General features: G+C 43.2%; 11 protein-coding genes and 3 long non-coding RNA genes across 23 annotated transcripts; 8 read left to right on the top strand and 6 right to left on the bottom strand.

Moving 5' to 3' along the window:
* Positions 1–17,024: 17,024 nt before the first annotated feature.
* krt1-c5 (keratin, type 1, gene c5) lies at positions 17,025–23,866 on the top strand. The gene is made up of 10 exons (XM_023792283.2): positions 17,025–17,113; positions 17,823–18,218; positions 18,516–18,598; positions 20,213–20,369; positions 20,692–20,856; positions 20,944–21,069; positions 22,180–22,397; positions 22,608–22,670; positions 22,922–22,992; positions 23,431–23,866. The coding sequence occupies exons 2-10, from the start codon at positions 17,829–17,831 to the stop codon at positions 23,538–23,540; spliced, it is 1,383 nt and encodes a 460-aa protein (XP_023648051.1). The 5' UTR covers positions 17,025–17,113; positions 17,823–17,828; the 3' UTR covers positions 23,541–23,866.
* Positions 23,867–38,480: 14,614 nt separating this feature from the next.
* On the top strand, positions 38,481–40,926 carry zbtb26 (zinc finger and BTB domain containing 26). The gene has a single exon (XM_023792286.2). The coding sequence runs from the start codon at positions 38,481–38,483 to the stop codon at positions 39,786–39,788; it is 1,308 nt and encodes a 435-aa protein (XP_023648054.2). The 3' UTR covers positions 39,789–40,926.
* Positions 40,927–50,470: 9,544 nt separating this feature from the next.
* Positions 50,471–58,611, top strand: LOC140581645 (uncharacterized). Its single transcript, XM_072705033.1, has 2 exons — positions 50,471–52,665; positions 58,059–58,611. The coding sequence occupies exons 1-2, from the start codon at positions 51,517–51,519 to the stop codon at positions 58,524–58,526; spliced, it is 1,617 nt and encodes a 538-aa protein (XP_072561134.1). The 5' UTR covers positions 50,471–51,516; the 3' UTR covers positions 58,527–58,611.
* Positions 58,612–58,984: 373 nt separating this feature from the next.
* On the bottom strand, positions 58,985–61,804 carry LOC140581646 (uncharacterized). The gene is made up of 2 exons (XR_011984765.1): positions 61,011–61,804; positions 58,985–60,140 (listed from the first exon to the last, which is right to left on the bottom strand). It is a non-coding gene; the product is annotated as an uncharacterized lncRNA (long non-coding RNA).
* Positions 61,805–80,071: 18,267 nt separating this feature from the next.
* Positions 80,072–82,724, top strand: LOC111838359 (probable G-protein coupled receptor 21). The gene has a single exon (XM_023801238.2). The coding sequence runs from the start codon at positions 80,756–80,758 to the stop codon at positions 81,797–81,799; it is 1,044 nt and encodes a 347-aa protein (XP_023657006.1). The 5' UTR covers positions 80,072–80,755; the 3' UTR covers positions 81,800–82,724.
* An 18,198-nt stretch (positions 82,725–100,922) lies between these two features.
* LOC111838866 (spermatid perinuclear RNA-binding protein-like) lies at positions 100,923–133,375 on the bottom strand. 6 transcript variants are annotated; one of them, XM_023802278.2, is made up of 19 exons: positions 132,843–133,050; positions 132,624–132,751; positions 114,086–114,289; positions 112,124–112,323; positions 111,367–111,532; positions 111,066–111,207; positions 110,517–110,611; positions 109,994–110,089; positions 109,782–109,893; positions 108,645–108,742; positions 107,791–107,896; positions 107,419–107,502; positions 106,366–106,574; positions 105,687–105,845; positions 104,810–104,944; positions 103,732–103,872; positions 102,989–103,115; positions 102,766–102,822; positions 100,923–101,620 (listed from the first exon to the last, which is right to left on the bottom strand). In XM_023802278.2, exons 3-19 carry the CDS (start codon positions 114,212–114,214, stop codon positions 101,544–101,546), a joined length of 2,133 nt encoding a protein of 710 aa, XP_023658046.2. In that variant the 5' UTR covers positions 114,215–114,289; positions 132,624–132,751; positions 132,843–133,050; the 3' UTR covers positions 100,923–101,543. The 6 variants fall into 6 exon arrangements, with proteins under 6 accessions (XP_023658046.2, XP_023658031.2, XP_023658056.2 ...); XM_023802263.2 differs by lacking the exons at positions 132,624–132,751; positions 132,843–133,050 and adding an exon at positions 133,085–133,375; XM_023802288.2 differs by lacking the exon at positions 132,624–132,751.
* LOC111838889 (uncharacterized) lies at positions 125,262–125,944 on the top strand. The gene is made up of 3 exons (XR_002836985.2): positions 125,262–125,522; positions 125,653–125,735; positions 125,913–125,944. It is a non-coding gene; the product is annotated as an uncharacterized lncRNA (long non-coding RNA).
* A 19,739-nt stretch (positions 133,376–153,114) lies between the features above and the next one.
* On the top strand, positions 153,115–181,586 carry sh2d3cb (SH2 domain containing 3Cb). 5 transcript variants are annotated; one of them, XM_023801815.2, is made up of 13 exons: positions 153,115–153,258; positions 158,979–159,606; positions 166,418–166,454; positions 174,287–174,415; positions 175,982–176,412; positions 176,553–176,641; positions 176,825–176,851; positions 176,978–177,219; positions 178,420–178,535; positions 179,243–179,414; positions 179,598–179,712; positions 179,816–180,022; positions 180,115–181,586. In XM_023801815.2, the coding sequence occupies exons 1-13, from the start codon at positions 153,240–153,242 to the stop codon at positions 180,294–180,296; spliced, it is 2,394 nt and encodes a 797-aa protein (XP_023657583.2). In that variant the 5' UTR covers positions 153,115–153,239; the 3' UTR covers positions 180,297–181,586. The 5 variants fall into 5 exon arrangements, with proteins under 5 accessions (XP_023657583.2, XP_023657573.2, XP_023657605.2 ...); XM_023801805.2 differs by having other exon boundaries at positions 176,825–177,219; XM_023801837.2 differs by lacking the exon at positions 158,979–159,606 and having other exon boundaries at positions 153,128–153,258; positions 176,825–177,219.
* A 3,185-nt stretch (positions 181,587–184,771) lies between these two features.
* tor2a (torsin family 2, member A) lies at positions 184,772–190,646 on the top strand. The gene is made up of 5 exons (XM_023801203.2): positions 184,772–184,958; positions 186,709–186,974; positions 187,247–187,422; positions 188,219–188,346; positions 188,806–190,646. Exons 1-5 carry the CDS (start codon positions 184,802–184,804, stop codon positions 189,048–189,050), a joined length of 972 nt encoding a protein of 323 aa, XP_023656971.2. The 5' UTR covers positions 184,772–184,801; the 3' UTR covers positions 189,051–190,646.
* An 8,305-nt stretch (positions 190,647–198,951) lies between these two features.
* On the bottom strand, positions 198,952–204,081 carry LOC140581638 (uncharacterized). The gene is made up of 2 exons (XR_011984754.1): positions 199,585–204,081; positions 198,952–199,407 (listed from the first exon to the last, which is right to left on the bottom strand). It is a non-coding gene; the product is annotated as an uncharacterized lncRNA (long non-coding RNA).
* A 16,661-nt stretch (positions 204,082–220,742) lies between these two features.
* cfap157 (cilia and flagella associated protein 157) lies at positions 220,743–226,782 on the top strand. The gene is made up of 8 exons (XM_023802489.2): positions 220,743–220,970; positions 221,647–221,918; positions 222,183–222,336; positions 222,460–222,727; positions 223,679–223,809; positions 224,507–224,648; positions 224,936–225,107; positions 226,400–226,782. Coding segments are annotated over exons 1-8 (1,296 nt in total). The 5' UTR covers positions 220,743–220,815; the 3' UTR covers positions 226,402–226,782.
* A 781-nt stretch (positions 226,783–227,563) lies between these two features.
* Positions 227,564–232,309, bottom strand: ptrh1 (peptidyl-tRNA hydrolase 1 homolog). The gene is made up of 5 exons (XM_023802504.2): positions 232,099–232,309; positions 231,723–231,942; positions 229,414–229,513; positions 229,076–229,121; positions 227,564–228,117 (listed from the first exon to the last, which is right to left on the bottom strand). The coding sequence occupies exons 1-5, from the start codon at positions 232,231–232,233 to the stop codon at positions 227,710–227,712; spliced, it is 909 nt and encodes a 302-aa protein (XP_023658272.1). The 5' UTR covers positions 232,234–232,309; the 3' UTR covers positions 227,564–227,709.
* An 870-nt stretch (positions 232,310–233,179) lies between these two features.
* Positions 233,180–234,838, bottom strand: LOC140581636 (natterin-3-like). Its single transcript, XM_072704988.1, has 2 exons — positions 234,719–234,838; positions 233,180–234,522 (listed from the first exon to the last, which is right to left on the bottom strand). Exons 1-2 carry the CDS (start codon positions 234,828–234,830, stop codon positions 233,435–233,437), a joined length of 1,200 nt encoding a protein of 399 aa, XP_072561089.1. The 5' UTR covers positions 234,831–234,838; the 3' UTR covers positions 233,180–233,434.
* Positions 234,839–241,012: 6,174 nt separating this feature from the next.
* On the bottom strand, positions 241,013–243,346 carry LOC111838587 (natterin-3-like). The gene is made up of 3 exons (XM_072704986.1): positions 243,307–243,346; positions 242,419–242,530; positions 241,013–242,252 (listed from the first exon to the last, which is right to left on the bottom strand). Exons 2-3 carry the CDS (start codon positions 242,528–242,530, stop codon positions 241,165–241,167), a joined length of 1,200 nt encoding a protein of 399 aa, XP_072561087.1. The 5' UTR covers positions 243,307–243,346; the 3' UTR covers positions 241,013–241,164.
* Between the last annotated feature and the right edge of the window lie 18,917 nt (positions 243,347–262,263).

Genomic DNA, 262,263 nt, shown 5'->3' with positions numbered 1-262,263 from the left:
GTCTAGGTCTTTTTTTATCAACCATATGTTTCTACTGTAATACCACCATAATCCATTAATAATCCAGGCTGCGGGTCTCAACGTCTCCTACTTACACCAAGATCCTTTAGGTTAGGACATCGCTCATAGCAAACCCAATTCGGCGAGAACACAGAGAAGCCTTTGCCCTGAGCCTTAGTCCAGTGCTGTTTGTAGACGATGAATCAGTCTAGTTGAAAAGAGCCAGATATTTCTTCTTTTGCTGACCAGATGTACGGTCAAGCACCTGGTCCCAAAGGGCCGTAAAAGGAGTTAAAACTAAGGAGTGTCTTTTGAGAAAAAAAAACTAGTAATTCAATTCATTCACCTGTTAGGCGCTGTTCTGGCGGCTTTTATATGGTGAATATGTAAAATAACACTTAAGTACAATTATGAAATTATGGATTTTGTGGATATATCTATCCCTTTCATATCTGTATGCAAAGGATAATTGTGTATTGTTGTTCCTTCTGTGTTTAATAGTTTTGCACATTCTGTGCTCCTGGCGTGCTTTCATAAACAATCACAGCTGTATTACGTACACAGTCAAAGCTAACCTTTTTTTTTTAAATTCGGTGTAACGTTTATACCAGCGATGTATCTTTTTTTTTTCATTTTATCCAAAAAGACATGCAATCTGGCTACATATTTGACTGGGACAGGTCAGATTTATTGCTGTTCTCCAGAGGATGACAGCAGAGCCCTTTAACGGCTTCCCGATAAGCCCCTACTGATAATAAGCATGCTGCCTGTTTCTCGCTGCTGAGCACTGGACCAGTGCTTCACCTGGAATGACTTTCAGGATATCTTTGAATAAAAATGATTTTCAAGCTATGTGTGGAGTTAAATAAGTAAAATTTAGTTTAGTTTAGTTTATAAATTGCCCCAATGGACTGGCATCCCTTCTGAGATGTTCCTTGCTTTATGTCTTGTGCTTCCTGGGATCAGAAACTGGATCTTCTTGATCATGCACTGGATGAGCAGCTGTGGAATGAATGAATAGCCATAGGCATTACTACTACAGACACATCACTGAGCTGTATATGTCAGGCATCTGTGAGGCAAAGCTAAAATAACTTTGCATAGGCAAGTAAACAGCTCTTCTTTTCCTGGGGTGTCTGATTTATTATGGGACATGTTTCTCAATAGTGCCAAAGTGTTCTGCACTCTGTCCATGAATGGTAGGGAGCCATGCGTGGACGGGCGTGAGGGAACACGGGAGTCGCCTGACCCTCTCACACATGTCAGCAATTTGGCCACTTTGTATGTTTTGGATATGAAAAAGCATTTCAAAGAAAATAGCAAAAGGGGAGTTTCCTTTTTGCGTCTGGCAGCTGCGCCTTGCAGCAAATTGCTTTCAGCTGGTGCTGTACAGGTCAGGTTTGCTCCAGTAATATCAACTGATACGTTAGGGTTGTGAAAACGGTGATGTAAACATAAATGGAACAAGCGAATGCAGTGAAAGGTCCTATCTTGGTACTTGGTTGCCTGGTACTGCAAAGATAAGTCTTTTGGTGTGCAGTCCTGCTCTGTGCTTCATGGACACACTCATCTGGATGAGATTTCCTCTTTGTGGTGAGGCTGTGCATGTTTCTGTGAGGTCCTACCTTGTTTCCAGCAATCTGTGGCGTAAAGCTGAGAAATTGAGTTCTGTGAGTTTTAAGCTGCAAGGAGGGATTGTGGGTCTCTATTTGCGTGTGATTGGGATCTTTCTCCTTTTTCCCTAGCTAGTCCCCCTTAGAGGATTCCAAGACTCTCCTAGACCGATGAAGGAATGCCATCCATTCACTGACATCCTATAATTACTATGTAATTTAACCATTAACTTTCCAAAGATCATGAGCTTGTCATGGTAAGGGGCCCCTGCAGTTCTAATACCTGTAAACAATTCCTGTTTGGGTCTCCTGTGGTGAACAGGTCTTAGGTGAAACACATTTTGCAAGGGAGGACAACCAGAGCTGACCCACATAACTCGGTCAAAGACAAGGGGCCTGTATGACAAAGCAGGATTTCTAAATGGACTTTATCTTCGTTCACTTGCATTTAACCTGCAATCCCTTAAATCCGACAAAGTATCTGACTAAGCAAGAAATCCTGCTTCATGATACAGACCCAAGGTGTCATGGGCTCTTACTTTACTGGCTTCTGCAGATAATAATACTAATAACATTAATAATAATGAAATTAATGAAGCAAATTCAAGATATGTAAACAAAACATACATTATAAATACAAAATCTGCAGATCACAGAAATAAATCAAATATAAATATAATTGCATAAAATAACAAATACAGATCCATCCATCTATTTTCCATACTTGTTCATCTGGTACAAGGTTGCAGTATGTATGTGGAACACAGCTGGGAACACGCTGGAAGGGACGCCAGTGAATATTTAAGCTGCAGGGTGAGCCTCATACACTGAGGTTACCTTATATACTGAGACTGAACACCTGTTAGGTCAAAGAAATCTTTATTTACAACCTATACATCTCAAGAGACATAGCTGTTGAAAAGTTTTTAAATCTCACCAAGTGATTTAGCACTGCGATGATTAATTTTTTGTATATATCGACCTGCTTCTATGGGGGCTATAAAAGCTCAAAGCTCTGTACATTTATCACTAACTTTCTTCATATGTAACACAATTCTTGAAATACTAACATGACTTGTCCATTATCAATATGGTGTGAAGACCTTCAATTCAAAGGTCTCGAACAGATGAATTTGCTGGTATTTCCATTATAAATGTTAGCCTTTGATTCACTCTGCACTCTGTATTCATTTGTTAAAACATTGTCATGATAGATTCAAGATTTAAGAGGTTTATTCGTCACATACACAGTTGTACACATACAACATGTAGTGTAATGTAACCCTGGTCTCTCCGAGCAGCTGTGCATGATAAGAGAATAATAAAATATAGAAAAATAACAATATAAAATAAAAAATATATAAAATGTTCAGCTGTACATAATCTATACATAAGTGATAAGTAAATGGTATTGTGCTGTGCAATATACAGTAAGTGCAATCTGCATGAGACCTGAGAAATGTACCAACAATTTTAACAGTATAAAAGCAGTACTCATAGGATTATGTCAGTGTTATAGTGACTGAAGAGTCACTGTAGAGTCTGGTGGGAGACCTAGGGGCACTGAGACTTGTCCTGGTTAAGGAGCCTTATGTCCCGGGGGAAAAAGCTCCTTCTTGACCTTTCAGTTCTGGTCATAAGGCTGTGGAAGCATTTGCCTGAATTCAGCAGGCAAAACAGAGAGTTATTGGGGTGGGATGGATCCTTGGAGATTTGTGTTGCTCTGGTCCTACAGCTGCTGGTGTAAATGTCTTGTAGGGAGGGCAAGGCAGATCGGGTGCAGTGCTCAGCTGCTCTAACCACCATTTGCAGGCTTTCTGGTCCTGGACAGAGCAGTTCCCGAACCACAATGTAGTGATGATAGTGTTTCTGTTGCTTTGATTGGTGCATGTTGTGAAAATGTGGCCACTCACCTCTCTAAACACTGTTGTCCCCATCTCTTTTCTCTGGGTGTATATTGACTTGGCCTCTAGTTTAATGTTGATTCTGACTGATGATTTGTCAACACATTTCATACAGCCCCGGGAAATGTCCAAATATGTCATCTTTGGGCACTGCAGAGATTTTTATGACCCATGACACTTGTTGGAGTTTAGTTGTCAGGTTTGGTTGTGGTCTTGGTCTGGACATTTATGAAGAGCTGTTAGACATCTTGTGACTATGTGTGCATAAAGCAACAGTGTATCTCACGATGCATTGCGAAATGATCACACACAACAAGAAAGCACACATTCAGTACATAAACTCTTCCCAAAATCTAATGATATAAGGTAGATATTCTGCGAGCTATTATTTTTTTCCAGATGAAATGTCTTGCATGAACATAACAAATAACCGATCACACATGAGTGCAATAGTCCATATTTCTTGGGTTTTGGAATAACATGCCGATAAAGCGGCTGTCTGATACCCTGATTGCTTCCGTCGAAGGGCTGATTAGCAGTGAGACAGGAGAGAAACATTAAACTGGCACAGACATTAAAGCTGATCTTTTTCACCATAAAAGGCCTGGACACTGGCCACATACTACACTTTGGACGCTCCATCCCACAGTAATAACCGAAAAATAGTGATGACGATGCCAGCATGGTGCTCACTGTAGTGAGAATTAGATGCTGGCTGGTTGTGAAAGGATGAGGCAATATTTAATTTTAAAATAGGCTTGCTTTGGAGCTGCATTATTTTGAAGTGTGTCACTAACCCGTATCTGCCCTGAAGTGAACCACTGACAGATCCATGTTCATAGTGTCCCAGTGTATGAGTGCCGAGATCAAGAGATCCGGTTTACCTGGATAATTAAGATGAAGTGTACTAGAATTCAAGTTTTTCATTTTTTGGGCCTTCTGGGAATAGTGTCGTCCATCCAGCTATCTGTCCACCTCCTAAGTGCTTATCCGGGTTGGGACTTTTTAGATTTTCAGGGGGGCTTGGCACCTGTCACACATGGGATTAGTGTTTTGCACCCAGGGATGCCGTAAAGAGAGGTGGGGTGGGTTGGAGGGGTAGGACGGTTCCAAGGGCCCCTGAGTGTCATACGGGGCCAAAAATAATTTGAAACATAATTGGAGTGTTCTGGGTTGGGGGTCCAATATGATACACTTTCATGGAGGCCAAAATCTCAAGCAGCACCCCTGTGTTTACCACAGAACACTCCTTTGACTTCTGGGTCAGCATCCTGTTGCACTGTCCAAATCTTTACGTCCTTTTCAATTCCGGGAAGCCAGTGATGTCTGCACAAGCTTGTGTTAATATTTTTCATTCTTTGTGTGTTTCTGTGACAGGCGAGCACCTCTGTCTGAAAGTAGATGTTTTACTCCAGCTGATCCATGGACAAGCCTTTAGATGTATTTGAGGAAACCATCCACAATTGTTGTTATATCTTGAAATATTATCAATTTCATTTTCAGACACGTGCTGTTCAGTCGTGTGTGAAGTTTCCCTATCGTAGGAAGACTGAAAGATGGCTCCCTTGAATTTTATTTGCTGTAGGGTGTGGAACGGAGATTTTAAAACTTGTTGCACTTTGTCCGAAACCATCTGTGTCACCAAAGGGAGTGAGAAGAGTGTGGGAGTGAGAGGAGTGCAGGAGTGAGAGGAGTGTGGGAGTGAGAGGAGTGCAGGAGTGAGCGGAGTGCAGGAGTGAGAAGAGTGCAGGAGTGAGCGGAGTGCAGGAGTGAGAAGAGTGCAGGAGTGAGAGGAGTGAGAGGAGTGTGGGAGGTGTAAAGAGTTCAGCTTGTGCTCCATCCTCTTCTCCATTCCCTTTGTTCTTCTCCCCCCTACTTCCCCACAGTCCATCATTTCCTTATGTCACCCTCTCTATAGTTTTTTTTAACGTACTTGCAGTTTATCTAGCATTTGTCCAGCCCTCCATGCCATGTTTTCTGTAACTGCAACTGGAGTATTACTGCAACTGGAGTATTACTGCAACTGGAGTATTACACTATGACACTAACCAGTCCACTGCTCATGGACTTTAATCAAATCAGAAAGCAAATCCCAAATTACTGTTAATCTGTTAATCTATGTTACATTTAGGCCATTGATGGGCACTGTGCTGAGTATTTTTATACTTTCATATAAGAAAATTTACTAAAAATTGAAATCACTGTAATGCATTTCATAATAAATTTAAAAGTAGAAAATTCAAATATTTCTAGAAGAATGGTCTGTTGCGTAAGTAACGTGTTGTTCACTGCAGAAGCTCAAACCGCTGTCATAGTAACGTTCCCTTTGCCAATCTGTGTTTTCATAAAGCCATTGTGTGTTCAGATACATGTCAAATTGAGTAGGTTAAAGAGAATACAAGATTAGCACATCCACGCTTTGCTGTTCAGTAGGAGTACTTGGGGTACACTGTTACATCATTTGCATCTGTGTTCATAATTTAAGAACATCAGTGTTTGTAGACAGAAATGAGTGCACATCCATCCATCCATCCATCTTCTAACTGCCTACTCTGGTTAGAATTTTGAAGAAGCTTGGAGACTCTTCTAGGCAGTGTAGCGCACAAGCAGACAGGATTTCAGTCCATCACAGAAAAATAAACATTCATCTCAGTGCAATCAAATATATAGAAGGAACCTCGATTATTAGCTTACAATTGTCCCAAAAATACTACAAAATTCTAAAGATAATAGATAGACAGTGCAGTACTTTAAAATGAACTTGGGACAATGAAATCAACAGTTATTCTTTCAAAAACTTTGCAAGTGATATTTATGATATTATAAAACATGACTGTAACAGCTGAGGAGGCAGAAGTGGAGATGTTTCCACATCATGCATTGAATTTTATCTTTTGTGTTGATGTGGGAGTTCTTAGTACATGAATCGCATTGCATTATACAGTAATATCTATGTAGTTTAACCCGACCTTCTATAAGAAGTAATGTGGGTTCACTCTGTATATGTGATGTAGATGTTCACGCTGCATGTTTTTCTGTTACTTCATATCCCACACTATGTGATAAAATCTTTAAATGTTAGTTGTTTCAAAAACAAAAAAGTGACATGTAGCTGGGAAATGGGAATTGAATTATGGTGTAATCTGTTTGCAATTTCTCAGGAAATTTTTATCACAGATCTGTTTGTATATTGGAAAGCTTCCCTTTGCTAACCTTAGAAGCCAGTCAAACCAAAACGTAGATCTGGAGCAGATACAAACCTACTGGTTGGGTAAGTAGGCTGTGATTTACTTCCATAAATCTGCCTTTAACACTGAACAGCTTACATACCTTTTCAATATTCCTATGTATGTGCTGTGTGTTTGGAGCACATGAAGTGAGCACTTTTTTGCATTTCATATCTATTTACACAAAACCCACTCAATAGAAAACAAACTGATGTCAGAGTATTTATCTGTAGTCAATAAAGTAAAACATTTCTTGTTGCTGTTTTATGAGCATGTTAAGCTTTTAGTGGGTTTGATGAAACATACTCTATAATTCAATTTGCAGCACAGTCGGCTGTGTTCATTTCAGTCATTGTTGGAAGCTTTGCCAAGCTTTCATTCGGTCAGGAGCCTGTCAATCACTTGTGGTATGAAAAGACTGCCTTTTTCTCTTATACAAGTTTACATCTATGGTAAATGCCAGTCACTTGTCTTCTACTTTCTCCTTTGTATTTTTTCCTGTCTCTAAATATACCCACAGAAATAAAGCCAAATGCTTTTATGCAAAGTGACATCAATGTGTATTTAGGTGAATATAGTGATGCTTTATTAGTCCCCATGTGGAAATTCCCTTTCCCCATCGTACGCAGACAGGTTTGAGCAAGCCTGGGGGGGGCAGGCATGGCACAGGGTCAGCCAGCACATGGTGCCCCTGAGGCTGGGTATATGGACAAGTGACAATTTTATTGAAGCTGGTGCTCAAACTGATGACCTTCTGATTACAGGCACTGAAGCTTAACGTGCTGAGCCATGTCCTCAAGTGCAGGCAGAAGCCAGGCAGAAAGCGTAACCCAGTAATAAGTCAGCGTAGTAAGTACTGCTCAGTGTTGCTCAGTTATTTAAAGCAATAGAAAGTCTGCTCTGTGGTATGGAAGTACCATGCATTGTATAAATAAAGTACTTCAGTGAAAATATACTTCACTAATTGGTCTTAAAAGTTACAACTAGAACAAAAACATTAGTAACAAAAGGGTACTTTACATAATTAAAACCAAAGCATTTTACACTTGACATTTTAAAGGGGTTTAGGTGCCTATCAGGAAATGCAGTTCATGCGGGTGGTTTGACCAAACATATAGCAGGCAAGCTTGAATGGGACCTTCTTGTTGCTTGGATTTCAGCCTGCAGCTGTGAAATCCACCTCAAACTCAGGCTTTCTGCAATAAGCCAATCATTGCTGGCTATGCTGCTGACATCATCATCATCATCATATGAAATGCATGCATTAATCTTCTATTGCTATCCAGGAAGTGCAGTGAATAAGTGGGACAATACCCCAGATGTGATGCCAGTCCATTGCAGGGAATACAGACAAACATACTCAGGCATTATGGGCATTTTTATGGGCAATGATGCCGTTTCATCCAGCTGCATGACTGTATACTGGAGCACCCCGGGTGAAACCTGCATGATATCAGTAGAACATGCATGTAGCAAGCAGTGTCAGGATTAAAATCTCCAACTGCATAGATGTGAAGCGACAGTACTACTCACTGCATCACTGCATCACTGTGACACCCGTTCTGGTGATGCTGCCCTCAAAATGCTATGGTCTAATGAATATGGCATCCATTGTTGAAAAAACTCTAAAGTCGTAAGCACTTTGCCAAGCCCAACAAGTGGCAGATGGAAACTATAGCTTTAACATCATTGTATTTTACTGTAATGCTAATATGTTACCAACTTGCCCGTAGGTGTGAATGTGTGTGTGAATGGTGTGTGCCCGTAACTTCTGGGATATGCTCCAGACCCCCACGAAAAAGCTGGTATGGAAAACGGATGGATGAATTTAATACCTATATGTGGTATAGTTTTATGTTTGTCAGCAGGAAAATTAGGGCTTTCAAAATAATAATTTTAATGTGGAATAACAGCGCCCCCTGCTGCTGAAATACATGCTGTTTTATTTATCAAGTTATTATCCTCATATTGTCTTAATATTTATTCATTAATTATCAATATTTAATTATTATTATTTATTATTATCCTTAGACGGAAACTTGGGATTTAGGTTGTGAATTTGCAAAAATTTCTATATATGTAACGAAATGTTAAAACCTATAACTTAATATAACTTAATATAATATAAATGTATTATTACAACACTGGATGCAATTTTATTTTCAGACCGGGCCTTCAATCATTCTGCAAATTTAATTGACGAGGACTGCCGACAATCCCCTCAGGTTGACAAGTCTTACTGGTCTTTAGAACTTAGAACAGAAACCAGTTTGCGGTCATCAATAGGTTGGGAACCCCTCCCTTAGATAGACCACTTAAACACATAACCTAAATGATCCTATTTGTTGTTTTGTGAGACTGTGGCAAATACTTTTAAAATGTTCTTCTTTTGTTCTCCTTCTGACACTCTACCGGCTTAACAGTGTGTGTGTGTGTGTGTGTGTGTGTGTGTGTGTGGGGGGGCAAAATAGGACAGTTAAACTCCGTAGTTAATATTTGTGATTAGTAACGCTTTATTTTCTCTTTTATAAAGTGTTTCTAGGGCCATTAATGTATTTAGAATGTGTCAGGCTGGGTTTCAAGACATTGAGATGATTTTTCCAGAAAGCAAATTTTCAGAAAGTGTCCCATTTTAACGATACCCAAACCTAATTAAGATGAAAATAAATCAGGAACCAAGTGACAAGTTTCACAGCAGAATGTTTGAGTGCAAAGCAAAGATTGTTATTTATAAGATACATCTACAATGTTTCCCTTGGAGAATCAGCCTGCAAATGAAAACAGACAAGACATAGATTGGAATCATTACACGTTCATTTTATGTGTTGATGTCAAATATTGGTGAAAATTTTATTTTTAATAAAGTCTTCTGTTTGAGTGTCAGCCATGTCAGAAATTGGTTGATTTGTAGACGCTAAAGATAAGCAGCTGGTTGAAGAACTGTCTTTCACTCTGACAAGAGAAGCCTGCTGTGTGCAGGCAAATTTACGAGGCCATAAAGTAATCATTATTGAGGAACTGACACCTTTGATGTAGATCGGACACAGAGATAAAACTGTCATTGATAGATTATGTTGGATCTTCTCTTTGTGTGAGCTGTACTAGGGAGGCATGCTGACAACAGCCTGCAAAAAAAGCCAGATAATAAGCGCATTGAAGAAGGTGTTTTGCAGATTGTCGTTTGTTTGGCGAACAATGCTGAGAGTGTCGGGAGGCTTAGCGGGCAGGGCTGCCGCCTGTCCCCCTGGCATCTGGGGCTTTGCCTGCTCTTCCTCTTCCTTTGGGAGTCTTCCAGCTATCAGCTATTTAGGTACTGGAGCTTGTGCTACTGGTACTCGACCGGAAGTCAATGGAAAAGGGAAAAGTACTGGAAGTACCGTACCAAAACTATGGTACCTGGTATTGTTCAAACTATTTAAATTGTTCCTTCTGCAGAAGCTTTGCTATTTAGCTTTGCTGATGCTGCAGCATGCATTTCTTGGCACAGTTTAGAGTGTACTATAGTGACAAATGTTATTTAATTGTGTCAATAACATAGATATATCTATGGGTATATACAGTATACATATCTATTGATATATCTATATTGAGAAAGGCTTTGTAGCTAATTTTCTTCTCTGGGTTATTATCTTAATTTTTCCATTTGTAACATGTGTGCAGCAGTTCGGACAAATAATGTCACAGGAAAAGGTACGTCAGCTTTGCTGTAAGTAAATTACAAATGCAAAAGTATCCACAAAGCTGAGTTATATTAGGCTGAATGCCTATTCGCAGTACTATACAATTAGCTATAAAGGAGGTCTGAGAATCAGAACTTTGATATGTTCTTTATGTTCCAAATAGTTGGTGCCTGAAGTTTGGAAAAAAAAAAAAAAAAAACTAAACTAAATTATTGCCAAAGGGAACAGAGCCAATAAATTTTAAATATGCCAAACAGAGACAAACTGTTTTGGCAAAGAGGAGCAGAATTGCACCAGCATCTCTGTCATCCAGGTAAAGCTAGACTTTATGGCAGGGTTGTCATTCAGCTTGGGTTGAAGGTCAATGAACATAGACACATAACTTGGTGTAAGGAGGACAAATCCTGGACCCCTGAGCAATGAAAAAAGTTACATGGCCTCACGTGTCATCATTCACCCTTTTTCTACCTCCAGACAGGTTTACCTTTGGAAAAAGCCGAATGATGCCTCCAGCCTGCAATGTCTGTCAGTATTGACAGCCATGTCATAGGAGCCATTAGGCCCCATGGTAACTTGGTCATATAAGGCCCAAAGAATATATATCAATCGGTCATAACATTAAAACCCCCTGCCGAATATTGCGTATGTCCTCCTCTTGCCGCCAAAACAGCTCTGACCTGTTGAGGCATGGACTCCACAAGACCTCTCAAGGTGTCCTGTGGTATCTGGCACCAAGACATTAGCAGCAGATCCTTTAAGTCCTGAAATTTGTGAGGTGGGGCCTCCATGGATCAGACTTGTTTGTCCAGCACATTCCACAGATGCTCGATGAGATTGAGATCTAAGGAATTTGGAGACCAAGTCAACACCTTGAACTCTATTTTCACGTTCCTCGAACCATTCATGAATTATTTTTGCAGTGTGGCAGGGCACATTGGACTGCTCAAAGAAGCTACTGCCAACAGGGAATACTGTTGTCATGAAGGGGTGTATTTGGTCTGCATGTTTAGGTAGGTGGTATGTGTCAAAGTAACATCCACATGAAAGCCAAGACCCATGGTTTCCCAGGAGAACATTGGCCAGAGCATCACACTGCCTCCACCAGCTTGCCTTTCTCCCATACTGCATCCTGGTGCCATCCCTTCCCCAGGTAAATGACGCATATGCACCCAGCTATGCACATGATGTAGACCAGGCCACCTCCTTCCATTGCTCCATGGTCCAGTTCTGATGTTCACCTGCCCATTGTAAACATTTGGCCAGCATGGGCACTCTGACCAGTCTTCAGCTACACAGCCTCATACACTGCAAGCTACAAAGCACTGTGTGTTCTGAGTCCTTTCTCCTTTTTTCTCCACTTTGTTTTACAGCAGTTCTTCTGTGGGATTGGATCAAGATGGGCTGGCCTTCTCTCCCCACACGCATGAATGAGCCTTGGGCGCCCACGACCCGTTCGCCGGTTCACCAGTTAGCCTTCCTTGGACCACTTTGGTAGGTACTGACCACTGCATACCAGGAACACTCCACACGACCTCCTGTTTTGGAGATGCTCTGACCCAGTCGCCTAGCCGTCTTAATTTGGCCCTTGTCAAAGTTGCTCAGATCCATACGCTTCCCCATTTCTCCAGCTTCAAGAACTGACTGTTAACTGTTTGCCTAATATATAATAGCACCATTGACAATCATTGTTATTCACTTCAGCTGTCAGGTCTTTTAATGTTATGGTTGATCGTGTAAGTCCATGTGCATCTTATTCCAAGAGTACTGACTGATGTTGTTTTTAAAGGCAAGGGATGCCCCTACTGCTTATTGAGCCTTTGGTGTTAGTGTCTTGATAGGCATTTGAGTTATTTTGTCTATCCCCAGTTTCTAAACATAAAATAAAATAGAACTGAATAGAACAGAATACATAGAACAGCTATAGATACCTGTCATAAGCTGTGGATGGACTGAATGCAGATGCGCTCGATGCTTCTTATCCACATGTGGTGCTGCACTATGAAATCCAGCTTAAACCTGAGAGCAAGAGAATGAAGCATAGAAAATATTGCAACTCTTTCAATAATCGGGTGTCATATCACTTCAGAAATATCAAAACAAAGAGCCTAACTTTTGTTGAGGGAAGATTCCTGTGTCAAGCTGCTTGATCTATTTATCATCTTTCATTACAAGTAAATTAGCTATACATTGAATGTTGTCTCTTTTTACAATAAATGCATTAAGTATAATTAATAGAACTACAAAAACATTATTTTCTTACCAAACCTGTCTGCCTATTCAGTCTGCTAAATTGTGGCATGTCCACACAGGATTTGAAGTGCTTCTTGTACATTCTGCACACACATTATTGTTCCTCGGCAATTATTTTGTGACTGTCTGAAGTAAGACGTCGTCACAGTTGAGGTCTCATGATCTGGGTGGGAGCTGTAATGGTGAAGTGGACTTATGGATGGATAAGCAGGCAAGTGTAACCAGTGTTACCGTGACGTATGTGGCCATTGCTATTTAGCATCCGGCAAAAGGAATCTGGTGCAGCTTCACTTGAGGAGGGTTGAAGCTTCAAAGACCTGGCAAGTGGCAGGTGGGCACCAATGCTTGTCCTAACCACAACCACCTCCATCAGAATACATTCTGTGATGGTGGCCTTGTTCATCATCGTTACCTCTTCTTTCCGGCAATCTCAGGGCCGCTGTTGAGCAGGGGAAATGGCTCCCGTTCTCGCCATTGTTTGCCTGGATAATAGTGTGGTCTGTGAAGGGACCTAACCAAGATTTCCCTGCAGCTCCCCCTTGCCCACTTCCAAAGCAGGTTGTAAAACTGGAAACTGGTTATGGTGACTCTACCACCTACTCAAGAGAGCTGAAATATGACAAGACCGCAGTCGGGCTGCTCATAGCTGTAAGTAGGATTAGTGTCCTCCAGGGGGAGCTATATTACACTGTGCTAAATCTGCTAGTTAGCTTCAGCGTCACTGAAAATCAGACATGTCTTTTGAAATATTCTATAAAATAGCCATCATTCATTTTTTTTATTTGTAAACAGCTTTTCTTTATGTTAACAGGTGTTTTTATATTTTTGAGAAAGCTGAGTCAGACAGTTTAGGATTTAAGGGCCCCAGGATTTAAACCAACAACCTTCTGATCGCGGGCACCTTATCCAAACCCACTGAGCCACAAACCGCCCTACAGCTAAACCCCAAATTCCATCTAGCAAAACATCATATAATCTTTGCGTTTCTATGAAGGCAAATATTACATAAAACAGCAACATTTTGAAGTGGAAAATAGCATATCAAATCTGCACCTAATCACAGCCCACCATGCGGTCAGATTCTTCAGGATCTGGCTATACTGCTATGCAGAATCTTAATCACTATTCGGTTTAAACTAAGACAGATAATTAATTCCCGACCCCCCCCCCCCCTTCAAGCTATAAGATTAGTCTGAAGGAAAATGTAAAAAGAACATGCAAAACTGCTAATTACTCCGTTGTAAGAAGTTAATTTGACTGTGCTCATGCTACAATAAGCACTAGAAAAAGTTAAGGCATTTCTGGTGTATTTTCTTGGCCCAACTATTATTAAAAGGGAGGGAAACTGGGATGACCTGTCAGATAGAAACAAAGCCTGGCAGCAGAAATGTGCACTTGCTGTTGTCTTAATTGCAGGTGTTTCTAATGAGGAGACTCTGAATGTGATTGGGCCACATATTTCAATGGGGAGGAATTTCAGAATTCCTTTCAGACCACTGAACTTACCATTAAAGTTAACATTTACCCGCCTGGCAGGATTGCAACATGCCACACCTAAACAATTTTCTCTGCTTGTAACATTCTCAGAAGATGAATGCTTTGCAGTCTTTGAAATACATGATACACAAGTAACTGCTGACTGTCTACCCTAACCTGTTTAAGTGATGTTTTCCATCACATAACAAACATGGGTGTTAATCTGTACAAACATTTATCCTTTAATTATTTTTTAATCTGTGTACTCACGTTCTGCTGCAGACTATTTATATGTTTTCTTTGAAATTATCTTTTGTTAAAAGACAAGTATTTGCAGAGATCATGCCAACATATGCACCAGCCCATCAGACTAAACAGAGCAAACTTAAGACTCCAGAACACTTCACAAAGAACTCTCAGCTTAATTCCAAGGTATAAATACGAGGACAACAAAGGACACAGACACACAGTCCGTATAAATTACACTTTCAGGGCCACAAACATGAAACATGATTATTTTTTTCCTCATCTGAGTGCCAGATCTCAGAATTCATCTAATAGTCATCAGAAAATCATTACATGGGTGTGAAGAGTATTTTGCCTGAAGGCCAGGCGTATGAGACAGCGCCTTAAGTGAAGACTGCGTGAGGAACCAAGCCATAATTTCACACTTGACTTGAGTTCTGTGGTTCCATAAGGATCCTGGGAAGCAGCTGAAGTCTAACGACATATCTATGCTCATTTTGTACAAGGCTAATTATTATTATCATTATCATAATTATAGAAAATCTTCATGCTGAACGTTTCATTGTCATGTAATCTTGGGTGGGACGCAACTTACGTTTTTCCCAAGAACCCTCTAACAAGTAATCAAACAGTTCAGATCATGTTCCCAATGTAAACCACACATTTATCCTCTTTCAGAATTTGCACTCAAAGGTATGTGTGTTTCCTTTGGGTTTCAACAGAAAACTTAGGAATAGGATCACCTTCAGGAGTACCTAAGTACCTAATGGTATTAGGCAAATAAATTAGGCATTCATTACTTTAAATAAGAAAACCAAGAAGAATATTAGTATGTAAAAGTACTATATTAAATAAATGGTAATAATATAGTCTGCTATAGAAGATTTTGTATGTGTCAATTGTAGATTACTAAGATAATTAACCAGCCCCAGAAACAAACAAGTTTCAGGTCATTTATGATCTTAATAATAATAATAATAATAATAATAATAATAATAATAATAATAATAATAATATAAATATTTTATTGATCCCCACTGGGGATTTTAATAGAAAACCAAAGATTATGTGCTGATTATTCTTTATGTCTCCCCCAGCTTACTGTCTGTAGGGGATGCTCTCTGTAGGTAATATATTTTTGTATAACTATACGTATATAATAGTTATATTAAAAAAAAAGCCAGCTCAACTTGTTTGCTCAGAATGTTGAATACTGCTGATACCACGTGCTTCTGCTTACAAACATGTGGCAGGCAAACTTTTTAGCGTCAAGGAGGCGTCCATAGGAGGCGTTTCATAAGGTCAGCTGGGCATCTTAGTTCACATAACGAAGCAAAAGGAGCAGAGTCTTATGTTTATTAATATTAATAAAGAATTCGGGGGTGAGATGGAAGAAAGCTTGACTGAGCACCTGCGTTTTGACATCTCCGCGCTGCACCTTGGATGCTGAAGGCAAAACGGCTGTTAAACCAAGACTCACACCACAGACAGTCTGAGGCCAGTGACCAGAAGAGAGACATAGACATTGTTTGGTTTACATAGACATAGAAAGTGAGGCCACTATGGAAAGTGCTCCATTTCACAATTGTGCTCCACGTAGAACTTTACTGAACTGAATCAAAGTCACTTTTTGGCAAAAAAAAATGTTTTATAAAACACAAAGGAGAATTTAAAAGAGCAAATGCATTTTATTGCTATGAGAATGAAATATGTTTAATAGAAGCTCAATTATTTATCAGAAATCACAGGAGACCGACTTACTTTTATTAAGTGTCAGACAAAGTAGCATGTGTAACCTGAACTTGTCAGAAAGTCAATATTCCTAAGTCGTAACTCGACAAAATTTTGGCCACTAGGGGCAGGACTCATAGAGTTATTGCTAAAGAGTTATATCACAAAAACAAATATTAATTTCCTGCCTAAAATGGGAGGGACTCTGTATAACTACACAAAAACTTGCTAAACGAGTCTCCATCAGAAAACTTAGCCCACAATAATTTCCGTCATACGTCAGCTGTTTACGGTATCATACCTCCACCCAGTCTCTACCTTTTTCCCGGGTTTATGATGTCATAATAGCAGCAGCCTTGTCAAATGGCACTAGCAACCCTCAAGTTACACAAAGCATCCCTCAAACTTAACAGCTTCCTCAGGAAAGAGCAATATAACGCATGAATGAAACACTTGCAGCCAGCAGAAACTAGCAGGAAACACAGACCCAGCGCACTCATGCTAAAGCAACAGGTTATCAGTTTATCCAAAAACATGCCAGAAAAAATACAAGCCTGCAGTTCTGCTTTGTGACATCAGCCTTACGGCATTCACGCGAAATGAGATATGTGGAGACAAAAACAGTTGTGTAAAATGGTAAATATGTTTGTGTTAATATAAAAGTATTCCTGTAGCCCCAGCCGGGAAAACTCCCATACGACGTCAATGTGTGATTAAAAAAACGCCGGCCTTTCTTTTATAGCATAGTGAATTTTTCCATCTCCCCTAGGGCTGTGGGACAGGTGTCAGGTTTCCTCGACCTGCACGGCAGGGGGGTAGGATGTCTTTTTGTTTAGCTCCACCCCCCATCCAGTTACATGGCCACGCCCCTCACTTTTGGCCTCACCCTCTCAGCTGACTTAGTCTCTATAAAAGGGTGACCTGTGTCGCAGGATCAGAACACAGTGTCCATCACGGACTCTCCCTCTGCATCGCCACTCCTCAATGTAAGTATTCTTTCCCCTTCCTTCTCGGTTTCTCTTCCCATCAGGACTTTGGGTGTTGGAGCTTTGCTTATTGTTCTTGACTTGCTCAGCTGCTGCCTCATCATTGGCCCATCATCCTGGCCAATTGAAGGCATTGTTTTTACATCCGGCTTCCGTCACATGACGCACAAATTACTTGATTTTATACAAAACGTGTTATTAATTTTATTGCTCCAATTTTATGATACTGCAAGGTTTGTGGAATTATTCCGTTAAGAATCAAAAGCTGTGAGTCACTTGTGGTTGTTCAGGGGGTACAGCTGATGCCAACAGATATGATGAATTCTTTTCTCTGGGCTGATGAACTCAGTCACTGATAGAAGTTTATCTTTTGACATGTTAAGGCATTTTAGCATGTTGTACTGACAGTGTGACGCCACAAATCCTGTGTGTGACTGACACAGATAGACCTCAGGCATTGTGGCTATGACACTGAGTAAATAGTTTAATTTATTACAGCAGAATTCATACGGGGCTTAATGAGATGTACACAATATCATTAATTTCCGCGATTAGTAACAGTTTTCCATTTCACTGTGGTGATAGATATTACATTTTAAATGGAATTTTGTTTATATCTCTGATAAAAGTGTTTTAATTATACCAAAGGAAGTAAGGGTTTATAGAGTTTCCTCTTATAATCCCTTATTTTCTACCTTCCTCTACACAGAAAACCATGTCGTCCAGGTCCGTCCGGAGCTTCTCCAGCAACAGGCAGGCCTCTATATCCAGCCTGTCTCTGAGGGATGCTGGACACGTCCGATCCAGGGCACCCGTTGCCGCTTCCTCAGTCAGTAACGTCTCCATGTCCCGCTCCCTGTCTGTGGGCAACGGCCTCAACTCCCTGGCAAGTCTGTCCCTCAATGGCGTGGGAGTCGTGGGCAACGACAAGGAGACCATGCAGGGCCTTAACGACCGTCTCGCTAAGTACTTGAATAAGGTGCGCTCGCTGGAGAGGTCCAACACCGAGCTGGAGCAGAAGATCAAACAGGTGATGATGGAACGAGCTCCCAAGGGACGTGACATCGAGGCCATGATGGTTGAGGCGAGAGCCCTTTCAAACGAGGTCAGTGCCCCCTTTTGCGATTCGGCACATTCACCCATGTGTTGAAAACATACCGGGATACCAGCATTCCACAGGCCCCGCAGAGAGCTGTGTAGTGTAATCTGTGTCCCATGAACCATGAGAACCGCTGTGTTGAGCTCTAACCTTCTACCACCCTGTGTAGAAATGTTTATAGTCAAATCAGAGCCCATAATGCAATCTGACTTTCCCAATAACATTAGACAAATGAAAGTCAGTGTTGACCGTAAAGAGAAGTATGCTAATGCCTGGTGTTCCACTCCCACCATTGTTGGCCAGGTGAAAAACAAAACCATGGAGAATGCGCGCATTTTGCTGGAGATCGACAATGCCAAGCTGGCTGCAGATGACTTCAGAATCAAGTGAGTCTTAATAGGGTGTGGCGTACATATTTGCTCACTTGAGGGTCTAACTGAGATGTCGTAAGGCTGCTTGATTTTGGTTTTGACATCGCAATTGTTATGTTCATATTGCATTTCATAGAAAAGGGTGACATGAGTTATGACAGCTGAAACGGAACAAAAGTGATTTTTTCGATGCCTTGTTCACAAAAGAATTGGATGGATCAAGCAGTCAGAACAGACCAATGATAGCTGCTCTGTATCACACCACACACAACACGCCACACAGCTGTTTATTCAAGTATCAATAGGGATCCTTATATCATTTTTCCTTTAAATTCACTTAATTCGAAGTAGACATTCAGGTCCTGCTAGTGTAACAAAGACATGCTTAGCTCTATAAGCATTCCAAGAAAGAGATTTAACGTTTTAAGCTTTTAATAAATCGCCAAAGGGTGAACAGTTCTTTCTCATAATTACCATGGTAACTGATAAAACAATGATTCTGTTGATACTGAATATTGAATCATGAAAAGTTCTTGTAAAGTCTATAACAGTAAAGTTCATAAATTCGCAGTACCTAAAAAAATCGCCCTTCAGTGGAGGGCCTTTGGAGTCACATATGGAGGAAGATCTATAACTATTATTATTATTATTTAAAATTACTTCTGGTAAATATTAAATTAAATGAAACCCCTTATATCTCACTTTGTCAAACTGCATTAAACATAAATTGCTAATGATATTTAAAATAGCAAACAAACAAACAAACAAACAAACAAAAACAAATAAAACTGAAAAGCAGATAGCTTCCATTTTAATAAATGGAGGAAGACAGATAATCCATAAATGGGCAAAAGTCTCAATGCCTTAAAATAATACTTCACCGTGGATGTTGTTTGCTGTTTGATTAACATCACAAGAAAAATCTGTCATGGCACTACAATGACATAGTGTTGCATTTAAAAAAATAACCACTGATTACAAATTAGAGAAAGGCATCTCAAAGTCTTTACCAAAGAATAACCAATAGGAGAAATGAGAAATTCACTTTCCTGTCATTTTGGGGTTTTTTTTGCCTCTGACTGGGTTAAACCAAACAGACACCTACATTCCATGCTTATTGCAGACTTTTACATTTTTACAGTCACATGTCTCCTGTCAGTGCCTTCCTATTTAACAAAATCCATAAATGTGTTTGAGTGTTGAGTGTGAGCTTTGCTTGGCCTTAATGGTACAGATTAAATGGTGTTTTGTCTATAGTCTTTCATTACAGCGCCTTACATTGTTAGCTTAGTGTATTGTTTACAGGGGCGTACCCAGACTGCAGCCCTGGGGCCTGTGCTAAGAAGGGGCCGCAAAAAGGGAAAATGCCTTACCGGTGTACAACTTTCACTGCTGCCACTGCCCTCTCATTGGGTGGTGGGTGGGGGTTGGGTGTGGGGTGGGGTGCGCTAATAACTCAAATAGCCTAGGGGTCTCTGACCAAGTTGACGTGTCTCTGACTGTTTGTCAATGCTGTATGGTAACACGCCGCTGTAGGATCATTGAACTGTGCACATCCATTTTACAGAGTTTCATAACCATGCCGTTACATGATACTAGAGACGTTTGTGTGCATGTGTATGTACGTAGATGGGAGGCTGAGGCTGCCCTTTGCCAGTCGGTGGAGAGAGACTGCGTGGCGCTGAGGAAAGCGAAGTCAGACCACGAGCAGATCATTGTTATGCTAAAGGGAGACCTGGACAACCTCAGGGAGGAGCTGTTCTTCATGAAGAAGAACCACGATGAGGTAAGGAGGCCAGAGTTCTGGGTTTGTTGTCCCAGCAAATCCAAGGTGCTGGTGCAGAGATGGATCAAAGGCCACACGGGGATGAGCTGAGGAGGATACAGCTGGCTCTTCCTCTTCTCCTTTGGCGTGTAGAGGCTGGAGGTTCATGGAGCCCAGGTTGTGTTTGATTAGTTGGGTGGGGTGGAAACACTCCCCGGAAGCTAATAACCATGCCGGTCTTTCTTGGAAAGAACATTAATTATGAATGATGAGTTCCCAGAAATGCTCTCTTGCTCATGACGGCAGGTTATAACCAGCCAGCCCTCATATTCTCCCGTTTCAGGAAATGGCTGCCCTGAAAGCCCGTCTGTCCAGTGGAAACGTGAACGTAGAGGTGGAATCTGCCCAGGGGCCCGACCTCGGGGTCATCATGTCCGAGCTGAGGATCCAGTATGAAGGAATTATTCGGAAGAATAAGGAGGAGGCGGAGCTCTGGTTCAAGAAAAAGGTCAGTGGGTCACCTCCGGTGTGGGTGGGCGCGCATGTATGTTGTCGTTGGTTTAAGACTCATTTTTGTTTGTTTACCTCCGTGCAGCTAGAGCCGGTGCAGAGCGAACTGAAGGGGAACAACGAGGCCCTGATGACCTCCCAGAACGAGCTCACTGAAAGACGGCGCTATCTGCAGGTCCTGGAGGTGGAGCTGGACAGCTTGCGGAAGCAGGTGAAGCCCTGATTTGTCCCGCCTATCCGGCTATTTTTACTTTCTCCCTACACAGCTGTCCGTCTCACCTGGTCTACTTGCCGTTGCTTCTAACATGACACAATGTCGAAGAACCTTGGCATCTAGTATATCTAGAAATGTGATGATTCAGAAAATATTCTGGCATCCACTTGAACAAAGGCATCTATGTGAAATTTGCAAAAAATGTATGAAACTCACCACTACACCCCTATAATCGTTTCTTCGGCTTTATTATTGTACACCTGGCTGCAGTTTCTGATTACCGATACTCGTATTATATGACAGACATCGATGGCTTGGTATGGTATTCTGCTGATTATTCCACAGTTGTTATTTTATGCAAACAAATCACGAGAAGAATAGCTAGCTCACTACGAGAGCCACTAACGCAGGCCATCTGCAACAAAATATCTCCCTGTAAGGCTGCTACAGTATGCCCTGTACAGCTGCCAGCAAGAATTAGGAAGCTTGCAAATATCTCTTTCAAGGCAGACAAAAAAAGCACCAAAAGATCAAATTTAATTTTACGATGTGGAAACAGTATCAGAGGACTATTGATTCTAGCAGAGTCTGATGGCTTTATTTGACTCTTCTCAATAGGGTATCATGTTTGTCTGGGCGGAATCCAATACTTTTCTCACACTTGAGAAAATGAACACAGCTCCACTGGGACCTTCGCTACTATCCAGTTAACCTTAATTACCTCAGTGAGTTATAACTGCATATGTGGAACAATTTAACCACCTCTCTAGATTTGTCACCGAGCTGAATGCTGTCGGGTCAGATGTAGCTCGGTCTTTTGATGTTCGTTTGTCCCTTTTGTTGTCTTCAGAGAGCAGAGAAATATTATTCAATTCTGGTGCTTTGGCCTGTCCTGACAATGCCAAGGACATATCTGTGTCACCATTGATGGCACAGGAAGACACCTTTCTACAGCTCATTGTTCTGCACATGGCAACGGCTGCATTGGTTTAGGAGATATCAGAGCTGTTTGAATGTCGTCTGTCAGTTCACTATGGTAAACAAGGTTATGGCTGCTGAGGTTGTCACGAATGCAGGAATTTCACCATGGCTGTGTGTCTCTTCCAGGTGGCTGTCCTCGAGGGGAACCTGGGTGAGACCAACCATAAATATTCCTTGGAGATGGAGCGACTGCAGGTTATCCTCTTGCAGCTGGAGGACGAACTGTCCCAGCTGCGGCTTGACATGCAGCGCAACAAGGCAGAGTACGAGCAGCTGTTACGCGTCAAGCAGAACCTGGAGCTGGAGATCGCCACCTACAGGCGGCTGCTGGAAGGCGAGGAAATGTGAGTAGGATGGATATCAGGTGTGATGTCACATGGCATCATAAGGTGATTCTGTAGTCGCACTATTAGGTATTGTTTTAACTATTGCTGTTACAATTACAATATATAGAGTGATATTCGTGTTTTGTGGTATGTTGGCTGCACCCTGCCTCTCTCACAAACATCCTAACTTTCCACCACTCACTATGTCTGTTGCCTCTTTGCTCGCAGGTCTGGAAGTAAAGTCAAGCAGGTGACTCAGGTGACTCAAGTGACAGCACATATCCCACCTAAGTAAGTTGCAGGAGTTTAGACTAAACCATTAACGGAGGGTAGGGGTGTCAGAAAAAAACTTTAAATTATGTGATGATATATATTTATAGTATGTGGTTTTTTTTGTAAACCAAGCATCATATTATATATGATATTACTGAAGGGGATACCCCCTCTTCTGTTATCTGTAGATGGTAGATTCTTCTAGGTTCCTCAGAGGAGGTCAGACTCATAGTAAGTTGGGCTCATAGCCACTGTGTTTCATTTTTCAGGGTCAAGGAGACACCACCTCCACCTCCACCCCCCGCCCCCGCCCCCGCCCCCGCTCCCGCTCCCGCCAAGAGTAAGTACATTTGTTTCTTTTATAATCATGGAACAAAGGAATATTCCTGAGGTTCTTGGTGCTACAGCTAGTAGGAATGATTGACATGGAACACTGTCACATTGCCAAGGATCTCCAGTCATGTCATCCACTGAACGAAGGATGCACTGCGGAATCCATGCTCAGCACTGTCTGTCTTTCCTCGAAAGACAGCCAATGCAAGCTTATTGTCATGAAAAAAGTTAACTTCTAGCTAATTCTGTCAGTTTTTAAGACACTCCTTTCAATTTATCGACAATGTAATGTTGCTGTTGCTCAGATTAGTGCCTCGGGAGTCTATGGTTGTGTCTATGGTTATGAAGATATGAATTCCGTTTTTCTGAAGAATTCATAATACCTTTTTCTTAGCTTGTTGCCTGGGCCATATTCTCACTGTTACATGACATAATTGCTCTGCAGAGGAATTTAGGACCAGGAAGATTGTGAAGGTGATCACCCAGACCATGGTTGATGGCAAAGTGGTGGAAGAATCCAGCGAAGTTGAGAACGTTGAAGAAATGAAAAACTGAAAGGGACCAGGCTCCTTATTGCCCATGTCAGTTTGGAACATTACATCCCATTCTCCTCCCAGTTTCATACTTCCTTGTGGAGAGCATTATAAAGAATGGGTACTCTACAGTTCTGGGCTCTGCTTGGCTCAGATCTGTAACCCTTTCTGGCTCTGTCCAGGAATTTTTCTCACACTAACACCCTGACTCTATGACTGCTTCTTGCCTTGGTTTAAAGTTACTAAATATATATCAGGTTATACGAGACTTTTCTCCATCTTTGTGTACTTTCAACTTGTTAATTTTGTTAATCAGCTGAAATCCATAATAAATCTACATAAATCTTCGTTCAGTCTCTAATTGTCTTAATTTCACCGTCAGGCTTGTATTCTTCATTTCAGATTCTCATAGAATAAGAGGCTTATGTTTTCACTGAGATGAGAAAGCTGGCAGATACATAAAACGAGCACAGTGTCAGGCCGCGTGACAGGCCTTAATTGAAGTCTTCAATCCCCAGTAAAACTGGTGCTTTTTCACAAGCGTGGAATGGTCAGATCATGATCATGAACTGGTTACGCAACAATCATACTTAACGTTAATGACTACCGGTCTCATATATCAACCCGCCCCATAAAAGAGCAAAACTTCAGCGAGTGTATTATACAGTTATGAAGATCAGCGAGCGTATTATGCAGTTATGTTTTACCTTCTCAGGTAACAATAATGAATGTAAATTACTTGTTCAGATGCATTCTAGGTGTTTAAACTGTTCAGTGATATACTGACCTGTGTATCACTTTAAAGAAAGTCAAATAAAGGACAAATAACAGTAGGAGTGTTCGCAGAACATAAGGATTTGTTAATTTCGCAGCCAGGACATAATGACATGGATACAAACATGTTGTGGATATGTTGAATATTAAATATTACAAAACTGAACTACAGAAAATGGGGCTGATTAGATCGCTTCCAACACCTCAAATCTATGACTTCATCCTTCCCTGAAATAAACAAATGCAGGGTATGTTTACAGTGAAAACCCTTAGTAACCTGACTGTATGGAACAAAGAATTGAACTAAGTCATCAGAATGTGCCCGTGACCGTAGCCCTGAGACATAAGAACCTATGTGAGGCTGGGTGTGCCTGCCGTTTATGCTTTGCGACTGAGGTAAACATGAATAGCACGAACTTAATCAGAAACCCCATTCTTCCCCTCAGATGAGATTGGCCAGAGATTGCCCAGAAAAGAAAAATCCCTTCTCCTCCTTTGTAGATAAACCAGTAGCGTGGGAAACACATCAACTCTTTTCTCTAATATTAGGAAGCGGTCCTGTGAACACGGTGACCCTGTGCTCACGGTGTCTTTGACCACCGACGTGAATGGCTCAGCTTTCTCTGTAACATGGTCGACGGTGGGCGTGGACGGCTATAGATAAGACCCGAAACTCCCCAAACCCCTGAAAGCCAAAAAGATCGTGTACGTTTGCACCTCTGAGAGAGGTAATCTTTCAGGGGGCCAGACAGTTGCGTGGAAGAGAATGTCACAAGGGAAAACGATATCACCTTGGAAGTTGCTGAATAACACGTTGAGTGTCATCCGATGACTCCATTTGGGGCTTCTTTTACTCTTCAGCACAAATACGATACGATTCCCCCAGCTTCCAAATAATTCCTGTAAACCTGGCCATCATATTTTAAAAGCGACGAGCAAATAAAATGACAGCGCAATGACTCTTGTTACATAAGCAGAATAGCAGAAGAGAGTTCACACAGGTATTGGCACAAGATTAATTAAAAAAGCAGGCCACTTAAACAGGGTTGAGGTTTTTTTTTTGGAGAAACAATTATTGAGATGCTTGTCTAACACAAATCATTCAAAAGGCACAACTGAACATTTTTTTATTTATTAAAAGATAACTTGCATCATATTCTATGCTATAACTCAATACAGCCTGGCGTTCATATGCAGCCTCTCCCCGGGTTATGATGAGGTTACATTCCGACAAACCTATCGTAAGGTGAAAATATCGTAAGGCAAAAATGCATTTTAATACACTACACCTAACCTAACAAACATCATAGCCTTGCCTAGCCTGCCTTAAACATGCTTAGAACACTTAGGCTAACACAAAGCCTAATTTATATTTTAAAAGAATATCATAAAATTTATTGAATAATGTACTGAAAGTGAAAAGCATTTACCCATCCTAAAGTCGAAATATCGTAATAGGGACCATCATAACCTGGGGAGTATCGGTACTTTCACACTGACCATCTCGGCAGCATAATGACATACGCTAAGTGGTAATATGAACCGGGCAACTGAAAACGAATGAGACATGTGGGTGTGTGCATTCACTTGGCTGTGAATGTGGTCCGACATGTTTACGCACAGAGGGACAGACCAGACCTAGACAGAGCTGCCAGCCTCATTTGAGGGTAATTATATTATTGTTTCCTTCCACAGCTTGACAGTGGATTTACGACCAACATGCAGTTCATAGTTGTCAATCCTTTTTTAATTACTGAGAATATCTTTCATATGAAGAGATTGGGTTACTGACTTTGAAAATCCCGCAAAGCAACTTGCATCACAGGCAGTGCGCTCTGCCTGCTTTCTGGTGGGTGTTTCTCATCTGTTTGTCAGCTGGTCTTCTGAGGAATTCGATACCGCCGCCTTTCTCAGGAAAGTCAGAAGCAGATAAACGGAAATGTAGACAAAACTCCAGGTGCCTGAAATGGGGGAATCATTATGCAACACAGTGAGGTTTATGCTGAATGCTAGCAAACTCGACGTCCATCATCATTATGCAATACACTGAAGTCTTTGCTTGATGCTAGCTAACTCAACGTCCATCATTCAGCCAAACCGATTATTCACTACAGGGTCTTATGGGGCCTGGAGTCCATCGCAAGAAGCATAGACTCAAGGCTGGGGAACACCCTGGATTGGTACCAAAAGCAAACTCGTTATCAGAATTCTATTTACATATTTAGCTGTATTCAAGCTTATTAGAATAAAGCAGGAAAAAAATAACAGTGATACAAAACTCAAGCAAGAAAATCCAACCCAATGTCCTGACCTGGACTCAGGCTAGTCAGAAATCTAGGATAAGTGAAAATAATAACTTAATAGCTCAATAGCAACAAAGAAGTTAAAGCCAGTAATAGTACAAGCCCTGTAGTCAGATCGAATCACATCGTCACGTAGGCATCCTGACACAACGATGCAACGATGTATGCAGGAAAAAGGGAAAGACGTGCCAAGTTGAATGACCTCAGAGGCGTTGTGTGCTAATGACCTTTGTAAACACTTAAACCTAAAAAAAACATTTTTAACTTGATAATTCAAAACCAGATACAGATGCTGGTAACATATGTTTGGGTTAATGCATGTCAGGATAAGTGTAAGCCTATGTGCAATGTGAGCACCTCTGTACATTGGTAAGTGCTTAACAAAGAAAACATATAATTAAAAAAAACAGTTAAACATGTTTCATCTAGCCTCAGGGCGGAGAGCACTGGCAACTCTTTCCAGAGACTCTTCTTAAATAATTATGTCTTCAACCCACAGCTAAAGCATTGAAATTGTGACAATTTTTGTGTGTGTGTGTGTGCGTGTTTGTCAGTGTTGTTCTGGTAAGCATAAACTTGTCTTTTAATCACAAAATGAATCGTACTTTAAGCTTCTCAAAACCATTATATGGGCGTAAATAGATTTGGCAGCACACTGCCTTATTCTGGGAAAACATAAGATTGGTCTTAATAGCATTGTAAACGGTTTTTGAAAACCATTAGTTTTTGGAATGCAACTTGTTAATTTCCCCCGATTGATTTTGTAATTATGTGATTATTCCAGGAGGCCCATAAAGCGAGCCTATCCTGTTGGTGATCATCACGGAAATATAGTCAATGTATTAAAGTCACAAGGTGAATTTTTTTCCCATGAAAGCGCACAATACGTCACAGCAATTTTATTTTTATAGAGCAAATGCAGTTCTACCATTCTGGGCCACCTGAATGTGTTTCGTTAGTCTTCGTTTTTACTTTATGTGTAGTGTTTCATGTCATTATCCATCTGGCTTCTACCTTCTTATCCTGTTCAGAGTTATGGTAGTGATGGTGGTGTTTGGGGGGGGGTGGGGGGGCGTATCCCATATAACACAGGGAGATGGTTGGGATACACCCTTGGGTGGGACTCCAGTCCATCACAGGGCACATATATGCACAGACAAATATACACTATAAGCAATTTACAGACACCGATTAGTTTCAGGGGATGTTTTTGAACAGAATTAAGAGTACCCAGTACCCAGAGCAAGCCTGCAGGACGCAAAGAGAACATAAAAACTTCACCACACCCACTACCCTGGAAGTGTGAGGCCACAGTGACACCCCCTGTTGTGTAGTCATGTAGTTTGGCTTTGAAAAAAAACATCCTATAAGCTTGAATTCCCATATAGAAGTTGACTGAAAATTAAAAAAAAACAAAACTTTATTGACAACTTATACTGAAGCAAAAAATTGTCAGAATCATAGTAGCTGAGAATGCTGAATATAACAGATACTATGTGCTGACTGAAGAAGGACAAAACATTACATCACACATGAGTCAAGACTGTGCTGGCAAAGGAAAAACATTAGTAATCCATGAAAGAAAAAAATAAAGAAAGAAATAAAGGCACAATATGAAGGACAACAACAGTGCATCATCACGAGGGCGGGTATTATAATCCCGAGGGTTTAAAAGAATTACTAAAACAATTGAAAAATGAGCGAACACCTGTAGAATTTACTGAGACATACAAAGAGGAGCCTGGGGATTTTCGTAGGTTTTGTGGACAAATGACGTAGATTAAATCGTTGACAGAATAAGATAGAGTAAGAATGGAACTACGGATGCTCTCAAGAATATTACATCATTAAGATGTAATGTGGTAGAGTTAATGTCAAGGGTATAACTTGCAGATGCAGGGGTATAAATACCTTAGCTTAGCTTCTCCTGCTTAGATCTACAATCTCATTATTGGTTACTCATGCCCAACTTGGCACTTGGTGCCAACCTATGCCACCTTATCTCATCCCAGTCGGTCCAGTTCTGCTAAAGAGGTCAGGCAAGTGGGTGGGTTGGTATCTTGTATATATACAGCTTGGTCTGTATCCATTTACTATTGTATTTCTTGGTTATGAATAAAGTACTATTTTTCACAATTCTTGCCCACAGTTCTTGCTCATGCTGCACGAGTGTCACATGGGAGTATGCAGGCAACTCAATACTAGCAACTGGTAGCAAAATAACATTTGAAGACGATCTGTTATTTATAGAAATACTTAGCCTAACTGTTTAAAGATAACCAGATGTATTACCAGTGTTGGAAGTTGTTAAGTTACTCGCAAAAGTAATCCATTAAAGATGGAGCTGGAAAGTTCAGGTCCAGAAAGTACAAATCCAGACCAAGATTTTATTTCAACCAACCACTTAGTTGAGTACTTGGTGACTGTGACTCTTTATACTCAACTGGTTGGTTGAAACACAACCTTGGTATGGATTTGTTACTTTTGTGAGTAACTTCTCCAACACTGTTTATTACAGTATCTATAATTTATAAGTCTTCACTAACAGAAGATCGCGAGTGCCTTTTCTGATCTGCTGCATTCATGAAACCTCTACTGAACACATAGAGCGTGAAAACTCTACATTTATATTCATGAGTTCAAAGAGCAATGCGCTGTCTTAATATTCCCTAAGTATGGACAATTTGTTATACGTCACTTTTATTTGGGGGAAAAATATCTGTATCCAATACATTAAGTTACACTTTAGCCAGGGGTTTGTCTCCTGTCAAGGTAGCAAGATGATGACCAACAGTACATTTTCCAGAAATATATTTTTTATTTTAATTAAGCTAGTTATATCTCTTTTATGTCCAATTATAATTGATACTGAGGAAACATAATAGGTACTATATTGTATAGCAGAAGATCTATGCATCACCGGTGTTCATTAAGGATATACCTTTCAGCATTAGTTTATATTGAGAAATATGAACATGACAACCATTGTTCAGTGTTAAATTGCATTTTCCATTAGGGGCTACTTCTGTGCTGGTGAAACACTGTATCTTTGAAAACTAAAACGTGCCAGATGCTTAACTGTTTGACAGCAGGTCTTTTGTACAACAAAACAAACTTTATGAAGGTTACACCAGGGCAGAAATGCTTCAGAATAATTACTGATGCCAAGGGCCATTATGTTGTCACTAAAATGATTAATGCACATTTGCATTAAAAAAAAAACATTCATAGTGGTGTGTGCATGTATGTGTATGAGAAAAGGGTTCTCCCATTGCCATCAATAAACTCTGAGGTAATTCCTGAACTTCTGATACAAACGGTTTGTTGTTCATCCATCATAAATAGGTATCTGTCACATTTTTTACGTACCAGTATCTCTGTGACACTATGAAATAATGAGGTCCTTAGAGTAGGAACTCTGGAGTTACTCAGCTGGGGAGGCCACCCATTGAAGAAAACTGATCAAAGTAACTTAACTGTCACCTGTGAAACACTGCCAAGAACATGTCATTGTCCCACAAGGCCGGCAATTCCCTGCTAGCCCATCTGCAGACAGGGTAATGCACTCTGTCCCTTTGTGTTTGTATCTCCACGCCTTTCTTTAGGTACGAGTAAGATGGTCTACTATACTAAACCTTACAATTCCTGACAAGTTTCCATAACTTCAGCTAAATTGTTTTGAGAGGAAGACAAATCTGGGACACTATAGTACTGTAACATTATATTATTTTGTAAACTATTTTATTTGGAAAAACCCCCAGAAATGCAATTTTCATTTTCATGTTCATGCTTGAGAATGAATATGCCCAGTGATGCAGTGGGATTTCCTTCGGGGTCTCTTGCGAACAGTTTCTTTCTAAGAGCCATGTCAGAACTGAATTTTACGACCTAAAGAAAGATACATCTGACATAAATAGTACAGCAATGGACCACTGCAATTTCATTGTGCAATATATTAGTATGTGCAATAATTTACAATAATGGTCACTTGTCACTCTTGAAATGTATGCCATGTTATTGTTACATAGTCACTCTCTTCCTAATTGATCTCTTTTATGGTTTTATTACCTCAAAATATGTTTATTTCACATATAGTTTCTTCTTTTTATATTGTTGTTCTATATTGTTTACATCTTGCGTCTCTGTCTTGAAAGCTAATTTGAACTTAATGATAGCTAGCTAACTATCATCATTAATTGTGAGTATAAAGTGAGATTAGTTTGGATTTTGTTGACACTGACATATTTGCCTTACTGACTACAATCCACACAAGCCCATTTAAAACATTAAACCATCCACTGACAGCTGTGTAAAGACAGGTTCTATTTCTGGTGCTAGGGGTGTCTCATTGTGACGTTTCAGGTTTATTTTGCAAAGAATTTTCTGAAAAAATGCATTTTTTCATGCTCCCGAAATTGGAATTTTGTATATACGTGTTTTTCATTGGATAGCAATTATATGTTTCAGCTGGTGTCTTGCATAGTTATTTAAGTGGATATTAATACAGTGCAACTGTTTTTTTGACTTCACCCATTGAGTTGAATGAAGAGGAAGACCACATTTGTCAAGCAGACTCGCAGACACATTCATCAAGCGCTTCCCTTTCTGTTTCTCACAGAGACAGTGAATGAAAGACAAATATTTGCACGACACACACTCACGTCCTCAGCAGAACGAGTCTGGTTTATGTAGCGTTGCTGGAAACTGCGTTGTTTCAGATGGGGCAGCTGACTGAACACAGCCGCAGGGCCATAGGCTTAAAGGACATTTCTTAGCACGAGAGGTCAAAGGTCACACCGGCGGAGACTTCCTCCATTTGGTGTATCAGCAGACGGTGCAACAATGCACTTCATTTTTCTTTTTCATATAAGGCACCCAAGGCCATACTGCCATTTCCGTTTTATTTGCCCCCCCCTCAAAAGGGATAGCTTATACAGAGCCTGTTCCCAGATAAAAAGGATGTTAAGGTGCAAATATTATATCACTGAGTGCACACACTCAGACAAATACACATTCACTGGTTAGGAAATTTTATTTTCCACAGACCAAAATTCCTGCTACACATATACACTGCTTCCCCCCCCAGTACAACAATTCCAGTTTTGTTTAACCACTATAGAATAACTTTCGAACCCAACTCAGTCTCTGTTTCATTCACATGGGTGTGTGCAATCTTAATTCCCTTTGAAAGATTGGAATTTTTTGTTTGTTTAATTATACCTTCACCTGATTGTGAGCTGCAAAACTTTACTGAATGACAAAAAGGCATTTTTCTTGTTGTTGCATAACTTGAGTGATTTGGCAGTTTTATCGCTAAGGTTCGAGTAACTTCATAAAATAAAAAATTTGCTCGTCATGGTTTTCTGTTATAATAACCATGCTGCGTGTGACACTCCTTCAAAGTGTCACTGAAAAGTTAATGAATCATTAGTCGATGACAAGCAGCATAACTGACACTATCATTATCTTTTGAGGCATTCATTGCACAGTTTTTGAACATGTACAAAAGCTTTGCCATAGATGTTGACATCCCACCCAGCATGTTCTCCTGCCACGTCCCCTGTGCGTCCTGGAATTACGCTCCAGGCTCACCAAAATGTTATACTGATTAAATTGCTGGGAAATGCACAGACAGTTGCTTGGAAGTAGACGGTAAAAGATTTCATAGGTTGCAAAAGTCATGTAAAAGTGTTTCTGGTCACATCCCTGCATTATCACCAGAGAACCTTAGCGTTGACTAACATGAATCCCTTCAGGGGTACAGAGACTCTGGGGGTCACACTGTTGCCTCACACATCCAGGGTTATGGACTTGAACCCTGTGTGTGTGGTGCTGCAGGCAGGGAGAATCCAGGGATGCTGGTCTCCTCCTGTAGCCCAAAGATACGCAATTAGGCTACCAGGTGTCTCTAAATTGCCCATTGTACCCCTGCCTTGTTCCTTTGCAAGGATAGACTCCCACCCTGAAAATGAAAGGAGGCTTTCATTGCTCTTCAGGGACATCTACTGTTGGACAGAAGAAGAGGGAATCAAACCTGCAGGAGGAACAGAGTATCATTTTTCCACCATCTCTATGAAATTGCTTGATGGAGCCAACAGCACATGGTCTGATACATCACACATAGCGTGAGGCGTTAGCTTTCACACCTCCCAGCTTCATTGCTCTGGAAAGGATCTCCCCCTGGTGGTCTTCTAACAACTAGCAAATGATTTCTACTCCATGCAGAAAGACAGTGTTAAAATCACACTAGCCGAAGTCAATCTACATTGGTGGTGTATTTTCCCTCATGCTGAAGTCAATATCCCTTTAATAATAATAATAATAAAAACTCAAAAATTCAATGTCAAAGTTCATATTATGTTTATTTAAACATCTTATATTGTGGTTAGCACTGTTGCCTCAAACCTCTTGGATCAGGGTTCGAGTCTCTGCCATGGCTCCATGTATGTGGAGTTTGCATGTTCTCTCTGTTTCGTCATGGGGTTTCCTCCAGGTACTCCAAAACATGCTGCGGTCAATTGGAGTTACCAAATTGCCCATATGTGTGTGTGGTTGGTCTGTGAGTGGCTTGTGATTGGTTGGTGCCTCATCCCTGCCTTTTTGTCCATAGGCTCCAGATACCCCACAACCCTGAAGAGGACAATATTTTACAGAAGATGGATGGAACTGAATATCATCATTTGATAAGAGCAAGCATCTATTAGGACTTGGCGCTATGAATCACAGGATTCCACTCACCAACGCAGACTGGTGGAAGGTAATTAAACTGGGGGTGCTTTATGTACACTGAATTTCCAAGAGTTGATTATTTAGAAGCAAAAAAAATAGCAATTCCACAACATTCTAAATTAACATTGATGTTGTCCATCATCACTCTCTTCGAAAACATGCATGGTAAGTGCATAGATTTTCATTAAGTCTTGTTATTCTTCTGTAATTATGTTGTTCACATTGTCTTTGAAGCATGCACTTCAACACTGCATTGACTTCTCACGCACAAAAACCAAGTATGCTTATAATCAGACACATGATTACAAACTGAGACATGGAATAACTTGCCACTGCTACTTTTACCCCTTTTCAGAAACAAACACCATTAAAAAGGATTATCAGATCAATCCAGTTTACATGTTGAAGAAAACTTGAAGTAAACTGTGCTTATATAGAGCTGCAATTAAAATTATTAACCCCCTTTAGCTGCAAGAAAGTCTGGTGATGTGAATAAAATTTGATGAAAATATATCAACTGAGGCCTTAGTAAACAGTCAAAGAATACATATTTGAGTAATTCTGAGAACATAGTTGAGTTTACTTATACAATTCAAATTCTGTTCACAAACATCCAACGTAAAATGATTCAGTCCCCAGTATTTTGTGTATGTGTTCACAAGTTTCTGACACCTCTCTGTTGGAATCTAACACTAACCCTAACCCTAACCCTAACCCATTTCACACGTGCAAATGCTTCCCACTCACTGATATCCTTTGGTTTCTGTGTTTCAATGGGATTTAAATCCTGAAGACAGGAAATTACAGGACCAATCCCTGAACAAGCTTGGAATCATTATCTAAGTCCAGTTAACACAAAGTTTCACTTTATGCACTGAAGGTATCACATTCTTCTCCAGAATTGTTTGGTATTTCAGTGAATCCATGATGCCAGTTACACGGTCTTACAGTCCTAGCAATCTTCTCTGTTGTTTTAATAACCTGGTGGAGGTACAGGTGATCTGAGCTGTTGCAGAACCCAAAGCAGGCCATGATGTGGTTTGTGAGGACACTCTCAATGGTGCCTCAAAAGAAGATGGACAGGATGGGTGGTCTCAGACTCGTCTGGCTCAGGAGCTACAGTGGTTTTGCTGGGAAGATACATGCTGCTACCAGAAGGAACCCTCAGTGAGGTGCTCATGCAGAAATGTAACGCTTCAGCACTGCTAACAGCCAAGCCACTGATGCATAGAAGGTTATGCTCCGCCTGGCTTCTTCGTTTTGTCAACACTGAGCAGCAGGCTGTGGGTCTTGCACCACTCTACCAGCTCTCTCACCTCCTGCAGACCTGTTTCTATCACTTTTGAAGCCAATTATGATGGTGTCATCTGCATACTTTATGATGCGTTGAGTCAGATGTCGGGAGTGTGAACAGTAGGGGGCTGACGTGGTAGTCTTGGGGAGTTCCTTGCTCAGACTGATTTGAGCAGAGATTAAGTCCCCTACCTCGACAATCTGTGATCCAACCACATAATGATATTTTCAGTCCGAGCTGGGACAACTTTCAAGTTGTTTATTACTGTACTGAATGCTGAACTGAAATCGAGGAACAGTGTTGTCCAAATGTGTCAGTGTGGTGTGTATGGCCTTGGTTGGTGCACTGTAGACTGGTTGGAGTGGTATGCAAATTGGTCTGGATTGAAGAAGGTAGGGAAGTTTACTTTAATATGTCCCATGACCAGCCACATAAATAAACACTTCATTACGACAGACGTGAGGCTACTTTTTAACGTGCTTCTTGGGTAAGAATAGAGTGTGGCCAGATGTCTGGCCATGAAGGCCTTACTTGTTTAATATTCTTAGAGTTTGCACTGATACATTTGTTCCAGACTTTATCAGGTCATCCTTCAGGTCTTCAGCATTAACAGAGGAAATTTCCTTTTTCCTTCTTAAAAGTTTTATTGCGCTACTGTATGTGCAATTTTACACCTTCTATTCCACCAAAGGAGGTTTTCTGCTGTACAAAGAGTTACATGTAAAAAAAAAAAAAATGGGCCAAGATTTTTGCAAAATGATGTGAGAGGCTGATAAACTCCTACAGGAAATGTTTACTTCAAGTTATACTTGCGAAAGGTGGCGCTACACATTACTGAATTATGAGATGTACCCGGTTTCTCCTGCAATTAAAATTTTTGTGTAATTATTCATATTTAGAAACTATGCATAGCACTGGAATATACTATTATATAAATAATACCAAACTATTTGCAATACTGTGCAAAAGTGTTATTTAGTCAGTCCAAGGAGATGTTTAAAGCTATTTATCTGTGTAGTACGAGTATATGTGCTCAAAACAATAAATACAATGTTACAATTTAATGAAGAATAACAAAAGAATAACAACAGAACGAACAAGACTTTCCTCTGTTCTCCAAAAACCTCTGTGACTTTAGGAGAGGTGTTGAAATGACAAATATATACAGTGGTACCTCAGTTTTCAAACTCATTAAAGCTCGAATTTCTTAAACGCCGAACCAACCAGTTTGAAAAAAAAAAAGACCTAGAACCCCATCTGAATCTCAGAAGTCAAACCGTGTACACCGACCTAAGATAACTTGCGCAGGGAAATGAGTCACGCAGCACGTCTCTCAACGGAAACAAAGGGTGACGCTTCAGTCTCAGCCTTGCATTCGCTGTGATAGCACCGAGCATGTTTACACTAGCTGAATACATATATTCGACAGTAAAAATACATTTAGAAAATGATAGACAGTAACAGTAATTATTATTATATAATAAAATACATTTAAAAATAAAGATTTCTTATTTTAATATTAATAATAAACCATTAATACATTTAATTATCCTATGTGCTAAGCTGGGACAGAACAGAGACAAAGGCGCAGACGTCAGGATATCGGGGAATACTGGGTTAATTACAGGTAAGGCAGGCAAAACGCAGACGGACAATACAATGACCGGACTGGGAAAACAAACTGAAACGCATACTAAATACAGAAACAGCTGATCACACGGGGATTCCACACGGGTTAACGAGGGGGCGTGGCACACGGAAGGAGCGGAAGACTGGGGCAGGACACATTTTTTTTTTAACTTTACACATTGTTTGGATAAATTTATTTTCTTGCTTTACGAATTACTGTTTTGATAAATGCGCTTAGATGTGTTTAGTACAGTATATGCTCTTCTTGTTTTATCCGGTTCATTTTGTGTTTAAATGCTAAAAAAAACACATTTAGGTGTAATTTTATATATATATATATATATATATGTGCACACACACACACACGCATACATACATACGGCCTCCCTAGTGGAACTCCCACAATTGCTGTGCCTAGATCCGGCTCTGGGTGTGGCCTATTGTCTTCTCCCCCATGACTGTATGATGCTGCCAATTACGCGTTTCGGAACTTTAAGCGTCTTGTAAATCTCTGTCGCCATACTCTTTATTGATGTAATGCCGTTTTTTGTCTTCCCTAAGTTTCATGACAGCTCAGCTTAAACACATGGTTGGGCGGGATTTATATATTCATTACAGTTGTAGTAGATTACGTGTCAGTATGGCGTTGCCAAACACTTAATTGTTTAAACAAAGTTTCATAACCGTGCAAACTATTATGCGATTACAAACAGCAGTACTGAATGGGAGTTGAATAATTATCATATAGCTGCATTAGAAATATATCTTGTTACTCAGAAATACTAAGTTATATATTTTCATCAATGATTTCAATGCGATACTCAGCTGATACCCATTGACTTTTTAAACAATCTATGTCTTCAGAAAAGCTTAGACTTTTCATAGCAACTGTACGCACGTACGCACATCTGAACTCCTACAAAAAATGCCATGTTATTTATTTTTCTTAGTTTATCTGTCTCATCTCTGGATAACACTGCCACGGAAGACGCATCACCAGATATCATCTGAAAGAGAAAATACAGTGGGCTCCTGCCGTATGGTTTGGAACACAAATTAACCCCTTTGCTGTCGTGGAATCTGACGAATTTATCTGAAAGTTTATAAAATATAAAATAGTGTGAGGCAAAAGAGAATGTGTATTCACGTATGTTTTTTGGAGATTAAACCTTAAATAATACATCAATCATACATTAAATAATACATTCTTTACAAATAAAAATAATCGGTGCACGAATTGAGATGTACGCCTTTAAACACCCCTATATCTAGATCGTTCCCGTCTCTGGCTCCTCCTCTTTGGTATTCTTCCGGAGATCTGCCATTTTCGGGACTCACAATCTGGATCCGTAGGTAACCCAGACCCGTGTCTCTGGAGCTTTCCCAGGAGAGCTAAAAATAAAAAAGGCATCCCTCTCGGAAGCTGTTCCGTTCATGCGAGAGCACGTTTGCCACCAGGATCGTGCGGGTTTTGACTGTAAGCGTGGCCCGATGCTGCTGGCCAGCGAGCCGCTTTGACGTGAACATTATTGTACAGCCAGAAGTACCGGGATCACGGAGTCACGCCGCCGATACATGAGCGGCAGCCGTGTAGATTATTATCATCATCATCATCATCATCATGCCTCCAGTCTACCTTCGGTTACCTTTATACAGGCGGCAACGCGCTTATTTAAGTCGATCTAAACTAGTATGATAATGCGGCGCGTTCAATGCGCGTCTGCCTGCCCCGCCGCCGGTTCAGCGCCGGGTGGGGAAGCCTGGGGGATTACACGATTTGTCAGACAAACACTGTCGCTGTTAAACCGCAGCCAGCCGCACTGAAGTCCAGTTCATTGCAAAGCAACAGTTAGACAAATGTGCATTTAAAGCGCAGGTTTCTGGGTTCCTCCACGAGGCGAGTGAAAGTAATACACCATTATATGCATTAGTCTTACTAATCCGTAGGTTGTTGAGTATGTCCAAATAAGCTTTTGTGTTCATTTCAACTTTTGTGTACGTCAGTTAACTATCATAATTGAATGGAATGACCTAATATGGGAGTGCATGAGTATATTGTCTTAAAACACATGCTTTGTTGCCTCTTTGTAAATGCCTAAAGAAGTATAAAATGAGATTTGCGTTCATGACTGCAATCTGGATAGACTGCATTTTCCGGCAAAGGAAAATGATGAATTTTCTGACGAATTTCACACACGTGCTGCCTTGTCTGGTCCCGCAGGCCCAGTGAACCATGGCCCAGAGCCCGGTTATCCTGCAGTTTTGCTTCTCCACCTTCGGGGATTCCATGCTGCAGAAAATGAACGCGCTACGCCGCCAGAGCCGGTTCTGTGACGTGACGGTCCGCATCAACGAGCTGGAGGTGCCGGGCCACAAGGTGGTGTTCGCTGCCGGCTCGCCCTTCCTCCGCGATCAGTTCTTCCTGCAGGACTCACGGGAGGTGCAGATCTCCATGCTGCAGAAGGCGGAGGTGGGCCGCCGCCTGCTGCTGTCCTGCTACACCGGCACGCTGGAGTTCCCCGAGCTGGAGCTGGTGAACTACCTGACGGTGGCCAGCTTCCTGCAGATGGGTCATGTCGTGGAGCGCTGCACTGATGCCCTAAACAAATTCATCAAACCCCGCGAGGCTCCGGAGGAGCGCGTCGTTACACAGGACGGCCGGCGGGGCCTGGCGGTGGCCGAGGCAGAGAAGAAGGAGGAAGAGGAGGAGGAGGTGGATGATGATGATGATGATGACGACGACGATGATGATGATGAGGATGTGATAATCCAGCCATGTTCGCCGCCCTCGAGGCAGACCCGTGATCGGAGCGAGGGCGAAGAGAGCCCCATCACCATCGTGAAGGTGGAGTCTGTGTGCGACCGTGTGACGGACATGCCCAGCAGCCTACAGGGTCGCTTCCCCGCCTCTGGCTCCGCCCCTCCGCTGCACACGCCCGAACCACAACACTCGCTCATCAACTCCACCGTTGACACACGGGCGGCCGAGGTGGCAGCGCCACCCCTGCAGGGCTACACCCTGAGCCCCACTGGGGGTCCGGCGGGGAAGGGCTCCCTGGGAGGGCACCTGCGCAGTGTAGACAAGGGCCTGCAGTGGTACCACCAGTGCCCCAAATGTGCCCGCGTCTTCCGTCAGCTGGAGAACTACGCCAACCACCTGAAGATGCACAAGCTCTTCATGTGCCTGCTCTGCGGCAAGACTTTCACCCAGAAGGGCAACTTGCACCGGCATATGCGCGTCCACGCCGGCATCAAGCCCTTCCAGTGCAAGATCTGCGGCAAGACCTTCACCCAAAAGTGCTCACTGCTGGACCACCTCAACCTGCACAGCGGTGACAAGCCCCACCGCTGCAACTACTGTGACATGGTGTTCGCCCACAAGCCGGTCTTGCGCAAGCACCTCAAGCAGATCCACGGCAAGAACAGCTTCGACAACGCTCACGAGCGCAGCCTCCAGGAAGGCTCCAGCGACTTCGAGTACGGCCGGCTCCAGGACTGTGGCTCTGACAGCAAGCCCCTGCTCATGGAGGACCCCATGTAGTGTCGAGGTTGCCCGCCCTGCACTTCTCTCCGCAGCCTGCTGGTGCTGCTTAACGTTACTGTGTCGTTTCTGGCTCGGAGACCGACGTGTCCAGGCACTGGAATGCAAAGCAGATGCAAGCAGCTGGCTGGACAATGCCAAAGGCTGTTTATCAACCCCAAACACTGTGTCCATTTTCAAACGAGAGGAGGCCATTCTTCCCAATGAGCCTCGACGTTTTTAATTTTTTAAAAAAAGCTGCTTATTTATCATTTATTTCTTTTATCAAATCATAGATGTAATTTAGAAAGCTGAGAAGGTCATATCAGATCATTGCTTGTTTAAAGGTACAAGCGTAGAAGAAAAACACATTATAGAAAGAAATGTTGATCTGAGGTCAGAAGTGCTTGTGAAAGCCCAGCCTTTTGGCTATGAGATGGTTACCTTCTGCAGTGCATGTGCTGGTCCCCGGGAGCCATCCCAGTCCCGCAGCGTGTCCAGACAGGCACTGGATTATCTGAGACATTGGTGGGGGGAAGCAGATGTTGAGTTAATTCTGATGTGAACCAGTTAGAAAACATTCACCCATACATCCGCCCTCTAACCATTTATCTAGCAGGTCAGGGAGTGAAAACATTTATTTTTACAATCAATTCATGGGCTGCTATTGAATCGTCAGGTTCGGAACATTATGACACATGGACCATTGCTGCCGGGGGATCTTTCCTGACATGCCTCCACACAACCCTCTCGCTCATTCTGCATGTAGGTGATTGTGACAGCCAGTTGACCTACTGTGTGACGTCCCCTGATGGCTCTTACAGGACTTATGGTACATCATCGGTGTCCTGTTTTTATACGGGCAACACCTGCACCTCTCGATATTCATTTGTGTGCATTTATGGACTGTAGAATCACGTGTCTTTTACGGCTTTTCCATTTTAACGTTAAAATGAAAGAACCACCACAGAATGTGATGGTAACACACGGTTAATTTCATCTGATGGGTATAAATGGCGTATGAGACTCTGCACAATGTTAAGTTGCATTTTGATAAGGTAATGTGTGGTTAAAATGTATATTACTGTAATATTATGGTAACTAATAAATGCTGCAATACTGCAGTTGAAAACCTGGACTCAGGAAAAAGCTACTCAGACACAGTGTCCATGTGTGATTAAGCTACTCACTGCGTCCTCAGTAAAGGAGGGTACATGTCATCATTGGTATTTTTGAAATATTTTGCTTATTATAGTCATTTTAGAAATAGTTTTATTCAGTTAGGTGAGGTGTTGACTCTAAGTGTGTGATTGTATGTGTGCCAGTCTGTGCCCTGTATCATGCCCTGTCCTTGCAGGCTCACTGCGACCCTCTGTTGCAGTGTTTCTAAGCCGAGTCCTAAGGGCCACCCAGACAGTGCATATTTTAGCTCCCTCCCAGCTCTCAGCCAATAAAAAAACACTTGAATGCCTGGTAAAGGTGTGTTGGGAGCTGGGAGGCAAATGTTGATTGTCCTGGGGTGTCTGAGTACTAGGTGGAGAAACACTGTTCTACTGGATGATATGAATGGAAGCATGGATGGATAAGTAATAGCTTAACTGGAAAGGGTCGTCCAGGGTGGGGATTATCTGTCATACTTTCCTAGAATCATCTGCTTCCTGCCTCTCTCTCTCTCTCTCTCTCTCTGCTTTTTGGTTTGATGCAACACGCCTTGTTTTGTGAGCTGTGTGCGTGACCCTCCATGTCATTATGTCAGGTGCCTCTGCATTTTAATTGGGATTGGGAGTAGACTGACAGAACTATGTTTGTGAGCATGACTGCAAGGTATATTTTAAATGTCCCCTTTTTAATAGATTTTTTTTCTTGTGACCTCGCCTTCTGCTTTTGTACTGCTGCCACCCTTGGCACTGCCGCACCTATTGTAATTCACATTAGGTGGCATTCTATGAAAAATAAAATAGGTATAGGTATGAGAAACCTTCCAGTCATAAGAATAACAGCCGGTAAATGGAAAATGCTCACTGAAAATCTTGTGCCCCTTTTTCTGGTGTGGGTGTGATCTTTCCATAATAGGGAAAGCATTAAGTGCCAGGAAACACTGAAGAGTTTATTTTGGAAAATAAACATTTTAACATAGATGAGGACAGAGTTGGACATATTTACCACTGGGTGAACGCTGGGGCTTTTGGGAATAGCATCTGAAAACCAAATTTTAAACTGAAACCGGAAACGACTCCCATGGATGATGAAAAGCTGTGTCTTTGAGCTTCTCCTTCTTTGACTTGCTGCTCCTCCTACTGCTCCTCCTGCTGCTCCTCCTGCTGCTCCTCCTGCTGCTCCCTTCCCGGTGGGAACAGCTGCCTGGGGACTCACCAATCAGAGGGGCAGCTAGCACTGATGTTCGGCCTACCGTCAGCCCAAAATGTGTATTTTTGTACGCTTCAAGCTAAATGCTTTAAAATTACAAAAAATTATGAAAACTATTGTACACAGGAATAAAATTTCTCCATCATTTGTGACATTTACTCAGTATTTTTCCTTTAGTGGCTTTAAGTAGCCCTGGGTTGCTGAGTGGGCGATAATTCTTTGTGTGTTAATGTGTGCAGAAAAGGGACTTTGGATTTGTCTGAGAAGCGTGTAGCAAGTGGTCAGGGTCTATTAGTGAGGACCTGCATTGGTCTCTTTCTGGTCAAATCACTTCTGTATGGTGCCTGAGACACCAAGCAGACTGGCTTGGTGTCGAAATCATTTGTGTAACGAATTGTTGGATGATGAGAGACCACCCTTAGTGGCACAGGATGCCTTGGCACCATTAAGCCTTCCTGAGCCCCTCGTCTGACCCATGCCACTCCCTTCTTGCCTGGCAGAGTGTGACAGGAGGCCTGCTCTGCCTGCTTTGTGACTACCGGGGTGGAGGTCAGGCCTCCGTTTGCGAGCTGCTCTACAGAACAAGATACAAACAAACGCAATAACAGATGATGACTGATGACTACTATTTTTGGAAATGCCTTAAATATCAATCTTGGAAAAGAACTAACATGAGTCAATGTTAGAGTGAAAAAAAACAATTAAATTTTGCAGTAATTGCAACCAGATGGACAAGATTGTAGGTCCTACCAGTCATCAGAGACAGGAGGATCATGTGGGTGCACCTCCATGTAGTATCACAGGAGAAATATTTTGAGTAGCTGGGTTAGCTAACGTTTGATTGTTTTTTCGTGAACATATCCTGATGCGTCTAAAATGATTGTGAAGATTCAAAGTCTCGGACATTGACAGTGAAATCAGGGTTTTTTTTTAAACTACTGTAGGAAATACAAGGTTGTCAGGTGCCGAACTGTGGGATGCACACACGGTGGGAGATTTACATAAGCTAACTGCACACGAGGATCCGACCGGGTACACACAGGACTCGGGTAAACACACGAGCAACAATAAGGAAATGTAACCATTAACATTAATAATAACAATACAACAAGAGCTATTTACAACTGCACGCGGGGCATGCTGGCACATGCGCCCCGCCGGTGCTACACTGCCCCCTCCTCAGAGGTACAGGTTAGTGATGGGAAGTTCGGATCATTTTACCGACTCGGACCTTTGAGTCTCGTTCAGCAAAATGAACGAATCTTTTTTCGAGTCATTTCGTTCATTTTAGCAAAATATAATTAAAATGTTACCTGTTACCTCCCTAACACATCTACTGCTTACACAAATGTTGATCACACTACAAACAAGACAAAATTATAATGCTATAAGAAACAGAAAATATTAATTCACTGTTTACCTGGGTCTTTAGTCTATGATTCGCTCACCTCGCCTCTTATCTGACAAGTTTTCGGGTTTGAGTCGTTCGTTCATCACGTGACAGCCCAATTAGCTAACCAAGGCAGTCTGAGCCGGAAAAATAATTGATTAGCTCATCTCTCCAGTCTTCGGTTTTGAGTCTTTCGTTCATCACATCACAGCACCATAAGTTTAAAGCATGGATCTATATGAGGGCCATGTGTCTGCATGCCCAAAATGACTCCAAATCAGCCATAAAATTAGGACAGTAATCATGAGCTCCATTGTGCTGTGCAAGAGCACTTTTCTTCCTACATTTTCAAATCAAAACGTTGTACAGTGATGATGAAAGCATGATCAGGCCCGGAACGTTAAGCACAATGTGGGCACAGACAAGTCGGGGGGACAATCATGCTCAGGCATGGTACAAGGCAACCGGGCCAAGTGTGAGTACACCCTAACACTGACCATTTGCCAGGCTGAGCTCTACCTGCGAGGGTCCTGGAGCAGCTACTGGAAGACGTGATGCAACTCTACTCACCTCAGCCACCTGACAGACAACCTCAGTGCCTCAATACCTACACTGGAAGAGCAGCCTGCAAGGGAACAGCGGGCCATGAGATACAGACACCATCAAGAAGGGTTACAGAGCCAAAGACTCCACTCACTCACAGAGACAGTCGCTTGTGATGGAACTCAGGGGTTCCTGGCGAAGCATTTGCGTTATTTGTGATTATAACATTATTAAGTGTTTCCCCTGTTTATGTTAAAGTTCAGTGGTCAGTTTAACAGATAAACCACACACAGTTCCTCAAACTGGTCAGATCCCACGCAATTTATTTGACTGGAATATACCTGCACTTAAGCAGGTTATGGCAAATTATAATCACTCTGACACACAATATCAAAAAGATCTGAAATATTTACAATGAATATGAGTCTAAATAATGTTAGGAAAGCCCAAAAACGCCCAGTTATGTTAATTTTCTGTTTTATTTGCATGGATTAGTTGAAAATAACAAAGGAAATATTAAATGCATATTTTACTTCCAATGTGTACCATTTATTTCTGTGAGCGCTACTAATGACTACAGCCTAGAAAAATTCTGGATTTCCATGACATTACTCTGTATTATTGTGTTTGGGGCCCTGTAGCCTAAGCTCCAGCTGGGGGCATCAATTGTTATGGAATAACTATAAATATAAAAATAATTGTGCAAGAAAAATTAGTCTGTCAGCTTGCTGGAAAACAGTTTGGCTACACATTAGTTCCCATCAAAGTATATGATGCTTCTGTAATCAGTTATGGCCAACAAGCAACATCTTATACATGATTTAAAGTGGTCAAAACAGCAAACTGGGATGTGTTGGTGCTGGGCGATACTGGTAATTTAATCAGTCTCAGTCAGTCTCATATCACACCAAATCCCATCAGATAAGTAGTTCAACAACGAACATAAATATACCTGAAGGCAGTGGGGCTTCTTTGGATAGTATAATGGCTTCTGTCCTACCTGAATGAACACAAAACAGTGATTGGTTTAATAAAAATTTCTGTTGTCGTGTCCCATTGTGCAGTAGTTAGCAGGGTGTTTTCACCGGTGGGCCCCTGGGTAACATCCTGGATGATCATTGCCGGGCGCACACACGCCCACACACACAAGCCAGTTTAGAGACGCAAATTTACCTAAGTACACCTCTTTCAATCTTGGGAGTAAAACAGAGGATCCAGAGAAAATTCATATAACACTAGGAGAACATGCAAACCTCACACACAGAGCAAAAGTGATCTTTGACTCCCAGCCCCCAAAGGTGTGATGTAACTCATGTGTCCTGAGCCTCTGTGCCGTCCAGACCCGAAAAATCACCCAACCATCAGTTTGTTTGTACTGGGCAGAGTCACCTGGGGCCCGTGCCAAGCAGCACAGGGCACAAGGCTGGGGTACATCCTGGGCAGGATGCTAGTCCATCACAGGTCATATACACACACACTTATACACTATGGGAAATTGTAGATGCACCAATTAGCCTAAACAATGTCTGCAGGAAAACATTCACGCATACACCGAGCAGCAGGGGCATTGCTAGAGATTGTGGGCCCCATGAAGGCATATCATATTGGGACCCCCAGTCCAGACCAATCCAGCTATTCTCCCAATTTTTTAGGCTGCCTGTCATTCTGGGGCCCTTGGAATCATCGCAACTTTCCCCCGCCATTACGGCACCCCTGCCAAGCAGTGATGAGATTCAAAGCCCCAAACATGACACCTTACTTTCAAGTCAATATATATTTAAAAATGTTGAAGTTTAAATGACGGTGTGTTCATTTCAATTATATTATATTGGGATCAAAATGACCCCATATTAGTTTCATCATATTAACACAATTCATATTTAATTGAAGTTCCTGAAAACTATCAGCATTAAAGGATGTCAAACAAGCTTTTAAGTAATAATGTGGGTAGTATTGGTAGGATAAGGGAAAACACACACACGCACACACACACACACAGGTATTTTGTTTCTAAACACACAGGTATTTTTTTTTTTTAAATAATGATTTAATATTATTTTTTAAACCAATCAGCATACCCTGTACTGGTATAAAAAATGAAATGACAGATGCCTTATATGGAGGGCCCTCAGAATTCCGGAACTTATATAGGAAGATTTTCCTATATAAGAAGCAATTGCACCTTCACATTTCATTCTTAGAGACTCTCTCAAAGGACGCACTGGTGAAAGAGAATATAAGCTATATCGTTTTCATAATTTCAGTATGGGTTTAAGTTGCACAAAGGTGCAGGGCCCTAAACAAAAAAATGTTCAGGGCCCAAAAAAGAAAGGCACTCTTCTCAGGTTCTGCAAGAAGCTGAGGAGGACTACGCCAAGAGATATAGACACGGCTACCATGACTGAAGGCGGCCATGAGATAGCCAGTGATTGCCCTGCTGGCAAACAAGATGATAATGTACAGCAGGAGAGCAGCCCACTTGACAAGGCTGGCTCAGACCTGTCAAAAGATGACGGAAAGCAGGAGAGCAGCCCTCTGGACGAGGCTAGCTCAGACATAGAAAAGGATGATGGACAGCAGGAGAGCAGCCCAATTGACGAGGCTAGCTCAGACACGGAAAAGGGTGACGGACAGCAGGAGAGTAGCCTTCTGGACGAGGCTGGCTCAGACGTGGAAAAAGATGATGGAGAGCAGGAGAGCAGCCCTCTAGACGAGGCTAGCTCAGACACGGAAAAGGATGATGGACAGCAGGAGAGCAGCCCTCTGGACGAGGCTAGCTCAGACATGGAAATGGATGACGGACAGCAGGAGAGCAGCCCTCTAGACGAGGCTGGCTCAGACGTGGAGAAAGATGATGGACAGCAGGAGAGCAGCCCTCTGGACGAGGCTAGCTCAGACGCGGAAAAGGATGATGGACAGCAGGAGAGCAGCCCTCTGGACGAGGCTAGCTCAGACGTGGAGAAAGATGACGGACAGCAGGAGAGCAGCCCTCTGGACGAGGCTAGCTCAGACATGGAAATGGATGACGGACAGCAGGAGAGCAGCCCTCTAGACGAGGCTAGCTCAGACCTGAAAAAAGATGAAGGACAGCAGGAGAGCAGCCCTCTGGACGAGGCTAGCTCAGACGCGGAAAAGGATGATGGACAGCAGGAGAGCAGCCCTCTGGACGAGGCTAGCTCAGACGTGGAGAAAGATGACGGACAGCAGGAGAGCAGTCCTCTAGACGAGGCTAGCTCAGACGTGCAGAAAGACGACGGACAGCAGGAGAGCAGCCCACTTGACAAGGCTAGCTCAGACAAAGAAAAGGATGACGGACAGCAGGAGAGCAGCCCTCTGGACGAGGCTGGCTCAGACGTGCAGAAAGATGACGGACAGCAGGAGAGCAGCCCACTTGACAAGGCTAGCTCAGACGTGGAAAAGATAGACAGACAGCAGCTTCAACGCAGAGGCAGGAGCACCCAGTTAGACAGGGCAGGGGCACCCAGGCTGAGGTCTAAACGAGACCGGAGACAAATAAAATCACAAAGTGATTTGGGGAAGGCTCCCGAGAAGAAGAAAAGGCAATTTAACAAAAGACGACCTTTCCCAAACGGCACAAAGTCGGCACAGTCCAGCCATGAAAGATCTGTAAACTGGACCTGGAGAGGGAGGTGAAGGACAGGTCAGCCAATGTAGCAGCCTCATGTATGCTTATAATATAAGTGCCATGAAAACAAAAATAAAGTGTACTGCTGACTTACATGCTGAGTGGTCGGTGAGTTTTATTCCTCCTATTATTATTTACTTTAGCCCAAACATACAGGTCAGACTTTCAGATATGCCGCCTTAAAAAAAAAAAACTTAATCACTAAAATTATTGTATTGCACATATAACACAAAACTCAGTTTGCTAGAGATATTCTGATTAGGGGATTCAAATTTTATTACGGATGTTGATACAGAGGTTTCCACTACAAATGCGCAGAGATGGGTGCTGAGGTCAAACAGGCCTTTGCATCGATTTTGTCTGAAGGTAAGATTCCCACCAAGTTACACACTGACAAAATGAGACGTTTCTGCGGCCTCGGGTGGACCGAGGCATCGCGGGAGCAGAGAGACACACAGAAACTCGCTTGCCTGACAGAGCGCGCTCTTTATTATCGGTCATGGAAAGGAATACATCAGGCACCAAACGAGCACCTAATCTATTACATATAGGAAATACAAGGTTGTCAGGTGCCGAACTGTGGGATGCACACACGGTGGGAGATTTACATAAGCTAACTGCACACGAGGATCCGACCGGGTACACACAGGACTCGGGTAAACACACGAGCAACAATAAGGAAATGTAACCATTAACATTAATAATAACAATACAACAAGAGCTATTTACAACTGCACGCGGGGCATGCTGGCACATGCGCCCCGCCGGTGCTACACTGCCCCCTCCTCAGAGGTACAGGTTAGTGATGGGAAGTTCGGATCATTTTACCGACTCGGACCTTTGAGTCTCGTTCAGCAAAATGAACGAATCTTTTTTCGAGTCATTTCGTTCATTTTAGCAAAATATAATTAAAATGTTACCTGTTACCTCCCTAACACATCTACTGCTTACACAAATGTTGATCACACTACAAACAAGACAAAATTATAATGCTATAAGAAACAGAAAATATTAATTCACTGTTTACCTGGGTCTTTAGTCTATGATTCGCTCACCTCGCCTCTTATCTGACAAGTTTTCGGGTTTGAGTCGTTCGTTCATCACGTGACAGCCCAATTAGCTAACCAAGGCAGTCTGAGCCGGAAAAATAATTGATTAGCTCATCTCTCCAGTCTTCGGTTTTGAGTCTTTCGTTCATCACATCACAGCACCATAAGTTTAAAGCATGGATCTATATGAGGGCCATGTGTCTGCATGCCCAAAATGACTCCAAATCAGCCATAAAATTAGGACAGTAATCATGAGCTCCATTGTGCTGTGCAAGAGCACTTTTCTTCCTACATTTTCAAATCAAAACGTTGTACAGTGATGATGAAAGCATGATCAGGCCCGGAACGTTAAGCACAATGTGGGCACAGACAAGTCGGGGGGACAATCATGCTCAGGCATGGTACAAGGCAACCGGGCCAAGTGTGAGTACACCCTAACACTGACCATTTGCCAGGCTGAGCTCTACCTGCGAGGGTCCTGGAGCAGCTACTGGAAGACGTGATGCAACTCTACTCACCTCAGCCACCTGACAGACAACCTCAGTGCCTCAATACCTACACTGGAAGAGCAGCCTGCAAGGGAACAGCGGGCCATGAGATACAGACACCATCAAGAAGGGTTACAGAGCCAAAGACTCCACTCACTCACAGAGACAGTCGCTTGTGATGGAACTCAGGGGTTCCTGGCGAAGCATTTGCGTTATTTGTGATTATAACATTATTAAGTGTTTCCCCTGTTTATGTTAAAGTTCAGTGGTCAGTTTAACAGATAAACCACACACAGTTCCTCAAACTGGTCAGATCCCACGCAATTTATTTGACTGGAATATACCTGCACTTAAGCAGGTTATGGCAAATTATAATCACTCTGACACACAATATCAAAAAGATCTGAAATATTTACAATGAATATGAGTCTAAATAATGTTAGGAAAGCCCAAAAACGCCCAGTTATGTTAATTTTCTGTTTTATTTGCATGGATTAGTTGAAAATAACAAAGGAAATATTAAATGCATATTTTACTTCCAATGTGTACCATTTATTTCTGTGAGCGCTACTAATGACTACAGCCTAGAAAAATTCTGGATTTCCATGACATTACTCTGTATTATTGTGTTTGGGGCCCTGTAGCCTAAGCTCCAGCTGGGGGCATCAATTGTTATGGAATAACTATAAATATAAAAATAATTGTGCAAGAAAAATTAGTCTGTCAGCTTGCTGGAAAACAGTTTGGCTACACATTAGTTCCCATCAAAGTATATGATGCTTCTGTAATCAGTTATGGCCAACAAGCAACATCTTATACATGATTTAAAGTGGTCAAAACAGCAAACTGGGATGTGTTGGTGCTGGGCGATACTGGTAATTTAATCAGTCTCAGTCAGTCTCATATCACACCAAATCCCATCAGATAAGTAGTTCAACAACGAACATAAATATACCTGAAGGCAGTGGGGCTTCTTTGGATAGTATAATGGCTTCTGTCCTACCTGAATGAACACAAAACAGTGATTGGTTTAATAAAAATTTCTGTTGTCGTGTCCCATTGTGCAGTAGTTAGCAGGGTGTTTTCACCGGTGGGCCCCTGGGTAACATCCTGGATGATCATTGCCGGGCGCACACACGCCCACACACACAAGCCAGTTTAGAGACGCAAATTTACCTAAGTACACCTCTTTCAATCTTGGGAGTAAAACAGAGGATCCAGAGAAAATTCATATAACACTAGGAGAACATGCAAACCTCACACACAGAGCAAAAGTGATCTTTGACTCCCAGCCCCCAAAGGTGTGATGTAACTCATGTGTCCTGAGCCTCTGTGCCGTCCAGACCCGAAAAATCACCCAACCATCAGTTTGTTTGTACTGGGCAGAGTCACCTGGGGCCCGTGCCAAGCAGCACAGGGCACAAGGCTGGGGTACATCCTGGGCAGGATGCTAGTCCATCACAGGTCATATACACACACACTTATACACTATGGGAAATTGTAGATGCACCAATTAGCCTAAACAATGTCTGCAGGAAAACATTCACGCATACACCGAGCAGCAGGGGCATTGCTAGAGATTGTGGGCCCCATGAAGGCATATCATATTGGGACCCCCAGTCCAGACCAATCCAGCTATTCTCCCAATTTTTTAGGCTGCCTGTCATTCTGGGGCCCTTGGAATCATCGCAACTTTCCCCCGCCATTACGGCACCCCTGCCAAGCAGTGATGAGATTCAAAGCCCCAAACATGACACCTTACTTTCAAGTCAATATATATTTAAAAATGTTGAAGTTTAAATGACGGTGTGTTCATTTCAATTATATTATATTGGGATCAAAATGACCCCATATTAGTTTCATCATATTAACACAATTCATATTTAATTGAAGTTCCTGAAAACTATCAGCATTAAAGGATGTCAAACAAGCTTTTAAGTAATAATGTGGGTAGTATTGGTAGGATAAGGGAAAACACACACACGCACACACACACACAGGTATTTTGTTTCTAAACACACAGGTATTTTTTTTTTTTAAATAATGATTTAATATTATTTTTTAAACCAATCAGCATACCCTGTACTGGTATAAAAAATGAAATGACAGATGCCTTATATGGAGGGCCCTCAGAATTCCGGAACTTATATAGGAAGATTTTCCTATATAAGAAGCAATTGCACCTTCACATTTCATTCTTAGAGACTCTCTCAAAGGACGCACTGGTGAAAGAGAATATAAGCTATATCGTTTTCATAATTTCAGTATGGGTTTAAGTTGCACAAAGGTGCAGGGCCCTAAACAAAAAAATGTTCAGGGCCCAAAAAAGAAAGGCACTCTTCTCAGGTTCTGCAAGAAGCTGAGGAGGACTACGCCAAGAGATATAGACACGGCTACCATGACTGAAGGCGGCCATGAGATAGCCAGTGATTGCCCTGCTGGCAAACAAGATGATAATGTACAGCAGGAGAGCAGCCCACTTGACAAGGCTGGCTCAGACCTGTCAAAAGATGACGGACAGCAGGAGAGCAGCCCTCTGGACGAGGCTAGCTCAGACATAGAAAAGGATGATGGACAGCAGGAGAGCAGCCCAATTGACGAGGCTAGCTCAGACACGGAAAAGGGTGACGGACAGCAGGAGAGTAGCCTTCTGGACGAGGCTGGCTCAGACGTGGAAAAAGATGATGGAGAGCAGGAGAGCAGCCCTCTAGACGAGGCTAGCTCAGACACGGAAAAGGATGATGGACAGCAGGAGAGCAGCCCTCTGGACGAGGCTAGCTCAGACATGGAAATGGATGACGGACAGCAGGAGAGCAGCCCTCTAGACGAGGCTGGCTCAGACGTGGAGAAAGATGATGGACAGCAGGAGAGCATCCCACTTGACGAGGCTAGCTCAGACCTGAAAAAAGATGAAGGACAGCAGGAGAGCAGCCCTCTGGACGAGGCTAGCTCAGACGCGGAAAAGGATGATGGACAGCAGGAGAGCAGCCCTCTGGACGAGGCTAGCTCAGACGTGGAGAAAGATGACGGACAGCAGGAGAGCAGTCCTCTAGACGAGGCTAGCTCAGACGTGCAGAAAGACGACGGACAGCAGGAGAGCAGCCCACTTGACAAGGCTAGCTCAGACAAAGAAAAGGATGACGGACAGCAGGAGAGCAGCCCTCTGGACGAGGCTAGCTCAGACATGGAAATGGATGACGGACAGCAGGAGAGCAGCCCTCTAGACGAGGCTGGCTCAGACGTGGAGAAAGATGATGGACAGCAGGAGAGCATCCCACTTGACGAGGCTAGCTCAGACCTGAAAAAAGATGAAGGACAGCAGGAGAGCAGCCCTCTGGACGAGGCTAGCTCAGACGCGGAAAAGGATGATGGACAGCAGGAGAGCAGCCCTCTGGACGAGGCTAGCTCAGACGTGCCCAGAGCAAAAATTTGCTGCTCAAAGCTTGCTCTTCTACAGCTCAGGAAACAAAATTGAGATTCTGATTTCAGCCTCATTTTAGTTTCCATTTTGTGTGGTTTGTTTCTGATATGTTTCTCCTAAAATTCACTAGGAGAAATAGATGAGACAGGACAACTAGCAACAGGAGTCATACTTGAGACTTAAGGGAGATGGCTCACTAAACTCAACTCAGTCTTATTAATGGCTCATTTTTTCTCCTTAGTAAAAGAAAATGAGCAGTACTAGAGCCACTACGGAGAAACAAATCCCCACACCCACACATACACACAAAATCAATATTACAGTAATGGACACTTTTATAAATGCTGAAACAATTAAGGCCTTTATTAAAACAGCCAAGTTTACAACACTTTGCACATTGGCACATTAATTTTTAACAGATGAATAGCATATTACCACAAATTTAGTGTCCATCACTACAATGCAAACGCTCCAAATCCTACCAAATACAGAACCCACCCACTGGTATTGTGTGTGGGTCATTGGTATTGCCTGAGAACATTGAGGCTGGTACAATGGCTGAGTAACAGGCAATGACCGTGTAGGTTGAGGCTGATACTGTGGGTGGGTAGAAGGAGATGACTGAGCAGGTGGAGGCTGGGACTGTAGCTTATAAGGCAGAGGTGACTGAATAGGTGGAGGCTGGTTGACACTGCACGCCACAGAAATTGGGTATTGCTGTGCAGAGGTGGATTGAACTACCTGAGGCAGTGATGGGAGGTTGTAGAATCTCTCAGCAGCAGCATCTTTTGTTTTTATGTCCTTCCTTGTGCCCTTCTTAGCATCCACCGTCTTGTCAGCTGTTCCAATATAGTCCACTGTGGCACTGTAGAACTTGTTGTCAGACCATCTTGCCAGTACTACATCTCCTGGCTTCAGATCTCTGAAGCAAGCAATGGGTTTATCATCTTTCTGTAATATATCACCTTAAAAAATTCTTAAAAAGCCTTAAAATTTTTTGTAGTGTATCCATCCTCAAATGTCAAAAACACAAAAAGACCTTAAAATGAAGACAGAGTGAATAATGGAGATTTTACTACATCTTAATTTATAAACTACTCAAAACAGGGTAGGGTGATGCCTAATGAACTGTCATATCACAATGTTCAAAATGAAACAACGTGATGAACGATGGCATCATCTCAGAGTATGGGGAGATAGGTAGTATACAGAGTACTGAGGAAAACCAGTGTTCACAATAAAAGTTAAAATCAACAGAAAGCTGCCGTCTTTCCTGTGCGATACAGACCCAATTCACTGCAGCCAGAGCCTATTACTCAGCATTCAACCTCCTGCTCTCCATCATTACTTTTATGGTTTTGTTGCAGCCAAATTCACAATATAGTTGGTGCCATTAGCATATTTCTGTGCCTGTTGTCAGACAATGTTGTATGAAACAGTGTTTTATCATAGCCCAAATCATATGAATATGGGCATGTCCATGTTAGTTGGCTTTGGGTCTGTTATTTCAGTATATAATGTTACAATGATTTAATATGCTGCAAATGAAACAGCTTCTTATGTTTATTTATAATTCATGTATGCTACCAGGTAGAGTGCACTCAGTCCACTGTGGCCCCCACCCTAGATACTAGGTATCATCTAAGATTTTGGTTGCCATATCACCAAAATTAAAAGTTAAAATAAAAAGATTTTAAGAAATAGTATAAAAGAGTTGTGCAGTAATGTAAGAATAATTCAATTACCATCTTGGTCATCTTTGGATGAGCCAGGATTTTGTTCATAAAGTCTCATCTTCTTTGGTGGGTAGCGTGCTCTTTTGGGCAAATCTTTTTCCCCTGGCAGGCATTCCAATCTGTGAATAACAGTACAGTATTTCAATTTTAAAGTGGTTCTTATGTTAATTCAGCTTCAATTCTTTTAATTTAATATTAAAAGTACATCTCATAAGTTGTTGCAGCAATTTTTGGTTGATACCATTTGCTACACAGTTTTGGAACTGAATTTAACCATATTATAACAGAAAAGACATTGACATTATATCAGTGTCCATTCATCCGACGAGTAGTTGTAGCACGTCAAAGTGGACCAAATTTTTTGAAACGACGGGAAAGCACGAAAATCTCAACATAAATTACAAATTCGAAAACGAGCCAGGAAAGGGGTTTCTCCTCTACACCATAAGAGGGAATCACCATGGAATACCCAAAAACAGTCAATCCACAGCCGAGTTTTTGGGGGAAGCCCATGAGCAACGTATCAAGCGCCCAGCAGGTGCAGCTGGAGAAAAAGGCCGCCGCCGATCGCGGGGATTGTAACATACCTAATATTATTACTTATACAAAATACGTCTACGAATTTTTTAAAAAGATTTTTAATTAACAAAAATCGTTTACATATAACAAACATGTTAGATTAGAAATGCATATTCAGATAGATAGTGACGTTCTCTTAACCTTTATTATTTTACCTCGACAAAGTCACATTTTTAGCTCAAATGGCGATTATGTTTTATTGATTCTAACTCTATTTAGCTCTATAACAACATATTTGCTGGGCCGGCTCGATTTTCATAATTATTACCTTGATAAATCTACAGTATTAAGGATTTTACTTTTCCAATTAGCATTTAATTGCAGGCCTAATCACATTATGAAATACTGCGATGTAATTTTTCAATATGTGCAGCCCTACATTGATGGCTAAATTAATTCGTTAGTCTTAATACGCAATTGTAATTCCAGTTTTGAAACAAGACAAAAACTAATTTCTCATCTATTTAACAATAAAATCTTGACGCTTCTTAAAATTTCTACCGTAGTTTTAACGTCATTAACGGATTAATACGCGAATAAGCCAGCGACCCTATTTATCTCAGCAGGGCTCGCGACCAACTGAGAGCTAGGCGTACGTACTGTACACCTATCCAAAGTTACAAACCTGTGATTAATGGGTGCGAAAATCAACGCATCTTGCATATGTCGGATTCTAATGATTAAGTTACAGCTATAACTGAAAAGCTACAACCTCCATTAAAATAGAGTATTTCGGCCGAAGTCGTCGGCTTCCCGCAGTTTTCAGAAGACAGCCTGCAGTAATTACTATTTGCCGCACATGCCGACCAGATTTCAAAAAGTATTGTAACCAACATAAATACAAAACTTCACTGAAATTATATTCAACAAAAAATTATCTTTCTTTCTTTTACGAGGCAGTACCTCTCTCCTTCGTCCCTCGCATCTTTCGCGCTCACTTAACGGTCACAGTTTAAGTCAGCCTAATTTGTAAATTAACCAATCACGATGCACCATGTGTAATAGATAGCGCTCTTCACCAATGACATTTTCTAATTCTGACATTGTGCCTATACAGTACATCAGCCAGAAGGTTCACAGTTCAGAGCTTTTTGCGCCAAGTTTGTACAACTTCAGAAAGCGGTAAGTGGATATAAAGCCATTAAATATTACTTTTACCCAAGAATGAATAATTAAATTTTTGTAGTAGTACGCAAGTGTAGGTATGTTGAATTCGATTGTACTCAGAGGTAGGAAAAAGTATCTGCGACTGGTGAATCAGTGGGAAGATGGTATGTACATATAAGTAGGCTAATTATAAGTACATTTACTCAAGTACTGTACTTAAGTACAATTCTAAGATACTTGTACTTTAGTTCAGTATTTTTATTTCATGGCACATCTAATTCGACTAGATTTCAGGGACAAATATTGAATTTCAATGGTAGTGGGATAAGTCTTTTTTTAAAACACATATACTGTATAGACTAAGGCTGGGCAATATATCGACTTTTTACGATATGTCGATATGTTTTCATACGGGATATATGATGAGACAATATCGTTTATATCGATATAGTTAAAGATGCTTTAAAATTATACTCGTAGAGCCGCTAATCCGCCTGTTTCTCCTCACCCTGTCCGTCTCTTGCAAAACTGTGCCTGCCCCTCTCCCCTCTCCGAACACAATCCACCCCTCCTCTCAAAAAGTAAGGCCATTTGAACACTAAACATATCTTCTTACAAATTATTATTGTTGTTAATGATTGCGTAACAGGCCTATGTTGTGTGAGGATTCAAGGTGGCAAAATGGAAGACATTTTCATATAGAAAACTTTAAGTGAGAGCCAACCAGGAGGTAAAAAAAATATATAAGAACGGATTTTATTTTGAAATTGCACTGCGTTGAAATAGTAATTATATCGCACTGACAAATGAGTCTAAGGCTACGTTCACACTGCCATGCTGAAGTAACTCAAATCGGATTTTTTGCCTTAATGTGACACAGATCTGGGGTGAGTTTCCCGAAGCCTTCTTAACACTACAGTACGTCGTTCGTTAGTTATATCTTTTAACACAGAACTTAAGAACGACGTAGCGTTAAGAACGCTTCGGGAAACTCACCCCTGATCTTTTCAGGGCTGTGTGGACACGCAAATGAAACTATTTGGGGAAATGAATCTGTTCAAACTAAAATGGAAGGAACCTATCGTAATATAGTAGTATTTGAAATAATTGCCACGTGGCTACAATGCCAAAGAAAAATAAAGAGCCTGAAGTCAAAGTTTAAAGAGGCAAAAGACTCGAATTAGCTCAGCGGTCACGGCCACACAACGTGCCAATTTTACGACCAGCTTTTTACCCGTGTAAAAAGTCGTGTAAAAACGTATCAATGTGCGCATGCGTGACGTTTCGGAGGACTGATGCGTTCATGATACAGTTCACATGTACTTATGAATGTGAACCGTCAAGATAGACAAATCCGATCTGAGCAAAAAATCGGAATTGAACAATGTGGCTGGCAGTGTGAATGTAGCCTTAAACTCTGTTTTATGAGGTGGTCCATGAAACATAACTGAATTATGTCTCATGGGATACTTACAGAAAATATAGTTATTACCAATAACTATACCAATACCAGCTTTGCAGCATATAAAGTCATTTTGAATTCATTCAGCCTATAACAGAATATTAAAAATTATAAACAAATTGTGTGGAGGATAATGAGATCAACTTAAGATATTATTATATATGCATTAAAGGCAGAGAAATTAGTATGATCGAGACATAGGAAAGAAGTTGGGATGAGAATGGAATAAGTTCATAGGGAGCACTCTTGGTTTTCTCTGCCTGAGATCAAAAAGAGACACAAAAGCTGAGAAAATATGAGAATTATTTTAGACCTTGATGAAATCTCATTTGAAACTTAAAAGGAGTCTAATTTGAGATTTTGTGCATCTTTTAGAATAAAATGAGAAACAGGAGAAATAAGCCATAGTCTCGTTATGGTTTCTCACAGACTTCATACTTGTCTAGGAGAAATAAAGGAAATATATTTGAGAGCTCTTTTCTAATTTTCTTTTCCTCTGGGTGGAGAAAGATGACGGACAGCAGGAGAGCAGTCCTCTAGACGAGGCTAGCTCAGACGTGCAGAAAGACGACGGACAGCAGGAGAGCAGCCCACTTGACAAGGCTAGCTCAGACAAAGAAAAGGATGACGGACAGCAGGAGAGCAGCCCTCTGGACGAGGCTGGCTCAGACGTGCAGAAAGATGACGGACAGCAGGAGAGCAGCCCACTTGACAAGGCTAGCTCAGACGTGGAAAAGATAGACAGACAGCAGCTTCAACGCAGAGGCAGGAGCACCCAGTTAGACAGGGCAGGGGCACCCAGGCTGAGGTCTAAACGAGACCGGAGACAAATAAAATCACAAAGTGATTTGGGGAAGGCTCCCGAGAAGAAGAAAAGGCAATTTAACAAAAGACGACCTTTCCCAAACGGCACAAAGTCGGCACAGTCCAGCCATGAAAGATCTGTAAACTGGACCTGGAGAGGGAGGTGAAGGACAGGTCAGCCAATGTAGCAGCCTCATGTATGCTTATAATATAAGTGCCATGAAAACAAAAATAAAGTGTACTGCTGACTTACATGCTGAGTGGTCGGTGAGTTTTATTCCTCCTATTATTATTTACTTTAGCCCAAACATACAGGTCAGACTTTCAGATATGCCGCCTTAAAAAAAAAAAACTTAATCACTAAAATTATTGTATTGCACATATAACACAAAACTCAGTTTGCTAGAGATATTCTGATTAGGGGATTCAAATTTTATTACGGATGTTGATACAGAGGTTTCCACTACAAATGCGCAGAGATGGGTGCTGAGGTCAAACAGGCCTTTGCATCGATTTTGTCTGAAGGTAAGATTCCCACCAAGTTACACACTGACAAAATGAGACGTTTCTGCGGCCTCGGGTGGACCGAGGCATCGCGGGAGCAGAGAGACACACAGAAACTCGCTTGCCTGACAGAGCGCGCTCTTTATTATCGGTCATGGAAAGGAATACATCAGGCACCAAACGAGCACCTAATCTATTACATATAGGAAATACAAGGTTGTCAGGTGCCGAACTGTGGGATGCACACACGGTGGGAGATTTACATAAGCTAACTGCACACGAGGATCCGACCGGGTACACACAGGACTCGGGTAAACACACGAGCAACAATAAGGAAATGTAACCATTAACATTAATAATAACAATACAACAAGAGCTATTTACAACTGCACGCGGGGCATGCTGGCACATGCGCCCCGCCGGTGCTACACTGCCCCCTCCTCAGAGGTACAGGTTAGTGATGGGAAGTTCGGATCATTTTACCGACTCGGACCTTTGAGTCTCGTTCAGCAAAATGAACGAATCTTTTTTCGAGTCATTTCGTTCATTTTAGCAAAATATAATTAAAATGTTACCTGTTACCTCCCTAACACATCTACTGCTTACACAAATGTTGATCACACTACAAACAAGACAAAATTATAATGCTATAAGAAACAGAAAATATTAATTCACTGTTTACCTGGGTCTTTAGTCTATGATTCGCTCACCTCGCCTCTTATCTGACAAGTTTTCGGGTTTGAGTCGTTCGTTCATCACGTGACAGCCCAATTAGCTAACCAAGGCAGTCTGAGCCGGAAAAATAATTGATTAGCTCATCTCTCCAGTCTTCGGTTTTGAGTCTTTCGTTCATCACATCACAGCACCATAAGTTTAAAGCATGGATCTATATGAGGGCCATGTGTCTGCATGCCCAAAATGACTCCAAATCAGCCATAAAATTAGGACAGTAATCATGAGCTCCATTGTGCTGTGCAAGAGCACTTTTCTTCCTACATTTTCAAATCAAAACGTTGTACAGTGATGATGAAAGCATGATCAGGCCCGGAACGTTAAGCACAATGTGGGCACAGACAAGTCGGGGGGACAATCATGCTCAGGCATGGTACAAGGCAACCGGGCCAAGTGTGAGTACACCCTAACACTGACCATTTGCCAGGCTGAGCTCTACCTGCGAGGGTCCTGGAGCAGCTACTGGAAGACGTGATGCAACTCTACTCACCTCAGCCACCTGACAGACAACCTCAGTGCCTCAATACCTACACTGGAAGAGCAGCCTGCAAGGGAACAGCGGGCCATGAGATACAGACACCATCACGAAGGGTTACAGAGCCAAAGACTCCACTCACTCACAGAGACAGTCGCTTGTGATGGAACTCAGGGGTTCCTGGCGAAGCATTTGCGTTATTTGTGATTATAACATTATTAAGTGTTTCCCCTGTTTATGTTAAAGTTCAGTGGTCAGTTTAACAGATAAACCACACACAGTTCCTCAAACTGGTCAGATCCCACGCAATTTATTTGACTGGAATATACCTGCACTTAAGCAGGTTATGGCAAATTATAATCACTCTGACACACAATATCAAAAAGATCTGAAATATTTACAATGAATATGAGTCTAAATAATGTTAGGAAAGCCCAAAAACGCCCAGTTATGTTAATTTTCTGTTTTATTTGCATGGATTAGTTGAAAATAACAAAGGAAATATTAAATGCATATTTTACTTCCAATGTGTACCATTTATTTCTGTGAGCGCTACTAATGACTACAGCCTAGAAAAATTCTGGATTTCCATGACATTACTCTGTATTATTGTGTTTGGGGCCCTGTAGCCTAAGCTCCAGCTGGGGGCATCAATTGTTATGGAATAACTATAAATATAAAAATAATTGTGCAAGAAAAATTAGTCTGTCAGCTTGCTGGAAAACAGTTTGGCTACACATTAGTTCCCATCAAAGTATATGATGCTTCTGTAATCAGTTATGGCCAACAAGCAACATCTTATACATGATTTAAAGTGGTCAAAACAGCAAACTGGGATGTGTTGGTGCTGGGCGATACTGGTAATTTAATCAGTCTCAGTCAGTCTCATATCACACCAAATCCCATCAGATAAGTAGTTCAACAACGAACATAAATATACCTGAAGGCAGTGGGGCTTCTTTGGATAGTATAATGGCTTCTGTCCTACCTGAATGAACACAAAACAGTGATTGGTTTAATAAAAATTTCTGTTGTCGTGTCCCATTGTGCAGTAGTTAGCAGGGTGTTTTCACCGGTGGGCCCCTGGGTAACATCCTGGATGATCATTGCCGGGCGCACACACGCCCACACACACAAGCCAGTTTAGAGACGCAAATTTACCTAAGTACACCTCTTTCAATCTTGGGAGTAAAACAGAGGATCCAGAGAAAATTCATATAACACTAGGAGAACATGCAAACCTCACACACAGAGCAAAAGTGATCTTTGACTCCCAGCCCCCAAAGGTGTGATGTAACTCATGTGTCCTGAGCCTCTGTGCCGTCCAGACCCGAAAAATCACCCAACCATCAGTTTGTTTGTACTGGGCAGAGTCACCTGGGGCCCGTGCCAAGCAGCACAGGGCACAAGGCTGGGGTACATCCTGGGCAGGATGCTAGTCCATCACAGGTCATATACACACACACTTATACACTATGGGAAATTGTAGATGCACCAATTAGCCTAAACAATGTCTGCAGGAAAACATTCACGCATACACCGAGCAGCAGGGGCATTGCTAGAGATTGTGGGCCCCATGAAGGCATATCATATTGGGACCCCCAGTCCAGACCAATCCAGCTATTCTCCCAATTTTTTAGGCTGCCTGTCATTCTGGGGCCCTTGGAATCATCGCAACTTTCCCCCGCCATTACGGCACCCCTGCCAAGCAGTGATGAGATTCAAAGCCCCAAACATGACAGCTTACTTTCAAGTCAATATATATTTAAAAATGTTGAAGTTTAAATGACAGTGTGTTCATTTCAATTATATTATATTGGGATCAAAATGACCCCATATTAGTTTCATCATATTAACACAATTCATATTTAATTGAAGTTACTGAAAACTATCAGCATTAAAGGATGTCAAACAAGCTTTTAAGTAATAATGTGGGTAGTATTGGTAGGATAAGGGAAAACACAAACACGCACACACACACACAGGTATTTTGTTTCTAAACACACAGGTATTTTTTTTTTTTAAATAATGATTTAATATTATTTTTTAAACCAATCAGCATACCCTGTACTGGTATAAAAAATGAAATGACAGATGCCTTATATGGAGGGCCCTCAGAATTCCGGAACTTATATAGGAAGATTTTCCTATATAAGAAGCAATTGCACCTTCACATTTCATTCTTAGAGACTCTCTCAAAGGACGCACTGGTGAAAGAGAATATAAGCTATATCGTTTTCATAATTTCAGTATGGGTTTAAGTTGCACAAAGGTGCAGGGCCCTAAACAAAAAAATGTTCAGGGCCCAAAAAAGAAAGGCACTCTTCTCAGGTTCTGCAAGAAGCTGAGGAGGACTACGCCAAAAGATACAGACACGGCTACCATGACTGAAGGCGGCCATGAGATAGCCAGTGATTGCCGTGCTGGCAAACAAGATGATAATGTACAGCAGGAGAGCAGCCCACTTGACAAGGCTGGCTCAGACCTGTCAAAAGATGACGGACAGCAGGAGAGCAGCCCTCTGGACGAGGCTAGCTCAGACATAGAAAAGGATGACGGACAGCAGGAGAGCAGCCCAATTGACGAGGCTAGCTCAGACACGGAAAAGGATGACGGACAGCAGGAGAGCAGCCCAATTGACGAGGCTAGCTCAGACGTGGAAAAGGATGATGGACAGCAGGAGAGCAGCACACTTGACGAGGCTAGCTCAGACACGGAAAAGGATGACGGACAGCAGGAGAGTAGCCTTCTGGACGAGGCTGGCTCAGACGTGGAAAAAGATGATGGAGAGCAGGAGAGCAGCCCTTTGGACGAGGCTAGCTCAGACACGGAAAAGGATGACGGACAGCAGGAGAGCAGCCCACTTGACAAGGCTAGCTCAGACACGGAAAAGGATGATGGACAGCAGGAGAGCAGTCCTCTAGACGAGGCTAGCTCAGACGTGCAGAAAGACGACGGACAGCAGGAGAGCAGCCCACTTGACAAGGCTAGCTCAGACAAAGAAAAGGATGACGGACAGCAGGAGAGCAGCCCTCTGGACGAGGCTGGCTCAGACGTGCAGAAAGATGACGGACAGCAGGAGAGCAGCCCACTTTACAAGGCTAGCTCAGACACGGAAAAGGATGATGGACAGCAGGAGAGCAGCCCTCTGGACGAGGCTAGCTCAGACGTGGAGAAAGATGACGGACAGCAGGAGAGCAGTCCTCTAGACGAGGCTAGCTCAGACGTGCAGAAAGACGACGGACAGCAGGAGAGCAGCCCACTTGACAAGGCTAGCTCAGACAAAGAAAAGGATGATGGACAGCAGGAGAGCAGCCCACTTGACAAGGCTAGCTCAGAAAAAGAAAAGGATGACGGACAGCAGGAGAGCAGCCCTCTGAACGAGGCTGGCTCAGACGTGGAAAAGATAGACAGACAGCAGCTTCAACGCAGAGGCAGGAGCACCCAGTTAGACAGGGCAGGGGCACCCAGGCTGAGGTCTAAACGGGACCGGAGACAAATAAAATCACAAAGTGATTTGGGGAAGGCTCCCGAGAAGAAGAAAAGGCAATTTAACAAAAGACGACCTTTCCCAAACGGCACAAAGTCGGCACAGTCCAGCCATGAAAGATCTGTAAACTGGACCTGGAGAGGGAGGTGAAGGACAGGTCAGCCAATGTAGCAGCCTCATGTATGTTTATAATATAAGTGCCATGAAAACAAAAATAAAGTGTACTGCTGACTTACATGCTGAGTGGTCGGTGAGTTTTATTCCTCCTATTATTATTTACTTTAGCCCAAACATACAGGTCAGACTTTCAGATATGCCGCCTTAAAAAAAAAAAACATAATCACTAAAATTATTGTATTGCACATATAACACAAAACTCAGTTTGCTAGAGATATTCTGATTATGGGGATTCAAATTTTATTACGGATGTTGATACAGAGGTTTCCACTACAAATGCGCAGAGATGGGTGCTGAGGTCAAACAGGCCTTTGCATCGATTTTGTCTGAAGGTAAGATTCCCACCAAGTTACACACTGACAAAATGAGACGTTTCTGCGGCCTCGGGTGGACCGAGGCATCGCGGGAGCAGAGAGACACACAGAAACTCGCTTGCCTGACAGAGCGCGCTCTTTATTATCGGTCATGGAAAGGAATACATCAGGAACCAAACGAGCACCGAATCTATTACATACAGTATACTGTATATGCATCAATCAATTTTCTGTAACCGCTTGTCCTCTTCCGGGTCGTGGGGGGTCTGGAGCCTGTCCCACAGGCTATGGGCACAAGGCAGGCAACAACCCAGGATTGGGTGCCAACCCACCGCAGGGCACAGTCACACACCATTCACACCTATGGGCAATTTGGCGATTTCTATTAACCTCACCACAGTTTTGGACTGTAGGGGCAAGCTGGAGTCCCCAGAGGAAACCCCATGATGATACAGGGAGAATATGCCATGGTACAGACTCGAACCCTGGTCTGAGAACTGTGAGGCCACCGTACCACCCCAAACTACCTTATGAAATTAAAAATGCTGGTAAAGTATCTAATTAATACAGTGTGGGCAGCGTAATTTTTCTTTAACACTGTGTCCCATGCATATGTATCATAAACTGCCTTACGATCGGCTACTAAATTTGCACTAAACTGCCGGCTTAGGAACCTTTCAACCATTTAATACTGTTATTTAATGAACAATGTTACTATGGAAAAATCTATTTATACGCAATACCTAAGAGTTGTATAATGAAAAGTAGGAAACACCAGCTTTGGACTAAAGAATTCAGAGAGTATAATACGGGAAATGAATGCACTACGCAATGAAATTCTCACGCAGAACAAATACGGGCTTTCCAGTATATTGTCTCCAGCAGGTGGTGCTGTTACTCAGTCAAGCGTATTTTATGGCTGATAAAGGGTTGATATAGACCAGGGGTCTCCAACTCCGATCCTGGAGAGCTACCGTCCAGTAGGTTTTCTATCATTCCCGGCTTCTGATGAGCCATACCTGTTCTCAGGTAAATACCGGGAACAGGTGTGGCTCATTAGAAGCCAAGTATGATAGAAAACCTACTGGATAGTAGCTCTCCAAGACCAGAGTTGGAGACCCCTGATATAGACTGTCCCAGTGTATTCGGTAAAAGAGGCAGTGCACTATACAAGAAGCCTGAACTGACTGTTACCCAAGGGAGGTATGAGGCCAGCTCCTACGCTAGCATTGCCAGTATTGATGCTTTAAGTCAGATATGCGAAAAGGATAGTTTATTACCACTAGATTCAGACTTGTACCTGTGCAGACCCGTGTGTGTGTGGAGTTTGCGTGTTCACGTCATGGGGTTTTCTCTGGTTTCCCCCCACAGTCCAAAAACATGCTAAGATTGCGGTTCTCAAATTGTGTGCTGGTGTGTGTGATGTGGTGTGTGATGTGGTGTGTGATGTGGTGTGTGATGTGGTGTGTGATGTGGTGCGACGGGTTGCCGCCCTGTCCTGGGTCACTGAAGGCGGTGAATTTCATCAGTGTCGTGAGAGTAATGATTGCTGCCTCAGATAATTGCTGCGATTAAATTAATGTTTATTCAATTTGCCTTCAAGAAGATAATTAAATAAGTTTTAGTTGTGTTTTCTAGATGCCCGACACCCCATCGAGTCATTCCCCATCCATGATCTGGAAAATATTTTCTTTTTTTTTGTTTGTTTTTCCTCTGATATCCCGTCAGGGGTGTTCCCATGCCTCGTACCCTGTGCCACCCGCTATCAGCTTGTTAGACAATGGACGCTTGAATTCTCACTGGGGCAGCCAAATCACATGGTTATGTTTTCCACTCTCATCCCCCCCTTCCCCACTACTAAAACCAATTTTCATGATAATTCATGATTATTTTTTAAAAATTATGTTCAAGCTTTCAAGAACGGATACAGTTATGATCTTCTGGACACCGAGACTCTGCTACCACCTTGTGGGTGAACAGCACACTGCGTAGACCTGGTGCTAGAAGCTAGATGATACTTTTCAAGCATTTTACAATATTGTTGATTGCAACGCAGGTCCTTAAATATCATCACCATGCAGTGATACCAGACGCCCATTGTTTTACATTGTTATAAATCTACTATGACGTTGTGTTTTTTTTTTTGTTGTTCACATCCTGGCTTTTATGAAAAGGAACTATTGCATCTTACAATATCTCAATATTTTCATTATAAAATTGTTTCGTTTTTCTAGCCCGACCCGGGATCTGAGTCAACGACCTTCTTGCTACAAATCTCTGGCCATCACAGTGGATCCTCAGCTCATCGTAGCTTTTGCATCTGAGATTGTTACCATAGTGACCTGTCCTCCGACAGCCGAGGCTGGAGCTACAGCCATCACCCAAAAGCTACACAGAATGCATTCAGGCCGCTGCCAAATCCCGCGTCCTTTTATAAAGGCTCCTCTGTGGAAAGCCTTCATTATTTCTTAATGGTTTAATTGAGCTCAGATTGAGTTAATTCACCAAACGAGAGATAGCAGCACCACACACTAAAGCAGCAGGAACATCCTTCCTCTTCTTATTCACTGGGTGGGTTTGCTGGAGGCAAAGCAAGGAACTAATTAACCCTTTAGAAATTACAGAATGAGCTTGTATAGCTACTTTAAATCTAGTTAGTATATGTGTACTTATGTTCTTTATCTATTCTATTTCCACTTTAAATATGTTTTTACTTTATCTTCTTTGCTTTTAATGTTTTTTGTAGCAATAAATTCTGCCCCCCCAAGTTGTATTGGGTCTAGCAGAGTGGGTTGAGCCGGTACATTTTGTCGACAAGACCCCCTGAATCTGACAGGGAATCCATGCCCCCGCTTTTATGTGAAGCACTTTCAATTTCATTGTGTATGAACATATGACCCTTGCTTTGCCTGGTCTGTGTATGTGTGTGTGTGCGTGTGTCTGTGTGTTTACGTGGTGCGGATCTGTGTATGTCTGTGTATATGTGAGTGCGGATCTGTGGGTCTGTATGTATCTGTATGTGTGTGTACGTGTGTGCAGATCTGTCTGTGTGTTTCTGTGAGTGCGGATATGCGTGTGTCTTTGTGTATAGTGTGTGTGGATTCGTGTCTGTGTTTGTAGCTTGTGCGTATCTGTGTGTGGTGCCTTGACAGGTTTATAACATCCACCTCAGCCCCTCATACATCATTATATGCAAACATTGGAGTGTGTGTATATGTATGTATACTGTACGTGTGCGGATTTGTGTCTGCCTGTGTGTGTGTGTGTGTGAGGTGCTTTAATCAGCAGATAAAGTTGCATTTCAGGCTCAGTGGTCTTTGTTAAGTTAATTATTTAATTTAAATAATTTGCAATATATTATCAGCATTTTAGTGTAGAATCCCAGGCGCTCACACTAAAAAGGACTCCACCCAGATCTTTGCTTCTCATATATATAATCTAAAATGAAAAGCAAAGGTAGGTGAATCATACCAAATGCTATGACTATTGTGCAACCCAGAAACGTAATGACATCCAAGCACATGTTTCAGTGTGTACATGTCAGTGCCTTTATGCTTTTACATTGAGTGCATGGAGTGATAAGCAGATGTTCAGCTACAATTCAAGCCCCGCATGGGTGAGTTGCATACAGCCGCTACAGAGATAATTGAATTCAGCACTTAGATGTCGTTCCCCATGTACGTTCCATGCTGGACAGAGCTGGATAAAAATCGGGCCAGAGGGTCACTTCTTAGACCTGAGTTTGGCAGCCCTTCTTTCATTTACCAGTCTGCACTCCCTGCTCCCCCTCATTCATAAAGAGCCGTTTTCAGGACCAGCAGCACTTCCCTGGTTTGGCAAATCAATCATAACGCGAGCGTGGCTGACGAGGGGGGGGGAGGGACGGCGGTATTAACTCAAGCACACGAGCGCTGCTAATGTGCTCCAAGAAACAGCTACTCTTCTTCTTTCGCTCTCAGCACTGTGCTGGATTCACTCGCCCAGAGGAAATATCATTAATCAATCTTATTATGCCTGACATGCAGCACAGCGGGGAAGCGACCGCCTTAGAGATGGAGAACGGGATCCAGGTTTTATAACCGACAGGGGCAGCCAGTGCTTAGAACCTCATCCACACATGGATGGGAAGATGGTCATACCTGTACACATTTACGTCATTTAAATGGCAGAGATTGGAACCAACAACCTTCTGATCATAGGCACAGCATAAAACATGGCTCATTTACAAAGGGCATCTACCCATTAGGTGCTAAAGGGGGCTGACTGTGACACTCTGCTGTGCCACAATTCTCTGTCATAGGATTATATCGAAAAAAAAGTTTGCTTGTTACCTTATACTTTGTATTAACCTGTACTCTATTACACATTTTGGTACATTCATCTTTCACTGCAGTTTATCTATAATCTTTGCTTAAGGGCAGCTCTTAGTGCCTTCGCACAAATTAGAATAACGATTAATAAATGGTTTATGTCCAATGAAACACAATGTACTGTATTTCTTAATCTCTTGCTGACTGTAGGCAAAGCTTTCAGGGGTAGTGACGTGCATATTCTGGATGTTAGTCACCATTCTGGATGTTGTGAGTTTTAACTTTACCTTTTGATGTCTTATTCCCCACTATGTCACATTTAATCGTACAAAATTTCCCCGTGCTCATCCTGCAGAAATCCTCAAGGAAAAGATCAAACTGAAGGTCTGTCATAAATAAAGAAAGCCAGGTTTCTTTTTTCATAGACATTTTTACTGGTGTAAACCAAGGGTTCCGGACCCCTGCGACCCAGAAATAGACAAACGCTATAGAAAACAAACAAATTAATGTAGAAATACATCAGGGATAAGACCACAGAGATAACTATAGTACATAAAGCTCTCAAAAAAATTAAGAGACCGCTCTATATTTTTTGAAAATCTGCATTTTTAAATCCGGGTTTAATCATGGTTCTGCTGGCAGAAGGCCACACTGAGCGGCAGGTTGCTTCTAGGTTCAAAATTTCTACGACAGCAGTGCACAACAACAAGGTGAAGCAGGAAACACTGGGAATGACCAGGAATCAGTCAGGTAAAGGGCGGAAGCAACTTTCTAAATCTAGAGATGACTGTTAACTTATCCATCAATTTCTCATGAATTGGAGGATGACATCAAGTGACCTTCAAATGGAATGGGAAACATTAAGTGCAGGTGTGAAGTGCACTGCTAGGGCAGTTCATATCAGGCTCCTAGAAGCAGGACTGAAGACCCACAAAGCAAGGAAGAAGCCCTTCATCAGTGAGAAGCAGGGATGAGCCAGGCTGGAGTTTGCAAAAAAGGTAAATATTATTCACACCCATAAACTGAGAAATGAGTTAAACTAATAATTTTGCCGTGATCTCTTAATTTTTCCCAGAGCGGCATAATATCGCCGTATCGAACTCGCCTGAACCTTGAGCCTACGTGTCAAGACTGGAAGTTTAACATCTCATGACTCCTGCCAAGTGGCACCGTTTTTGTGCGTTTATATGAATATTGTCAGTCAGTGTTTTCCTGCCGTAGATAGAATGACAAGATGGGTGAAACGTAGTAATATCAGAGACCTACACCTAGAGCTATTTATGCCTACATTCTCTCCCCAGGTTACGATGGGGTTACATTCCGACACACCTATCATAAGCCGAAAATATCATAAAGCCAAAAATGCATTGTTTTACAGTGCACATAACCCAACAAACAGCACAGCCCAGCCTAGCCTACCTTAAACATGCTTAGAACACTTACATTAGCCTACAGTTGGGCAAAATCATTAACACAAAGCCTATTTTATAGTCAAGGGTTGAATATCTCATGTCAGTTATTGAATAATATATTGAAAATGAAAAACATTTACCCATCGTAAAGTCAAAATATCGTAACACAGACAATCGTAACTCAGGGAAGTCTTTATATTTGTCTGACTGTAGGGCATACGGCAGTGTTATGAAGGAGAATCGGGGAAGCGAGGTTGTCTTTGATTACTCTTCCCACCTCCCTGCTCATTCCGTGAAATGTTTATTATACCTGTTTTTTTTGTCCTCCATTGAGCTAAACGCAGCCACAGAATCATGATCAAATTCACTGCACACTCAAGATTTTTCATATTCTGTTTTGGTTTCTCTTCATAACCCCCCCCCCCAAAAAAAACAGCAGTTTGCTTTCTGTCTGGGTTTGTTGTGCTCTGTCTATCCCATTAACCCCAAAAATTACACTTTTTGCCAAATAAAGACTTTGCTTCCTGGCCTGTCCTGTGTCACATGGCCCTGTCAGGCCATTCCAACTCAGTTGACATCTTTGGATCTAATTAATCAAACTCTATATTCATATTACAGCCCAGTAAATTTCCGCCACATTTTCATTGTAATCTGCAGCCTTTGAGAAAAAAACTTATTCAGCTGAGTTCTCTTTTTTCATTTACAAGCATGTTAGCCACGCACACACTCACTCACACACACACACACGCACACAGACACACACATACACACAGTAGTTCTCTGATGTTTGTTTGCTTAAACCAGCTCCGTCAATTGTAAAAAAAGAAAATATAGCCCCAAATTTAAATCTTGATCACAATTGAGTTATTCCTGAGAAACATTTTGGGCTATTATAAGCTTATATCTGGGCTGGGAGTCGTGGGAACCTCCGATGCCTGCCGCCGGCTTCTTTGGTCTGTTTGCCCCCTGAGTTTCAGGATAACCCCCCCCCCCCCGCTTCATTTAAAGCTGACACAGAAGGCCTTATGAGCAGAGAGGCTACAGGCCATGCTGTAAAAAAAGGCAGGTGTGTACGTGTCAGTGTGTCTGTCTGTGTGTCTATCACATACAGGCGGAGGCCTTGATCAGCACACGTGTCTCCCTGACCTTTCGTCTAAAGCATACTGAGATACTCCCTTCCGCTGAAAAGCCTACGGTCCCCTTCACCTTATATGGAAGAGTAGCGAACATACAGACATTCTCTGTGTCCTGCTTTCCCTCGTCAGGGTCTGGCTGGGACTGTATTCTCGGGACGCCTTGTGGACTCGGAACGCGGCGGCTTATGTTGGTGTCCAGATCACCTGTGAGCTGCCATATCTCCAGCTCCGCTGGCAGGGCGAGTCCGGCCTGCCTTGCCCTTCCCTACCCTTGTTGTTCCTCTTTGGGCGTGCTCTCCGGGGCCTGTAGATTAGTACCTACTCTTTGGATAGTTCTCTCTTGCCTGTAGCCCTGTACTTATGACCTACTTGCCCATACTCGCACATAAACAAAAATACACACTCCGGCACAACAAATCATTCATCCTGAATATATTCTCTCTTAACTAAAAGTACTGTAACTGGCGAGTAAAGCGAGGATGTTTAAATCCTGAGACCTGTGTTATTAAATTCACATTTCAGTTACTGTTGCACTTATTACTATCTTCATTGTTCTTAATCAGAACCTTGAGATGAATGGGAAAAAAAAGCCTTGGAATTTAATTAAAACCATTCTAAGAATAGCTCATCGCTTCCAGCCACCTCTGGCTCCGCTTCCTACATGCTGGGGGTTTCCACGTTCCTATGCTCTCTGCTGCCTCTGTCTCTTTTGATAGTATGGTGCTCGGCTTATGGGAACATCCGTGCGTGATTGTGTGACAAAAGGTGTTCCGGGTCGTTATAGCTATCGGCTAAATGTGTCTGAGAGTGCAGGTGAGGCAGTCATCACACCTGCGGCGCTGCTTAGTCACACATTGTCTCTCCAAAACAAAAACATGTGATTCACCGAAGAGCATCATCTGGAAATAAAGGAATCGGAGGGCAAAAATTGCTCATACGTGCTCGTTTTATTCTGAAAATGCGCCCACTGCCATTGCTTTCGTCATATATAGTGCAGCCTCATTAAAAACCACCGTCATTTTGTTTTGCAATGCAGGACAACTGTCGCTTTATGTCCATTCCACATAATCTTTGCTGTATTGTCATGCTAAAATGCAACTATGATACCTACTTAAAAACACAATGTTAAAATCTTGCCAGTACAGTACGTATTTATGTTAACATTTGATTTGCAGAACAGGTCTGGTAACATGCTCAAAGTTCAAAGCACGTGGCGGATTCAAACGCCCTTGGTTCTGCTCCCCGGCCCTTTTCCATGACCTTAAGAAAAATGCTGGTCCAGGGAAAGCCATTAAAGTTGCAACAGTTGCGTGACAACATGGGAATCTGGCATAAAGCAAATATGCAGCTTAATTTTGCATTGCGGGGCGTGCTTTGCATGGTTCTGTTTGGGTCTGGCTCAGAGGCTTGGCTATTTGTAAAACTTTATGTACCGTAAATGAGATTCCCATCGTATGCGACTCTGGGTGCCATCATCGGCCAGGTCACACGAAAGGCACTGATTCTGAGCAAAAGACAGAAAACAGACCGAAGTGGTTTTTGGGCAAACCGTCCAGCATCTCTGTGAGCTTCACCTGTAGCCTACAGACCACATGCAATTTACATGAATGTCACATATGCTAGTTGGCAAAATTGTTGAAACACCTACCATTCTTGGCACTGCGTTTATAAACTGGAACTAGTTTAAATGGCACTAGTGTAAATAATGAAATCCCGGACCCAATAAATAAATTATTCTTCTACACTAACTGAAAATATATTGGCCACAATCACCCAAAACGAGTAAGGAGCTTTACAAAAGCTGTGTCTGTAACTGAAGTAAAACAGGCACATTTTCAAAATGTTAATAAAGACATAAAGACTAAAACTGAATGGCTGCTCTTTTCTTATGAAGTGGTCAGGCGCCCCCCAGCCCAGATACTGGAATAGTGGAGGATCTGCAGAGATATGATGGTTCAGAGGGTGAATGTCCTGCCCCCCCTTATTGTGGTCAGGGGGGGGCGGGGGGGGGGGGGGTAAAGGGGAGAAGTTGGCCTGTTATGTGCGTCTGTTCGTCCATGTAAAACAATATGGGGGCGAAGTGGCAGAACCTCGGAAGCAATTTCCTGAGAATCGGTGCCGCCCCACCCTGTCAGCCCGGAGGACGGGGAGCCGAGCGTGACCCGGTGACAGCTCGCAGCCCAGAGAGGTCGCCGGGCCGGTTTGTGTGATCCCTCTTCTGGATCCCTCGCCTGTCAGAGCTCAGCACTGACAGCCAAGCACTCTCGCTCCCTGCCAGCCCTTTCCCAGAATGCCGAAATGTGGTTTATATCATTGAGAACAGGATTGTGAAATATCTGATGGCATTTTTTTTTGTTGGGAAATGGGGTAGATAAAGATATGAGCTCCCCAGTCCCAGTCCCGGTCCATTCTTACACGCTGATTACAGTGTTTCGTGACACATACTCAAATAAGATACCCTGATGGGCACCAAGCCTCTTACTGTTGCTTATTGGAATGCTCTGTGAAGTACAGTCAGTCAGCCATTTCTGTCATACAAGCTGCGGAAGGAACAACAGGGTTTCAGACAGATTTGCTGGCCTGTGTGGTTGGAGATGTGACAGCTGCAGCTTTGCATCAAGGAAAGATGCCGCCAGAGTTTTTCTAGGGCCTTGGAGGCCTTCAAAGATGTCAGATACAGCTTTGCTGCCCACCTGACACACGTATGGAGCATCTCCGAGGGGCCGATGGTCACAGATGTTGACCAGCAGGTTTCCAGTAGGCCAGCAGGAGGTACCATTGGCAGCAAGGTCACAGATCTCTGACTCCGCCCCTAGGCCACGTCCAGAATGATGCAAGCACTGGGAAACATCCTGTCAGGAGTTTTACTGTCTTATTTTAGAATTTAGAATTCTAGAAATTAGAATTTTAAAACTCATTATTACCAGTTCTGTTCTTACAATTAAATTTTACATATTTTGTCCAAAGCAACATACAAGTAAGGCAAGTAGCACATTACAAACATACATGCTGTCAAAGAGTCAACTAACATTGTAGGAACCTAATCAGACTATTCAGGGGCCACTAAATCCAATATAGGGGCAGTTAAAGGACAATCAGGTTAGTAGAGGAATTCATGGAACAGATGGGTGTTAAAGGGGTAGTTTTGGAGTTTGGTAGAAAGAAAACAGTTCCTATGTGAGAGAACTCACTACAAGGTCTGTGGATTATCTTGTGCAACCAGGTCATGATTTCTGGTGAGACATTACTGTTGATTCAGCAGGTCATTCCACCACCAGAACTTACCTCAGTAAGGAACATACACTGATTATAGCACACCACTACACAACAAACCATCTCAGGGATGAGAACCCACGTATGGCCGTGTGGTGGGTGATACCTTTGCACCACACTAGTCCAAATGGAACAGTGGGAGTTTCTTCTGGTGGCTGGAGTGCCAATCCTGCCACCAACCCCAAAATCTTCCCTGTATGTTTGAGGATCTGTTTGCAGGACTAGATGTTGATTAACCTCATACCCAGAACAAAGCAATTGTAGGTTAAGGGCCTAACAGAGTAGCATCACTCCTGGCATTCATGGGATTCAAACCAGCAACCTTCTGGTTGTTGGCACAGATCCCTAGCCTCAGAGCCACCCCTCCATGCTACCTGGGAGAGACCTCAGGCCACTTGTCACCTTGTTCTGGATAAGCCGTCAGAAAATCAATGTATGGGTGGATTTAATAGCAGGTAAGTGCTCTACTAGTCTTCCAAACCAACCAAAAACCCACTGTTTATGATACTGTCCATGCTGAGAAAGGTTCAGGTCTTGACTAAGAAAAGATGACTCTTCATTCAGAATGGTTTGGTGGACCACATGCTACCATCTTTGGACCATATTTGAACCATACTGTTGCTATTCAGCACTCACTGTTCAGTTGTTACAGCACCACAGACCCCTCAGAGAGCTGTGTACAAGGAGAGACCCACCTGCCTATGCTGGTGGTCCAGGGGAGGTCTGCACGGGTCGGAGTTTTTAAAGTCATATAAACCAGTCTATGCATGAGACTGGTTTATTCACTTAACAATATGTCTAAGGTGTTTTTTTTTTTTTTTGGCGGAAGGGTACCATGGCAACAGCCGTGTTGTAAAATCCACATCCTAGGGTCCCAGGTGGCTACAAGACGAAACCCCACCCCACCCCAAACCTCCCACCCGCTCTGTCTAAATAAACTCATCCTGCCACCACTCGGCTATGGGGGTGGGGGTGCTTAGGAAGGGTCTCCTGACGGTACAAAACAATTCCGCTCTCAAACCCCTTGACGACTCACTGCAGACACATGAGAGCAGTGTTCCCCATTCCAGTCCCCAGGGACTCGCATGCAGTCCTTGTTTTTGCTCCTTCCCTGGAGCTGCGAGGGAGCAAAAATGTGGACTGACTTTGGGTCCTCGAGGACCAGATTAGAAAACACTACACTGGAGGTCTAAGCCAGTGGCCTGAAGCTCAGAAGCGCTCCCCTCCATGTCACTGTCTGGTGTCTCCCTCCATACCTGAACATCAAATGGGCATTTATATGGTTTCATAAAGAAATGCATAGTAAGCAGACAGACATAATTATTAACTACTGCCTTTGAGAAGGTTGTAGAGAATTGTGCCAAACATTATCATGTTCAAAATCAATACTGCAATAATATTAGGTAGCTTACAAGCTGTATACCTTTATACATTATGCAGAAAAATAAGCGTTTAATTTTGATGTCACCTTCTTGTGTTTATGGAGGGATTTAGGCATTACGGTTTAAGACCTCCAGGGTTGGGGGTCTGAGTGTCACCGCTGCTGTCACTGCGTGTCTGGGGTTTGCCAGTTCTCCCAGTCCTCTCCCACAGCCCCCCCCCCCCCCAGTCCAAAGACTTGCAGCTAGACTAGCTGGTGTCTCCAGATTAGCCATAGAGTATGATTATGTATGTCCACGCGCCCCATGACGGACTGGTGTCCTGTCCAGGTGTGAACCAGCTGCGTGTCTGGGACTAGGGTCCAGCCCCCCCCCCCCCAACTCCCCCGCCCTCAGTGGAGGTTCAGAGGGTAAATGTGGGTTACGATGCTGTGCTTGAGATCAGAAGGTCACTAGTTCAAATTCCATGGTCTATAGAGTGATTTCCCCGTTGGACCCTCAAGCAAGGCCCTTAGCCCCCCCGAATGTTTTCATTCCAAGCCCCACTGCTTTCAACCTGCCACATTCATTATTAGCCTATTAAGGACCATATAAGCCTGATTAAGGTAGGGTTGGAATGAAAACATTCTGGCAGGGGGGGTGGGGGGGCGGCAGGAACCGGATTGAGAAGCACTACTTTAGATAAAAGCATCTGCTACATAGTAATTGTCATTCATTCAAAGATGGAGAATAATAAGATGCTGCCTGTATCTATGAATAGCATATGTGGAAATGCAGTGTTTTGTGAAACTGCTTTTAATGTCTCTGCTGTTATTCTCTCAGTGGCTGTTCTGAGGGGCGTCCATTCTGGCAGGTAATTCATTTGCACGTCTATAAATGCACCATTTCTTTTCAAGTACATAAAATGCACCAGTGGACGGGATGAGTTATCCTCTCACCCAAAAAGGAGGGGTTTACACAAAGACGCCATAGAGTGTGAGGTTTGGGGGGGGTCACCATTCAGAAATTCGCAGGGGGGGGGGGGGGGGGAATCAGGAAATTCCAGCGAATGTGTTTGCAAACCGTTTTTCTATGAAACCATTTGTCACGCTTGTTTTGCGATCCCTCACAGTTTCAAATATTGAAGAGCGCCCCCCCCCCCCAACCCCAGCATTGTCCTAGACTCAAAGCTCTCGAGTTGTGACATCATTTTAGTGGAGATCCAGGCTCCTCTGCTAGCTGTGGCTGTGTCACTTGGGAGGGAATCTCCAGCGCTATGTTGCAGCGGGGGGCCGAGATAAGGCCGCCGGGGATATTTCTGGTATTGCAGACGTCTGGCTTCATGCAATCCGGCTTATCAGGAGCCTGACACCTTCATATCGGAATCCACAGTCCTGCCTTATTCAAGGGAGCCAGCTGAGCAGAGACCGGAATGGGAAAGATGAAAGAGACAGAACTCCATCTGTACCACTGCAGAAGGGACTGAGTATCGTTGCCCTGGTGGCCAGGAGTTACACAATTTCCAGGCATTAAAGAAGTAAAAATATTTCCCTGTAGAATATCTTTCCCCCTCCATTGAGCATCACTGTCAAAGGCTTCTGCAGGAATTTCTGTTAAAGCTGAAGGGCTTCGACCGTAAATGTGGAATGGCCAACCCGCACGGACGTGCCGTAATGAGTCCCCTGAGGCTTAACGGAGAGCGGTAACGTTCTGCCTGCGCCGCTATCGCCGTGGGAGGATGGTCAGCACTCCGCCATGGGTGGCTGCCGTAGCATCACATTGCGGGAACCTGCTCTTTCAAAGGGGCTCGGCGTACGACACTGTGGTCGTCGTCAAGGGAACGACAGAGCTCTACCTGTGGTCAACTGCCTGCCAATACCTTTGCGTAGCTGCACTATTATTTACGATAATATGGTTTGTTCGCTGCACCAGGACTCCAGAAAAACTTTATTGGCGCGACATTCAGAACACTAAACATGACTGCTGAAAAGCAGTCATGTGACTATTGAAGGTAATTATGTTTCATAGTAATCACCCTGCTGTTCCCCCTGTAGCTGCACTTCAGCTGGAGAACTGGCAACCCGAAGCAGCGTCTGTTGTCTTATACCTCAAAAGCTGAAGACACTGTTATTCATTTTTCTTTTTTGGGGTTGGTGCTGGGGGTGGGGAGGAGGATGGGGGATGTTTGAAAGGAAACTCTGCAGGCGTCTCTTTGTGCTGAGACAGAAACAGCAGGGATCCAGCTCCCTCGCGATCCTCAGCGCCGAGCCGCTCAGACCATCCCTACCGCGGCCAACTGCAGTGATCCTCTGAGCTTCAGTCCCCATTCCCACCAATTATTCTATCCGTGTTTCTCTTCCCACCTGAATTCAGTTTAACATGATTTAACCAGCATGGAGTACACTGTCAGAAAAAAGGGAACCAATCTGTACCTTTGCTTCTCACTGGGGCTGCACCCTCAAGGGTCAGCCAACTGTACCCTAGCTGTAGGTAATTGTACCTTTTAAGGTACAGAAATGGGCTATGATAAACATTTTTGTACCATTGGGGGTAAATTAATACTGTTTGTACCTTGGGGATGTTCCTCAGAGTCCATTTCTGTACCTTAAATTAGACTAAAAGGTACAATTACCTACGACTAGGGTACAACTGGCAGACCCTTGAAGGTACAGCCCCAGTGACAAGCAAAGGTAGAAATTGGTACTGTTCTTTCTGACAGTGTTGGACCAGCTGATCGACTTTAGTAGTGGGACTAACTAATGGACCATTGTACTTTCGGTGAGGTTATGAGAGAGTTGGGCCATCCGTCGTGCTTTTGGTATATTTTTTCTGTCTGGAGCAACAAAGACTTCCTCCTATAAGCTTCACGTGTACAGTTAGCACAGTGTGAATACTGTTCAGGGATAGAGGTAATGGGGGTATAGGATAAGAGATTCCCTGCTGCCGTGTTTATCTAGGGATTTGCAGGTTTCTATGGTAACAGGGGGCCAGCACCTTCACTTGCAGGTCAGCCCATGCGGGGCTCATACCTCCAGCAGATGTGCCGCTGTCGACCCCTGACCAGAAATAAACACAGTCTGAGGGGAGGTGCAGCCCGGACCGGGAAACCCCCCACACACACACACACGTACTGGGTGTCAAAGAAAAACAAACCACTCCCACAATGCTTTGCTTGTCCATCCATGCCAGGCCCAAATCATAACCACTAAAAACGGTTAGTATAAGCAGATGCATTTTAATTATATTATGATCAGAAGGTTAATTCTCAGACCTCCATGTTAAATGAAAATGGTACAACAGAGTGGTGGCAGTTTTAGACCATTTAAACTTGGGGGGGGGAGGACAGACTGGGGCCAGTTGTTCTGTTAGGGGGGGCAAATACATTTGACCTTAATGTCCTCCAAGTATTATTTACACTAGATTGACTGCAGTAAGAAGCAAAAGACAATTTTGAAAACCGTTAAGTTATTTATGTAATGCTTTGCAGTCACATTTTACAGTTTTTACAAATATGTGACTCACTCGGATTTCTCCTTTAGACTGTCGTGCTTCCTCAAGCTTGAATATTTTTATTCAGCTGTTAACCTCACTTTTCACCAGTTGAAGTGACTTGACCACCCGGCGTCCCGCCATTAAGAGTAGCCCACATACATAAATGTGAATAATAATAATAATACATTTATTTCAAACCCAGGTAGCATATGTATGTGGGGACATGCATGTTGTCACAGGGGCATCGCCCCCCCTAGAAGCACCCCTGGTGACAGTATAGTAGCCAGGATGTTGACAGGACCGGTCCAGATGGACTCAGGCCCGACCCAGAGCCCCATGGGAGGTATGGAACCTGGAAACCCCCCCATTCCCATTGTCTCCATGACAGACAAACAGGCAGATTCAATAAAGACCCAGCTGGGTGCTGGTAGTGTGACCCTCCTCCTCAGCGATGACTGGGAGATGTCAAGAAGCACCCAGTGGGTGCTGGTGGGGGGGGGGTCTGTGTGGCCCTGTGTGTGTGTTAGAGTGTGATCGAACCCCCCCCCGCATTAGAGTAGGCATGTACTAATGCTTGATTGCTTTCCTCTCGCCGTGATGTGAAGAACCATTGAGACCACCTCCAGTGCGGGACCTGAAACGGCCGTGACCCGTGGCAGGTGGGGCCCGCATCTTCCGCCTTGGCCCGAGAAGCCCTGCGCTGGTGGCTGGGCTCGGCATTCATGAGGACGGCTCACGAATACTGATGAGGAGCAGGTGCAGGAGGAGAAGCGGGGAGGTGCATGCCTGAGCCCACAGATGGACACATAACACCCACAAACACATGTAGACACACTCACCAGCGGAGAAACTAGAGTCTACAAGGTACGTTTCACTTATACAGATACCCTGTACCTAATAAAGAATTTGAAATCAGTTGCTACATTCCCCTTCAGCCCGGACTAGTAGGGTGTATGGTGGGAGGGGAATGTGGTCGTTACTCGAGTCACTCATTGGCTGGAGAGGAGGAGGGGAGGAGCTTCCACCATTGGTGCTGCAGCAGGCAAACAGAGAGCAAGAGAGAGAGAGAGAGGGCAAGCAGGAGACACGCTACATCAGGGACACAGTGTTGTGAGAGACATTTGAGCTGCTGGCTGCATCTATAACACAGAGCCTGTGGGATCGCGGCGGCTTTTTACCCCCGACAGACTGTGGCCTCTGCTCCGAAACGCCAACTTCTTCATATGGCCATTTACTCTGACAGTGCTGGGGCGCTGTTGTTGTGGAGAACAGGGTGTGTGTTTGCGTTTTGCCCGCTTAAGTTTGTGCTATGGGATCTCTGGCCCCGGCTCATTCCTCCGGATTGGAGTGTAGGTGCGACGTCGTCCGGCAGTTCTTCTTAAAGGGGGCCCCCTCGCCGACCCTCCAGAACTGACTACTGAAGAAACGGTTGGGAGAACTTGGAGGCAAACATCTGTCCTCATCTTTCCTCCGCCTTTTTCACCAGCTCGGGGCAGGAAGGCATCTCTTACTTCTCCTTAAGGAGTTTTTTCCCCAGGCCTCCAGCATGGAAGGCTGCCCAAGGCACTACTGCACCGGCCTCTAATAGAGCAGAGGCTGGCTCATCAAGAGAGGGGGAGCTGGGGCAATAAATAGAAGAGCTTTTTGGAGGACGGGGGAAGCAGACGGAGAGGGACGGGCAGTGTGGTTTTGCAGCCATGCAGAACTGACAACGTGTCCAAAAATGAACTCCTCCTCTGCTGTTAACCAGAGCGACCCCTGTTTCTGCCTCCTGGGCGTGGGATACCTCCCGAACCTCAACACCTGTGTGCTGGAGTTGGCCGTCATCCTCTTCCTCACCGTGCTCATCATCGCCGGCAACCTGGTGGTCATCTTCGTCTTCCACTGCGCGCCCCTCCTCAACCACCACACCACCAGCTGCTTCATCCAGACCATGGCCTACGCGGACCTGCTGGTGGGCGTCAGCTGTGTGGTGCCCTCGCTGTCGCTGCTGCACTACCTGGGCAGCCAGAATGAGGAGATCACCTGCAAGATATTCGGCTACCTGGTTTCAGTGCTGAAGAGCGTTTCCATGGCGTCGTTGGCCTGCATCAGCGTGGACCGCTACGTCGCCATCACCCGGCCGCTGTCCTACACCACGCTGGTCACGCCGTGCCGGCTGCGCGGCTGCATCGCAGTTGTCTGGCTTTACTCCGGCCTCGTCTTCCTGCCCTCCTTCTTCGGCTGGGGCAAGCCCGGTTACCACGGCGACATCTTCCGGTGGTGCGCCGAGTCATGGCAGACCAACTCGCACTACACTTCCTCCATAGTGGCGCTGCTGTACGCGCCAGCCTCCATCACCGTCTGCTTCACCTATGGCAACATCTTCCGGATCTGCCAGCAGCACACGCGTGACATGGCGGAGAGGCGTCTGCGCTTCGGTCCGCAGGACTGCGGCGCCGGTGACGGCCAGCCATGCCCGGACCGGCGCTACGCTATGGTGCTCTTCCGCATCACCAGCGTCTTCTACATCCTGTGGCTGCCCTACATCCTGTACTTCCTGTTGGAAAGCTCCGGGATCTACCGCAACCCGGTGGTCTCCTTCCTCACCACCTGGCTGGCCATCAGCAACAGCTTCTGCAACTGCCTCATCTACAGCCTCTCCAACAGCGTCTTCCGCCGGGGCCTGTGCCGACTGTCGGCGGTGCTGTGTGCCCCGTGTGCACGGCATGTGGAGAGTAAAAAGCCCCCGGTCTCCTGCGCCATACGTGCTACCTGCCACGCTTAGGACTGACTGGCAACCCCCCCCCCCCCTCCGCTGGCAACATGCTCAGCCCCTCGCCTTTCCTGTCTGTGATCTACAGAGGGTGTCCTGTGAGCTAAGGCAGATTGCTGCGTGAGTTTCGGCAGCCGGCTCGGCTCTTTGCTCACAGCTCTGTGCGAGATGAGGTCAGGTGACTGAAAGGAGAAGAATAAGGAAACTGTTTGTGCCTCTCATGTTGAGAGCATCCTCTGAGAAGCGCCGGGAAAAAAAACAATGTCATTTCCCAGACGAAGACTCGATTTACAGCCTACTGATGCAAATGTGATCTGTGACTTTTTTTTTTTTATAGCATAATTGTATATCAGTGTTTTTTTATGTTTTTGTTGTGATACTTTCAGGGTGCTGCTTTATGAAGTAAAAGCACAAAAAAAGCTATCGTGCTATAATTTGTATCTTGCAAGCATCTTTCCGTGATGGCAGATACACTCGGTCACACAAGACGTGCGAGACATGACATCCCATCTTCCGGTGCCGATGTTGTGATAGCTGAGCTTCACGCTTCGTGAGGGAGAGTGCAAGGCTGTGAACGTGAACTCCTAGGAGTGGCGGGGTTAAGGATGTTCACTCATTTTCTTATCACTCCCTTTTTGTGAGCCAACGTCTTCTTGGTGGGCTAGTTGTTGTATTGCTGTGTTTCAGAATAAAAGGCCATTAATCTCTGTCAGTTTTAAGCGGCGGAGCTGAACTCATTTCGGTTGATACTGTGCATGAAGAATTAGCACAAGTTAGTACAAAACAATCAGGCCGAGACGTTTGTTCATTCCTGATATGTTTATTGTATTAAAGTTATTAAAAACCCCAGAGCTTGAAGAGGCTGAACACTTAATGAAATGAAAACAGAACTATAATAATCTTGTATTTGGGCAATAAATCGCTTGCTTTACTTACATGTATGCCTGTTTAAGACAAGCCCTCTTATTTTTACAAAATGTTTCCTCGTTTAAAATTATAACTAGATTTAGATTTTATTGCTGCTTTTTGAGGTAATTTGCTTATATTAAGCAACCTCTCCTTAATTTAAACATATTTGGTCTTTTTTAAATAGTTTTTTTATGGTACATACTCTGGCTCACTCTGGCCGCTACACACTGAAATAGATCAAGGGTAACATGAGAACCACGTGATCTTAATTTTTTTTAACAATTTGTTGGTTTGACTGTTTACATTAAGGCGCTGAACTGTATCTAATCCATCCATCTTCTAGGCATTTTTTTCAGGGTCAGGCTTGCAGACGCTTCACACAATATTGCAAGTAATTAAAAATGCACACATACGCTACACAGAAGCAGACACACACAGAGACACTCAGACACACACAGAGACATGTGTTGAGCATGGCCTGTGACCAAGGGTAGGTCTGCCGGCTGACTGTACATCAGGAACTTGAATATATACATCAGATCGCTCGCTTCCGGGCAGGTTCGCATTTCGACATTAAGCAGGTATGTGCCAACTTGCTGAGGAGCCAGATTTTATTTTTTAAAGACAGAACACAAGTAGTTTTTTTTAGTGTTCTTCTACCAGGCCAAAAAATAATTTATTTTGAGTAATACTTGGCTTCCAAAATCTGAAATTGTATTTATGATGAAATATGATGTGTCAGTGTAGACCTCGCTCACATGGGCTGTGTTATGTTGTTTGCTAATGAGGAACCTGAAACACGCTCCCATTCTGAAGTCTCCGCCGCTGTTTACCAACACACATCTCAGGGGAAGAGGACCAAACTGAAAAATAGACTCGGAGGCAAAAATAAACCTGTTACTTGCATGACGTATAAATTTTGCTGTCATTTTTAAAATGTAGAGTGACGTGTTTATATCTGCGCTTTGAATTGTAAGATGGATTGTAAGGGACTGATTAGCCTTGTTGGCCCTGAATTGTTCCTGATAAATATATTAGACTATGTTATTGACTTTGACGTCTCCCAAAGACAACAACGGAGAAATATTGAGAAATACTGAGGACACACTGTTGCCTCCAGACCTTTTGATGAGTTGCGTGTTCAGTGAAGCCTTTCTATGTGTCACGGCTGTGCTGAGCTGCTGTTTTTGTACTTGCATCCTTCCTGTTAGCTGTAACAAGTCTGGCTGCGGGTCGTGGACATGCAAGGTGGTGGGTCTTCATTGAATTTCTCATCAGCCCAGGTCCCATTCGAAGGCTGATGGAGTGGGAAGCAAAGCATGGGAGGATTCTGGAAGAATTTCCCGGGAAGGGCCATCGAAAGGACTTCTTTTGTCGGAGGAAGGGTATGACCAACGTGGACTCACAAAGGAGGGCAACCATCTGCTTTACATGATAGATATGAATATTGGCAGCCCTCCAGATTTCGGTGATAGGTGACTCTGGTGCAAATTTCAGCATAGTAGGAGCAAAATGCATGAGTACTGCAAAATATTTATTTTTGGACCACACATGAATGGGAACAGTTCCGGAGAGCATGTGTCCGCACCCCCCCTTCTTGCCATGGACACTATGGGATGCCTTTCAGGCTGATTTTCATTTTTAGCAATGACTTGAAATGAGGAGTGTTTGCTACACAAACCAGATTTTCAACAGACTCTAGCAGTGACTGAGAATGCATTACACACAAGGGCATAACTCTGGGTTGAGTATTGGGGGGAGGGGTTGAGATCTCCACCCATTTAAGGGGGTCCAGGGGGCTGTATTGGCTGGTTTTGATTATCCCCCATAGGTTATTCCCATGATTGCACATATTTAAATACTAAGGGCTGAGAACTAAATGGAGGATTAAGCAAAGCACTGATAAATACTGTGAGAATTTGTCATCATGGCATCTTAATATTACAGATAATAAATAAACCAGGGCATTGTAATAACTTTAAGCAGACTGACATGATTTTTATGTTACTTTGTGCAAGTTCCCCGTCATTCTTGCAACTTTTTGAGAATCCTAAATTCAGTCTGGGTAAGATCCCCAGAAGTTAGACAACATCTCAATTGCTGTATAGACTCTACTCTCGTTTTCAAAGGGTATTGAATGTTTCAAAAGACAAAAAAACTTTGTGTGACACTGAAACTGCAAGCTTCCATTGTAAGATCTTCATGTGTTTAAGGACAGAGTTGCACAGATGCGGTCAATTGAAATTGCACTCACTGGACACTGAATCAAACACTTTTGTCTATAGTAAACATTATAATTTCACCAAAATCCCATGTGCTGCCATCATCATTCAAAATCTTGAATGAATCCAGTGTATAAACAGATAAATAGGGACTGTAAGTGCCTGGTTATCCTGATACGGATAAACACTTCATAGGTCCATTTCGAAGGAGCCGTATCGGATTCTGCGATGACTGAGAGCTGGTGTTGTGTAGATCCTGGGGCCACTTGCTCCAGGACATAATATCCATTCGTACGCCTGGAATAAAGGGGTATAATTGTGAGCGATGCAAAGTCACTGTAATATAAATGCTGTACTGTAATGACATAACGTTTCTTGTGTTTTTCTTATACGCAGTAAACGGCATCTAGTACCGGGGGCCGGCTGGGTTCCCAGCAGTGCGCTCTGTGACAGGCTGTCCCAGTGAGTACAGTGGGCTTTTTCTCTTCCTGTGGGAAAATTGTGCTGTTGTCAGAATCAGACAGGAGTGGAGGGCCTTTCGGGACCCAGGGGACGCCGGCCTTGCCGCTGACCCGCGACGCAGTGCCATATTAGGACCCGAACCTGACAGGAGTTGGTTCTTGGGAGCCTGCGTGTTTGTACTGGAACGCCGTGTCCCTTGGGTTAGAGGATACCCCCACACACACCCCGCCCCCTGCCCCCAGGACTGCAGTGCACTGGTACCACTGACATTGGAACGAATTAAAAACAGTGTTTCTGTGAAATAGTAACTTACAGCTAATAAAATGCACATGATCCAAGCTTTAAAAAAAAAAAAATGGAAACAATTATTGTGCAAAGTTTTGCTCTTTTTTGATGTTACTGTCTAGCTGTTGACAGAGGGGAGTTCGAAAACGGAGCAGGAGAACGGCGGCTTGGCGAGGTACGAGCGTGTTCCCCAGATGTTTGTTCAGTGGAATTCGAGTAGACTGCATTTTATCCTTAATGAGCAAAAATCCCGAGCATGAAGAATCATTCCCCTGGGAGGTAGTCATTCCTCAGTCCTCAGTCCTCATTCCTCAGTCATCATTCCGCAGTCTGGCTGCTGACCGGCCAGTGTGCCACTGTGCTCAATGCCTACCTCTCACTGCACACTGGATATCACCATCTCCCCTGTCTCTCTGCTCCTGACCTGGGCTCCCCAAGTCATTCTGCACCACAGGATATGAATCAGTTTCTAGAATCTGATATAGATTTTGTTTCAAGCACTGGAGTGGCCACAGGCTGTGCCCACAGACCCCCACCCAAACGGAGAGTGGAGCCAGAGACCACTTCCCGCTGGACCAGCAGGAGAACCAGACCTCTTCCATGTCTGAAATGGCATGAAGAATAATCTTTCACTGGCTTCTTTGGTTGTTTGTTTATTGGTTTATTTGACAAGAACGGTGCATATTGATAACATTGCTGTAAACAGCAATAAATAAAGTCAAACTTAATCTTAATATTCCAGAGTTACCATACCGTACAATGAACGCAAAGAAAAACTTGAATCTTCTTGATATATTCAATGTAGCTGAAAAATAAATGCACATATAATAACAATAATAATAATAATAATAATAATAATAAAAACAAAGCATATTCTACTTTCAATTTGCTGATTGTTACTATTTTTCCTGTAATTCTTAACATATTGTGTGTTTATCCACAATGTGATCAAAACCTGTCCCTTGTGGGGACCATTTTTTTCGGTCCCCACAAGGGAAACTCAAAAAATCTGTGATTGCAGTCAAAAAACAAAGAATGTCAAATGTCTTGCATTTTGTTTTGGTTACTTATGGTTAAGGTTAGGGCTGGGTAGGGGTTAAGGCTCTCATTGTTGGGATTAGGGTTTTTCCCATAGAAATGAATGGACGGTCCCCTCAAAGATAGGAATATAAACGTGGTGTTTGCTTTTCCTTTCTTAGAGAGGACAAGCAAGAGAAAGCTTACACTGGTGCTCCCCTCCCCAGTCAAGCCTCACAGATCCCCCCTCTACCAACACAGCGGCTCCGAGCCCTGCTTCTTCTGCAGAAGAATGCCAGAACATCGAGGAGCAGATGGGAACGTGACACTAGTAAACAGTTCATCAGTTAAAAAGCACAGTTCCAGCTTATCTTTAGGTCCCTGCAGTGGTAGAATAGCCCTGATCTGAATAGTATCAGTCTTTCCTGATACGACGCCCAGCTGAAGGTCTCCTTCAGAACATGTTGTTTGGAACTTTGAAACACTTTTAAACTGACAATGTATCATTCGGCTTATCATAAAGAAACCATCCTTCTGCGCTGAAAAAGGCTTCATGCATGACACTTGCTGAGCTGCACAAACACACATCTGCCCAGGGACCGATGCATCACTCAGACAGAACTTGATCTCAATCCCATTTATTTCTGCTGAGAAAAATTCTGTTAGTGTCCTCTATTAGAGTGTTGGACCAATTCCAAGAATAACCCAAAGTGATACGACAATCAAGTGTTTTACTTCCAATAAATCACATCACTGTAAATAAACTGCCCTGAAAACGTACCCACATCGAATTAGTTTCCGTATTCCATAAAAAAGCTACGTGTAACTATGAATATATTAAACTTGAAATGTCTTTGGGGTGCAATGCGTGCCTTTCTAGCTAAATGTTAAAAAAATATCCACATAAAGGGCAGATTAACTTGACATTTCTTAAGCTGGAATTTAAGGAAAGTATTTTCATTGGAATGTAATCAGCACTGATGATATTTGCCAAATGTACGATACATAGAAATGACTGAAAAACTTAACCATTTAAGCTTCCAGCTCTCCTTCCAGGTATCATGTTTCTAGTGAATCTAGCAAACTGGCAACCATGTGAGAAATCAACCCCCAACAGAAGTTTCTTGTTTTAGGCAAAGAAGGAAATAAATAGCATATGGTTTTCTCACTTAGGCAGGAACCTTACACTGGGATGTTTATAGGATGAGGATATTCGCTGGTGTGTTCCTGAGTGTCACTGGGCTAGTGAGATGTCACTCAGTGAGCCTTTGGACAACACGACTGTCAAATATGGGTCTCATCTCATTTTGAGGCAGAAGCATTGGTGGGTAATCTGTCGTTGGTTGGTGTGTGGCTCTGTTGGATAGAACCCTGTACCCATGGTCAGAAAGTCACTGGTTGAAATCCTATGGGTGGCGGAGGGATGTAACCATTGGTTCCTTGAGGAAGAGGCCATCAACTCAAAAGGTCTCCAGGGACACTACTGGACTTTGGACAAAAGTGCTGCCAAATGGGAAAAAAACAACAGTATACATAAAACAGTACTGGTCAACAGAAAGATGTTCATATGCAAAACTAGATTTTCATACTGGAGAGTTTAAATGTGCAGGAATGCGCTGATCACATTAAATAATGGTGATTCACTCAAGAATGTCTCAGTTAGAGAAGTGAAAAGACTTTTCAGAATTTCAGCTGGTGAAACACATTCATCAAGAATTGCACCAAATAAGACGGTCATACACTTTCCAGTGGTAAGAGATCTCTAGACAGAAATCGCCGTTGGTTTGGTTTCAAACTCCTTAGCAGGAGAATTAAGGGACATAAATATGGTTTAAGCACATGGGAAATGGTGCTTCATGGTGAGCTCCCTCGTGCTTCACAGCGCTCCTCTCTGATTAGTCTCTTGTCAGGACGGATGGTTCTGGAATCGATAACAAGTAGGCATTGCTTTCATTACTAGCTCTTCTGGAAATGAGGGCAACCTGGCAGTTGGATCTTGATATCAGACAAAAGGGGGCGCCATGGAAACTGTGAAGGGATTGTCTTTTCTTCCTGGTATGTTCTTCAGTGACTCCACATGTGTCTGGCTTTCACATCCCTAACACACTCTGGGTGCATTGCACATCACCAATATGTGCTAGAGGTTCCTGAGAAATACAGAGTGAAATGGCTGTGGATAATACTGGTTTTTTTATGCATGTTCACCATTGTACCAGTACATGCTAATATCGATGCGATGTAGTCATTTTGCAAAGAGTCATGCGACTCACATTTCGGCTGTTTCCTGTGGGCTCCTTCTGTGGGTCAGAGAAACACAAAACATCACTTTGCTCATGTTGGTTCGGGTCATCAGTTTTTTTTTGTTTGTTAACCCCAATGAACTACATTTTTCACATTCACATAAATGTCAAGAATGGATGCAAATATCCTTAGAGATGTGTCGAATGATACCAACATCAAGTGCAGTGGCCATTTTTTTTCTGGTCATTTGACCAGCTACTGAAAGAAGGCATCGTCTGATCTTGTGGGTCTCTGCTCTGAAACTTATCATTTAAAATTTTCTTTTGTCCAAAGCGACGTACAAGTGTGGAAAACAGCACATTATCTTTATAGAACAAGAGTCTAGGCATTTGAGACCTACACTTTTGAGTTTGTACCTGCAAGCAATTTGAGTGGAGATTCGTCACAATTCAGAAAGTAGGACAATGTGCCCTGGGTTTGCACCAGTGCAACTGAAACCCAACAAGTATATAAGGATTTTCTTAGTTGGTCCTGCCACTCAGAAGTTTCAGTAATTTTGAAGGTGCGGTAGAACACAAATAGCAATTTTACGTACTTTCTGGTACTACCATTCTATATTTCAGCTGTATTATTATTGTTTTCAAACATCAGTTATTCTTCTTTTGAAGAGTTTGACATTTGTTCAAATAGTCTCCTGAGATAATAAAGCTACTGGCCTCAAAATAATAGTCTCATGACTATTTCTGAGCAAAAGAAAACAGGGATGGTACAGTGGTTAGTTCTGTTGCCTCACACCTGTTAGACCAGGGTTTGAGTCTGCCTGGGTCACATGTGTGTGGAGTTTGCATGTTCTCTGCATGTTATTGTGGGAGTTCCTCTGGGTACTCCAGCTCTCCCCACAGCCCAAAAATATGCTGATGTTAATTGGTGTTGCCAAAAATGGATGAAAGAAACCATCAAAGACAAATCCATTGGTTATAACAGCGAAGTACAAAGAGACATTCAACCTTAGTTCACACTTGGACAAATTCAGCAAAACGAGCAGGAATTGAATTTTCGGTCATAACGGGGCCACTGTATGCGGGGAAAGCCCAGGTGTGATGCGGCCGACTGGGTGGCACTGTCTAAGACAGGGACAGTCAGAGACAGGCAGTGCCTCTGTACCTTCAGGGGAAGATACTGTCTACATGCTCAGAGAGTCCCAGAGGGAAGGCAAAACTGCAGCCGGACTGTTTTTTTCCCCCTGTTCTATTTCTCAAAGTTATAATTAGATCACAACTCAAAGATGAGACTTCCAGGCCCTGGCTCTCATTTCGCAGCTCTTCTGGTGATAATTCATCTTTGAAAATCGCAGCTGGTCCATCCGGATCTAGTTTATTGCTTCGAGCTTATGGCATCTTTCTGTTTAATGAAACAGGGAATGATTCCAAACGGAATCGATTCACTGAATGGAAGTGTGAAAAAGATCTGAAATGAAACAGACGGCGGGTTTTTCTTGCCCACCCCGCCCACCCCCCATCCCTCTCATACCACCACAATTTGTGTGTATCTCTTTGAGTTAGGGCAGAATGTCATAATCCCTTAGGCTCGATTAACTCAATCTCCCGTCCGGAGGGACAGTGAGCGTACTTTGAAGAAGGACCAGACATTGTGGTAATAGTGTGCAGCCAATCTCATGTGAGTTTGCCATGGACACTGACGTCAAGACAAGGGTCTGATTAGTTCCCCGTGCTGGATACAGCACACAGTAAGCTAATTGTGCTACTGCACAGAGGCACTGAGCCAACCTGGCCTTTACCTTGTATGTATGGCTGCTACATATTTTAGTACCAAAAAAAGTCTTTCTGTTTTTAGTCATAGCAGACACTTGATTTAAAGTACAGATAAAAAAATTAAATAAGATATGATGTTAAGCTTGTCCCTCGTGAAAAGCGAGGGCACTATGTAGTGCATTGACTTTCATATATTCCTATTAGTTAATACTCACAGTATGAAATATGCGGCAACTAAAAACTGCATAACAGCTGAGTTGGCGTTTCTCCACAGCAATACGAAAAAGGGGATTAACGAATCGGCCACATTTTACTTAATCTTTCTTCCATAAGTCATGGAAGTCATGAAAATTTGGAAGCACCCTTTTAAATATTTACTTCTTGTTAGGATTGTTGGAGCGGTCATAGGCTGCTTTGTATTCAGATTGCAGAAAGCACTGATAAAATAGTTTGAATCGTTTACATTCAGGTTCATATTTAGGGAGCATTTCTAGGTGTTTACAGGTCTAGGTTCTGGATGCTACTTTCACGGAACATAAACCTTAACACGCCAGCATCATACCCCTGGCTGAACTGAAAGGTTCTGTCTTGAGCACCTCTGCTCTGATCCAAAGGCACTGAAAGATTTGAGTCACCAGCACCGGTGCTCCGATGCCCTCGGCAGATTCTACCCGATTTCTAATCCCATAGGAGAGCATGAAGCATTCAACCAGGCTTCTGGGCCACAGTGCGATTTTTCTGCTCAGGTTTTAATTTCACAGCAGTAATCATACCAGCATTAGCAATGTGTTTTGCCTGCTGGAAAAAAACCAGAAACCTAATGATGTTAACTGTGACTCGCTTGCGTCTTGGAAGCTGGTGCTTCTCTGCTCTGAGCCTGTAGGTCAGAGGGATCCATTTATCAGCTAGACAACAGTTAAGTTGGCTCATGTATTTCCCAGAGCAGAAAAGACAGAATTAATGTGGAATAGTTTTACACTACAGCAGTATGAAGGCAACACATAAATATGTGTGTGTGTGTCAGAGCGAAAAAGAAAGAGAGAACAGCAGGAGAGCAGTGTTCGTGGTATTTTTATTCTTTAAAAGTACTTCATTAAATCCTTGCGACATGTGAGACGCTAACATGCTCCTTTTGGCAGGTTAGAAAGTTAATTTGTTTCATCTAGAATTATTTTTAACCCGCCTCCCCCCTATCCTGCCCATAACTCATTTTCAGGGTCTTTTTGCAGGCAGTAACTCCATGAATATACAATGCCAATGGAATACACAGGAGTTACATGCACCAAAGTGAGCCCTATGTATTTTCCATGCTGTCCACCACATAAATGGAAGGAATGGTGACTTGGGTGATGTTCTGCTTATAGTGCTACCAAGGTGCATAAAATTACATGATCTAAACTTTACGAACTTTCTTTGCATGACTAAATGTGCTTCGGTACGTTAGAAATAGTTACAGATATTTATAACCTGTCCTGTAATGATTAACACAAGGAAAACGTGAAGCCAGAAAGCATTAATGGCCGACGCAGCCCTTGTGTGACCCAGCTTTGGTTGTGTGTCCGTCTTCCCTGTGCTTATACTGAAATGGTTCTTACCCCCTCAGTACTTTTGCTACACTCCTACATTATATCATTTATAACCTGCTTGCTGTAATGAGAGAAAAGAGTGATAAATGATGAAAATATAAATATATGAAGCACCATAATTTTGACGGGATGGCAATAAGTGTAGCACTTTTTATCCTAGAAGGGCAAGTCTCTGTTTCACCCTTCAGTAAGTTATTGGAATTGTTCTCTTCCAGCTAATTTATTGCTGTCTTCTCTGGGACCTTTCCAGTGTGAGTTATAGCTAGCACACCCTGGTGCAGTCCAAGTGTTGCACATTCCTACCCATACGTGCTCACTGCTCTTCACAGGCATTCTTTAGTTTACCTGAGGGAAGCTGCCTTGGGTGACTTCCACAAAACTATTAAGAGAAATGCTGACACCTGGTGGCTACATGGTGGAATAACCAGGTCCCTGACACACTTTCCCCAAGGGGCTTCAGAACAGTGAGGTCACCAGGGGCCAGAGGAGCCAGTAGGGGGAGGGGCTGCCTGCATTTTTTCCCCTTCAGATTCCACCCACCGTTTTATTGCTAAGAAAAGTATCATTTCAGCATCCTGGGAGCAAAAATAACTAAATAATCTGAAATGGGATGCATTTTCTGTGTCATTTCCAGCAGCTCTGCTCTGTTTATTTCATTCCCAGTCTCGCTGGGCGCTTTTCCACTCTCACTTTTATTGGACAGTTCACTGTGTGGCACATATGCGCTGGCACAGACGGACTAATTGCAGACACGACTGCCTAATGGGTTCAGCTCACAGTTATTAGGATCTAAGACAGACAACAGCTTGATTAACAAGCTCTTCATTGTGCTGCGATAACATCTATTTTGTCTCTGTTACGGAGTGCTGCTTCTCACACTGTCGCGTTAATTTTCCGTATCACTCCTTTGACATTCCCAATGTGTTCTGTGGCCTGGACAGATTCAGCATGACTCTGAGGCAACCAAGCTGCAGTCAAAATAGTGAGATGGATGATAACAACAACAGAAAGAACACCTTACAGTTCTGTGAAGCTTGTGGGCTGGGTGGCGGTGCAGCACGTCATCACTTTGCTGGGTTTGGATGCATGACAAGCCATCAGATGGCAACATGGGCTGATACCATGAGACTTGCCACCTGACACCTATGCCGACTTGCCTACTGGGAAGTAACACATGGCTTTTTTGATCGCCTGATAGCCACACAGTCTGAGTAAACAGATTAACGGTAGTAGCATTAGGGGGAAACACTAGCCTCTGGTCATGCTGTCTTACAAGAAACCTTCCTTCCCAGCAGGTCATCTATTATTTAACAGCATGGGACGACTGCACGTTTTAAAGGACTTTTGATCGACGTACTCCCCTTCCCACCAGCAGGGGGCACAGTTGTTCCTTGCCGTGTTCTGTCTCAGTGTGTGGAATATCAACAAAACCCCAGCTCAGGTCTCAACCCCATTGCTTGGTGCCCATCTAATGGAGACTGACAGCTCTTGAGGTGGTATGTTTGTCTTAAAGCATCGATTGTAGGCTTTGAGTCTCTTTACTGCTGTGATCTTAGAAGTGAATTAGGGAAAACGCTAATGGAACCTGCTCAGATTTCAGTCAGCACTGTTGTTTTTTTCACAGAACCTTTATCAATGGGTGAGGAGCAAAATACACATCTGCAGGACATCACCTGCCTCCTGGCTGGATGGTGAACATCTTTCATAACCACTTATCTACTACACCAAGCCTCAAGCCACATACAAAGGGCATCCTATTCATTTTCTAATATAAAAGAGTAGGTTTTTCCCAGTAGGTTTTTACCTTTTAGATAAATATACTCCAGTGCACAAATACCACACTAAATATCCTTCAAATTTAAATGCTGAAAAAAAACTAGTAATGCATCAAGATTTTCAAGTAAAGTCTGAAAATCTGGTCATCATAGAACCAAATCTCCTTATCTTTTCTCAATCCCTAGAAAACGTGATTTATTTTAATTAAGCCAGCAAATTAGGTATTTGACTTTTCTACAACCTTGAGTGCACCGTCTTCAGAAGAACCGTGGATTCCTCTCTAGAGAATCTGCAAGCAAACCCACCCTTTCATTTGGAAATGAGGACAGACACATGGTATGAATGTCATACAGTTCACTGCATCCTCCACATTCACAAAGTGACAATAAAAACGAACCAAAAGTGACAACAGGCAACACATCACTTAAGGAAAACAGAAAAAAATTGCGCCCATGTTTATACACAGAACATGATCAGTATTTTTTAGAGATCATTGTCAATTTTTATACCTGTGGAAATAAGTTACTTGGGGTGCTTTTAATAGCATAGATTTTCTATAGAGGCATTTTTCTTACACGACAGAGCCCCAATGTATTAGTAGCTACTAGTCGGATGTTCATATTTTGAACGATTTAAAATGTTTAGGTTTGTAACATCAGCGGCATCTGCAGCTAGAGGGCGTTACACCAGCTTAACAAGAGTATTACATTTATCAGTGATGGGAGAAAAGACACTTCATTTGATTCAGTGCACCTAAAAGATATGTTCTGATTGGTTCACCAACTCGTCCAATGGCACTTCCTCTTTGCACAATATAGATCTCAAAGACTAATATTCCGATATGTAGCAAAAGCCTATTATTTAGGGTTAGGGAGTTAAATTCGTTTTTTAACTCCAGAAAATGTTGCATCTCTAAAAATAAATTCAGTATTTTGAGACAAGTCTGCACATGCACTTACATAGGGCTTATATGTAAGAGTTGTATTACCTAGTAAATAGTCTGTAGGGTTTGCAAACTGCGCCAACTCTTTTGACGCAGCTAATTTTAGGTTTATGATGGAATAATATAGATTGCTGCAAGATTTCTTGCGTGAGCGTCAGAAAGCGTGAGTGTCACGCCAGATGTGTGAGAGTTGGCAACGCTGTGGCATATGTGAAGCCAATGCACATGTAGGCTATATATACTACACCAGTACTGTAGATGGTGTATAACAGTCACGACCGAGGTAAGGCTCTCGTTCGGTAGACAATCTGAGTCTTGTTCACCGACACACTCACCAACTCGTTCATTCCTTTGGTGCTCTCGTTCAGTCTTTCACTATAGGCGTATACATTCAGTCGGGGGTTTAATTTCCAGCCAATCATTTGCTTGCTTACAGCACGCCCTTACATGCCTCACTGACTCTTATTGCTCATAGTCAGGGAGGAAAGCAGCATTCACGTCGTAATTCTGAGGGCAAGCGGAAGAACGAAAAGAACAAATCTTTGCGGGAAAGTGAACGTGAGAGTACGGCTCACCAAATACAAATTAATTGCTAGCTAGTGTTTATGGCCATACATTAGTCTCAATGGATTGTATATTAGATTTTGGTATTTTCATCATTTTATTTAAAAAAAACACAGGTTATATTCAGTGTTAGTAAGATCAAAATTTTGAGCCATTTGACTACCCCATATGATTAACATCCGTTCCATATCAGCCATTTGGTTCCTGGTGTTAGCACTAGCCTTCGTGTTTGATCCATGTTCTCCAGAGGAGGCCATAACATCTGCAAGCTCAGCAAGTGGCACATAGAGGTCATCACAACCCTAATCCTAAACCTAACCCTAACCCTAATCCTAAACCTAGACCTAAGCCTAAGTCAAAGCACATTAAACCTTGCAGAAACACCACCAGCTCTCACCCCTGAGGATGAGGGGAGGGCGTTTCAGCTTCCGTTACCAAAAGAATGCTTTGTCCCAAACTTCTCCTCCACCTCAGTTGTTTTTAGCTCTTTGTCATGCAGCTCTGTGTCCACAGTGCAACTCTGCACCAGGGTTGCATAAGGTTGCGGCTTGCTTCTCTGCTATTCCGCTTCCTGTATTCCACTTCTTGCATATTCCGGGCTCGGTCTAGTTCGATACAGCTCTGACAATGTCATAACCTTGCCATTCTGAGAAGCAAAACCAAGGAGATTGTATTACATACATTAAACTCCCAGAAGACTGATTGCTGACTGACTGACAAAAATAAATAAATCATTATCAAAATATCTGAAGGATGTTTTCAAAAATATCTTAGCACTGAATACAATAATTCACATAGTTGACATGTATGCTTGATTGCTTTTTATTCTGTAATTAGAAGAGAGGCAAAGTCCTCTTTCTTGGTTTCTAGGGCATTTTGCAGGCTAACAGATAAATAATTAAAAGGCTCCATGTTGGTATTTGTCCCATGAACGATTCGAGGCTTCCCGTTCCGCACAGGAGTAATCAGTAATAGTGTTGGGACTCGCTGCTGGTCAGTGAAGCTGCAGCAGACCCATCCAGGCGTGTCTGTGAGCGTGCAGATGTGTCTGCGTCTTCGTCGTACGTCTGTAAACACGAGGGCACGTGGCCAAAATGTTGCAGGTTTCTTGTGTTGAGCCTGAGCTGATTACTACAGTACCTTCGGTCGTACATCTCGTTCTTCAGAAAAGGGGCGGCGTGATGGCTCAGTACCCTTACAGGACAGAGGTTTGACTCCCATCTTCACCCCGTCTGCGAGTGTGAAGGATAAGTGACTGGAAGATGGCTGCATGTGTTTATGTTTACATGTATAAAGGCCAGGCGCATACAATAAGCAAAGGAATTACAGTTGATCGACAAGTCATGAACTATGGCTATAAATGAACTAAACCAGTGATGGTGTCAGTGTAATTACAGGGTATGAAGACGCTTTAGTTGTCAGAATCAGAATTTGTGTATTGAGTTTAGGTGATGGCTTCAGTAATACTCCGGGTTCCTGTCTTGCGGCAGGAACAGAGATGACAGATAGGAAAGGGCAGCATGCGCCTTTGCTTTACAGAGGATATGATGGCCACCTGGCCACAATCAGATGTGGATGCTGAGGAAGAGAAGCTCTCCATGCTGACATTGTGATATCTACAAGCATGGGATTATAAATAGACTTTGGTCGCTATGCTATTCAGCTGGGGTATTCCAATCCAGCACGCTGCAGAACGTTGCGTGTGAAGTGGCCAATTATCCTCTGGTTTCCCTCTTTGGTTCTGAAGGGGAGCTGAAAATGAAGTTTCCCGGTGAGGAATAAGCCAGGAAAGGGTCAGAGCCGGTCCATCACGCGCAGACTGTTCGAGCCGACCTGTCTGCTTGAAGATCTGCCCCCGGTCCAAAGAGCGGCCAGGCAGACGGGAGAGTGTGTGGGTGAGCGCCGGGTGCGGGAGTCAGACACCTGCTGTCTGTGCTGTGGCCCGAGGAAATGAAAGGAGCAGCTCGTGGATCCTGCAGGACGGCTGGTAAAGTCTCCGGAGAAGGAATGGGCCATTAACCGTCCCTGCAGATCAAACAGGGCTGGTGGATTCTCCGTTGCTCACGGCTCCTTAATTCGTCATCAATCATTCATCTGCACACAGCGGTCTCTCTTTATTTATTTAACGAGAAGCTGCGAGATGGGCGCCATTCCTGAGGACAGGGCTGCGTCCGCACGCGACGGGAAAAAACGAGGCAGACGAGAGCGAGAACGTGGCCTCTCTCTCTGACAGGAGCCTGACACCAAGCACACAAACAACGTGGCTGTTTACTCTGGTACACAGAGTCACATGGGTAAGTTCTGCAGGAGGCAGATCTTTCCAAGATACGACACAGGCTGACCCAAGAAACAGGAATTCCTCACCAATTCCTGAACTTTAGCCCTTTTATCCTTCATGTGAATCTTCCTCTTCGACCTCAAACCAAAAGTGATTGTTCACAAAGCCCCGTCTACCGTCACAGGAGACTTAAGATGTCTGGTTTATTTATGGTCTCAGAGGAAGACAATACTTCCCTAAAGCATGGTGCCTGATGCTCGGGGGGGGTGGGGGGGGGGGTGTCATCTTACACCACACAAACAATAGCATAAATATGCTGAGCGGGGAGCGGAGTAGCAGGGGGCTGGGGGCTGGGGGAGCGATGTGAACAAAGAGAAGTGGGTGACCTCTGATATCCTAACACATCCAGCCCCACAATCCTGCACCATGGCTCCAACCAGAGAGCCAAACAGAAAATAAGCCTGACCAATTAGTGCCAGAAGCTGTCAGGGCAGTTTTCCGAATTGGGCCGGAGTGCGGCAGCTGCAGAGGCTCCCATCAGTGCACTAGAGGGCGCAAAAGTGCATTAGCCGCTGCTCAGCCTCATAAAGATTTCAAATATGAAGCCTACAAAATGTCATGGCCGAGAGATGAAGGCTCTAAATCAACACAAGGCTCTCAAAAACCAAATGTGATCATGGATTTATATATTGCATGGTTTGTCAAATATATCTTTTATGTTATGTTTATCACCCAGTCATCTAACTGCTTCTCCTGGTAAAGGTTACAGGTTGTGGGTCCTGGAGCCTATTCCAGGCAGCACAGGGCACAGGGCTGGGGTACACCCTGGATGGGATGCCAGCCCTTCACAGGGCACAGGGCTGGGGTACACCCTGGATGGGATGCCAGCCCTTCACAGGGCACAGGGCTGGGGTACACCCTGGATGGGATGCCAGCCCTTCACAGGGCACAGGGCTGGGGTACACCCTGGATGGGATGCCAGCCCTTCACAGAGCACATGCATGCACTACCGGCTATACAGACATGCCAGTTATCCCAACTGTGCACAGAGAGAACATGCTAACTCCACCCACACAAAATGGAAACAGGATTTGAACCGAACCTGAAGGTGCAAGACAACGATACCTGTGAACCACGACACCAGACAGCGAAAAAAAAAATAGCCAACAACTTAGCATGACACCCAGGATACCACAAGATCAGGTGAATACACGTCCAACACTGAACCTAGATTATCATCATATAACATCGAGACGAGCTAGGATTACACAAAATGTCCAAGTCCCTCTGATTTTCTATCGTTTTACATGTGATAATGGTGGTGAATGGAGTGAGACAGTTACAGTATGAAGCCCCCAGGTATCCCCTGTGCGCCTGGCAGGGACTGGAGGGTCTCACTGGATGTTGGATTCCATGCCAAATTGCATCCAAATGTTGCTAAGAAACTGAGGAGGTCATATTATTGAAATGCTGCTGTGCTGAATTCATTTCAATTAATTTGCACAAGGGTGTATGTGCCACCACATACAAACAACATAAGGAAAACACAGAGTACTTTAGCACTTCCTGTGCCGCTTTTAACGTACAACCTGCCTCCCAGCTTCCATCATCCTTTCACACATTCCATAAATTCCAGAGACTCCACGGAGTATGCCATCAAGGCAGCCCCACGACAGACATTATGTTTGCCGAATCTTTGAATTCGAAGAACATTCAATTATTTCTTAACGCCTGCAACATACATCATCAGGCATTGCATTGTGGGAGTGCCATTCACAGCACTTATCCATGGATTTCTTTGAAGTTTAAGAAACATTCTTTTCTATGCAAGAAAAACTGAGAAACCAGTCTGAGATCCTATGAAACAGGACCTTTCCCATAAGGCATGGGGCAGGACTCACCCTACGCTGGAAGCCCAGGTTCTCTCAACCCATTCAAACTCCACAGAGCCCAGCTTGTCACTCCCAGTCCTGCACTATCCATACATAATGTTTGGCTCTGGGATGAATAAGAGCAGCAACGTTCCTGCTCCTTAAGTTAGGGAGAAAACGCTGATGTAATTGCTGTTGCTGTACACAGGCATCTGATGTCTGCATAATAAGACAGACTCTGCTCATCAAAGTTCACGCCAGTCTATTCAACAAATTCCATACAAATCCCTGGTATTAAAGACACTCTTCTGCTGTCCTTAGGAAGCTGTCCCTGAATGTTCCTCTTATTCACACCTTGTAGCCCTGTTCTGCTTCAGTGAACCATCAGGACCTCAGACTGGTGCTGACACACGGGCTGCGGGGATCTATTGAGAAGTACGTCGGTTACACTCGGAGGGTGGAAAACCGTTTCATCATCATTTTTAGCTGTCGGCTAAAAGCAAGAAAAGCATTTAAGACACTATAGCACTGGGATGACACAGTAAATCCTATGGTTTAGCTGAAATCCATCCATCCATCTACCCACCCATCCATCCATCCCAGGGTCATGGGGAATTAATAAAACATAAAGAATAACAGTGTGACATTATATACAGGTATATATATAGCAATTTACAATATCCATCCATATTGCAAGGTCACAGTATTTCTGTGGCCTGTCCCCAGGCAGGATTGGGTACAAGGCTGGAGTACAACCTGGAAGGGATGCCAGTCCATCACAGGATAGACTCTGACACACAATCACACCGTACAGGTGACAGAGAGACACCCATTCACCCAAACCATGTGTTTTTGGACGGTAGGAGGGCTATGGATCACCAGAAAGAGAAACACACTCCATTATACACTTTCTCCTTGTTTAGCGACCATTCACAAATACGACAGTCAGAAAATAATTCATTTCCGAAAAATGCATGGATTTGTTTGCCTGGCAGCATGTATGCTGGAGTCAGAGTCACTCTGGCAAAGCTGTAAGGGAACTTTATCCGAATGAGACGGCAGCAACTAGTGATCCTGCCAGCGTGAAGCGAACGTTTAGCAAACGTTCTGCATAGCGATCTGGTCGTTGGGATGGGGCTTTGTCGCAGAAAGAGGAGAGGGCGTCCTAACAATACGCAGCAGGATAAGAAAATACTGAGGGTCACGTGACAAGGTTTCCGAAACCTTTATTAATAGCTTGTGTACACACCAGCACCAATCCCGTGTACGCAACCATCCACTTAATGTACAAAGCACCACAAATCCTTTAGGCCACTGTAAGCTATGCACATTCCTACTAGCGCATCAGTACATTTCGCTATGGGCCTTAACTTAGAAATCAAACCGTAAATTCAAAGAGAGACTGTATTATTTATTCCTGGTGCATACATCCAATCTTCATACATGTGACTCTATACAGCATTGTAGTCTGTACCTGCCAAATTACATGAAATATACATTTGCCCCCCCCCCCCAAACACAAAAAAAAATAAAATAAAATACAGAGCTGGTTTCACGTACACTCAAAGTCCGAGGTAACATTTCACAGTACAATCCTTCAAGTACGCAAGTGGGACCAGCCGCTCTGCTGGTGAAACTGCAAGGGAGGTGTTTAAAAAAAAAAATAAAATAAAAAAAAAAAAGACACAAATGGGTCATTGGACTTACAGGACATGTGGCCGGAGCTTCCAGTGTTGGGCTGGAAACAAAAAATTTCCTTAAAAAATAAAAACGAAAACGGCAAAATAAAAAAAAAAAAAAAAAAAAAGACTGCCTTGTGGAGCCCCCCCACTAAAAGAAGGAGTAGTGGGGGACGGGATACGTGGGCATTTTCACCACGGGCAGCAGGACCATTCCTTTGGGCAGACCTACAGGGGGAGGGAAGCCGGAGAGATAAGCGGCCCGCAACACCGGGGAGGAGGCGCGTCCACCACAGTGTCTGAGGCACTGAACGTGCTACAGCATGAAAGAGAGGACCGACAAAAAGGGAGAGGTGAGAGCTGGCAGTGAGAATGAGAGGGACAGGGTGAATATCTGATGCAAAGTGCAGTACTCTGATATGTACCAGATGACCAACAAGCAGATTACACAATGCGCCTCTCGCATTAAAAGCCAGATAACAAACAAACAAAAAAAGAGTGGATTCCAGCTGAATTTTTGCCTATTTAAAATTAGATCCTAGCACAGAAATCGGCAGAATCTGCATACTGCTTCTGGGAAGGTTGGATTTCCTACTTTGTGTAGCTGAATATGTATTAAGTCACCTTGTGGCTTTGGTGTCAGGTATGTGTCTGACTGGCCTGTCGTCCCACAAGCTTGCTGAAAAATCACAGGGAGGCAAAACAAGGCAGAAGTTCTCGGCAAAATCTGCACTGCGGTTACTCACTAAGAAGCCATTAGCGGCAGGCGTGGGACACTGCATAGTGGGACCAGCCCTTATGGCAATAATGACCGTCTTAAATGTCCATAGGGTACTTTACATTCACTCCCATTCAGAATCCCCTTATGGGGTTTACCGAACCGTCTCGCCTCTGTCTGGGACGTGCAGTGCCATCTCACTGCATCCTATCCTCTACACGCTCGCACTGTGCTCCAGCTCTCTCTCTAGCTGCGCTGTGTTTTCATTGAGTCATCGAGAGGATGATTGCCTCATAAAGCCCAGAGATCCATTTTCAGTTGAACGAGATGATTGGTCTGTAAATCACATATTGGGCTACTGTTGTGGGGGGGGGGGGGGGAGGAGGGGGGGTTGTGTGATAGACCCATAGGGCAATGTTTCCCAATCCCAATTCCCAATCTTCGGGAACCCACTGACAGACAGTCCATGTTTTCGCTCCTTCCGAGCTCCCTGCCAGACAGCCCACATTTTTGCTCCCTGCCAGACAGCCCACATTTTTGCTCCCTAACAACTCCCGGAAACATGAAGAGTCTATGTGTCCCCGAGGACCAGATTGGGAAACACTGCCATAGGGTGTCTGTGGAGGTGAAATGGGAAGGTAGGGTGTGTACATACCATACGCAGAAGCCGGCACTGCAGGAGCGCTGCTGTATCCGTACGGAGCTCCATACGCTGTGGGCACACGAGGAAACATCTTACTGCTATTCAAACTTACACACAATATGTTACATTTTTGCTAATTAAGCTACCTTTCTTTAAACCATGGCATTCCCCTTGAACCAAAACGCAGCCCCCAAAAAGCTACATGATGTAATCCTCAGGACATAAGCAGACGTACCTGCGGCGATGTATCCTGGGGCGGCGGCCGTGCTCAGCAGAGCGCCTCTCGCCAGCGCCCCCCTGGCCTGGCCCCTGCTTGCCTGGGCAGCAGCAGACATTATTGTGGCAACGGGGGTTCCCTTTGCCTAGGGTGAAACACACACCTCAAACGTGTGACGGGTCTGGCGAGTAGCGCGGACTTCTGCCACAAAGGCCCGTCGTCGGCTCAGCCTAACGCTCTCGGACAGAATGCTACCCCGTTCACGCAGGTGAACCTTCACAGAAGACAGGTGCTTATGAATATTCCTTCAGGATGTTAGCGGTTTGGCTTCTGCATGGAATTATGATAATACAGAATCGCACAGGGGCAGGGCACGTTCCTCGCCTGTATGTGTAGTAACTTCTGAGAAATTAGTGCCGACCAGAACACAGGTTAAAGGTTATAACACAATAAAGGCTTTTCCTAGAATACAGTTATCTATTCCTGTTCATTATACAGTACATTCAACTGAGAATCTCCTTTAATGCAGGAGTGGCTGTCCCCAAAGGATTTGATATAGATATTAATTACAACCTGACTGACAGCTGGGGAACAAGGTGAGTTGACTTTCCATACAAGTAATTATGCTAATATAGAGCTACAATGAAAAGCATAATCCGTGGCTCTGAGGTCCAGGGTATGACTGCTTTGCCTTACGGTGTGGGGGGGGGGGGGGTAATGATCCCTGGGGAGTGGTCAGTGGGCGCCAGCGACTGACACACCTGGGGGAGCACCTTCTTTTTCCTGTTGGCGAAGGCGTTGGGCCCCGAGAACAGCTTCTCCAGGGCGGCCAGGGCGGCACTGGCCTTCGCCACCTTCTTATTGGGCCCAGCTCCTCGGAACCTCTGGCCGTCCACCTCCACCTGGGCCAGACAGGGAGGGGGGCAGACAGGGCAGAGAGTTGAGCCTAAACTCAACTGCCAGGCTATATACAGTGTGTGTGTCTGTGTTTTGGCCAAAATTCAAAGCACTATGTGTCATGCAAACGTGACACAGCCCACGCCTCAATGAACACTATCCTTACAGTGAGGTGTGGCGGCAGCATCATGCTATGGGGGATGCTTTTCATCTTCAGGAACTGAGCAATTTGTCAAAATCGAAGGGAGAATGGATGGAGAAAAACACAGGAAGATATTACGAGAAAACGTGCTTCAATCAGCAAAAAACTGAAGCTCGGGGAAAAACTTCATTAAAGCAAGACAACGATCCTAAGCACAAGGTCAAAGTAATACAGGAGCGATTAAAAAACAAAAAGCTGAATGTTCTGAAAGGGCCACTTAAAGTCCAGGGGTGCGTTTCCCAAAAGCATTACGGTAGCAACCGACATAGTTAGAACCATGCAGCTGAATGAGTCCAATTATGTAAGTTGGTAACAGGAGCTTTTGGGAAACAGACCCCCGATCTAAATCCCTAAGAAACCTGTGGCTTTCATTCAAAATTACAGTTAACAAACGATATTCAACCAAGTCTGCCATGAACAAAAATCACTCCTGAAGAGGATAAAAAGCTGATAGCTACTTACCCCAAAATACTTACAGCTGTTATTGCAGTAAAGATTAATTGATTATTTATGCAACTGGCAGTTTTTGATTTTCTTTAAAAGATTTGGCGAGACATAATAGATTCCGCCTTTGAAAATTTACTGCGAGATGTACATGCATTATTTGTAATTCAGGCGAATCTGGGGTTCAATACTTTTGCAAGGCAATGTGTATATAAATATGTGCAAAGCATACAACAGTTACTTGTCCAAACTGCAGGAAAGGTGCATCTTTACCTGCCTAAGTTACTGCAACTCACCTCCATGACAAAGCGCTTATCATGGCTGCCCCCGCTCTCCGATATCAAATCATACTTGAGCCCCCGTCGCTTCTCATTCAGCTCCATGATGGGGTTCTTCCCGCTGGACGTCAGGATGGGACCCTGAGTTCGGACCTGCCAGCGACAGAGCATGTGCCTGGTTGAAGATGACCTGCATCCTGCTGTACAAGCTGCACAGTTTACTGAGCTTCTGGAGAAAGATTTACGGGATCCGGGGAAAAAGCCTCGGGCTAAGTCTGTTAGAACACTTACCAGTGATGGCTGTTTGAAAACGTAAACACTTATCAGAGATGAAAAATATCATAACTGTGTGCAAAAGCACCCCTGAATGGTACAAGACGTCAGTCTGCGAGGAAAAAAAAAAATCTTTGCTTTTCCATTTCTCATAATAAAATGATCTACGTACAATCACTATGCAGACTGTCAGTTCAATAGCCTGTTTATCCAACACAGTAGTAAATTATATAGTTGGAAAAAAAGTGTATAAAAAAGTTCCATTAAGTTCTTGATGCAAAGGAGCAACATAATAATTGGGCCTCTATGTAGTGGCTGCAGCCAGTGAGCCAAGGCTGCTGGCAGATAGGTGTTTTTCTGAGGATTATGCTCCCCGAGGTACGGCAGGAATTTTATGTACAATACGCACTGTCAAAGTCTGTCTAATTCCTGGATTACATCTATGCAAACAAAAAAATCCCACAGAAAAAGAACTGGTAATAAGGAGTTAGCATTTCCCCAGTGGATCTGCGAGATTCGGGAATGCCTGGCAGGGGGTCAAGGCAATGCTGAGCACGCGGTTAAAAATTCAAGCGTGCGCGATGTGAGCCGCTAATCCCAGGCGGGGGCTGCGTTTGGTTACCTCCAGCGTGTTCGAGCTGTCCGTGAAGGAGCCAGAGCGGTTATTGCTGGGGTAGGGAGACGTGGCGTCAGTCTTGCCCTCGCCGTCCGACTTCTCGTCAGCGCTCAGGGGGTCCAGGTCAGTAGCAAAGCCGGTCGGGTATCCCATTGCCTGCAGAACCTGAACAGTTCGTGCCAGTGAAAATTCTTCATCTCTCAATAGGGGAAAAAAACCCCCCCAGAATTCCATAAATTCAGAAAAATGTCATTTCCTTGTTTGAAAAACTGCAAATATAACCGTGGACACCCCAGTGATGACACAGCTGGGTGCTGCTTGAGGGCTGCTATACAGAAATCAGGTCAGAATACATCTGCTGTGGTTTCACCCAACACCATGTGTCTGACACAGGACAGCTGGATTACAAAGAACAGGCGAAAACCCAGGAAACCAAAGCCACTTTCTGACCTGAACGAGCCCCAAATCCGGTAGGGAGCAGGACCTGAGATTATCTTTGCTAAAATTCATTTTAAAAAGGTGCAATTTGGATTTTGTAATCTATGCATATTCAGGTCAGAAGCCACCCGTCTGCAGAGCACCATTCTGAAGTCCATAATGCTGAACATCTAGCCTCCCACAAGACAATTCAGGACACTGAAATCTCACCATTTGACCTTTCAGTTCCTGTTGACCCTATTAGTACCTTCACTGCCACTCGCAGCTTCGCCACCTTCTTGGAGGACCCTGAGGCTTCGTAGACGGTGCCGTCCACATCGACGGACATGGTGAAGACCGGGGCATGGACTGGGCCGGACTGGGAGAGCAGCTTGTACTGCAGGCCGGGCTGAATTTGGTTCAGTCGCATCAGGGCGTTCATTGGCTGGTTGGTGTCTATTGCTTTATTGTCAAGAACTGGAGGGCGAGACACAAACCTACTAGTGAGTGGGGTCATTTCCTCTCGGATGACAGCTGGCAAAAGGTTTAGCTGAATACCGGCCAAACACAGTGTTTCCTTCACATTCCTCAAGTCCTCGACTGCGACTAACCGCCTTTCAGCTATTTTATTTGACAAAAGAGCTCATTAAACCAGTGTCGGGATAATGGCAGATCGCTGCTTACTAAATGTCTTCATCGCACATAATTAAGACAGAGCTCATCAGACGCATCCTGCCTGGGCGGCCCAAGGACCCCGGGCACGGCAGGAACGCCCAGAGACCCACAAAAAAAATGCGATAAATAATCTGCCGTTACAGATTTTATTGCTAGCGGACAATTAGCTTGCAAAACAGATGCAGAAAAATGAAAAAGCTACCGTGCTGGAAATGGCGCAGTGCATCAAACTATAACGTGACACACACTGGCGTATCTGCAGTGCTTTGCTCACAGATTTGGGGCAGGATGATACAACAACAAAAAAAAAAAAAAAACTAAGATAATGTTTTACCAAGACCCTTAAAGTCAAGGAAAATAGAATAAATGAATCTGGCTGTTTTTCTCTTGCCCTGTACCTCAAAACATCTCGTTTATAATATATTAACATTATTGTTATCATTCCCATGAACCAAACAAAAGTAAGTGGCTATAAGATGGGTGGATGCTTGCATTATTATATACAGAACTATGAAGAAGGATGACCCATTTTAGGGGAGATACATTAGGTGTCAAGGTGTCTGGATCTCTGGGGCTTCATTGACCAAATGATTAGGCTTGGAATTAGGAGCCACACCAACCCACTGGAGGCCACAGAGCTTCTTACACTTCTTTAGGTTGCACTTCATCTTCTTGAGCAGGTCTCTGTCGTCCATGGATCCATCCTCATGGGGTCTCTTCAGTCCCGGTCCTGGACAGGGCAAAAAGCCGCAAAGGAATGACTGACTGCGAAGGAGCATTTGCATGTTCGCAAAACCCTAATCCCAACGACGACCGTAACCCCTACCCAGCCCTAACCTTAACCATAAGTAACCAAACAAAATACAAGTTTAGTTTTTTGATTGCAGTCAGAGATTTTTATAAAGATTGAATTTTCCCTTTGTGGGGACTGAAAAAAGGGTCCCCACAACATCATACTAGCAGGTTTTTATCACATTGTGGGGACATTTGGACCCCTCACATAAACACACACACACACCTTCTTTATCCAGACCCGGGTGCTTCTGCAAGGGTCTGCTTGAGGGCAGCGGGTCCATCTCCAGTAACTTGTGGATTCGCCCAAAGGCCAGCAGTCGCAAGGCGTGCTGGGAATTAGCATAGATTGAGGCAATCAGCCTGGGACTCATCTATGGTCTAAGTCCAGTGGGCTTCGGACTGAAATCCTGCAAGGGGCTCTGCTCTAAATAAGTAAGGCATTTTACTTGATTTGTTCCAGTAGAATGGATACATGTATCTTCTGAGCAGCTGAATGAAAGTGTAAATGGGAAAGACTGCTGCGGGAACTGGGGCTGACAGCTACCACACCTCTCTCTTGTGAACACATGTGCAATCAAGAGCAAAGCTGGGGGGCTGCGCAGAAATGAGATCCCTGCAGTAAACAAGGCAGCCCCACACAATTACCGGGAGCTCTCACAGAGTTTACTTAGCAACCAGCCCCACCCTGCCTGATATGATCTCAGCTGTGGAAACATACAGATGAAGAGCGAAGGGGGTAAATAAGCTAAGGTGCACTCACACGGACGCAGCAGCGTAGACACATCTCCAGGGGGCTATCATGTGTATAGAATTTTCCACAGTGATTACTTAGCGACACCTTCAGCTGAAGGTCACTTGGACCCATGCATTTTGGCGCATGTCTCTCAGCTGTACTGTTGGCAAGTTCATTTACATGAGTGAGGATGTTTCTTGACTTAAGACAACCTTGAGATTCCAGCGGGCTGCACAGTCGATTCAATACTCAATACCACATGACATTCTGTGTGCCTCCTAAACCCAGGTATAGTGCATGGTTGGGCAACACCAGATCACAGCACACGTGAATGCTCTCCTTACCTGGGCGCTGCAGGTGAGAGCCTCGGCCTGCTCGGCCGTCATGTCTGACAGCACGTCCGTCGGCTCCTTCTCGCAGGGGTCGTGCAGTCCTGGTCCACCTTGGAAGTCCATCGAAACAATCATCCATCAAGATACACAGACGACTCATTAACTATAGCTGAGCTTTTCAAATCTGGACCTCGATTCCAAATCCAGGCCTTGTTTTCAGTTCTCCCAGGTAGTTAGTTTAATGATTACTGACTCTAATTGGCCACAGAGGCTTCACACCAGACCCACAGGTAAAGGAAGGCTGGAAAATCAGCAGGGCTCGGACCTTGAGGACCGTGATTTGAATATCCCTGAACTATAGTCATCACTTCAGTGATTCAGACTAGGGAAGGGCTATATCATTTTTAATCAGGGGTAGCATAGCATACACAAAAACACCTAATGCTCACTCCCCAACAAAGGAATATTAATTGACATCAAGCTTTGAAATCTTAATCCTCAAATTTTTGGGATACCTAATCTGCCAGTTTGTATCACTGACACTCAATCACCCACACATTTGGCCAAAACGCAAGCTAAACAAATGGCAGCCATTGAACAACATTTTCGTTAAGATGCAAACTCTTCTAGATGATGGCAGCCTGTTGGGCTGGAGCAGAAATGCAAGAACAAGGCAGACTTAGGGTTTTTCTCAAAATGCATATTTCACCGTACTTGTGTTCTCATGTACCCATTTTAAATCATCTTCCATTGCCAAAGACCAGTTCCAGGACTCAAGGACAGAAGTACAGAGGATGGTAAAAATACCTGGATGTCGTTCTTGCCCCGCCCCAAATATCAAGGGTACATTGGTTGCATCCTCGCCGAACGAGACCAATCCCTCGATTCATTGAGCCCCAAGTTCGTCCTTGGGAGGCAAGCTAGCAAAACTGGTCTTGTGAAGACCACAAGTACAATCTTCACATTCTTGGTATTGAGAAAAACCCTTGATCTTAAAGATCACTTCGAGGGACACTTGAATGGGTCTCAAATTACGTCCTATTTTGGCTACCAGCCAGCCAAAGGTTGCGTCGTGCTACACTTCCCTCATAATGCACTTCAGGCAGCAGCCACGTGTGCAGCCGTCACATATTGTATCCCATCACATACCCGGGAGAAGGATTCCAGAGGCCACACACTCCACGACTCTCCGCAGAGCCTCTCCAGCGCCCAAGGGCCGGCTGCACGTGGCTATGGCTTTCTCACAAATCAATTCCAGGGGCTGCAACATATTGACGAGCAGTCAATTTATTCAGGCCAATCCAGCAACAGACCACGCATCTCCCATCTGGCAGAGACAGCAGGAAACAGGTTCCACCCACCCATCCTTTCAGGGGCTCCCAGGCAGTGACCCTGTTGCAGAGGTCTCTGAGAATCCGGAGCACGATAAGGCAAGACTGGAGCCCGGTGACTCTGGCCTGGGGAGGGACAAACGACGTAGAGAGGGCCAGAGGTGAAATGACAGCTCAAGCCTACTTGGACCAATGCACTTTCTTTCTTACAGTATCATTAGACTCTGTAACCAACAGCCCATTTGTGTAGACAAACTGAAGGTGAAAGGAACAGTACAAAAGGTGAACCGTACAAAAGGTGAAGAAACAAATAAGAATTACAGTACATATTTAATGCTACGTCTTTGAAGTTTTCCTCAAAGACAGTTTGAAGGTCAATCGAAGGTCAAGCAGCTTAAATAGTGCTGAAGAACCATCACGTATTGCAAGCACTCTACCCAGAAAGACTACCCACTGAACCGGCGACCTGAACAGAGCACACCGCACCCTTGGCGTCAGAAGAGCGACCCTCGGGCGAGACAGGGAACGGTGAGGCAAAGAAAAGCCATCTAACCTGGAACCACTTGGCGTGTCGCAGGGCTGCCAGAGCAAGCAGACACCTCTGCTGGTCCAGCAAATCAGGCGGATCCTCCAGCTCGACGTTCTCTGCTGGAGAAGCAGGACAGGCGGGCTGTCACTGAGCGGTTCCTGTCACGGCGCGCGGGCGGGCGGGCGGGATGCATCTTAACCAGGCACTCAGATACTCTCCCCACACATTAGGCCCATTTAATGGGCTATACAATCAGGCAGGTTATGTATTCAAGTAAGCAGTTTAATCGTAAAAAAATAAAAAACTGACCAACACACACTGGCCAATCTTTGTCTTATAAAGTAAGCTGCAGTAAGCGTGTCTGAATTTACACCAATACGACGCAAGGTCTTTGAAATTGCATTTTGTGTCTGACAATTCTTGGCAGATTCCATAAAACCACATGCAGATTTATTAGTTTTATTATGCAGTTTTCCCCGCAAATTTTTCATCCATACACACATTTTGCTGGACTTGGGAATGGGAAAGTCCTGGGATTCAGCTTCTAAAGGGAGAAGGTGGCACGGATGGTACCTTCATCCTGGTGCTGACCGTCTCTCATCTGTGCCGACGTGAGGGTGACCTTCAGGGTGAGCCGAGGTTCCCAGGACCTCAGCACACGGACACAGGCTTCTGGGACGCAGCAGTCCACCTCGTACTGGTCTTCTGTCAGGCTCTGCCAAAGAAATGCATGGCGGGGATTACGACCATCCAACCTCCAGGAAGAATATGCCCTCTGGATGGCATTTATGTGTACACACACACACACACACACACACACACACAGTCAAGGAGTATCAAGGTCATAGCCAACCCTAACTTTGCTGACACCAACCTGGATCTGGAGAGGCAGGTTGTCAGAGACCCTGTGCAGCAAGCTCTCTGTGGGCTTTTCACGACACATCAGCACCAGCTCCAGCTCTATGTCGTTCCTGATGAGAAGCCCCTTGGCCAGCAGTCCAACCCGCGTCACCCCGCAGAGAATCCTGCTGCTCTGCTCCCTGTTTCGGAAGACAGACCATAAACCACTGAGCCAACGGGACCTACAGCCATAAACAATGTCCGCTGCTGTCCGGTTAAAATTAAATCTCCTCTCAGTGCTGAAATAGCCTTGTAAAATATGACGATTGCTTGAAAAAAAAACAGATAGTAAAACTAAAAAGTGGAGAAATGCAGGCAATCTAACATAAGTTACCTGCAAAATACCACATAAGGTCTTCATTCGAGGAACACATTTTTAATTGCATTGTATTCAAGTTACCTGGTCTCCATTCAAGGAAGGTATGAGAACACTTAACATAAATCAGCAGGACAGTCGTTAAGGGGTGATACAGTCAGGCCAGTTTATAACAAAATATAATTGGGTGGGTCATACTTCCTAGCTAGTGTGAGTAACATTAAACTCTTCTGAGTTTAATGTTACATATTACAGTATTATGAGCTAAAAATCCAGCCGCTGCTGCCAGGAGGGGGGCAGATCCCATTGAGACTCCACAGTACACATTTGCCAGGCTTAATTCCTTCCCATCCAATTACAGGTTAAAGCCAGGGAGACGGGGGTATTCCCGACACCGTCGGGGGGGGGGCCTTACGTAGTGCTGCTCTCCCCAGAGTCTGCGGGTGGGGCGTCCCCCCGGTCCAGGCCATCCATCCAGTCGGACACCTGCTTCAGGGCACACTCGACGGTGGACACCAGCGTCTGCACGGCCTCCAGAACCTCCGACGATGGGTAGATGGCTGAATGCTTGGCCATGACATGGCGGTCGTCATTTGCAAAAGACCGGATGGACCTCTGGGTTGGGGGCAGGCGGAGAAACGGCTTTAAGGCAGGAAGCACGGACGCACAAACACACATCATCACCAAACTGCATCCCCTCCCTGCACCGGTGTTGAATTCCTCCAGGTCCTGCTCCCGCATCCCGAAGTCACGCAGTTAGGCGGACAGTCGTCTCCAAACGGCCTGCAGGGTTCCTGCGAGCGTGGCCTCGCCGTGACCCCCTACTGGATAAGCGGGAATGGAAAATAGATGGAACTGATAACGACCTTCTGCTTCTTACTACTCTGTGCGGCAGACTAACTTCTATCCGACAGCATTCCTCACGTTTCCCCACAACGCTGCACTCTTAAAAATTCCCTCATCATCATGGAGACTCATTTAGGTGCCACATAAACGCAGTTTGTGAGAAACGCAGTGGCCTATATTACAGTGACGAATGATTCAATACAAGGCAGCCTGGAGACTGCGGCTCTGACTTAATACGCGAACACGTAACTCAGACGTAAATCAGCCTACCATGCCACAGCACTGGCACACATGCATCTGTGCTGTTAACTTGTTAAACTCCCCAGTAATGTTCCAGGCTGACTTTGGAAAAGAGCAGCTGCTAAATTAATAACTGAAAATGTAACTCATCAGCACCAGTAAGCAGCAGACAGTGCCCTGACCCCAATCCCTGGTTATTCTGGGTGACACTGGATAATGACCATGAGTGCGGTAACTGGATTTCAATGGGGTCCTTCGGACGCAGATAAGCTGGGCAGTGCGCTCAATAGTCACATGGACAGCAGAAGCTCCGGCATTGGTGCAATGTCCTTCTGGAGCATGGATGGACGCAGAGTGCATGCTGGGATAATGGTTTTGTTCACGGTCTGGGGCCTGGTATCCTGTGCTTCAGGTGGGAACTTAAACCGAGGACTTAGATCTGAGGGTTTAGTTATAGAGGGGGCTGTAGTGATAAAGGCTGGCCTAGTTAGAATGCTCTGGAAAACTCAGAGCTGAGTAGAAGAGGATTTCTATACAAAGCTACGGGTGAGAGAAATCCAGACAGGAAGCCAAATGGGCAAGGTCAGCATGGTGACTGGAGCGAACTTTAGGGAGGCCAGCATGCGGAGTCTGGATCCTCTTGTGTCAAAGCTGTTAGAGAGAGTGCACTCCGTGCGGGACTCAGGGTCAGCCCCATCCGTCTGGAGCACACGGGAAGTGTGCTCGTTAGGGAAGATTAATGACAAGCACCCCCCCACACCCGCTTTAATCATGTGTGCACTGTCAGCTCAGAGGGCAGGACCATCCATCAGAGGCAAAACCTCCTTTGGGGAGTCGGAACAGGGCTTCACCCCCAGCTGGGCTCTGCCTCACCCACTGCGAGGGTGCGTGTGAGAGAGAGAGAGAACATGCGTGTCGGAGAGAGAGCCTGCGTGTCAGAGAGAGAGAGAGAGAACCTGCGTGTCAGAGAGAGAGAGAGAACCTGCGTGTCAGAGAGAGAGAGAGAACCTGCGTGTCAGAGAGAGAGAGAGAACCTGCGTGTGAGAGAGGGAGAGACTACGTGTCAGAGAGGGAGAGCCTGCGTGTGAGAGAGCACAACAAACACACGCCCATGCAAACACATGTGCACACACACACGCTCACATGCCCCCACAAGAGCACATACACGAACACACACACAGAACAATCCACACATAGAAACAGTGCTATGCGTGTACGCATCTTACACACACACACACACACACACACACACACACGAGTGTGACCCTGCTACTTGCACACGTTACCATGCCTGCAGGTCAGGTGACACAGATGCTGCTTCTTCCTCTGCTGTCTCGCCGTCCAGCTCGCACTCGGCTCTGGCTGCGGGGCTGCCTGTGGTGTGAGTCAGGGCCCGGGTCCCCTGGCTCGGCCTCCTCATGTGCACCCCCTGGACCCGCCTCGGTGGACGCTGAGGCAGACTGAGAGGGGTGTTGCGTCCGGGTGCCACCCCCTACTGGAAGGCAGAGGAGACCGACGAGGTCAGCTGTACGTCATCCCCTACCCCGTCCCAACCACTCCGCTAACTACTATGGGGCAAGACTTACGCCGACAAAAACAACTTACCAAAAAAACAAGGAACGGAACACCTAAGAAATCACAAGGAGCTGAGCAACGTGCCCAGGAGCTCCGATTCAGTCCTGCACTCCTCTGACACCTCCTGCACCCACCCAAGATCTCCTCCCAGCCGGAGCCAGAGCCGGAGCCGGAGCCAGAGCCGTCAAGAAGCACACAGAGGAAACGGCAGAAGAATCAAATCTCAAGCGCCCTTTGACAGAATCGGGTGATTCTCCCACAATGAACAAGCTTGAGTGCAACTGTGGGCTCAGCCTCCTGACTCAATTATATTTAGCCTCAAATAATACATGTACAAAAGCTGGAAGACATTTTCACCTTTTCACTACTCATCGCCATGAGTGGCAGACTTGTCTCAACTTCTTCAATAAAATGGTTATGCTGCATCTTGTTTCCCACCAGGGAAGCGTTGTAGATTATTCTCACCTCTAAAGTACCACATTTGCACTTTTATGAGAAGGACATCAACGCCTTCATATCTAGCCGAATCTCTGTGACAAGTACAATGGCCGAGGCGGCATGGGGAGGTGTACTGCTGCTCACACTGTACTGTGACTGAAACCCCAATCCATGACATCACTTACAGGAAATTCACACGTAGCCGGACTCCGACGGTGCAGGAAGCAAGAGTCTGCAGTCAGATCAGATAAAGCATTTGACCATTATCAAGATCTCTTTAATAATCAGTCACTATAGACAAATCACTCAGTAAATATGCCATTACAGACTCAGCACTTGGTATGATCTTTACAGTTTTATCTTTGTTGCCAAAGTTAACCTTCAGGATTTGGCATTAAGCTGCTGCCGTTTGTCCTTCATCCTTTTTTCTGATCCAAACTCCCAATATAATTTATATAAACCTGTGAATATTTATGAACGTCAGCCCGAGTTGTACTGCAATTTCATCTTTATTCATGGGAGTTATCAAAAACAAATTCCCTTCCAATGAACAGAGGTCTCACTAGCTATAGAATGAAAGAAGACAACAGGTTGTCCATAAAACATGCACATTTTTGAGACACTAATTTCATTGTAATTGATACACACTCACAGACCACTTTATTTGATATACCTTTGCCTCCAGAACCAGTTCAGGATTTGTGCATTCTGAGATGCCTTTCTGCACACTAATGTTATTTTTGCGCCGAGCTGGTATTTTTGCATTTTTGGCCTTGTCGTTAGCTTTAACGAGTCTGCCCATTCTTTTCTTCTCTGAACTCCCTCATTAACATAGTGCTTTCAGCCACAGAACAGCACCTGACTGGTTGCGTTTTGCCTACCACACCCAATCGCCTTAAACTCTAGATAGCGTAGTGTGTGGAAATCCCAGGAGGGCGACTATTTCTGAGATTCTGGAATCAATTACTCTTGGGCCAACAACTACATGACATTCAGAATTACGCAAAACATACGTCTTACCCCTTTGATTGCTTAGCCGAGTTGCAGCCACAGGAGTCACCGTTTCGAGGAGCAGGGAGATGTACCCAACGCAGTGACCGCAGAGGACCTATGCTACGTTGGCAGTACATGTTCAGGATGCAGCAGACACACCAGGAAGTCTGGAGGAGTGCTCACTCTTAATTGAACTCCTCCTGCTGCCCGGACCTACCAAAACATGGCTACTCAAGTGCTCTCCGGGGAGAAGGTGTCCTCTACACTGCTCTGCCTTTCTGAAGAATGACTCCATCCACTTAAAAAAAACCTTCAGCAACAAAGGACAAAGAATGCTGCATCAGGAGAGTCTGGGGTCCGGAGGGACCAGGGAGGCTCCGTCAACAGAGCCAAACACATAACCTTTATTCCTGCATTCATTTAGGAGCTAAAAAGTGTAAAATACACTTACAGGCAATTTCTGCATATATATATCCATTACAGGCCCACTGGCATATGCAAGCAAGGAGGCGGTCGGGTGATAATTTAATGAATTTCACTTGATCAAATGCATCTGGAGCTCAGAGACAGCAGATTTCTGAACATTGACGGTAAGATTATGCGGGTCTTCGATGCCGCAGCCCCCCACACTCAGCACATACTTCTCCCGTCAGGCTGGGTGGGCAAGAGACCCCGACTGCATCTGAAAATACGCTGGAATTCCTCCAGGCTCTCTCTCCACATCCTTTCAATGACCTAATATTTCCCAAAATCTGAATAATTTTCATGCCACAAACCAGCCCAAATTAGCTTCTTGCAAGTGCACAGAAGCGGTGACTGAAGCCAGAGGCCCTGTGAGGGTCTGACTGCAGTCTTGGCTTCGGCCTTATTGGACACGCATCTCTCATACAGAGACCCCTTCTAACAGCAAAGTAAACAGTTTTGTTTTCTATGAAATGCTCATTCAAAGTCCCCTCCGACCCCCTGTACTACTGGGCTTATGTGCTACCAGAGATCCAAAATCATCCCTTAAGGTTCAATTAAAATTTTATTAGTTTTTGTAGTAGTCCTTCCCAAAGCACTTATGGATTTCGCTTCCTGAGTATCCGACTAGCATCACCAGTCCCACTGCAACACAGAGACTGTGATTGCTGCCATTGTGCAAGTGCCTGAATTCAGGTCGCTAATATATCTTCCACTTGAAGCAGCCCTTGCAGTTTTAACTGCTGCTTGGAGGAAAATATCATGGATCATACATCAGCTGGCTAAGAATGAGCCTTCGGGTGTCATCACCTGGACCTGTCTGACAGCGGTTTCTTAGAAAGAGGGGAAAATTAAGGTGCCATATAAGTCACACATACAGGTGCCCAATGTTTTGTGGAAAAACCTAAAAAGATACATTATATGAAGCACAGACTCTTTTCTTACTTAAAGGTGACTGAGCATTCAGCACTAATATCTCACAAAGAATTGTACAGACTTAGAGGCGTTTACACTTCAGAACGTAAACTAGTTAACACTTGCTTCCGTTTTCTCACTTCTCTCATCCTCAGCAAGGCTTCAAACCCCTCCCTGCATAACATCACACAACCTCCACTGAGGGGGCCCAGATGATGGCAAATTCAAGGTGACCGTGAAAAGAAGAGGGGGGAAAGAAAGCGGAAAGCAGACCTGGCAGCGAAAGCATAACACGCTGGCATAGAAACCATCGGGGTCATTTCCGCTGTCTCTACGCACACACACGGTGGCCCAGAAACAGGGGCGACTGTGGTGCATTCTGGGAAGCCCAGGAGAGAATCTGGGCCTGACAGAGAGAGTCGTTTTGGAGATGAGGCAGTTTGAGGCACAGCGATGCCGGTTACACTGAAAAATATGCCCAATAAAGTATTTCGATGTCATATGCTTTGCTGCATAGTCTAGCATCATATGATTACCATTCCTGATATTCCATTCAACAGCAGAGGAGACGCAAAGGAGCAGAACAGTTGCTGCAGAGGACATTAAGCAATACTTTGGCAAGCGGGTAAGAGATTCCTATGTAGGTTTATTTCTTTCCTGGAAAACCTGCATGCGAGCTCATAGTGATCCACCGAAAATGGCCCCACAGGCTACAAAACCCAGTTAAATCAGTCTGACTGTAGCGTTTCATTCTGGACTTTTTCTGATGAGACCAGAATACAGCAAGAACAGCTCCCAAAGCCCTACACTGCAAGACCCAATTAGGACACAGCCCCACAGTCTCTGCGTAGGCTGCGGTGGGTTTCTATCCATTTTCTTTGGCTGATGTCTGACACACATTTTCTGAAATCATGAGCATATTTTTTTGATATTTAGAAGCATACATTTTCTAAGGATGTGAAACAGGTCCATGTGACAGAGGGATGGAAGGACAGGATGGGGAGCTCATCTGGGATTTGGAGACTAACAAGACAGACAACAAAGGGGGAAGAATGGGAAAACAAGGTAGAGGATCTATAAATGGAGCGACGAGGTTGAATGACTTGGATCCCTTCTCACTTCAGAGAAAACAGTTTAAAATAGGCAAAGGAAACTGAATGGCTTTGCTATGTGACTTTCCCCTCCCTGAGAGATCCCAAGACTCCCTGTCTCACACAGCGCAAAAGCCAAGAATAATAAACTGTAATTTGTGCTCATCAAAGGTGGAAAGTTCAGGTCCAGAAAGTGCAAATCCGACCAAGGTTTCGTTTCAACCAACCAGCTGACTCTTTATACTGGTTAGTTGAAACCAAACCTTGGTCTGTATTTGTAATTCCTGGATCTGAACTTTCCACCTCTGGCGCTAATAAATAGAGAATACCCAATACCTTGAGCATTTTTACCGGCATGGGAAAAACACGCACAACACTTCTGCTGTACCCGGAGCCTTTCAATCGTCCCTAAAACCAATGGCAGCCAGCCCAGCATCACGCTGATTGGCCAGGAACCCAACCGATTCCGCGCTATGAGGCATCGCGTGTTTGCAAAGATCTAACCCTGCGCTCCTGCCGAAGGCGACTGCAAGGGTGAGCTGTTCAGGAGTCATTAGAAGTGTAGCATGATAAACAGGCATAAGCGTTACAGGACAGTGGGCCGTATCTGCATTGGTGATGGCCGGTTAGGACACGCAGACGAGGAGAACTTCATGCTCGTGTAAATCAAGCTCCAGCCTTCTGCTGCTGCAAAAGATAAAGGCTTAAAAGCTGAAGGAGATACTTTCACCAGCTATCCAGGGTTTCATAACGCACAATGTTTTATACATTTGAAGGTATAGTAGAGTCAGGGAGGAGAAAAAGAAACAAAAATATGGTCTGTGATATTACAATAAAAACTGGTGTATACGGTGTATATTACATTTATCAAGTAACTATTTTAATTATTAGCAGCTACTAATGTTCGAATTCACTTCAATCATAATTTGTCGGATCCATTAGCCCATTGTGGGAGAAATGATCCTCTCATATTTGTTCTACCACGGTCACTCATCATTTTGGATAATGGTTGGATAAAATAAAGCCAAGATAAGCCATGTCACTAAGTCCTAGGCTTTCAAAGACTGAAACAATGACCTCCACATTTAGAACAAAACATTTTACGATATTCAACAATGTGGGAGTAGGCCTAATTTTCCAACTAAGAACCAAACTAACGACAAACTCTAAATTATAAACAACAGTGGGGTGACATCATTTGTCGTCAAGATTTTAGCAACGTGATGGGAAAAAAATTAAATTATTTCTAGGTAAATGAATGCTAAATAAAACATTAAGTAAGAAATATTGTAAGCAGTGGTACCATAATTAATCAATGTGCTTAATCATTTATTTATGCTAAATGATTTATCTCCTGCAAACTTGCTGATGTGCTCCACCAAACTTTCTGTCGACGTGCAGCTCAGTCAGCAGGAACAGCCACTGCCTCCCAACCCCTGGGACCTGAAGCATTATCAGGAAACGAATTGCTTTTGTTACCTCTCTGCAATGTTACCTAAGTAGGAACTACACCCCAGTCGCGGCTCTGGAGGGGGGGTGGGGGGGGGGGGGGGGGGGGGGGGATAGGCGAGAAGCAGGCTAAGGTGGTTGTCACACCATGAGCTCCAGCACAGCCGCTCTGCGTGAAAGTCGTTGGGGGCACATCGCTTACTGCCAGAGACGAGGGGGGATGGCGAACCCACACCCCAGTGAAGCAGTGAGCAGTGAAGCAGCCTCAAAAAGGCCTGATCCTCAAAAGCATGGAGGCGTGGGCCAGTAGCCAGGCGTGGAGACGGAGCTGACGGCTACAGACCCTCTCAGAGGCACCGAGGGCTCGGCTCAGCGCTAAGGCACCACCGCGTCCACTTAGCGGCGTCAAGCATGACCATATTAGGCCCACATTCGCCACCGAGGCTGTGATGATGGATAGAACGGCACACAATCGCCGAGACCCCGTGCCCGTTTTCTCTGTGCGAGTGTCAACACTCTAAATCCCCCAATCAGCTCTGATATCCACGTCCCCCCAGGTCAGTCAACGGTGGAACATCTAAATATGCTGTACAGAGCTCCACTAAGCAGCTTTTCCTGTTAAGACATAGTTAATTCAATAAATTTGAAGTAATAAAAGTGATTCATTAAACTGAAAACAATAAACCATTATTATTTAAAATTGACTAATTGGACTGAGATGTTAGGCCAATACATCTAACCATACATCCATCCATCTTCCAGCCATTTCTCCAGTACAGGGTCACCGTGAACGCAGATGCTTTCACACGTAGGTGCGCTGAGCATTAAAACCTGACACTTGGTGCAAATTTGTACACCTGCCTCACATTGCCGACTCAGCCTTGAGCTGCTGGGTCACAGGACCACACAGGGCCATCTGCTCCCGTTAGAAATCACCCAGCAGCACCACACCCTCCCTGAATGAACAGGATGACCTTGGCTGGTGTACTGTCTCTGGTACAGTATGAGTGTGCGTGTGTATGTGTGTGGGTCAGATATACATTACATTCTGGGGACCAAATGTCCCCACAATATGATGAAAACCTGTTATTTTGACATTGTGGGTGCCATTTTTTTGGTCCCCACGAGGGGAAAATTCAATTTGATAAAAAAATCTGAGATTGCAATCAAAAAACTAAAAATGCTACAAGTCCTATATCCTGTTTGGTTACGTATGGTTAAGGTTAGGGCTGGGTAAGGATTAAGGCTGTCATTGTTGGGATTAGAGTTTTGCCCATACGAATGAATGGACGGTCCCCACAAAGATATGAGTACAGGTGTGTGTGTGTGTAAGTCGGCTGGCGCTTAAGCAAAGGGGTTAAAAAGCGTGTCAAAATGGGTGCAGGAAATGCATCTCTGTGCCAGAGATGCACCAAAATAGGTGCATATATATCACAAAGTGTGAGGAGTATGAATCAGCACAACATAAGAGACCAGCGCACACCCCCCCCTATATGCAACCTGTCCCTAGCATCTGCTGCTGTGTGCCAGGGGTCTCAGGCAAAATATTGGATTTGAAAATTAACAGGCAATTTTGAGTTATCGAATGTATTTGTGCTCATCGCTAAGCACCACCCCGCAGCCGTCACATGTCCGTAACCAAAACAAATCTGTCTGACTAAAAGGGGCACTTCTGTCAAGCGCCTAAAGTAGCGTTTACCAAACGGGTCAATGGGCTCCCCCAGACACTCCACGTTTTTGCTCCCTCCCAGCTTCCGGTAGGAGCAAAAACATGGACTGCCAGGGAGTCCCCGATGACCTGGTTGGGAAACACGACCCTAAAGCACGGACAGGCACACGCACAGACACGCTCCCGGGTCAAGGCCGGCCCCCTAGAGCCAGCTCAGAGAAGCGCAGGTGAGCCCTGACCTGGTGAAGTCAGCAAAGACCTTGAAGCAGCACTTACCGCAGTTCGGCACGGCTTCAGCTCTTCCCACAGCCTGCCGTAAAAAAGGCTCTCTCAGGTGCAGCATCAATATTTATGTGTTTGTTTTAATATTTATCGCTCATCAATATTTCATCGACATCGATCTTAAGGCATCTGCAACCTTTTGCGGAATGACGGCTTTCTACAGCGAGAGAGATTATCAAGTACAAAACACGCAGAGAAAACATGCACAGAGAGTCCTAGACCCAGACAGGGTGAGATTACTTAATAATAAATAAGATTAATAAAATGCAATGAAACAGAAGCACAACATACTAAAATGAAGGCATTCATCCAACCAGGGACAGGGCATCTCCATGTTATTCTCGTACTGTCTCTACGCAACTGACCTCAGCTTCTCAAGTGTTTATTTTACACCTATAAAAGTCATACCATTTACAGATAAATATTTCCCTTTCCTTCACAGCTTCATAAGGCTACAGCTGTCTACACGAGGTCGCGGTTGTCACCTTCCTCCAGCACCAGGCCTGAGGGACTGGAGCTCAGGCTCAAGCTGTAACGTTTAACGCCAAATATCACGAACAGCGAGCGCCGTCCGTCAAATCGCACGCTTCCATTACAACCGGGTCCCGCGAGCCGCACTGAAGACCCACTGCCAGCTGGAGCAGAGTGGCGTCTGTCACCATTGACAACCCGCTGGCATCTGACTGGTCTGTCGTAGGAGCTGGTGCGGGGACCAGCCAAGGTATCCTGGCTGACGCAAATCCGTCTCCTGGGGGAAGCGGAGTCGAAGCGGGAGCCTGCGGCACGGCTCACGCTCAAACTGCCGCCTACTAGGGTTACCGGGAGGCTTGATGATGTCACGAGATCGCAGTCACACTCAGACAACATAGACCGGCTCCGGTCCCGGAAGCCCTGTCCAAAGTACACGTCACGGCCCAGCGGCAGTTCATCGTTAAAAACCACGGTGCCGCTCGCTCCCAGAGGCTCCACAGATACCTGCTGCTTTGAGATCTACGGGTGCCTAGAATCCCACACATTTACAGAGCATCACACCAGCTGGTGAAAATCTCCGGGCTAAACAGTCTAATTCTATTCAGCAGGACATATTAGGAATGCTAAATAATTCACTTCTGACACTGAAGCATTGTCCTTCATAGACATCAAAAATAATTGAGATATACTCTGCATTCACATTATAAATACTGGAAAACTGTTGATGTATTTCTGTAATACTCATCTAAACTTGCCTCCATCTATAGTTAACTCAGTTACTCGGCTAGCTTTTCCTGCTATTCCCGTGCTTCCTCATTCAGTAAGGATAGCCTGTTTTGCTTGTTAGATAGTTATTTTGGAGGTACACACACAAACAGGTTCTTGACCCAGGACGGCTCTGTGCTGAAAAACAGGGACGGAGTAATCTGTCAGCCGATGACAAGCAGGATTAGGTTGTGATCGTGTTTCTCAGCTTTACTCCAGCATCTGTCTTCGTTTATTGCACTGTCTGCACACGGCATGACACTCTCCGCGGCCCACCAGACACAATCCATCTCCCCAGGCGGAATTCGGAGATCAAGCCACCAGCAATGCAGATCTTAACCGGGGCTGTGTAGGAGCTGCAGCCATGTTTGCTGCCATCTTCTAAGCTTTTAGGTGTACCAGACACAAGTTACCCCATCACCGAATCTTACAAATCCCAGGCAGGAGACTGGAGTTCACCACTTGGGTCCAGGCTGATGGTCTACAACAGGCAGCTCAATGAATTACTGCTGGAAAGAGGCTGGCAGCCCTACTGCCTTTTAATCATGCGGCACCAGAATTCATTGGTATTCACATATCCCATCTTGTCCCCCTAAGAGACACACGCACATATTAAGGTGAAAGCAAAGCTTGGGGTCAAGGTGCCAGGGTGAGCCATTTTTCTGGGAATAGTTTTGTGAATTAAAGGCCCAATAGTCATATAATTACCCTGCCATGGGATTTGAATCAGTGACTTTCTGGCCACAGGGTTCAGATTCCTAACCCATGAACCACAAAGCCCCTCCTACACAGGAAACGGAGCATAAATCGTACAGAAAGAGCTACTGAGATGTAAGGCTACAATAGGGAGGAGTCTATCAATATTCCAGAGGGGACGCGGGAGACACGAGCAACGTGATCAGAAACGGAACCAAGCCAGAGTCCTCCTTCCCCGGAAACTGCACTGGGGGAGAGGACAGCGCCCAGACGCAGCAGGATCTGCGGGAGCCGACTTGGCCCAAGCCCCATGTGTCGAGGAGCAGGACGAGGAGTCTGTCGCGGTTTAGGGTCTGCGAAAACGACCGGGCTATTCAGAGGACGTGCCAAGAGCAAGGCGTGGGTTTCCTGCAAGGGGGGGGCGGGGGGGGGGGATCGCGATCCATATGACAAAAAAGAGCGCTAAAAATAGCCAGGGCACACGGGGGGTCAGCCCAAGCTTGCGGTGCGGGACAGTCCCATTAACAGGAGGGGTCTGTCGCCATCCCTCAGCTCGAGGGCTCTGTAATCACGTGCGTGTGGAGTACATGTACGCACACATTCCCCGTGGGTTTCTGTTTTTCTTGTCATGTCTACCTTGAGCGCCTTTAGCACATATTTCAGTACATTGTTTACGACTGTAAACGAGAATGTAAATCAAACTGGCAGAACCAGGTGTGGATCATGTAAACACGCTGCACCCCCTCCAATTTGCAGTTACCGTGCTATACTATCTGTTATGCCTCATGTGTAAGACTTAGGTTAGATGTTGGCTTCAAAAGATACAGCTAACCAAAAAAAACACACACAAAGTGTTCCAACTTCAAAACTCTGATCTTGTTGTTTAATAGTCAGAATTTCAGTAGCTGCTCATAAAAATGCTCCATTAAGAGAGATAAACCACAGCTTCCCAACGTCTTTGTTTTACAGAAAAGAAAATAGTGAGAATCCATCATCGTGGTGAAGGTTTCAGGTCAGCATGTCTAGGATCAAGTGTGGAAAACCAGGTTTACTGAAATGAGGGGCTGAAGGATTGTTTCGCAAAGGGGCGTCTCTCTGTCCTCGTCCCAGCTCTGGTACCTCCTGCCTGCTACAGCCCAGACGTCGTTCTCATTGACCAAGAGCAGCTGTCCTCTCCGCTTCCATGGTAGAGGTCATGACAGCATGTGGTGGGATCCTACTTTCTGGCAGAAGGCTGCACGTCTCGCCACAGATGCACCGGCATGCAGGGGATCTCTGCAAGACAGTTCAAGCCCAGCTGCGCCACGCCATGAAGATGGGCACCACATCAAGACTGTTGACAGCAGGACCACACAAAATCCACAACCCCCACGTGACCACTGCCACTGCGAATCACCGAGAGCCACAGCTGCAAAGACTCTTATTTCACAAGGCACTTCTCAATGGTCTGTCTGTAACCACAATGGACTCCAGTTCCTGGCTGTAACTGGAGGTCAGAGATAACCAGCACAGGAACTAACGCCAAGGTCCTTTTTCCCCCATATGCCAACCACACAAGAACCAAGCACCTGATGGGGGGAAAAAAAAAAAAAAAAAAAAAAAAAAAAAAAACACACACCAATGCAGGAGCAATTGGACTATCCAACCATTTTCACACGGCTGACATGGGCTTAGTTAACACATGTTAACAAAGAGCGGGTGGCAAGCTGAACAGCATCAGCTCCTATACAGCAGGCCAGTAGCAACCCACCAAATGGGCAATAACACTGGGAATGTTTCCACTGGGAACAGTTACAAGGCGAACGTGCACAAGCTGGGAACGTGCGGGAGCGCGGGTGGGGATAAGATGAGGCATGAACGGAGAGACGGAGGGAAGAACTGGAAATAGAAAACAGGAAAGTGGAACTGACGTCGACTTTGGGGTAAGGAACGCAGGGTTCTAATCTGACATGGTCAGTACTGAAACCATAACTAGCATTTCTAAGTAAAACTCATATCTCCGTGACAACAATTACTAAATATTGCCAATAATCTTCTAAAAAATATTCCCAGCCTTTCAGGGAATGCTGGTTAAAAGACTGCAATGACATCATCGGCGAGCTTCATGACAGAAAGAGTGGCCGATGGGACAATAGGTGACATCCCCTTGCCCTCAGCTACGCTTCGAGTGGCGTGCAATTTCAGTGTCGAGTGCATGAGGGACCCTCTTATGCGCAAGACATGCAAGTGCAGATTCTCATAAACACAAATAACGCAGCAGGGTTTCAAACATTTGATAAAAATCATTTTTTCTCCCCCTTCTCTTTCTCCAGCTCAGTGAAAAGCCAGATACCTCGGGATTAACTGCCTGTGAGGAACTCAGGATCTCGCACATAAGAGAAGCCTAACCTTTACTACTCAGAATCCTTGCCTCTTTCAAGCCAGACACTGATCAAACACAGCAGCATGAGGAGTTAAGCAGGGCTCAGATGTCCTGATGTCTCATACGCAGCTCCATTCCCCGCCATCATCCCCCCAGAATCATCCGGCACCTTCCCCTGCCCAGCAGGTAACACAACTCAAGTCATTTCTTTTGTTAACACGTTTACAGCCTTCGATCCCATCCCCACTCCTACTATCAGACACTGGAACAGGGTCCCCATCAAAGACCAAGTAGGAAATGCAAAGGAAAGATTAAGAGAGAGAGATAAAGCGCGGCACAAAAGCGAAGGGCACCGGCGGTGACTGAGGAGATTAGCGAGAATAATCCTCGCACTGTGGTCACATCTGTGGGATTGGCAGCACTTCCTGACAAAACCCTGCAGTAGACAGAAACAAACTTCATGACAGAATGAGATTTATATATAAAAAAAAATATCTGCAGTTTTCTTTATTTCATTTAACGTGGAGCAGTCGAAATTCCCCTTACGGTAAAATGTGGCAAACCATACAGATCTATTATTGGACTCCGCCATCTATGCTTAATTACAAAAGAAAGACCCTTTACTCAAACTCAGAAAATATAATGTCATTGTCTGAACACACCCATGCCCACAACAAAGGACTTCAGAGAAAGACGATGAGGCTGATCACCTAACCGATGTCCTACAAGACTCAGGACCTGCTCCTCAAAGACACCAGGACTGAGATGCAGGCACACGACACAGCGAGGCTGTTAGTCTGAGCTAGCCCTCGACAGGCCAAAGCAGGTACGAGCTTGCCGGGACAGGCATGGAGCCGTTCACAGGCACATCCGAACAGGCCGGCCGCAGAGATCACTGCATCCAAATCATCTAAAAATCTGTATATATAGTGAAGCCACAAAATGCATTTTGGACAACTTTACTTAATTAGTAAGCTGAAACAATGACTGATGTGGAGAAAGTACCAACCCACACAGCTGTCAGACGATAACGCCGGAGAAAACCTCTCTAAAGGGAATGCAATCTAACATGCTCAGGAAGAACGAAAGCTACGTATGATTACATAAAGCTAGTGCTAATTGTATTTTTGCCGGCAAAGCTGAAGCCTAAAGGGAAAATTATTTATATCAGATTGAAATTATAGAAGGGACACAAAACAGACATCTATTGATGTGAATAATAGATTTGCATGAATTTACATATAATGCACCTTCAACTGTGGAAATGACAACACATGTAGAATAAACTTTTTTTTTTTCTCTCTACTATAATGTAATAATGGCAGTTCTGCAACATAAATGGAATGAAAGTAACGAGAGAGCACGCCCCTTTTGTTTAGCTGCTGCTGAGTGCTCATAAATTGGTTTTTACTTTACTTCTGTAAGTCAACGGTCCTCCCTGTCTGGAGCGCTGGCCTGCAGTCCGCGATTTGCGTAGCTTCTGGTCTGTGGACCAGCCATACACTCCTATCACAATGCCACACAAACGGCATCAGCATATCCTCCTGCCACAATCTGCCAGGGTGAGGTTCACAGCGTGAGCCGTGCACCACCCGCCCACACAGCACCACAGCCAGACGAATGCACAACTGTACCCTCTTACTTTCATTTTCGTGATTTTACTCCCAGATGCAAGTGTTATCCATATGCAGCAGTCGACGACTTCTTAATATTAAAACACACCATGAACGGCTTCCTGCCAGACAGCTCTTCTGGGACTTCACTGCTCAGACATCAGAGTAACGTACTAGTTAGGATAACGTGATTATCCCAAGTGATTATAAAGATCTAAACAGGTCTGCAATTAAAAAATAAATAAATAAATAAAATTTGCAAGAGTAGGATATGGACCTGGAAGCAATGGAGAAAGGTTGCCTGGTCCAATGAGGGCAACTAGGTACGTTTTGAGCATCTGCCAGATATGAACCAACAATACTTAATGGTTATTAATTAATATTATATGGTTACTATTTACCATATTGTGTAAGCTGATGCAGCCAAGTGACAGGGCTAGCCTTCATTTTAGCAGTGATTATCTTGAGATACAAGAGTCGTAGAAGGAAAATTAAGCTACATAATAAGTCAAAGTGTTGAGACAGATAGGCTAGGCGACTCGGAGTGGCTAAAGGACGCATAGCATGTACTTTTTTATGGCTAACTTCGTAGTATGAGTCTGTGCATGTCTTCTTATAGTATGTTCATGCATTACAGTCATGCTGTTGCGATATCCAAGTTCTGTGAGGACAAGTGGGTATAGAAAATGGATGTATGGACGTCTGCATTTTCATTTACTTTTAATACAAAAGTGCTCCCAAAAGAGGCAGGCTTTCCCTCTCTTTTTGATATACTATTTTAATTGATTGTTTTTGATAATTTTAAGCAAGTTACAGTACAATCGTGAGAGTGCTACAAAACACAAAAGCTAATATCATGTATTTTAAATCTTTTATGTAAAGACACGGGCAAAGGAGTTCAAAAACAGGCCCCTAACTGAATGTATTGGCCGACTTAAACAGTATTATGGAATAAAACAAAAGTCTTCTTTTTGGCTATCGAATTCTGGCTGTCCATCGTTCCCCTTCTCAGCTCATCTGGGCCATTTTAGCAAGTTTCATTTCCTCCATCTAAACACGAGGAACTAAGCATCAATAAAGAAGAACCGTTCACATGGACGCCTGGGGGTGGGGTGGGGTGGGCTTAAAACAAGAAAACACACAGAGATACATTTATTAAAGAGACTGATCCAAAAATCCTGAAGGTCTGCATTTTCAGTTTGACTGTCTAAAATAATGGACAGCAGAGAGCACTGTGTGGCTCTGCATTGCTGAAATGAATGGGATGACTGAAAACACAAAATCTAAACACTATACCGATAAACTGAACCAGAAACACAATTCCAAAATCAGGAGTGCGCAATGTTGCAAAATTTCTCGGCTTTTCAGTAAAATCTCGATCACCACAACAAGACCACTAGAACTTCTCTATAGTATCCTACACGGGATAGAAGGCACTTTCAGCGTACACACACTCACACGCTACATGCGGTTTGTGAGGCACCCATTCAGCTAACTGCATCTCTGACTGTGGACGGAACCCAGAGTACCCAGAAGAAAACTGCCCAAACATAGGAACACACACACAAAGCCAAGGGCAAGACCTGAACTCCAAACCCTGCAGACATGATGCTAAAGTACTAACCTCCCTTCACCCAACAACACAACCCAATGTCACATAAATTATTGCAGTTTTGAGTGACATAAATCCAGATGAAAGTCCAGAGTGAGAATCAAACGATGCACAGTCCTGAAAAATCACCAGAGTCACACATACAGACCACAACACCAACAGCCATCTTACTGGGGCCCAGCTCAATGTATTACACCTGATTCTGGAAAGAAAACCACAGGACCACTGGACCAGAATTCACTCCTTTTAGATTTAACTGCAATGTCTGTCCATCTATCCATCCATCTTCTGAAACCGCTTGTCCTATTCAGGGTCACAGGGGGTCTGGAGCCCATCCCAGAGGCACAAGGCAGGGTACAACCCAGGATGGGGCACCAACCCATCGCAGGGCACACTCACACACCATCCACTCACTCACGCACACCTATGTGCAATTTGGTAACTAACTGCGAAGTCCTTTGGCTTAAAGAACTGCGGCAGCAGGAAAAACATTAAACCCTTCGGCCACTGTCAGGAGCAGGAACAGGTTAGTGAGAGACAATGCCATTTCTGGAACGCTTCAGAGTCTAATTGCCTGCTGGATTTAACAGGTATATGTGAGCAGCGGCACACTGAATTAATAACTCTTCACGCTACACAACTTCAATAACAAAATGATCACTCTGCACTCTCCAGATAATGATCTGGCTGCAATAATGTTTAAGACGGGTTAATGAGTCCGCTTCCAACAAGCATGCAAAGTCTGTTGGTTATGAAATATGTCACCCATACACATCATAACAATAGTCAATCTGGCCTTCACATGTGGAAAACAGGTTTCAGCATTGTGTAAATTTTCTGTGAATGCAATCTGTCACCTAAGCCCTTTCATTTTTAATTTGCACACCTGGTAGTATCCCAGCCAATTACAGCCTCCCTATTTCCCCTGTTCCTCACCTCAAATGCCTTTTAAGGTCAACAAAAAGCCTGGAGAAGATATGGAGTCTGCAATCCTGCGTGTCTGGTAGCTGTGACTACTGTCTACAAGCAGCACTTTCCACCTGCTGGCCAGGCCAGGTAAGGGGCGGGGGGGAAACAGACAGCAATCTCTTTATGGAGAGCTTCAGGAAGATTCTGCTGACTGCCTAAAAATGTGGGGAAGTCAGCAACAGCAGCCTCTGTCCCTGGCTTCAGCAAATCTGTCCCTGGCTCCAGCAAATCCGTCCCTGGCTCCACTGGAGCTGCTTGGCTCCAATCTTTGGCCCCTTCATTTTTTATTCCAAAAAGAAAACCAAAACACCCCCCCCCCCCCCCGCCAGCTCTTTACCTTTTACAGTGCTACACTCTGAGAGAATGTGCAAAAATGAGGCAGTTTTAGCTTGCATATGTGGGTTTAACACCTCACATTCGTGTTTGGTGAACTGTTTTCCACATATCTGCGTGTTTTTGCGCACAGTGCATCTAAACTGCGACAGCTGCATGTTAGTCTATTCTGGAATGCTGAGTTTCAGTTAAATTAACTATATATATACTCTTCTATATTCATAGTGTACTAACATGCCTGAAAGGGGCATTTCCTCTGGTAACAGTGTGTTGCCAACATCTCTTCACACAGAATATGTTCTCTTCCATTCTATAAGTTCTTGGCTCGGTCTATACGAGGCATTTTTTCTCACTATTGTAGTGACACACATTTCATATCTTTTCCAAGGGTTCTGCTTTTAGTAAGGAGAAGAAGACACCTTAAAGTCTCACGATTCAAGGAACAGTTTATAATACTTTCTTAGCAAACGCGTTATTTGCTTATCAAGCAGGGCGTCCTTAATGCACTTCCCATCATGCAACAGCATCTGGAGGAGGTAGCCAGAAACTTTAGCGCTGGAACTGAAGTTCACAGACTGCCCTTCTAAGTGTGTTTGACTAGAAAACCTGAAAGCCCCAATTCTCAGCTGCCACCAAGGTGTGGAATCCAGGAAGATTTTGAAATGTGCCTCTCAGAAACCACAAGAGCCCACAGAACCCAGCAAAAAACAAGGCAGGCTTCACAACTGAGCCACTCAGAAAGTTCCAGACAGGAAAAGTCAGACCAAACTGAAGAGTCTTGGAAAAAAAGAGCATGTCATGTTCCATAGAAACCAGCACCCGTTAAAACTATATCTCAGAGTTCCTGGATGTCTTTCAACCCTGAACATGAAAAGTCCACAGGATGCTTCACTTTGTCCACTGGGGACATGACCACTTGGTCCAGCTGGAGTACAAATAAATGCAGAGCACTATTCCAAAGCTTCAGCATTAGGGAGAACATCATCCCTATCACTGTTGTCTCAACAGCCACATCCCTCTATTTTTTTAAGACCTACACTGATTGCATCAGCAGACCATACAAACCAGCAAGAGTCAATAGCCAGGGAGCAGCTGGCCTTGTAGGGTAACCCACTGTCCATGACCCTGCACACGGTCAGCGATGTAAAGCAGTCCCAGTGTGCTGCAGATCGCTGAGCACCTTGCACACCAGAAGCCAGGAATATCATGACAAAAACCTTCGAGCTGTTTTCCACAAGATTCACATTTTAGACCCTAACAAAAATGTCCATTCAAACAAACACGAAATCAATCCATGCATCCACATATGTTCTACAATTGAGCTAAAAGGTGCAAGTCATTAAAAAAAATAAAATAATAATTATATATATATATATATATATATATATATATATATGTATGTGTGTGTGTGTGTGTGTGTGTGTGTGTGTGTGTGCTTCAGTGTCACCATCCATTACCACCGAATATCAATAAGTTTTACATAGAAAATTGACAATGCGGTCACAGGAAAAAAAACATGCCGAGAGAATCGAAGTTTAAACCGACTTATTCGGCCACCAGCGAACACCTGAGCAGGAGCTCCGGACTGCGTCTGGCAGCGGACACCCCGCCTTCATCCGCACGTCGATTATTATAGACCGCAGTCAAACATGCATGCTGGACTGGCTTCTGACATCTAATTTTTGAGACGTGACCTTTTTTTAACGTGAAGACTATGAATACTTAGTCACGCACGGCTTGGAAAAAAAATCTAAAGAAAGTGTTACTAAGATGTTAACCGACATTACGAATCGAAAGAAAAGGGCAGCAGTTACCAGTAAAACATGCTTAGTTTATGTTGTCGGGAAATCGCTAACAGATAATTTACTAGTTATATGACCATATTCGTTTTCACTGTAAATTTAAAAAAAAAATAATAATAAACTGACTGGTTCACGGGTTGATTCGCCTATATTTAACCTTCGCTTTTTCGGGTTCAAACATCAGCGAAAATGCCACAATAACTCGGCGACGACCCACTCAACACTGGGCAGAAATAAGTCAACATATTTTGTGAAATATGTTCACTGCCAGTGGAAATTAAGGAGCACCTGCTGACACCGGGTGATGGGCGGATCAGGATAATCCCATGTACCTTTGAATGATGATCTTTCCGAAGTGCCTCAGAACAGCTACATAGGAAGTACAGCAGTACCGATCCGAAAACAAACTTCCTTGATTATCTTCTCGTACAACGTGATCGTCCAATTTAAAGCAATTAACCTGGAACACATAACGTGTTTAGGGCAGCCATCCCGATGTTTCCGTTTCGTAACTAAAACAATACAAGATCCGGAAAAGCCGGTGTACTTACTTTCTCCTGTTCTTCGGCATTCATGTCTACGTAGAAAAATATCAACGAAAGCGAAGCGCACTGTTGACGGTCCTTTCTCATTTAATCCACCATTGCTACTTCACCTGATTATCAGCATTTCTTTCTCTATCACTCGGCTCTACAGACACCTTTAACAGATCGCCGTGGCGTACTAACGAATTCGCCCCGCTATTTTCCGAAAAAGCACAACTTGCAGAAATGCCACTTTAGCTTCTACTTACTGAGTTGCAGCTACTGCGATCGATCCGAGTCTCGCTGCCTGGCGCCGGAGCGGGGTTTCGGCTGTTTTGCGGCGCCACTTTCTTTATGGTTACAGCGCGTGCCGCTCGGTGGTTTTTGGGGCACCATCTGGCAGGAGAGCTTGACGGAGCCGTGAGCGCGCACGCGTGCACATCGGTTAGTGACAATCAGCCAGCGCCGGACTGCATGGCACTGGGGGGAGGTGGACAGGACGGGACCTCGAAACTTATGGACAATTCGCATTGTTCCGGCTGCTGAACCAAACTACATAATCAATCTGTTATGACAGAATGACATCCAATCCACCACTCGTTCGAGACAATTATTTAATTAAAAACAACCTATATATATATAAAGCCTAATTTCTCTTTGCAATGTGAGAGTGAGCGTTTACATCTCCTTTTAGCCTGATCAAATTTCCTACGTCGCCCTGCTAAAACGACCCCAGCGCAACGCCAAATGCAACTTTGCTTAAACTAGCTATAGCTGATCCTTTCACTACTTTTACGACTGCTGGGTACTTGACTACAACATTTTATAAATGCGCACACAATTTTTATTGGAACCCCAAGGTTTAACTCAATAAAATTCCTAGAAAAGAATATCAAACGTCTGCTTAAAGTGCTGTTTTAAAAACTAGATGAAATAGTTAGGTGATGCACCTCCAGAACAACACTAAAAACATCACAGCTATATACCTATTTTAAGCTACGGAGCTGAAATCTGAAATAGTTGCCTTAAAACAGCACAGCGTAATAAGACCCCGAAACTGCGAATACCTAAACACTTGATGTAATTGGGCCACACTTAGAAATTAAGTGTTACATCTGCTTATTTAATCACCGTGGTTATATTCTCGCAGAAAGTCTATATTCATTTCATTCATTCTATATTTCGTTTCTTCCAACTGGTAAGATTGTTTGGTACACGTGATCCTACGAGTTTTCCTAATTGGACGAAGTTGTCCCTCGAGTACCAATCAAAACCCTCAAATCCTCCGTACCTGGGAGAAACCTGCATTACTTAAAATAAATTGCATTAATCGTAACGCTAAATATTCAGTCACAAGTTTCCTATGTCTGCTGCTATCAGGTCCGTTTTTGCTTCTATCCATGACATTTACCGAGTTGTTAGATGGCGCAGAGAAATTTGCAGGAAAATCATTTGCTTTGCAAAGTGCCGTACGGTTCTGTTCCCTTGGGTTAAGGGACAGGTGAGTTGGTTCTTGTTATGCGTTTTTTTTTTTTTTTAGGGGGGGTGGTTCTCCTTCGTTGTCACACTTTCAATGCATTTGACAAGGTGCTTCTCTCCGTGAGTCTCTTGTAGGCTTTCATGTGCAACCTTTCAGCACAGTGCATGCGGGCTTCTCTCTGCGCTTTGTTGCATTTTCTTGTTTAATACCTTTTGGTGCGGAAAGATCTTCTGTCACTCTGTAGTCTTGCCGAGTCCCTTGGCACCTGAATGTTCTGTGTATTTTCGCGCACATCTCCAAATAGCGCAAGTAGTTTTGGTTTTGGAAATGGTTAGTACTGCCATACAGATATATCAAAGTAATTTTCGTAAAACAAGTGAGAAGACATTCCTCTCGACAGCTTTGGTCTTTTTGAAATTCGACCTTTTCATTCAGAGTATCTGTAATATGCACTGTTTTATGTAGTTTACTATCCACTCACAAATTAAAATCAACCAAGGGCACCAAAAGCAGTAGGATGACAACAAAGTTTACCATCATTTTGATGAACAGTTGTAAAGCACTTGAATATCAGTCCATCTTCCAAATGTTGTCCAGTACAAGATCACAGGGAGCTTACCAGCTCATTTAATTGCCTGTCTCTGAACTGTGGATGAAATGAGAGTACCTGCCAAACACAACGAGAATGTGCAGACTCCACAAATAGCATGGGTGTGATTTTACCCCCAGTGCTGGGGATGTGAAGTCGTAGCTACCCACTCAGCCACTTACAGTGCATAGAGATGTGCACCATCACATCCATCTGCAGACTATGACATGAGGTACGTTTCTTCTACTCTGAATCTTCAGTTGTGTTAAAAATTAGTTTTAGGGATCTGAGTTTTGAACAAGATGTTAGGGCAGTGTTAAGCAGTGACTTCCCTGTGCTGCATATCTGTAAAGACTCCTCTCATTTGGTCAGTTTTCGATGACCATGCATCTAGATATGTCTTGTGCACAGAAACATGCAAAATTTGTGTTCTAAAGTACATACACCACTCAGTTCTTTTATCATCCTTTTTATTCATTTCTCTCTCTTGTTGCAATAGCTGCTTTTATTTACTTGTATGTTTTATATTTGCACTGTGAAGAGGGCAAAATTTCAGCTAAGAATTTCATTGCAGTGTTTCCACCATCTGTATGCCTCGTACATAACAATTTGAAGGCTGATCTCTCTCGGGATCAGTGCAGGTATCTTTTGCAACTGAATTCTGCAGGTACGTAACGCTCTGCAGGGGAAGGGAGCGTGGGAGACTGTATTGATGAGGCGCTGTGCGTTATTTGATTCCTCACCATCCGTAACAATGCGATCAATGCAGAGCTAAAGAGAGCTGGGGCTGGTAGGAGGGCAGGTGATTGACAGGAAGGCTGGTTTACACTGCAATCCTGTATCCTGAGAGGATACAGCCACAGGATCAAACTGCAGAACTGTCCAGTCAGCAGACAAGGTGACAAATACTCGAGCATGCACACACACATTCGCGGCCACACAGACGTTATGCTCACCCCGCATACGGTTTGCATCGCTGACAGTGTGCTACCACTGAGAGATTGCTCTCTGGATACTGGTGATTGTCCTTCTGTCACTCCACCAGTCAATCTCTACATGACTGTGTATACATGGACAAGTAATGGATAAGCCATGACCAGATGAAAATAACGAATGACGCAAATGCAAAAATAATCAGTGACAACTAGGTGTAATACACTAATCAAGTTGGAGTTGATTATCTTTATATTAACATGTTTAATAAAACAGTTAGGCTGCTGGAACTCCCTGTGCAGTTACACAGAAATAATCAATACCCACATCACATCTCTGAACCCATAAGAAAATAGTATTTACCAAAGCCTGGTATAAATATGCAAAGGGATAGTCAGGTGATAGGAGAACAAAGCTTCCCATCCTGCTGGTGCATGTTTGCAAGTAGCGCATGGCATCTGGGGCTTGGTCCTGAAGATTTCTTACAGTACAATATCTAGTGCTTAACCAGACAGCTACAGCTCATTCCGTTCTGAACTAATTATCCAGAATAACACTGCAGTTGTTTATTTTGACCTCCAGAAACATTTACACATTGTCCATCTTGGTTTTACTTCCCTGCCTATGTCTCGCATCAGATTCAAACCTTCGGTTTCAAACGTTATAAGGCTACCAATGAAACCCCTCCCTGTAAACTTCCTTCCCTTCTATATGTGCGGTAAATGTTATATATCCTCATTACCACACTTGTGCTTTTTGCTTATGGTAAAAGCATCTGCTAAATATATCGAGATATCAACACAGAGAATGCTGTGTTAGTGTCAGTGGTGTACAGAATAAACTGCTACCATCTGCACTGTTTCAGTTCCTCCTTGTCATCTAGCCAGGTCTCTAACTTCCACCTAATAGTATCCACATGGCATAAAATATGTGTGGAGGGAAAACTGCTAAAAATGTCTTTTGTTCTTACGGTTGCCTCATTACTTCAGAAGAGATGGAATTATTGTTTACTTTCGTTAGTGTTTGCACATGTTTCAGCAGAAATTATGCAGTCCCTTCGTGATGACAGTCAGTCAAGCTCACACTGTGTAGAAGGTTCCGTTTTTGTCCAGTGATCAGTTCTGAAATCATGATTCTCTTATAGTATTGTGCCTCACAGGTACAGCACTGCTAACAAAATGTCCATTTATTCACCATAACCTTTTGTTCCACGCAGCATCCCAGAGAGGCTCAGGAAGCACAGGTTGCATCCAGTCTCTTGGCTTCATTCTCCCCATATTACTGCTCAAATATCATCACCTTTGCTTCCTGTAATAGACAGGATGTAAGCTTTTACAGATCCAATTACAAGCACCGCATGGCTAATAGGCACCACTTCATTATTAAGTCTAGGATCTTGCTTTAAGATCTTTTGCATTCAAGGGAGCAAGGATTGTCTCAAAGACTACCTCAAGGAGAGCACGACTTTAGCTTTGCGGACGAACTCTGAACTGCCCGTCACACCCCTATCAAGCAAGTCTGCTTTCTGAAGCAGGAGAAAAGAGCCTTTTGTACGGTAGGCTTAAGCTGCTCCAGTGACGAGTCCAATGTCCAAACAAAGATTTTCGTGCTTTTCAAATCAAGCTGGGTCAAAGAACTGGGCAAGCAGATACCCCAGTATTCCACAAAGGGAGTCTGGACGGCGTGGTGGAGTAGCGGGTGATGCTCTGGCCCTGTGTATGTACAGGTAGAAGATCACAGGGAGCTTACCAGGTCATTTCATTGCCTGTCTCTGAACTGTGGACGAAATGAGAGTACCTGCCAAACACAACGAGAATGTGCAGACTCCACAAATAGCATGGCTGTGATTTTACCCCCAGTGCTGGGGATGTGAAGTCATAGCTACCCACTCAGCCACTTACAGTGCATAGAGATGTGCACCATTTTAGTGGCTATCACATCCATCTGCAGACTATGACATGAGGTACGTTCCTTCCACTTTGAATCTTCAGTTGTGTTAAAAATTAGTTTTAGGATCTGAGTTTTGAACAAGATGTTAGGGCAGTGTTAAGCAGGGACTTCCCTGTGCTGCATATCTGTAAAGACTCCTCTCATTCGGTCAGTTTTAGATGGACGGCACCTGCATCTAGATATGTCTTATTTAGGGATCTGAGTTTTAACAAGATGTTAGGGCGGTGTTAAGCAGTGTTGTATGTATAGGGTTTGTTCTCCCTACAATAGATTGGCATCCCATACAGGGCTGACCTCACCTACCTCACTAATCCCTATGCTGTTTGTGATAGGATGTGCCCCCCCTCTCCCCCCCATGATCCTGACAAAGCTAAGCTGCAAGAAGATACATGGATGGCTTTTGAGGCCGCCCCTCCCCCCCCACTGCAATCCTGACCAGTATGAGTTGTTAGAAGAGAGGTGGATGGCTTTTGAGTTCCCCGACCCTGACGTGGATGAACTGTTGGGAGAAAGATGATTTTGCCCCCCGCCCATGACCCTGGCCAGTATGAGCTGTTGGGAGGTGGATGGCTTTTGAGCCACCCCCCCCCCCCCCACCCCCAATCAATCAGTGATATGCAGACATTCCATCTTTCCCACCCAACTACACAAACACATTTACTGAGAAGAAGAATGTAAATCAAGCTTGGCAGAATGGAGTGATTACAATTGTTCTTGTTCCCTATTGTGAAGGAAGAGAGGGGTGAACTACAAGCAAAACTCAAGTAATGTTCGCAATTAATTTAGCTCGTCGTCTACCTAATAGTGAGAGCAAATGAACTTTGACAATCGCTTTACATTATTATCAGCAAGTGTATCTGTGGTCAGAGTGAAGGAAATGGACAACCATAAATTATTGTCAAAATAAAAGGTCTATTTTCATGCCAAATTAGGGACAGCCCAGATGCTATGCTGTATATGTATCAGTATATCAAGTTCTAGAATCTCTGGTCCAGGCTTTTGCTTGTGCTCGCTTCATGTTTTTGCACAGATTTTTTTTCCCTGGGTAAAAAGATGTGTGTAAGTGCGTGTGTGCAGCTGCCCTGCCGCGGACTGCATTCCTGTTCAAGGAGTCCCTTTCTAGAATAGACAGGATTTCGGTCATCCTAACCTTAACTGGATAAACAGCTGAAAATAAGTGAAGATTTCATCCATATTTGCAACAATGAAGAACTATTAAACAGCATTTCTCCATTTAATCCATTCAGGCTTTAGTGGGGGGGGGGGGCATATATGTCAGACTGCTATCTGTAGGGTGACAGCCAATTAGATCTGCAGCTGTTAAAAAAGACAGATGTTTTAGTGGTTAGGTTTTGTGTTTGACGTTGCTGGTAAAAGTAAATATGGAAATAAATGTGGTGGATGCAGGGCTTGTGAAAGGTCAACCTGTAGATATTACATCTTTGTACAACTTAATAGTGCAACGGTGTTTGAATGTGATTTTCAGTGTGTCATCTTTTGGTGAGCTACGTAACGATGTTTGACTCATTAAAGCGATGTCCAGGGACCAGTAATTAAAAACAAACAGCAGTGACATTTCCCTCCTGCACAATGACGCTAAAATGGGAGGCTGCCTGTGGATCAGTTCTGCGTTTTATCAGTGTGATATAACGTCCATTCCAGCCTATTTTAAATGTTTCCGTGAAGCTAAGATTACATCCATGTACTACATTAAGATGAATGACTCCATGATGTATGAAAACCCTGGGATTCGTTGACTCTCAGACTGAGACAGCAAGGCCTGTGTTTGGTGTGGGTCTACGACGAAAAACAGAACTCTGTTCAGCAGGATGCTTCACTGATTTCACCCCGGATGTCCATGTATGCCTCAATCGGAAGGCAAATGCAACACATACTGAAAGGGTTTGTGTTTTTTTTTTTTTTTATATAACCGTACTATATGCTGGGTATTGCATCCATTACATTGATTACACTGATTGCTGTTTGTGATTGTTCTCTGAAGCTTTGGTCAGCAATCTCTTGGAGCATTTTATTCATTTTGGGCAAGACAGGAGGAGATGTTGCTGAACTGTAAGAGAGCAAAGGGATAAGAAGCTCTGGTTGGATATCCAGCACTGTGGCAGGTCCCGGTTGGAGCGACACCCAAACCTGTGCTGCCATCAGGAAAGATATGCTTGGTGGTTACTGAAATCCACACATCTCCATGTATTAATTGTGTTTTTGGGTGGGGGGCGGGGGTGGGAACTGTGTAACTAGGGTGCTTTAAGAGCAACCAACAGGTTAACTAGATAAACGAGAATTACTAAAAGGGTACTAAAAGGTTAATAACATAGAAATTGTAAATTTAGCTGTAAATAAGAATATGGACTTCAGTAATGCGAAAACAAATGTCAGTAAACTTCCTTTTGAAAGTGAGAACATTCTGTGTTTTGACTTATAATGTCAGGCTTAAGAGGTGTATGGTTCAGCAGTTTAGGGATCTGTGTCCTTATCCGGAAGAATCTGGGTTCAAATCCCGTGGCTGGCACAGTATCCGTGTCATCGCCGGGCACCTGACACCCAGGGAGGCTCGCAGATCTGCATTCATACACGGCTTCAAAATCGCCTGCCAAACGAACGCAATGAAAATGCTTTTTGGATGATCTTTACGCTGCTAAAAACTGCAGTAACCATTCCCCGCTGCCACTTTTCAAGGATGACACAAATAAATGAGTGGGTTAGGGTGCCCGCTGTTCCAGAGATGACGGAAGAAAGCAGTTCGCATGTAGAGCGACTGAGCTTGGCTGCACAAATGCACCAGGTATCTGGTTGCTGCCGTCTCGCATTCCTAGCCCAGTGGGCTTCTGAATGGGTTTGGGCACGTGCTACAGTAACAGTGAGGGGTAATAATAGCCGCTATGTGGCCTATGTCTGATTTCTCTGCGGCAGTCCCTGGTGGAGATCCCACAGTGATATATTGGAAGGTAAAATAAAGGCTGTGTTCTTGGAGAAACATCTGAACACTCCTTTAGAAGAGAAAGAGATCGACAGGTGCTCTGCCAGAGCCTGATATCACACCCTTCGTGGAATGTGTTTATGAAGTGACAGGCCAGAGCTGAGCTGAGCTGCTGGTCACTACAGCTGAAGATTTTATGCATGGTCTAATTAATCAAAATTATTTATTGGTGCCAAAAAATTGTGCTGAGGAAATAATTGATGAGGTCTTAATTTAAAAATTATAATTTTTTTTTTTGCTCATGGTTAAGGAGAAATTGCATATTTCTACATCTTCCACTCTCACAAACAGCCTTTCTCTTTCAGCAACTGCGTGTGTCTATCGCTGTGGTTTGGTCGCTGATCCTGAACTCTGAAAGATCCTGCCTAGTCCTGGCATTGCTGAAGCAGAAGATGTTCTAGCTCAATTTTTTTAAGAAGAAAGATCAATGATCTGATGGCAGATTGCACTGGCAGCATAAGAGAATAGAGACTTTGCTGTGAGCTACTTAGCATGTAAAGGAGCTCAATAAGGTGAAGCAGGCAGCTTGGAATCATCGGAACATAAAACCGGCTCCTGCTGGTTCCCCGTGACTCTCTGTGATGAGACTAGTCTCTTCCTTCCATCTGGTCCCCATGCTGGAGTGTCGATGCAGTGGCAGGGAGGCAGAGAAGAGGCAATAAAGGACAGAGATGCAGACGGGACTGGCAATGACTGGAGAGAGCCAAAGGTCACGGGAGAGACACACGGCAGATAGAGGGCCTCTGTAACATTGCATGCTGTGGTTTTGTTTACATTTCTGAAGAGAAGCTGTGTAGGGAAGCCAGTGTAACAGTCAAAGGAGCTAAATATAGCAGCAGTGAGTGCTGTGTTAGCGCGGTAGGACAACAGAAAACTGCAGCAGAATTCTTCCACCACAGCCCCCACTTCCCAGTGCGGATACTGGAATAATTTTCTACGGCAACTATACACAATGCGTCACCGACACCCATCGGTTCGATACGTATACTGTGCACTCAGCAACTCGGCAGTTACATGCACAACCTGCCTTGAATTCTGTAATGACAGAAACAAAGACAAAAAAATAAATCGTTGGCGGAAAATGGAGGAAGCAGGCTGCACAGGGGAGCAGGCAGTCGCCCAGCGAGAGGTCGCGGCGTGCAGAAGCCCTCGGAGCAGAGTCGGGTTGGGAAGGCAAGCCCCCTCACTGAGTCGCGGATGCAGAGAGAAGTTTACATCTCTCCTTGAGTTAAACAAAATGGCTTTTCCTTCAGCGGCGGTTCAAACCACTCGCGATGAGCCGCTCAGCTCTGCAGGTCGGCACAGGTGCCGGTACAGAGATGCTGATGACTACAAGCTCTCTGCACTTCCCCTGTAATTGTGCTGCCCCCCCCCCCTCGCCCAACCACCGCCACCTTTGTAAAATTCATCCCAGCTCCAAGTGCTGGATCAACCAGCAGGAGAACTGAATAATAAAAGCCATCAATCAGTAGGCATGCTTAGAAGAGCCAAATTACCAGTCCGTCAGATCGTGCCGGGGGCCTCATGTGGCTGGCAATCCGCTTATGCTCCCATAAATATATTGAAGTACAATGATACTTGGACATTTTCTCCTGCCTGCAACCTGAATCTGTGGGCTGATATCCTGGCCATGGGGGGGGGGGGGTTACCATGAAGTACCAGCACCCTTTTAATCACCTGCAATATCTCATCCCCTCACTTTCTACTTCGGGTTCAAGAAGAGCGACCCCACCGGGTGGCGCTATGGCGGATGATGAGAAGGAGGGATCCAGCTGTGTCTAGGAAGGAGGGAATCACTGTGAAGAGCAAGCCTGAGCAAGGAAAGAGGCTCGTCGGTTACCTGGACACAGTCTCGGCCTGGGTTGCTGAGGCAACCACGTCTGCAGCATTCTAACCGAGCAAGACGGGAGTGACAGGTGTTCCTCAAATGGCACATCAAGGAAACTTACTCAGTGTGCTCTTTATTATGGTTTCAGAGGTCCGCCTCTTATGTGGTGGGGAAAAAACCACATGAACTCCATTAAGGTGGGGCAGTGGGGTGGTCTGTGGCGAGGTGGGTTACTCCACTGCGACTGTGAACAGGAAGTCACTGCTTTAAGCCCTGCCCTCTGCAGACCTCTAACCCCTTCCTGAAATGCTCCAGGAACGCCACATTAATGTCTTAACCCTGCTCTCAGACGCCAAGCTTTGTTCTCAACTGTGTGTGTATATATTCATATATACAATGTGTGTGTGTGTGTGTATATATGTATACATACACACACACACTCTGTATATATGAATTATATATAATGTATTTTTCTCCTCAGAGAGAGCAAGTTGGGATGTGTAAAAATAAGCATTCCAATGTAGATGTACGCATACTTGTGCAAATGGCAAATTAAGCATCATTTCATTAAGTCAGTGTTTCCGAGTCCGGTCCTCGGGGACTCACAGCCGGTCCAGGTTTTCGCTCCCTCCGAGTTCCCTGCCAGACAGCCCACATTTTTAAAAACGTGGACTGTCTGCAGGTCCCCAAGGACAAAATTGGGAACCACTGCATTAAGTTAATCAAAAAAATGTCTCAGTTTTTGAGCCTTACCCTTCCCATATGTCCTCTTTCTCCAGCTTTAAACCTCGGGACCATTTCAACAGCAGAGCGACCCGAACGATGCCATGTGGTGTGACAGTAGCTTTTTAGGACACCCCCGCCGATGTGCCACGTCTCCATGGGAGGCACATTCATCTCCCCTCCACCCACTCCATGCCCTCACACTGCCTCAGTCCAATTATTCACTTCTCCCTCATCTCGTCTCTTTCTGTCTGGCTCAGTGCAGCTCAAGGTTAAGATTTAACAGTGGATTTATAATTGATCTCCCATTAGCCGCTGCCTTTTGTAGGATTTCAGGCAGAGTGATGAAATGCTAGGCGGACCGAAGGGGAGTTCTGTTTAAGCCAACATCTGACACATAGAGCTCATTATTATAATATAATAACAGCAAGAGTAGCAATACAGTCTGAATGGCAGGGAATCGGATACGGTCCATTTGCACAGCTGAGGGACGGGCCGTGACTGGCGAAATCCTACAGAGCTGCTGACACCACGTTAAACCCAACAACAGGGGCAGTGGCACACGATGCTCGTACCACAGGCCAGGAAAGAAAGCTGACCGGATCGGCGCCGTCACTCTATTCCCTGGCCTCGGCTTGTACGGCAGCACTGGCAGGGAAGCTTCACGTTTGCTGAAAATTACGCTCCGTGACAAAAACACCGGGAGTGACAGAAGCAGACATGGAGGGAGAGAGAGAGAATACCACTTGTCAGCTATCCTTGGATGCTTTTTTTCCATTCATTAATGATTTTTCATTTATTGATGTATTTTGCAAGCATTATGGTAATATAGCAGTTTTTACATAGGAGTTTTAGAATCTGCTCATGTTTGAATGAGGAGGCTGACAGCTGGTGGGGGGGCTGCCTGCCTGACAGGAGAAGGAGGTGGAAGGAGGCCGACATGCGGTCGAGCTGAGAGCAGAGGATGAGGCGTCACAGGTCTCTCTCATCAGCCCTTCTCATTCTTTTTTTCCCCCAAGCAAAATATGCCTTGAGGCACCAAAATAGAGCACATGCTTAAAATTAAACCTACCGATTGTTTGCATGAGCTTCTCCTTTTATTGCTTCAGTGGACACGACACCTCCTCCGCAGAATAATGCAACCTCAGCCCCCCGGGGGGCTAAACGAGCCACAATGAAAAGGCCTGGCTCTCCCCCCCCCCCCCCCTCTCCGCTCCCCATTCTCTCTCTCCTTCTCTCCTCATCTTTCTCTCTCTCTCTCATCAGAGGCGGCTGTAAATATTTAATGAATTGGCTGCCTCGGTCTTCAATGCACTTCAAGAGGATTTTCCCTGCTGCAAGGGCGCGCAAGGTCGCTGAAGCGTTGCGGGACGCTTTACATCACTTCCTCCGGCCGAAGCAGGTGTCTGGTTTCACGGTGTTCTTGCAGCCAAACCAAACACATCAGTGACCATATGCAAAAAGCGTAATACCATGCAGCCTGAACACCATCGCTGCCAATGTAGGGGACCGTTAAAATAACTTTACTCCAGTCCATTTCATGATTTTAATGATGGCAAGCCAGCATATGGCTTGTGTCTCTCAGCCCAGCACCAGAGCGGCAAACGCTGGGCTACTCACTTGCCTTGGTCAGAATCAGAATGGTTTCATTCACTATGTACAAAAGTGTGAGTGGCCCTTACAGGCTGGCACCCATGGAGATATTAGACTAAGATAGTCACTGTGGAATCAGCTGCTGAACTGACTTGATGATCTGCATCTAGCTTGCCTTGAACTGGGCTGGTCTTCTGTTCCCCTAACAGATTCTTAGTTGGATTGGGTGAGTTTTGCTTCCCAAGACTGTAACATATGACGCAGAATCCTGAGATTGGTGGTCTCATCTCAAAAACGAGAAATGGGTTGCGTTTTGAAAATTTGGTCTTCAATTATCCATCTGTTAGATGTTTTGTGGGTTCAGCTGGAGCCGGTTAAGATTTTGGTGTTTCATTTCACTGAGACATCCTGAAGATGAAAGCACATGTTTGTTGCAGTCACGCTTCTCTGAGCCCAGCATCAGTATTGCCTGGTTTTTGAAGGAGACACACTGCATCATTGACGCCTCTCCAGCAGAAGCTGTTGCGGCATAATAGCTTCCAGTGACTTGGTAAGGCTGAGGAGCTGGTCTCTCGCTCCACTGGCCTTTGATCAGCACAACTGGGTCATCTGTTTCCCTGTAAACCCCATTTATAGTACTGAAGCCCTCCAGTGACATAATGAGCTTAATCTTTAATTGACTTTTGAAAGCGACCAATAGGATCATTTTGAATGGGCTGGAACCACAAATCCACACAGGCTGGCTCAGTAGGTAACAAGAAAATTGATAATTTAGCTTCGGAAAGTGGATAATTTTAGCCTTTGGATAAAAGCCCTGGTTAATCTCTAAACCCCTTTAAGAATCAGGATTGGGCAGGACTAGGGTTAAATAGGCCAGGATTTGGCAAGGGGACAAGATACTGTGGTGATAGAGCAGGTCACCAAGGGAACCAGGACCATACAACTGCAAACTTTTAAGGTGCTGCCTTAAGATTGTTGTATCTATCACGATGTCAGCTGACAGGCGGTTTGGCATGTAGGGTGCAGAAGAAGTTAATGAGCCTGCCAACGTATGACGCATGGGAGCAACAAAAAAGCACAACGGCGTGAACCAGCTGGCCTAGCAACCACCTCCACGTGTCTTCCTGACAGACGGGTGGACGTCACTGGCTCCTTGGATTCACAGTGCTGTCTTTACTGCAGAGCCAAACTCCTTGCCTAACCGCGACTGCCCATTAACAGAAAGATGCAATTAAAGTGCACACTTCAATGACATTTTTTGATGTGATCACATCCATTGAGTTCCCATGGTTACATAAACACCTGCAGATTTGGTTTCATTACTTTATCGTACCGCGTCTCTTTTTCAGTAAAACTGGGCCAGGGTACTAACCTGTGTAGAGTCTCAAACTTCAGTCACCAGCTTCAAATTGCAAGTCTGAACCAGTATCTACTGCCCTCTTGTGGTGGGAGCTACAGGCCCCACACCTCACAGCAGATAAGGTCTCTTGCAGTCCCAGTCCTGGTGCTTCATCAATGATTGGTTATTGCTCAAGCAAAAATTTTAATTAATACAAGCCCTTAACTAGGTAGTTAGAAATTATAGGTCTAAAATGGGATAATGTACCAGAACAATCATGGGTGCTTAAGGAGCAGCATAACAAGGCTTCTGCCAGAATCTGAACATACACCCTTAACTTTACAAATCTGTTTTCTTCATTTCGTTCATATATAGTCCTCGGAGTAAACTACAGCATAAGCTTAACTGTCACTTCATTTCCCTTAACCACTCGCCTAATTCTGGGTAGTAGTGAATCTATTCCAGGAAGCACAGGGCAGGGTTACACCCTAGATAGGATTCTTGGGCACAAACACAATTTTTAGCAACACCAGACCATATAAACTGCATGTCTTTGGACTGTGGATAGAACCCACAAGCAAGCTGTGCATGGGAGAAGGGGCACGTGCAAACCCCCCCCCCCCCACCGCGTCAAGACAGGAATTAAAGCTGCAGCCTTTGGCGGCACGAGGCCTTGGTGCTGCCTGCTTGGCCACTTCAGTTATGTGCATTTAACTTTTATGGGCAATATAACATATTTTAAGGCAACATACATCTATCATCCATATTCTTTCCCTGGTCAGTGTTCTGGGGTGGGGGGAGCCTTTTTGTCTCTCTGGCTAGCATTTACACAGCCGACACCTTTTCCAAGGTCACATAGGCGCAGATACATGCCTGTGGATGTTTTAGTAACTGAGCAGTGCAGAAATATCCACGTTCCTTTACATTACTGTGTGAATCTTTTACATTGATTGTGACTTGATTGTTGGGTGTGAGATGTCTTATCTATACACTGTTTTCTGGTTGTTTTATGTCACTGCACTGACACCGAGACAAATTCCTTTTAAGTCTGAACTTACACGGCCAATAGATCTCATTCTGATCCTGATGTCCACATACAAACTACTTTAATTCCTCTGTAGGCAAAAAGGCAGATGGCACAGATACCTACGGCCCCCCTCCTCTGAGCGCCTGGAGGACAGTCCATCGTAACAGCAAGGTGGCACCCGTCAAAGCGTTAATACCTGCTTTGGGAACCGCTTTGGGATGTACTTTGCCCCTGGCCGCTCATTTCAGCATGTCTTGGGAATACTTATTAATTACTGAAAATATAAAACTAAGCTAAAGATTATTTATTTATTTTTTATTTTTTTTAATTTTAACAGACTTTTGTATGTTCTGTGTGGCAGGTTAAACCTGCCCAGGTAAAATGGACAAAATGGACAAAGTGTATAATTCAGTACCTTACTGACATAACTACAGTACAACAGCAAGGCTGGTGTTCATGTTCCTTAACATAGTATTTGGCTGTTCTGATATGGAACTGCTGTTGTACATACATCACCATTTAGTGGGCTAAGGTGACGCCTCAAAAGGCGAGTATTTAGCCTGCAAAGGAAAATGGGGCTTCAGCGGAGCGGAGAAATGCTGCCCGTTTGGGCAAACACAGAAACATCCAATCTGTAGCAGTTTTGTTGACAAAAACCCCTTTGTAATGACAGAGGTCAAAGGGGAAAGACCAGACTGATTAAAATAAACAGGAAGGCAACAATAGCTCCGTACATCAGTGGTGTGCAGGACGGCTTCCCTGCTGAAAAAAAAACAGTTTATGCTGGTAACTGGTTTTAGTTGGTCTAAGATGGTCTTGGGTGGTCACGTACCAGCTATTGCTGCTCTTTGATGGTTTAGCTGTTGGGTCACCAGCTGGTCATACTGGTATTACCAGCTAAGTCAGCTATAATGACCATCATTAGCTGGTATAAACCATCATGCGAAACCATACTTCAAGCTGGCCAACTATCATAAGATGTTTTTTCAACAGGGTTCTTTGAATGCACAAGTTGTTTGGTTCCTGATATAAAAGTGGGGCCAACCCTGTACTAGATGTACCTGTTAAAGCGATCGTAAGTGTAGATTTCTTGGACTGGGTATTTTTCAGTAGTTTTATTGCCACCTAGTGATCAACATTAAGAATCACATTGCCTAAGTGCAAAGCACTAACAGGTCATCATCACAGATACAGCACCAGAAATTAAAATGAAAAATTAAATGAACCCCCATGCTGACCATAGACTTGATGCTTCCAATGACTCTTTTCAACCATTTTTCTCTGATGAGACACAAGTCACGCTTCCATGTGGTCATTTAGAATGATATATACTCAGTGACAAAAAAGTTAAGCATGCAGAGTGGTGGAAATGGTAAATGGACTGCATTTATATAGCGCTTTTCTACTCCTACGAGAACTCAAAGCGCTTTACAATACATGCCTCACATTCACCCATCTACACTCACATTCACCCATCCACACTCACATTCACCCATTCACACTCACATTCATACATCGAAGGCGAAATGAATCTACAGGTGGTGAACGGTCATGTGACTGTATCACAATGATTATAATATCAGATCAAACGGACAACAGAGTTGGCAGGATGGGCACACTGCTGGTCCCATGTCAGTAGGGTGTGGCACCCCCCCCCCCCCCCCCCCCGGGCCTGGATACATGCAGCGATGTGGTGCGGAAGGGAGTCATACAGCCATTGTATCCTCTCCTGCGGCACGTCGGCCCACAGCTACTGTAACTGACGCTCGAGATCCTGCAGATTGGCACTGGGTCTGACTTGACGTCCTTGCTGATCCCACACATGTTCGAATGGGGAAAGATCAGGGGACCTGGCTGGCCATGGGAGGACCTCAACATGACACAGGCAGTACGTAGACACACGTGCCGTGTATGGATGGGCGTTGTCTTGTTGAAAGACTGTACCAGGGTGCTGTCTAAGGAGGGGTAAGACATGCGGATGCAGGATGTCACAATACCTGTCTCCGGTTGGCAGGCGAAAATGTCATGGGGTTCTGTAATGCTTGACGCACTATACGACAATCCTCCCTTGGCATGGTCTGTCTTGGGTGACCGGAACCTTCACAACGTGTGTGGGTGCCCTCACGTGCCCATTGGTTCTAGCATCGGGTGACTGTGACATCTGCATGCTCCACATGCCGGGCAATTGCACAATACGACCACACAGCCTCATGCATACCCACAGTGTGACCGCTATCAAGCTCCATCAAGTGCTGGTAATGCTGTCTAATGCGTCTACGAGGCATCCTCTGTGTCTGGTGACTAGACCTGCCAGCTCAAATCATTTACATACCCATCGCTGGTTTGCATGTTTACCAAATTACATCCAGATGGGACCATTACTTCTTTTGTCACTGAGTGTATGTAGACCTATATGTATTTCTGTGTACGTATCAAAGTTCAGTTTTCTACCTCTAGATAAGTTAAAAGCACAGTACAGCAAAATTTAACCAAAAGCAGAAAAAGTCATACAATTGGTCTCAGGGCAAAGAAGAGCTCCCCAAACACTCATCTCCCACAATTCACACAGTTGGCCCTACAATTCAGAGTTTAACCTAGCTACAAAGTATAACTCAAAATGTGCAACTTCACGCTTGAACAGACCTTGGCACTGAGACGGAACAATGTAACAGCAGCTATACACGCAACAGAAACTTAATAGGCAAAGCAGACCAGGAGGACCTTGAAGTTGTAAATAACGTCAAGAGTAATTCTTATATTAACTTAGCCTTAAAAATAGCAAATATCTGTGACAATGTTTTAAAAAACTTAATTGTCTCGCCTTTAACTGCTTAAAGAGGTTTATGAATTAATCATCCTCACTACCACAGAGTTCATTCTTCTATTGAAAATCTCTAATGGTGCCCTTTATCTTTCTGTGATGTATTTTAATAATAAGGGTAACACGACAGCTACTCTCTTCGTGTAATATCAACCTACTTCAAATTTAGAACTAAGATGTCCATAGTGTCACGTTTCAACCTGGTCTGGATGCCGTTAGGTGGGAATCACGTCACACAACAAGAAATCTCCTGCGTATGCACTTCACTGAACTTTGTCAGGTCAGTACAGAACATACAGCTATTAAACTCTGTTAAGGAAATTATGCAGGGTTGCCAGCTCTGGCATGGGTACAGTTTGCACTGCCCATGCAATGAGTCGTGTCTCATGAGCACTGTCGTCCCACCTCAACTAACTCTGTCAGTGTCTTACTATGCCCCTCATGTCCGATCGTGTCACATTCCTGAACGTGCTTCATTCAGAACAAGCAACACATTTAGGGAAGAGAGAAAGAACAAACTTGTCCATTGTGAGTTGCCGTACACTACCCCTCCTCCAGGAGCCTTCAGTACAGGTGACTCATTCAACATGTCTAAGAACTAGATTATCACTGTCAGCTTACAACACAGTCTGGGCAAACTCAAAACATGTATAGCTAAGTGGTAACAGAACATCTCCTTTCCTCCTTCTTTTAATCACTCTATCAAGTTCAAATGTTTTAACGCAACACCTGGATGAATTAACAAGAAACAATCTAGGGACCCAAGGTGCCTAAAGCTTCGGGCTTAGTCCTTTCCTTCTTGAATCATCCTTGACATGCACCAAATTTCCAACACTGTAAGAAGCACTGGGCCCCTGCTCTCTCCCAGCAATAGTAGAGAATTCCTCGCCACAGCAAGACCTGAGCCCGACAGAGTGAGTACTTCCTCATTGTAGGGCTCTCAAGCATCACCTGATCTTTAGTAGGAAGTGTCCCTGATTCTTTCCACCTGTGAAGGGTAAAGAGGACAGGATTGGCTTTCTGATATTTGGCACCTCTTCAGAGCTAAGTCACTGAAACCAGTTAACTACTGGAGTCTCCGGCATGGGTGCATGTGACTGACCTGTTTCCAGCCCTATTGCTGGACTGAATGCACCTCACTGCCAGTGGCACAACATCGACAATGTTATCTTCAGACCTTTGCCCACTGCTCATGAAGTCTTGGCAGTACTTGCGTCTTTGACATGGCGGGTTGGATAATTTTTTTCCTCTTGCCTGGTAACGGTCACAGTTCCCTGCAGGTTCTTCATTTTGCCTTGACGTGGCATCAGCACTGGAATGTTTGCGGCCTGTTCGTTGCTCAGTGTAAAAGTGATGTTGGCTCAGCTCTTCCAGCCAGCCGACCTTCAGAATATCTGAACTGGAAAAAACAGGTGACACTGCTATGATCTGTTCAAGTAGGAATTTTCTGCCCAGTAGGTAGTGGCGGAATTGGCAGGTGTAGCGGATGACAGCAAGTAACTCAAATCTGGTGATGCAATACGTCTGCTGAGCTAGTTTAAGATGGCTGCTGCTGTTGTATGATGGCTGATTAGAATTCATTCTTCCCCCCAACTTTTGACAGAATGGTTCTAATACTGTGGCTCGATACACCATTGTCGAGAATGTACTTGTCTGATGGGGTTGAGGTCAGGGCTCACGGTCAGGGCTAGTCAAAGTCTTCCATACCAAACTCAGCCGACCATGTCTTTATGGACCTCGCTTTATGCATAAAAAGGCATTTTGGAGAATTCTATGCTTCAAACTTTGTGGGAACAGATTAGGGAAGGTCCTTATCTGTTCCAGCATGACTGTGTTCCCAATGCTCAACCCCATCAAACACCTTTTGGATGAACTAGAATGGAGATTGTGAGCCAGGCTTTCACGTCCAGCATTGGTGCCTGACCTCACAACAGCTCTTCTGGATGAATGGGCATCAATTCCTGCAGACACGCTCCAAAATCTCGTGGAAAGCCTTCTCAGAAGAGTGGCAGCTGCTATAGCTGCATAGGAGGAACCACTTCATATTATTGCCTGTGGATTTAGGATGGGATGTTCCTGTGGGCATAATGGCCAGATGTCTTAATACTTTTGTCCATATAGTGCAGGTATCTCGTTTCTGAATTAACGAAATAACAGTCTGCCTGTTGCTGTTGAAGTTGAGATGTGACATGCATTTTTTCTATAGGTTAAAACATTTTTGTAGTCAGTTAATCACTTCCACATTAGGTGACAAAGGTTTGCAATTATTTTTACCTATAAAATAAGTTTTTACTATTACAATGTTTTCCTCTGTGCTTTCCTGGCAAAAAAGATTCTCATTGATCCCTTCAGAACTGGTCTCGCCATTCAGTTTTAACCAATCACCAACTCACAAACAAATAAACAACCAATAAAGGATCACTTTAAACATAATTTTAAAAAAAGTAGATAGCCAATAGGGCCCACCGTTCATTCTGGGCCCCTAGGCTACAGCCTAGGCAAGCATATTCCACCTTGACCCCATTGCAGTGCTTTGGTTAAAAAAGACACCTTTATGAGCAGTGAAATCTCCCTGTTAGAAAAAGTGAAACTCCTCCCCTTTAAGTTTTTTTTAGGTGTGTACTATGAGAACACATACATTGCCCCGAGTTCAATTTTGACCCAGCAGTTACAGTCTAATTTAGAAGAGTGGTCATCAAGGGTATATTCTGCCATTCAACTACAATAGCCATTTTGTTCTATTTTGTTGTCCGGTGTACACTGAATAAATAGATTGAAAAGTCTATTCCCCAAGATATTGATGAATGACGACTGACTTTATGCAAAAAAATTGGGAGGGTAGAATTATAAAAAGAGGATGTTTAAGAGGGAGGATGGCAGGAGCGGGTTATTTTTGAAATGGAGGACAAGGGGATGGTGTAGAACATAGAGACATTAGCTGGGTTCGGCCAGGCTGGGCGCATCTATCTCGGTAATGAGTTGCTAAATTTTCTGCTGTGAAACACGTGTCACATTTCCTCCCTGCTAGTAATAAGGGAAGTATTGCCACAGTCATTACACTCCTCTGGACTCCTCAAATGAGTGCGGTCTTCAGTCTACAACCCAGGAACACCGGATAATTAAACAACCACCAAGGCCGCGGCACCATGAGCAAACGCAAACTGAGTAAGTGTTTGTGCTGACAGGCAATGACTTGCTGGTAAACAATACTTATTTATGGAGGGTAACTGAAAAAGGCAGCTACGTTGCTCTTGTGCCCCTTGGTAGTATTCAGTCTCAATGGGTGTTTCATAGGTGCCAGATACAATAGGAATAACTTACCCAAGAGCAGTTATTTAAGCATGATATGTATAGATATGTCCAAAGGGAACAGGGAGACCGGCTGGGCAATGGACCGTGAAGTTCATGGAGTGACATTTCTGTTCCCTGTACGAGTGAGCAAGGTCCACCTCGAATAGGAACAGGGTGTTTAACGGGCTGTCATGCATCGCACGCCTTTCTAATAGAGGGGAACTGTGCTGTGACTCTTGGGCTACATGCTACTTTTAAGTGACATAAACAAGACGTTTGATTATAACTGTATAAAAAGCATAAAATAATTCCAACATGGGAAGCATTATCCAATATGGGCGACTTTACACTCAACTTACTAGAACATATTTTGTCATTAATACTATTCTTGGACTTAAGACAACGGCAAGTGCATTTTCTCACATCTCTGGCCTAAAATAATTCTTGTTTACTTTCTTGGAGTTCCTAAAATATTGACTCCATCATAGCAAAATTAATAGCTGTTTGATTAAAATGCCACTCTTTGATAGTTAAATAAAACTATATGTGCCGATTAGGTTTGGTATGTTTTTTAGGTAGCACCTTTCTCAATAAGGGTGGTCAAATGCACTTCGACCAGAGTCAAACAACAGTGGCACTTGCTGTGTCACTGTAGTTCAGGGTAACAATTATGTAAATGGATAAGAGGGGAAAACCTCTGGATGCCCAAAGTCAGCTGGCTGCCCAACCATCCCAGGCAGGCTGGCAGTGAGCAGGCCAGAACGTAGGCTGTGGCTTTGTGTAGCCCTGTCTTCTGTCACGCTGTCTATGCACCATTACGCCACCTGTCGTTCTGCACTTCAGTCCACTACTGAGCAGTAGCAACACCAGCAGCTTTATGTATGTAAGGATAGCAAGAAATACAGATTTAAATAGTGAGCCCAAGGGGGAATCCCTCACATAAGCTGACAGATTGTTTCATAGATTAGGAGCCCAATGGCAGAGGGCTTTACTGCCAATGGTCTTATGTGAGAATTACAAGAAGGTCTAAATTCCATGACCTCAGTGCAGATTCTCGACTGCACAGTTCTTTGATTAGCTCAGTTAGGCAAATGAGGATCTGAGTGTCCTATTAGTAAGCAGAAAAAAATAAGTCTATGCTCTACATAACCAGAAGCTGAAGGAGAGCTATTAGAATGACTCTGTTGTGGTTGTATCTACACTGTAAAAAAAAAATGTTCAGCCAACTCAAAAATTCAAGGCAACATGCTGCGATAACATTTTTGAGTTAAGCTAGCCAACTCAATTACAGAAGTTTAACAAACTTATAGACAGAGGTTCAGCTAACTTTGACTTCAGAGTTAAGGCAACACTGTAATACAAGTTAGATTAACCTAGGTACAAAGTTTCAATAAACTTGGATTGTTAAATTGTCAACACTATTTTGCAAGTTCGATTAACATAGGTACAGAGGTTTAGTCAACTTTGTTTGAGGAGTCAAATTAAATACCTCCTGAGACCCAAGGAAAAAAGTGTCCTTCAATTGTAGGTTATTTGTCTTTGGAGGAAATAAGACATCTTACAATTTAGATTTTTTATTTTAATTTCACAGCATGTCCTCTTTAGTGCACAACAAGAATAAATACGTTTCCCAACATCAGTGAAAAAATAAATGCAAAAATACAATGTCCACTACAATGGACATAAATGAATAGGTCGGGTCTCAGGAGGTTAAATAAACCTGCCTTGTTTAGGTGACATTTTAAGAGTTAATGTTTTCATTAACTTTTTTAAATAGCAAGATTCAACTGTAATATTTCAAGTTGCCTTGTTTAGCGTAATAAAAAACTTATATTACCATTAGAACTCACTGAAAAAAGTGTCACAAGTTTCACGTAGAATTGATGTATAATTTTCTTTCAACTTTAATTTTTTAGCTGCCCCATTTTAATATGCACACAAGAAGTCATGAAGATCAGAAGAGCCATCCCAGATTTACCCACCATCATGAGAAAGACTCTGACCAAAAAGGACCTTGCAGCTTTTTTTTTTTTTTTTCTTATATTGAAGTTTTGCTGGCTCAGTTCTGACTGATCTTAGAGGTTAGAGAGCTGTGGTCTTGGTGGTTTTATAGCATGTTGATATCAAGACAGATGGAAAAACTCTAGGAAACGTACTGGGTGTGTCTCCCGAGTGATTTGTATTTTAATGTTATAGTGGTGTATTTGATTGCAGGTCCCGCCCTTCGATGATTAACATATTTGGAAAGGTTTCAGGACAGTTTCTGTGCAGCTCCTGGTACCACCCACTCCCCTTTAGACCAATGGTGCTGGATGTATATTTCCATAGTATGACACAGTACTGTCTTTGACTTAAGATTTTTTTAATCCACCATGATTGTGATGAAGAGGGCAAGAGAACAAAAACCACATAAATGGTTTTAGTCTGCTTGCCAGTGAGTAGTTCAGATGGAGTATCCTCTACGGTTCAAAGAAAATGATATGGAAAATGATTTGCTTCGCTTTGATTCACAGCCAAGACCCTCTAGGAAATGCATCCAGACCATACAGTATGTACCTCCGTAATTTATATACTATGAAAGAATGTGTTGCAAAGCACAACAAGATTTCTTGGGAGATGCATACACATAAGAATAACAGCACTTAGACCAATTAATATACATCAAACCAAAAGCAGTAGCTATCAAATGTGGCAAAGACTAATATTAGTGCCATACCATCCTCAATTGTGGTGGGTTTCTAAAAATTAAGCTTAATGAAAATCTGAATATTAAATGAGCAGAATGATTTCATTGGTTTTCAGTCCAAGTTGTGGTCTAAAGACAAAAGGTACTGTTTCTGGCCACTGTATCTTGTTTATAGCTATTTATGCAAGGATGCAACAATGTGTTGTAATAAAGTGGACTGTTGCAGTAAACTGGCTTTTGGGTTATTTAGTTCTTTCAAATTATATTTATTAGTTGAGAATGAGCAGTTTTATTGGTTTTAAGTGCAAAAATCTAATGTATTAGCTTGACTACTTTAAGTTGAACTGACTTGAAAAAATTATATTAACCAAACTTGAAAAAAGTTTGAAAAAATTAAGTAATATTTTAAGTTGATCCAATGTTTCCTTTTTAGCCTGTAGGTTCTAATAGTAATATGTTTTTTAGTACTCTAAACAAGACAACTTGAAATATTACAGTTGAATCTTGCTATTTAAAAAAGTTAATGAAAACAGTAACTCTTAAAATGTCACCTAAACAAGGCAGGTTTGTACCAGGTAAACCTCTGAACCTATGTTAATAGAACTTGCAAAATAGTGTTGACAATTTAACAATCTAAGTTTATTAAAACTTTGTACCTAGGTTAATCTAACTTGTATTAGTGTTGCCTTAAGTCTTAAGTCAAAGTTAGCTGAACCTCTGTCTATAGGTTTGTTGAACTTTTGTAACTGAGTTGACTTAACTCAAAAATGTATTGCAGCATGTTGCCTTGAATTTTTGAGTTGACTGAACATTTTTTTTACAGTGTAGGTTAATCTAACTTGTATTAGTGTTGCCTTAACTCTTAAGTCAAAGTTAGCTGAACCTCTGTCTATAGGTAATTTGTTGAACTTTTGTAACTGAGTTGACTTAACTCAAAAATGTTATCGCAGCATTTTGCCTTGAAGTTTTGAGTTGGCTGAACATTTTTTTTTTTTACAGTGTACTCCTTCTTGTAAAAAATCTTGCTTCTCCATTTTGAATCTGCAGTAAGTTAATGCTTGCTGAGGGTAGAGTGTTGCAGTAGGGTCATTGGCTACCATAGTTCCCCCTCCCCCCGGAACCCCTGACCGACATGATATTTTTAATATCTGAGCCTTTGACCTCTGTCTTCTGGTTCTTGATTCTAGATTATAGATCCTAGATTACAAGTTTGCCCTGTTCTGACTGTTGCTTGCACCTTACCAGACCAACATCTGTCTCGCGGTCACCTTCTTGTCTTAGGATTTGAATTTGGTCTGCCCGTGGTGGTTTCGGTCTGCCCGTGTTGGTTTCTGACCCAGACTGTATGACTCTGATTTTTTGCCTGCTCCAATTAATGTTTTCCACATCTGAGTCCCCATTTCCCAGGCTCTCTGTCACAATATACTATATATATAACAATTAATCCACAGGTCGTCATCAGAAATGGCACCAAAATTACAGGTGATTCAGCGAAAGTGAATCGTAGCCCTCAGTGATAAATATGTATGCATTGTGAAGGGAATTGCCAGTGTGTAGATGGAGGACTTCTGTTTTACTATGACTTGTCCATCGCTTTACTTCCTTAAAACATCTTCCTGATAGATGATGGTGGCGATTTGGTTATATCAAGAGATGCTTTTGTGTATTGTTAGCAGAGGAGTAAAAGTTATGTTCTTTCGCATAATCCTCCCTGTTGGCAATATGTAAAGAGCAAAGAATTAAAGTTCCAACACTTATACATATTTCATATGTAATATAGAGGATGCAGTTTTGTTGTCATATATTTTATTTTGCATTTATTTATTTAGTGGGTGCCCAAATCAGCAATCAAGTAAGACTTACAAGGATGTTTGATATCTTGTGATGATTGTTCAGTTAGGAGGCTAACTGCTTAAGGACTAACTTGTTTAACAGAACTGAAGGGTTGATGATGTCAAAGGCAGGACTGCAATCTAGAAGCACAAGCTGACAACATGACAATGTTGACATCATTGATGAGGTTTTTTCAATGCTGCGGCTTTGGTGGAACTGTTAAGAACATTAGTTCTAATTTTTAAGTTTTTTTTTTAAGCAGTGGTCTACTTACAGCCCAGTTAAACTGATCATTGAGAACACCAGAAGTTAAGTCACTTCATATTTTAATTTTCCACATGCGCTTTTGGTTCTGCGCAAGGATGCCACTTAAATTTCTTCATCAGCGGTTTGTGCCGGATGTTGTGCATGTAGCTGGTGGAAATCATGTGGGTCGGTGCGTGTCGACTGCACATGTGCAAGGAAATTGACCAGGTGTTTCCAGTAGGTGGCAGCACATGCTTTAACAGAGGAGTGGTCAAACAAGAAAGAGCAGAGGAAGAATAGCTGCTGCAACGTGGTGTTGTGATAGTTATGGTGAACAGCTGTATGATGAGGTGCGGACTGCGGAGGTACCCACAAATCAAATTTTTCATACTGTTCAATATACAATATACAGTATACAGTATTTTCAAAAGTAGCACTATCCAAATCTTGTCAAGTACTAATTTTGTTGTAAGGATTTCAGAATACTGTGGTAAGCCATATTACCATAATACTGCCCAAGCCTAGTGATTAGTAACTTTAAAACTGTCCATAAAAAGTTTACTCTTTTCATTACACTGCTGGTATTTGTGTTTGTTGCAATACTTCTGCCCTCTGCTGGTCTGGTGGAATATCACTGCTGTGTTCAAGCACCAACTGTGACTTTCTGTGAGCACAAGCTTCTGCATGCGTGATCATCTGCGGGCTGAAAGCGCACATGGAAAAGTAAAGTATGAACAAGGTCTTAAGAAGATGTAATAATTAACTATGAAATTTTGTATACATGTATGCACAAATCTCAGTTATATTACCCCTGTCTTTTATGTCATAGGTTTTAAATGGTTTGGAAGTCTATCGAACCTTGCACACAGTCTTTCATTAGAAAACAGATCCTCCAAGACTGCTGCAAAGCATGATGGGAGTCAGGGTCTGAACCTGCTAGCAAAGAGGTACAGCGATGACACAGAAGTATGTCCCCACAGTCCCAGCCACATCCACTCCAGTGAAGCATGCTCACATTTGGCCACTATACCCCGTCTCTCCCGCAAAGAGAAGAAAAGCAAAAAATCCAAGAAGACTGGAAGTGGAGCTGTACTGGAGACACGGAAGGGCGACTATGTTGCGGACTCGCCCCTGCTGAGTGTGCTGTCTCTCCAGGGTGTGTCATCCGGAGATGAAGCCTCTTTCTTGGATACTGCTGTAAAACCACATCCTGTAGCTACCAGAGCTTTGCAGGCTGAGATTAAGCAGAGCTCAGGGCTACTAGAAGATGAAACAGCCAGCACGTCGCAGCAGTGTCCTCTGTCCCCTGAGGCTCAGAAGATGCCACCCTTGGCAGAGCTAGAGGACCACGGCCAACCCAGCACAATGGGGACCAGTCCACATGGGACCAGCAGCGCTCTTCCAGAACAGTCTGAAAGTCGGCTGGGTGAAGCCCAGGAGTCAAAGCCTTTAACCAGGTGATATTTGTTACAATGATGATTCTTTACTGAAGGTGTCTCCTTACATGCTTTTCACACCCCAAATAAAATCCAACAAGCAACAAGAGGAAGTGTCACTAACCAATCAGATGTCATGGTTCCGCCTCTAGTTGCTTGGACCCACCTCCTCTACAATCTTATTGGTTATCTCTCTGAACCAATCATTTTTCTTTCTGCCATCAGACCAACTTTGTGTAAGTAAAACTCCCATGAGCGAATAAGACAATAACATCTGATATGTGTTCTTTATAAAGATAAAGATAAAGATGCTTTATTGTCATTGTACAAGTACAATGAGATTTTGTTTGGAGCGCATCAGCAGATACACAGTAAAAAATTACAATAAAATCCAAAGAATAAAATATGTACACACACACACACACACACATACACACATTCACAGTGAATAAGGTGCTGGTAAATTAGGTCAATATAATCATACTCATGAATGGTTATGATTTTGTATAAAGTGCAGTGCTGGGGCAATTTTGCAGAGGTAGAATTAGAGTTATACAGCAGGTTTAAGTACCGGTACACAAATATTCAGAATGTTAGAGATGAGTGCTTTGAATTCAGTAGTGTGATAGCTGTAGGGTAAAAGCTGTTCCTCAGCCGGGTCATGCGTGTGTACAGGGTTCTGTACCGTCTACCGGATGGCGGGGGTGTAAAGAGTGAGTGTCCAGGGTGGGTGTTGGGTCCTTGCTTATTTTCTCAGCTCTGCGGCTGCACCGGGTGTGACGGATTTCTTCCAGTGATGGAAGCTGGGTGCCAGTGATCCACTGGGCTGACTTGATGATGCGCTGGAGGGTCTTCCTGTTCTCCAAGGTGCAGCCAGAGTACCACGCAGTGATGCAGTGTGTGATCACTGACTCTATGGTGCACCTGTAGAAGTGCACCAGGAGCTGCCGTGGAAGACGTGCTGTCTTCAGGCTCCGCAGGAAGTGAAGCCTCTGAAGTCCCTTTTTTGTTACTGCATTTGTGTTCCTGGTCCATGACAGGTCTCGGCTGATATGAACCCCGAGAAATCGGAAGCTCTGGACCACCTCCACTCTCTCGACACTGACGCTGAAGGGGTGGTGGTCCATGTGTTTCCGGCTCCTGAAGTCCAGTATCAGCTCTTTTGTCTTTTTGGAGTTCAGGGCGAGGTTGTTGTCTCGGCTCCAGCGCTCCAGGTTCTCGACCTCTTCCCTGTAAGCTGACTTGTTACTTTATGTATAAGTAACAGACAGAAAGTTACAGACAAGTTACTCGTTACAAGTTACTCGTTACTTTATGTATAAGTATCAGCACATATTCAAATATACTATGAAAGTTTGGGTAGGTGATGAGTGTAACTGCATGCATCACCATGCTAGGGAGCTGTTTCATGTCATTATTATCTATTTTATGTCCCTCAGTTTCTTACTGGGCGTTTTGCTGAATAAGGCCACTCAGAATAAAATCAGGACCACCGTGCCGTTTCTTGCATTCCTCATTATCTTCTTCTTACATGATATCTTGCATTAAAATGTCTGTAATGTGCAGATATCACAGGTTCATTTCACATGAAAAAGGTCTATCTGACAATTAAGTAGAGCTGTTCCCCACATGGCAGGCAGATTGTTGAATGACATTGACTCAGACCGGGCAAGGATGCTTCACCAATGACCCTCAGACACACATACACACACATACATGCACACACACACACACACACACACACACACTACATGTCACTGATTTCCATTATTCGGTTTGATTATTAGATATTTTATAAGCAAATAATACTTCTTTGGGGTCAATATTTTGAGTTATTTATAAAAAATGCTTTCATAATAGACTTTTTGATGTAAATTAACATATTTTGTCTTTTCAAAAACTCTGTCCATTGTTACATAGAGAATCGAGGATGTTCTTTAGCCCCCTCAAAACAGTTGTATACTAATTATTTTAAATATCAGATATATTCTTATTATTGTTATTGTATCCATTTCCATTAAAATCAGACTCCCTTAGTAAAGGTCTAGCCTTGCTTTCCATAGATCTCCAGTGACGCTCCGGGTGTGCATTTTATCACCGGGGTTTATTTGAAACTGCTAGTCTGATTTCATTTTTGGCCTTTGAGTGGAGATACTTGCTAGGCAATGAAAGTAAACTTACAGAGGGAGATAACTGGTCTCTTTAAATTTAGTCTGCATTTAGTTTAACAGCTGCTAGGTGTCTCCATTTTCTGAGTAATCACTGTATTTTACTGGATATTCTCCCAACTCTTGGGAGGTATAAAAATTGTGCGTCTGACCCAGATTTTCTACACAATATAGGTGCTGTTCATTTTGGTTGAAATTGGCAGTTTTTGTGTATAACTCTAATTATGGCATCATTTACAGTGAGTTTTTAAACGCTGTGGTATCTGTTTTTAACGTTTTTTCTAAACGAATTTAACATACCATTCGTGCCAAGGTAATCGGTTAGAGGATGGATGGATAACATTTATTCATTTTCCATCCATCCATCTTCCCACCGGTTATCTCGGATCATCTTCCTCACTTTCTGTATGAAAGAATGAGCAGAAGATGTAGAATAACCGCATATTTTTAAATGCTGTTTACAACCTATCTGCAGCATCCCAAATTATTCCCCAAGCAGACAATGTCAGAATCTTGTTATTTTTCACCAGACCGAAACTTAAGTGTGCAGATGTTAGAGATAAAACATCAGGGAATGTTTATAGCGAATTCTTAACCAAATTAATAAATAATAAACAAAATCGTCAAAATAATCCAAAGAGCATTTCCCCTGAAGCGCCCCAGTGCTGAATTAGAAAAGTAATTGACAGTTCATTCCACATATTAAGGTTTCTTGAGAGTAACTTTAGACAGACGGCACTGTACATGGTATTTCTCATGGGTACTGAAGTTGTAGTGGCGGGCGTAAAAATCCCTCCCACAAAGCACTGCCTTCGCGCTGAAGGTTCGGGTGGGGACTGCGGCTGCGGTATCCCGGTGGACAGAAGCGCTCATCTTCTGCTGTCAACTGTGCGCGACTGAACGCGAGCAACGCCGGTGGGTCGGGAAGGGAGGAGGACACCCGCTACAGGAGCCGGGGAAAAGCAGAAAGTCTGTTTGTCTGGACGATGGGTTTGAGGTAGGGCTGTTTTACATAAGACGCAAATTTACTTCGAGAAGCGTGTATCGGTTCAAAACGTCGATCACCTGTAGCGACTGAAACCAACCGATCTTGTCCGGTAGACTTACGTTGCTTGTATGGGAAAGTTCGCTCTAATATGCTTCACTTGTGTATAGTAGTAGCATGTAATCTGATAGCAAAAACATTTTGCACTTATAAAATAATACACTTTACCTGAAAGAAACATTCACTTTTTTAGTGTGATAACCCAATTCACGATAATGAAAATAAGAAGTTAAAAACTTTTAAATGAAAGGTTATTTCCTCACAATACATGTAGGTTATAGCGGCACATAATGGGTATATTAAAACATGATGCTAGTGCTGTTCGCCTGTGATCTAGGGTGGGGACGAGATGTTATGCAACGCATTTAAGGTTTAGAGCCGTGGAAGTTGTCCTTTCCAGAGAATGACGTCCTTCTCTCGCTGCCAAGTTAGGGTTGAAATCGTGCAACTCTGGGGAAAAAAATCGTTTTCAGTTATAATTTATTTTTTCTATACCAGGGATTAGGAGGACGCCTATTTGTTTGTATGCTCTTGGGTGGAGGGCTGTTACAGGATGAGCTAAAACGTTGTTCCATAGCAAGCCATAATCCGATGTTTTGTATCATAGAATGTTGTCTCTTACGATGATTTTTTTTCTTGGACTGCTGACGCACAAAGTGGTACCTCACATGAAAGAATTAAGTAGCATTGTTGAAAATGACTTTGATGCTTTTTTTTTTGACGGATCCCCATGAAATCCCCATGATAGATTTTGGTGTAAGTCTTGGGACAATAAGACTGGTTGATTTATGTTGAAGCAGCCTGTAAGCTCCACCCCGCTAGAGAAGGATATGACCTGTGCCCTTCAAGAGGCAGCTTTCGGGTTGCAGTGAGAGGGACCCAAAGGACTCCTACAGCTGTAAGTCCTCAACAGGAATTCCTGCCCAGTGCAGAGGAATCCAGGCTGGAATGCACTGAAGATGAATGGTGCTTGAGATTCTGTCAGCTCATGAGGGTCAATGTGTTTTTTGTAGGTTAGGGGATACTGTAGCTGACTATTCTAATACAGAGTACAGTTTGCCATGCATTTTACTTTGTAGTATCTCTGATGGTGCCACTGTGTGAATCTTACTAGGAATGACATCAGCCTGCATCACTAGGAATCCTGAAAATTATGGCAGTCCAGCTGGTAATTAAGCTGAATTTGTCTGCCCTGTTTATGTCACCCCCCCCCCCCCCCCTTTTTTTCTGTTTGAATGTCCCCTATGTAACTTGAGAAAGTTTGTGGTTTTAGGAATAAGATTCCTAAAGAAGTGAATGTGTGTATGCAACATGCCTGTTACCCTGTGTGTGGTGTGTGGTATCTATGGCAGTGTTTAGGAGGTGTGGGACAGCTGAACCTGAATGTTCTTCGATCAACTGCCAGGCATTTTACAAGGCACCACAACCTACATAGCTGTTGTGTAATGACTGTCTGAACACTGGCAACGACAGGCCACCCATGATTAGAAAGTAGATTAGAAATATTAATTGAAATTAATATTTTATGTAAATACATTACCTGGTATGTTTTCCAGAACAGACTTAATTATGTCACATTTAGTAGCATTATTAATATGTTTTTTTGTGTATTTTAAAGTGCATTGCATGGGATTTTATTACAAAAAAACAGAAAGGCAGCAAATCAAGAAAGCAGCTAGGAATATTCTAGAAAAATAGGAATGGACAGGATGCTGGGCACATGAGGATAGGATGTTAATGACAGACTTGGGAAACGCTGCACTGGGAGGTACTTTAATGGGTGATTTGTGTGCATATAGATATTATTATTTTCAACAAGTATTACTTAATAGTCTTTGAATGGCCACAGGGGACAATTCTCCCAGTGACTGCCAAAGTGTATTTTTGCATTTATTTTTTCATATTTTTTTAAAAATGTGATTATCTGGCATTTTGTAAATGACTGCCAGTCCATTTGATGAAACATTATTCAGTTCTTTTGGATTACATGCATGTTCAATTGAGGGTTAGCAGATTATGTTTCTCATTGACAAAGTGTCCCTTCCTCATATATAGTATTTTGAAATCCATTCACTGCATGCCTGCCTCGAGATTACCGATCTTAATGCAGAGTTAGAGCTGTGGATGCATGGAGGGTGTAGCCCTTGGCTTTTGACATCTGCGATACGTAGTTGTTGTGGGTTTGAGAAGAATACAGAGAAGAACAAGGTGTCTTTGTTTCTTGTGCCCTCTCTGGATCACTCAAGACTAGAAAGGCTGATGGAGGGCAAGATGTCATTAGAGGGAATGGAAACAGAGAAAACGGAGGAGAATATCCATTCGGTATATGCACGAATGTACAGATATTGTTTTCACATAGAAAACAGCAAAGTAGCAGAAAGCAAGGATTATATTTCAGGGCAGCGCCATTTTCAGATGAATCATTTTCTTTGGAAGAATCTACTGTGAGGTCTGTATGCAGTACCATGCAAGAGTCTTAGGCAGCCAAAGAAAATGATGTTTAAATGATCGTTGTGTTGGTGTAAAACTATGCTATGTCAAAGTGTGTTAGCTTAGCCGTTCCAAAATCTCTGCTAAAATTACCCTATTATTTCCAGCAACCATACAACACACCCATGTAGTTTTTGACTTGACCATTGGCACATCTCATATAGCTAATCAATATCTCATTGACTTTTTTAACTACTTAAGTTAATTAATCAAGCAAGCTGATGGAGAAATTTAATAAATACATGGAATGGCTGGGTGGCCCTGAAGGCACTGAACTTGATCTAGCCATCCAACTAGATATCAATAACTTTTTGGAGAACAGAAGAACTTTTTACTAGTTATTACTGTATTATTCAAGCAAATGTACACTTCCTACCCAGATAAATAGCTTTCTGTGTCATTTGACTGCCTAAGACTTTTGTACGGTACTGTATGTGCATGTCCCCTGATACATGAGAGCTGACAAGAAAAAAGGAAAAGCTTCTTGAATGTTTAGCTCTGAGTTGTTAATTTAATGTTTAGTGTTGCTTGGTGATGCAGATCTTTGAAGACAGGCACTATACGTAGCTGTTTGCTGTAAGTCGCTTTCCTCTCAAGGACGTTGGACTCATGTTTTTCCAGAAATGTGTTTCTTTGTGTGAGATGGGAGGGGAATGGCGATGAGTTGTGTTCGTTTCCTTCTCTGTGGCCTAAGAGGTGCACCCGTAATTGAAACTGTTGCTAGGTGTTGTGAGAACTGGCCAACAGCTGTCGACCGTTTGCTGTTTGAGTCTTAGCAGCATGTTGCGTAATACTTCCTACATGCAATTTCAATGGATGCCAGAGGTCAGGAGTTTCAGCACATTCTGTCCCTGCCATTTTTTTTTTTTTTTTGGTATCTCAAAGCCACTGAGTATTATCGCTTCCTGTATGACGCACACTGCATAGACAGACGTGCATGCGATCACACGGATGCTCATTCATGCACATGCAAACATACCCACACACCAATATGTGTATATATCTATACATGCACTAAACATTTGACTAAACACTTTGCAGCTACACACGAATAGCGGCTTCCTAACAGTTTCAATGAAATTCTCAAAAAACAAGTTGTAATGCTTGTTTTACATATTCTTCTTTCCAGCCACCTGCCAATGGACATCAGAGGTGAATATGTTAAGGTAAGAATTTCTTTCTTTTCCCTAAATAAGAAACAGAGCAAAGGTGTAGAGGGTTTGTGACAAGACCAACCTTTGAAAGGAAACATTTTTCTGCAGACATGTTCAGTTAGTGGGCAATGAATTAGAAAGCCCTCTTTTGTTCTTTAATAGCAAGAACTGGGACTGTGGAAGATGAAGTGCTCGTTTGCATTCTGCTGTCTGCGAATCAGCTTTCTTTTTGGGCCAATGTGAAACCATGGAAAAGAGCCCAAGCTTTAAGTGCGTAGCAGTTGAACTGTAGTTGAAATGGGATTTGTGGCAGAAGAGATCTAGGATTACTGCCCATTCCTTACAAATGCTTCCTCGCCACTTGGGTTACCATGGGTAACCAACTCTGTTCCAGTTAGGTCTGGTTATGGTCAACAATGGGTGGGAGACAAGAGGTGTAGTACTTGTAACATTCAGGACTATTCTGACAATGTTTTCCCTCAATACTGGAGATTAAGTATCCAAATGAAATCTTTTTATAAAAAGATACATGTGGTCAGCCTTTGCAGTGTCTGAGCTTCTTGGGGAATAAAACCATGTGAGAATTATCAATGGAGCACAACTGGAAATCTAAGCCAACAACAAGTGAAACTCTGCTCTAGATTTACTACCCATATAAAACACAGACACTGATATGAAACAGGAAGAGAGTCACCAACCACAACCAGGATTGGTCACCTGACTTCCCTTCCAGAGAAGGATATTGACTTGCCATAGCGTGACTATAAGGGTATGTCTTCCCTTAGAGAGGTAGATGTGTATTTTCCGTGCAGATGTGGTACAGGTTTTGGAATGGGATTAGTGCAAACTAGCATCCTTTGTTTATTACCTCATCTCTCTGGAACCCCCCTGACTGGAAATGCTCATGAGGGCATGGAACGGCATGAGAAGGAAATGGGGGTGGGGGGGTCAGTTCTGTCACAGGAAAACAGAAATGGACAAGAAATAGAGAGGCCTGAACACTCAAGTGATTGTTCCAGAGATGCCCCCTTACAAGACACTAAACGAGGCAAATGAGATAATGCATTCTGTTTCATTCCTCCTTTGTAGCCCGGAAAAGACCAAAAACTGTCTTTTTGTCTCTTTCTGCACTTCCCATACTGCAGAGCATCACTTCACCCTACAATGATCTGAAGTTGATCTTGAAGCTTGATCTGATCATGCTTCAGACACACATTGACAATAAGTAGCCAGGAGTTGGGAAGGGAGAGAGAGAGAACTGGTGCAAACAATTATAAGAAAAACTGACACTCTCATTAGACTGGAGAAGCAACAAAGAGAGGTAGTCTGAGAGCAATCAATCATAACAAGAAGCAAGACCCCTACTACCATGGTATAAGGCCAGTAGCTGTAAGGTGTAGCTCTATCAAATCTATGGGGCTTTTTTACTAGTAATTCCTGGGTTATCGGTCTTTGCTGTGCCACTTCAGCCATTTGTGGCAAGGAGGGTATCATTGCATAGATGTGGAAATGACAGAAAACCAGGGATTAACATGTAGCTATGATATTGTAAATATTTAGGATTGGGTATGATATTGGTTTGTGTCAGGGTCAGCACCCATCTGCCCCAGCATTTTGTGTTTCTTCCTCTTTTGGCCAGCAGGTGTCGCTGGCCATCCTGTCCTCCCTGTGTCCTTCAAGTCCGTCATGTGTTTCCCCAGCTCTGTGGATTGCTGCGTGGTGCTAAGGGCTGAGCGTGCAGCTATTAATCACTCTGTTGTGTGTTCAAGTCCAGCCACCTTTGTATTCAGTAGATTTGTTTCCTGGTGTATCAGTTTTTCTAGTTCCTGTGTTTTATGGTTTCCATTCTGTTTTGGTTTTTTGCTTTGTGCCCTTGGTTGTGTGTTGCCTGTCTTTGTTATTTCCCTACTGTTTGGATTCTGTTCCCTAGTTTCTGAGTTCCTCGATTTAATTATTAGTTTCACCTGTTGCCCATTTTGCCAGTCCTTGTTGATTATTCTGCTCTGTTTCTAGTTGTCCTGTGTTGATTGGTTAATAATTGATTATGTTTTACGCCTGTACCATGTATGCCCAAGTTTACTTTGTATTTAAGTACCTGATCCTGCTCTGTTCCCTGTGCAGTTACTCACTATGTTTCCTGATGTTGGTTCTTCTGTTTGCTATGATTGATTCCCTGCCTGTTCTCTGTGTAAGCAGTTTCCTTTCGTAGATCATTTTTGTTATGTTAGTTTTTGTTGTGGAGCCACAAGTGGATTGTCACCTTCCATTCCTGCCTGCACTATGCATCGTTCCTGACAGGTTAGAAAGTTACAGAATGCTGGGATATTGGAAATGGGACAAGTACAAGAGACTACCAGCATTGCAGCTTACTCTATTATACATCTTCGACCTTTTTCTATTCATCATCAAGCACTGCAAACGTCCAATGGAACCACGTGTTTCTCTTAGTCTCAGTTATCAATGTCAGTCTTCACCTCCTGCACCCCCTGTGTGAAAGTCTTATGACGTACAATGGTAGATAGGGTATGAGTTTAATCATATTTGAGATTATTTAGGAAACAAAAACAATAGCGGTTAGTATGTTCTGTTCAAGGTGTTTTCAGTGCAGTGAAGTGTGGCTCTGCCAAATAGAATGGTGTGCTTATAATCTGAAGACTGCTGGGTCAAATCCAGTGGCTCTTTGTGAAAGGCAATTAACTCCATTTGATTTCTCAGTTGTATGTCACTTTGCATAAAGGTGTCTAAAAATGGTAAATATTCATTTCTTAATAGAGAATATTTTTTTTCTCTCATACAACCAGATAGAGATGCACAGTACAACTGACAACATCAGTACCTGTCGATATTCATTAAAAATAAAGATATGGGGATTGTTCCGATGTATCAGTTTTGGTCGATATTACCATCTGACATTTAAACTTTGTCAGTATTAAAAATTAACAGCACGAGAGCTAAAGTCATAACTACTAAAATAATGGAGATGATTGCACTGGACGATCAGGCATTTTCCGTAGTGGAAGGCGAGAGATTTCATTGGCTCATTCACCGCTTAGAAGTACGATTGCCACCTTTGATGTAAAAAAATATCCATTAGTTCAAAATGGGACAGCATTTTATTTTACAATATGGGAAGACCCCATAAAAATACAGGACTGTTAACAACTCCACTTAGAAGAGGCATCGAAGTACGGGCCGGGGAGACAGTCTTGTATGTATTATAAATCTAGTCCTCAGATTGACGTTTCATTTTCCACGTAAAAGTAACGCAAGTCCCCCCTCCCAGCTAACTTCTGAGTCAGAAAATGGTTCAGAGAAAAACCAGTTATCGGTACTGGCGATGTTGGACAAAAGTTTGTTTGTAGTCAGTATTCATCAAAATTACATTACTACTACAAGGCATTTTACTGTTAGAATCTGACATTTTGTCAGATATCAAAATGTTTGATGGTCGGTTTCTGCGTGTCCCTGTGTTCCAGTCACCTGGTTGTGTTATGCAGATGTATAATCATTGCTGGTGAATATTCCTTTAGGGTCATTTTGAATTTTAATTTAATTTCTAGCATTCAAGATGACTCTGTGTAATTCAAGGCTGCCGGTGTAATATACTCAACCAAATGTAAAAATAATGAATGGCTGTGTGCAATATGTAGCATCAAATTCTATTTATTTGACTATAATGGTAAAACAGGGAAAGTGATTGGTTGTCATTGTTGATACACCATAGCACACAGTGCACAACAATGAGATGTGTCCCCTGCATTTAACACATATGTCACATCGTGACACATCAGGGGGCAGCTAAGTCAATGCCCGGGGTGCAGTGCTTGGGGGGGGGGGCACCTTGCTCTGGGTACCTTAGTGCTACTTTGCCGGTTAGGGAGTCAGACCAGCAATCTTACAAAGTACACGTCCATAACCATTAGGCCACCCCTGCCTTACAGTGACACCCAGTGACAGTGGCCTAGCAGTAACAGCGTCCCTGCCCCCCCCCAGATCTGTATCTGATAAAGCAGAGTCTAAGATGCTCCTTATCTATCTTCTCAGGTCATCTATACGCCTTTCAGGCAAACCTTACCCAAAGGCAATATGACACATCCACAGTGGTGTTGATATTTGGTGCGGTACAGCTTAATAAGGACTATTATTTGGGAGGGCAAATGATGCCAAATTAAATATTGGTGCGGGGGTACACGTTACCTCTGGATCATATTTCTTGCACACACTGCGATGTTACTTTTTTAGACTTATGTGAAGGTAAAGAGCTGGAGAAAAGTCTGCATTATTAATAATTCAGTGCATGCTGGGACGTTTACTGCCTCGCTGGCACTGTCGCGGGAGCAAGGCGCTGTGGCAGCTTCTTTAAAGGTACTTCCCATCTTCGCTGTCTGTTATACGTGCTGCCTGGGGAGGTGGCAGGGGGACGGATCTGCCTGCCTCCGCCCCTCCCTGCCCATGTCCCCCCAGCAGAGAGGGATGCGGCGAGGTGGCTGGCGAAGCCGCGGGCTGGGGAGACGCGGCGCGGGACTGTAGCAGAGGCAGCCAGTGAGTCAGGGCTTTAGCGGCGCCGGGGCGATGGCGGAGCGCTGCGGCCTCTGGGGCTTCCTGTCCACCGCCGCCTCCTGCTGCGTCTACAGGAGATCCTTCATGCGGGTGCAGGTGAGCTGCAGCTGCCAGCGGCTCTCTGTCAGCATGTTTGGATGCAAAGGAGCACATTTTATTCAACCTGCTGTTTAAAGGAATGAAGTGCGGAGTCGGTGTATTTAGGTTTATGCAGACAAGTGTGAGAATGTTTAGTAGATATTTACACCCTTTGGTGTAAATGTAATATCAGGTGACTCTCTTCCATTTGGGAGAAGTTTAACACTGAAGTAAGTTGTCTGAGGATTGAAAGTTTATGGCTGGAATGAGAGACACTCAACTCGTGGGGAAGTTTAGCAGTAATCCAGTGCCTCAGACTGGGATTTAGCTGAGTTTGTTTAGTTCTGGCTGAGATGAAAATGTGTATCTCTTAGGACTAGACTGTTCTCCTGTCTCTGAATTGGCTGTTATAGGAGACGCTTAGGGTGTCTGACTCTGAAGCCGCCCATCTGCCTCTCTGAGTTTGCTTCAGATGCATTTCTGAGTCTCTTTGTTCATTTTAATATTGTATATGTACAAACTTTTCATTTATCATTTTATTTATTGACAGATTATGACTTTTCTGGAGCCAGCTGTGCTGAGTCGTGTTTCTGACTTAGAGAGCATAGTCAGAATTCACATGCTCTGAACACTTACTGGTGTCAATGATGCAGCCTTAATTTGGGGAAGGATTTAATCAATAGGGTGAGATAGATGGATTGATGATGATGATGATGATGATGATGATGAGAGTAGACAATGCAGCATTCAGCCTCCGTCTTGGGTGCAGAGTACAGTACCTACCTAATGTACATAGCCAGTACATTAAATTAAGCTAAAGTACTGTAGGAATTTAGTGCAGGATTATTGCCTTTCATGAACAATGATAAGAGTTAAAGCATTAAAGATGTTGTTTATGTTGTTGTGACTTGCACTCGCAGCGCTGTGCTGGAAGTGTGATGGATTGCAGATCACTCCTCCTCCCATTTCAGATGCTGCTTTTCCCACTTTCTAAGTTATTCACTTTCTGGGCCTCCTGTATCGATCAGTCTGCTAGGTGATCAGGCCTGGAACAACGGCCCACCCTTTTCCCAGTACTTTCTGGTATTGAATAGCACTGGGACAATATCACTGCAGGGTGTCCTCTTGTAGGCCATTTAAAGGACCCCTCACCCTCCAGTCCTCAGCCATTTGGCTGTCGTCATGGAAACAATGATGTACCCCCCTATTGTGCTGGTAGGGTTAGGCTAAACATGGCTGGTGATGATGTGCATGTAGTTCCCAAAAGCAATCAGATCATGGACTTTGGATCTCCCAGCTCCATTGGCGGAACATCTGACAGAGGGTAGACTTCTGCTGGAATAGTTCATAATGTTAAGTCGGTTAGATTTTAGACACTTTTCCTGGTTCAATTTAGTTTATATACTATCTCAATTCAGTCACCAAAACCTGTCAGGCTGACCTTTTATTATATATAGCATGTCCTATGCAGTGGGAATTTCCTGTTCTCAGTCACGCAGAGTAGACTGCTTCCATAGCACATCTGATATAAATTATCCTGCTCAGGTAGCTTAAGCTGTGCTCTTCAATCACTATTCCCAGTGAGCCCAGTTATCCCGCACAGCTGCTTATCCTGCCCATCCACCGACCTTTGCTAAGTAGTGATAGCCGTCTGTTTATTCAGCTTACACACATCCAAGATTCACTGCTGTGTCAGGAGAAAAGCCTGACAGACATAGCCATGCAACAAAGTGCACCTCCTCTCAGCCCCGACTTAAACAGAAGAAAAAGTCATAAGGGCGGACATGTCAACCTCCAGATGTCTTCAGACAGCCTGTCTGATGGCTAAATGACAGTTGCACTGATGATCGTTCCTCATTATGAAACATTAATAATCATGGAGCTGATAGCAGTATCTGATGTAGTGGGCTGAGCCTCCATGCCTGTGATCAGAAGATCACTGGTCCAAGCCCCAGCCTTGGAAGAATGGTCACGTGTCTGTGGGCCCTAGAGCAAGGCCCCTAACCCCCAGCTCCAGGGGTGCCTGCCGCAGGTCTGTCACATGGCCTTGTTTTTTTGGAACCTACCAGAGAGTCAGTCCTTCCAAATGGATTTAGATATACAATCATGTGTTTGTAATAAATTCAAAGATGGGATCTTGTAATAATTATGTGTTGCTAGTCTGGCTGTCGAAACAGTTTAATGTCACTAGTGCTATTCATAAACTTCTATTACAAATAAAATCCACACAGGTAAAAAAAAAAAGACATTATTTATTTAATAGTCCTTTTGAAGTCTATCAAATATATTTATTTATAACCATTACATTCACTGCTATTGTATTTCAATTCTTACTGTGTTTCTCAGATACTGCTTTCCACTCTGTTATGGTAATTCCCCCTGAAGGAAACAGCCCCTCCTCACGATGTCACATGTTAGTGAGTGACATCATTGTTTCAGCAGATAAACAGCAGCGCAATATCATATTTATTATTAATGTGACTTTGATACTGTGTCTCAGTGCTACACATTCTGCTCTTGTAGGTAAAACTGTGTCCTTTTTCTGACTTAAAATAAAGTTTACAGTTTTTTTCCCCCAAAAGTTATGATGACCAAAAAGTACTGTATAGTAGGGATGATCCCTGGGTAGATTATGGATTTAGGGGGGATCTTGGAGCTTGGGGTTTAAGGGATGATACACTGAGTAGGGTTTAGGGGACCTTAAACATGAATTGGACTCTGATTACTAGGGTAGACCAAAGAGTATGATTGGATGCACATGGAAGACAGAGATCAGGTGGTACAAGGAGATCTCCAAAGAAGTGCAGTCTCCATATAATGGAAATGGTTGTCATGTGAACAGATGAGAGTAATTTGGATGACAGTTGTTAAAAACAGGGGGACGGGGGTTGTTAACCGGGGTCAGTTTTTTGATAATGAAGTTCAAGTTGTCCCTGAAGATATCTAAGTACAGTAGCAATGTCTCTTTGGACTGTCCAGGGTATTCTAGACAAAGACGGAATGACCTCAGTGATCCCGCAAGACTGTCCATGCTTGCTCTCTCTCCGGGGTGGCTAAATCAGAAATGACCATTTCCTTGAGAAATCGCCTCTGAGTCTATGCTGAGGGTCCAAACAGACACACAGACGTTAGTGTGTCTGCGTCCCCACGGCTGCTCTGTTTTCAGGACACTGTGTCACCTCCGCATGTCTCCTTGCACCCCTCAGTTCTCCAAGGAGAGGTACCTGCTTGACACCCCACCTGAGAAGCTTCGGAAGGAGCTAGAGGAGGAACTGAAGCGGAGCAGCGATGATATGAGCAGTCATGGCTGGTACCATGGCCTCATGCCCCGAGAGGTTGGCTCATCCGTCTTCTGGAAACATAAACAGAAGTATATGTAGACTAAGGTTCGACCGGCGTATCGGTTGTCTGATAAGATCGGCAGATATTAAGTTTCCGTGAATTTGTCGGCATTGGCAGAAAACCCTTCAGATAGAGAACCGCTAATATCCCTTTAAGCATTTATGATGAGAAAGGTAGAAGAAGATGTTTCCTGCATTGTAACTTGTAACGCTAATCGCCTGGGATTATTAGTGCTATGGCTTAGTCTACAGTTGAGTCATGGCAGAATGTTTCTGTATTTATATATAGCAAAGGCTAAGACAAGTTCTTTTTGCTAAGAGTTTTCTTTGTAGTGGTTAAACATGCAAGACATGACAGATAGACAACCAGCTTCCGATGTAAGCAAAATCATATCTTCTTAATTGTATAACCCTAACCCAGTGGTTCACAAACTGGGGGGGTGTGCCCCCCTAGGGGGGTGCAGAGGTATTGCAGGGGGGGCGCACCAATGGGATAGCCTCAGGGGCATGTGTACGCCAATGAATATTAACAGGAATGTTAAATCTGCATTTGCATAATTTCGAACTTATGCTGGACTTTTATTTTTAATTGATTGCTCTTTTTTCTCCCACAGTGGTGAAATTGCACCATTTGTATTTTGTAATTGCATTTGTTTCGCTCAATTAGAAAAGGGAGTTGTATTTCAAATAAAGTTTGAATCTGAACCTGTGTAGTTTGAATGGGGGGGGGGGGGGGGGGGGCTAAATATGTTCCTATCTAGAAAAGGGGGGCCCTGCAGAGAAAGTTTGGGAACCACTGCCCTAACCTAACTACCTAGCTAAGCCAAAAACCCAAACCAAACCCAAACGAATGAAAAACAAAAGACATTTACAACCCTTGATGTTCTACGAGATTGAAGGACCAAAAGCTGTCACCCAGCATTCAATACAGACGTTCCTCTACTTACGAACGAATTACATTAAGAACGGCTGTTCGTAACTTGAAATGTTCGTAAGTCGTTATTCAACATCATTTTAAGGCTATATGCAAGTACAAAGATCTATGGTGCTGGGAGTACGCATGCTTCACTGCTATGCGGCCGGAGTATCGGGAATAAGTCATACTAGGCAGTATTGATGCTCAGAAAAAAAAACTGATGTTGCGGACAGGAAACGGGAGCCCAACGAACACAATTTGGACTTACAGTCCTCTTCGTTTGTATGTCTGAAAGTTCGTAAGTTGAAAGTTTGTAAGTAGAGGAGCGTCTGTATTTGTATTTGGTATTTGCAGTATTCGGGTTGAAAAGCAGTCCCACTCATCCCCTTCACGTATCTGTATCAGATTACATGCATGTAGGTCTAATTCAGTATAAAATCCTTAATCTAAATTGTTTGAAGTCAGGAGTAGGGGGTATATCTAACTTCTATGTAGGCCACAATAGTTGAGTCACAGCTAGAGCCACCATTGCTGTCTTTCTTCACAAAAATGACGCCACCTATATTTATCTGTATTGTTTTACATCATCTTCTCACTGGGTGCCCTGGATTTGATCATCTGGTTTCTCTTGGGTGGCCTGACAGGTGTCAGAGACGCTGGTCCTACGGAATGGAGACTTCCTGATACGGGACTCACTCACAAGCATGGGGGACTATGTACTGACCAGCCGCTGGAACCACAAGGTTCTGCACTTCGTCATTGGCAAAGTTCTGGAGGAGTCCGGCACCTTTCGCCCTCGGGTCCAGTACCAGCTGGGGAGGGAGAGCTTTGACTCCGTAGCTGCCCTCATCCACTTCTATGTGGGAAGTCAAAAGCCCCTGTCACAGGAGAGCGGTGCACACATCTACTGCCCCATCAACCGGACCCTTCCCCTGCGCATTCTGGAGGCAGCCTTCACCGTGACCCTCAAGCAAGACCCAGTCAGCCCCTTATCTAGCTTGAGGAGAACGTTTATCCAGAAGCAAGGTGTCGCCCTGGATGACAGGCCCAGGACACTGCTGGCCATGCCTCACAGGTGAGAAGAGCAACTAATAAGTCTGCTGCCCCCTATTGGGCACTATGGGTAGGCTAGTGACAGTCTCATCACTTTCTGTCAGGTTATATGTTTTTCACAGACGAGTCAATCTAATCATAAGCAGTAACGTGTCTCTACAGACTATCCAGCAGCATGGATCAGATCCAGATGATACGATCTCCACTGTCACCTCTTGGAGAGTATGTTCCCTCTACGGCCTACAATACCAGTGAGTCCTGTAGCCTGAAAATACGTGTGCCTTAAAAGCACAGTGATATTCTCAGTTATCCACACCTGACACAGTCACAAAGAACTCGGTAACACCGCTTCAGCACATCTCCTGGTTTTGTTTGATGTTTCAGATTTGCTTGATTCTGATCTTTCCTCGTGTGTATTTTCTGTGAACTTGTAGTCTCCCACCATAGAAGTCCATCTGCCAGTAAGTTGTTCAACGCCTCGCCCCAGTCGCCGGACTCGCATTGCTCCAGCCAGCACAGACTCTGCCCAGGGCCCGTAGCCAGTCCCTACTCCTCCCTAAAGATCTCCAAGCCCCACCCTTCCAAAGCACCTGTCCTACCCAGTGAAGGCTATGAGGAGGGCTATGACGTGCTGGAGCATAGCAGAGGGGTCTTCAGTGTCCCGCTGGTGGAGAAGGAGTCGTCCTTCAAACCCGGACAGTACAGGTCACTGCTGATGCCCGCAGAGAACAAACCTCTGGAGGCAAGCATCCTGAAGAGGGTGAAGGAGCTGCTGACCGAAGTCGATGCCAGGACCGCCGCCTGGCACATCACCAAGGCAGACTGCATGGTAGGGGCACCCACATCACTAAGGCACAAGCCCCCCCACTCAGACAAGCCTCGGCTTCCCCCAGATCACCGGTGCCTACAGTTTCTCACACATACATTCACATACTTATGATAAGTCAAACATTGGGACACACCTGTGTTTAATGCAATTGTCTCTGTTTTAGCTTTGTTATTCATCTTATAGCAAAAGGCAATGAAGTAAGTAATATATATCAAATATCGCAATGACCAAGAGGAGTGTTCAGAATCTCAAATTTTAGACTCTTCAAAATAGCCCCCTTGCTACAGCATCGCAGACTCTTGACATTCTTTTAACCAGCTTCCACATGGAGCCACCTGGAACACTTCTCCAACATCCTGAAGGAGTTTCCACTGATTCTGGGCACAGATTGGCTGCCTTGCTGTTACTGTTCAACCCAACTCATCCCAAGCCATCTTTATAGGGTTTAGGTCGGGGGATTGTAGGGGCCAGGTCATCTGTCACAGCACTCCATCTCCTTGCTTATTCATCAGATAATACAGTACTTACGTAACCTCGAGGTCTGCTTAGGGTCATTGTCTTTTGATTTCTAGTATGTTTGTTATGACTTTAGACTGGTACTGTACATTATGCGCCTATGTATTTATTGAAGGACTGTATAAGCAAAGGCCTATAGACTTCCTTCTTGGCAGAGGACACTGTAATTTCATATTCCAGCCTCTTTCTATTTTTATTGTCCTAGTTTATATCAGGTCATCTCTCCCCACCATATAGCACAAAACAATTTATAGTTTTCTCATGCTAACTGATGCTAGTATTTTTCAGATTCTTCAAATTATTTTAGCTACTAATTTAATCCCGTTTGTTAATCTCTTGTACAATTCGGGATTGTAGCTTTGCTAATTTGATTAGTGGTTTTTGCAGGTGTTCATTATAAAGACTTACTTTGTAAAGGGGGAAACAGCTCAGTAAACCAGGATCTTTTAAGTCTATTTTTAGACCAAAATTTGAGCTGGGATTAGGATTCCGGCTCAAAATCGCCTCTTACAAAACCACTGTTCTACTGCAGTCAGTCAACAGGGTCACCAGTCCTGGGCAGCAAAGAGCTACTATGCTAATGAATAACTGAATGTGTATCAAGCCAGGGAGTGCGTTGTGCTTTCGACAGTAAATTTAAATGAGCTCACCTTTTTGCCATCACGGCCCTGATCTGGACTGCAGGTTGCTAGGATACTGAACGTTTCTGAGGAGATGCGGCAGAAGATGGCAGTGAGTTCTGGTCTGGAGCTGCTGACTCTCCCACATGGACAACAGCTCCGCCTGGACTTGTGGGAAAGGTGAGACCTTGGAAGAAGATGGGGGTTGTGAGCAAAACATTAAAGATTCAAATCTTGTACACTACTGAGTAACACTGCTTACACTGAAATCCGTGTACAATTGGTCTGACACAATGAATAAAAGAATAATGAACTTCTGTATCATGCAACTGCCAGGTTGCTCCATACTAATAGCCCGATAAAGCAGTACCACTTCATTGCGCTGTGCCCATGCTTGGGAAGCTATAGGTTTAAACTTTGTGGCTGCAGAGTTATTGTGTCACTGCTGGGCCCTTAAGCAAGACCAATAACCCTGATTCTCCATTCTGTCCCCAAAACTGTGTCTCTCATGAAAAGTAAGACTGCATATGCAAAACCAAAAGTTATGCACATGGCAAATAAAATATATATATGCTTCATAGATGTTTTTATCAAATGTGAAACATTACAATGTTAGCTGTTACTTATTTATACAGTTGGATAATTTAACTGTTGCAATTAATATTTAATTGCTGATTGGTACAATAGAAGAGTGACTAGGTTCTTCTATGGCAGAATACCCACAATTCTTGCAGAGGTTGTGATAGTCCATTGTTGTGTTGAATTGAATTGTCCCCTTTTCACAGTGAGGCTGAGCTGAGCAGCCACCTGTGGTGATCTCCCCCCCCCCCCCCCCACACACACAACTCTTTCCCGCCTCAGCCTCGATCTTTACCCCTGCCCCTCAGATTCCACACCATGTCATTTATGATGGCAGCTGAACTGCTAGGCTGCACTGGGAGCCGGGAAGAGAGGGCTGCTTTTCTCTTCAAGGCTATCCTGCTGGCCTCCGAGCTCAAGAGCAGCCAGGGCAACATGTTCGGCTTTGCCACGATCATGAGAGCGCTGGAGCTACGCCAGGTACCTGCCACCGGGGGGGGCTGTTGTGGAGAGGGAGCAATGGTGGAATCAGATGGAGGTCGTCAGCCGACATGCGTGAATTCATTCGTCCAGTATCCCTGATCTGTGATGACTAACAGGTTCATGAGAGCTTGACTGTGATACGCGAGGACTTGTGTAAACTCAATGTGCTTCCTTTTCCAGGTCAAGAGGTTGGAGCAGACTTGGATGACACTCCGGCAGAAGCACACAGAGGGAGCTATCCTGTATGAAAAGAAACTCAAACCTTACCTAAAGAGCATGAATGAAGGCAGTCTAGGTAACTCTCCATCACAGTTCGTTTTGTTCTCAGTATCATTGTGAGAAAGACTTGCCTCAGCGGAAGCCAAACCACACAGCTGTTTCCTGTCCTTGTCCTTCAGAAGAGTGCATGCCCTCTGACACCACCTTCCCTCACGTGGTGCCGCTGCTGTCTCTGCTGGAGAGGGGAGTGGCTGTGGGCGAGGAGGCGGAGCTTTGGGAGTACACAGACATGGGAGTGGACGTGGTAATGAGTCACCTGGAAACAGCACGTACAATGGCACAACACGGGGAAGTCTACTGCAGCAACGCCCAGACCAAGCTGCAGGGTACGGCAAAGGAAGAACGTAGAAACAGTGAGCTGTCTGTCTAAAGATGACTGTCTGTATCACATAAAGCTCAAGGTCCTTTTCCCCGACAGGGTTTCAGGAGCGGCCGGAGCTGCTGGAGATCTTCCTTACGGAGTTCCAGATGCGTTTGCTGTGGGGCAGCCGGGGAGTGGTGGCAAGCCAGACAGAGCGTTACCAGAAATTTGACAAGGTCCTGACAGCCCTGTCCTACAAGCTGGAGCCCCCTGGTGGGCAAAGGGTGGAAAGAACCTGAAATAAGTATGTCCCACGAAATGGGATGAGCAACGTAACCCTCCAATCAGTGTGTGGAAAGATTGGTAATGTTTGTCCAAATAAGGAAATTGGGTGGTGTCAGCGTTCAACTACACCTAGGACAGAGGCGCAGTGCAAAGACAACATCCCGTGGAAAATGTATGGTGAAGTCAGTCCAAAAGAGGTGTGTCGGTATACAGTATCAGTTACAATGTCAGATTGTCGTCCAGAAGCTCAGTGTAACATTACTGGTTCAGGGCAGCACTGATTAATAACTCCCACCCAGTTGAAGCACTTAAGCGAGAAGCACTTATACCCATAACCAATTTGATCGTTTTTGGCAGTGAAAATTCGGCTACACCTACAATGTCACTCATCGTGAATTTATTTCCTGAAAAACCAAGCTATGCAGTTCTATGTATTTAGCCCTTCCAGCTGCTACTAAAATGGTTTGTTTTGTAAAACATATGTTTACTGCATTCTTAAAATAAAGGGTTGTGGGTGATGAGGGGGTCGTGTGACTTTTTTATGGTTAGCCCACAGAGGTAGTTTCAGGGCAGCTATATAGATTTATGTAGCCCTACAGCTACTGGAATGTTCTAGGGAGTGACCTGTGTCTAACAAAATTTGCGAGTTTCTGTCTGCTCAGCTCCACCCAGCCGCTTGAGCAACCAGGATCAGTCGAGGGAAGTCGGGTGATGTCGCCTCATCTGACCACGTTGATGGCCTTCACCGAAAACATGCCCATAAGCAGAGTTCACTGTTGACAGGCGTCCTACTGTGGCACAACTGGTGCTGTGTCACTTTAAATTTGGACCTGTCACAGCAACCCAAAGCAAAATGGGGACAGGAAGCTGTCTGCACATCTGCTGTGGCCCCACTGTGTCCTGAAGGACAGTGTGGTAGATAATGGATGTAACATACTGCAACGAGACAAGAATGCTGTCCCTCCATCCCACGAAAAACACTACGCGAATTACACACCGGTAGTCTCTTTGGTTAAAGTCACATACTACCATACTTTTAAATTTTACAAATAGCTGAGGAGGTCTGCCAGCAAGCTCGTTGTCTACATGGTTATGTGCAGGCGTGAGGTTTCCGTGTAAAGAATTTTGTCTTATAAATATGCTTACTTGTCTGCTGAAGTTTGTATTTAATTTTATTGCTGTGAAGTTTTCTTTTGTAAATTGCTGAAGAGAAAAAAAACGTTGTACTGAAATACAGACATTAATCTCCCTTTTTGTGTGGACATTGTTTTTATAAGAATTATATTAAATGATCTGAGCATTAATTTCTGGAATATATGTTTTTTATTTGTCAGGTTTACATGTCATTCAATACAATCCCTTGGTTTTATCATTAAATAAATATAACATGATGTACAAACTGGCAGACTAAAGTAGCAGTGGTAATCACATCCCTTATCTTCACAAAAGTTTCACAATATTGGACCTGCTATTGGAATGATTATGCTATGCCAGTTTGAAACTAATGGTGTAGATACAGGATATATGGTAACATGATGATGCCTGAAAATATGTCAGCCCTAATAGAGGCTTTATCACTTTCATATATTATAAAAACCTAATAATGCATATCCTTATTTTTATACCTCGTTTCTTAGATGTTGAAAATAAAGGGCCAATACTAACAAAATATGTTTAGATTGTCAACTTAGCAGAAACTATTCTTGTGCGCTAACAACATGTTAATCAATAACGTGTAGATTTACATCTGGATATTGACTCAATCAAAACACAATATCCCTTATTTGTGGTTCTAGGGTCAATCTTTGTTTCAACTCCCAGAAATCCATAAATCATTGTCTTGTAAGAACTGATGCTTCGTCCAGCTCGCAACTTTAGCTTGTTCAGTTCAAGAATTCTCTATAACCCCTACGAAGGATTTCTCCAGATCCAACAGAAGCAACTCCAGACTATGATACTCCCCACTCCCACGGATGATTATAAGGTTTATAAGGATTATAAGGTTATTTTGGTAGTTTATAGTATTGGTTTTGTTGAACATCGCACTTTTGATTGTGACTCAAAGGACTCATCTTGCCAGAGACTTACAGAAATCTTACAGAATCTAGTTGTCCCTGGAAACCCTAATACAGACAGTGTTATTTTTTAACATCAGATGTTTCTTCTTGGTTAACCTTTGCACGCATGCAGTCTCCATTAATCTTATTGTTCATGGACTCATCATGTCATCAGATTTCAACCAGGGAGATTTTATATTATTCTTGGTTTACTTTATATACATATATTTTTTTTTTACTCATGATTCTAGGTCCAGTTTTTTAGTAGATTAATGCACATTAATGCTTTCCATTGCTGCATTCGCTGCCTACTATTATATTAAAAAATAATGGAACAGTCATGTTAGTGTATTAATCAATTTGCTGTTACAAAAGTAAAATTATGCATAAAATGTTTACAAAATTATGTGTAAAAATGTGTACTAATTAACTTAATTACCTACATAATTAGCTGAATGACCTTTACCTGTTGAAATTACTGTTTTTTCCCCTCATTATTTCAGAATGGAGATTGCTATTTCTCTGTTTATTTCCAGAAAATGGATTTCATTTACATACTATCAGAGGTGGAAATTTCAGGTCCAGAAAGTAACAATCTAGACAATGATTTTGTTCCAACCAGCCAGTTGAGTACCCTGTGACTGTGGCTCTTAATGCCTAACTGGTTGGTTAGAACAAAATCTTGCTTTGGATTTGTACTTTCTGGACCTGAGCCTTTCACTTCTGCATACTATGAGGACCGATACATGATCAAAGCCAAGTCAAGGATCCAGATCGCTGAAAATCACACATCAGGAGACAGGTACAGAAAATAAACCACAATGTGTGACCACAATCTATGGAATAGAACTCTGTCGTTCAGGCTGTCTATCTACTCTGTAACGGAACTAGTCGGCAGAACATTTTTTATGACGATGCTGCAGTAAAATCAGCAACAGTTTGACAAAGTTTACCTCAGGTGAGAAATGAGAACTGCCCAAACCAGACCTGTGTATTAAACTGAGGAATGTTCTAAAATGTGCTGGTTTTAAAAATCAGACAAATAATAGTCACCCATCACATTTAGCACAAACCCAACACAGTTTAACGTCTTCCACTATGATGAAGCAAGGAAAACCAACACTGATATTTCCGAAATTTTGAATTTTGATTTGTTAATAACACTTTGAATAGGATAATAATATGATTACAAAAACAATGCTATGTCATTTTGAAGTAGCTCAACAAATGCCTTTTATTGAATCAGATATTATTTTAAATAACCTAATCAACAAGATAATACCTAACTACAGTTAGATAATTAAAAGAAAAACAGATTCTTAGAGTTGATTTCATTATCTCTATTGTCTTTTAGACTGCCCTACATTTACACTGTATATTCAGCATTTTACTATAAATTAAACATTTGCATTTTACCTGAAGCAGAAACTATTAATTGTGGCCTTACATTCTAATCAGGAATTGTGAGCTGCTACATGGGATGTGCATGACCTTGGAACTTAACTGTTCGTATGAGAATCATTCAGATAAAAGGTTTCGGAATATTTCTTTGAACATCTTATACAGTATATGAATCTATCATAGTTCATCTGAGAGCTTTATCTGAGGACTGATATACCAACACTATTCGCCAGTCAAAAAATATTTTTGACTGCCGAGAACCAGGGCTGTGCTCCAGTAGTGTGGGGTGAGAATGATCAGATCAGTGAACTTCAGCCCTAAATGTGCCAAGAGCCAAAGTCTCCGGATTATACAGGTGGCATTCCTCTGAGCCAGGGGGAGACTTTGCACAGTACTGAAGGTATGAATACTCCTATAAGCCCTTTTGCAATGACCTGATGTTACATGATAGTCAGAATCAGAATCTTTGTTTATTCATCCAAGTACAGACAAGTACAAGGAATTTCTTTTGGCGCGGTTGGTATCATGACATAAACAAAACACACATACAAATAAACATCTAAAAGTAAACATACAAGGATTTTTTTTTACAGGAGATGTGCAATGCTGAGTCAAGCATGTGGACAATATAAATAAATAAATAAATAAATAAATAAATAAATAAATATTTGGATATTTGCTATATATTAAACTGAGTTTCCCATACATATTATTTGCCCCGAAACATTAATCATAGAATGCAAAAAAGTTATGTCGAAATTAGATTAAAATATGAAATGAAATTTAAATTTCCGTGTGCATAAATATGGATTTATGACATTGTAACAGTTCAATGCCGTTTTTACAGGTGTTCTTGTGCGCCCCTCAGTGGTATAGTGGTATAGTTCCCATAGTTCCGCTTTTTGCTGACGGATAGCTAGATTGCTAGATGCATTGTGGGTGTTGTTGTTATTTTAGGCCCCCTTCAGGGCATGTTGCTTGAATTTGACCTCAATAAAGACTACAGCAACTTCTAGTGGCCCGCGGTTTCACGTGAGGAAGCTGTTTACGGTGCGCTTGCTATGGCGCGCTCCGTTAATGCACCTTTCATGCTAGTTTTATTTTTGGTACTTTCCTGTAGTCCTTTTTCGGTGGTGTATGCTATTCAAATGAATATGAAATCAGTTTACTGCACAATGTCGAACAATTGCGACTGTGACTTTAATCCAGATATAAAAGGTAAGAAAAACAGAACGAGACAATGTACTGTACTGACAAAGAGTCGATTGTCGATGCAGCCACAGCCTGGATAGGGTGACTTGATGCGCTTCGATTTATTTAAAATGTAAAAGCTGTTTTACCGAAACTATATATATATATATGTGTGTGTGTGTGTATGTGTATTTATGATGTCACCATCAGGCTAGGGTCAAAAAGTGTACTTAAAGTCATTGACGTGGCGTTCTGCGTTATCATCTAATCTTGATAACCTTGTGGAATTTGAATGTGGTGAATTTTTCGTTTGGGTATTTATTTTTAATTTGTTTTGCAAAACATATTTCAGAGAGAAAATTCGCATCATGAACATATTTAAGCGAGCTTGCATGCGTCGTTAAGATCATGCGGTTTTAATCGGGATTGTCTATAGCAAGAGGTCACTAACAGGAGGACCGCGGTCCGGCTCCGGACCCAGAAGCTGTCCCATACAGACCCGGACCAATAGCCAAAACATTAAGTTATTATTTAAAACCTGACGGGACGCTTCTATTTTAATCGGCGCAGCGTTTGTAGTCTTTTCGGTAGTTGTTTAGCAGTAGAGCCGCCGTTTCCCACGCCTATGAACGTCAAACACCTTTAACCTCCAAGCAAGACCTAGTTTGGCTTTTGCAGCCCTTTGTCTGCGCTAATGTGCCATTAGTGTTAATAGCAGCAGCGAAGCTAACACCCGCAACCAAAAAGCCGTAATGTTCCTAAGAGAGTGGCTGCTCAATAACAGCAGCGTGGCTAACGCCCGCAACCAAAATGCCGTAATGTTCCTAAGAGAATGGCTACTTAATAACAGCAGCGAAGCTAACATCCGCAACCAGAAAGCCGTAATGTTCCTAACAGAGTGGCTGCTATGTCCTGAAATCGTAAAGCTGAAAAATTTTCAAATACAGTAGGCCTATGTGTTATATAACATGTTGGATAAATAGACGTAGTTTATTGTGGATTTCATGTTCGTTTAAGTTTCTGCTTTTTAACATATGTATAAAGTAATGTTATCTGTTATATAAATAAACTCAGGTGAAGCAAAAAATGTGCGTTTTCATTGCTGCCAAATCTCAAGCATCTGGCATGACACTCATACTTTCAGACTCACGGTGGAAATCTTACGGTAAATCTATATTATTCCATTATAAAACCTAACATTACTTGCGTCAAAAGTGTATTTACATGGTTAGATACAAAAGCAGATTATTTACAGGGTAATAACTGTTACATGTGTGTGCAGACATCTCGAATTGAAAATCTCACGCCAGCCAGTTGGCCGAAGTTCTGTGTCACGTGACAATAAATATTGTCAAAACGTTTTTTGGATTGTACTGAATTAATTTGATTTGACAGTCAGGTACTGATCACATGCAATGTTGATACAACTAATAGGCTACTTAAACATATATCACACTAAAAAGTTAGACATTATGATCTTCCGGACTTTTGCTTCAATAAATTTTTTCTAACTGGACCTCTTTAAATTTTAGTTGGGATTCCCCTGCTCTATTGATAATAGAGAGAAATTTGTGTTCCATCAGGAGCGAGGTTGCCAACTCTCACGCATCTGGCGTGACACTCCGCCTTTCCGACTCTCACCCTCACCAAGATATCCTACGGCAAATCTATATTGTTCCATTGTAAACTTCCATTGAAAATCTCACTCCAGCCAGCTGACCAAAGTTGGCAGCCCTGCAGTAGATACGAAAGGTTAATGATGTCTGTGTCTGTTCAGGTTTAGAATGGGACCTCTACAAAAATTTGTACGGGCAGCCCCTGGCGCAGGAGGTGGTCTCGGAGGCTGTGGCTGGCTTCTTGCAGATGGAGAGCCCCGACCGGCCACTGGTGCTGTCCTTCCACGGGGCCTCTGGGACAGGCAAGACGCTGGTCAGCTCCATGGTGGGCCGTCACCTGTATGGCGCAGCAATGGGCAGCCCCTACATTCACCAGTTCATCCCCACCTTGCACTTTCCTAAGGCTGACATGGCACATCAGTATAAGGTAATATTATGTGCCAGCCTTTAGTCTTGCATGTAATTCTTTCTTGCCTCCCCGTCCAACGCATTGGGGGTTTATATGAGCCTGCTAGGCTTATCACATTCTCAGTTCTGATCAGCAAACAAACATTGTGCAAGTCTTCGGCTGCGATGTCATTCTCTGACCAGGAGATCTGCGATGTCTCAATGATATGTTATTGTGTGCAGCCAAAAACTTTCTTACTTCTCCTTTTTCTGCTTGCATTTACCTTCTCTTGCTCCTCCTCCCCCCCCCAGATGGAGCTGAGGCGCTGGGTAGAGGGTAACCTCACCGCTTGTGCTCGCTCCATTTTCATCTTTGATGAGATGGAGAACATGCCCCCTGGCGTGATCGACGTGCTGGTGCCTTTTCTGGGACCCGACCATGTCCTGTTCCAGACCAACTACCGCAAGGCCATGTACATCTTCATGAGGTACGGCGCCATGTCTGACACCTCCCCATGTCCCCAGTTATAAATCACAGCTGAGCAGCCCTCCCATGTTGTCCTGTGGAAACCAGTACAGGTTCCCCATCAGTCCTGAGAAAGCAGGCGGGGCACCAGCTCACAAACATCACCCATCAGACCCTTGCTATTCCTACAAAGCCAGTTCTCATCATTTAAATCTTTAAAATAGTTATTTTGCATTATACAGTCAAGGATTCAAACTTTTTGTCATATGTACAAAGTACAGTTTAGAGAGTACAATGAAATTCTTACTTGAATGCCTTTTTCACAGACAAGACAAGTAACAAAGCAGTGCAACATTACAATAACTGGCATTAAGTAAACAGTAAACAACAAATAACTAACAATAAATAACGTGTACTATTGACAAAGTGACCACGAGTGACCGTAAGAGTGCTAGTGTGAAGTGTTTAAGTCTTTAGAATCTGTATTGTGTTAGCAATGCTGCACATCAGTGTGTTAAACATATATTGCACATTATGAGTAGTATCATTATTGCACAAGAAATCAGCCTCTATGTGTCACATCAGTGTATGTTGAACTTCAGTTCCTTCACTTGTCTCTGTCATGCGTATGACGTAAAAAACAACCACATCACACTGCCGAACCCCCTTTAGTAATATTACATATTGCAGTTAAGTTGTGATTATTATAAACTCATTCACTTAGCACACTGTTATAAGAATCCTGTTGTACTAAATAATAAATTATTAGACGAGAGTAAAGTTAACTGGTGGAGCTGACCAGTCATGTGTGCTTGCAGCACGACTGGGGAGGAGATCATCAACCAGCTGACCCTTAAGACCAAGCTAAAGGGGCAGGATCGGGACGACATCCGCCTTAGGGATCTGGAAGCTTCCCTCGCACAAGCTGTGTTTAACAACCCGAACAGTAAGAGCCGCGTCTGCCTGGGCTCCCGTCGCACGGCCCAGATTGCGCGCGTGCTGGCCAGTGCCCTGATCTCCAGAAGGCTGCCCCATAATTCCGCCGTTTAGCCTGAGGGGCTCGTCTGCATGTGCTCGTCTAAGCTGCAAAATTGCAGTCGTGAATGAGATTTTTGATTGCTGATGATAATGATGTACGCGTGTTTCGCTAACCTGAAGGAAGCGAGGTGTGTCTCTTTGGCAAGACCATGTGGTCTCACTGACTTCTTTTGTACTGTTTGCAAGAAAGTTACATGAGTCTTACGTGCATCATGAAAGTCTTGCAGTTAAATAAACTGTAGTACCACAAGACCTCCTGCAGGTGGCACCCTGAAGCCACTGCTTCCTGACTGCCGCATTGCATGAAGCAGGTGATGCGTTAAGGACACGTGCTTTCTCTGCCCTGATACAGCGTACTGTTTTCTAGGTGGATTCTATCAGTCGCAGATCATCCCAGCGAAGCTCATCACCTTCTATGTGCCCTTTCTGCCTCTGAGCCGGCACCATGTGGAGCGCTGTGCCCGGCGAGAGCTGTGCCAGCGCGGGGCATGCCAGCGCGCCGATGTAGCTGAAGCGGTGGGACGTGCAGTCAGCTATACCGTACATGATGGCCAGCATTTCTCCAGCACTGGCTGCAAGTCGGTCATAGCCAAAGTCAACCTCTTCCTTTGAGCCTGAATTTTTTTCGGAGGTGGGGGGGGGGGGGGCATGTCCCCCAGGCTCAGAGGGTGGGTGTTATGGCGATCCATAAAAGCTCACCAGGCTCTAACGGAGATGTCTGGCATCTGGAGCCTGGAGGCTGGACTGAGTGCCTGTTTGGTGCCGTCTGCATCGCCCATCCACACCATGTGCCCAGAAACTGGCCCGACATCCTCCTGTTGCCCTGTGACAAGCGGGGGGCTGCTGTCAGACTCGGAGCACCGCAGTTGCATGCGGTGACTGAAGCTGCGTTACACCATGGTACCACAGTGTGGTCTGCAATTTTTATAGAAACAACTGGAAATAATCAAACCTTTTTGTCTTAAGTGCTAATATGGCTTATCAGTCAGTTATGTTTAAAGTGTATTTTTTCTATAGTCCACTTTGGTTTCTTATGTTGGACGCAAAATGCATGCTATCAAAACAGGTGATTCGGTTTGCCAGTGATGCGTCCATTTCTCAATTTCTATAGTTTTCCTCCACACCAGTAAATGGCAGTGTTTTCTATGAAAAACTCTGAACCGATCACACTGCACAAAAGTTCTGCAGTTTTCTGTTCGGACTACAATCCAACTTAATGCTACAAATTAGACACGAATAAATTGACAAGAAAGAGGAGTATTGCAGAGTAGAGAGACTACAAGTGCCTTTGCCTTTGTACAGGGGCTGAGAGTAATTGATTTTTACGTATTTATCTCTTATTTTTTTTAATTCCTTTTTAAAGAACTGCCTCAACTTTGGAGCTGCTATGGAAACGCTTTTCAATTATTTGTTACGTGTCTGGTAAGCGATAGTAAGCGCTCATTTTTGCACAATCCCTTCTTTTGATTTTATCTTAAAGAACTTGATGTAATTTGATCCCCCGAGTTTCTCCTCGAGATGTACAATTGTGTATCATAAACCCGTGTTGATGATGTTCATGATGACTCCGTATGTTGAAGCTGAACAGTGTTTCACCAGCTGATGGTACCTAATGGACCCCAGTGTGCCGGTGAATTTATTTATGTTTACTTTTAGATTATTCAATTTTTCCGGAGTTCTGGAAGGATTAGTTGTCATACTTGGTTTACACAATGAGCTTAGTGGATGCAGAATAACTGAGTGACAGGTACTACTGGTTTAATACTCTGTTGTGAGAATCACTAGGTTGTCTGCCCCTAGTTGCCCTTGGCTTGGTACGATGAATCCACATTTCAATCTGCCCTGTTGCAATAGTTGTGTATTGCTTAACGGGAACAGCCCCCCCCCCTTCCCTTTCCTCTTGTGGTTGCCATGGCTGCGTGCTGCAGACACTGGGCCATCTCCACGGAACACTAGGTGTATAACAGGTGGCACGGAGAGGTGGAGCAACCTGTATGGTGAGAACTGCCACTGAACTTTTACGTCTGATTCTGGTGATTCCAAGAGAGAACCTGGTTAAACTGCAGAAGAATCTACAGACTGCAATCTCTTCTGTTTATATATTTAAAAGGTAAAGCCATACTTTAAGTGGTTGAGGTTGTATCCTTAAATAGCTCCCGTGTTATTTTGTAATCAATAAGAAAGAATATTATCACAAAAGCTTGAAAATGCTTGAGGTCACTCTAGTCACTTTCTGAGTGTGAGTCCTTGTGACATTCTAGCAGACATTGGTGAGGAATTTTGCAGCGATCCCGGTCTGACTTAGAGGTTCCCAGGCCTTGGTGAGGGATTTTGTTCTGGCCACAACTGTTTCCCATGGACTTCAGGCCCATTTTGGTGTCCTGCTGCCCCCCTGACCGCCCTCTCCCCCCCCCCCCACACACACACATGCACACCCCCTCCCAACTTTCCATTACCACATGAATGCCAGGATTTGGCCACTTCGGTCGTGGACAGCAACAGAAGGCAAGAGATTTGCAATTCAATCCGCCACCAGATCGGGACTCTGACCCGTCACAGGCCCTGACAGAGAGGGATAGGGAGGGAGGCCGAAGCGAGCACAGATAAACCTGCCTCAGACCGCTCACGCCCTGCCCCCCCCCAGGCCCTGCCCCCCCCCCCCCCCCCCCCCCCCCCCCAGGCACTTCTCACCAAGAGCCGAGGCTTATTTGAAATGTTTACATGGAAACCCTCTGAGACAAATTTATAATTGAGAAGAAATCAAGGCTGATACATCAGACCACCTCTGTGTTTTACAATGTTATATTTATGTATGTAAGCTGGTGAATGGATGATAAAGATCTATATAAAAGTAAACTCATCACTGATTCAATGGATACATGCAGCAACATCTTTATTTCTAACATATTGTTGAAGAAAGGAAGTCTGACACGTAAGATATGTGTTCTCAGATTAATCACTTATAAGACTCATTTTAGATTGACTATTACTCTCTTAGCTCCTTTAGCCTGTTAGCTCTTTTAGCTCATTAGCTCCTTCCCTCTAAAGCAGGGGTGGGCAAACTTATCCGCAAAGGGCCGGTGTGTATGCAGGTTTTTGGGATAACCTTTAGGTCAGCTGTTCAAACCCAAGTGTGAGGACTCTTCAGTAATCTAATTATGGAGTTGCAGTGAAAACCTACATACACACCGGCCCTTTAAATATAAGATCGCCCACCCCTGCCCTAAAGAGTGTTTGCTGCACATGGGTTTTAGCTCCTTTAGCCTGTTAGCTTCTTCTCTTCATATGGCCACATTGGGGGTTACCCCCTTTAGCCTGTTAGCTTCTTCTCTTCATATGGCCACATTGGGGGTTACCCCCTTTAGCCTGTTAGCTTCTTCTCTTCATATGGCCACATTGGGGGTTACCCCCTTTAGCCTGTTAGCTTCTTCTCTTCATATGGCCACATTGGGGGTTACCCCCTTTAGCCTGTTAGCTTCTTCTCTTCATATGGCCACATTGGGGGTTACCCCCTTTAGCCTGTTAGCTTCTTCTCTTCATATGGCCACATTGGGGGTTACCCCCTTTAGCCTGTTAGCTTCTTCTCTTCATATGGCCACATTGGGGGTTACCCCCTTTAGCCTGTTAGCTTCTAGGGTTTTGTATAGGCAATTTAAACTTTGAGGTCACGAGCCTCTATACTAGTTATGCCCATTGGTGAGTGTCACATCAGACTGGGGCCTTTTTAGTAGTAAATCAACTTGGCCCCTCACAAAATGCAGCAGATGGCTGCTGATGTTGGCATTGTGTGGGCTACTGTGAGGCCGTATGATAACTCGAGGTGTATGGGCTACAGTCGGCGTGTGAAGGGCTGCGGCCTGCCTCAGCCCAAGGTGACCCGCTGGCACGGAGAGGGCACAGTTATCCAAATCGCTCTGTGAAGTCCCGAAGGTGGGCTGTAATATGTTTGGGGGGGGGGGGGCAGCATGACCCACAATGTCTGCCACACGAGCTTTTCGCTGTCCGCCAGTGGGGTTTCATGTTCGACTGGACACCTGCTGCCCGGTTTCATCACCAGCATTTTGAGTGACTCTCTGACTCTCTTTGAGTGACGGTTGACAGAGTCCCTGGGAATCCCCCCCCCCCCCCAACACGACTGAAGTGATTTGCAGAGCTTTAAACTTCGCTTATGCCCGTTAATACAGCTGAACTGAAGAAATTTCAGTTAAATACCTGGATTAAACACCCCCATAACTCCCCCTTCATCCTGGCTTACAAGAGAATGATGGAGAATGGGTTGTCCTGACTCAACCAGGATGAGACTCACTGGGCTTCTTGCTCCCTGAGCTTCATCTCTCCTTTCTTTTCTTATTTTGTTCTTTCATAAGCCCAGCATGCTGATTGGGGGTGGGGGGGGGGGGGGGTTACACAATGGAGATTACCAAACTGACCCCTGACATATAGGCACTTGATGCTCCCCCCCCCCCCCCCCCCCCCCCCCCCCCCCCACATGCCGTAATCACAGCAGAGCTTGCAGGATCTGGGTTGAACGTTGAAGCTGAGGTCAAGACACATGTATGACTGTGTGTGACGCTTTGGGGTTTTCTCTGCTTTTCTAGAGGGGTTTAGAGACTCAGAGCCTGACCTGTGTGTCTGAATATCTAGATCTTAAACAGCAATGAGCACTGGAATTACTTGCATACATTTGGAATTTGGAAGTACCTTAAGGGATCTGTGGCTTTGCCTATCTACTTTAGGCCACAACAACATTCGTTCTTTAAGAGTCTTTCATGCCAACACTTATCACCACTTTGCACTTTGGAGTTTACGTGTTACTGAAGTCACCATTTAGATGAACCGAAATCACAGACGTTGTGTTGGAGGTTTAAAGATCAGACAAACCTGATCTCTAATCCATGTTGTGGACATCAGTTCCTCTATTAATATTTCATCGCCCCCTACTGAAAATTCCACTTCGCAGGGTTCCCTTGATGGCTGCTTTGTCTGTGTTACAGGAAAGGTTTCGTGCTGTTGATATTTCAATAGACGCATATCTGCCAGTTGTCATTTTGCACTAAACAGTGCCTACAATGTAATGTTTTTCGGGGCCTAGGAAATTCTGATGTAGAGATTGAATCTTCTGTCACATGATGTCATTGAACATTAGGGATTACATGTAGCTGGCTTTGCTGCTCACATGTATGTGTTGTGATTAAGACTTCATGGTATAAATGATATTTTCTAATCGATTAATCGATTTATTAAAACATGAATAAACGGCTAAAAAGGATTAAACAAAAGCTGAAGTTGAAAATTAAAAATACATTTGAATCTATGGGCCTGTAACATCTGTTGGCATACGTTTATTTAGAAGGCTGGGGGATTTCACCCACAATGAGGTGATATCTTAAGTTTAGTGTCTGCATTAGGATGAGCTTTTTAAGAACTTAACCTAACTTGCGATCCATAGACCTTTCGACGGGATTTTTCCCTGACATATTATGCTTTCACTGAGGCACTGTCTTCATCAGCCAATGATATATATGGTTTTAGGTGTGTGAATGTGTGTTTTCATGCTGGGGGGCTGGTCTCAATGCCCTCCATGAAGGCCAGGCAGATGCAGGAGAGGATGTGAGGGGTTTGGTCTTCCTCAGTGAAATTAGCTATGCTCCTCACTGCTGAACTTTGAGAAACTTTCTGTTCGTGCCAAAAGCTCTTCTTAAGGGCTCTGCTGGAATGACTTCATTAGATCACTTTTCTTTATCGCCTCTTGAATGAGGAAGATGATGGGGACTTGGGGGGTCACCAATAGTAGTGGCCTTTTCATCCCAGCTGTTCAGGGAAGACCTTTCAGTATTGCTATTCTAAGCAGCCTAAATAATACACCCAGAGAGGATCCCACTGCCACCCAGCACAGCCGCACACACACACACACACACACACACAACCTTTGCTACTCTCGGTGTGACCCCCAGAGTCCCCGTTCACACGCCCCCCCCCGGACAGCTGTAGTTGACTGGCCTCTGCCTCTTGGTTCGGCCATCTCCCCCACTCCGTCACAAATCAACTTTCAAAAGGCAGACCCTCCCCATCTTCCACTTTCCCCTTTTGCAACAATAGGTCGCTATGCCCCCCCCCCCCCAACCCCAACATCTGTGAGCGCCGCTCTCCCCCCCCCCATTCTTCCACAAACTGCTCCATTCTTGCCCTTCATTCAGTTGTAAATGTGCCCGGTGATACTGTTGATGGAGCTTTTATCTACTTTTGCACGGGTCAGCAGGGAAGGTAGGAGTTTTGGAGGATGGGGAGGTGGGCTGGTGAAAATTTTGGGTTGGGGGGGGGGGGGAGCAGTGCAGGGGTTAGTAATGCTGTGGTTCAGGAGGTCCCACAACATTTTTTGACAACGAGATAAATCCTTTTTCTGTGTACAATCATTTGGGAAGTCTAGCAAGCCAAAGGACCTTCTATGGCATCTGAGGGACCTCTAGACTGCATTCCTATAGCCTCTGGCAGAAGCAGGACCTAAATGAAAGATACCCCCAGAATTCTTCCCAAACACAGGAATCTCTGAGGTTACCTCCTTTCCATTTGTGTATTGCACCAGTTGCCTAGCAGCTATGAAGCTATAAACCAGCCAGGTAACTGATGGATTTGGGGCTAAAGTACAGAAGGGTACAATGACGTTCTGTAAAACCAGTGTAGAAGTCTGTAGCATCAATCCAACTACGTGGGCATGATGCTATGTGCATGACATTATCTTCATGCAACCTTGAATGTCCTGCTGTCCTTCTGAAAACATAAAGTGGACACCAGAAATGCTGGAAGATCATTCATTGAAAGGTCTATCATTGACAGCGAATTCATTGTTGACAACTCGCAAAAGTTGCATGTTACCAAACTCAAACACACATTTCATGGACCAAGCCAAAATAGGAATGTATAGTCAAAGTTTCCATGCATTGCAAAGGATACACTGTGTGTTGTGCATCCTGGGAAAGAGGGAAGGACGGCCACAGAGATGCGTGTTTCTGTGCGGTGAGGGGATTATCCATCATCTTATTTTCTGCCCTGACCTCAGCAAAGCCTCTGTGTATGACAAAGGAGATGTCTCTGTGACGAAGGGGTCTCCAGGACAACATGTGCACAATGGGTGACCAGTGAGGAGAATGCAGGGCAAGGGGATGGGGGTGGGGGGGGGGGGGATGACCTTGGCCAGCAGCAGGACCCCGTGACCTAATGGCGAGCTGTGTGGGACGTTGTGGACCTAAGATGGACATGGGACTGTGGAATCATCCATGCCCCAGACTGCAGCTTTCTCTCCAACTTCAGTGTGATTGATGACCAGTGCATAAACTCACTCCACCACACGCAACCAGACCCTCAACGCATCCTTAGAAACTCCCCTTTCACGGTCCCCAAAGGGGGATGACCTTGTCCCCTGCAACCCATCAACTGTAATGCTGATGCAAAAAAAAAAAGTTGCTTTTGTGTTGCTGCACCAGTTCCCCCCCCGCCCCCCCCCCCCCTGCACAACAATATCCCAGCCTGCACCTGGTTTTTGTGACGCTCAGTCCGTACCACCCACAGGCTCACGTCAGTGATGCAGGACAAGAACTCCCAAGAGCACCCCCCCCCCTACCCCTCGTATTATGGCGACATCGGGGTGCCCGGAGGTGGTGGTGCTGGCTGTGAAGGACGGGAGCAGGAAGAGCGAAATATCTTCTGTTCTCAGCCCTTTCGTTGTACACGGCAGCCTGCGCTGAATTTGCCAGCACTGCAGTATGCTGTGGCAGGCGTTTATCTTTCCATGTGGGTCTGCAGTGCCTGCAAAGCCACCATTACCGATGCGAAAAGCTGTAATGTAATCCAGCTGTATCTGAGCACCTCTTACACGCCCTCGCCGTGGCATGTAAGCTGCTCAGGACAAATTGCATGTGACCTGGCCCTAACACGTCCTGTATTGCATCTGTAGGCATTCAGCACCTCACAGCAGATTTTACACACGCCGTGCTCTCCGGTCGAGCTGTCACTCCCGAAACTGGTCGTCCCCGCTGCGATCCTCCAGTGACCCTCACCCAGCACAGTAAGCATGCACAGCTCTATCTAGAGAGTTCAAATTAAATGGAATGCTTTAATAAATCATGAGCATTAAATCAAAAATATGCACCGAGCATTATCCTACCCATCTCATGGGCTGTCGAGGACATTTGAATAATTTCTTTTGAAATGTTTGTTTATTTGCACATTGTGACAGCCTGCTGACCTGATCCATGTGGTAACTAAAAGGGGCAGTTAACTCGCTGCAAGTGCAAATTCCAAATGTACGTTAATATTAAAAAAAAAAAAAGAACTCAAAACCTGATCTCCTCACTGTTTTTTGTCAAATTGGGACATGTTTTAAAATACACCACGCATTGCAAGCTTAATTATCCAAATTGTAGATATATATTTTAGAAAATGTCCAATTTGGCAGCAATTTGCCGGATACATAAAATTACACTGATGATTAATTGGTGTCATATTTTCTTTTACATGAGAGGTGGGGCTACATTTAATAAAATCACATTACCTGTTTTCTGTTCTTTAAAAATAGGCTATACAAGGCTGATCACATGATGTGACATCAGCTAGAGAAACCGCATGCGTCAGACGTGCAGCACATACTGATGTCATACGTGTCCGCATGCGTACATGTTGCCGCTGCCCCTAGCTGTCTCTCGACACCAGTCTCTTTGGTCTGCACAAACGGATCCTGACAAAGGAGACTGGCCGTGAATATGTGATACTGGTGACGTCACAGGTCCATCGCCTGGCCATATATATGTACGGTGCGACTACAGCCAGTGGGATGATCACTGTCATGGGGTGGAGAGCATGGTAGGGTGGCTAAAACAGGGGCTACCAGTGACAACAAAGATGACAGTCCCTGGCTGGTACCACTTCTGATGGGGATAGTGAAGACGGAGTGAGGAATTGTGTTAGGAGCAGATGATAGTTTGCGTCATTCCTCCCTGACGTGTCCGAAAACAAAAAATAAATAAGCACACATATACAGACAGAAGAACTGTTCCTGCTGCATCGCAGGATTTGCTCCTCTCTACCTGTTCAGTAATCTGAACCATCTAAGGAATAAACAGGTTGCTATTGTGCTCCACTGTTGCAGAAGAAATGCATGCTTACATTAGAGGTTATAGCTTGGACCCCTGGGAACAAACATGGAGGGCAAAGACTGTAGCAGACACTGGAAACACCTCCAGGAACAGGAAGTCCTATCGAACAGACCAGCGTGGGCTATAGGATGTGAGACGCTTCCTCAGGCTAGTATATCTGGTAAATCCATGACTGAGAATCCATGTTTCATTATCTCTCAGCCTATTGATTATTTTCCTGGACTGCTCCACCATCATACCATCTAACATGAGGTTCCTCAACCCTGATTCTTCCATTCATTATTGTGCAATGAAACATAGAAGAAATAGAGCTTTGGTTTTCTGAGTTATAAAGGACGATGTGAATGTTACCATGAAACTGCCATTTGTTCTTATGTGGATCATTCATTTTGTTTGTCATTAACCAAGTACTTTTGAATTTAAAGCTGAGCTAGGCTCAGTATTTCTGCTCAGCTATTATGTGGGAATGGGGTTCTGTTAGGTGCAGCAGATCTGCAGTTCAGCTTTGTTTATAGTGAGCGATCCAGATTGGCAGACACGAGTGAACGGCTTGCAATCGAGGCGTGGAGAAGTTTCAGTTATATTTTATGATATCGCATAAAATCGTGAAAAAGGGTGTGACACAAAACGGTGCCTTGAACAAACAAACTACTAGCATTTCCGGGACAGAGGAGGCAGCCGCTGGTCTGAATCTGAAGATCTACCCGCATTTGGACTGTGATAGGAAGGTGGAGGGTTCCAAACAAACACTGGCAGAGCACAGTAACTTCACAGAAACGTGGCGCCGGATACAAACACACTTGTTCATAAGCACATGATTAAACTTCCTAAATGCACAATTAGATAACAGTTTGGAGAAGGGGCTATGGAGACAGGCATGGATTACATGTACAACCCAATATTGCAGTTTCTAAATCAAACAAATCCCCCAGCTGGATCCAGGAGGGATCGCATCCACGGTGAAGTCTGCTGCACTGATGTTACACTAAACTGAGACAGAACAAGGACTATAGCTTCCTTCTGCCTTTCCTCTTTCATAAGCTTTCTTCAATTCCTTACATTTTTTCCTACATTTTACACTTTAAATGTTCTAAATTATGACTAGAACTTGAAATTAAAAATTAAACCACAAGAACATAAGAACATAAGAAATTTACAAACGAGAGGAGGCCATTCGGCAAGGAACAGCAAGCATTAACACATTATATAAACAAAAACACAATTAGATGATTGATTAGAGCAACATAAAGCTCTTAAACATTATCAAGAAATTACTGTTTGTCACCAGTATCATTTGAAAATGTCCTTTGTAACTTTGTATTTAAGAACCTACAACTGGGAATTAAATACATCAAACAACTGGCTGATGTAAATTGTTTTTCTCTTTATTGAATGACATCATAAAATTGGCCAAACAAAATGGAGCAGCTTCACTGAGAACCTTATTTTGCAGCATTAAAATGTAACCATTGTATATTCAGTTATATACAAGAGCATGTAGGACCGTGGAGACCTGCAATGCACAGAGAAAATGCAGATGAGGTCACATGCGCACACCATGTGGTTCACAGGAAGGCCTGCACTTTACCACCCACTAAAGGCTGTGGACTCTTCTGAACCTAGTTTTTCCTCTCATGCCACATTTTTAGGCAATTAACCTGAAGTATTTTTATACACTAACCTATACAAGTACGGTAATTCAAGGAGAATACTATTTTTTCAGGTAGTGCTTTTTAAAAAAAATGAATGTGGATGATATATTTGAATTTGCTGTGCGTAATTTGTGACTTCTTGGGATGGGTTCCAGGTTCACCCACAACCTAGACCGGGAGAAGAATTTGTAAGATTTGTGTTTCCGTTATTTTAAATCGGTCTTAAGCTACTTAGAATTATATGTGCAATCTTTCCTAAAATGATTTTCCCATTCAGATCCGCTTGCCATCTGCATCATCCCCGGTCACTGCATTAGGTGTGACAGTCTCCTTTTATTAAGATACCTGGTATTTGTCCAAACAGTAGGTGGTAGAAGCTATGCAGGTGAGAAAGGGGGGTCCGCCTCAGGGGCTGCCCTTAGCTGGTGGCCCAGCAGCCTCATTCTAGCACCTGTTTCTCTAGTGATTCTGTCTTACAAAATGACAGCACAAAAGAAAAACTTCAGGGTCAACATTTAACAGCATTTCAGGCAAACTGCATATAATGGGCTGACAAACATATGTGTGTTAAGTTCCTGAGTGGCTGTTATCATTTTCAAGTTGATATTTATTTACATATTGCATATACCTAAACTATGATAGTGTACGTCACATTGCACATAACACATTTAAGAGATGGTGTATCTTAGAAAAATAGTGTCTCGTACAAGAAGAATGAAATGGACTGATTTTTTGTATTACACAATTTACAACCAATAGCAGACATACCACCACTGCTACTGCTGATAATAATATACAAAATAATACACAAAAATGCAGGTGAAAAGGAACAGGAAACAACACATGATAACCATAAATGCACAAAACTACGGAAGTAGATAAATGTTACTTAGGTATATGTTATTGCTGCAGTATTTACTTCCGTAAAGCTTTTAATATAAATAAAATCATGCACTGTTTACATGTTCATTAATCATTTATATTTCTTTATTGATTTGCACTAATAAATAACGAAGTAAAACTTTCCTCACTTCCTTAAACTGGAAATAAACACAATGAACGTGGCATAAAGGATTGGCGATATTTTCCACAAATAACCTATTAACCTTTAATCCAGTGCAGTTATCGGTTTATTTTTGTTTCAAGGCTAACGTGAAAAGGATGAACTGGTGAGTAAATGCAGAATAGCTGTTTATGCAAGCAAGGATAAAATAAACGGTGTTTACTACAAGAAATTCGGTCCATTGGCAGTAATGCAAACTCTTATATTGCACCGTCGATTTTATTTTTTCGTATTGAGCACGGTATAATATAGAGTAAGTAATGAAAAAAATACTTATTTTAATGATACAGGCTACCGTAAGCTTACACAACGCAAGGAAATCTACTGCTAAATTTGCTTGGGATGCGTAATTATGAAATATTTTTCGATTAAATGAAACCATACTCGCAATTTCCAAGTTACAACTTTTGCTTCTGCATCGTGAATATATTATTAAATAAAAATACGTATGAAAATTCATTTATTTGATCGCGTAATAACATTTCAAGTTATTTCAGCCAAACAGTATCGTCTTGATGTGTGCAGACTGCTGCAGCGCATTCACCAGGAAAGTGTACCCCCTTTAGATTAAACCAATAAACCAGTAAAAAGGGCTGCAATGACCACGACGAATGGCTCTGGAATACGTTTCTCTTTCAATGTGTGCATTAAAGATGCATGAGACTCTCGGTTCATATATATCGAATTCTGGCTTAACACATATTTCCAATACTTCTATTCCTTCATAACATTTAGGCCTATATGAATAATACGAAACTTTCTCGCGGTCTAATTAGGATGAACCGAAGCATTTACAATTATAATAAAGGCGCTGTAAATATTTCACACATTCCTTTTCTGGTGTAGACTCTGTTTTGAACTACGCTCACGGTCAATCTGAAATCGTATTCAGCTATAGCAAAGGAGAGAACCTCGAGAGATCCACATTTATATACTATGTAAGTTAGGCTATATGGCAAGATTCCCCAACACAGTTTAAAAATTAAGCAAATAGGCCTATAGCATATTTAGATTCTCGGCAATTTAAAAACGTAGGTTATTTTCATGATCTTAGTATTAACTACAATGTTTTGCTTTAACGTATAAAATATTAACTTTGACAGAGTTATCAACTACAATTTTACACATCTATGAAATATACTTACCTGTAAACAAATATTTGGTTTCTACGCATATAAAACAACAATGTAAAATATTTACTGACGATCAGGGGCCCTTGTTTTATGGATTATCTTATTTTTATGTAGGCAGCATCTGTTTCAGATATAACGACATCACCAAACAGGAACCAAAGTTTCCTGCTACTCCTGACTCGCCGTCTCTATTTTAATCCCGTTTACTGGGAAAAGGCAACGATTATCAACGATGAAGTCTCCAGTTTCTAAGTCGAATAACAAATGCCGGTATCTCTTTCGATTACCTTTGATAATGGCGTAATAAAACTGCTAAGAAATGCTCGTGTCAGTAAGAAAATCTTGATATTTATGTGCTAGACCCGTAAAATATTCTTATGTAAAGGTAATTTCCATAGGAAACAACCGTGGTGTCGCACAAAAATAAACTATTTAAGCTGGAAAAACATGTCTGGCTTACTTATAGTTAAAGAAGGCGCTTAATTGTATTTAAACACTCAAGAATAATACTTATTATAAAAAATACTGACTTGTCAATGAAGAAACGGTTGTCTTCATTGATGCGAGTAGGCCTATAGATAAACCACAGGCATCACGTGCTAAGAATATCCTTTTTCAAATGTCTATTTCACGATCATTTCGAGTTTCGATTCGTATTATGATTCACACAATTTTCAGAGCCCTGGATTTTTAGTTTTACTCAATTTACTCGTGATAGTTCAGAAAAAAAACCCTCCTAACTATAAGAATGTTGCTAGACATTAATTTTACGAAAAAACTAAACACTGACAAAAATCTCCTCGAATGTGTGATTTTATTAATTGGGTTGTTTAAGATTTTATAGAACTGTATAATTATTTTATGTTGAAGAGTAGTTTTGAACTCTAACTTTGGTATAAAGTCTACAATTGTGCAGGAAATTAATTCCATATTGCAGTATGCCTACAATGAAATATAATGAATTACAGCTTCATTAACAAATGCTTGACATTCGGCCCATACAGGACCTTTCATAACTCCTCAAAAAGTTATTTTCTTCGATTTTCAACAAAATTTACTGTGGCTTCACAAACTTGCCAAAGAGTTTAAAACCATTTCTCTTGCACAGAACAAAATATAACTCAGAGACGGATGATACTCGCGGTATAAAATGTCAGGCGTGTATCAGCGGAGAAGACAAAGATGAACTCGAATCACCGGCAACAGATGTCCAGGCACAATTCTTGGTTTGTTATTAGAAATTGTACAAGAATTGCGTTTGGACAATCAGCTGCAGGGATCCACAAAGTCTCTTCCGTAAATATATGACTTATTTAACAACGGTAAATTTTTTAATGCTGTGGGAATTTTCTGGTTTAGTCAACTAAAAAAAAAACAATAATTTATACCCATAGATTCATAATGTTTGTGAATTTGCTTGCTAATGATGAGCGTACTTGAAAAGCACGCAGCAAAGAAACCGTGACCATCATGTATATCCTGCTCTTCTATCAGGTATTTTTTAGAAACAGATAGCAAAATAAACTGTTCGTGTCGAAAATTTTCAAACCCTCAATGTTAAGAATTGATGGTCTTGGCATCCTAATGTCACAAAATAAAAATAAATCCCTCAAAAAGAAGTTGACAGCATGCACTGTCAACGAGGCAAATCTAGAGACCTTAGTTTGCATGTAAATTAGTGAACGCCAGTGTAAATACTGTGTACACATGAAAATCACAATAGGTCTGCCAAATACCCTGGGAACATAAAAATTAGATTCCGTCGCAATGCAGTTTGCTGTTATAAAATCGCAAAAGTAAAAGCAGGCCTTCTGTCTGAACACATTTGGTGATTCTGAAAACCTGTTAAATGAAAAGTCTTATCAGAAACAAACTTCGAAAACATTCTCCAGCATCCCATGGCTGACAAAAATCTATTATTTGTCAGCATCCTTCCGGTACCCGGCGTTTTTCTGTGCTTCAGTGCACGAGTAAAGACAAATACTTTGAAAACCGAACAGCAAACGACACCTTCTTGAAAGTCCAGTTCCGCCTGCGCTTCGCCATTTCTGCACCTGTAAGGCGCTTTTTCGAATGTGTAGTCTCCCACATCGCGTTATCGATGAGAGTGAAACAACCAGGCTGTCTGATGGTTTATACGCTGCCGGTTAAAGCCGATACCCCTGTCTTTAAATGCATAAAGTTTATTGCTAAAATTGTAAAGCCGTCGATGGATAATCTTGCGTTGATGCCATAGAGAAAACTGGCCGGTACGTGTACGGAAAAAAAGAGAGTCCCGCACGCTAAAATACAGTTTCTCACGTCGTTCGTTTGTATCCCCACTAATGCTCAGAGGAAGAAAAAAAAGAAGGAGAAAAAAATACAAATTTGAGAGACATTAAGAAAGCTACGAGGAATATCAGATCGTTTAAGTCGCAGACTCCGGCGATGACTTGATGGGACGCCTGTTTCAGAATGGCACTGGCTTGCTGCTCTGCCTTACGAAAGCTTTTCTTGGGTACCCTAACAATAACGGTGTTGCTGAAGAAGAAGGCGAGAGAGAGTGGGGATGGTCTTCGCTTGGTACGGAATTTGAATAACACCACGGGGTGATAAATGTCCATTGTGCTGTAGAAGTAATGAATCTCCACTGTCTCGTACAGCGCACAAGCCAGCAGCTGCGAACGAGGGACCAACAGCCTCTTAAAGATACAACAGTCCCTATTTTCTATCCACGGCAATTACAATACAAACATTGTTTATTCAGCGCCAAAACGCACTTCCAGCCGTACATGACGTCTGTTGTGTTTTCTGTTTTATTCTGACGGAGAAATAACTGTGCAACGCTGTAACCAGGCACGTACAATTTAAAAGTATTTTGCATTTATTTGCACTCAAAATACCCAGAGTTTACGTATACTAATTATCTGCACTGTTATTCATAACAACAATGCAACTATAGAGCAGTATCTGTCCATACATGTATTAAGTTTTAATAAAAAATAAATTGACTCTAAGATTTTTAGAGTTTCACAATCTGGGCCAAGTGATCACTGATTTTGCCTAGATGGCATCGGAGCACTATTTGATCGGACTGTTTGGAACGTGCACAGCAGAATCTGTTAACCTGAAAACGTGATCACTCTTTGTGTTAAATGACGGTTATTCATTTCTAGCTTACTGCGGGCGTTCTCTTAATTAATACATGCCAATTAAATTACCACAAATAGTCTGTTATTGTATAGTTATTTAATGATCAGCCATGAGTGGAAACAAACTTTTCCCGCAACATTGCAACGAGAAGACCAAAGAGGCCTACTGGAAGATCTGCAAACACTACGGAAACACGTCGGCAGCAGGGCTGTACTGGTGCCTTAGTAGGTGGGTGTAATGTTATACCGTATAATTGCGCAAACGCACTTCTGACTGATACGCATTCTGACATTTTTAGGTGGTTATACGGTAAGCCAGGCGGGTATGCGCCGTATACCTGCATATACCCACCACTAGGCTGCACCTTTCATCGGCAGTGCTAAGCCTGATGGTGATTTCCTACTCCCTCTCTCGGTGACGGAACATTTCCAAATTTCTTCTATATGTCTTGAACTATTACGTCTTTATAGTACAAAATGATTAAGAAAATGTTAATATGCAAGCCCAGCAAAGCACTGAATTGTTATTGTTATTTAAGCGGTTAAATAAATAAATAATGGAAAAACTGAATGACTTAAAATATCCTTTGGAATTGCTTCCTATTTTTCCATGGTGGATCCACACAAACACATGAAATTCAAATATGGAACAAAAAGGGAATAAAAGAAAGTCAAGTTTTTTAATGCCATCTCCAAACTAAACATGAGCGGTAACACAAGCCACACCACACTGATCCAATGAAAGTATCCGCGATACTCGTGTCTTGGCTTGTCTGGAGTCCCAGTATTCACACATATAAACACACGATTAACACATAGCCTTCTTGGTTCTCAAAGGCCTAGGGTAAATTAGCATTATTGAGTAATTTAGTTCCGGAAAATGTTTTTGCCGCAATGCGAAAAAATCGCCATAATTCGACTGCTAATTGCATCTTTCCCGTGCTCTTTATTTTTCCGTATTTCCAATTTAATCTTGACCCTTCACTATAACGACGCTATAGTTAGCATGTTGGCAAATTTTATCAGACGCATAAATATGAAATAACGATACTATACTACTAATGTTTTTTGGAATTTCACCAATTTACGTTTTTAAATTTTTAAAATATGTCTACGTCCAATTACCCTCAAGCATTAAGAGAACACTGGAAACTGCATATATACAGTACCAGGTAGGCACAGAAAAATAACCGTAAGAGGACACCCTCCCTTTCGGGATTAGATCGTGTTTCATGTGAGAGCAGATGTATTAATTGACAGTGATGTCATGTGCCTCAGTCCCATTCCACAGCAAAGCCCTAGTTCCTCCTTTTCCTTCCTTCGATGCTCCCTTTCTTGAATAAATAATTTCCAGCTACCGCCATCGGCTTAGACCCTCCTCCTTAAAGACGTCCCCGTTTCTTTTCACACGTCTCACTCCAAAGATGGGCCCGAGTTAACCTTTCATATGCCTCGGGATAACTTCCCATCGCTCGCTTTCGTTGCTCATTTGTTCCTTAAAGAGCCAGCCCGCTGTCGCCCTTTCACGGCTGTGTCAGGATAATTTAGTAGGAGCGGTCCGAGATCGAAGGAGATTATGGCGATGAGGACCGAGGCATACGTTAATTATATTTACCCCTGGGAAATGGGCACTGGATGAGTCGCTATTCATCAAAGCGTATTTCACCAAGTGGCTCCAACTTTGTATCGCTTTTGAAATATTGTTATACCCTTTGTTCACAGTCACTTCGGGAAGTAATATGGCTAAGCTTACACGTGAAAGGATTTTCATGGAAGGGCCCTACTGTTATTTTTCAATAGTGTGTATGTGGAAACGGTATATGAAGACCTTACCTAAAATTAATGGAAAACAAAACTGAGACAAGTCCTTATATTAAGATTTATTCATGCTACATATGTACCTTATGCATGTGCAATAATATGTAATATAATTTAATACAATATAATATAATATGTAGGTTTCACATAATTTATGATATAAATAATCTATGGATATTTATGCCTAATAATATAAAATACCTTTTTTTTTAATGTTTATATTGCAAATGAAGACTTTTCACTCCGTTTCCTTCAGAGGCTTTGGATAAAGAATCCTAATGTTTACAGTATGCCTGTAAGTTCACTATCATGTGTTTCCATTCTTTGATGCGTATCATCTGTTTACCTGGTTGTAGTGAATGGCAACTGCCCTCCCCTAAAAGTTCCAACCCCCCCCCCCCCACCACCACCACCACCACCACCACCATCACCACCCCACCCCTATCACGGCATCATAGCTCTTTGATAATAAATGTGATTCTAAATGCAGTCAGATGCTGAAAGAACTGGAACACCTTCATGGACAAACAGCGTGTTTCATGTGGGCCTGTATGTGTGCTTTAAAGCAGTCATTTCAAATCAGTCCATAAAGGGCTTTCACAGTCCATTTCCCCAGCCTAACCGATCTTTTCAGCAGTTAATTCCGTGTTGTATTTATACCTCATTATGTGTTTTTTTTCCATAATCAGTGAAGTGAAACATAGTTTTTATTAGATATAGTGAATCATAAGCTGTAATCATCAGTGGCATGGATGTACTTTTATTAATACATCTTTTTGTATTCAAATCCCAAAAAATGTAGATGCATTGACAGTTAAAGTTGAAAAACAACACATATTTGGCTCACTAGTGCTTTATGCACAAAAAAAAATAGACAGCTGGATATTTTACAGGAGTAATTTGGGTTAAGTATCTTGCTCTGAGGAACTACAGCAGTTCCTCTCTTAGGATTTGACCTGACAACCTTTGCATTCTGTGTCTATGCCCTTAACTATTACACTCTCTGCTGTCCTAATTCAGCAGGCTATTGCTGTGCACTGCAGTACTTCTTGTCCAGACCTTAATACAGCTCATATAAGCTGTTAAAGATATTTTTAAATTATCTGCTTGGCAGGTACATTTATCCTAGGTTACTAACTCTTCCCATGATGTTTATACAGCTGAATATCTAGTTAATTCATGGGAAGACATATTTTTCAGGGCACGGCATCTAAGACAACACCCTGACATTTAAGCCTGCAGTATTTTGTTGGAAAAAACAGCTATTTAGCCATGCAAATGTCTTGTTGTATAACAAAATTCATTTTGACAGCTGTTTTAACATGGCTGTTTTTCTACATTGTCTTTTCTTAGAAAAACAGGTGTAACATTGTGATGTAATCACCATATTGTTATAATGCCAGTTCACATATCTTTAAATTCAGACCTGGGGCATCATTAGGCTTATTTTAGCCCCCTTGAATGTTTCTTTAGTTCCCCAACTGCGAATAAATATGTATTTATTTTTCATAGTATACATGTTTGCCATCGCCCTATCCCACCACCCAGTGAAGATTCAGCCCCCTATCTATTCATCTCTAACTATGTTCCTTACACAGACCCTTCCATTTTCATTCAGCATATTCTTCTTACAGTTACTTCCTAACAAGAAACATCAGTCTAGCTGAAATCTATCTGAATTTGTATCAGGACTCCTTATCTGTCCGTTCCCTTCTTTGTTACACACGTCACACCAGTTACAGTTCCTTACTTCATTACTACAAGCTTATTAATATGGCATTGCATAAATAACCATTTAGGTTATCAGCATTTACTGAGGAAAGATGCATGCGGTTGGGAATATGGCACACCGTGATGGAACTGTGATGGCATGTAGATTATTGAATATCTTAACACCAAAACATTTTTATTTTGAGAATTGGTTCTGCGGTGGTTTGGATTTTTTGAGGAGATCACCTGGTCAGCCTCCAGCTGAGATGTTTCAGGCATCTTCTAATGCATGGAGGCCCAGTGACAGACCCAGAGGTGACTATATTTGCCCAGCCACCAACAAAGGAGAGTGTTAGTGTTGCATCATCCAATGTGGCCAGCTGACTTAAACACGGTAGAGACGGTTCTGGAGGAGGTTGACCAGAAAGTGAAGGAAAAGTGGCCAATGAGTGCTCAGAACATGTGGGATCTCCTTCAGGACAGCTGGAAAACCATCCCAGGAGGCACCTCATGAAGGGTCAGCCAGTCCCTAGAGCAAATGGGGCTAAGGGCCTTGCTCAAGGATCCAATGGTAGGATCCTTTTTCTGACCCAAGGATTTGAACAGGCAAACGTCTGAATCCCAACCCATAGAGCTGCTTATTATTATTCTTTTTAATACATTTTTAGTCAGTATATAATCCATATATGTTATTTTATGGATTTGATGTCTATAATTACTCTAAAATGTAGAGAATAGTATAAATACGCTGTGTCCAAACTTTTGACTGCCTTGGGAACTTGAGTTAGAGTCTCTCTGGTCTGGCCTGCTTGGCGCGTTGCCAACCCTCACCAGCGGAAGTGCCAAAAAGAAGATGAAGAGATTTCATAAGATCAGCCATTTATAGTAACGTTTATACCAATGTGCCATATTTAGAAGTAGCAGTAAAACATTGATTATAATACTTAACATAACATAAATCCCCATATGGGTGTTAATCCATATGTGATGGATTGACGCCCCGTCCTGGGTTATGCCCTGCCTTGTGCCCGTAGCTTGTGGGGTAAGTACCAGACCCCCACGACCCTGCATAGGACAACTGGGTACGGGAATGAATGAATGAATAAACTCACAAGGAACTGTGAATGATCTGGCATACTATTGGATGTATAGCCCTACCTTATTCCCTATACCCTAACTCCACCCCCCCACCACCCTGACCCTGATTAGGATGAGCAGCTGGGAGATGGATGGATGGATGGATGGATGGACAATTTGAAAAGGAACCAAAGGTATAGTTTTCTAATCAGACACCTTAATCAAACTTTGAAATTCACTCTGACATATTTATCCCCAAAAGCCTTTTCAGTCAAGGTGGGAGGAATAGAATATAAGCCTTGGGCAATTTGCTGGACAAATTCAAGGTTTTGGTGTCATAACTGAGAGACTCTGTGGGAGGAAGCTGCGCCGGTTTGACTCAAAGCTAGCAGTTAGCCTCTGGTGGACCAAGGATGCCTTTTATATTAATATTAGTCATTTAAAGTCAGTGTTGAGCGGCACGGGGCCTTTTCTAACCATTTAAAACTTTAAGAGTTGCAGGGGTTCTTTTTTAAGTTAATGTAGTGATAAAGGAAACTATTCTTGAGACACAATGGTTTCCTAAGTCTCATGCTGGGCTTTGCCATTGTGCCCTTGACCAAGAAATGTAATGTTTCTTAAATGACAGAATGCAATGTTATATAAGATCTATTTAATATTTGGTATTGAAAGAGTTGGTAGGATATTGCAACTCCAAGTTCTTTTACTGATAGATTTGGAATTGCAGAATGCACAACTAAATTAACTATAAAGGACCAGCCATGCCACAAAGTTAACAAACAAGTTAGGCCACATTCACATTTGTTTTCAGGGAAACAAATTATTCATGTGTGCCCTGTCATTGACTCTCGTCCCTTCTAGGGTGATCACTGCCCTGTGCATTCTGGGATTGGTAGCTCCAAGCACAGGGAAACCATGTCCTGGATAAGCATGTGTGGGAAATGGATGGAGGGATATTGTCTGAAATAACCAAAATAATTTTAGGCGCACTGTTGATTGAGATTTAAGCTGTTCTAAATGTCTTAAAGAAGTTCATGGTAATGAATTCAACTGAGTAGTAGCTTCAAAGTAAATGCTAACAGCAAGTTCCCAAACAATGAATCTTCAGAGTGCAGCCCAGTGACACCTCTGGGACTTAGAACATAAGAACATAAGAAATTTACAAACGAGAGGAGGCCATTCGGCCCATAAAGCTTGTTTGGGGAAACACTTGGGTTTGAATCTTCGCCCCAGAGCTACGTGTGTTGTCAGGGGCATTTCCAGCTACTGAAAAAAATCAGGGACTAACTCAAGTTTATCTACATTGACATTTTTTTTTTTTTTAAGGAAGATTGGCATCGAGGGTAAAATACTCAGGGTTAGGCTTAAAATACTCTGGGCTATAGCCCAGAGTGATCAGACCTAACGATGCGTGTGTGTAGTGTTTGCATTTCCTCCCCCGTGTCGTCATGGGGAATCCTCTGGGTTCTCTATGGTGTCCCCCTACTGTCTAAAAACATGCTAAGGTTAATTGGAGTTGCCAAATTGCCTGGAGGTGTGCATGTGTGACTGAATTGTGTGTGTTTGCCCTGTGATGAGTTGGCACCCTGTCCTGGGTTATTCCCTGCCTTGTATCCGTAGCTTCTGGAATAGGCTCTGCATAGGACAAGTGGATATAGAAGATGGACAGATGAGTCAGAACATGCAAACTCCACACATACAGAGTGTAGGTGGGGTTCAACCCTCAACCCCAGTGTGAGGCAACTGTGCCACCAAAGAAAGGACATTTAAGATTCAAAACCTTCTGCCCAAAAACTCAGCTATATTCATAATTCTTATGTGTATGTAAAGGTTCACATTGCACTGACGTAAGTTTTATGATCATCAGGAAACGTAAGACACCTTGCTGTCAGTCTACAGCTGTGCCAATGTGGAAGGTCAAATGGCAGCACAGAGCAAAGGTATTACTGAATCAAGTTTTAATGGATGCTCAACATGTTTAAGGGATCAGGGGTGCATTTCCCAAAACCTTCTTAACGCTACGTCGTTCATAAGTTCTACTTTAAGTCTCTTAAAGCTCCAACATGTTTCTTGAAACGTTCTTAGTTAAGTATCTTCCGTAAGATATCCTTTCATAAGGTTGGTCTGAGCCTCTCTTAGCTATCTCTTATCACGATTGTTGGTTCATACTGCTCACTTAAATAACATTAACATTGTTAAGGGTACAGTTTCATAACCAAACATCACTTAACTAAAAAATAACTGATCCATATGATACAATGACTTTCTCTGATACATGACTACAGTCTTCATTAGGTTTCCTCCTTGTGCTCTGAATGCACAGCGGATTGGCCTCAGTAATGAGCAGGGATGAGTTTCCCAAAGCCTTCTTAATGCTACGTTGTTTGTAAGTTCTATGTTAAAAGCTAGAACTTATGAACAATGTAGCATTAAGAAGGCTTCACGAAACTCACCCCTGATTCATAATGAAACATAAGGAATGTGATGTTGATTATGTATTTATTTATTAAGGGGGGGGGGTCTGCTGATATTGAGGTGGATTCGTTCCCTCTATTTCTGATGCCCCTGCAATGCACACACCTCTCCAAATGTGCCAAAGTCATAACATATGAAAACTTTAACTCATGAGGTTGATAAGAGTCGACACTGCAGGTTTATTTACATATTTCTCTAATATATTTTCCCCAAAAAGCTCCTTGGAATAGTCCTTATTAGTCAATACTGAAGCACATGACCATTGTCTTATAAGACAGTAATGCAACTTTTCTTTTGCCCATTGTGCCATTGCTCGTCCCTTTATCAATAACATGCACACATATTGGTGCACGCAGGTGTTTTATACAACAAATAAAAGTAAACTGGTGATACTAAAATCTAGGGAGGTGGGTTTGTGCACCCAGTCGGCGAAAACCATATTTATCATTAGATGATTCGATTTGTTAATTTTGTATTTTATTTTAGGTTCTCCCCAGTTCTGATTATTGCAATATAGTGAAGGTTTCCTGCAGTGTTATATTTACAAAAATCACCTTTTAAGCGCCTTTTAAGGTCACAGTTAAGAAGCTCTCCCTTAAGCAATCTCTTCAGAGATTGTTTGGGAAACCGATGTAGAAAAAGAAATACCTTTTGTAAGATACATTTTTGGAGTCTTTTGAAAGATGCTAAGAGACATCATCATTGGGAAATGCACCCCAGATATTTATGAAGCAGTCTTACCTGGGTATGACTGAGAGGGCTCTGAGGGCAGATGAGGAGGTCTTTGTTAGAGGGATCTGTGAACAGGTTACACTCCATCTATCGTCTAGCAACACATGTACTGCTTTCCAAGGAACCTAAGTATTACGCACATCCAAATCTGTTCCTCTGAGAGTCGCAATCAGGGCAGGTGATGGAATGGTCCTTATGGGTGACACTGCAATTGTGACCTGCTGGGCCGGCTACTTTGAGCAGCTGTTTAAGGCTGATCCTCCGGCTAGGACATTAGACATCTCTGGGTCCACAGCTCTTGAGGCTGATCGTCCTATTAGCTGTGAACCACCCACTATGACTGAGATTCCACAGAGGATGAACCAACTGAGGGTAGGGAAGCCTACAGGGATCTGTGGTATCCAGGGTGAACTTCTCCAGGCTGGTGGTAAGGCTGTCCTCCTGGCATTGCAAGCAGTCTTTGCTATCATTTGGGAGACAGGTGTCATCCCCATTGACTGGAAGATGGGAGTTGTTGTCCCTATCTGGAAAGGGAAGGGTGATCACCTGGATTCCTTGGTAAGAACATCCTCAACAGGATGTGTCATCACTTGCTCACCTACCAGTGACACCAGCATTCTGGTTTGATGCCTATGAAGTGTACCACCGACTGCATCCTGGCATTTAGAGTTCCCATCAAAAGCAAACGCAAATATCGGCAGAGTTTCTTTGCCTTTGCCTTTGTGGATTATCTTAAAGCGTTTGGCTCATTTAATTGAGCTGCCCTGTGGGACATCCTGAGACTTCAGGGGCAGGCACGTGCAGAAGGGGGGGGGGGCGGAGGGTGCTTGAGCACCCACCCCTTTCCTCCAGGATGCCTCAAGTGCCCTTTTCTTGGGTTTTTTTTGTTGTTGTTGTTGTTTTTTTTTTTTTTTTTTTAATATGTATGTGCGTATGGAGCCCTGTCTTTGCCCCTCAACAATAAAATGTAACTATTAATCTCAATTTTGCTAAATAAAAGGATCTGGCTTGCATCAGTCACATGACTGCCATTAACCAATGCTCGCCCTTGAGGGCAGAGGGATTCTGGGGTTCATCAGGGTGTGTTCTTGCTCCTACTCTGTTCACTGTTTGCATGGACAGGGTGCTGGGCAGGGTTGTGGCATCTAGCAGCTGTGGGGCATCTGTTTGGTGTAGAAAGATGCACTGATCTTGACTTTGCCAACGATGCTGTGATCTTTTTGGAGTCGATTGAGGCTCTGATCAAGGCTCTTGAGGGTCTGAGCAAGGATACTGAGTGTCTGGACTTGCGAGTGTCCTGGATTATGACCTCTTGGGCACAGCCATCAGCAGTGTTTCTGTCTGTAGAGAGAATGTCAGCTGGGCCAAGAGGTTCACTTATCTTGGCAGCAACATTCATGTCTCTGGTGACTCTTCCTAAGAAGTCACGGATTGGGAGGGCATAGGGAGTTATGAGGTCGCTGGAAAGGGGTGTGTGGGGCTCCCAACATTGTTGTAAGAGGACGAAGGTCCAAGTCTTTAGAGTCTTGGTGGTCCCTGTCTTGCTGTATGACTGTGAGACATGGATACTATCCAGTGAGCTGAGATGAATACTGGACTCCTTCAGTACTCTCTCTCTTCAGAGAATCCTTGGGTATCACTGGTTTGACTTTGTCTTGAATGAGCGGTTGCTAGAGGAGTCCCAAATGAGGCACATTACCTGCATCGTGAAGGAGCATCAGTCACGGCACTACAGCAATGTCTGGCTCACAGCATCCTCATTGCTGGGGATCCAAGTGGCTGGACCAGGCCAAGGGGATGCCCACGTAACACCTGGCTGCGGCAGATAGATGGCCATTTCCGGAGAGTGGGACTGCACCATGTGTCGACCTGGGGGGGGTCGCAAACCAGGATTCCTATGTGTTTTGCCGTGTAGTGGGTGTGGCAATGTCCTTGGCCAATGCATGCTCCCCAATCTGACCTGACCTGACCCACTGAATTCAACTGAATTGCCCTTAAAATTATCCCGATAGCTCTGGCAAGGGGATAACTTTGGGTTGAGCATTGTGGGGGTTGAGGTCTCCACCCATTTAAGGGGGTCCATGGGGTGTATTGGCTGGTTTTGATTGTTGGGGGGTTACCCATAATTTACACACATGAGCTCAGGTGTTTTCTTGTTGATACTTGAGGCATGGTGACGTAGCACCAACACCGTCAATGGATTCCTGTGACATTAGTAGCTATGGGAGGGAACATCTTGCAGGTATCACCACAGGAAAGGGACCATTAGTTCATAGGAGGAAACAGCATGAAGTCTCAACTGTGGCATGAACAATCAGCCCAAGAAACAGACACTGCAATGTATAGGCAAACTCTGGAATACCTACAAAAATAGGCAAAATTCTTGGTTGGTTATATTATGGTCAGATTCTTTGACACTCTTTGCCAACTTGTGGGCCACATTTTATTGTCCAAACAGATTATCGCGATAATAAATATTAAACTATCAAAAGCATCTGTTGCTTCCGTACTGTTTGGCTGGAAGGCACAAAAAATAAAATAAGCAGGAGTGCATAATTAAAACGGCAGTGTGCAGTTTGCTGTTACAGTGCTAAAAGATGTTCTTTTATGCTTAGTAGCTTCATCTCTAGTCATAAAATATAAATCAAAACAGACATTGTGCACACTGCCACCCTCCAAGAGCTGCAATCTGGTAAGACCTCCATCCCAGGGATTTCCACTTATGGCTTATGGTACAGATGGTTAGTTTCACTACAGAAATCATTCCCAGAGGAGTGGCAGACAGACAGACATGGTCAGTAGACGCAGAGATGCTCACCAGGCACTGAAAATTGATGCCATTAGAACAACAATAAATTAATTAACCAATTTACACTGAAGATACTTCCATATCTACACTCTACTTTGCATAAATGCATAAAATAGGTTGCTCAATGGTTGAATAGGCAAATTGTGAAGAAGTACAGATTTTAAGCAGTGAAGAAGAAGACATAGCTAGCCAGTAGTAGAGAAGTGATCACACTTGTACAGGCAGTGTACGTTAAACATCTTGCATTTAATATTTAAAACTGTAAGACACATAAAGACCTGAGAGCAGTTTTTATGGTCATCTGTGATCACTTAATGTAATGTAAAACATAGCGCGAGCCAATACACCTTCAGATCACCACCTATGATCAATAAAACATTCATTGTCAGCTGTGGATTGCTACCCATTGCAAAATTGCTCCTATTCGTCAATGGCCATCCTTAATCAAAACCTAAGACAATGTTGTGTGTGTCGATTTATCCAGTGAGACATACAGGAAGTATCAATGAAGAAATGAATCAGAAGAAATGCTTCATTTTAAGTATATTACTCTAAAAAAATATTGGGACAGTGTGTTCCACACAGAAATATTCTGCACTACAGAAGCAACATATTCTGAAGTCTGGTTTAAAATGCTTTATTTTGACTGATATTATGTAATGAAATATTATTGCAGTGTCATATTGTATTTGCATCATTTTGTTGCACTAGAAGTTTCCTCTGATATGTCAGTGGGAATTTTTTTTTTTCCTGTAGTCTCACTATATAAGAAGAGTGTTCATCCTGAGAGTATGTTTCAGAGTAGGTTTATTTCTGCAATCGCAGCATGTTAGATTGGGGTGTCTTTTGTAGTGTCAGTGTGTTGGGGCTTTGTGTCCATTGTTTGACTGTGAAATAATGTAATGAGATATTTTAGCACTCTCGTTGTCACAGTGGGTGTTACTTTGTTGTGTTAGTGTTAGTAAGTGGGGTTCCTATTGACGAGTCAGTGTTGGAGAGTGGTGTTCATCCTGAGAGTCAATGCCGAAGTGGGCTTCATCCAGTTGAGTAAATGTCTCTACAGTGAGACAACCCTCCAGTCTCAGCAGGTCACACCGAGGTTCTGTCTGCAGTTTCACTGCGTCACAGTTGATTTTCAGCTCTACGCCCAGTGGGCCAGTGTGGGTTCATCTTGTAGAGTTAATATATCAATGTGGACTTAATGTGTCATTGTGGGATTCATGCAGTACCATGCAACAAACTTAATGACTCAGATTGAGCTTCTTCCTGTGGTCCCAACCACTATGCAGGACACTTGTATTGTCCGCTAGCAGTAAAACTGGGGGATCCTCTCACAGTCAAATCCATTCTCTCCTCACTTACCGATTTGTTTTCAATCCCCCTTGACTTGAATGAAAATGCATTCCTTCTCTGTTGCTGGGTGGTTGCCAGGCAACAAGAAGAGAGAAGCGCCAACAGTGGAGGTAAGAGAGACTTCAGTGTCTGGTGAGGGACCTCAACCCTTGAATGTAGCCAGGTTTCGTTGAAGAATCTTACACATCACATGCACACACACACTTCTCTCATACAACCCCAACAGGCCTTCCTCATTAAGTAGTCAGTCACAGCTTTATACTGGGGCTCGCAGTATGAATGGAGTCAGATTTTGATAAGTGGTCATTTAAAAACAAAGGAAAAACACGCATTACATATTACTATCAACAGAGATGCATTGTTTGCTTGTATAACCCCCTGTTCCTGCAACATTCCTCATCCAACATTTCAGAACTATGGTGTAAGGGCAATATTGGATCCTCAAACACCTCTCATATATAAATATCCTACACTTTAGCGGCATCCTCTGTCAGTAGTATCGTGGTTTATGATTTTTGTTATAAGCTCTGAATAACAAAAGCCATCATTAAATCAATAGCTGTGGACAAACATGTTTAGGAAAGCAAGACTTGTAAAATGTTTAGTAATGTGCTTAGGAATAAATGGCATGTTTATATATTCTTGTATAAATTATGTATGGTTATATATTCTTATATGTCCATTATCTATTTGGCCAGGATGCCACAATGAGGTATCTGTAGGACAGTCAATGAGATTCGGTTAAGAAAAGTTCTCTGCATAACCAGCATCAGTGTCAACAGACACAAACTCTGGTCAGCGTTTGTCAGATAGAGCGAAAAATGGTAGCGAAGATTTCGTTGATTGCATGAATGAAGACCCTAACTAGTAATTCATTATGGGAGCCACACAATCCATTTTCAAAAGTCTCAAAAATGTGATCCCATTGGTTTCCACTAGAAAGTGATGATAACAATGTTATTGATTATGGTAGCTGGAAGATTTGCCGCTAAATCCTGATGTTTGATCTACCTTAGGCTCAGCCTTGGACAGAGTTTGGGGGTGAGATGCCACATCCCCTACGCTTTATAAATCCTTGCTTCAGCACATCTTTAGATTGGGGGCCAGACCCCCCACTAACCCTTGGACATGGGGCCTCAGTTGATTGGTCTGGGGGAAACTCTTTCTGAATAAATGTTGGCTCTCCCGTCTGCCCGGCCTCTGCCCCCCGCTCCGCCCCGCCGGAGACCTCTGACCCAGCAGAGAAAAGTTATCGGGGTGACGAGTGACTCTTCTCAGGCCTGCCGGTGCCGCGAGGCTGGGAAAGTCCCCCGGAGATGTGTGCGATGGATGGGGCTGGAAGGGTGAGCGGGTCATCGCACATGGAGGAGCAGGGTGGGGGTTAGGGTGAGGCTTTGCCTTGAATAGAAACCTTCCACAAGTGTCTCCCACACCCCATTGTCACCATAAGTGCCCATGGTAGAGAGGGCCCCCATTCCACTACTGTGAATGTCTCTCCTCCCCGGCCCCCCCCCCGACGCTGCCCGTTCGCCCAGCCTTCTCCTTAAACGGCATCGATTAATTTCATCGTGCCCCCTTGCTCTGCCCTGTCCCTTGGCAGCATGCAGTGCTGCACGACTTTTTCTCAGTGTCACCCCCCCCCTGCAGACTGTGTTTGCAGACACTTGTTCGTAAAGCATGTGTTTGTGTGTGTTTTTGTGCCTCTTTGAAAGGCGCAGACTTCACACGCTGCTTCTCTGGTTCTGTGTAGGAGATGCTTGAGCTCTGGAAGACTTCCTGCTGGGGACTATTGAGCAGCCTCTGCCCTGGCTGTGAGCAATGCTGATATATCAGAGATACAAGCAAACTTGCATGTTTTCTAATACAGGAACTCTGAATATTCTGCTTGGTCAAACTTTATTTTTTCAAAGTAATGGTCCACTTCCCATCACTGGCTACAGACGGACACTTTCAGAGCCATTCAGAATTGCCACTAAACGCAAACATCACAAGACGTGGAAGCTACAAAACCAGCATGAAGTAAAGTTACATTTATTCCCAGGCAGCCTGCAATAAAAGCTAATTAGATTAGTTTAATTTCAACTTTATGGTCACGGCACAATATACAAGTACTCAGAAAACGAAATGGCTTCATATCTTATGCAAAAGTGAAAAATAATGCAAAAGTGTTAGAAACAGCCGTACAATGTATGCATGCGTAATAAATAAATAGGTAGTAAATGTATCCAAGATACTCTGCCTTTTGCCAGGTCACAGTTGCAAATATGAAACCCGTTCTTAATCTGTCTTGCCTGGTTAAATAAAGGTAAATAAATAAATAAAATAAATAAATGTACATCTTTAAAGGAAGATGTCTGTCTGTATATAATTTGCATTCATAAAGAACATTAGTCTGTTGATTATCAATTAAAGGTTAGAGAAGTTTTCCCCATGACCCAACCATCATCTCAGAAGTCCTAAAAAGTATTACATCAAAACGTCAGACCCTTAAGCAACATGTCTGATAAACTCTCATTGTAAAGAAGCGCTGATAATTTTCCCTCATTATGAAGAGCAGAGTAAAGGGGAACTAATGCCATACACTAGTGCTCCCTGGTGGCAGATTATTAAAAGTAAGCTTCAAAATCGCGTGCTTTCTAAAACCATGTGACATAATTCATCATTATTAGAAAGCAACGTCTGAAAACACCAGCCAGTGCATGCACACTCTAGTGTGATTACGTATCATTCACTGGCTTTAAGATCTACTCAATGTGCTGCACAAAGTGTCGTTAGCCAAATCTGGGAGGATGTGCAAAATCAAGGATGAGCTGAGTATCAAGAGTCACAGCCACAGAGTACTCTATACTGGTTGGTTGAAACAAAACCTTGGTCTGGATTTGTACTTTCGGGGCCTGAACTTTCCACCTCTGTCTGTAATGTATTACTACTTACTGTGAGTAACTTTCCGAACACAGCTGGTAATCCTTGGGCCTATTTTTAAGGTTCAGTCTCCTCATCATGTCATTCTGAAAGACTTAGATCTGTTAGGTATGTAGATCATGGCTTTTAGGAGCTGGGTTCGATATGACCACGTTTTATTTCTGGGTTTCGGATATTTCGGCCGTCGTTTCCTCACCGGCTTTTCAGTTTTTGCGGTTAATTACAGTCTTAGTTAGTGGGACTTCTGTAGCTGGGGGGATGTTGCAACGTGTTTATTTATCTGTTTTTGCATTTATCTATTTGATTTCACACCAATTTCCTGAATTCCTGCACTGTATTGTTTAGTGGTCTCAGGGACCTTTGGACAGAAACCTGGCATTAAGGATGGACAGACCTACTGATTGCTTTTTCAAAACGTTAAACAATTAATAGAAAACAGTTGAGTGCAGCTTTAGGGCAAAAAGTAATTATTAAAATAATAATAAATTATATAATTTCATAAGCCATAAAAGGTAAATGAATAACATAGTTGTCTAGTACTGGATCCCATCGCCGGGCTTAGGCGTTTGACTTCCGCCCATTCTTTTCGCACATATATCTGGCATGTTTTCCCGTCTTCCTCTGTTCTGGTTTCTTCCTGCCATCTCTAAATTTCCTAATCAATGAATAAAAAGCGATTGTACGAAGTCCCATACATATGACTGTATTATCAGTTTTAGTCTTTGCTTGGCTATTCATAAAACACACAGCTGTGCAGCTTTAAGTTTCACAAACACAAGCCTAACAGTATTTTCATGGACAATAAGCAGTGGGAAGAGAGAAGAACAAGAGTATTCTCTGTTTATTTCCCAGAAGCACTCATCTAATGCAGGATCTATGCAGGTCTGTGCACTATTCTAGGAAAAACAAAGCATAAACACCAGTCCATTGCAGCACACAACTAAGCATAAGCCATGGACACATAGTCTGAACAGGAGTCTAACTCACAAGCCTGGAGCTATGAAACCATAATGTTCCCCACAGAGACACAACTCTATCTGCAAGTGGAACCCAAATAGAAGCAAATCTGATTTAAAAACATTTTCATTGCCTTTACTGTTTCATTTTCATTTGCTTCTAAGTATATATCTGTGTGTTAGATTTCATCTTTTTTTAATAAGTGGAAAAGTAAAATAACATAGGTGTTGCTTAGTAATTCATTTTCGGTCATTATCCTGTCTCTTTAAATGTGGCACATTTTGTTTCTGTGTACGCTCTCAGTTGCCGTAGTGACGCTTGGGTACTTTCATAAGTTGCAGCATTCCGTCAAGGTGCAAATCGGAATTTCCCGGAAGGGTAGTAGTAGGAATTACTATGCCTCCGAAGAGTAAGGGCAAGAATAAAAGTTCAGATAAAACGAAGAAGGATGACACGAATTCACGGGGGAGAATCTCCGAGGGGCCGCTGACTGAAGTTGATAGAGAGTATTACCGGGCGCAGATAGCAGACTTGGAGCGCCGGCTGCAGAAGTGAGTGAGGTCTTTGATTTGGTGCGTGGTTTTGGTGCAATCTCATATAAAGCGATGCCATGACTGTTTCAACCCCGTTAGAACAATACACCAAACCCTATACTAACCTCCTTCTAAGTAACACATGTTGAATAGAAATGTAAAACGAAAATACAAAAACAACATTGTGTTTATAATTGAAATAGCTTTTGTACGTGTAGCCTATCCTTAAATGTTTTTCAAATGAAATATAAAAACTTTTTTTAAAAACGGTACTTAAAATTTTATGTAGTATTAATATGACTAACACATGCCTCATTTTAAAATATAATTTTATTGTACAATATAATTTACTTTTATTTGCCTTGGAATGGGTTAAGTCTCTTTACCTATGATCGGAAGGTCGGCGGCTTGAGTCCGAATTCCGCAGAATAGTCACATGTCTGTGGGCCCTTGAGCAAGACCCTTAACCCTCAGCTCCATGGGCGCTGCTGCTGGTGGTTCTCCTTCACTGCCAAGCTTGATCTCACCTACAAATGTGTCGAGATGTGGTAGGCGAAAAGAGAATTTCCCCACGGGGATTCATAAAGTGTCATTATTATTACTATGTTCAAATAGCATTTTCATCCGACCTGTAGGGGGTGCAATTTCACTGCGTGCACCCGCAGTAAAATCGCCTATGGTCGCCTCTGTTCAGGTACCAGCACAAATGCGATGAATTGGAGGTGAAGCAGAGGGACTTCCACATCCAGTACAATGATTTGGAGAAAGAGAAGGAGGACATCGTACACTACCTGAAACGCTCTTGTGCCCAGAAAGAGAAGGAGCTGTTAGAGCTTTCCGAGGAACTTGCAGAACTCCAGAATACCAAGGATGCAGAAAGGGGCTCCTTTGAGAGGCAGCTGGCCCAGCTCCGACAAGAGTTCCAGCAGAGCAAGGACCAGCTTAGTTCAGAGAACACAGTCCTAGGTGAGAGCCTCACGTTTGTTTTCAGGTGAATATCATGCATAAAGCTAAACATTGATACACATGATGTAAGAATAATATAGACACACACACACTCTCTACTCACACACATAACATCAATCAATCCTATATGGCAATAATGAGCAACCATGCATCCATATTTAAGAGTGCACAGGTATTAATGCTGTTCTAGTAACCTGAAACCCAGCACTGGGAGATTGAAGGGGAACTGGCACTGTGTGGTTAATTCTGGTGTTTTCTGTTCAGCTGGCAAGCTGGCTGCTCTGGAGGAGTTTCAGCTGCAGAAAGAGGAGCTGATGGGGAACCTTTCGGCCATGAAGGTGCAGCTGGAGGAACAGAAGGAGGAACACAGGAATGTCATCTACAACCTGGAGAAGAAGGCAGTGCTGGACAATGACAGGTCTCTGTCTAGGTGTTCGGGATGTGCCCTCGATGTTTGCGTATGGCCAGCTGATCATCAGGATGCGCAAGGATACATCCTGTTCTGTGGAGTCCATGAGCCCATTTTGTGCTCCCCCTACAGGTTGAAAAAGGAGATGCATGAGCATGTCACTTCTGTGGCGGCGGAGTTCCGGCGCGTCTCAGACAGGAAGATGCCATTGACAACCATGAGGGCCATCAAAGAGAATGTGTCTCTGACAGCGCAGCTGCGGAATCTATCCGAGAAGAGCCAGAAGCTGATGGAGGAGAACCAGGCCCTGAGAGAGAAGGAGAAGACACTCAGGCGGGAGCTGGAGGTGTTGGAGCCTTTGCTAAAGAAGATGACCTTCAAGAGTGTCTGCAACCAGAAGGTAGAACTTGAAATTCCTGGCTATGATAAGACTAGTCTCATGTACAAACATGACCTGACATGGGAATTATCTATACATCCACATACATGTCACTAATCTAGTACAGGGTTATGGTGAGTCTGAAAGCTATCCCAGGAAACAGAGACCCTGCATAGACTTCCAGCAGATCAAAATTACGCTCAAAGAAAATAACTATAAAAGCACAGTGTTTTCCATTCCGGTCCTCGGGACCTACAGTCGGTCCACGTTTTGGCTCCTTCCGCGCTCCCTGCCAGACGGTCTGCATTTTGGCTCCTGTTAGGGATCTGGGAGAGAGCAAAAGCAGGGACTATCTGTGGGCCCCCAAGGACCGGATTGGTAAACACTGGTCTAGCATATTTGGCAATTTATAATATAAATTGTTCACTTAGTTGGGCTGAAATTAAATGACCAAATTAGCTGCTTTGCAAAAATGCATTTTTTTCCATTATTTTGGAATTTTCAATAAAACGTGCATCACCTCATGATTGGGAGAATTACAGTGCTACACTGATTAAACTTTAGTTTAGGTATTAAATCAAGATGCTTATTTCAACAACAACAAATATTGTTACAAATGTCTTATCAGACAATTGGTTTTCTTTTGGCCCTCGTGTTCCATCTGGTTATTCCATAGATAGTTTTAGTGAGCCTGTCTTTTAAGTAGCATGCAAACCTCACCCACGTAAAAGGGGTGACATTCTAATAGATGTAACAGTACTGCCCACTGAGCCACTGTACTGAACTGGACCTCAGGTGACTGAGGCTTCATTCTTTACAGTAGAGATTCCCAACCCCCAATCCCAGTCTGAGGTCAGTATTACACTTGGCCCCTGAGTATTGGGGGTTTTGGGGAGGGATTGGCTAGATTTTGGGAATCCCTATTTTAAGGTTTATTTAAACATTGCCTAATGGCCACTTTCTCTGCTCCAGGTGATTCAGCAGCTGATTGAGAAGTGTAAGCAGCAACAGACGGAATTAAAGGAGCATGAGAAGAGTGAGAAACAGCGCCTCCAACTGCAGGAGGACCACAGTGCATTACAGCAGGATCTCAGTAACCTTAGGTAATTTGGAGGGTAAAACTAAGAAAAGAACTCAATAAGTCCTTCAGAAACATAAGATGTTGTAACAATACTACATATATGAAACATAAAGAGTTATTAAAAGCATTACAGCATAATTAACTGTTAAATTTCTAAATAAAACAAAGAAAACAGAAGATAGAATCGAAATTCCCCATGTACTTACACTGTAAGTAAAACTGGAGCTCAAAATGCAGTGATGCTGCCTTAAAATATGCAGTTCACAATAATTTGGTGCTTGGGGAATTAGCATATATTGGGATAAGGAAAATATACGCACATTTATCTAATGCTAATATTAATGTGTATTTTGAAATGAAAAAATTATTGTGAAATGCATGCAGTTTTATTTGTACTATTAAAATTTATTCAGCTGAAGTAATTATTTATCAAAGGGTAAATCAGAACTATTACTAAGTACTATTGCATTCTTTACTTAAAATCTAAATGTACTTCGTATGCTGGTAGCGAGAACCAAATTCCGTAATGCAGTATGGAGTGAGTGGCTTTGCTTCTAAAGGCCAGCAGGGGGCAGAGAAGTGAAACAAAGCAGCCCACATAGTATCTTCTATCAGATGTGTTGGTGTTAATGGTCTTTGCCTTAACAACATTGTTCATCCATAATTATATAGAGGCTCACTTTGAAGCACATAGTGTATTTAACATAGTATGTGTTCAGGGAGGAGCTGGCCACTGTGCACGAGGAGTCCCAGCGGAAACGTGCTGAGGCGGACAGGCTGAGGAAGGGGCTGGAGGAGGAGAAGGTGCTCAGAGGCCAGTGGGAGACAGTGCTGGAGGAAACTGCCAGAGCTCTGAAACAGGTACTGAAATGGGAGACCAAGCTTGGGTTGGGGGAGGCTGATTAATGACATTCAGCTAATAATTTAAACTTTACTTAAACAATCCTAAGGAAGGGTAATAAAGCCATGTTGGTATCGCTCCTTGTAGAATTTGTACTCTCGCCTTCACCATCTTTTCACTTTTTTATGTTTTTTTCTCTGTATCATTACTTAGTTTAAAGGAGCCACTATCGCTTGCTGCTCAGAATAGGATCTTTCTGCACACATTACAGCCGACTTAGCAGCTGGCTCTGGGCTTGCATTTCTAGGAAGTGCCAGAGGAGGGAGACTCTGCGGAGGAGGCCCTGGGTCACCACACTCAGATGATGCACAGACTTCTGGCTGTACTTGAGAGCACTGGCCTGGCGGGGGAGGAATCTACCCTGGCGGTCTTACTGAGAGAAACAGTGACCCTCCATCAGCACAAGACCTGGATGAGCTGTGAGCACTAGAAGCCTTTCCCGTATAACTGCAACGACATTAGCGGAATATTATTTGACAGATTAGTTTTTTTAATATTATCAAGATTTAAACAGTCATCTATGTAATGATATACTGGTTTAATAGTTAACCCTGTAGCTTCATCTCTGGGGCTGAAGGTTTTATTCTCGTGCTCGTCTGTGTCTGGTTTTTCCCCCCCGTGTTCCTATGAGTTTCCTATAGGTAACCCAGTCCATGTGGACCTTGAGAGAATCCACATTTTTGCTCTCTCCCAGTTCCCAATGGGTCTGCACCAGCTATTTGGTGTTCTTGATTGGCTGGGACCTGGGAGGGAGCAAAAATGTGGACTGTCTCGGGGTCCACAAGGACTGGGTTGAATCACGCTTCTTTAGGTATTCCTCTTTCGACATGCACCTTAGGTGAATCGGTTTCTCTAAATTGCACATAGTGAGTGTTTACCCTGTGCAGCTGGCCTTATTTCCGGCTCTACACACCTACAGTCGGTCTTATGAAACATAATTTTGATAAAATGGAAAATATAATGGCTATCAATGGGTGTTCTGTACTTTATACATCAGATGTAATAGTCTCCTACACGAAGAGTATTTAAGGTTTAACCTTAGTACAAGTGGGGCTTTGGATGGTCTAATTCACTTGTTGATATTCTGAATTTATATTGTTTGTACATAAACCATAAACCTGCCCACCACAGCATCCACCATTGATACACATTGAACTCAACATCGCCTCATCTGAAAGTAGATTTATACCAGAATATGGGAACCATTTCCACATCCAAAGCAAATTACAGTAGAGGGAAGAATTACAATTTATTTTTTAAATGACTGCTTTTTTGGATTCAAACCCAAAACCTTTGCATTGGTAGCACAATGCACTACTTTTTACTAGTAGTACATCCTGTTCCCCTCTATTAGGTGCACAGCAGATACTGCCACACTAGGGTATGTACATGCGCCCCTTAGCTTAAGCTGACATGAAGGACAGACTTGGTTGTAACTGAGATCTCCCTTTGATTTGGAGCTAATGTCTATGTTCATGCTGATGCTGCACCACTGTCACACTAGCAGAAACAAAATAACATCCCATCTGTATGAGGAAAACACTTTGGCAGATGGCCCTGCTGCCCAGTACTCACACCTGTAAGCTTGAATCTGGACTGTGTGTTCAATTTAAATGGTTTCCCAGTAGCCAATGTCGTCTGGGTCTCCATCCCGAAGGTAAATCAGGTATGTTTGATAATATTCTGTGCTGTTTTTTCCCTCCTGCCCCAGGACACAGGCGGCCTGAGGAAATCAGAAGGGTACCATCGCCCCAGCTCTCCGAAAGATCAGCTGTCACTGATAAACGCCGCACCGCACACGAGGACAGTCATTCGTATGAGATAACCGCAGATTTCCAAGCATGAAAGCGGGCAAAGTTGTCAAAGCATTTTAAAGGTGTAGAAGAAAATAGTTAATGTTTCAATCAATTGCACATTGATCTTTAGTTTGCTTTATGTAGAAATAACCAGCTTTGTGTATAAACAACCTGGGGGGGGGGTCATGCCCTCTTGTTCATTACCGCTTAAGGCTAATTCATACTTCTACGGGGAATCTACGCCGTAGGCAGCTGTGTACCCTACACTGTAGCCTGAGGCCTGTAGCTCAGGGGGGGGGGGGGGGGGGGGGGGCTACTAAGGGCGCAGATTCTACTCAGAGGTACAAATCAGCCTTTAGACCCAAGCAGGTAATTTAAAACTAAGTGGTGCATCACAGAGGTCAGGAAATCCCGAGGACATCACAGTTAAGGAAAGAAGAGAAAGTAATTTCACTCACCTACAGTCAACAAGGTCTGCAAACTGCAGGATTAGAATAATTAAGCGATTAAATGTGCTCAGACTGTGATTGTGTGGGTATTTGCACCATATTTGGATTGAATAACTCACTGTATCAGGTTACATTTAATGCAACGGAAAGAGGACCCAACCTGAGTCAATAGTAAAAGTGTCATTTGGGGATCCAGTCACACATTTTGAGAGCCTATTGGATTCTGCACCTGCAGCCACTACAATGATATATTTCCTGTGAGGAAGTGACTTTATGAGTATGAGATACCTATGGATTTGGCAGGGTAACAGACGACCCCCTGAGAGTAATGTGAGCCGTATCAATCTAAAGCTTTGATGTCATATCAAAGCAGAATACTTTGTAAATCCTATATGTCTTTATGGTGAGCAGACTGAAGAAAATTTAACAAGCTATATGGATAATATCATCCATCCATCCATCCATCCATCCATCAGCTGCTCATCTCACACAGGGTCACAGGAATGTGTTATTTCAGCAAGCGGAAATAAGCTATTAGTAAATAACTGTGCTGAAAATATCTCATAAAACATTTATAAACACACATTTTGGGTGCAATACCTGCCTGAAAAATTCAACACTTTCTGTGGCCACAGTACAAGTCTATTTTAATTTAACAAAACCACATCACACAGTTATACTTAAAAGCTTTCAGCTTCAGGTTACAGAACACAAAAGCGAGAGATTCAGTCACATGGTGACTCCAGGCTCACATGTGTGTTTCGTTCACATGGTGGTCATGAAGAACACTGCACACCTGGGTCTTTACTGTCAGCTTGGCATTTTATATCTGGTGGAGACTGTGAACACTGCAGATCTACATCAGTCCTGTGGGCCATGTTTTTACTGTCCTCAGACTGGTGGTCTAGGTCTGTCCGGGGTTCTGAACATTTCCTGTCTTCTGGTGGTAACTGTGAATGCTGTAGGTCTATGTCTTTCTTAAGCGAGGCCCGTTTGCTCTCCGATGGGGATGTCGATTTCTTCTGATCTCCAGCCACGAACTGGGACAGAAGCAGGTCCACACTCTGGCTTAATACCGTGCACAAAACCTTCTGCTCCTCTTTGGAGAACCGCCCAAGGACGTGACGGATCACCAGTGCCTTCTCCACAGGTCTGCCGATTCCAATCAGAAGTCTGGGCATCACCTAGGAACAGAAATCAAATAATAATTATGAATAGTAATAATGATGTGCCCAGTCAGAGGTCAAGTATGAGCAATGCAATGGAGAAATACTGTAGAAAGATCAAAAGCACAAATGAACCTCTTTAGCTGAAACACCTATACATTCATATCCATCCTGGAGGCCATTCCCTTATTATACTAAGAATTTTTATAGACCATGAACGTGGAGTGAAACCTGAAACAAATTGAAGTTGTTATAGGGCCAGCGCTACGGGGCCAGTGCTATGCACTGACTGCTGAACAGAAAAATCAAAGAAAAAGCACAGAATTTATTGTCTTTATACTTACTGTTGATTTTGATGGAAATTATACCATCAATCCCGACCATGGCAGGATTAAAAACAAAAAAGAGCCCTTAAAACTGTCTGCCTAGGGTCCTCTATTAAGGCATTAGTAATTCTAAGAATTTATTTTTTCAAAGGTACATTTGGTGGGATTAAAAAAATCCAATTCCTCTGAAAGAGAAAGACAAAAATGCCAACCACTCAACACTTACTAGCAAGTGTTACAGGGGGATAGCATACACCAAGTTTTATGGTAATGCCGGACAACAGTCATTTCTGTCACATTGTGAGGTATGTTAAACTATGAATCAAGATGACCGCTAAATCGCTGCAGGTGCTGGCAACACAGTCATGCCAAAATGGCTAAAGGACTTTTTAAGAGAACGAGGCCACATTTCACAAACACAGAATTTGTGTCTGCAGTTGTTTAATGACATCACTGTGATTCAAACCCTTGTTAAAATAACACAATCACCATGATTCAAAATATCACCGTAAACCACTTTTTAACTGGTCTGAAGACAACATGGCATTCATTTAGGACAGCTATGCTAAAGCCTGAAGACAACATAGACATGCTCTTTGTATAAGGGTGGTGGCTCTCATTGATGGTTTATAAAGCCGCAGGTTACTTACATCTGTTTGAAGGCACTCCACACAGGACCGGACACCATTGTGACCCCTGCCAATCGGTGACAATGACAAAGTTTGGTGATGGTGACCAAATATTACTTACGCACATTATAGGCCTATATTTTTTGTCAAGCAGAGGAATCAAAAGTGCGCATATCCTGCTCTTTTGCTAGGATAAATGTAGATGTGTCAATGGCTTTTTAACCACATAAGCAGCCCAAATAAGGTGATTTTATAAAACTATGTCCCAGTTTTTCAGTGGATTCATTGGGGACATTTCTATGTTTTGCTCAGAATGGACAACACCCTGAAATACCATCTGATCAGTTTGTTCATCTCACCTAGCACTTCCGCCCCTCTTGATGGAAAACTTTCCCATTGGTTTGTCCAGGTTATCATGTACTAAGAAGATATCCTCTGGTTGGATGCGATACTTGCTGGCTAATGCATAAAAGACAAATGCAGGGATCTGTTACAACACAGTTCTCTCACTGAAAACATCAAACTTTACAAATACGAAGGGCACCATCAAGAGTCACCCCCTGGAAACCTCTGGCCACCCACAAATGTCAGCTGTAGAGATTTTAATTCAGAAACGAAACTATCGAAAGTGGCTGTGCACTGCCAAACCATTAACTGTGTAGGACCGGACCTCACTTTGTGTGATTTAACTTGTTTACACCCCAGGCGCTCCTGAATGAACAGGTTGGCAAAACCTTTAATTCAGTGTTTCTCAAACCAGTCCTCGGGGATCCCTGAACAGTCCACGTTTTTGCTCCCTCTCAACCCCCTAGGGAATTGGGAGAGAGCAAAAACATGGACCGGCTGGGGGTCCCCGAGACTGGTTTGAGAAACACGGATTTAATTGAATGTTTTTGAATATGTTTTATCCTGATTTATTCTTGTTGCCTTTTAAATTAATTACCTATACACTACTATTCAAAAGTTTGGGGTCACTTAGAAATTTCCTTGTTCTCCATGAAAACAACCATAAAATGAGATTGAATAGGCTGGAAATAATCATTTTTGAAATTAAAATAATAATTGTGTTCTTCAAATTTTGATTTCGTCAGAGTCCTCCACTTGCAGCAGTGACAGCCTTGCAGACCCTGGCATTCTAGATGTCAGTTTATTGAGGTAATCTGATGAGGTTTCACCCCGTGCTTCCTGAAGCATCTCCCATAGGTTGGATTGACTTGACGGGCACTTCTTACGTACCATTCGGTTAAGCTGCTCCCATAACAGCAATAAGCTGACTGCTTCTTCCCTAAATAGTTCTTGGATAGTTTGGAGCTGTGTTTGGTTCATTGTCCTGTTATAGGATGAAACTGGCTCCAGTATCCACAGGGTATGGCATGGCGTTGCAAAATGGAGTGATAGTCTTCCTTCTTCGAGATCCCATTTACCCTGTACAAATCTCCCTCTTTACCATCACCAAAGCAGCCCCAGACCATCACATTGCATCCACCATGCTTGACAGATGTCGTTAAGCCCTCCTCCAGCGTCTTTTCATTTGATCTGCATCTCACAAACATTCTTCTTTGTGATCCGAACACCTCAAACTTAGATTCGTCTATCCATAGCACTTTTGTTTAATCTTACTCTGCCCAATGTCTGTGTTCATTTTCCCATCTCAGTCTTTTCTTTTTATTGGCCATTCTGAGATACAGCTTTTTCTTTGCAGTTCTGCCTAGAAGGCCAGCATCCCGGAGTTGCCTCATCACTGTTGACGGTGAGACTGGTCCTTTGCAGGTTCTATTTAATGAAGCTGCCAGTTGAAGACCTATGAGGCGTCTGTTTCTCAAACTACACACTCTAATATATTTATCCTCTCACTCAGTTGTGCACCAGGGCCTCCCTCTCCTCTGTTTATTGTGGTTAGAGCCAGTTTGCGCTGCTCTGTGAAGGGGGTAGTACACAGCATTGTACCAGGTCTTCAGTTTCCTGGCAATTTCTCACATGGAATAGCCTTCATTTCTCAGAACAAGAATAGTCTGACGAGTTTCAGAAGAAAGTTCTTTGTTTCTGACCATTTTGAGCTTGTAATAGAACCGACAATTGCTGATGCACCAGATACTCAACTAGTCCAAAGGCCAGTTTTATTGCTTCTTTAATCACCACAACAATTTTCGTCTATGCTAACATAATTGCCTTTTAAAATGATAAATGCATTAGCAAACCAAGCATTGCACTGGAACACAGGAATAATTGTTGTCGATAATGAGCTTCGGTACACCTATGATGCATCTGTTTCTCAAACTACACATATTTATCCTCTCGCCCAGTTGTGCTCTGGGACCTCACTCTCCCCCTTCTATTGTGTTTCCATTCCATTCCATTAAAAAACAGCTGTTTCCAGCTGTGATAGTCATTATAACATTAACAATGTCTACACAGTATTTCTGATTAATCTGTTGTTATTTTAATGGACGTACTTTTTCTTTTAAAAACAAGGAACTTTCTAAGTGATCCCAAACTTTTGAACGGTAGTGTATTTTAAATTAGTTAGCAATGCTCCAGTTCAAACACATCGGAATTATTATCATCATCATTATATGTTTTGGTGTTTGTGTCACTTCAAAACTTTCTGCTGGCGCCCCTTAATCACATTGAAGGACGCAGAAGATTCGTGGCAGACGATCGTCCTCACCAGCTTTTGCCACGCTGACGCCGTTTATGTTCATGAGCAGGCTGGGCCGGAGGAGGACCAGCTGCGTGTCGCCGATTGCAGACACGACCACTTCTCCGGACACATGCTTGTCATTGCGCCAGCTGCCGGACACTCCGAGCCGGTCGGACATCGCGGCGAGAACCGCCATGCCCACGCTGTGCCGAGTGCCGCTCATCCCCGGATTCCCGAGCCCCACGACCTGAGCCAAAGCACGTGACTAAGTGTACCGCATGATGGCGACAATAACTTTGTGTTTAAGCTCAATGTGAAGTAATCGGCACATAATATGTCTTTTAAAATCATCGAGAAGTCTGTTGACATTAGGTAGGACGTCTACAGTCTCCCCCAGACTTACCATTCTCCGACGCGAAGTTGACTTCAACATCGCATCACTGCTCATTTTTTGCGTGAATGGTTCATTTAGTAATAGATATTGTGTGAACGTTCTAAACCAGTTCGCCATACTGAAAGGCTTACCAAAACCAGACATAAGTTAATATGCTGCTGCTACTACCTCCCCGGCATGACGTCATTTACAGGCGACAGCGACGAATAAGTTTGTCGCAGAAGCCACGTTTTTGCCGTTAGGCGCGCGTGCGTGGTTTTTAAACTCACTGAAAAACTTTTATATACAAGAAGGGTTGAATAAATAGACGGAGCAGCGCAACAGTTTTTAGTATTACAGCAGAATAGCTATTATTTGATTAATACTTGATTCTGCAGGCAAATCTGCATTGTTCTTCTGCACTTACAGTGATTTGCCATACTGTAACCGACATTAATGTACCCCCCATGGCATAAAAATGTGCCTCAGAGTAAACTTCTATACCTTAAAAGGTTTATTTAGTTACAGCTAGGGTACAGCAGGCAGACCTTTGCGGGTATAGCTACAGTGACTAATTGTAATTGTATCCTCTAAGGTACAAATTGCTACTTTTTTGGTGTATAATGCATACAAAATATTAAATAATAAGTACAATAACTAGTAAAAATAAACTAATGGATAAAATTAAGCTATACATTCTGGATAATATATGTGTGTATTTTAGCCACTTTTATGCAAAATGAACTATGTTTTATATACACACAGGTTTGTAACTATATCTTTGTGGCTACTCTCCATTTGTTTCTATGGGGAAAACTCTAATCCCCACATGACGACCTTAACCCCCACCAAGCCCTAAAAGTTTTTGCTTTTATGATTGCATTCACAGATCTTCATGGGGACCTGAGAAATGGTCCACACAACATCAAAATAACATTTGGTCCCCACGATGTAATATAAACCTAATCCACACACACACACATGTCCTAGGATTAAAACATGCAACCTTGTAATCAAGTCCAATTCTTTGCCCCACATGCTTCATTTGATTCATTCCTTTTTTGTTTTCCAGATCCAAAGTGGAAAAAAAAACATTGCATTGTGTAGGTTATGACATAATGTTTTTTATTGATGACATTTTTACCAACAACATTCACTATTTATGTTTTTAAAAATATGCCATGGATAGTCTGTTTGCATTTGCTAAGTTCAGTTGTCAATGGGAGCAGAATATGACAGGAAGGGGGTCTTACAAAAGGGTTTGGATTTACGCGCTTTCTATATGTGCTTTTTTCCTAGAGATTTGTTTATCTGCTTTGGTACAAGGACATCCATAATGAAATGGGGAATTTTACTTGCTTTCCCTTCAGGGACAGGGCTGAGCATCGGGAATTGGCTGGCAACGGTCTATTACAGCATTTAGTTCTGAAATCCTCACACCATTATAGGTACCGGTGACAGTGGTCCAGTGAGTGTTGCCATTGTGATAAGTGCGGCTCAGTTTGGCTGTGAATGGGATGTCAGCTACTATCTTCTTCCCTTCCATGCGTACTGTGCAGGAGTGGTTTGGCAGGACCACAATCTGAACAGAGATGGTATGGCTGATGGTCTCCACAATAGTTGTTCCCTTGGAAAAGCTTACTGTCTGCTCTTTGGAGAAGTCCACATTCTCTGGGTTCAGTATCGGGATCTTGCCAGTAATGGTGGAAGATGTGCCATTCCGTGTCTCTCGGCCAATGTCCCAGGTCTTCTCCACTGTGCTGGTCTTTTCTAGATGAACAGTTTTCTCAACACTTTGGCACTCAAGATTGGTGACCTTAGATAATTGCAAGGTCTCTGGTGGATAATGAAGAAGCTCTATCTGGTCAACAGCATATTCCACATGAGAGATATGCTGGACATAGTAATCTTGGTTGATGGTCAGCACTTGGTATGTCTTATACCAGTATTCATCCCCATCCCATGGAAGAAAAAAAGCTTCATGTTGAGTAGAAATCTTTCCCAGGCCATATTTGTTCTTCCCAACAAAAGTGTTGACACCAGAACATGTTCTGACAGAATATGGGGGCACAGAACCGTAGGAATCATCCTTCCACTGCAGAAACTCAAAGTTGTCCTCATTGACCAGGATGTCAAATTCAGGGGCAGCATATTCTCTGTCAGCATAGGGGTAGAAGCAGTATGGACCTTTGCTTGGTGTGTAGAATCCAGCCTCACAGTTGAGTTTGCAAACATAGTCAGTGCGTGAGACATATCCATTATAGATACCCACTGCACCATTTGGAAGGACCCCGTTCCAACTCAGCCATTTGAGGTTGACATTTTCAACAAAGATTTCTGTGGACTTCCCTCCCTGTGAACCTTGCAGGTCTTTGGGTGTCTCTAGATTCTTCACATGACCTTTGGTGGCTAGAGGTGGAACCATATCTTCTGGGACAGGGTTCAGTTGGGTTTCTATCAGGAGGATACAGGAAATTTAGTTTTGGTTTCCTAGGTAGGTACAACCCTTAAGTGAAAGTAGTGCTTTTGAAATATAGCAAGAGAATTACCATCATAGACTTCCAACTTTGTACCAGATTCAGTGCAGTCTGGAAATAACGTGTCGACTGACTCTACCCATCTACCCAGTGCGGTCAAGAATAAAACTTACTGGGCTGTGGATGTTCCACTCCTTCCTGCTGCGATCTGGGAAGCTGGGGTTCAGATGGGAACGCAGCACAGAGCTGCAGTACAGCCACGAAGCTGAAGAGCAGGATTCTCATCTGGCCGGGCAGATCACATGTGCAGCCATTACACAACATTAAAGAAATTGATTTACGATGCATACTATCTATCTATCTATCTATCTATCTTACTTTAATGGAAATGTACACAAATTTCTGCTGACATGGTTATAGTCACTGGCGTGCACAGATAGAGACGAGGTGGTGCTGAAGCACTTGCCCTTTTGCCCTCAGTCCAAAAAAGTGCCCTTTTGAAAGACGTGATTTTTTTTTTTTTTAAAGCTGCGCGATTTAAAAAGGTGTGAAAATAATGGCTTGATTTGTGCCCCTTCTTCAAAGACACCCGAACCCTGTCGCTTTTTCACTGTCACCGTGTCACGTGAACACGCTTGCAGTTCATTTGTTGTGAGGCGTGTAGCAGCGGCATGACATAGGACTACTTGGAGTAGGCATAGTAGGCTAACTATAGCGACTGGGAGCCACGGCGGACAACACGGCAGCTCTTTCCCTTCCCAACCAGTCAGGTAACCCATGAATCGAGTGAAATTATTCTGTTTGCCCTCTAAGACCAACCTGCAATTGTTTTGTTGTGAAGTAGCCTGTCAGAAACTGCACATGACAAACTTTGCCAGCTTGCCCCCTCCATCCATCCATATGGATAAACAAAAAAACGACACATTTAAAATGTAACCTAAACCATTTAGGCAACCCCACTCTCCATCAATTCCGACCTTTTTGCATACACTATTGAAAATATCACGTTATGCTATAGGCTACATGCCGTTAGGCAGAGGGCTCTTTTGAGCCCATTTTTCGTTACAAATTTTAGGATGATCTCACGGAAATCTGTGAATAAATACAAAGTTTTCAAACTGAAGTCAGTGACGGGAAGACATCACACTTTTTAGAGATGGAACTGCAGAAAAACCTAAAACCTTGACATGATTATGAATAATAGAATTATGGACGTTTCTCCGTTTTTGTGGATTAGCCTTTCCATAACTAACGTCAACTACTGTCCTACTTTGGTAAGATTGAAATTAATGTCTTTGACTGTCTTTAGTAGGTGTCTCCTGTGAGAAAGTTAGAACACCGTCCAACTGTCTAAAGATGCAGTCTTTAGCCTAACTGGTTGTTACTGACTCAGCGATGCTCGCAGACATTTACGCACTGTGTTGTGACCTGATTGTGACAGAACAGTGACGTTGTTATTGGTAGTTTGAAGGGTACGGTGTTGGGGGTGCATGTTAAAAGTTTTGAGAAGCACTGGTTAGACATGTTAATTTTTTTTGGTGTAACATATTGGCAACATTAACACATTAATTTGCTAAAGGAAAAATAGGCAGTTCCCCATTTAATGGACACTTGAGAATATGTATGTATATAGTTTAGAGTTGGATACAGATTTTATCTTTTTGTGGTGTGATTTTTGATTTTTAGAGAATGTTTTGAAATAAAAGTCAAATTGCATTTAACCTGTGCGTTTTTTTTATTATAAAAAGAAAAGGTTTTCCACATATGCAAAAAGTGCCCTTTTTTCCCCCTGGAGCACTTGCCCCCCAAAATGTCTGTGCACGCCACTGGTTATAGTGGTATTGTGGTCTAAATAAATGTTTACTTTCCTGCCATATAATCATCTCTAATTTGAAAAGGATTTTTTAAATATAAATCTACTGCACCTTACACATGGATTCCAGTGGTTCACATAAAACCAAACTTTGGATGCATTTTCAAGAGAAGCATGATCTGATACTTGAGTTTTGAAATGAAACTGTCCCCATCATTCCTTGCATAGACATAGTGGTGGTGCATGACAGTATACCACAATTATTATGGAATGGAGATATTAACAGTACCCTAACTATTCTTGGTATCCTCCCTGATATCTGAGATAGGCAGCCTGCCTAACTTTACACCTGAAACTAACAAAGCTAAGCATGTGACAGTACAGAGCGTCTCCTCCTGAGAAGCATTTTAAAAAGCTGCTTTACCTTTCCAGGCTCCTCTTCATGTGTCGTTTCCTGCTGCCAGCTCAGGTTTTAAAAACCCAGCTTATTACCCCTAATAAACACGACTTCTGCCCAGTGCTACGGAGAGGGTTGGAGCAAACATGGTGAGAGGCTGTACCCAGGCCTGTGGGTGAGTTTTTAGCATTTGCTTTTGGCACCGTTGTGAACAAGGTGAAGATTTGTCCACATTAGTGGACAATTAATGTCAATTGATTCTGTGATGTGAATGAAGAAATATGTCTCCATGACAGTGTCACTGAGCTATTTGGATTTAAAAATGGTACCATATGGAATTTGATAGCAAAATGTACATAAGATATATTCTGCTTTACAGAATGGAGGACATGGTGGAGATGCCGGAAGGTAGACTGACACGAGATGTTGGGCCTAGCATGTGACTCATCTGTAAGCCGTTAATTGCTAATTGACAGTTAAATGGTTACTTACTGCTGTCATGTGATCGCTTAGGATGTGAATGGTGTAAAATGAGCTCTCAGTGTTTCTTTGGGGGGCGGGGGGGGAGCTCTGAAAATATGCATGTGCCTTTCCCTACTGTTAAAAAAGAACCTTTAATCCCCAAGCCGTATAGATCTATTTGCTTCCCTTTTGCCAACAACATTATCCTGTCATTCAATGTCCCTTCACATGCTGCATCCTTTCCTTGTCCACTAGAGGTGATTTAATGCACAGGCATTAATGCACAGGCTTTAATGCACAGGCTTACCCAGGCTGATGCCCTGGGGCCTCTTCTAAAACACCTTCCCCCCCTCACTCACTTCCAGTCAGGGGTTCTCTGGTGTCCACATTAGCCCTATGAAAATTTTGTTGCGTAACTAATGCCTCACCCTGCAGAGTACATCCTTGGGTGACATTAGAACTACAGAACTAATGGAAATGTACCATTGTGGGACCGTAGTAATGATGAGGAGAAGAAATGGGCTTTTGTTCTGGGTGCTCTCTTTGGAACCCGTGTTCTGACTCGACTCGAAAACCCAGTTCAGCTACCTGAAAATTCTTACGTGGTCAGAAGATAAGACCTTGAACCCCCTGAAATGCAATTAGCTAGGAGACTAATTCAATGAGGATTATTACCTCCGATATCTTGTGTTATCAGAACTGTGTTATCGGAATAAAGTGGTACTTTTGCCATCATGACAAAGGTCTGTGCTTGTGCGTGTGAACTGTTCACCTCGTTCATTAATTCTCTCTCTTCTTTAGTGCCTACAGAGGTATTTTGGGAATTGAAATCTTTTAATTCTCAGAGGTAGTATGTACTGACCTGAGAAAGGGACCCTTCTAGGCAAGGGAACTGTCCGTCTAGGGGGGGTCTCATCTGATCTCATCTATGATCTATGGTGAGTGAGGGGGTGTAAAAGGTAGAATTTATTTTAAGAATTCGGAGGTTAAATACGGGGTACATTAATGTAATAGTCAGTGGCATTGTCACCTCATAATTTTGTGATACTCCCTCCAAGTTGTGCGGGTTTCTTCCCACAGTCTAAACACATACTGTCACAGTACAGTTTCCCATAGTGTGTGCAGTGTGTGCAGTGTACGATGGACTGGCGTCTCATCCAGGGTGATCTCCAGCTCTGTGATGCCCGGGACAGCCTCCAAGCTCAGTGCGACCCTGCACTGGGTTAGCAGTCGGAAGATGGATATACTTTAATTCCTAAGTTTATTTTTAGGAGGAATACAGTGCTTTACCCAGGAGCAACCTCTCTGGATAAAATCACAGTTACTGTGTTATGAGTCCAGAAATACAAAAAAATATTTTTTTTTCCACTAGAAACACATTTAAATTTGAATTTGCAATGAACATTGGCCCATGGGGGATTTAATATGGAGTTAATTTGTTTTTAATTGTCTTCCACAATATATTATATGCAGGAAAAGGATCTCATTACTCAACAAAGCTATGCAGTTAAAAGCTATTATGAGGCCTTTTATGCTTCTGAAATGTTTGTTGAAATTATTATTTTATTATTATTGTTGTTTAATATTGTTTGTAACATTGATTTTATTGGCATTGCTATTTTTTGTAAGATAGGGCCTTATTTAACTTGAATACTTTACCGCATATGGTAAATAATGGGCTGAATGGTTCGGATTCTTAAATTTGGTCATGGTGATGTACAGTCTGCTCTGTCATGTCACTACAAACACTTCATTGATGAATTAACAGACAGGTTATCTGTGTGCTTCAGGAAACTCATCTGTGATTCGATGCCTGCTCCGCTGTTATAATGAACAATGTGAGACCATTTTCAAAATGGTATAGACAGAGATTAAAAAAGGATCCATTTCAAAATAAATGACATAAATACCAATTGATTTTTTTAATATGTTATGTATTTCATAATTGTTTAATTCATTGCATAATCAAATGGGGAAATGTCATGTTTTGGTAATGTTCAAATAAAATATGTAAATATGAAATTATAGATATGGCTTTATGTTTCTGGATTTGTGTTAATGAGTGAGTACAAACATTTTTAATGATTAGTAATGAAATATTCAGTTATATCTGCAGGTGTTTTTCACATTGCTGGTAATTGCAGAGACCCATTCATAAGAAATGCTGTACACATATATTGCTTTGCATTGAGTTATGCTTAGTTTTCCTACATTAGAATAGACTGGCTTTTTCCATGTAGTGATTAAAGGGGGAGTTAAATCTTGGCTGGAATTCAGTTGGAATCCAACGACTGGACAGGATAATGTTGTTTGTGCTTTGTGATGCATACGCAGATGCAGAAAAAGCTTTAACACCTGCTAAAACAAGCACAGCTTAAGAGCTAAATAAACATGCACTGCGAATATTACTTTTACTCAAAATAGAAGTGAAAATTGTCAGCAAAAAATAATCAAGAGCTTCATCCATATTAAATGGTACTGATACCAAAACATGAGGAATGGTCATGTGCAAATGTACAAGTCAAACCAAGAAATATAAAGAGATGTTCCTGTTTAACTCAGTCTAGACCTCAGGTTACAATATAAATTCATTTGATGTAGTTAACCTTGTTGAACATTATCACTGGTTGGTTGCACGCCTACGGTTATTCCCTGCCTTGCGTCCAAACCTTTCAAGATAGGCTCCAGGCTCCCCGCGACCCTGTATGGGACAAGAGGGTATGGAAGACGGATGGACAGATGGATGGACAGATGGATGGAAGGAAGGAATTTAATGGTTTCCCCCGCTGCCAGATTAAGCTTTGTCAGATTTTTGTTTTCTAGCTAACATACAACAACACATCCAGGATGCGATTGATGTACCAGTAATCTCATGATGACTTTCAGAAACTCCAGTCAGGTGATGCATTCATTTACAAGAAGTGATGGTCTTCAGATGCTTTTTGTGCTGTTATACTGAACTGCAGATGATGAAACTGGGAAGAGTCAAGGGGTGCATGAACCTGTGTGGCAAATAGTGTAGACATATCTTGCATGGATTAAAGGATGCCTCCAGATATTTATATAAAACTAGTGTTTCACATAAAATAATAAAAAAAATATTTGTTGATAGATATTTCTCAGTTATTTTTGTGATTTTTATTATAGACTATAGCTAACATGGCACGTACAGAACGGGGACTCTTATAGCTAACATGGCACTTACTGAACAGGGACTCATAGCTAACATAGTAATTACTAAATGGGGACTCGTATAGCTAACATGGCACTTACTGAACAGAGACTCATAGCTAACATGGTACTTACTGAACGGGGATTCATAGCTAACATGGCACTTACTGAATGGGGACTCTTATAGCTAACATGGTACTTACTGAACAGTAACTCATAGCTAACATGGTACTTTATTCTACTCATTATTATCCCACAATTTGATTTTACAACTACTGATGTCATTGTTCTCTATTTTTATTCTTATTTTGCAGTCTTATTTTATTTTTATTGTTATTTTAATATTTTTTTATTAAGTAATGATTTACATTACATACAAACAATGTGTAATGTCACTTACACAAATAAGTCATCGGAGGAAGGTGGAAAAACATTTCACTACACAGATGTCCAGTGTATGTTTGTGTAAGTGACAAATTAACCATGAAACTTACACTACCTTATTGGTAAATTAGGACCATAATAAAGTAGACGAAGGGAATGTGTACTATGGGAGGAGTAGAGTTATCACTAAAATCTTTAAAACAATATTGGATATATATATATAGGAATAGAAATAAGCAGTTTTTTGGTTTGTAGAGGGGTTGGCTTTATTTTCAAAGCACATTATAAGACAGTATTACCTTTTCCAGAGCAAAGACATAATATAGTATCTAGTTTATAAAAATGTTTTTAAGAGATTTTTGAAGATCAACTGCGTGATTGTTGTGCGCCCCCTATGGGCAGGGCTTGGCATCAGCAATGGGTTCACAGCGGTCAATGACAGCCCTTATTTCACCAATCTGCACTCCATCATAGACCCCCGCAATAGAAGTCCATTGGGTCTCCCCATTGCTGTATGTGCGGCTCAGGCGTGCTTTAAATGGGATGTCAGCAGTGATCTTGCGGCCCTCCATGCGCACAGTGCAGGACTGGTTTGGTGGGATGTGGAGCTCAACAGCGACAGTATGGCTGATGGTCTCTACTAGTGTGGTCCCGTAACTGAACTGCAGAGTCTTCTCCCAGGTGAACTCGATCCCGGCACTGCCAATGATCGGTATCTTGGCAGAGATCCCACCAGTTACACCAAGCATGGTGGAGCGTTTAATGTCCCATGTGCTCGCTACTTCACTTCTCTTCTCGATGGTAACTGTCTTGGTAACAGTCTGGCATTCATTATTGACCACACTAGAGATTCTCATAGTTTCTGGTGGATACTGGAAAATTTCAACCTCATTGATGTTATACTCTACATGAGAGATGTGCTGAGCATAGACATCTTTGTTGATGGTCAGCACTTGGTACGTCTTATACCAGTATTCATCCCCATCCCAGGGAAGAAAAAAAGCTTCATGTTGAGTAGAAATCTTTCCCAGGCCATATTTGTTCTTCCCAACAAAAGTGTTGACGCCAGAACATGTTCTGACAGAATATGGGGGCACAGAACCGTAGGAATCATCCTTCCACTGCAGAAACTCAAAGTTGTCCTCATTGACCAGGATGTCAAATTCAGGGGCAGCATATTCTCTGTCAGCATAGGGGTAGAAGCAGTATGGACCTTTGCTTGGTGTGTAGAATCCAGCCTCACAGTTGAGTTTGCAAACATAGTCAGTGCGTGAGACATATCCATTATAGATACCCACTGCACCATTTGGAAGGACCCCGTTCCAACTCAGCCATTTGAGGTTGACATTATCAACGAAGGTTGCTGTGGACTTTTGCCCCAGAGAATTTTGGAGATCATTAGGTGTCTCTAGATTCTTCACAGGACCTTTGCTGGCTAGAGGGGGAACTGCATCTTCCAAGACAGGGTTCAGTTGGGTTTCTATCAGGAGGATACGAGAAATCTTTTAGTTCTTCTCACCCCTGAAGCGAAAGCAGTGCTCACCACGATAGACTTTTACCTTTATGCCAAATTCAATGCAGTCTGGAAATATAGCTTTTTGACTGAGGATACCCATCTATCAAATGTAGTCAGGAATAAAACTTACTGGGCTGTGGATGTTCCACTCCTTCCCCGTGCGATCTGGGAAGCTGGGGTTCAGATGGGAACGCAGCACAGAGCTGTAGTACAGCCACGAAGCTGAAGAGCAGGATTCTCATCTGGCCAGGCAGATCACATGTGCAGCCATTACAGAATGTTTCAAAGTCAACATGATCACATGCTAAAATGTAACGAATTAACAGTATGTGAAAAAGAATGTACATTGTTCACATGATGTGTGACATGAAAGGTGATGATTTTACATGTAACACATGGGAATTTCAATACTGTTACCATTTTTGGAAGCACCTAGATTATTTTTTATTGCCATAAATTTTTTAGTTCAAAACAAAGTTGAACTAATCTTGACTTAAAATTACAATTTCTGATTGTTATTGAAGATTGAAAATTATTGAAGATTTTCCTCTTGCACATGCAGCGCTTAGAGCAGTGTTAACCTTCTTCATGCCTTGTTACCTTCTCTAAATTTGGAAATTCTGTACTTCATCCTGAATTTAAAAGGTGTTTTATGAATAATTTTATTAAATCTAATCTCCTGCACAAGATGCACTCATCTTGAGTGATCTACCCAAAAGTAAGTTCAGATGTATTTTCGAAAACTGAAACATCTGAATATTTGAAATGTTCTGAGTTATGAGGGAAAAGCATATTCATATTATTTGTCCCATCGACACATATTTATGGTGCAGAGCTTTATACCATAATTACACTGGAATAAAAGTAAAGATATTAACAGTACCCTAACCATTCTTGGTATCCTCCCTGATATCTGAAATTGGCAGCCTGCATAACTTTACACCTGAAACTAACAAAGCTAAGCATGTGACAGTACAGAGCGTCTCCTCCTGAGAAGCATTTTAAAAAGCTGCTTTACCTTTCCAGGCTCCTCTTCATGTGTCGTTTCCTGCTGCCAGCTCAGGTTTTAAAAGCCCGGCTTATTACCCCTAATAAACACGACTTCTGCCCAGTGCTATGGAGAGGGTTGGAGCAAACATGGTGAGAGGCTGTACCCAGGCCTGTGGGTGAGTTTTTAGCATTTGCTTTTGGCACCGTTTTCAACTATGTGGCGGTTTATCTGCATGCATTAGTGGAAATTGACTAGTGGATAAATGTCAACAGATATTATAATTTTTGTGGCAAGGATATCTGGGGCCTGTTTCACAAAGCAGGGTTACTTGCTTAGCCGGATAACTTGCCAGATTTAAGGTAGTCTAGGCTAAATAGACTTACATTTAGCCCAGACTACCTTAAATCTGGCAAGTTATCTGGCTAAGCAAGTAATCCTGCTTCGTGAAACAGGCCCCTGATTATTCAACCTCTGGTATGTTTTTCTTACTGAGTGTGGCACTGTTGTTGTTGTTATTATTATTATTATTATTATTGTTGTTGTTGTTTTTGAGTATGCAACTTACTCTACAAAGAGCAAGTTGAGGGAGGCGTAAAAACAATTTCCCCACGGATATCAATAAAGTATCAATTATAATATTGTACTTTCTTTTGATTGGAATCTCTGATTGCTAAAAGGAAGACCAAACTTAGGTGTCTGTGTGTAAATGTGCCTGTTCTTCCCCTGGTCCTCAGTTGGCCATTGTAAATGTTCCAGCATGTTCCTTGACTGTTTCCCAAACCTGTTTCATATAAGTTTTATCCTTGTGTTTATTTTTGGCCCTTGTTAGTTTTTATTTTACCGTCTTGCCTTTGTCTTGACCCATCGTGATCTCTTTTGTACTTTTTAGTACAAGAGATGGTATGAAAAAAATACTTTAATGGGATGCAGTTGATCGTTTATTTTCCCAAAGTGTTCAGATGAGAAGAGCCAAGAAAAATAAACTCAATGGCAAAGAAAAGTGTGAAAAAACAGAGATAGATAGAGGTACCGAAAGAGACACATGAAACAGAGACGAGGTTTTGGCAAATGATACCCTCAGTCATGGCACTGGGATTCGGATTATACCCATGACCAGCCAACCCTCAGAGACCCAACCCATTCTCCTGAGTTGGTTCTTCGGAATACAGCATATGCAGGTCAATTACCTCAATTGTTTAAATGTTGCAATAAACCAAAAGGTTGAAAAAGCTATTAAATACCTGAAATACAGATGTCACCAGTGACCCCTTTAGAGTGACAATTCACCTTTTTAAATTGTCGAGCTGCCTATAATAACAATGAATAAAAACCTTTAGTTACCAACCTAACAAATTAGTTCTGTAACTATAGCAATCAGGAGTTTGTGGTTGTGTGTTATAGCTTAAACCTGTCTTTAAAACTATGAGAATTGTCTGAAGTTCTGAATATCCTTCATAACCCAACAGAAAGAACACGTGCTAGTACAGTAACAAATGGTTTTTAAGCACAAGAACTGTACCTACATCAACTATTTACCCTTGGACAATATGCAACATTTAATGCTTTATAAGCTCAGTCAAAACACCTAACTTAACAATAGTAGTGTGGTCCAGGGGCAATTTTAGGATTTGACCCTTAGGTGGGTTGAGCCCCCATGAAATATGGGACTAAATCAATAAATGGATCTAATGTAGTTTTTTTTTCAGCAGGGCTGAGACAAAAATAGGGTGTCTGAAGGTTTATATAATCTAATCTCCTGCACAGTTCACTGGATCTCGAGTGATCTACCCAAAAGTTCAGATGTATTTTCGAAAACTGAAACATCTGAATATTTGAAATGTTCCTTGAAATTGAGTTATGAGGGAATAATAGGGTGTAGAATCACCCATGGGGTGGCCTTTACTGAACTGGGCCTATGCACAATAATTACAGCTTCAAGTTCCATTAAAGAAACTGCTGTTATAAAGCTAAGATGAGTACTTCACTGATATTACAGTGAGATGAATACTTCACTGGTATTACAGTGAGATGAGTACTTCACTGATATTGCAGTAAGATGAGTACTTCACTGATATTACAGTGAGATGAGTACTTCACTGGTATTATAGTGAGATGAATACTTCACTGGTATTACAGTGGGATGAGTACTTCACTGGTATTATACTGTAGTTTACAGTTTTTCATTTGGATAGAGATATTAGTTGAAGTTATGTGCCAAAAACCACATTGGTTTGTTTTGTTCCCTCTTGTGTCAGGATGAGACCTTGAGAAGATTAATAAGATGAGATAGAATTGTTCTGTGTGAGCTATCATCTCTGATAGATACCTGATGTCTTGCATTATCAAGTCTGATCAATGAAGTGGTTGCACTGCAGCCATTACAGTGGTCCTCAATCATGTTTTTTTCACTGCTCATGGAAGAATGACAGAGTGTAGGAAACTATACTATGGGTGTGGGGGGTTTTTAATGGCGGGGGAACTCAAGTCCTCTTTAATGGTATATTCTTAAATGTTCATAGTGTGATAGATAGTGTGATATTATCCATTAGTCACACATATGGCTTAAGTCAGACATTTTCTCCAGTGTGCCTGTAGTGTGTGGCCTGTTTTACACTGGAATCCCGTGTAAGGTGCACCCTGCATTATGCCCTGTGCTTCCTAAGATAGACTCACTGCAACCCTGCTTAGGCTAAACAGTTACTTTAAAACCATGCCATTTATAAATTATCTATGGCCAACACCTATGGATTATTATAAGCCAATCACTTCTTGTCAGCATTGCACACACAGATTGGAATAGATTGCAGAGACTCTATATCAGGCACATGGATGCAGCAAAACATAGTGTATGTCCCCATCCATGATGTCTTTCTATACTGGACCATGTCAGTCAAAAAATGATGAGTGCAGTGTGTTATCACAGTATTCTCTCGTGCTTTACTTTGCATAAATAACACTGTGAATCCTGTCTGGCAGCACAGAGCCTGCCATATTATAAATCACACTTTGCCAGTAACAAACTGCATATGGTTTGATGTGGGTTTTAGAAGCGCTTGATTTGGATGTGGTAAGGAAGGAATGGATCTGAAAATTGAGCAGAGAGTATGATTTTGAGCATGTACAGTATGTGCCCTGCAATGGACAGGGAGAGGCTGTTAGAAGATAGATGGATGGATGGATGGATGGAATGAGAGATGAACATACATCACGTCACTGAGTCCTTTCACTAGCACGCTGACAGCAAAATGCTAAGTCCAAAGCTCCTGGACAAGCAGTGAGAGTTCTTTCTCGCACAGCGTGAGTCTGTTTATGACAAAGAGGGCTGAATACGAACCGTGTGTTTGGCTAAGGACAATGCTCTCGTTTTGTATAATTTTGTAAATGATACCTCAAGATGCTTAAACCTGCCCACCAAGCACAATCTCCCCTGTCTTGCACGAATAGAGCTGGTCTTTCTTGTCTTGGAAGTACCTATTGGCCTCTTGGACTTTGTATCTCTTATCTGATTAGATTGTTAGGTGGTGTGCAAATTTTGTATTTATCTATGGAAGTGTGTCAGAAGTAAATGTCTAATCAATCTTTATGTTCTTCAGTTTTAGCCCTGCCAGGCTGTTATTCAATCTTCGTAGAAGGAAGGCTTTCGCTGCACAGACAATCAAATCAAGGCAAACAAGATATGTGAAGCCTACTGCCTACACATCTGACAGTGACGATGACCGCAAGGATTCTGAAAAAAACCATGATTAGATTAGTGAGCCGACGGAGTCACGTACAGTATCCGTCATACTTATTGCCAAGGGTCAAATCCTTCATTGACATTAAGGGAATTTTCATTCCTTCCATTGCAATAAATTTGGTCAGCATAAGAACATAATGTATAGCGATAAAACAATGCTAAAATTTATTAATCAGATTTTGTTTACTTAGTACAAATAATACATTAACTTATCTAAGGGTATGGAACGTTAATTTCGTAAATAAACTAAAATAACCTAATCTCAAACTATTTTTTTTTTCATATTTTTACTGGTTTTCGAGTTAGGTATTGTTTTCCTCTCTTAGGATTCTAAGCCTAAACAGCACAATCTCACTAAAGCCATGAAATCCCACAATCCTTTCTGGTTCAGCCATCTGTATTGTTGCAGTATGACACCACTATATGGGGGATCAGCCTTCATTATTCCCAGTCCAGTTCAATTCCCTCTAGCAAACTACACTCTAACAGTAGGCTACAGTTTGTATCCCTTACTGCAGCAACAAAAACCACTGGATCAGAAGTTATACATACTGTTTCTCTGGACTCAGGGAATTTTATGCAACTTTATGCAACTATTTGCTCAAATATTTGACACAGAGCGCAGACAAAGCAGGTATTGCTCTAAACTATCCTATCCCACATAAATGCCGTATCTGCTGCCTGATCATCCCCAAGCCTGCTGGGGACAGACACCACAGCAAACAGGCAAATGAGGGCCCGTCAGGCTGCTGACTGGTCGGACAGCTCCAGAATGAGATGTATATGAGAGGGTTCAGGTGTGGAGGATTACAGGAGATGGGAAGAAGCCCAGAGATGGGAACAAGGGTTCCAATTGAGGAACATGCTAGGAGCCAAAGAGGAGATGGGAACCATGAAACAAAAACCAGGTAGGTTTGCACACGGTAGCCAAGCCCATTTTTTCCAGAAAGCACCAAGTAGGACCGAACCTTGAGCAAAGCTTTTGGACTTCTGTATTCCACATCAATGAGCTGTATGGCTAACAATTTATGAATTGAGGACACATTACTGATTAGAGTTTGTGACTGAGACTTTGTCACTGACTGTCAATAATCATCATTCCTCATGATCTGACTGTGCTAATCATGAAATCATTTTTTCATTCATATATTCATTATAATGTATCAATAGGCTGTTCACTGCAATTAGGTCATGGGATAGATAGACGTGTGTGAAGGACCTTTTCTTACTACATATGTCTTATCCTGCTTTATAATTCTTTACCCTTGAGTCTGACTGTCTACGCATGATAAAGAAGCCGCTTTGTACCAGTCAGCAAGGTCTCTTGCATCAGTAAACATCCGTCTCATAGGTGAAGGGCCTGGTGGATACCTAGTGCTCATGTAGGGTTTCTCTTCTCTGATTGGTTAATGCATCATGTTTGTTAACATATCAAGTGTCATATCACATGATGTGCATGAGCTATGAAGAATGTATGAGTTGCTCATAGGTTCTGCGAAGTACCAATGGAGAAAATGAGCATTAGTTTGAATTCAAACTTGTGTAATTGTGTAAGAAATTATAGTATACAGCTCTGGACAAAAAAAATAGGAGGCCACAACTAAAGTTTGTGTTTCATTCATTTCTTAGTCTTTGGGTGTGTGTCAATGAATACTACAGATTTTTCTCTTTTTTTTTTTGCAAACCACAGCCTGGTTCTTCCCTGTTTCTCATTAATGAAGGGCTTCTTCCTTGCTTTATGGGACTTCAGTCCTGTTTCTAGGAGCCTGATATGAACTGTCCTAGCAGTGCACTTCACACCTGCACTTAATGTTTCCCATTCCTTTTGAAGGTCACTTGATGTCATCCTCCGATTCATGAGAAGCTGTCGGATAAGTTAACGGTCATTTCTGCCATTAGAAAGTCGCTTCCGCCCTCTACCTGGCCGGTCTCTGGTCGTTCCCAGTGTCTCCTGCTTCACCTTATCCTTCTGTACTGCTGTCTTAGAAATTTTGAACCTGGAAGCAACCTGCCGCTCAGCATAGACTTTGACCAGCAGAACCAGGATTAAACCTAAATTTAAAAATGCAGATAAAAAAAAAACTCTTAATTTTTTCCAGAGCTGTAAGTAACAAGTTAAAAGGTAAAACAAACCATAATAACCAGAATAGGGGGTGCCATCCTGTTCTTCTTCCTTTAAATCAATATGTATTGAAAAAAGGTAACTCAGCACATAAACATAAGGTTTACTGATGCATTATTGGTACAATGGCGATGTATGACAATGTCATCTGAATGTGATTATCTATAGCAGGGACATTAACTGGGACAGCAGAATGATAATGGTTTAGTATCCGTGCTTGTGAGCAAAAGGTTTTTAGCTCATGTCCCTGAAGGGTTCTTGTGAACCCTGGACATCAGATACATTTTGTTTTGGGTTAGTGCTGGTTTTATTTAAAGACGTCCTGTGGTGAGGATAATGGCATGTCAGTTGGGGACTTTAACATGGGGAGAGAGTAGCTCTGACACTTTTTTTTGACTGTATATCCAAAGCAAATATTTTCCCCATGCACTCAGGAACATATTTAAAACAGCTTTATCTTGCACACAGTCACACGCTGATGCACAGGTATAGTGACATTAATATTCACAGCAATTGACACAACTGTTTTCGCTGCTGCAATACCAGTGTTGGCCAGCAGGGAGCAGCAACACATTACATCTCAGGAGACCTGAGTTCAGTGTGAGTGAAGCAACTGTAGGTAACAATATGGAGACAGCACAAGAGGCAGCAAGACACTGCTCATCTGACAGGCGGCTCTGCTAACATTTAATCTTTATTGCCCCTAGGGTAACTTTACATTTCAAGCATGTCATGTTGCGAGGTAGTGAGGTCTTTGCAGTATTGGTGCTCTATGTGGGTAACATTCTATTCTGTTTGATAAAAAAATCAAAATTCTTGCAAACTACAGCAGTCTGAATGTCACAGCATTCTGGCTCCTTCCGTGGCTTTTGTTTACTTGACCCATGATGGATGTTTGCTGTTGCTCCTCTCTTTATGCGAGGCCGTGTGGGACCCTGCCGTCCACTGAGCCCTGCGCTTTCCCAGGAAAGCTGACAGCCGTGACGGAGTGGCTCGCTTCCTAATTAGGAGCGATGTCGACAATCTCCCGGAGCGGAGCGGCCCGGTCCGGCGGTGAGATAAAGCAGAGGTTAGAAGCAGCATGACCAAAGCAGGAGCTCAGATGCACCTCTGTCAGGCAGAATGGCCGCTCAGTTCTTGTCTGGGGTCGACGCTACAGTGTATACATTTGTTTTTAAATGAAGCTGGGGGGCTCGGGGGGTGTGGATCAGCAGGTTAGGGTGCTGTGCCTGTGATCAGAAGGTTCAAATGCCACAGTCAGCAGAGTGATTTCACCACTGGGCCCCTGACTGAGGCCCTAGACTCCCGATTCCTCCAGAGACTCTCCAATCCTGCTCCCTCAAATATGTACATTGCATTGGATAAATAAAATGTGAATGTAGTTTAACTAAATATGGCAGATATTACATTTGAATACATATTAAAACAACAACTTTCTACCACACTGCTCTTTCTGCACAGAAAATCACTATAACCCACATGATGCAGTTACTGTCGATGTGATGTTACCACAGGAATCTGTGTATACCATGTGTTTATATACGTCTACAGACTGCGCCTGTGTAGCACCTCTGTATATGTGAGTGTGTGTGTGTGTATTATGTTTATATTACATTGTGGGGACCAAATGTTCCCCACATGTTCATGTTATCTGTGTGTGTGTGTGTGTGTGTGTGCGTGTGTGTGTGTGTGTGTGTGTGCGCATGTTTGCTAGATTATGCATGACCTTCGTTTTTAGGTTTATTTTGTCCTTCTTGAAACCATCCATCCTGTCATCTGGGACTTAGGCTCAGCCAGGAAAGACTTCTTCACCAGACGGAACCTTTTGCTGTAGCTGTGTTTTGGTCCTGGATAGGCCTCGCCGACGGCCCCGCTACAGGTACGGAGTATCCATCCAGCTGCTTCCGCCTTACTGATGCCCCAGATGATTTAATGAGCGCCTTGATGCGTGAACCGTCCTCCTTTCTGGGAGGAGATGCTTTCCTCTGGGAACGTCGTATCCATATCTGCGCATCTCTGATGAAGTTGGTTTGGCTGCCAAAATGAAAACGAAAAGCTACCCGTACCGTTTACCTGGTTACGTTTCCAGAACCTTAAAGTAACGCATGCACCCCCCTCCCGACCCAACTATCAGCTGAAGGGCTTGAAGCATCAGTGGTGAAAGGGGGGGGCGCCTGTCCTGTCTGGACTTCTATGTTCCATGTAATCTGTAACAGACACCCCCCCCCCCCGCCCCGTCCCGTCTGCTTGAAAGAGGAGCTGCTCCCCCGAGAGGAGCTGCTCTGCTGGGTAGAGTGACTGTGCAGCACTCCCCCCAGGAACCTGTCATGCACAGCTGCCTTTCCGAACAAATGGCCCCACGCTGTTTACGCCTGCCTCATGTGATTTACTTCCAGCTCTGATCGTGTATCTGCTGGGCCTCGCTGCTAGAGTGCAGGAGGGAGCCCGGGCTGAGACGGGGGAGGGGGGCTGCTGTCTCTGGGTCGGGACCCTGTGGACCGGGCCTGCTTGGATACCTGGGTAAGGCTGCTGAGATATGCTCTTCTGCGGCACTGAATCTTCAATAAATTTTTCAGAATTCCCTTTGCACAGTTTGTTCTCCTTCGCAATAGGAAAGACTGGTAATTCTCCCTCATGTGGAATAATGGCAAAGGTCTCCCTCTCTCTGTCAGCTCCTTCCTCTTCAGTGACACCGATGAGTCACGTCCCATGTGCTCAGCACACACCGTAAATAACGAAGGAAATGATGCCCATGTAGGTAAATCCTTCTGTATCACTTTCCTCGCTTTCAGCCATTTCTCTAGTGCGGGGTCACAGGGAAGCCATCCCAGGCAGCAAAGGGCACCAGGCAGGGGGTCAACCAGGGCCCCCAGTCAGTTACAGAGCACACACACAGTTTAGAGTCTTTTTGGACTTCAGCAGGAGACCAGAGTAGCTGGAGTAGCCATGCAACAGAACATGCAAACTTCATACTCAAAGAATTATCTATCTATCTATCTATCTATCTATCTATCTATCTATCTATCTAATAGGTAATTTTAGGATAACAATTGAATATTATACATTAGCTGTAAGATTTCTAGCGTGAGCGTTGGAGTCTGAAAACGGGAGTATCACGAATGATGCCTGAGAGTTGGCGACCCTGTATCTATGTATCTGTGGCTAGCTGATTTCTCAATATAGCCAGCTAGTTCTGTGAGATACCTCTCCCCCAGTGGATTTCTTCAGGCTTGCTTCCACAGCTGTTAAACCGCAAGCCATGGCGTCGGTTCACCATCATCAGCAAGTCACAGAAGTGTGGGCCATGTCAATATCTTGACCCATATTCTTGTAATGCACTGGGGCTGGACATTTAAATATCTATATATTTCCTTTGAGCAATGTGTGGTTACACTCCGCTCCATGAGGTCAGTGTAAATTGCAGAACGTGTCGAGGTTTTTAAATGCGTTCCCCTCCGTATTCCTGAGAATGTTCTCTCACCCAGTATCTCCCTTATCTTCTCTTGTCCTAACAGACCTCCACACCCACTTCATATTTCCTTTTCCTTCCTGTCCTTGTACTCCTGCAGTTCCGTCCTTGCGGGTTTTTTTTTAGCGTGCTAATGGCAATGTATTTAATTTGTGTAAATAAAAATAGCTTTCACGCAAGTTAATGAGTTATGGTCATATGAAGCTGAAGAACTTAGCATGCTCTGAGGAGGGAACGACCTCTTCTGGACTATGACTGAGGTTACAGGGCCGGGATTTGTTTTGCAATCGATGCTTAACGTTGCTGTTTTTATTGGAGTGTGTTTGCATTAACCTCTTTCCAGCTCTGAGCAATAAGGGTAAAATGTCCAGTCAGGCTGAACTATTTTAAATGCCAGAAATTCCAAAGTCTCCTCCCAGGCTGCTTCTGATTGTCAGTCACAGCATGTGAATCAGGGTAAATGAGAGACTGATGCTGCAAAAAATCCTGCATCTCCTCCCACTGCCATAAATGAAGATATAACCATCGTGATGTCAGTGGGCGCGTGGAACATAAAGGCGTTGGGCTTGCAGTGAAGGTGTTGAGGGCAACGACCAGCTTCCTCAGGCGATTATTAATACTGAAATCAGTTAAGAAATGCACATTATTCAGTTTTATGTTCCTCACCAGGTCCTTCAAATCCAGCACAGAATTGTGGGTCAATAGGTGTCCCCAGTTTTGGTTCTGGGGGTCAGAATCCAACACAGTTTGCAGATTTCTCTGCTCAAACATCTTAATCAGATTATTGCTAGGTTTGTCTTTGATGCTCTAAGAGCTTTTGAACTCTCACCGAGCTCATCTCAGCTTCATCTCAGCTTCTTGGTTTTCATAGATGGTATTCTTGGCCCCTTCTGTCTATGACCATTGACCTCCAGGAATGGTGTGAACACTGAAACTTGTGAAGTAGCTGTGGGTGTCCAGGATGTGTGTTTCTGCATGTCACTGGATACCTCAATGTGTCTGTGTGAGAAACAAACAAGGAACAAGGAAGCAATTTGAATAATGATACAAGACCAGGATATATGACTAAAAGGATGATGTTTCAAATTGCAAGAACGTTTGATGTACAAGTTACTTACTATGCATTGTTTCAGTAAAATACCACGTATCATCTAACTGGTTCTCCTAGTCAGTGTTCCACCATAAATCCTATCCCAGGTAGCAGAGAGCAGAAGGCTGAGGTTCACCAAGAGGCGATTGCAGGGACACTAGGGCCCAAGGCAAAAAACTCTATGGGGACCACCAATGCACCCCGCGAAACATGGTAGAATTTATTACCATTATTTTAACGTGAAACTTAAATTAATAATATCAACTGAGAAAGTCTAACAAACACAAATCCTTTATTTTCACATTACTGTGAAAAACAGAAAATGCAGATTTGTTGTTGCAATTTATTATGCATTCGGCCCAGCTCAGGGGCCCCAGGCAATTGCCGGCCTGTCCTGTCCTTACACTTCTGGGTTCACCTTTGATGGGACACATACTGTACATGCACACACAATCATACAAGGGCTATTCAGAGACACCCTTCAGCCTAATGTCTTTGCAGGAGGAAACCTGTGCAGCAACAGTAGAACAAGCACAATCTGAGGGGGGTGATGACTACCCCACCCACCAACACAAAGTGAAATTGGGTGATGAAGGTTTGGGGGGGGGGGGAGTGCTTCGATGCTAGCACTGAAGCTTACCTTGGGTAGTGCTTCGATGCTAGCACTGAAGCTTGCCTTGGGTAGTGCTTCGATGCTAGCACTGAAGCTTGCCTTGGGTAGTGCTTCGATGCTAGCACTGAAGCTTGCCTTGGGTAGTGCTTCGATGCTAGCACTGAAGCTTGCCTTGGGTAGTGCTTCGACCACCAATGCTAGGCAGAACGTACCATTAGCGTAAGTCACTTTGCTTAAAAAAGCTGAAAATGTAAAAAGAAAAAAAAAAGTGTGATGATCACAGATCCAGACCTGTGGCCAGAATATTAAGCATGTATGGGAGAAGATAAGGGACATTACAGTATCACGACTGTCTCTGTCCACAGGCAGCGACAAAGTACCTGTAATTTTTAGTTCACATACAAACATCATTGATAAAGTCACTGGCTTCTGGCCTCGTGTGAAGCCTGACCTCACTACATTGTAAATTTCTCTTCATTTGCATTGTCTTCCATGTACGTTAATAGTTGGCGACAGTACCAATAAACAGGTGAATGCATGCTGTCTTGATTGATAGTTCCCTTAAGTTTCTTTTAGTTTGCAGCCTGTTCTCTCGACTTTTAGGCATCACCTCAGGAAGGCTGACAGAAAAGGGTGTTTTTTGTCAGCTAGTCTGAAGTGTCCCAGTACATTCAGTGGCTAGAGATCTTGCCAAGGGAAGCAGGGACGAGACTTCAGCAGATGCAGGTCAAACTAAATCTGGCAGCTCTTGATGCGGATGCCTACCACAGCGATGCCGGACGCATTTCCAAGCAGGCTCAGATTCGGCTTCTCTGTGTCACAATTTTCTCAATCTGGGTGCTTCTCTCTCTCATCTATGGGCACCTGCCTTAGCATCCCCGGTGAGGGGGGAGGAGAGAGTGCCAGCTGCTGCCCATGCAGTCTGGAGGAGCACTGGGGGGCCACTTCCTCCTGGATCAGCAGTTTAACTCCTCGAGTCGTCGTAAATAACGCGGATAGCGCTTTTACTGTTTCTTTTTTCTGATCCAGTTGCACAAGTCTACATTTTTTGCCATAGCCAATGTGTAACTCTGCCTGCTTTCAGGATTTTTTTTCTTGCATGTCTGCATGTGGATGTGTTCTGGCATGTGTGTGTATCGCCGAGATTTTACGCAACGTGTTTATTTTTTGTCATTTACACACATACGTAGTGCATGACGGCGTATGCGACATGAAGGGTAAAATATCTACCTGATGATTGCCCTGGAGATGAAGTGACTATTTTGCTACAAATCTGCTAGGGTGTTTGTGTCCTTCCTCTGATGTACCTTCAGGAAAGTTCAATTGGGGTCTTTTGCTTCCTGCAAATAGCATACATGTATCCACTGAAAAATTTGTGTCCTCCTGAGCTAAATCTAAATGAGGGAAGTTTTCTAAGAAAATAAATGGTTATCTAGATATAACAGCCAATTTCCCGACATCTGCATCTATCTACTAGATAGAAAGATCAAGTAAATTTTTTTGGTGTCTATTATCTGTAAAAACGTTTCAGTCACAGATATTGATCAGCTAATTAAACCCATTCTATATTTACATAAATCAGATAGCAACACTGCAGTTTTACTGTATATTGGTTTTACTGGTTATTATAAATGTATAAGCCATTCCGCTTTTCATGTCACCTTATGAGAAAGGAAACATGGGAATGGCCAGTTTTTGCGTGAAATTAGCTTGCTGCACCAGAATACTGATTGTGTGGGTTCCAGTTGCAGTCATTTCAAGAGCGTCAAAGGAATGTGGAAGAAGACAGTGAAGTTACCTGCAGGGTTGAGTTCTACAATGTCCTGACATCTGCTGTATATTCTCTCCTGACACCTGGATCCATTTACCGATTTACTTATGTTGCTTCTTAGTGAATTTGTGCTGATAAGGGTTTCATGTTCCTGCAATTAAGGTACTTCTGAATGACCTTAGTATATAGAGCAGATTTGCCTTTTCATTCAGTGCTCCTCCATCACACATCAGCATCAATCTCTTTCTTCCTGAGGCTTGTGCTCTTATTAAGATATTCCTACAGATGCTCCAGTATACCAGGGCTTCATTGGACCTGCTGTCAAGCTACGGGCTCCATATCCTTGAAATCTACATGTGGCAACGATCTTCCCTGCTTCTTGCATATTTTCAGCTATTAGGAGGGCCATACCTTTAGGAATGCCCAGTTTTAACCTTCATGCCTCATATCTTGTGAAAAAAGGCAAAGGGAAACCAAGGTTCCAGGCTGAGATTTAGTGCGGGCTCGAGGGAGCCTCTCGACGGAGGTCTGCACAGCCTCACTGGCTGCTGGAGAGTGGAACATACCCTGCAGAAGGACGGCCAAGGGCCCAGATGGAGGAATGAGCCAAGTCATCCCTCAGATATGTGCTCGGCACAAATGAAAAAGGATGGGGAAAGACATGAATAAAAATGAGTGTCTTCCTCTCTGTGGAGAAGCGGCCAGTGGATTTGCCTCTCTGCCAGTGATAGCAGTGCTTACAGGTCCGGATTGTTCAAACAGCACAGGCGCCTGGAGCTTGGTGTGGCATGGAGCACAGAATAGCACACAGCACAGGTCGAAGTTAAGACCTAAAGGTCTCCTTTGTCCAGTACCCCAGATACAGTCCCACCCTAAGGCAAAAGACACTGAACGGACCAGGGAGCAGAAAGAGAACTAGCACACCTAACCTATACCTCGGTTATGGAACCGAATTTAACTCAAAATCCGAATCCTTCTAATGCCAATGTGGGTTGCTCCCATGAGGAAGGTCACATAAAGGAGCCGTTTCAGTATCCTGGAGCAAAAGTGGGTAAAGAAAAAGAAACAAATGTTAAATCAATGGTATGTACTTCAGTTTGTTTTAGGAAACTCTGCTTATTAGCTATGTGAGGCTGGATACAGCCTCCAGTAATGGCCATCTGCATGCTTGGTCCATCTATCCATGCTTGAATTTTAAGAACTTTTTCACAGGACATGTTAGAACATTCCAACTGCCAGCAGGAGACTTTAATCAGTTAGCTAACATGGTATGGCTCGCTATAAATATCTGACTACATCAGTTATTTTGAAATAAATGCGTTATCTATTTCGTTACGTTACACATAGATTGATCATTATTTATAATCACATGCCTGTATCTTATAAACTATTTTTTTACCAATTATTTTTATAAATTGTAATGGCTGCCAAATGAGTGATGCAATTTCGATGTGGGGAGTGGGGCATGAATGAGCAGTACTGATCAAATCTAAGAATTCTGTGAATTTTGAAAAATAGCGGCCAAATGGTAACACACTGAATTTCCAACGACCGACGCAAGAATCCCCAAACCCCGACTATGGCAAAATCTATTATGATGCAAATGACCTCAGTAATGACATACTGTAGAGAGGCTGAGATGGGGATGTATTTCATCTGTGAAATGAATCTATTTAGAACAGTAACAAATGCCTACACTTTCATAATCAACTCTCTTTTTTTGGTAATAATTTTCTCTCCCGATGAAGAGATCCTGAGGGATTGGGGTTGCCAGATATGCTAATGGGATGTTGCACTGTCACCTGACACAGCCTGAAGAGCACATGGTTTCAGATGCCAGTGTTTTCCTTATATCTACAACCAATACTGTAACTAATGTGCATATCAGTTCCCTTTCATTATTGTACCATAACTGCATTTCAGAAAATTGCCAAAGTAGCTGTTATCTTTTGCACTGCCTGTGTCAATACCAGCTGCTATACAGAACGCTCCTATATTTGTAAGTGATTGACTGAGTTTGAACTCTTCTGTGGGTGACTGCTCTCCAAAACTTGTTTCTAAATATGTAGTAGATGAGAGGCTACAGTCCAGCGGTGAAGTGAGAGATAAAGGTTCCCTGGTCCTCGTACCACATTTCTGCTGCTTTTCTAGTAGTGTCCATTACAGTTTCCCTAAAAGCATGCAGATGTGTCACAATGAGTGAATTCTTGAGTGTTTTTTTTTAGTTATTCTGCCACTTTTTTTGCAATTTAATTAACCAGTCAGGAGGCTGGAATCCAGAGTGAATGGTTTGTGAATGTTAGCTGATGTGATGGATACAGAGATGTAATGAAATGAACAATTGATTTCTGAATAGGTAGGAGGCCTTGGGTGCTGGAAAATGTAAATCTTCTGATTTTCATGCCTGGGATGTAAGATTTAGAATTACCAGTTTAGATTTATAAATGCTGAGACGGGTTGGCGTCCAAACCTGGGTTGCTATTTCCCATGTGCCCCTATTCTCCAGGATAGGCTACGGAAACTCCCGCAACTCCCGGGAAAAAAAAGGGAAAAAAAAGGAAAAAAAAAACAAAGGAAACTCCCGCGACCCTGAACAGAACAAGTAATTACAGGAAATGGATGGACAGACGGACAAACAGATGGACAGATGGATGTACCGTAATAATTCAAAATAAAGAAGTTAAAATAATAATGAAAATAGAAGCTGAAAAAACCTACATGGGATTTTACTAGAAGGTTGAAATAATGTTTAAGAAACATGATATTTAGGTAAAATATGAGCTTGCACTTGCATGGTTGTTTTCTTTGGTATCGACGCTACAGGGTGATATTCAAAGCAGCGGCTTGGGTTGCTGGATCGTATCCCAGATTTCTAAGCCCTAGCAGAGCTATCTGGTGCTGGGATAGGTGAGGTCATGGGAAAAGAGGGCATGATCCATGTGGCATAGCTTGGTAGAAGCACGTGAGATGGGCTTTCCGGGGAGAACTCAGCCATATTAGCAACAGGCACCAAGTCACAGCACTAACAGTACTGGTTGCTAAGTAACAGTTATATTTTGCATTGAACTTTAGAATATCTGTGATATATATATATATATATACTGTATATATATATAAACATAGCAATTTCCTGCACATGCACACACGTGCACACACATCCCTGTGCATATGTGTAAGTATTGCCTAATACAGTATATACTGCATGTCTAAAAATTTTTCTTTTTCTTCCACTGTAAATATAAATATTGAGTGCACCGAAAATGTTTACAGAAGGCAGTATCAGACTCCTTCTATAGCCTTTTTGCTCGTCTGTGGATATAAACATTCCATTCAAGCCTGGTAATCTGTTTACATCACCAAAAAGCTGGCATCAGCACAAACAAAGGCAGATGTTTTGTATGGGAGAGACGGCAGCATGCTTCTATAATAACTATACTAACTACACATTCCACAAGTTTAAATGATTAAACTAGTCTTCTGACCCAGATAGCACCATGTTATTGTCTCAGTGTTGAATTATAGTTAAATGCGTTGAATTATGATCAGTGTTAAATTATCAGTGTTGAAACTGAATTGATTTTGGTCAGATTTTCAATATTGAAGAATTGGCAAAAACTTGATTCAATGTTGATATAAAGTGAAACATTGAAGATCAACGTTGTTTCAACCTTTTTGTCTGATATGGAATCAATGTCATTTCAAAATATGTGTGCTATCTGGGGATTGTTTACAGAAATATGCTACCCTTTAAATGAATTGCGTTTTTATAAACAGTGTCTTAATGCTCCAATTGATGGTTGTTTTTAGTTTAAAGTTTCAATATGCCCAACAAATCAGTAACTTAAATAGCACATCAATCCATGTAATTGTTTGCAAATTTACCCTATTAGCCAGGGAAAGCAACCATGGCAAACCCAAATGCAAACACATAGTAAAAAAACAGCATCTTAATGGGTAGCAGGCAAATATCTTGTTCAATCAGCCATTGAGATTGGGAAGGGCGTAGGTTTGGATTCAACATTGATACAATCAGCCCTGAAGTCCCTGCACCCCTAAATACACACGGTGCCCCCACAGTATCGGTAGGAACATGTCTCTATTGCCCTTACCCAAATCTCCACCCTTGAATACTGGTGCTGGTGGTCATACTGGCACAGTCACCTACATCCAGTGTTAGACGTTTGTTAGAGGTTCAAAACCCTGATCATGATAAACAAAATAAGTTTACAATGGACACTTTCAAGGGGCTAAATTTCATAATTTGTTCCAACCCCAATGACCCTGTACTGTTTATGCAATTTTATATTTTTAATTTAACTTTTAGTTAACTAGGTAAGTCACTAATGGGTGGATTTCTTAAAGATTCAGCCTCTTTTCATTACTGGAGTTGAAAATTACAAGCTGAGCCTGTGGCTTCGGCGTGACCAAAATGTTGGATGCCTGGCAAGTTCTTACACGATTCGACTTTGACCATTTGGTCATTTTTTGCTCAATAGTTTGGCTATGGGGACGGAAAGGAGTGGCACTTGTACATAAACTGGGAAATGATGAAGGGCCAGCTCTCTGGGGTCCCTGCTAGCAGATGCTTACAAAAACTGTCAAAACACATATATCTTGAGAATTACAGCTTGTCATCTGAGTCCTCTATTATACAGTTATACAGCAGTGGTTTTCAGGGAGCATATCAACTAGGAAAAAAAGAGTTATAAAGGAATTGTTGTCTGAATGAGATATTGTGTGTGCATGTGTCTATGTATATATTTGTGCATAAATACAGATCGATAGATAGATAGTCATAAAACCTGAATAACTGGGAAATGAATACAGCAAATACAGCAAATACTGCATAAAATTAAATTGATTCGGTTCATTCTTTTAACCATGTTACTCAGAATACATCTTTAAAAAGCTGGACATGTGATGCATTGAAACCTTTCCATTCTTACTGGTGCACTGAGAATGTAAGCAAAATTTGCAGACAATAGAAGATTTATCTTTATCTTAGATTGACAGAAGAGTAGCAGTAGTCAGCCAAAAGCAGAAAATGAAAAAGGGTGCAGGGAGGGCAAGGGGGGACATGTTTAATGTGGCTTCATTCATCTCCCCAATAAACAGACCAGTATTTAAAATTATTAGCTGTGCCCCCACCAATATGAAACTCTATTTTACGTCGTTGGCACTGGCCACCAAATAAGAGAGACACTCTCTTCCATATATGTAATATTGCAAGTCTGATGCACAAAAACAAACGTGGTCACTATGACAACAGGATTGCGAGGAACTAAAGAATCCTGACAGTCTTTAAGAGAACAACAAAACAATGATGACCATTTGGACAGTGCAAACCCCGGCAGCACTGAGCACAGCCATCCAATAGTCCTCTAGCTCATGCTAAACAGGGCTGGGTCTAACAGGCAGGACCTAGCAAGTTCTTCCTCAACAAACACATTGCAATGTAAGCTATGAAAGCTACATACAATGTAAGCTACTACAGAGGTCTTTGTGAGTAAGATCTGCTCTCTAAGCCAAGGTTAGCTGTGGGATCCCATAATTCATGGCTAAAAAGGAGAAAGGGATAGAGAGCGACACTGAAATGCAGGAATGAGAAGGAAAGACAAAGAACGAGTGATGAAAATATAGTTTTACTTTAAGGTGAAGTAAGACTTCTTTAAGTGGTTAGGTGTTTTCTGTAGATTCTGCCCCTGCTGTGGGCGTCTCTGGAACAGTCCTTTCTATGGACAGACTGAGTACAATTACGTGTAATTCTGTAGATGCTACTGGATACAGTATAAAATCCCTACTCCATCCCCCATCCCTACATTACAGGTCCAGGACTTCAATGCCATGGCACCGGCTTGCTGTCAGGAGGCCAAGGCCAGGCCTGGTAAATATGTGGCCACCACTGATGCCTCCCCATGTTAAAGTAATAAAAACGACGGATGAGAAAATGTAACTGCATACAATCACCAGGACAATTGAAATTTTCCGCACCTGCCACTGCTTGCTATGCAGTATTCTGCAGAGGTAGGCAAAGAACTCGAGTCAAAGATAAAGATACTCCTGGTTAAATATTACTCCGATATAAGAGTTGTTCAACTCAGTCAATTTTTTACTTTAACTTAAAGTTCAGGAGTACTTAATATTAAAAACACTTAATTATTCAAAAGTACATTATCACATCAT

The sequence above is a fragment of the Paramormyrops kingsleyae genome, chromosome 2 (assembly GCF_048594095.1).
Source record: "Paramormyrops kingsleyae isolate MSU_618 chromosome 2, PKINGS_0.4, whole genome shotgun sequence".
Lineage (NCBI taxonomy): Eukaryota > Metazoa > Chordata > Actinopteri > Osteoglossiformes > Mormyridae > Paramormyrops > Paramormyrops kingsleyae.
Note: the sequence above shows the minus strand (reverse complement) of the source record. Positions and strands in the feature narration are given on the sequence as shown.

Excerpts from the sequence above, each read along its gene's own strand:
- zbtb26 (XM_023792286.2), top strand. The coding sequence starts at position 38,481 with ATGGCCCAGAGCCCGGTTATCCTGCAGTTTTGCTTCTCCACCTTCGGG.
- LOC111838359 (XM_023801238.2), top strand. The coding sequence starts at position 80,756 with ATGAACTCCTCCTCTGCTGTTAACCAGAGCGACCCCTGTTTCTGCCTC.
- LOC140581636 (XM_072704988.1), bottom strand. The coding sequence starts at position 234,830 with ATGAGAATCCTGCTCTTCAGCTTCGTGGCTGTACTGCAGCTCTGTGCT. Across the intron at positions 234,523-234,718 it reads AGTGGAACATCCACAGCCCA|AAACCCAACTGAACCCTGTC; the intron begins GTAAGTTTTATT and ends TCCTCCTGATAG.
- krt1-c5 (XM_023792283.2), top strand. The coding sequence starts at position 17,829 with ATGTCGTCCAGGTCCGTCCGGAGCTTCTCCAGCAACAGGCAGGCCTCT. Across the intron at positions 18,219-18,515 it reads CGAGAGCCCTTTCAAACGAG|GTGAAAAACAAAACCATGGA; the intron begins GTCAGTGCCCCC and ends ATTGTTGGCCAG. Across the intron at positions 22,671-22,921 it reads ACAGCACATATCCCACCTAA|GGTCAAGGAGACACCACCTC; the intron begins GTAAGTTGCAGG and ends TTCATTTTTCAG.
- LOC140581645 (XM_072705033.1), top strand. The coding sequence starts at position 51,517 with ATGGGTTTAAGTTGCACAAAGGTGCAGGGCCCTAAACAAAAAAATGTT. Across the intron at positions 52,666-58,058 it reads ACGAGGCTAGCTCAGACGTG|GAGAAAGATGACGGACAGCA; the intron begins CCCAGAGCAAAA and ends TTCCTCTGGGTG.
- LOC111838866 (XM_023802263.2), bottom strand. The coding sequence starts at position 114,214 with ATGAGGAGGCCGAGCCAGGGGACCCGGGCCCTGACTCACACCACAGGC. Across the intron at positions 112,324-114,085 it reads CTGTGTCACCTGACCTGCAG|AGGTCCATCCGGTCTTTTGC; the intron begins GCATGGTAACGT and ends CCCCCAACCCAG. Across the intron at positions 101,621-102,765 it reads AGTGCCGGCTTCTGCGTATG|GTCTGCCCAAAGGAATGGTC; the intron begins GTATGTACACAC and ends CTCCCCCTGTAG.
- cfap157 (XM_023802489.2), top strand. The coding sequence starts at position 220,816 with ATGCCTCCGAAGAGTAAGGGCAAGAATAAAAGTTCAGATAAAACGAAG. Across the intron at positions 223,810-224,506 it reads CAGGATCTCAGTAACCTTAG|GGAGGAGCTGGCCACTGTGC; the intron begins GTAATTTGGAGG and ends GTATGTGTTCAG. Across the intron at positions 224,649-224,935 it reads CTGCCAGAGCTCTGAAACAG|GAAGTGCCAGAGGAGGGAGA; the intron begins GTACTGAAATGG and ends TTGCATTTCTAG.
- LOC111838587 (XM_072704986.1), bottom strand. The coding sequence starts at position 242,530 with ATGAGAATCCTGCTCTTCAGCTTCGTGGCTGTACTACAGCTCTGTGCT. Across the intron at positions 242,253-242,418 it reads AGTGGAACATCCACAGCCCA|AAACCCAACTGAACCCTGTC; the intron begins GTAAGTTTTATT and ends TCCTCCTGATAG.
- sh2d3cb (XM_023801805.2), top strand. Across the intron at positions 176,642-176,824 it reads CTCTACGGCCTACAATACCA|TCTCCCACCATAGAAGTCCA; the intron begins GTGAGTCCTGTA and ends GTGAACTTGTAG. Across the intron at positions 179,415-179,597 it reads GAGCGCTGGAGCTACGCCAG|GTCAAGAGGTTGGAGCAGAC; the intron begins GTACCTGCCACC and ends TTCCTTTTCCAG.
- tor2a (XM_023801203.2), top strand. The coding sequence starts at position 184,802 with ATGGCGCGCTCCGTTAATGCACCTTTCATGCTAGTTTTATTTTTGGTA. Across the intron at positions 186,975-187,246 it reads ACATGGCACATCAGTATAAG|ATGGAGCTGAGGCGCTGGGT; the intron begins GTAATATTATGT and ends TCCCCCCCCCAG. Across the intron at positions 187,423-188,218 it reads GCCATGTACATCTTCATGAG|CACGACTGGGGAGGAGATCA; the intron begins GTACGGCGCCAT and ends GTGTGCTTGCAG.
- ptrh1 (XM_023802504.2), bottom strand. The coding sequence starts at position 232,233 with ATGTCTGGTTTTGGTAAGCCTTTCAGTATGGCGAACTGGTTTAGAACG. Across the intron at positions 229,514-231,722 it reads CGTCAGCGTGGCAAAAGCTG|CCAGCAAGTATCGCATCCAA; the intron begins GTGAGGACGATC and ends TTTATGCATTAG. Across the intron at positions 229,122-229,413 it reads AAGAGGGGCGGAAGTGCTAG|GGGTCACAATGGTGTCCGGT; the intron begins GTGAGATGAACA and ends ACCGATTGGCAG.